Raw genomic sequence first — 243,731 nt, 5'->3', positions numbered from 1 at the left:
AGAAGGAAGAGATGGCATTGCTGTGTACTTCTATTATTGACAGTCACTTTGAACAACAATGGACCCTTCAACAAGAGGAGTGGAGAGTGTCAAGACATCATCATTGACACCAACCCACTGCCCTTGGGGGGGGGGGGGGAGGCAATACCCCTGCCCATTGTACCTCCACTTCTCCCTTTCCCACATTGGGCTGCTCTCCCACCAGTGTACAAACAAGAGGGGGAATGACAGAGATGGACAAATGGATAGACAGGGTCATCGTTGGATTAACTGACAACCATGACAGGTATGGTTACTATAGTTAAGAAACAGAGAATTGTAATTGTTGGGTGGTTATTGGGGTTTTTATTTTTTTGGGATCCGTTTTGTTAAATATAAAAAATATTTTTTTAAATAAAAAACATATATTACATAATAAGTCAATATTTTTCTGACACTACAGTTTATCAGCAAGGCTTCAGACCTGTAATTTTACCTCAAGGCTTAAACAGAAATTTTAACTCTCTTTTGAGTACTTTTTTAAAGTTATTTTAAGAAAGTTGAACTACAATTAGTTGCAAACCCTCCACCACTAGCAACAGCACATCAATCGATGCCATTTTTCATCACTTGAATTGAACTCTGTTGTCTGTGAAAGCTACTGTATTGAACCTCCACAAGCCTATTTACGCTCCATTTTTAACTACATGACATTGTAAAATACTGTTAAAAAAAGCACACATTTAATGTAGTCTGCTAATTCATATAATTGCATATATTATGTGATTGACTTATTGTTACAAAAATATTTAATAAACAAAAATATGATCACTAACTCTTTGATGAAGTAACTAAAAAATGTGAAATGCTCCAAATTTCAAATCAGTTAACTAAGTCTACAAAACTCACCTGAATGTAACACCATATGTACATTTCCTATCTGGTTATTAATTTCTCTTTCTTAGCACATTCTTTTTGTGTTTGTTTTTTGTTATCTTTTTACGCTTACCTTATCTGGAACTTCAGAATCTGGGGTGTGGATAAGCTCTTCAGTATTGAAAAAAAAAATGTTTTTGTGGTTTGGAATTAAGGACTGGCTTGTGGTCTTAAATATAGTTATGATAATTTAGTAGGGTTTTATTATGGTTGTATTGCTTTTATTCAGAAAAGCAATTTTCAACTTTTATTTTACAATTGATATTTAAAGTTTGTCTCCAGGGCATATTAACTACATACAGTGCATTCAATTACATTTTTATAGTTCCCAGCACATACTACCAACCTCTCTCTCTCTCTTCCCAGTGAACAAATTATATTAAAAAGATCAATCAAATTATATAGAGACGGTATATAGAAATACAATGAGGCCATCTAGTGGCCGAAAGTGGAACCTAAGCCTTAACACTAATGCAAACTGGATATTGTTGCTATATCTAATGATTGATTGCAATGGGCTGTCGCCCTGTCTAAGGATTGTTGCTGCCTTGCACCCAGTGATTACTAGGATGGGCTCCAGCTTCTCCATGACCCTGCTCAATATACGTGGGTTAGAAAAATGAAGGGATAGACAGATAGAGTGTAAGCAGTTTCTTAAGTGAAAACATGGAGGACCTCCCTTGTCTATTTTTGCTGCTGCTCACAAATAGGCTGCTCTCATAACATCTTCTCTTAGGCATTGTTCAGGATTGAGAATGTCATATTATGATGCCACTAATAAACTTCAGTGGGGCTCCTTATTATACAAATATTAGGGTCTATAAAGGTGGAAACAAATAACAATAAAGCCTACCCAGCTAAAAATTAAAAAAAAAAAAACGTTTCTGCTTACTGTTTACAATAAACATTCCCTGCCTCACACCTCCCCAGATGTTGGATACGCCACCTCCATTCCATCCATAACAGCAAGCTGGTTAAGGTCTACATCTCCCAGATCCCCCTTTCCACCACCCCTTCATATGTCCATCAGAGAGCTGTCAATAGCAACAACAGCTGTGGTGGTGGCAATCTGATAAATGTGTGTTGTAACCTGTAGGGGGCATAACAGAGGCCCAAACCCCCAACAAAACTGCACAAACACAAGTCCCAGATTCAAATAAGTGTTTGTTTTACAAATACTTTAACACAGACTTTTTTAGACAAATTCAATTTCTTTCTTTCTTTGGAGCAGCTTCCATTATGTCAGACCCGGCAGTACTTCTTGTGCCACCACACTGCACATAGGAAGCACTTCCAGGTCAGGTGGGACCTCCCTAAAACATGACTGGGTGACCCCCCCCCCCCCCCCCCCCCCCATTGGTGTCTCCCAAACAACCCATCAGAGCAGCCCACTGTGACTTCCAGGTGTGCATATTTGTGATCTTGCCGCCTATCACACTGAGGGAGAACACGGTCCTGGGAAGCTGCTTCCCCCATCCACCTATTATAATGGCTTCCTGACCTCAATGACCTAGTCAGACACAGGATGGCAGTAGCAGTAGTCACCACCAGCGGAAACACTGCATTGTGAATGACTACTTGGGGTGCATCGGTACCTACGAGTCTATGTGCACTGATGACCCCATTGACTTTTGTGTCATGAGGCTGGATTTATGTTGTGAGTTCACTCAGTATGCGTTGGAAGTGCTGTGTTGTTCGGTTTCCAAGTTACTTACTGAGTGGGCTTTGAGTGCTGCAGGCAGGGTCAGTCTGTGGACAGATACTGTGGACAGACTGACATTCATAAAAATTAGTGAGTCCTGGATCAGCAGAGATTTCCAGTAGCCTACTGATGATTCCAAAGATTAGGGGGGTGCCTTGTCTATGCCTTACTATTGCTCTCCCTTTGGTTTTCTGTAACTTTTATGTGCACTTGCACATGCTTGTGGCCTCTCTGAATTATTGCTTCCTGCTTCTGTTGTTTGTAATAAATTTTACTGTTCTGATATTAAATTTTATCACTGTCGTGTCATATGTATCTGTGGGAGCCAAGCCTCAGTGAATTAATGTGTCCTAGTCATGTTGCCACTGTCTCTAAGAAATTTTACTATTCTGATATTTAATTCAATTAATTGTATCTCACGGATACACACTACCGCACTGATTAGGACTTCTGCCTGACAGTTCAGGTCACATTTTTGGCCACATTAATTGGTCCAGCATAGTTGCCCAATGATTCCCTAGCCTTCTGTGTCACTTAACATACCATTGCACCCTTAAAATCCACACAAAATTTGTTCATTTTATCCTTCTCTATCAACTTCTCTGAGTTCAGCAAAATTCTCAAAACTTTCTGTGTTTTTGCTGAGCTTGAGGAGAAGTAAATTCAATGAGCGGGGTTTGATCATCAATAGTCATAATGTGGTGATGGTTGTTATGGTATGTAGTACCAGAAGTTATGTGGTTGACAATAATGATGCACCCCTTGGGAAAACATTTGGTAACTTCCAAACTTTAGGAATTTCTCCAATGCAAAGGTATTTTTGAAAATGCCCATCATGGGTTTATAAATGTACTCACTAACTGGTGATTCTTTTGTTTGAACCTTTTCGATCTTGGCACGGTGGCACAGTGGTAGCACTGTTGCCTCTCAGTAAGGGAACCCGGGTTCGTTTCCCGGGTCCTCCCTGCATGGAGTTTGCATGTTCTCCCCGTGTTTGTGTGGGTTTCTTCCAGGTTCTCCAGTTTCCTCCCAAAGACATGCAGGTTTGGTGTATTGGCTGTCCTAAATTGGCCCTAGTGTGTGTGCTTGGTGTGTGTGTGTGTTCTGCGGTGGGTTGGAACCCTGCCCGAGATTGGTTCCTGCCTTGCACCCTGTGCTGGCTGGGATTGGCTCCAGCAGACCCCCGTGACCCTGTGTAAGGATACAGCGGGTTGGAAACTGACTGACTTTTCAATCTTAGCAACACTTCTCTCTTTAAAATTACCAGCTCACTAAGTACCTCCTTAATATTCTCTGTTATTGCTGGGAGTTTATCACATTCTTTACCAGTGAAAACTTCAGAAAAATGCAAACTTTATGTTTATATTATATATATATGGTTGAAATAGTTTACTGTCAAATAATGCAAAGAGTACGCAACACGTGTTTCGCCCTAATTCTGGGCTCATCAGGCATACACACTCACTGCACCCCCCTCTAACGTTGCGCCATGGCGTGTGGTTCATTCATTTGACAGCATGTAGATCGGGGTAATTACATTCATTGCATTTGTAGTCTGTATCACAATCTGATTGTATGGGTGGTTAACAAGTCAACTAACATCTATATATATATATATATATTTCAGTTTATCCATACAATTTCTGATGCACTCACTCCACCTACTCCTTCTTCTACTACTAAAATACTGAATGAATCTCTTTGGGCCATCTAACTACCTTTTAGCATTCCTAATAGCCCTTTTAAATGTAATTCTGTTGTTAGTTTACACATGCTTGAGGTCACCTATGGCATAAAAAGCCCTAAATGCATCACAGTGCATTGCCCTCTGGTGGGCTCTGGGTAACATTGCACCCCAGATCTCAAAGACCAGGGTCCTCGTACATAAAACCTTATACTATCCAATTTGGAGTTTTCTGACATATACAACTGAAGGGTAAGTGACTCCCTCACTACTTTAGATTTTGACCTCCCAGCACATGTACTCTAAATTAGTAAGGCAAATACTGTAAGATCTCCTGCCTTCATAGCAGCTTCTTACTTTAAAATAAATTCTTCAACAAGAATGTGGTAACATGGTTTGAAAGATTTTGCACAAATGGTAGAATGCTTTTCTTCAAACAAAGAACTGTAGACACATGGAATAAATTACCAAGTTGTGTGGTGAAGAGTGTCACTTTAGGGACCTTCAGATCCTGACTTGTTTTTATTTTGGACAATCTAGGAGAATAAGATTGGCAGGCTTGTGTGGCTGAATAGCCCGTTGTGGTCACAATTATTCTAATGTTCTAATGGACGGTTTTGTTCTCTTGGCTGTGGCTCCACTAATCATTTTTCCCCATTGTTGGCCCTGTTTCAGGCTTGGAAGGAGTACATCCCATGTTTTCTGTGAGCTTTTTTGTTATAATTGGCCCAGATCTTAATTTCAAACGAGTAATACAAACCTCTGGCTGGGTCACACCATGACAACGTATTGCATCTGAAGCCCATCCAAACATGAAGCATCAACCAGCCACCCCCACACAGAGTTAAAGGAGGGACACGCACCACAGAACAGACTGTGGAGAGCTGATGGTCAAATCCCTTCACCCAGACACAAACAGGCCTCAACCAAACTTCACAGGTAAAGCTAATTCATCTCTGTCACAGTATAATAATGAATTTCCGATGGGACTGAAAAGGCGGTCCAGCAGCCATAGAATGGCAAAGCCATCTGTGTTTCATTTTGAAAGATCACATCCATCACTGACACAAAAGATCAAATTAATAATTGCTACGCTGAGGTTTACAATTCCTGGTTAAACGTTTGCCCAAATCCCCTTCATGAATACAAGCATCCCTCTGGGTGGCACATTGCCCGCCTTAAATTGTGAACAATGGGAAGCCGATTGAACTACTTCCTGCATCTTGAGGGGGGCTACATGCACCAGCAAGGACCCTGGGAAAAATCAATGGCTAATTTCCTAAAAAAAAAAAGTGCACCCTGCAGGCAAGGGTGGGCTCGACCACGAGAACAGAGCTGGTTTTGTTCTCCACAAGTAAAGACAAGAATGGAGTGCATCCTGCCGTGAATCCAACTTGAGGTCCTCGACGACTAAAGTCACAGAAGCAACAGCACACATTCATTAGATTAATCTTTTAAATTTAGCTTTCCTTATTTTAACTTTCCTCCAAGTTCCATTAGTCTAAGCTGTGGCTAATTATGCAAGTGGCATTTAAATATACACAACATCTTTGTGAAGCAGAAAGTGCAACATCAGTAAAAACACACACAAAGTCTTTATTTTATATAGCACCTTTTACAGCAAGTGCCACTACCAGGGACTTGACAAACCTACACAAAGATATCTGTGAGTTTCAAGAATTCAAGCATAAAAAATTACAGGAATATTAGGAGCCTAGTAGGAGCCTGAAGATATTCTGGGTTCAAGTCAGTACAGAAAACATTAGCACTATAATGTCAATATGGCAAATTGACAATAAATAAATGCAAACCAATATAGTCCAATATAGCAAATTCAAAGTACAAACAGAGGTGGGCAGCATGGCTTATTGTTTGGGGTGCAGGAAAGTGAGCCACAAGCACATGAGTTGAACCCTCATTACTCTTATTACTACTGAACAATCTAGCCGTTTGAGTTTTGTGGGTGCAGTGTGTGACTTTTACTAATTAAACTGAATTATAGTCCTTCCGCCGGAAGAGATTTGGGACACTAACTGACAAACTCTTTTAAGGGTTTTTCAAATAAAAATGAAGGAAGTATGGCATTCAGCAAATGTCAAGAAAAGAGCTCACTTGATGCCCCTTCCCACATACTTACAAACTGGGCATCAAAGAGGAGTCAGCATAGGTTTGTCATCTAGCAACCAAATCAGCCTTGAGGCCAGAGCACAATAATGGGATGTCATTAACTTCCTTATGTGACTTCTAATCGGAGGGTATGTCAGACTTGCCAACTGAAGTTGCCAATCTTGTTGCCAGTTTACATAACAGAAAATCACCAGACATGTCAAATTTAGTGACTACATGATGACCTTTCAGCATAATAATGCTCGGCCGTTTCTCTGGCGGCTAATTGCTTGCTGCCTGACTGAGCTGATGCTGTACGAATGGCTAACAGCGACAGCAAGTTTGGCTGCAGTCTCTTCCTCTTTTACTTATTTCCATTGTGTCATCGTATGTAAAACATGAAACATCAGACAGACAGGCCTCTTTTCTATTTGTGAGGTCTAAAACACCCATGTTCCTTATCCCCTGTTGCTGCATTGGACGCATTGTACTTCTGTATGAGTATTCATTTGTTGTCAGTTTTCGAGCACACGTCTACGACTAAAGACAAATACAAGAGCAAGTCAAGGATTAGTTGGACTGAGTTGCCGGGCATGTCAGACTACGAAATTAGCCTCGATGCCGCCAACTCACTAAGACTGTATAAGTGAAGGATAAGAATGAAAAATATGATATGGCCTTTAGTCAAGTTTGTTCCATGGTTTGTTCCATGGTGTTACATAACGCCCTCATCCTTGTGCATTAAGTCAAACACTTTACAGTGTAAATAAGATTATAATAAAGTATCTAATATATGATCTGATAGGTACAACAAAAACATCTATCAGTACATTTTCTAACATACTGATTCAGTTCACGGTTATGGGTAGCTGGTGCCAATCCCATGCATCATTTGATACCAGGTGGAGCCATCCCTAGACAAGGGTACCAGTTCAATAAAATTAGAAAAACAGGGATGATATGAATTCTTCAGCTTTGTTACATGAATTAATTTAACAGCCTTATTCTTATCCACTTACAAATCATAAATGCAGTGTTTTAGCCTGGTCCCAGTGGGCATCACAGCGCCTGCAAAAAGTATTCACCACCTTGAAAGTTTTCACATTTTATTTTTTTACATCATTGAACCCCAGTGGATTTAATTTGGCCATTTTGACACTTACCAATGGAAAAATAATCTTCAATGTCAAAGTGAAAGTAGCTGACCACCCCCTTTTATATGACACTCCTAAATTGTAACTGGCAAAGCCAATTGGTTTTAGTTTAGTTTAGTTAGTTTAATGCAGGTCACCTGCCTGGGGTTTCAGTTGACTGTACTATAAATGCACCTTATCTGGAAGTTCCAATTTGTGGTGCGTCAGTATGGCGGCCTAACCCACAGAATGAAGACAAAATAACACTCCAGGCAACTTCATGAAAAGGTGACTAAAATCACAAGTCAGTGGATGGAGACAAGAAAATATAAAAGGTCAATGAGTATCTAGTTAAATCGATTGATATAAAATGGAAAGAGTACAGCACAGCTGTAAGTCTACTAGAGCAGGCCATCCACAAAAACTGAGTGATTGTGCAAAGAGACAAATAGTGAGGAAGGTCACCAAGAGCCCTTTGGAAACTCTGAAGAAGCAACAAGCTACAGTGGTTGAAATTGGAGTGGCTGTGCAGACAACAACTATGTTCTGTCAGCAAATTGGTAGACAAGGTTACGAGTAAAAACCAAGATATGTGCGTAAAAAGCAAAAAAAGCTCAATTTGAAAGACAAAAATTGTGGTCAAGAGAACAGTAGGGTCAAAACCAAAAGTAAAAGCAAAAAAAGAGCACAAAGATACACTTTGAATATTTCAGAGATTTGGTATCTCTGACTGGATAAGGATTTGCACACATAGCCGTCTTTTTATCCTGTCGTGTTGATTACACATAGGTCCTGACCTCAAAGTCCATGCCTCTAGCAACATCGAAAGTGGACTGATCAACATAAAAAACTCTGGCAGTCTTAGAGGACCCAAAATCATACCAAATCATGACAAACTGTTATAGGGTGCTTTACCATTCACAAGCTTTATGGGAGAATGGCAAAGAGAAAAAATCGTACATGGTATCATGACTGGAATTCACCTGGGAAGCACATGCAGGACATGCTGGAAATCTGCTGGAACAAGATTCTATATCTGATGAGACCAAAATTGAGTATTTTGACCATCAGACTAAACATTATATTTGAACATTGCATATTTTTAAAAGCACACCATGCCCATTTTGAAGCATGGTGGTGGCAGCATCATGTTGTGGAGATGCTTTTCTGCAGCAGACTCTTTAAGCATTGTGAGGGTAAAATGAATGCAAGAAAGGAAAAATTCTGAAGGAAAATCTTTCAAGGGGAGAATATTTTTTATGGGCACTATAAATGAGCCACCTTATGTTTTCCCATCCAGTGCCTTAGCCACTAGGGGGCTACATTGTCTGTGTGCATTTTATTATCTATATACAGTAGCAAGGTTAGTAATAGAATATTAATGTATCTCTTGCCTTACATTCACCTTCAGCTCCTCTCCTTGGGATCCTTGTGTGTCCAAACCTCTCTTTACTGGTGCTTTCTCTTTTGAGTGCATTCCTATAAAGCCTGCTTCTCGGACTCTGTCCTTTCGAGCCACCTTGCTTGCCTTCTGTCCAATTTTATACTTCCCGTCTTTGAAGGTGACTCTCAGCGTGGTTCCTATGCCTTTACTCCTCATGCTTCCTCTTTCCATCATGTCACCAAAGTCAAACTGACCAGTCACACCAAAGCCAAAACTGACCATTCAGATTACTCACAAGAATTGGACACACATACAATCCTTAGTGTTTGATTATATAGTAGATGAGGCTGAATTTGGTTGTGTTTTTCAGATGAAAGCATTTGACGGTGCCCAATTTTCCCTCCAAACCAGACTGCAAGCTTTGATTAGCAATGCAAACTCAGGTGTTATCCCTGTCCACTTCAGAACTGTAGTGTCAATAAGAAATGGTATCTCTGCAGTTGGTAATGGGCACACATCCTCAGGGCCACCATACTCTAGTTAACATGCTATCCATCACAATAATAGTCCTTGACCTTTAAATTGGTAGAATTTTCTTCCAGGAAAAGTGACTGGGGACCAGAGTAGGAATTTTTTAAACAGAGTTTGACTAGTGTTACCTGCCAAGCTTAACACAAGAAGAGAAGGAAGAAGAGGTGAGCAGGGTGATGAATCAGTTAGATGTTTCTAAGTAGAAATGGAAGATGGATAAGGAAAGCAGTAGGCCTGCTAATCTTGGACTTCATGATATTTGTCTGTGCAGCATGGTATATTCATTTTTCCTTTTGATATCCTTCATTGTTGTGAGACGCTACACTACAAATAATAGATCGGGACCACACATAGAGACTAATTGGAAGCAAATTCTACTTTATTCTTAACTTTCTTAGACCTCCCTGATTTTAAAAAAGGCAGGCAATCCAAACAATTATATAATCGTATATCATATAATCTACACTTGCAGAAATTTTCCTGGACTTAATAATTATAATAATGTAGTGGGGTGACACAGTGCCAGTGGTTATAACTGCCACCTCCCAAATCTATACTTTTGGGTTCTTATATAAATCCATGCATGGAGGAATTTTTCACATGTGTTTTTCATTAGGTACCAACATTTCTTCCAAACTTTTTTGCAGGTTAGGCTAATTGGTAACACTAAACGTACCAGGTGGGAGTAAAAGTGTTCCCTGATGAACTGGGACCCTAATGCCTACAGCTGCTTCATGCTGTTTGCTTCCTGTGCTGACAGGGTAGGCTCCATCTCCCCATGGCCTGCAACTCAAGATTTCTGCATTTGTTTTATAAATCTGAGGCCACAAGTGTACTTTCTCCTACAATGATATGCTGAAGCAGTAGCATAAAAACTGGAGATGCCAATAGACTAATCAAGTTAACCAGGAAGGCTGGCACTGTAATGTGCACTAGCATGGACTATCTACAGCTAGAAGGAGAGAGATGGGTGCTGACTATCCTTCTGGTTATCATAATCAGTGTCTGTACCCTCTGAATGTTATCCTGGCCTACCTGCGCAAAGCTCATTCTATTACTGTACTCCAGGGGTGCTACCGGAAGGCTTTTTACCAGTCGCAACCAACATGTCCTTTAGCTAGACAGTGTTTTGTGTCATTTTATTATGTTAATTTTTACATTTTGGAATCCTTTATTTTTATTTTACTATATAGACAATTGATTTTATTATACTTTATGTTAAAGTCCTGTGATGTTAATATGCATAGGCTCCATAAAGACTAGTTTTCCCTTTCTGCTGTATTACCTATCATTATTTATTTATTTAGTATATGCCTTTATACAAAGTGACTTACAAAGCAAGTTGTAATAAATACATGAATGATTGGAAGGTGTAAGCATCAAAAGCAACAGAGAATCAGACAAAAATTTAAAACGAGCAAGAGGGAGTAGCACTACATTAAACCTGCAGCTAAACTAACACACAATCAGTATCCTAAACTCTTTTTCAGTACAGCAGCACCAATCCTGTAGATGAGAAACTCAGCAGTTCCAAAATATTTAATGAAAAGGCACGTTTTCAGAAGATGCCTAAACATGTGTAAAAGGGTGCAGTTTTAATTGACAAATGGAGATCACTCCACAGCTTTGGAGCCAAAAAGAGAAGCATTGTCCATTCCTAGCAGGTCTGGCAAAAGGAGGGACAGTCAGCAGATAGACAGAGGCAGATCAGAGACTTCTTAAAGGGACAGAAGAAGAGACCAATGCCTGGAGATATTGAGGTGCAGAACTATTTAGAGAACTGTAGAAAAAAAAACTAGCATTTTGAACTGGATTTTTGCAGCAAAAAGAAACCAGTAGATATACTGAAACAGAGGAGGGGCTGCAGTGAAACAAGAAAGGCATGCATTCTGAAGGACCTGGAGAGATCTGATAGCAGTTGAAGACCAGGAGAGAGTTGCAGTAGTCCAGCCGAGTTAGAACTAGTGCCTGAACAAGAAGTTGAGCGGCATAATTAGTGAGGATGAATCGAATCCTCTGAATATTATGAAGAAAGAAATTACATTATTGGGTCATTGAAGAAATATATTTGATAAATTTAAAGTGTGGAGTCAAGACTCTGTGGAAGAAAGAATTGTTGACCCGTAAAATGGAAGGAGTCAGAGTCTCACACCAGAAGAAATGTTCATAAGCTTTCTTTTATTGTTGCATACCTAGACTGGAGTGTCAGTAGCATGCGCGCTGACAGGAAAGAGTTCAGCTCTTTTATATCAGCTGATTGTGTGCAAACTTTACAAGTTCGTATAAAGGCAGATTAATGCATGAGCCTTTTAGGGCTTAAAATAGACGGCAGTTACAGATGAGTTCATAGCTTAGCTTATTCGTAAAACAGGAAGAACAGTTTATAAAAATAAATTTCTAGTAAAGGCAGCTTTCTGGTAAAGTCAGATTCTTTTGAACTGCTCACACAGGTCAGCATCAGTAATATATGTTAAAGGTCACATATACAGTTTCTGAAAACTGTCAAGTACACATTTTCTTATAATATAAAAAGGACAGTTATCTGTAAACTGAAAATTTCCATTCCACAACTCACAACAAGATTCCTGTACTTGTGACTATGACCTATCTATCTATCTATCTATCTATCTATCTATCTATCTATCTATCTATCTATCTATCTATCTATCTATCTATCTATCTATCTATCTATCTATCTATCTATCTATCTATCTATCTATCTATCTATCTATCTATCTATCTAAATTGTTATTTTCTGATGCTTATAGATGCAATAGGTAAGGGGATACTTCAGATTGAAAATTAAATGTTGCTAACAGGGCGTTCCTTTTCACAGACTCCAGTGCCTTGTACGTTTGCCTTTATCATGGGTGAAGTAACTTCTTATGACTTTGTGTGCTTTACAAAGTGCTTTATGATCATGCCTGCTGTTAATGATGCGTAAAAGGAGAAGGTTTAAGAACTGTCTTGACATACACAAGACAACTAGGAAAGATTCAAATCAGTTTATTTTATATAGTATTCATCAGAGCGGGTGGCTTATAGGGCTGCACTAATTAATACAGTAACAGGCAGACAAGTACGGCTTTCCTGAGGACCTTTCCCTCTGATTCAATGTCTTACTAACATTATAGAATGGAAGAGTAGTAATTCCCTCAAACTAAAACGAAATTTAAAAGCATTTTAGAAGTAAACCTGATCACGTTGCCTTTCAAGCCAGAAGTAAAGAATTTAGGTATTATTATGGACTCAGATACACATTTTAAATCAGATAATTAATTTTATTTCTAAGGCTGTATTCACTCATATAAGAAACTTAGCAAGAGTTACACACCTTACATCTTCTCATGAATGGACTGGCATCCCAGCTGGGACAGACCTCATTCTCTTACATGGCTGTGAGGCCAGTATAAAGAATGGTCATGATTGGAGGTATGATATTTCCTGTCCTAGGCATAAGACTGGCATGAAGGGGCACTGTTGCAAGTGGTACACTGGGACCGGCATCCTACCATTAATGAATGGAAATCCTTTGCCTAGCTGGGAGGCCAGTATAGCGAATGGATGACCTGAATGCATCGTGACTGGAATGGTTAGCAGTCCATTTTCAGGTCAGGAAGCCAGAAGATATAAGTGGAAAGTGCTGCACTTCTAAATGGACTACTGAAGAAAAACATTAATGAATTGCAGTTAGCTCAAGGTGCATCAGCACAAATCTTAACTAAACAAGAAAATCTGAGAAATATTTAACCAGTTTTGGCATCTCTACATTGCATGCCTATGTCCTTTAGAAATGATATTAAAATATTGCACTTGTATTCATATATAAAACACTGAACAATCTTGTTCCTTCTTATGTTTTGGAGTGCCTGTCCCCTTACATTTCCAATTGTAATCTTAGCCCTCATCCAAATTACAACTTTTTTGTTTAAAAAGCCAGACTTTAGTGTCCATTTTCACCATTCATCCATACTACCCTGGTGTTTTTAACCACCAAAAACGTAGATTTTTGAAAGCACTCTCTGGAGCTGTATATTTCTGAAAACGTAGATTCAGCTTTGGCGAAAACACACATTTTTGAAAACATAGACTAACTGTACTCAATTTGTTTGTGCTTATTACATAGCCCTTCTTTATTTGACTCTACTCATTATAATGACTCATGCCCTGACTGGTCACTCTTCATAGAAAAAAAACATATTGCAACACAGTAGACATAGAAGAGTTCCTGTCCCTGGTACTTCATGTGCTACTTGTATGCATTTAAATCCAGTGTTGTACAGTTTGAATGCTGCATACATGTAAAAAGGGCAAATAACATACCCCTACCTATAGTTTTGTGATAAACCCTGTGGCTAGCAGAGTTAATGACCCTTCAAGGAATTTTCAGACAATGTGCATTTGCCCTTTGTAGATGAATGTCTACATCATATGTGTTTTTGGTTGTTTTAGTGTGGATGGAGATAATTTTGTAAACTGTGAAAAAACAAATATGGATGGAGATCAATTACATTTAAAAACATTATGTAGTGTGGACATAGCCATATATCCCCAAATGCTGGTCAGCTGTTCATTCTGAGAGCCAAGCATAAAAGAACTTGTGAGGTGGCTGCGCAATAAAAATCCAAAATGTCTTACCAATAGAGATATGCCAGGCCAACAACATGGACTATTAAAAAAAAAAAAAACTTTATTTAAAATTGTTACTTTCATAGTTCCATTTTCTACACCTGTAGTAACTGATTAGAACAGATTACCTGATATAATCTGTTATAATAGATGATAATATGTACTGCAATATCAGAAACTTAAAAGATTGGCACTTGTTAATAACCTCCGTATTTCTCAGTTTCCTTCTCCATTTTTTGTAATGGTGTCCTGACCTGTGCCACTGCTACCTGATCAAAAACCCTGCAGCAAGTCCTGATTAAGACCCTCACAGGCCCTTGGGTGACTTAACTCCTTAACAGACAGTTGATTATACTTTTAACAATGCAGCCTTTGGACACCCAGTGGTTTAATGCTGCTCTGTATTTCCCATTCTTGCGTTCTGCACACGGAGAGTCAATTGTTTCATCGAGCGAGTTTTGTGGGGAGCAGGGCCCTTGGTCATTTCAGTGTGGAGAGGGATGATCATTTCAGCGCACAGAGACTTGATCAAGGGGGGTCTCCGTTGGTCATTTCAACAAGTGGCGGTTATCCCCCTTGGTTATTTTGGTGCAAAGGGATGCAGTCTTTTCATTGTACCCAGAATTCCCTGATGGTAGAACCACTCCTGCTCTGTAGCTGTATTTCATTTTGGAAGGACAGTGGATGCTCCAGCTATTAATGAGACCCACTGTATCTAATCCTCTCTAATGGTCTAGAACAGGGGTAGGCAACATCGGTCCTGGTGAGCCGCAGTGGCTACAGGTTTTCATTCCAACCCAATTGCTTAATTAGAAACCAATCATTGCCAATCTCAGACCTTATTTAATTTTATGGCTTGTTAGTCTGTGCAATGTAAGGCTCTTATATCGTAGATTTTTTTCCTTTCCAAGGATATCATCCAAATGATATGAAGCCTAAAACAGATCATTTTCAGTCTGTCACATTTTTCTATTAAGTGTTTTATTAAATCAAACCGTGCATGATGAACACACACAGATGTAATTGGAAAAAAGCTAGCTGGAGAACTGCTGGCTGCTTTGTCTTTTACATCTTATTGCTAATAAGGAGCAATTAAAACACTGAATGCAGCAGTTTAAGATTGAAATAAGCAATTAAGGTTGGAGAACCTTAACAAGCGAGACCACTAAAATGAAGCATTAAAATGTCACTTAAGCAATATGTGCTTCATCAGCAATAATTGAATTCTCATTAAGGAACTGGGTTGGAACAAAAACCTGCACATACTGCGGCTCACCAGGACCGACGTTGCCTACCCCTGGTCTAGAACACCCAGTAGTAGCTGGGCCAGTTTTTGCCCTTGAACCCCTGCAGGTTTATTTTCTGCAGCATCTCGTCAGTTGGAGTTTTTTTCATCTCTGGCCGTTCTACTACAGCATCAGACTCTGCTGGCTACTATTTTAACCTTTAGAGACTTAAAAACTGCATTTAGTAAACAGTATTTTAAGCCAAGCATCAGGACTCTTTTGTCTGTAATATTTTTTAGTTTATTTCTATTGAGTAAATTTGTATTTATTTATTTATTTGATTGTTTGTTTATTTGTAATTGTTATTTGTTTTCACCTCTTGCATAACACTTTGAGTGGCGCTATTCATTTGAAAATGTGCTATATAAATGAATGTTTTTTATTCTTACTATTGCAGTTTTAGAGAATTACCATGAAACTTGACACATTACTTGCCATTAATGATTGTAAGATTAGCAAAGAGAAAATAAGAGGCGCATGAGACAGAGCTTTTAAGGAGATCCCATAGTGCTCTCTCTTGTGCCTTTTATTTCTCTTCAAAGCCCAAATATGCAGGCCATTGTTTGCTTGCAAAGCTAAAGGAAAAAAGAAAACAACTGATCAGTGGGTTTGTGTCATGGTGATGCAGTGGTTAGCAGAGTTGTTTTTAGGTCCGGCATCTTAAATTTAAATCCCTTGCCTGATTGTGGCTTCATGTTCTCTCTGTGTTTGAATATTTTTTTTAGATACTTCAATTTTCTTTCCACCTTCCCAAAGTTATGTGTGTTTAGGTAAGATAACTATTCTAAATTAGCACCATTTGGGTGTGTGTTTGTTGACCTTGTGAAGAATGGACTCTCTGTCTAGGATTGATTCCTGCTGTGCACCTAATGTGACTGTTATAGACTCGGGCTATCCATCACATCTGGATAAGTAGGTCTGTGAATGTTATGTTACATTAAGGAGTGAAGTCACCAAATTTTCTATTTTTGGGTCTGGGATTAATTCATAAAAAGCCTATCTGCAGAAAGTCAAGGTTAATTGTATTTTTAGTGTAAGTTCCATGTCAGGTATAATTAATCCAAAAAGTAAAAAGGCCAAAACAAAGGTAGAGCTCATACAGAAACACACTAACAGGAAAGCTGCCAAAACAGAATCCCAAGCATAGCAATGATTCATTCTTGATTTTGTTAAAGCAAGTAAGAGCTGCTCTTCATTCTACAGAACAACACCTATCTTTAGCCTATTACAGTGTCTAAAAATGGTGTTCACCCCCTTGAAAGTTTTCACATTTTGCTATTATACAACAGTGAATCATAGTGGATTTAATTTGGCTTTTTTGGCACTGATCAACACAAAAAGACTAATATCAAAGGGAAAACAGATCTCTGCAAAGTGGCCTAAATTAATTACAAATAGAAAACATAACATAATTGAGTGCATAAGTATTCACTGCCTTCAAGTCACGATTTCGTAGATACGTCTGTGTGCATAGGTCTCTACCAGCTTTACTCATCTGGACTCTGCCGTTTTTCTCCATTCTTCTTTGTAAAAATGCTGAAGCTTTGTCACATTGCATGGGGATCGTGACTTAACAAACTTCTTGATGTCGAACCACAAACTCTCAACTGGATTGAGGTCAGGACTCTGACTCCACCACTGCAGGACACTAACATTGTTGTTTTGAAGCCAGTCCTGTGTAGCTCTGGCTTTATGCTTGAGTTCGTTATTTTGCAGGTTTCTTGTAGACTGCATTAGAGTTTCCTCCAGGATCTCCACATATTTTTCTGCATTCATTTTACCCACACAGGCCTTAAACAGCTTGCATCAGAAAAGCATCCCCACAGCCTGACACTGCCACCACCACACCTCATGATGGGGATTTTGTGTTTATGATAATGTGCAGTGTTCAAACATGATGTTTAGTCTAATGGACAAAAGGCTCAATTTTGGTCTCATCAGATCAGTCTACCTTCTTCAGCTGACTTCAGAGTCTCCCTTGTTCCTACTGGCAAACTGTAGCCGAGATACCATGAACATTTTTTAAGAGTACATGTAGCTTTCTTTTTGCCACTCTACCATAAATCTGTGACTGGTGAGGCACCCAAGCAGCAGTTGTCAAATACAGAGTGTCTACAGTCTTAGTCACTATAGCTGGTTACCCCTAGCGAGTTCTCATAGGTTGTTTAGTGTCCTCCCTCATCAGTCTTGTCCTTGCGCTCAGTTTTTGTGGGCGGCCTACTCTTGCAGATTTACAGCTCTGCCATACTCTTTCCATTTCATAATGATTGAGTTAACTGGACTCCAAGGGATATTCAGTGAGTTGTCTCAATCTCCTGACTTGTGCTTTTCACAGAGTTGCTTGGAGTGTTCTTTTGTCTTCATTGTGTAGGTTAGCCCACCATAACTCACCACAAGTTACATTTATTTGTTTAGCAGATGCTTTTATCCAAAGTGACTTACAAAAGAGGTAAACAATTGAGTAACATTAAGCTAGTGCCTGTTTGTTCAGCAAGTGTAATAGGGTGGGTAACAAAAGTTGATTGGCACAAGTGAAAAGATGTAATAACTTATACATTTATGATTCTGCAATCAATATAGTGGAATCACAAACACTCTCAGCTGGGACATTAACACCACTCTCATCACTAAAAAGGCACAGCAGCAATTGTACTTCTTATGCCAACTAAAGAAATTAAATATTTCCCAACCAATCCTAGTTCAATTTTACAAAGCCATAATTGAAAGTGTGATCACATTCTCCGTTGTTATCTGATTTGGTTCAGCAATGGCACACTCCAAAAACAAATACAGCGTGTCATGAGGTCTGCTGAGAAGATACTTGGCTATGCTCTTCCATGCTGTGGCAGACCTGCATACATCTTGTGTCACTAACAATGTCAAAAGGATTATTCCTATTCTTTGTAAAAATTGATCTTTTTGTACGGAATGATTACAATAAAATTAATTAAAAAAAAAAAAAAAAAAAAAAGGATTACTCCAGACTCATCTCACCAGGCTCATCACTTATTCCAAAAACTACCCTCAGGTAAACGCTTCAAGTCAATTAAAACTAAAACTAACAGACACCTCAATAGTTTCTTTCCCAGAGCAATAGCCCTCTCAAACCAGTAATTTGGCCTGTCTTCTTTGTATATTCCTGCATTCTGTCATATACTGTATGAAGGCGTGTGTGTTTATGGTGTACAGTATGTACATGTACAGTATGTGTGTGCATGTGCATACACACTATACACTCACACTTTGACTTGCACAGCATCATTTGCACACCTCTTCTTTATAATTGTACTATTCTGCAACTTTGTTTGAAGTTTTTCTTTTTAACATATGTTATTTATGATATTAGTATGTGATGTTGTGTTCTGTTATAAGCAGCTCCAAATCTACCAAGTCAAATTCCTGTATATTAAGTACTGGTGAATAAAAGTGATTTTGATTCTGATACTACACTTGAGTGAAACCCCAGACAGTTGATCTCCATTGAACAAATTCTGTGATTTCTATAACCAATCGGCTGCACCAGTGATGATTTAGGCGTGCCATATTAAACATAAAGAACACTAATGGGATCAATTATTTAGTGTTTAAATTTAAACCACTCTGAAGAGATTTGTTTTCACATTGACATTAAAGAGTCTTTTTTCTGTTGAGTGTCAAAAAAGCCAAACTAAATCCACTGTAATGCAATATTTTATAAAAATAAAATGTGAAAACTTCTAAGGCACTGTGGTTATCAGAGTGGTGCACTGGTTAGCGTTACTGCGTGTCCAGTTCCTAGCCTGGTTACTGTTTGTGCTGATTTTCACTGAGCTTTAGTGGATTTTCTCTGGGTATACGGGTTTCCTCTTACATCCCAAAGATGAAACAAAGCATGTTAGATTGAATGGTGGCTTTATTCTGGTCCTGTGTAAGAGAATGTGCCCTGAAATGGCTGAATCCTGCCTGATATGTGTTTGTTTCGTACACACAACAGCAGATGAATTTAATTAAAAGCAGTTCAAGCAAAAGGCTGAACAAAGTTGTTTCATTAACATGAGCAGAGTCTGCAGGGTGTTTCTGGAGTTAAGGGGACTTAAGGAGATGGTTTCAAAAAATTAATTTGCTGTAAGGGGAGATCCTGATATACATTAGGTGCATGGTGCACTGATAGTTAATACCACACATATGTCACCCTGGATCATTTTAGCACTCCAGCCTGAGCCTTGAACCAAAGCCATATAAAAATTCCAATTTGGGTGCTCAGGTAAATGATAATTTCTGGGTTTTTTTTTATTTTAAATAGCCATGCTTATTATTATAAGAGATTTCCTGCTGCTATGACTGCTGCAATTTAAATACAAATGTGCTTAACAGAGCGATTCGCAAGAATTATAGTCAGTGAAAAACCTCAAGAAAATGATGTGTGAATTGCCCTTTGGTATTCATTCAATGTAGGATAAACAAGCAAATTGAAAAAAGGTGTTTTAAAAGGAGATTATTTAACTAAAAAAGCAAATTGCTCATGCAGTCATCAATTATCCTTCAAAAGAAAAAAGAAAACTCGAACTAAAATGTAAATGGACAGAGATAAGATTGAGCACCATTGTAATTAAATATGGGCAGTCTCAAAGTCTCTGATGGGATTTACATTCAGTACTTTGGGTGTTAAAAAAGCCTGCTTCAGTTTGCTGCAGCAAAGTTAAGGAGTTCATGTGAATATTTCTGTCAGAATCTGCTAAAATAGAATAATAATCTGCGGGCCCTTAACACAAAGCCATTCAATTAGACAACCCTAGAGAGTATGAGCAGAACTCCAGTTGAGTTTTCCAAATTTATCTTTCTACCTGCTCATCTCTTAATTCTGTGAGAGCTGTAATGAATGATTATCAACAGTAACATGTTGATTTTCTCGGTGAGTCAGTGAATAAAACCACCTATCACAAGTGGGAGTTTGGTTATCACTGAGCTTGTCTTTAGAAACATTATAAGATTAAGATAATTTTGACAAGAACAAGCCATTCACCCTAACAAAGCTCTCCAATCCTATCCACCTAATCTCTGAAAAATAACACCAAGTTAAGTTTTGAAAAATCAATAAAGTCCTACTGTAACCCACACTCCTTGGTAACTTTTTCCATGAGTGTATGGTTCTCTGTGCAAAGAAAAACTTCATAATGTTTCTGTGAACTCTACTCTTATCAAGTTTCCAACTGTATCCCTGTGTTCTTGTTGATCTCATTATAAAGAAACAGTCTGGATCCACTATACTAATTCCTTTCATATGGAACTTTGGTCATTTAGCACATTTTTGGTAAACATTCAGATGATTTGGTTATGTATTTAGACAAAGAGTGAGAGTACTTTATTTGGCTTTTTACAGAAGCTCAATAAATAAATAAATGTCATTATATTATGAAAACAACAAACACCTCTCAAATACACACCATAATGACTAAAAAGAAAGAAAATGTCCGATTTGACAGTCACATTGTGGCACAATAAAAGCATATTTCCATTGGTATAAATGAGCCCAGCAGCATTTCTTGACACACTTCTGCTGAATAATTTGTTGACTAAAGGTCCTCAGTGCTAGTGTGTCAGACAGATAACATTTAGCACTGTTCAGAATGGCACTCAGTTTTGTCTTCATTCCCTCTGCCTTCACTACCTCCAGTGGGTTGAGAGTATGTTCCATAACTGAGGCTGCTGTCTTAATCAGCTTGTTGATTCTGTGAGTCTCTCTTGAAGTGATGTTACTGGCCCAGCACACTACACTGACTATTACAGAGTTTTAAAACATGTGAAGGACATCACAAACCTCATTAAAGAAGCACAATCTCCTAAAAGAAAAGAGCCAGAGATGAGCTGACACACTCTCCAGGGTCGGTTCCCACCTTAGGACAGAGTGGTGGCTCTGAGGCTAGGGATATGCACTGGCAATCGGAAGGTTGCTGGTTCAAATCCCGTAAATGCCAAAGGGGACTCTGCTCTGTTGGGCCCTTCAGCAAGGCCCTTACCCTGCAATTGCTGAGCGCTTTGAGTAGTGAGAAAAGTGCTATATAAATGCAAAGAATTATTATTAAGTCCAATGCTGCCATAGAATGTACTCCAGTCTGCCCTGCTCCCCCACAACACCGAACTGGATTTACAGTGTTTAGGAATTTTATGTTATGTGTATCTTCCTTAATAAGATTATATCACTAATGTAAAAAATTGATGTTGACAGTAAAACTTTTACATTTTCAGAGCTCCTAGGTACATGATGGAATGCATATACTATGGATCTCAAACTACTGGTGGACCACAGAGGCTGCAGGTGTCTGATTTTTTTTTATTTATGTCAGTTTTTCTTTGCTTTGGAACATAAGGATCATGGGCTGCTTGCTCCAAATAATGATATTAGCTGTAGACCATATGCCTGCTCGCACTTGCTGGTAAACAATAGCAATGTCAAGTGGTGCAGCACAAGGACAGCAATACTGCATGACCAACAAATACAAATAAAGGAAAAAATATTACTTTTAAGGTGATACTGATGTAGTAGTATTAGTAGTCATCATATCATCAAGTATATAGAGTACAGTGAAATTGTTATTGCTTATCTGACCAGTATGCAACATGTTGCTGCTCTCCATCACCATGATAAACAAGAGTGTATGAAAATATATCACGTTATTTAAAGGTGAAAGCAGTCTTCACCTTGAGTAGAAAAATCCTTCTCAGGATCTTCTATAAGCTCCTTAGAGCGCCCCAATCAAGACACAGCTACTCAAACACAGTCATGAAATGTCAAAGTTATTTGATGCAGTACCATAAATCAGGTTTTTTGGTCAAATAAGAAGCACAATCTTGTGTTCTCCTCTCTTTTCTTCTCTCTACTGGCAAGTTTTGTCCTTCCTCTACCCTCATCTCTGACTCCCCGGCTATGGTGGAAAGGTACAGCCTCACAATAAGGAAGGCACTATGGGTTGGAAGGAACAGCCATCCATCTTGTTGGAGGTGTATATTACCCCAGGAAACTGATCCCTTCCATCTATTCATTATTACAGCCTCCAGGCCAGGCAAGGAATCGTTCATCCTCTGCAGGATGCCCATCCTTCCATTAGGATAATCCATTATAAAGGTGTCCTAGCTAAGTAAAGAACCATCGATCTCAAGCAGGATGTCCATCTGTCTTTTAGGACCATCCATTATAAAGGGCTCCCAGCTAGGTAAAGTTCCGTCCATCCCTGCTGGGATGCCAGCCAGTTCATATCCTTTCTTACAATATGTTCTGATAAAGTGACTAAGAAGGTAATAGCAAAGAGAACAATTTGCTGTCCTGATCTTCAGTTATTGGGTAATTCCAATAGCTCCCTGATTGACTTTGCATGTTGAACTAATGTATGAGCAGCAAGGACGTTCTTAGGCATACGCGAACTACGCATCCACGTAGGGCCCCGACTGTGAGGGGGGCCCCCAGCCCAGCCCCGACTTACAATTTTTTTTTTTTGTTGTCAGGCTGTGGGCCTGGGGCCCCTGTTGTGCCCCTGGCACTGCAGCCGTCTGTGCCAGTCCCAGGAAATTCAGTTCAGTGCATCTCTTAGTCTTATTAACAATGGTAATTTATTATCCAAATTGCAATCTTCACCTAAATCCCTAATAATATTGTCACACCATAGTAACTTTGCCAAATGCACTATAGCAAAAGTTAATTTTAGAGATTCGTTTCGGATTCATTCAGAGAGATCCCCATAAAATCATGAAATTTCCTTATATTACCGGCCTTTACCAGATCCAGAACACAATCAATATTTTACCACTCTGCATACACACAAGCGTACATGTAGGCCTACTGGCCATCTAAGGCCTTTTTCAGACGTTTTATTAGAACACCTTCTTGAGCTGATTCCCATTCCCCCCACCCCCCCCCCCCCATCCGGGGCCTGCACATTTCTGAACCACATAGGGCCCCCAAACTGCTAAAAATGGCCCTGTAAGCAGCCCCTCCAAGAGTAGTGCTTTCAGTTACAGTTGTCCTATATCACCAGGTCAAACATGTCAGTTGTCACACCTTTGGCCTCACCGGTTACCATGCTTTTTATCCATTGCTGCCACATCTTATAACATGGCAGTTGTCATTATTAAACTATCACTAGAAACCTTTTTGCTGTCTGCTGGTGTATTTTAACAGTCTCCTGTCACTGACTGCATTTTAGCCAGTGCTAAGCATGCAGTGACATGGAAATGTACAAATCTAATCCACCTCTGAAGTTCCTTCTGAAAATGCCCACTTTCAAAGTTACTGAGGTCTCGTGTTTTTCTACTCAGCAAAGCTGTTTTTATGAAGAGGAAATCCCAGAAATTATACACATGAAAACTACCATTTAACTCAATAGAACTAACTCATTTTTATCCCTCATTTACCCCAGTGTTTCCACTTTTTTGTCCACCTTCTGTAATTACATTTATATATCACTTTCCTAAACTACTTAAAATGCCACTTCAACCAGCACCAATGTGCATCATCCACCTAGATGACGTGATGGCAACCATTCTTGCGCTAGTATGCTCACCACACATTAGCTATTAAGCAGTGAAGTGGAGAGAGACGTAGAGAACCAAAGTGAGACAGAGAATGATTAGGGTACCAGAATTGCCGGCCTGTGGTGGGAAGTTTAGCCAGGATATAAGGAAACATCCTATTCTTTTCAAAAGCTGCCCGGGGATCTTTTATGACAGCAGAGTCAGAACCTTGTGTTATATTTTATCAGAAGAACGGAACCATTTTTACAGCACAATGTTCCCTTCACTTCACTGGGAGATTGAGATCCATACACAGACCCCTTGATAGCCTTACCGATACCTCTTCCTCTAGTATATGCAATGTGTAATGATAGATAGATAGATAGATAGATAGATAGATAGATAGATAGATAGATAGATAGATAGATAGATAGATAGATAGATAGATAGATAGATAGATAGATAGATAGATAGATAGATAGATAGCAAAGGGCAATATATAATAAATAGATGTCAAAGATGTTTGCTAGTGGTGTTCATGCAAAATTCTAAAAATTAAAGCTCTGTGAGTTTTTGAAATGCATCTCAGACTCTAGCAAAATTCTAAAATTTCTAACCAGTATGATGAAAGGCCAGCTGATCTTTCTTTCTTTTACTTACTTACTCACTTTCTTACTTACTTACCAGCCTCTTGCATAAGGTTTGCTCCGTTGAACCAAAGCAGCTGTGTGTTCTCGACTGCGCACGCGCGAATTCGGGCACGGGCATTTAAAAGTACGCTGGTCCCCGAGTTGCCTCTAAGTTTAAGCTAACTTTACTTAGATCCGTGGTAGCATTTCACAATGCTGCTCCCTATCATAACTGCGGCGGCAGTCGGACTTGCAACTGGGCTGTTGTTGCAGAAGATGTTTTACCCTTACATCTGGCTGGATTTGATTTATTACTTTAAGCTGCAGAGAGTCAAGCAGACGATGAAACGGAGAATGCGCCAGGGTGTAATCACTCTGCTGGACTGTTTCGTGCGCCAGGCCAAGTGTACCCCCGAAAAGCCATTCATCATTTACGAAGGAGAAGCGTACAGCTACGGAGACGTGGAGCGACGCAGCAACAAGGTGGCCCAGGTGCTGAACGCTCATAGCGGCTTGCAGAAGGGGGACACGGTGGCCCTGTTCATAAGTAACGAGCCCGACTTCATCTGCGTCTGGTTCGGACTTGCGAAGCTGGGCTGCGTGGTGGCTTTTCTCAATTTCAACATCAAGTCCCGTGCCCTCGTGCACTGCCTGGGCGCCTGCGGTGCGAAGACTGTGGTCGTGGGCGCAGGTAGGTGTTGGACGTGGAGAGATGCGGGTGGGTGAAACAGGCGTCCGTGCGCGCGCCTGGCTCAGGTAGCCTGTGAAGGAAGTGCGCGCGTCTGCGTACTTCAGGTAGTCGGGAAGGCAGCGCGCGGTCGGAATAACGCGGCGTCCTACTAGGCGTCACCTTAATTTAAGTACCCGACCGTGAACAGACTCGCAGCGCTGCGGGCTCTCACTTTCTGGCTCTTTGTATTATTTGAAATACCAGATGTGCCTGGAAGGATAAGAAGCACCAGTTTCATGTCAGAGGGGACGTGACGAGCAGCACAGAAGCCCTTTAGCCGAGCTAAACTCTAGTTTTTTTTCACCTTGAAACGGAAAGCAGCGATCTCCGCTTCATGCCTTTTAGGCGTTTCTCCTGTGAAATGTGAAGCCGCGATTGCATCTTCCCAGTTTGACTTTTTATCTCTTTGAATTGCTTATTTCTTTTAAAATGGATTGAAGTTCTTACAAATGTGGAAGGGTTACACAGACGTATTGACCAGTTATTTCGGGTGAAATACGCACACACGATTAATAACTATTAGAAACACCTTTATTGTCTCTTCACACACGCGTTCGTTTTCTCAACACGGGCGTCGATGCCGAAATAATTACACGAAAGAAAGTGAAGTATGTTTCAAATAAGGCAAAGATTGTTTGTAGCTTGTATTGTACATGTATATTGATTTACTTTTTCGCACAGCCAGTTTCATGTGTGGTTTGAAACGTCATTTTTCTTGTCGGGGGCTGTGGCTGCACGAGGCAGACCAGCACCAGTTGGTAAGGCAGGGGTCCGTCACATTTTCATTTAGTTGCTTAGCAGGCGCCTTTATCCAAAGTGTCTTACAAAAGAGATCAACGTAAGACTAGTGTAATGTTTGGAAACCAGTATTACTGTACAAGGGGACAAAATCGATCATCACAAGCGAAGAACAAAAAAACATACTTACAATTCAAGGACTACAAAACCTATCAGCTAACATAAGTTAGACAGACATTTAACATTAGAGCTGTGCGCATCTGCCCAGCAAGCAGGCCTTTGGACACTGACGGTGAACTGAAGTCAGTAAAAAAAAATTAAGTGAATACATGACAAGATATACGAGGCTGTGAGGCAGCAATGCTTCCATGTTTCCCATTTGTGCAGGCTTATCATATCATTGATTATTAAGATACACCAGATTTTTAAAAAGTCATAAAGTGAGACTGTAATTCACAAATTTGCCCATTCGGTCCGCTTTCATTTTGTGAGTGAATTACTGTGTTTTAATCCCATTTGCAGTGTGAACTGTGATTATATGATTCCTGCTGTTAGTGATCTCGAATACATTTAGGATTGACTGATTTACAGTAGGCAGCACGGTGGTGCAGTGGTAGTGCTGCTGCCTCGCAGTAAGGAGACCTGGGTTCGCTTCCCAGGTCCTCCCTGCATGGAGTTTGCATGTTCTTTCCATTGTCTGCGTGGGTTTCCTCTGGGTGCTCTGGTTTCCTCTCACAGTCCAAAGACATGCAGGTTAGGTGTATTGGTGATCCTAAATTCTCGCTGGTGTGCCCAGCCTGGGGTTTGTTTCCTGCCTAGTTGGATAATGGATGGATGATTTACAGTATGAAAGGGTGACACGGTAGTGCAGTAGTTAGAACTGTTGCTCCTTCATGAATCCAGTGTCCTGAGTTTAAATCCAATCATCTTCATGGCATTTGCACATTCTCCCTGTAACATTATTTTTCTCCTACATCCACAGATTTGTGCTGATTGGGTCAATTCATGTTTCTCAACTTGCCCTTGAGAGAGTGTGTTTGTGAGGGGGCTGGGTCCTGTAATGAACTGGTGCTCTTGAGGGCGCTGTTTCCTGCCATGTGGCCAGTGCTGCCAAGATGGGATCTGCCTCCCACCCCTATAACCCTTAATTGTTTTAAACACACTCGATAATGTTATGTTGCAACTGACTGAACTTTTAAGTGCTTCATTATAGAAAATTGCACTTGTGACTTGTAGGCTAGTAAAGTTCATCCTAACAAATAAATGTGACAAATATAAAAGTAACTGTTTTTCTTCACATCTCTTTGAAAGGTTTTATGGAAGATGAAGAATTCTAGTTGTATTCAACTCTGTTAACAGATCCAAAATTAGCTAAACGTAATTATAACCTTTTGTGTGTAATTGAGAAATTATCAAAGCATACCTCTGTTACAAGTCTAATTTATTCTGTAACATGATTTTCATTTTCTTAATGTGTCAAGTGTACATAATATGTTTCACATATTCTGATATTAATTTTCTTTCACCATATACTTCTGGGATTACTTCATGCAGTCTCTTCTAATCTTGTACATTATTTGCAGCTGTGAAGATTACAAGCTCACTCTTCTGATTTATGTGTTATATCTACATAAATGATTATTACTTATAACTGACGCCTTTGTCCAAGGTGAGATGCCATTGGTTACATTTCTTTTGTTTTGCCAACTGGAGCACAGACTTGCCCATGGTCCCAGTGACAGGGTTTGAAGTCCAAAGCCTTAACCACTATGACACACTGCCTGCTTATGTAAGTACTGTACACTGCATGTACTTAACTTGTTATATGTTGTTTTGACAACATTTACAAAATCATTTCTAAATTGTACCAATGTTTCAGTGGCTTGTCTGCATTTGTATGAGACCCACTTTCTGCCACAGGACAGTAGAGAGTGGGCTGTCTCACTATTTGGCACACAATTCAGACTTAGATTCAGATTCACACTTCAGACTCCTGTATTACACTTACTGTTTCTGGTAAATAATATTCTTCTGACTCTGTTTTGGAAGAAACCAGATCAGAAAATCAATTCAAAATGAAGTTTATACATCAAGGTATATTTAAATGGTCAAAATCCTATTTTAAAAATACATGCATACATCCTAAAACTCACTAAATACAATTTGGGGTAGGAGCCTATGCCAGTAGAAATGGGTGCAAGGTGGAAAAAGCCTTGAAATGAGTGTCAGTCTATCACAGGGTACACTTAAATCACACTAACTTCTATATATGTTATATTATTCGTATATCTGAAAAGGGAAAACCTCATGTAGTTTATGTTTCCTTCATACGCATTTAAAGCAGTGGTGGTAAAGGTGGACAAAAACATAATTTTTCTGCAAAGTAGTTCTCTAGTGTCATGATTTATCTGTAGGTTAACATCTTACTTTATAAAGACATACTGTAAGTCTGTCTTGTTCAGCTTTATTATATTGGCTCACAAGGGGATGAGGATCGATTGACATAGGACAGCTAAAGGGCCTATCAACTCTCATAGATTATAAAAGTCACATCAATGAAAATAAAGTACCTCTGTGTGGCAGAGTGAGATAAAGAGAGTCCTAGGGAGTCTCAAGGGCTGATCAAGTTCTTTAGGTCGACATGTAGCAGAAGATTTGCTACCTGGCATGGCAAATACACTGCTGATCTAACCAGAAAGCAGGTGGCTAGAATGCTGTCTTACAGTCATTGTGCTCACAAGCTTTCAAGATCTCAGGGGTGAAGTATTCTTGGTTGCTGCTAGAGAGCAGTCTAACATGGTGACTATAATACTTTGTCAGTCTGCTCCAAGGCCAGAAGTTATTTCAGGCCTTGATGGGAAGCAGGACCAGGATGGACTATTTGTGTTTTTATGACTAAAACCAATGTCACATTGCACAACTTTTTGTTGCCAGGCATGTCCAGTTTACCAGCTGCTGATCTTGTCGCTGCACTATGTCAAATTACATAACTGAAAATCGCAACCCATGTTACATTTATTGACTGAACTCCTATCTTCCAGCCTAGTCATGATCGCCCTTTTTTTTGTGACAGCCAAGAGCATGGTGCTTGTGACTGAGCCAGTATCGTACAAAGGATTAACAGCTGCACTGTGTTCAGCAGCAGTCTTTGCCCTTTATTTCTTTTTTCCATTATGTTACGTTATTTAAAATATGAGACATCAGACAGACAAGCTTCTCTTTTGTTTGTAAGGTTCACAGCCCCTGTGCTGCCTGACAGAGCTGGTGCTGTAACGGCACTTTGCGAAGGGCTAGTAGCTCTGGTGAATTCAGCTGCAGTGCAAGGCCTTTTTTTAATTTTGTCCATTCTGTTTACTATAGAAAGCACAAGACATCAGATAGACAAGGTTCTCTTATGTTTGTGAGGTTCAAAACACGTGTGTCCCTTATTCCTTTTTGCTGCATTCTACAGCAGGGGTCACCAGCCAACGTTTTTGAAAATGAGAGCTAGTTCAATGGAACTGAGTAATATGAAGGGCTACTTGTTTGATACAAACCTTCCCGAATAACATAAAGTTGCATGGTTCACCTTAATGATATTATTATTATTAATAATAATAATAAATATTCATATATCATGTCCTGTTTGTACTAACCACAACCTTTGTAACATTTTTGAACAAATCATGAACTCTGTCCCATGTTTGTACAAATTATCTGTTATGTAAGATTTAAAAAAAAAAAAAAAAAACTCTTTCACATTTTTAAATGAATCCTATCACATTTGTACTAATCACCAAATGGTAATATTTTTAACAAATCATCAAACTTGTTACACTTTTTGAACAAATTATTTTTCACATTTTTGTACAATATTTGAATATAACGTTGCCATGGTTTTTCACTGAAAACATCTGTTATCTCTTTCTTTGTCTTTAAGTGCCTGTTAGTGGGAAGCCTGGCATTGCATGCTGTTCACCAGTGTACTGTAATCTGGGGTATAATTTGACAGTGCAACACTGAGTAAGCCTGGTAGATGTGCGTGTTCTGTGTTTGTTGTTGATGAAGTTCATGTCAGAAAAGGCTGATTCACAGAGAAAGGTTGAACCAAAAGGGCAGGCAACTTTCATAGCTGTTGTGCATACACCTTCGTACATTTCTGTGTCCACAAGACAGCAAAAGTTTGGTGACCCCTGATGGGCTTTGAGGTGGAGGTCATTTTACAACATTAGGATTTCAACCTCCACCTGTTCAGTATCCAAGGTGAACGTTGCACTTAGTTGCTCAGCAATGCATGTCATGTCCACTTGCATGAAAGGATTTGAAATTAATGACACACATGGCTCAAGTAGATCAAAGTCACAAAACCTGTTCTCAAACTATTGCCCAAGTCTGTTTATGACTTGAGAGTAGTTTTCTGCAGCTTTGTTAAAAGTTCCAGATGCAAAAGCATTGTCATTCAGCACTGACTGCACAGAGGGAAAGTGCAGCACTTTTTTCTGTGCAGGTTTAAATGCATTTACAGCGCTTACCATGTTAGCGACAGTCTTACCTTTGTCTTGCAGCTCACAGTTCAAATGTTTCAGTTTCCCAGTGATGTCCGTTAAAAATGCAAGGTCAAGTATCCGCTTAGTGTCCTCGAGAAGTGAAGCATCTTCTCCTTTGGATTGCGTGAACTCTTTGATTTCACCCAAAAGTGACAAAAATGCTGCAAAACTCATCCCCTGCTGAGCCATTGGATTTCTGTGTGTAGTAACAGGACACCATATTCAGCTGACAGCTCCTCCAATAGTATTTTGAATATTCTGTGTTGTTTGGCTTTGCAGCGGATGCCATTTATGATCGTCACGACAGGAGTCATCACATGATCAAAGCCGATCACTTTTGCACATATTGCCTGCTGGTGTATGATGCAGTGGTAATGTAGAAATTTAGGGAAGTCTGTGTGACCTTTGCATTGCACAATGAAGCCTGCATGTCGGCCCATCATGGCAGGAGCCCTGTCTGTAGTCAGCGACATCAGCTTTCCAGTGGTACCTTTTTCTTCACGAAGAGCCTCTTCACCACGTTGTAGATGTCAACTCCCCACTTTGTTGTCTTCAGGGGCAGTAGTGTCAGGAGTTCTTATTTTGTGCAGAAATCATCAAACACCATTCAGATAAACATCATCAGCTGTAATGTACTGCTGTTGTCGATGGACTCATCACACTGGACGCTAAACCACCTACACTTAACCAGATCCCAGTCTTCCCAGACACTGTTCTAACCATCATACTTGCCCCCAGTTGAACATTGGAGAATATGGAGATGACATCGGGACTATTCTTCTTGTCTTTGAACACAGTGTTTGTAATTATCATCATTGCTTTTTTCAAGACCTCCCCATCCGAAAAGACTTTCTTGTACTTTATCAAAACATTTGCAGCTCTAAATAAGTTTCTGTTGCTGTTTGTTACTTTTTCACCAGCCTCGTGCAAAAAGACTGCTGTTTGTCCAAAGCTGCCTTTAACTCACAGGCTTTTTCTGCCTGTAGTGTACTGCCAGGTGGGTAGTTAGCATGGAAGCTTTTGTGACATGCAAATGAGACATACACACTTTTCTTTCACTGTCATAAAAAATAACTCTTCCTCCCAATCATTGTGAAAATGGTAAGTTTCCTTTTGCTTTTCTGCCATGTTTTTTTTTTATTTTTTGGGAGTAAAAACCTTGTCCAGCTCTCCATCGTACCTGTGCCCATTTGCTTGTCTCAGCCAAGAGTGAGATAGCGGTTTATCCTGTGCACAATATTGAACTTTGACCCCAGGCTATCCCCCAAACTACATAAATGCAAGTTTTATTGATTCAAAAAGAAGAGCAACACAATTAAATACAATTTTTAGACATAGCTCCATGGTGTCTAGTGCTAGTTTTAGCACATGCCCTGTGGGCAACTCACGTGGTCCCTGCAGGCGACCAGGTGCCCGTGAGCACCGTGTTGGCTACCTCTGTTCTACAGTATGCATAGTACTTCTGGATGAGCATTTATTGATTTTTAGCTCACCTGCATACACAGCCCGTCTCTTCAACTAACGAGAAAATCAAATGTGTTTGGTTTTATTATAGCCAGTCTCATACTAGTTGGTCTCCGTCATTAGGGATATTACATTAGGCAATTGTCTTCATGGCATCGCAGCGCCAACTGCCTCCAACTGGCTAAGATTATGTAAATGAAGGTTACAAATGAAAATCACTGGAAAAGTTGCCTATTGTGACGTGGGTTTAAGCTATAGTTTTTGAAAAGTAAAGTGTGCTGGTTCAATTTGCTGCTCCAACTTGTTTTCTGGCTCTGAGCAAATTAGCTGTGCCACATGGCAATGACTTGTAAAAATGTTTGTACATATTTTTACTGTATCCTGATTTTGTAAAATCATCAATCAAAATATATAATAATAAGTTAATAATAAAAATTGGATTCAAACACCACCCGCTGCAAGGTCTACACTAGGTTTAGATGTTGGTGATGAGCTTGGCAAAATCTTATTGACAGTGTGGAAACTGGCCCGGACACAGACAGGCGGACACCGATGGTTCACCCAACACACATTTGTTATACATATTTACAACAATAAAGTGCACACACAACCCCAAAACTCCCCCAAAGTCCAGGCCTCACAATGCCTCTGCCTCTTCATGTCCGCCTCCACTCCTCTCCACCAAGAATTCGTCTTCTACACTCCCGACTCCAGCCATCGAATGGAGGGAGGCGGCCCTTTTTATACACACCCGGATGTGCTCTAGGTGCCTCCCAATTAGCTTCCGCCAGCACTCCCCAGTGCGGCAGAAGTACCGGCTGTGCACCCGGAAGCACTCCGGGTGTCCCTGGTTGTCTTCCCCCCAGCACTTCCGGGTGTGGCAGAAGTGCTGAGGACCAGGGCTCTCCAGGCATCGGGGTGCCCCCTGGCGGTGACCACGGGCCCCTATAGGGTTGAGCTTCTAAACACTGTTCCCGTGGTCCCCAAAACCACCAGGGCAGTTGCCCCCTCGTGGTCTGGAGGAGGCGTAAGCCCTCATCCGGTCCTTCCGGGCATCCTGGCTGGGTGCCACCCCCAGCCGCTTGCCACAACAGAGAGGAAGACTGGGCAAGAATGTTTCTATTTGTTTCAGAAGTAGAAAATTGGGAAAGCTATGCTCTGCACAGTAAGCAAAACAAAATATATTTTAAGGCCTAGTAAGGATTTATTTATTTATGTATGTATGTATGTATGTATGTATGTATGTATGTATGTATGTATGTATGTATGTATGTATGTATGTATGTATGTATGTCTTTGATACATTGATTTCTGGTTCACCTTTTCCTTAAATATTTATTAAATTAAACCATGTTTTACTTTTTGTCTCTTTTTGCATTTTTTCTGGCTAAGTAGAAACACCAGGATGTACATATCGTTTACATCAGCTAAATAATTTAATTTATAGACTTTTAGGTATAGAAGTAGGATGGATGGATGTTATAACAGAAAAATGTTATTCTGTAGATCTAAGAGCTGACATTTCTTTAAACACCTTTGTCCATTTTCAGATTTGTTTCATACATTAGAAGAAATTCTCCCTTCTCTACTACAAAGTGGAATCCAGGTCTGGCTTCTAGCAAAAAGCTCATCACATCAAGAAGTTCTGACTTTACTTGACAAAATGGAAGATGCTTCAGAGGAACCACTGCCTACAGATTTATGTTCTTCACCCAACATTTTTTCAAACTCACTTTATATCTTTACTTCTGGAACTACAGGTACTGTAAATAAGTATGTTATGCAGTAGTTTACTGGTTCCTATTTCAAACTCACTTTATATCTTTACTTCTGGAACTACAGGTACTGTAAATAAGTATGTTATGCAATAGTTTACTGGTTCCTACACATGAACATTCAAATTACACTAGAAACACACTTACTAGTTTTCACTCTGTAACATTCACTGACTGAGTGTACACTCTGCTAAGGGATATTATTTGTCAGTGGTTTGCACCTCAGGCATATCTCTATGTACACATGGAGTATTCCTAGCCATTGGTGCACAGTTTGTACTCAGTGATGGAAGCTAAAAATAAAGGGAAGTGTTCCTAATATTCTCAAACAGACTTTATCAAATTCATGGTCTGGGGTGCAAAGACAGGAATTAACCCTTAATATGTGCCATTCCATCTCAGGGCGCACATCATGCTTACAATGGGCCAATTTAGAATCACTGGCTAACCTTACATTTACCTAACATGCATGTATTTGAAGTGTCGTAGTAAAACTGGAGTATCCTGAGAATACCCATGCAGACATGTTGAGGACATGCAACCACCACACAAACAACGTTCACACCTAGGAGGCTGTTGTACAAATATATACCTCCTTAAGGGAAACAATGTGATGTAAATGTAATTAGAAATTGATATATATACATGCGGTAGAATTTAAAGAAAACCCTTTGCTAAAATCTTAATGTTTTGCATTTTTTGAGACATATTTAAACCCACAGCCATCCTCCAAATTTCCTAATTAGGATTCCCAGTTAAAGGGTCATGGTACCAGAAAATTATCCCACTTGAATCAGGTACAATTTTGAGGCTAGCCTTGCATGCAACATTAGTTTTCTAAGTGGCTAATTTAGAGAAGTTAATTATCTTAACAGATATATCTTTATAACATTTTAGGAAGCTGGAGTAAATCTATCAAACATGAGGAGACTGCAAACTGTGCCTGGTTTAGAATCAAACCCTGGCTTCTGAAGCTGGCCAGTAGCTCAGTAACCACTGTGTTATTGTATCAACCAGTCAACAAGCAAATCATTTCATTTTATATATTACATACTTTGCTCAATTAAAACTATTCCAAGAGTCTTCCTCAGTGTAGAGCTAAACTATAATAATTTTATACATTTTTAACCATCAGCGCTTAGGCAAAATAAGCAAGTTCACATAGTCACATAGTCTATCACAGTTGGCAAACTTATTTGTTGTATAAGTTCAGGAATGGAAAGAATTTGACAGTAGTAAAAGTAAAGCTTTTTTAAAGGTTAATGTGACCTTATGAGGATGGAGAAAGTCAAAGCTTACATTTTAAAAGAAAATTGAAATAAAGAAACAGACTTCACAAATTATGTTTTTTTTTCTTGAACATATATAAAATAAAATAACTGGAAAATTCATAAGCCTTTCTTAATTTGTAGAGCAAATGCTCTTTGGTGCAGTGGGAATACTTGACTCATTTGAGGCTTGCTTACCTCTGCCCCTTTCATTTTTTATACAAATAAACTTGATTTCAAGATTATCTGTAAGTCAACATACTGTATTTAGCCCTATTAGTGTACTGAAAAATAGATTCTTAAATAGAACACATGTTGAATTCTACTATTATAATGTTTTAGTTATAGCTGGGTGTTTATCAGATTAGAATTCAGAAAAATACAATTGCATTTTGGCTGTGCAATAAGTTATTTGGGTCATACCAGACAAGTGGGGCTAGCAGACTATAAAACTTTATAAAACTATAAAGCTGTAATTCTAGGTAGGTGTCAAATTCCCATACTTGTGTACGTTATTTCAGGCTTTAACTCTGTAAACTCAAGGTGACAAGGTAAAAAAACAGTGGAATTTACTAATATTTGTTTTTGTGCTGGAAGATGCTTAAAAGTATTTGGATAATACACCAATGATACTGATAAAACAAAGTTTATTTCACACTACAGGACAAGTAAATAGGTCTACATTTCATACAATGAAATATCTCAGTTCTTGTGTCTGAACTCTTTGTTATCACTCAGTGTCTCCACATGAGAAACCAAGAAAGAAACCAAGTAGGCATTAGTCCTCTGAGTAACTCTTGTAAATTGGCATAAAAGTCTTTAATGTAGCACCACTGCAGATTATCAGAAGTCATATTCTGTAGTTAATACGTTTAAAATGCACTTTAAGCCAATGTCACATTACACAGGTTCTAGTCGTGGATTGTGTCATATTTGCCGACCGCAATTGCTGATCTCGTCGCCGGACCAAACTTCTAACAGAGTCATGTTTCCTTCTTTTTCTGACAGCAAATATTGTTGTCACATTCTATGCATTGTACTTCTGGCTGAGCACTCATTAGTTGTCAGCACTCATGCACATAAAGCCTGTCCCTACCACTATAAACTATATCAAACCTGTTTGATTTTATCGGAATGAGTCACAGACTAGTTGGAATGAGTTGCTTGATATATCCTATTAGGTGACCGGCTTCACAGGAGCACAAAACCAAATGGCTCCAACCCACTAAGATTATGTAAATAAAGGTTATGAATGAAAAATAACTGGAAAAGTTGCATAAAGTGTCACAGCCTTCAGGAACCACCTTTTCTGTCTTCATGTGTTTATGATATGTACATCAGTTTGAATACATGCATCCCGTATGAGATAAATTACATTACATGTGTTATAAGTTGCTTCAGTTTTGTACAATAGTAGGAGCAGAGCGGTCAACCTTTGTCTGTTTTGAATAGTTTTCTATCTAAGGAAAGTGTGGTGTCAAGTGCCTGTCCATGTCTTTGGTCAGGTCCTTTTCTATTGGTGACATATTTTGCAATTTGCAAGATTGTATGGTGTACTGTATTTGTTCAAGTCTTATCTGATTTTTAAGTAGCATACATGAAGAAGACCTTGGCTGTCACTCAAAACTAGATTTTAGTGGCATTTTCCTTGGCCGATAGATATCTCTTTTTTTCATTTGTTTTCTCAGTCACTAGCTTTTGTGTGTTCAGATTTGCCCTTTGTGCCATTCATTTCATTGTTTTTGTTTATGCCCTTTGTAATTGCTTGAGTCCCAGTGCAATTTCTCATTTTAGTTTGTGTACTGTCCTCCACTAGAATCTACCATAACTCCGTACTGTATGTTTAAGTGTTGCCTATATCTAGCTTGGATTTTTTAAACTTCATTTTCAGAATCTGTCCCTGGAACACAACTTTAAGTTCAGTCCCTTTCAGTGTAATTGCAGGCCTAAGTGGAGGTCATACACAAGGGTTACTGGCAAAGTACTCAATTAGAAGCCCCAGGATATCATTTAGAACAGCCAAGACTTTATGCAACAAGCACTTGCTTGGCTGGATTCACAAAGTACTTGCATCATACATTGACTGTGAGGGTGGGATGCCGCTATCAAGTAAATTAGCATATATGCACAAGTACAATAGGACACAGTTCAAACAGGACCCATTATAAGCATTCGAGAGCAAACGTTTTCAAAATCCATCTGCTTTTTAACAACTTTGGCAAGAAGCTTGCTGTGCTCTCTTCACAGAGATAATTGGATCTAGCCGACCCTTAATCATTTGTTAATAAAGCTATTAGTCGCCTTTAACGCTCAACTGACATATTGCATGATCACTCAAGCTGCCATATCTACTAAACAAATGATCCAGACATTCAGAGATCTATTTTCACGCAAAGTACTTTTTGCAAGTTTACAGAACTGAAAGTACTGAAGCCTTGCTCCTTGCAGCAGTTTCAAATATGCAGACATTACTGTGACCAAGCTGCAATGTACAGTATATGAAATAACATAAGAAAAGGCATCAAATAAAAGACCCAATTTATTCAGCTTAGCTGAAGATTTTCTGATGTTTGAATGAGTAAGTGTCATTTATCAGTGTGGTTTTTATGTTTCCTACCAAAATAGGCAATAAGCAGGTGACTTTGAAAAAAGCCACACAATTCAATGGCGCCTTCCCTAAAAAAATAGAAAAAAAAGCAGTGTTCTCATTCCCAGATCTTGTGGTTAGGACAGAATGCTGTAGAAATGCATATTATACACAGTAGACATAAAAAAGCTGAAATAAAACACTAGATTACCCTTAAAATCTGTTGCCTGATTTTTATAAATAGTTTAGAGGCATATGACAACCGGTGAATAACATAATAGTATCTCACTTCAAATTCTGCATCATACAGTATTTTTGCAGATGCATAGAAACAGTAAAATGAATAAATGCAGAAAATAAATGACTGCAGTCACTTCTCCTGTTAAAAAGTTTTTTTTATGATCCCTTCATCTGCTTTTAATTAAGCTGTGGCTACATACAGCAGCCTTGTGGAGAAGTTAACCTGTTACATACTGCTAGCGATGTAGACACAGTGGACTGCCCAGCTGGCCCCAGTAGTTTTGTAAATTAAGATGAAGGAGATGGCTAGTTGCACCTGCACCTTATTACTTGTCCCTTTTATTGTATTATTTGTTTCTACTGAGCAGCATTATTTAAGGAAAAGGAAGTGGGTAGAGTTACAATATAAATTTATGTCAACATGCTACTACTCATTATTTTTCAATTCCACTCTCATACAGCATATCAGGAAATTTGGCTTTTTACAGAAGCTCTTTAAATGAATGAATGAATAAATATACACACACACTATGGCCTGAACACACTCCAGAATGACTAAAAAGGAAGAAAACTGAAAAGAAAGAAAACTTCAGACCTGGCAACCACAGTCACATTGAGGCATTATGCAGGCATATTGTAGTTGGTATAAAGGAGCCCCTGTAGTGTTTCTTTACACACTTCTGCTGAAGGGGATGTGTAGCATTGTTCATAATAGCCCACAGCTTTGTTTTAATTCTCTCCTTTGCTACTACTTCCAGGGGGTCCAGAACGCATCCTATAACTGAGCCTGCCCTTTTAATTAGCTTGTTAATTTGGTGTGCCTCTCTTGAAATGATGTTATCGGCCCAGCACACCACATGTAGAAAATCTTACTAGTCATCACAGAGTTGTAGAAGATGTGACGGATGTCATTACCCACATTAAAGGAATACAGTCTCAGAAAAAAGGGCTTGCTCTTCCCTTTCTTATTTAGCTCCCCTGTGTTATAAATCAATGAGCACAAGGTGGGACTCAACACCGGACAGAGCACCAGTTCTACAGATAATCTATCTGTTAATTGCAATTTTTCATCATTAAAAGTTCTACTATTACATGTCCCAACTTTTTTAGTATTTTTTGTTTGTTTGTTTCTTCTGTGTATACTCTGGCATGTTAGGTTCCTATAGAAAACAAGAATTTTAAGAAATAGTGGATCCAGAATCCTGTGTTTAAATCCTGTTCTCTGATATTGTGTGTGTGTGTAGAATTTGCATATTCTCCTTGTTCTGCATGGGATTTTCCCAGGACAGTTAGATTTCCCTCCTACCCATCTAAAGACACATGTGTTAGATTAATGACTATAAACTGGCTTCAGAGTGAGCAAGTGTGGAGTATGCATGTGTGTGCCCTGAGATAGACTGCTGTCATTTTCGTGCTTGTTTTCTGTTTTGCACCAAGTGCTGCTAAGATTGGCTGTAGCTTCAGACATTTCTGAATTGGGCTAAGCGGGTTTGAGTATGTATATTATAGCATGCATTTGTGTTTAAATTTTACATTTGTGACTGTGTTATAGGTACATAGTCAGGGAGTGATTTTGGACAAAAAGGTGGACTGAACTTTTCAAAGTTATATGAAGACATTTTACTAAAGGTATAAAGTACATAGGATTTTACATAATTTTTTGAAGTTATCTACAAAGGTAAGTTCAGAAACAATAGCATGCAAACTTATATTATGTAAACGCCACTTACAGTATAATACATTTTGGTCACCATCATACGTATGTACACTCAAAATGTTAATTAATAAAATATGATTCTCTCTATATCCACTGGAGTTTGTGAAGTAGTCTTAGCTTCTCAAAGTGTGCATTTTTCTGTGGTACTCAGACTCTTGTAAATGTTCAGTCATGCAAGAATGTAGCATGACAGCAATGTGACTGTGACCATTATGGTCAATATGAAGCTTTGATAGTTCATCTCACATATCTAATTGCTGTTAACCTTATGTGAAGATGAGCACATGTAAATGCTTGACTGACCTTAAATGTAATTGAAATGAAAAATAAAAAAAAATCATTACATATGAGTTCTTCTTGAATGTGGAGTTTGTGGCCCCAGCCTTCTCCATTGCATCAGAATTATTTCTTTCACCCAGATATGGCTTATCAGTAAGTCATAGATTCATGATGTGCTCCGCTGTTTGCCAAAGTCTGAGTGGTTTGAAATTGGCTGTGAAGCTTTCACTTTGATGTCAGCTATCAGCATATGAAATTTGAAATATGTTGGTGAAGTAGTTCTTAGGGTATCAGGTAACAAATAAACATATATTGTATATGTTGGGATTCCTTTTGTTAAAATGATAGCCAGGGAGGTGGATCAGTGATCTGAGTGACTATAAATCTCAAAAAGAAAATAAATCTGTATTCTGTAACATTTTATTGTACGAGCCTGTCAACTATTTGAAGCTGTAATCATATCAGCTTTGCTTCCTGCCACCACAACTTCTTAATAGAAGACCTGAAGTTGTGGTACTTCAGTCCTCACAGTCTTTAATGCATATCATTTCATCTGTCATATGTTAATTGATGTGTTACTAAAGGAGTTTGTTGTTTTACTACAGAGTCCCTAGACCATTTCTGCTAAATGACAATTTCAAGATGGGATTCTTTTTAAACCTGTATAATAAATAAAGAATGAGAACCTCTTTTGAATGTGTGAATTATCAAAATTGCTGATCGTTCTAGTGTATCGCTATTTGATCACAGCATAGTAACTTAAAAAACATTACATCTCATTAATAAAACTTGTGAGCAATAATTTCCTGAAGATGTGACCCAAATGCTCTTTTTGAAGATGATAGAATCAAATGATGACCAGTGAAGCTTTCTTTGTTTTAGCTCCTTTTTGGTCAATTAATGAAAACCTTAGCATAAATTATTATGCAAGGCAATGTATTTATTTACACACATCAGGAAGTACCAAAATAGTGCATTTTTACTCATATCTGAAAAAGCAACTGACACAAAACAAAAGCAAGAGGTGGATGATGTTGACATTTAATGACCGCTGGAAGACTCCTCTATTAGGTATTACTGGTGGGTAGGCCTATCCATTTGTTCATTCATTACATACAAAATTATGTGGAATGCATCACTTTTCAGTGGAATGTAGAGAAGTTTTATTTTATTTCAACAAATGTTTTGAGTGCCAAATATTTTGAACATATATTTTCCAAAGGAAAATACAAGCCATGTGCCAAGCTGAAATTTTAGCCTAGTTGTGTGCAAAGTGTGGAGAAAGTAGTCAGCTTCTGTTAAGCAGGGCTGTGACTGAGATGAAGGCTAATTTTACCATTCAGTGAAATACAAAAGCCAATGTCATAGTGAGCTTACAATGTTCACGGCAGCCCAGCTAGTGCTATTCATATTTCCAACTGGTAACTTAATTCTTCTTGGTATCAGGTTTCTTTGTGAATAAAATTATACTCAGCTCTAACGGAAGTGTTAATTTTTAATGTATGTTTATTGGTAAAATCCAGAAGCCACATACATAGCAACAGATACTTTCAGTCGTATAAAAACAAACAAAAAAAAAAACAAACTACCAGCTCTTGAAGCTGTCAAGAGAAAAGTAACCAAGTTAATTTCTGCATTAAGAGTCATGTCATACTCTGTCAGGCTACAAAAATTACATTTTATTAATCAAGATCAGAAAAGATTGCACGTGGAGCTAATTGTAGCCTTCAGAATTTTCAAAGGTTTCAATAAAATGTATCCATCACAATTATTTCACTGAAATATTGCATTATGTAATTGATGACACCAGTAAAATTAAACAAAAAAACACTCAAGGTAGAATCCATAAAGCACTTCATTTACATGGAATCTGGAACAAACTGCTAGTTCATGACAACTTTAAGTAATATTTGGTTGAGCTGTTGGGACAAATATGGATTGCTATTGACGACTTGAGTGGTTTCCTCTTTTTGTTGTCAACCTGCTCTTGTCAGTCACTGTAAATTGAGATGAGCTCATGATTCTTGGAGTAATGCAGAGGTATTTGTTATGACACTGTTTACAGCACTATTACTCTGTATCACAAGACTAATTATAAACTGGAAATAAATTCAAAGTGTGTTTAAAAAGTCAAAACCTTGTTAGAAAAATATAGTCAAAATGTCAAGATGAATTTGCATAAACACAAAATGAAACAAGAGACTGCTAAGTATAGCATATTGTACAGTAAATGAATCAACCTATGTGATTCAAAGAGTAACTTTTATATGCACCAAAAACAAACATTTCTAGACTCCTTTAGGCATTTCCTCGCTAGGCACCTCTGTCTTAAGTTTCAGTCACTGTCACTCTGTAGTCTCAGGCACTTCCTTTATTTGGATGAATGTTTGCCTACATTTCACTTTAGGGCTCATTATCACCCACCTTTGTTTTGTTTCATTCAGGATAATGAGTATTAAATGTTTTAGCACCCATGCATAGCCTTGTGATGAATAGCCTATTCCTTAATTATAAGATAGATTCCAGCATATTCAATAAACAGTACCTATATCTTTTATTAGCTGGTTGACAATGAACTAAATGCATAACAGCAGTAAAGAGTACTGCTAAACCATGATTGTAAATGTTTAATTGCTTTAATGTTCAGTTTCTCATAAACTGAAGCCAGATTCTGTTCTCCTATTGATAGCACCACAAGCTAACCTCACATTTATTCTTATCTCTTTCCAGGAATGCCCAAAGCTGCTTGTATTAGTCACCTGAAAGAAGTGATGAGTATGTGCTTTTTGAAGATGTGTGGAGTTACATGCCATGATGTTGTCTACATCACTCTTCCCCTGTACCACATGTCTGCTTCATTGCTAGGGATTGGAGGATGCATTGAACTTGGTATGATTTTAATAGTGTGCATGCTGAATTCTTTTTGTAAAAAATATCAGATCCACTGTGTCTTTTAGTAGACTCATTCTGTTTAGTGCTGAACATGGACATCCAAAATATTTGTCATCACAGGAGCAAAGTTAATATTAGGTTGACACCTTTATCCAAGATGGCTACAACATTTGACATACAATTAGTTACATTTCATTTTTGTTTTTCCTAATAGGAGCACAGGCAGGTGAAGTGATGTGCTCATAATGTTGGCTCATACACTTGAAGCAGAGGGCAGAGGCGGATTAAGGTGGTCATGGGCCCCAGGCTACTCTTTGTGTGGGCCCCCTGTTCCAGAGGATATAGACAGATCTACTTACTCATAATGCTTTACCAGAAAAAAAAAAAAATTAATGCCACGTGTAATAGCATGCTGGAAATATTACATAGCCGAAATGCACCCACTCGGGGTGCAGTAGCATAAACAAACATCTGCAGAAATAGCTTGACAGGCTTTACTATAATTAGCTACTCCACAGATAAAACACATTAACAGTGGATCTGCAGGTTAATAACCGCTTTTAGCTTTCTAAACCAACAGGTGCAATAATGGCAGTAGTTTACAGGCCACACTATATTACTGAGGCAAAATCACACATTTTAAATAATACAAGACCCATAAAAATACAATATAGTAACACAAAGTAATAACACAACAGCATCACAATTATACAGCAAATATACATTTTCCTACATTTGGAAGATTTTCTTCCTTGTTTTCCTGAAAGAGAAGTCCTTGATGAGGCTGGTAAAATCCAGTTTGCGCAAAATATCACTTTCAATGGACATCAGAGACAGGTAATTCAGTCTGTTTGGGCACATTGTGGATCTCAGTCTGTTTTTAACTAGTCCCAGTTTTGAAAATGAATGCTCCCCGCTAGCATTCGTTACAGCCAAAGTGATAAATATCTGGAGTGCTATATCAACATTTGGAAAAACTGAGTATAATTTTCTTCCTCATATAAGTTGCAGCAGTGACCTTGCTGAGATGTCCTTGATTTCTTTAATAAATTCTCTGAATTGTCCAATTTCGTCCACAAAATCTTTCTCTAGATCACCCGCATATTTCTTCTGAAGATTAGCCGCTCCAGTTCGAAGATCTTCTACAGAGATGGAGAGAATATTGTTCAAAAATCCAAATGTCTGCTCAGTGTCTTGTTGGCGTGATGCCTCCAATCCAGTTCAGCAACGAGTCAGTCTATGATGGCGATAAAAACTGTTGTTTTGAATTTGTCTCTGCCCGATCGCTTACAGTCAGATTCAGTGGATTCATCTGCTTGTTTTTTTCCCTTTTCTGTGCCTCTGTGTGTCCACTTTGTAGTGTTGGAACACAGTTGGTGACATGTTCTTTGCACCACTCTCAAAGTTGTTAAAATCATCTTGCAGGCCAGCAACATAATTCCTCAATGAGCTAAAGAGATCAACAGCGTTACATAAATCCAAATCAACTGCCTGCAGAGCAGTGCTAGTCTTGTAAAAGCGTTGCAGTATGCGGTGCCATATGTTACACAAAAAGGAACTCTCTGTTTTTTTCTAGAGTGCCCGGGCTTCATCCTGAGCAGTAAGGTTTTGGTTCGGGTCATCAGCAGTGACTCTTGAATTCTGGCATAGTTCTGATGCAGTGCTTTTATTGCTAGTGTATGTGCAGGCCATCTAGTGTCTGAAAAGCCTTTCAAAGTATCTATCCTGTGGATCAGCATTTTGTTTCTGACTGGATGAAGATTTGACAGCCTTGAAATATCCTGTCAATTTAGGGATTTTCTTTAGCAGTTCTTGGTTACACTGTTCTTTCAGTCATTGTGCTTTTTGTTTTTGTGCTCCGCTATCATATTTTCTTTCGGCATTTTGCCGATATGCTGTCCAGTTACCCAGAATAACACAATGGTGTGGTATGAACTCAAAACAAAATTAACGTTAACCGGGTCACATCTACCCAGTCAGCTGTTTAAATTTTAAAATGTTTATTATTGGCCAATGGGCATCAGGGAGGCAGTTTTCTTTTACTAAATTAAAAAAAAATAATTTAAAATAGTTTGGCCAATCCCAGGCCCCTGCCCACGTGGGGCCCCTAGGCTGCAGCCTAGGCTAGTCTGTGCATTAATGCGCACCTGGCAGAGGGTGATGGTGCAAGGAACCTTATCAGAATTGGTTGATGTTAACAGTGGTGTTCCAGAGGGGTCAATGCTAGGGCCACTGCTATTTTTAACATATAAATGATTTGGATTGGAACATGAGCAACAAGCTGGTTAAATTTGCAGATAATACCAAAATAGGTGGATTGGCAGATAATCTGTAATCTGTTAAATCATAGAGGTACCTCGACAGCATACAGACGGGCAGATTTGTGTCAGATGAAGTTTAATGTCAGTAAATGTAAAGTATTACACGTAGGAAGTAAAAATGTTAGGTTTCAATACACCATGGAAGGTCTGAAAATCAAAGGTACACCTGCCAGACAGTGAACATGAGGTTATGTAGCACCCTGATGTGTAGAGTACAAGTCCAAGGAGGTTATGCTGAAGCTTTATAACATACTGGTGAGGCGTTATCTGGAGTGCTGTGTGCAGTTTTGGTCTCCAGGCTACAAAAAGGACATAGCAGCAGTAGAAACAGTCTAGGGAAGAGCAGCTAGGCTCATTCTAGGGCTACAGGGGATAAATTATGAAGAAAGATTAAAAGAGCTGAGCCTTTTCAGTTTAAGCAAAAGAAGATTAGGAGGTGACATTACTGAAGTGTTTAAAATTATGAAGGGAATTAGATGAGTGGATCGAGACTGTTATTTTAAAATGAGTTCATTTATATCACAGGGACATAGCTGAAAACCTGTTAAGTAAGGGTACATTTTGCACAAACATTAGGACGTTTTTCTTTACACAGAGAACCATAGACACTTGGAATAAGCTACCAAGTAGCATGGTAGATAGTAAGACTTACTGGACTTTCAAAGCTAGATTTGATGTATTTTAGAGGAAGTAAGTGGATAGAACTGGCGAGCTTTATTGGGCTAAATGGCTTGTTCTCATCTAGGTTGTTCTAATGTTCATGGTCACATGGCATCAGTAGAAGGATATGAACTCACAACCTCAAGGCCTTAACCACTATGCCATGTGTGAACCACTGCCAGTGTGAACATGACTCATGGAATACATTTTATACTTGTGTCAAACTGATTTATAGTTGTTAGAGGGCCTTCATATGTGTTAAAGAGATTTGCAAATGGGTCATGAACATTGTTGAAGTGATGTCAGTTAACAGACATTTTATAAAGAACCAACTCAATGGTAAAACTGACAAGATTTAAATGAAACATGGAATTTTTTGATTCTGAACAAAAAATAAAATCTGGCTCAATGTTTTATTTTTGAAGTGTGAGTTCTTAGTTGGATGGAGTTTGAAGGGGAGATATGACTGGGGACTGTCCTTGTCTAGGATAATTTTCTGTCTTTGAATGTACATGTACTTGAGTGTATGTAATTGGGATGTAGGCTGATCTTGATAGGCTTTTCTTTGAGCAGACAGAATAAAATTGAAAGAAGAAAACATTCAGACGTTTTTGTTAGTCTTTTTTAATTGCAGCCCAACTGAAAGCAATAAATCCACCTATTGACTCCCCAGGGCAGAGAAAACATTGAGTACAGAAGAATGGTTATACATAACTTGCTTTGAATGATGGCTTTTATTTTCAAAATAACAAAAAGTGAATGTCTTGTAGTGTTTTATAGTGGTGATTTTGACTTTGGTCATATTCCTACTTCAGACACATGAAGGTATTTTCTTACTAAATTACACATGCATTTAACAAAGTAAGTGTTTGGGGCAAATGACAACATGCCATATCTTTGGGGTAGTAGGAAAAAAAACTGGAATACCCGGTGGAAAAACCTACATATACAGGAGGAGAACATGCATACTCCACACAAAGTCCAGTTACAGGATCCAAAATCAGAATGCTGAATCAGTGAGGCAACAGTAGTAAATGCTTTGCTATTAACCAGGGACTCTCCTTTTCACAAAAAAGGACACTTTGGTTGGTCTCCAGTTGTATAACATACTGATTTGATATAATTTGCGATTATGCATTCTTAAATCATTGCACTTAAATGATTTAGTCTTTGTTTTTCATCAAAAAAATCTTACAAAAAAGGTGGAAAAAGAGAAATTTTAAGTGAATTTTTTTTCTCATTTTTAATACTGTGTTACCATGAGTAGACTGTGATCTTGCCTTTTAATTTTGATGTTGTGAATGGTAAAATTCTTCACAGATGCCATTAAAGAAGAAGTCATTAAGGTGAACAATTTTTTGCTTTATTTTCCATCCAGGTGCTGCATGCGTATTGAAGAAAAGGTTTTCTGCCAGCCAATTCTGGAATGACTGTAAAAAGTACAATATCACTGTTTTCCAATATGTTGGCGAGTTGTGCAGATACCTAATCAACCAGCCCAAGGTCAGAATCCTTTATAAACTGACATGCCTACATTCTCAAACATACTAAATGAAGTTCAGTGTCAAAGTTGCTGAAGCCTATTGTGGAATATATAGGAAAAATGTGTGCTTGAAATATTTAGTAGGCTACTGTATCTGTTAGTTTGTAATCCACTTTGCAACAAGTTGGCATAGTGACCATGATAGTCTTCTTAGTATTTGTACCATATATACATAAATTCTTGCTTTTACTTGCTGTATTTATTTCATCAGTAAAGCATAATTTAAGGTATGAGTATATTTCCTGGTTATAGGTCCAGTAACATTACACACGGAAATTTATGCTGCTGAATATCTCAAGTAGATCTCTTAGCAGTGTGGTAAACATGTAGCTGACTTGCTATTTTCAGGTACCTGAAGAAACTGCTCATAAAGTGCGCCTTGCAGCAGGCAGCGGTCTTAGGCCAGATGTCTGGAAGGAATTCGTCAAACGTTTTGGAAACATTAAAGTGGTAGAATCATATGGCCTGACTGAATCCAACATTGGCTTCATTAATTATACAGATAAAATTGGTCCTGTAGGGCGTGCAAGCTTTATAAACAAGGTAAGATATGAGGTTTACTTTACTGTATTTTCTGCTTTTCATAATATATGATTTTACACAGTGTAAACTGGTGTCATACGAATAATATGACAGTTGCCATTTTGGTGCCTTATCCTTATTTTTGTGGAGGCTTGTCAGAAGTTTCTTTGTTCAGAATCCTTTAACACTAGAACCATTGCACATTTCTTCATTCCTAAAACTTTGCTAAATCTTTTTCTTCTCACTAATGGCCCATCAGTTCATTTTCATGATTGCGCATCCCTAGTGCCCTACCACAAAAACCACAGATAGCCTAACACAACTTGAGTGAATGTAAAAAAAAAAAATCTTAGCATGCAATAATAAACCGTGTGCATATATTTTCACTTTAAATGTTAGAATATGTTTTCAAAAAAAAAAAAAAAAAAACACTTTCCAGGTGTGTTCTGCCCCTTGTTCGAAAACTAAGTACTGTATTTATGAGTGAAAAGGAAAACAACATATTTCAATTAGCTGGGCACATAAAATAACAAATGAAGTAGAAACTAATTTTTTTGGTTTAACATTATAGTCATAACAACATATATTCTTGTGAATATTATGAAACACCAGGAGGCATACAGCTACCCAGACACCTAACACAACAGACAACAACAGAGTCCAAGTCCAGCACACAACACATGTTTTACTACTGTGGGAAAGTACTTTTGTCTCGTTCCCCACTGCAGCAAAGTTTCCAAGCTTCTTCTTCTTGCCTCTTCTCTTCCCTTTCACCTCCAGTTCTCCCTCGAGCTTTGTCCTCCACTTGCTGACTCTTTCTCTCCAAATGGAGTGTGGTGACCCCTTTTATAGAGCACCCGGAAGTGCTCCAGGTGTTACACAATCTCTTTCCGCCCGCACTTCTGGGTGTGGCGGCAGCCCTACAGAGGAGAGCCCAGCCATTCTCCATGCACCCCCTGACAGTGGCCACAGGCCCCAGCAGGGTTGAACTTCCATGCTCCACACCCATAGTAAGCCAGGGGGCTGCAGCCCTCTATCTTCCTGGGGGAGGTACTGCCTCGTGCAAGCTTTACGAAGGCATCCAGGCCAGGTTAGAGTCCTGGCTGTCTGTTACAATATGCAATAATTTATAAATGAGAAGCGGCACGTAGGCTTATTACACAACTGTTGGCATCAGCAGTTAGTACAGATTTTTGCCATCTTCATGGTGACAGTTTTACATAGTTTTCTTTTGTTTTATTGCATGTGCATCCTTCCTTGCATTTATTCTGCTGGGAGTGATAAATATGTAAAGAGATATGTGACACAAGTTGCTTGCCAAATGCGCTTCAGTATTTAATCATAAAAGCAAAATAACACTTTTCAGTCAGCTAGTAACATAAAATAGTAAATGTAGTAAAATCAAATGTTTTTCATATAAATTGTTTATAAAAGTTACAGTGATACGTACATATTTCACTGAATATGTAGATGAATTTTCAAAGATCCATGATAGACTGAACATAAAATTGTTCACAACAGTGTAGCAGTCTGCACTAGGGAATCCATTCCCGGGTGGGTTTATCCATTCCCGGGAATTCGGAATCCCGCATTTCATTCCCGGGAATCCCTGGCTCCTGGGCATCTCATATGTGAATGGTTTTAGAATGACTGACACTTATTTTTAATAAAACTACTGCAATATGTTGACACAAATAAAAGACTAACCTTATCTACAAGCAGTTCATGCTGTCATATATGTACATGTATGTTTAGTTGTGGTAATAAGAACATAGAAAGCACAATGCCGTCACAGGTGGCGCAGTGATAGAGCTGCTGCCTTGCAATAAGGAGACTGTGAAAGATTGTGGGTTCACTTCCCGGTTCCTCCCTGTGTGGATAGCGCTTTGAGTACTGAGAAAAGCGCCATATAAATGTAATGAATTATTATTATTATTAACGTGTCCAGTGTGCGGTCGTCCGTGCGAGAGTGCTCCTTCGTGCAGAAGTATGCCAGCCGCTGAGAAAGCACGCTTTGCCTCCACTGAAGTAGGCACCACAATCATCAGATACTGATACACTTGTTCTAAACAACGCCTGCGCTTGCCGTTGCGCTGAAACACCGCCATTTCAGCTTTTGCTGATGCATCCAGCTTCTTGTCATCATTCTGTGATGGCAAGTTTCTTGGCACAGATAATGCGGATGCAACAGACTGATGCTTTGCAATTTCAAGTTGCTGTTCAAAGCTGTTGTCTGATGAAGTGCAAGCTGCAGCAATGGCACCTCCTTAATTATTTTCAACTATAACTCTGTTATTTCTTGATCGATTTTTACACTTTTACACGCTATATATGCGAGCTTGGCCGTTCCCGTTTTTCCTTGAATTACAGCAGTTTCCCGGGAATGAAAAATGTCCGGGAGCCCGGGAAAGGATTCCCTAGTCTGCACTTATTCACTTGTGTTTTGTTGTGTGTGCATTCTGTCCTTAACCATCTGTTGTGTTGCCTTTCATGGAGGGGTGGCAACTCCTGTCTTATTTTGTTTACAGTTCAGTATGGAGCAGGATTTTATTTTAGGCAAATAGCTTATTTGCTATGGAAATTGATGTGAAATTATTTAGTAGTGACATTTCTCCCATTGCCTGTAAAAGACTGAAAGAGTCCCAGAATTATCAGGTTTGCTTGACTTGTACTGCAGGAACATTTTGTTGGGAATAACTGCGCATCAATGGCTATTTTCTGCCTACACTTATCAAACATGTTGCAGTTCTGCACAAAGTGGGCCAAGTGTCAATATAGCATTAATGCTGTCTGTATATAAAGTACACAGCCAGTATCAATTTGATGTGGGGAAAGAACATAAAAATGGCACATTATCAACGGAGCATGCTATGAGTGAAGAGCACTGCACTGAATGGCGGCTCATTCACATTTTCACAAACACTGAATACCTGACAATGTGTGCAAGTGCAGGAAAAAAACAACTTTCATTGCTTGTATACGCACCTGCAATAAAACCCTTATTTGTATTAAGTAATTCAATATGTGGAATTGTGTTTGTATGGTGATTCAGTACATGCTCAGGCATTTCAATATAGCTGTACTGAAATCATTTATATTTCTTTTTTCCTAAAAGGCTGTTCATTCACAGCCAAGTACCATGTTCCATTGGTCCTTCCATGCTCACAAAATATGCCTACTGTTTATTTTCACATTTTCATACATTTTTGGGCCTGCCAGGTGTGAGAAAACACTGCAAGTGAGCCACCTTCTAAAGCAGATGAGACACAACTTAAGTGTGACTATAGCTACACCTTGACCAAGCTAACCATTCTTATGTCTGCACATTTTACTTATGCATTAGTACTCACATTATTTAGATAAACACTTCCAGTACACTCCATATTCTGGGAAAAGATTGCATAAGAGGCAGAGAGCACTTTAGTGTTGCATTTGCACATTTCTTACTGCACTTTTGAAGGGAATGTAGGCCTACATACAAAATACTTGTTTAATTGCCTATGACCATTTTATTTAAACCTTCCTGTTTAAAAACAAGTTCTTCTGTTTCAGTGGAGCCTACAATTTGACTTTGTGAAATACGACGTTGAAAAAGAAGAGCCAATCAGGCACAGAGATGGCTACTGTGTGAAGGCTTGCAGAGGTACGTTAGCAGTCAATGACAAGAGCAAAAGAACCTCTGACACATTTCAATTCCAAACATTGCTATAGTGAGATGACAGAAAGTATGGAGAGACCAGAGCATCAATAAAAATGCAAATAATAATGGTCCTCCTTAGAAATAATGTTATACGCAAGGGTCTAATGACAGTTCTATGGTTGACAATCCACCTCTTGCCCTTTATATATTTGACTTCTAGATTAGTAAGCTAATAATTTCCCCCCATTATTATTATTTTAAGCCCTCATTACAAAGATTGAGTTTGTGGATTAGCATGAATTGCTATAAATTGACACCTCATCCAGGTTTGCTTTCTGCCCTGCACCTTATCCTGGAGGGAAAGCTTTTAGTTACCCGTGTCACTCAAATGGAAGATGTGGGTTTGGAAAATGAATATATTTTTTGATTTTTTGGGTTTTGTGGTACTTGGGGCAGGATGGATGAAAGTGCATTTCTTTCCACACATAAAGACCACACAATTTCCTAGCTGTCAAGGAAAGTACAGAAGAAAACAAAACAAATCTAAACAAGTAAAGAAATTGTTTATAAAGTGATGCACAGACCAATTAATCTTTTAAGTATATGCTACACATATGCATGACTATATGAGCTAAACACAGTTTCCATGGAGCGGGAACCAAATCTGATAATAAATAGCATGGCTTATTACAGTAGCTTTGAAAAAAATTACATTGGAAACAAAGCAGGGACCAGACTAAAGCTTGTTTTCCTGTTTGGGGTTGGCATTGAAAAAATAGTACAACTCAGTCCAAAATAGAACAAAATGTTTGCTCCATGCCCCACAAAGTCTACAGTTGATTTGTGCCTCATCATGTAATTTACTGTTTTAATGCTACTTTTCTTTGCATCAGACAGTCCCATGTGGATTATATTATAAAATGAGGTCATTTAGTGGCAGGAGCACACCTGCCCTGGAGATTTCCATCTGGAAGCTTGCAGTGTCTTGGCTGTAGATGTTGTCACAAAGAAATGCATTTTTTTAACAAGAACTTAGAACAATCTTGAAGTATACAATATATAAAAAGGGTGTGTGGTTGATCTTGATGGCAAGAACCGAAGGTTTAAATTGCTAGCGGAAGAGTGTGATGTGAAGAAAAAAAAAGACCTGGTAAAAAAAGGTTTATAAGAAAACTTCCTCAAAGTGCACACATGTGGAATAAACCGTTTAAAAGGAGAAAGAGAAGTGAAGAAAAGATATAAGGGGTGACAAGGCACCACCAGTGAAATGAAATTCTTGACATATTTAAAGTGGAGCTAAGTTAGATACAGAAAACGTGAATGGTGTGGATATTTATGAGTTCTGAAAAGCACACAACATAGAGAAAACATTGTCTAGTGTGCTTGTGCCTTGTTGGGACCATGGGAATGATTATACAGTTGACCATTTTTAAAGAAATATTTGGAGATTGCTTGTGGCCCTTGTATCTATATTCAGTTTTTTGTTCTGGAAAACGTTACATCTGCATTATGTAAGATGTTTATTTTCTTACTTTATTTGGAATAACTGTTAAAAAAAGAAAACAAAGAATATCTTTAAATTTGTAGCATATACTCAGAGATATAATAGAAAGTTGTGGAACTTTGTTTCTAATAAAAAGAAGACGCAATCCACATCAACTGTGGAATTAACGCTGTAATAATATGAATGAGGAGTAGAGTAAGGGGAATACTAAAACTAGTGAAATAAAAATGAGTGTTTTATTCTTTGCTGCAACCCAAATAGAATAGATGATAATGTAGCTTTATTAAAACTTTCACTAATTTTAAGAGATTAACACATTTATGAAAGAATACACATCAGCACGTGATATCTGAGCCAGCAGAGTGTTTTCAGTCTTATATTGTTGATTTAGAAGAAACATTTCAGATTTTGACCAATTGGTTTTATAATCTGAGAGTTTCTAGATCTAAAATGAAATAGCATCACATAGGTATCAGTGAAAGCATTAACTGAAAAACAGAGAAAGATAAAGAGGTAGATAACATTGGAGGTATTTTGAACCATGTCTGAAAAAATTGTTTCAGATTTTAAACACTCTCCACCCTAGACACAGGCTAAACAGCAAGAAATTGGAAAAGCCACAGCTTTGAAAATCACATCTTTAAATTGGAAAGAGATAGGAAATGTTATTTGTTAAAATAATTATATTTATGTAACACCCACAATAGCCTTTACTCTAAAGTAACACCCATCACTACACAAAATATAACTGATTCAAATGCTATGTCCACATCCAGCAGCAAAAGCACATGGAAAAACTCTACTAGAAGGGGACTCAGAATACCAGAAGAATTTATGAAAGTCTTCATTCAAGTTTCAGAGTTTTGTCATAGTTTATGTGTGCACTGTGTATATATGTTTTCCTCATATTTACTTATGTATTCAGAAGCATATTCAGAAAACCAAGGGATATTCAGCCTACCAGGAAGACTGTCACTATGGTCTAAAGAAGTGGAAAAATCCTTAATAAAAAATAATATAATAAAAAAAATGTTTAATGTAATGATCAAAGTAAGTCTCATTAACTAAAGGCATCTGTCAGAAAAAAGTGCATATACATCCGTCAGAGTTACTTCTATTTTCAGTGCAATCAACTGGGGTAATGATAGACATACATTCATAGTCCTCTCATTTTCTTGTAGGTGAAACTGGCCTTCTAATTACACCAGTGTCAGTAGTCAGTCCATTCCTTGGCTATGCTGGAAATAAGGAGATGTCTGAGAAGAAGCTGCTGCGGAACGTTTTCAAGGAAGGGGATGTCTTTTTCAACACGGGTGATTTCATGCTGATTGACCAGGATGACTTTGTTTACTTCCGGGACCGCACAGGCGACACTTTCCGGTTTGTAATTTTCTGGTCATTAACCTTTCAGTTCACCAGACTCTCAGTACACAAGGAAATAGAAGTGGCAAATTAAATTAATTTTATTCAAAAAATATAAACTATAAGTAAATGTTATGTTTACTTAAATTGTTCCATAATTTCTTTGAATATATTGAATTAGATCAACATTTTAACATGGGTTTACTGGTGATACTTTTATAAGCAGAGCCTGCAGCTTGGGACATTGTTAGGCAAGCCTTCTCTTCTTAACCGGATATTTTATGAATGCACAGTACACCACACTTGTTGAAAATAACACCATTACAGTTTTGAGGAAAGTTTTTAGGTCCAAAACCGATGGTGAATTTCTGTTTAAGTAGTGTATTCAGAAAACAGGTAAAGATATAAAGCTCCCACAGGTGATACTTGAAAAAAGGCTTGGGTGATACCTACTTTTTATGATAAATGATAGTTTTTTGAAATATTACAATACATATTAATATACTTTAACTTGGATTATTGCATGAAAGGGAGCTCTCAGAATGTAAAGGACACAATTCCCAAATGCAGTTCCATGAGTACAAAGCAGGGATTTTTATTTGCTTATATGTAACTACATAAAAGGTACAAATGTATAAATACACTCCAAATTTAGCTTCCCATCAACACAATTTTTCCACTATTTCCAAATTTGATAAATGAAATCTGCCCAATTTTCCTCACCTTCCTTTCACTTCTATTCCGGAAGAAATATTGATCAGTCTTACGGTCTCAGACAGCATTTCTATAATATATAAAAACATTTTAAAGTCCCTTTATTTCAAAGATCCCAGACTACATTGGGAAAATGATCTCTTACTCAACATTTCAGAAAAGGAGTTGGAAGGAAGACACGTGCAGAATTCACTTTAGCTCCATATGCGCAAAGCATACAGTTATTCAACTTAAAATCTTTTATCAAGCACATCTATCTAATTTAAAATTGTCCAAAATATTTCCAGGGCAAGATCCAATCTGCAAATGTTGCAGTTGAGCTCCGGCCTCATTGGGCCACATGTTTTGGGCCTGCACCAAATTAACATCATTCTTGACCAAAATCTTTATATACCTGTCAGACAGCCTTGGTGTCACAATCTCTCCTAATCCATTAACAGCTGTGTTTGGTGTACTCCCAGATGGGCTTAAAGTGGAGAAGGACAAACAAACTGCAATTGCCTTTACTTCACTATTAGCACGTAGTCTTATCTTGCTCAACTGAAAGAATCGTAGCTCACCTTTTTCAAGTCAGTGGATAAGTCATGTTATATACTATTTGAAACTGGAAAAAAATCCCACTTAGAGGATCTGTTCAAAACTTTTTTAAAACCTGGCAGGATCTAATTAATAACATTCCAGAATAAGCATTTATATTGGGTGAAAAGGATTGGATCCACCCCTAAGTGGCCTGTTAAAGTAAAGCTGTTACTAGTCAAATAAGCATATAATATATTGGTTAACATTATAATATTATAATTAGATTGTGAATTTCAAAGTAAATATCAGACTATAATTTTAGCACAAGAAATGAAGATTAAAATAAAAAAATAGAAATATGATTTATTGGTCCCTAAGGGGAAATTGAGTTGCTCCAACAGTAACATTTAACTGACAGTAATTGAGAAGTAGAGTAAAAAAAAGAGTATGCACTATTATACAAGTGCAAGACTCAGAACTGTAACAATAATAATTACATTTATATAGTGACTTTACAGCTGCTGAAAGCACTTTGCAGATACAGTGGGGAGTCCCTTCAACAACCAGCAATGTGCATCATTCACCTAGATGATGTGATGCCAGCCATTCTTGCACGTCACTCTCAGCCCACATTGCCTATTAGGTCGTGAAGGAGAAAGAGAGAGAGACAAAGACAGTTATAGACGTGTGATTAGGGGACCTGAATGGTTGAGGCCATGGTGGACAATTTTGCCAGGACAGTGGGGAACACCGTACTATTTTCTAAAGATGCCCAAGACTTTTTTATTACCGTGCAGAATCAGGACCTTGGTTTTATGCCTTATCCGAAGTGTGGAAGTAAGTTTTATAGCACAATGTCCCTGTCACCACACTGATTGCCATACCCAGTGTACATTCAATGAATAGAAACATTGCCCAGTGCCAACATGTCTTCTATAACTAGGTAAGGTGAAGATATACACAATAGGAGTAGGCATTAGTTTCCTCTGAGTGTAGCTCTTATGAATATAATGGAAAAACTAAATTTAATGTTAAATCAAATAAATGAAAACAGTCTTAACTATAATTTGCACTACTACGCTAGAATTAGAAAATTTATCTTAAATGTCGTGGAGGTCAATAAATCATGCAGAAATAGTCCACAAAGTAGATTACTACTGTATGTACTTGTACATATTTTATACAAAATAACAAGCATGTTTACTTGGACTGAATAAGCAACTATGGTTGCGCATTCTGCCAACCCACAGAAAGGCATGTGTTTCAGCACTTCAGTCCCAAAATACATATACAGTTTTAAGACTCCAAAAAGGCTAGAAAAAGCCCTAATAGCTGGTTAAAGATTTTCTCTTTGGTGTTGGTTCATTGAGATGAAGTTCTTCCCTCTTTTGTCTTATTGGCACTGTTTAGTGTTGTTCTTGCAGACCATTTCACTCTGTATGTGTGATTTTATCAGTGACACCGTTTCACCCTGTAAGCTTTTTCTAATAAAGCAGTGTTTGCAATAATCAAGTTAATTTTCACACTTACTGTTCAGTGCAAAGATACTACATGTATTAGAACATTAGAAAAATTTTACAAGAACAGGCCATTTAGCCCAACAAAGCTTGTCAATCCTATCCACTGAATTCTTCCAAAATAACATCAAGTCTAGTTTTGAAAGTCCCTAAAGTCCTACCTTCTCCTAAAAAACTTGGTATCTTACAATATTCCATGTGTCTATGGTTCTCCGTGTGAAGAAAAAATTCCTAATGAAATTTAGCCATAACAATTTTCCAACTCTGTCCATGTGTTCTTGTTGAACTCATTTTGAAGTAACAGTCTCAATCCACTGTACTAATTCCTTTCATAATGTTAAACACTTCAGTTACGTCTCATCTTAATTTCTTTTTGCTTAAACTGAAAAGAGTAAATTCTTTTAATCTTTCTTCATAATTCATCCCCTATAGCCCTGGAATCAGCCTAGTCACTCTAATGTGGACTTTTTCTAGTGTTGCTATGTCCTTTCTGTAGCTGGGACACCTAAACTGATCTCAGTTCTTTAGATGATGTCTAACCAGTGCGTTATAAAGCTTGAGTATAACTTCCTTTGGCTTGTACTCTACTCATCACTCTGTATAACTTAACAACATTCTTATAGCCTTATTAATGGCTTCTAAACACTATCAGGAAGTTGCTAGTGGTAAGTCCACTGTAACTCCTAAATCCTCCTCATAATGAATACACCTCATTATAATAATAATAATAATACATTTTATTTATTTGTAGGCGCCTTTCTAAACACTCAAGGACAACAACAACAACAACATTTATTTATATAGCACATTTTCATACAAAAAGTAGCTCAAAGTGCTTTACATAATGAAGAAAATAAAAATAAAAGACAAAATAAGAAATTAAAATAAGACAACATTAGTTAACATAGAAAAGAAGTAAGGTCCGATGGCCAGGGTGGACAGAAAAAACAAAAAAAAAACTCTAAACGGCTGGAGAAAAAAAATAAAATCTGCAGGGGTTCCAGGCCACAAGACTGCCCAGTCCCGTCTGGGCATTCTACCTAACATTAATGAAATTGTCCTCTTGTGTCTAGGGTTCTCACGGAGTCACTTGATGCTGATGGTCATACAGACTTCTGGCTTTTAATCCATCCAACATTGTTGGAACATCATGGTGCTTTGAGTAGATGGTGGTGGCGCAAGCCATTTTATCTGGCACAAATCTGCCCAAGCCTGTATATTGTCCTTTGTCACTTTGTAATGGTTTAACTGATTCTATATTATCTGCCAATCTCCTGGAATGGTACATGCGCCATTCCCTTATGTATGCGTTGTGTTGTTTAATTTAAACTAAGGTCAATATCAGATTCATAGATTTACTTAATATGCACATTTTTGAAAAACTAGAGTGTTTAGAGGTGGTGACATTATGACATAGTGCTGTCCTGAAAGGACATCAGTGTGATCCAGAATTCACTTAAAAATATTTTTTTACAGTCACTATAATACCAGTGTCATTCCAAGAGGGCGGATCTGCAAGGTGGATGGCTTCCAGAGCTCCTATAACTCCTGGCTCCAGCTTTGTTATTCGTTCAATCATTTTCTCTTTGGAATAGCATACAAAGCACATTAGTCCATTGAACATTATCATTGTTTAGTACAGAATTAAAACAGGCTACTTGTCAATTCAATTTAAAGTGCTACATTCAGCACAGAGAACACAGTTAAAAAAATAAACCTACAATTCTGTAGGTATACCTAAGACACCCAGTAGATGTCACTAATATTCAAAATATACTTTTGAAGTGACTTGACAAACTTAATATTCCATTTCATGTAATTGTTTAATAAAACAACAAGCCTAAGAGTTCAGTAATATGCTTTATTATTAATAATGCTGCTTCAATTAGGATATGATATAAAGTCATCATATGAATGATAAGTAGGCTTCCTTTGTAAAGAGCATGAGCAGTAGGAGATCTATTGTTTTTTTCTTTTGATAATAATTATAATCATAATCTATGAACAAGGCTTACTTTCTGAATTGGCTATGGGAGGCTTTGCAGCAAATTTGTCACCCCAATATGAGGTCTGTACACAAAATAGTATAGTCACAGCCACCACAGTTTGACTTTCACAGCCAGATAATTTTTTCAACATACAGTCCTCCAGTTTTATGCAAATATGCTACTCTGTGGGTTTCTGTATAAAACACTTTTTCTAAACATTTTGACTCCAGCTTCAGTTTTGGTGTAATGAGGTGAACTGTAGGTTAACAAATATTGGTACATTTTAAGGCTTGAGCATATGACAGTGGTCAGAAAATAAAACCACTTTCTTAAACAACATCAGTACTTTTGTTCTATATTTGGTGTAGAGCTCTGGTACAGTTCTCTTTGTATATTACTATTGGCCGAGTACTGTGTACTGTAAATTTAAAGTGGGCAGCATGTCCTTAAAAGAAGACTTTTCAAGCAGGTGAAAAAACAGCTTACCCTTTACCAAATAATTTTGCGTTATACTTGCATTTTCTCCACTCTGTCACTTTATTTATCTGACTTGGTAAATACTCCAATTATTGTTGGTCCCATTTATTCCTCTCTTTTTCAATCAAATGTACCAAAGTAAGGAGCATTATGGTTTCTGAGATGAACAAGATAATTGGTACATTTACAACATTTGTCATAATGTGCTATGTGTACAAACAGCACGTAAAGCTGTTGAGGTCTAATGGCTATCCATGTACATTTGGTTTGAATCAGAATTTTGTAAAATTGGCAGCTTAGCCTCTTTGGCAGAAGATCCAGTGTGTTTTGCCTGAAGTTACTACCCAGCATTTATAATGTGACCAGTCAGAGGAAAAAAAATATATAAGCAAGACATGAAATGGGAGGAGTTGGCTTTTCCTCAAGGTTATTGTGGAAAATGTGATCTTCAGTTGTTAGACAAAGAAAAAAAAATAAAAATGACAGATGTTAAAGGAATACTCCACCCAAAAACGATACATATTTTAATATATGTTCCTTACCTTGTAGTTTGTACTGATGGATGAGATAACATTTTCATCTAATATTTTCATGCAGAATGAATAGAAAAAAAAAGTTTATGAAACAAATGAAGCCAATAGTGACCAGTGCTTTACAACGGCAAATGATGTAAAGAAACGTCCATGGATAAAGGAACAAAAAATCTCACATTACTGGTGTTGCATTATTTATATGTCAGTTATCCAGTTGTATGTGCAAAATGTGCAAAACACATGTTCTTTGCTAAAATAATGTTAAATATATATATATCCAGAATAGTAAGCGCACATCATAAAGTGGAAACTAAAGTCTCATGGAAATTACTTTTTGAATTGAAGATCCACCTCTCCTTCTTATTCGTTGGTAAAGAGTCCGGTCCTCAGTTCAAAAAGTGACTCCCATGTGCATTGATGTTTCCAGGAGTATATATTTAAAAATATTTTTTGTCAGAAAAGCATATGTTTCGCACATTTTGTGCGTATGACTGGATAACTGATATCTGACTTAAGTGACACGAGTAACATGAGATTTGTTTTTCCATGGATGTTTTTCACATCGTTTGCTATACAGCTTTGGTCTGTATTCTCTTCTATTATATCAAACTTTTCTCTGCATTCTGCATGAAGTCATAAGATTAATTTTTTTTCATGACCACTACAAACCACATGGGGTAAGTAAAGTAAAAAGAAAATAAATTTTTGGGTAGAGTATTCCTTTTAGCAAATCATTGTATCTTTTTGCATTTGTACTCACAAGTTAAAATAAATCAGACACTTAGATCCATTGAACGTTCATCAATACAATTAAGTCTTCAGCAACTGACGTACAAAAAGAGTCATTAACAATGTCCTGTATGGAATGATTTGTGAGAAAAATCATATAGGAATTGTCACCATTCAAAACAAGACCATGTAAGCAAGCTAATAAAAATAAGACAGAAACAATTTTGGGTTTGTGTTTTGCAAGGAACACACACTACCTAGAAAATGGTTATTTCTGCATACCCACAGCTATTGGCTTACAATGAAACACACTTTTAAAGAGAGAGAAAAGGACAATTGTTTCAATATTAGAGGAGAAGATAAGACTTAGCTTGATTTTAATGCCTTCTTGCTTTCTTGAAACAAACATCCCAGGAAGACAGCAGATCACCAGAGTAAGAATCTTTCATCCAACAGTGAAAGAAGAAACACAGCTGATTTGTCTTGTCAGTTGCCGAGTTCTCGACTGCTAAAGTATGTTCAGAGGGAAGGGCCAAAGGCTGAATGATTACGTTGATCTGCAATATGACATATTGCAATAAACAGTAAACAGGTTGTAGTGGTGATTCTTTTCTTTAATTTAAGCATGATTTAGAAACATTTTACCTACAGTATTTATAACACAGTTCCTTAAAATATGTTTCAATTTTCTGCCTTTATGCTGAAGCTAGAGTATTCTGACTAGAATTGTATATTAAAACATCTTCTAACTTTACCCGTTTTCCTTTAGTGTGTGTTTGAATATAACATTCTCAAACTGACTTAATCAAATTTAGGGCTACCGTGCCCAAGGCCTGTCTTGGCAGCATTAGACATAACACAGGATACAGCATTGGGTGAGGCATTAGTGTATCATATACGTACTCACACATGCTCACATCTACACTAACACAGGCACAGTTTAGGATTGCTTATTAACTTCACATGTACATCTTTAGGATATGGAGCAAAACTGAAGTATCTAGAGAAAAATCCTAAACAAATGTGCAAACTCCAGGGCAGATAAATGTCTTATACTGTATGTCAATGATTATGCTTACAATCACCATAAGTAGAATTTGAACCCAAGTAAAATGCTTTTTCTAGTATAAGCTAAAAACCTTTGTATAATGTATACTGTATATAAATGCCAGTTTAATTCATGTGTTAATTTATAAGTGTTGCAAAATGAGAGAATATGTTGTGTGTATGCAAGGCCATAAAAAGTGCAGATGATGTCTTGATTATTCCTTAGTGAACAAGTATATAGAAATTTACTGATGAACATTTTAACAGTGGTTATGTTTACATTGCAGTTTATGATTCTGCATCGGACATATTATACTGTACATGGTTTTGGTATTAATTTAAAAAAGAGCATAACCACCCTGGAGGTACTTCAATAGCATCTCTGTTAAGAAGTTTCTAAACTTAACAAGTCTGTAGCTTTGCTTTGCCTGAGCATGGTTCATTACACACTTTTACTGTAGACTGAACTTACAAAAGCCTGTTTGGATTTTGTGGACTAGTGCCTCTGTATATGACCCTTTGCTATGAGAGTAATGCTTTGGCAAGCCTCTGTTTATCAAATTGACTGAACTTTTTACACTCCCTTAGGTCCCTGCTATAAACTGTTGAGTGTTTGTTTCTTTTATGATTTAAGCATGTGTAAACTTGCACATCAGTACATGCCTGTTAAACTTTACTCTAGAAAGCCAGGGATTTATCCTCTCCCTTCTTTTGTAAGTGAAACATTAGCAAAAAGTCTTCTGGGGGAAATTATAGCTGTCTTGTGGAGAAAATATTAGGTGCTAAAAGCAAAACTGCAATGATGAAACAAAAACACACCAACTCTGTGGAAAAGAGACTCAGTGATGCCCGCTGCAGTCTTTGCTTCATTGACCAGCAAACCAATGTCTCCTCGCTCAGGCTTATCTTCATTGTTTCTTTTGCTGTGGGATCTTAGGCAGGTGTCTGAAAATTTAATTGATCAAAATTATTTATATTTGTCTTCAATCCCTATAGGTTATTCATTCATATGGGATCAATGAAGACATTGACAGCATACAGAATATGAACAAATATTGTCAAGTAAAGAGGCGGAAAATACCTAACAATGTATTAATATCAAGGACTTAATAAGGAGTAGAGTCAACTTTTACTTCCTTCACAGTAGTTTCAGTCCTTCTTTAAATGCTGTCCTGCACAAGTTCTGAACTGTGTACAGTAGTATTTTGCACCATTTGTCAAGAAAAAAAAAAGCTCCAGTTCTTTGAGAAATCGAGGAAGTAATCTACTTTCCACTCTGCATTTCATAACTTCTCATGAAGGGTCATGGCCATACGGTGTTTGTTAAGACGAGGTCACAGGTTTGTGGTACTTTTTGAGGCTGTACATTTGTGGCATTTAGCATCAATCCTGTGTAGTATCTGCCTAGAAAGGTGAGCTTTAATTTGTGACACTGTTTATCTCTTCACCAGTGCAGTGTGTTCATGTTTAGCACGTGCTGTCCTGATTTTTGAGACAATTACCCTGTATATATGAAATATATTTTTCAATGCTTATGATCAGCACCCCTGCTATTCAGGTGGCAAATATTTGGCTCCTTTGAACCAATTAGTTGTAGCTTTTTGCTTTGAAAACACACATATTAAAAAGCTTTTGGTCAGACCTCTTGTGTACTGACTGATTCTGCTAATTGGCAGTTGACCTATTTGTATTTGCGATTTACTTAGTCCTTAAATTACCCATTTTTTAGGTGTTTCTGTTATTTTGTCCATCTCTATAGTCTAGTGTGCTTATCCAATCACAGGCTCTAACATTATGTGCAATTGTCATACTTAGTACACAAAAACCATAGGAGTGCTTTCTCATATTTCTGTTTTATGAATTCAGTAGCTCATGGTGAAAAACGTGGGCTTTGCCTGTCACATGCACTCATGTAAGATACAATAGAAGATATGTCAACTTTCTGCTGCGGTCTGTCAAAGAGTGTTTAGGCTAGCTGAGTCTACATAAAGCTGAATATTTAACGTATGCTCAAAACCTTAAAAACTCCACCCACAATGGATTTTCTGCAAAGTATCACACACTTGGGAATACTAATTTGCAGCTTCAACCAGTGTTTCAAAGCTTAGTTTTTCTGATGTTTTATACCTTTTGTTTTTTTACATGTGGAGTTCATTGACACATATTCTGTAGCACAAGAATTCAAACACCAGCCCCCTCACAAAGGGCTGTGTCAACTCCTGCAGGGCATCTGTTAAGCATCTTACAAGCAGATGGCAATTCTTTGCAGGGTCTTTCTCACATTCTGCTACTGTTATTTTTAAAATGCCCATTAAAGCCATTTTTAATATGTAGCATTTTATACTTTTCTGTCTTTTCAATGAGGGGGCATGACAGCTATTATAGTGCCACATTTTACATGTATTCTAAGACAGACAGATTTAAAAAGCAAGAATATCTGTTCTGGTGTGCCTTATTCTTTAATCAGCTGAATCCAGCTCCAGTTTCTTTGGGACCTGTGACCATTTCCAAACTTTTAAGGTAACTATTTGTTGTGTGAGAAATTTAGGAAGCCAGAAAGTGTAATAGTCTATGAACTGGTTCACTGGGTGCGCCACTTGAATCACAGCATCTGCTGGTGGCCTTGGTTGGAAATGTGAAGAGATTATGCTGCCAGCATGTGGTTGCCCTAAACAAAGCTTTTCATCTTTCTTCAGAATCTTTGCCAACTATGTAACAGTGCATGTTGCTTAGCCTAAGAAATTTTAGACAAGTATTTCAAGTAAAGTGCTAACTTCCTGTTGTATTTACAGGTGGAAAGGGGAGAATGTTGCAACAACTGAAGTGACAGATGTTCTTGCATCCCTGGACTTTCTGCAAGAAGTCAATGTTTATGGGGTTTCTGTACCAGGTACTTTAAATCTATAAGGCTGGATGGAACAGTCTTTCAGTTAACAGCAGGCACAACTGGGAGATATATTGATAACAGTTTTAGACTGTGGCCCCCTCAAAGGTGTAGGAGGAGTGAAAGGTGAAAGATTTTAAATGGACTTTAAATGGATTTTAAATGATGGCTCGACTCACTCATGCTTAAAAGTAAACAATAATGGCTCAAAGATAACAGTCATGAAGCTCAGAAATGTAATATTATTGCTACAGCAGTGGCTAAATATTCCAACAAACTGCTCTTTATTCTGCTTAAATGGGACACATGTGGTCTCTGAGAATATTAAATCATGACAAAGGCACCACAGAGAGTTAAGGTTGCAAATAGAGAAACGATAGCCATAAGGCATATCCTAATCCTAAAACTACAGCAGCCATAAAACATATTATCTAAAATTGCAGCCCATATTGGGAGAACTCTGTGGGTAGCCAAATTAACAGTTAGAAGAATGTCAAAATATATTTGAAGATAACTTGAAATTAATTTCAAGATGTCTTAAACCTAATCATATAGTACATATCTGATAATACAGTTAGTCTGTTTCAGGATATGTCTGTTGCTTTTCAAGGTATGTTGAAGAATACATTCTGTATTTTTCAAGTAAAACTTCTTCACAATCATTGTATACTGCATATTAATTTCATCCATCCATTTTCCAACCCGCTGAATCCAAACACAGGGTCACTGGGGTCTGCTGGAGCCAATCCCAGCCAACACAGGGCACAAGGCAGGAACAAATACCAGGCAGGGTGCCAACCCACCGCAGGACACACACAAACACACCAGGGCCAATTTAGAATTGCCAATCCACCTAACCTGCATGTCTTTGGACTGTGGGAGGAAACCGGAGCGCCCGGAGGAAACCCACACAGACATGGGGAGAACATGCAAACTCCACACAGGGAGGACCCGGGAAGTGAACCCGGGTCTCCTAACTGCGAGGCAGCAGCACTACCACTGCACCATTTGCCACGTGAAATTAAAAAAAAAATACTTAGCTTGTTCTTACATTTTAAAATGGAATTGAATAGTGCTGGAGTCCAATAGGTCCAATATGTCAGTTTTTCAAGCAGAGTTTTATGATTCTTGAGATTGCACACATATTGCAAAACAGTACATCAATATACTTTTAGGAAGGAAGAAAAGCAAAAGCCAAAACATATTTTATGAGATTCAGTCATTTAAAAAGGAGATCAGGTGTGCCCATTACATTACTACTGGTCTTCCTCAGCGACAGCCTTTCAACCCCAGTGGTGCGGCTTCACTTTGAAAAACTTCTTTCCAAGTGCTGTTACTGCAGTTATTGAATGTGATGCCCAGATATGAATTTCTGTCTCTCTTCTATAGACACCTAGACAATAATCGCTGAAAAAAGCAAACTATCACTCAAGTCTTTACTCTTCCATGCATAACAAACTGCATGCTAAGTGCATGCTAGACCTATCTTGCACTATCTGTCGTTAGAATACCAAAATGGACATATGTACGATGACACTGGCAGCGCCAGATAATATCTTTTCAAAAAAATTAACGTGAAATACTACAATTTTTTTGTGAGTGGTGGGAATACGCTTCCATATAATTCAATATGTGTGCCAGCATTAGGCATATGCTGGGGGAAATGTCAAAATTCCACCCACAACAGTCTCTTTAAGCAGACAAGCTAAAAGGAAATGTATCCTTAACTCAAGAAAATAGTACAAAGAATCTATGATAAAATGTATTATTTCCTGTTTACTTTTGTTGTCACTAGCATGCCTCCAAAACGCAGAAGGCACATATTCTTAAATCAGGACCTTTGCTGCTTCAAAACAGATGTATTTAGTAGGTTTAAGGTTGTTATTTTAACATTTAGACCATTCCTTCCATTTTAAAATGCAAGAACAGGCTTAAGTATATTTTTACATTTATAAAAACATACTTTACTTTAGAACACAATTTCATGTGGCAAATTAATATAGATTGACAGATAGGTATTTATTTGCCCCCTGGGGAACTTTTTTTTTTTACAGAATTTCTTTAAATAATTTCAGAAAAAACAAGAAAAACAGTGAGAAATACAGAGCTTTTGTATAAAGCCTGCTGCTTGGACAGCGCCCAGAAGTACTTATATATACCAGAAGAAATAACTTCAACATGGAAAATATTGAACTTATTCTTTACAATTATATCCATATCACTATGTGATAACTGAAGTCATTCCAAAATATCATGAAATAACTTTCCAAGCTTGTTTGATATACCTCAGTAATATTTTGATGTTTCTTTAAAATAATTGTGCAGTTTGAGATATCAGAAATACAGTTCAAAATTTCTTAAAATAACTTTTTGTAAAATTTATTCTTTTTTTAATATTTAAGGTATCTTGATATAATTATGAGATATCTCAAATAGCACAACAAGTTGTTTTAACAATTCTGACCCACATATCTTAAAATGAATTTCTGTTATCTTCATACCAGCAAGCCCGCGATTCTCGAAAGAATCGCAAATCCAAGAATGGCAATCACCTCATGGAGGGTGGGTGCATCCTGGGAAATGTCATTCAATTAAATAAACATATTTGTACTAAAGCGGTTTCTTTTTGGAGCTGTGACTCATGTGGTTGTGGTGTTTCAGAAGCGCGTTGTAGGTGCCTTGTTTCCATCAGGACGTAAATGCATGACAATATCGCGGTGAAACGGAGGCTCACCGTCATCACTTTGAAACACAATTGCCACTTCATTAACGATGGGAACATTGTATCGTCTCGGATCCTGTTCTTTGTCCTTTATTAGCACTAAGACAATTGTAGTTGGTGCCACACCATCCGCCTCTGCTTTTGTATTGGCTTCTCTTTCAACCTCTTGTAGCATTTTTATAGAGTTTGCTAATGGGTGATTGTTTATGACTTCAGCTACGTTTCTCATTATTAGCTCTGTGGTTGATATACTGTGTCATCTAGATGTAACACATACATTTGGACACATTTGCGGTGGTGATTTGGCTCAGGGTGCACTGTTCCAATCCAATGCAATATTTGTCAACACACGCGAAAGCAGTATGGGCCATTCCCAGGGGGGAAGCCGGTGCGTGATGAAATGTCATGGAGGGTGGGTGCGTCCTGGGACAGTTCATTTCAAAGCGCTTCTGTTATTGTTTTTCTTCATGCAGTCTCGTTTTTGTTTTTTTATGGCTGTGTCGTCGTATATGCAGTGGTGTGGCCGGTCGCGTCCGGGCGGCTGTACAACCTGGCGTGCACGCTTTACCTCAGGTTTAGTTCACAGGTCGTAGGCATGGTAAAGTTTCCATTTAATTCAATAACCCCATTTGAACTAAAGCGGTTTCTTTGTGTGGGCGCCTTCGTTCATTGTTTTTATCCATGTTGTTTGGACGCCACCTACTGACTCTGGGAAGCCGCTGCGCTTGACTCTGGGGCGGCGCCGCCGCGTTTTGGGATGCCGCTGCGTTTGACTCTGGACTCTGGGGCGGGCGCCAAGGCTGCAGTGCGCATGCGCCTCGGTGCATCCGCCGTGCATAAATTAACTGTGGTTTAATAAGATAGATTGACTCACATTTAATGATATTAAAGAAAGTATATTTATTGAATTTCTGCTGTGTTTGAAATTTCTTAAAATGTATTTCAGGACATCTCAAATTTAACTTTATTTAAATGCATTTGTTAGATATCAAAATGTACTGAAACTCAGTTGAAGATACAGTATCTAAAAATATCTGAAAACTAAAATGTATTGAGCTCATTTTCTGAATCTCTATAAATATGAACTTGGCTTGGCATACAGAGGTCTTAAATTATTATTAGTGTGAAAATCCAGTGGAATCGTATTGGGTTAAGCAAAAAGGCAGTGTAGGAGCTCCTTATTATATCTAACAAGAAAAGGAAGTAATTTACCCTAATCCATTTTGTTTTTCTTTTCAGGACATGAAGGGAAGGCAGGGATGGCAGCTGTCATCCTTAGGCCTAATCAAGTCCTAGATTGCAGAAGTCTTTATTGTCATTTAAAGAAACATCTCCCCTCCTACTCTTGGCCTCGATTTATAAGAATACAGGTAAGGAAATAAAAGTCAGGACTTGTGCATGGTATTCACATTTCTGATATAGCTTCTAAAATTCTTTATTGTTATTTCAGACACTGAGAGAGTAGACCGGTTTGCGTAAACTTTCTCAGAGGTTTTACTCAAACTTTTTTCTTAGCTTAAATGGGGCATTTGGTATTTTTCAAGTCAAATTTATTTCTTCACAATCATAGTATATATTAATTTTTCACATGAAATAGTGTTCTTGGGTGAAGCATTTTTTGTATAAATTTTAAAAATACTTGTCCTGTTCTGGTGTTGCAAAATGGAGCTGAAGGGGCAGGGGTCCAGAGATAAAAGCAAAATCTTAAAACTTACTGAACATGTCCAGTTTGAAATGGCAAATGTTTTGATTCTGGAAAACAAGTCTTCTGTGTTTCGGAGGCATATTTATGTCAAAAGTAAATTGACAGAAATATATCTTATCACACATTCCTGGTACTGTTTTCTTGAGGTAAGGATATGTATCCTATTTGTTTGTATGGCCACGGGGGCTGTTGTTGGTGGAGTTTTATATGTTTCCACAGGTGCAACTGTAGCTTCAGGTTGCATTTGTTCCTCCTTTTATCACTCCAGTTGTTTCATCAATGATTATGTTCTGGCATGGCTGTTACAAATGATGATCTGCACAAAAGTGGACTGAATGTATGTTATAGTGGCAGAGCTGTCAGTATGTTATGAAAGTATCTAATTTAAGTATGCTTGTACCGTTTGACTGCTTCTTGGTTAACTTGTACTAGAAAAGGGAGGTTCGCCAGAAAATGAATATGTGAAATATACTCTCTTTCAAAGGTTTTATGATTACACAGAAATGTTCAGATTTTTTTAAAAATTGATACTTTATTTATTACGGTGCCATTACGTTGATTTAAAAATATAGCCAAGACATTACTAATGTTGCAATGTCTGGGTGATTTCAAACTTTTGAGCACATCTTTATATATAATACGCTACCGTGGCTGTTCGTTTGTCTGTCCAAGATTTTAAATCACCTGTTGCTCACAAACAGTCTGAACTATTGACCTGAAATTTGGTACACATATACTATGTGATGTCTACTATATGCTTTCAGGGTGATGATTGACCTCCAAGGTTATTCCTCTTTTTCATTTTTATTTTATTTTATTGTAGAATCAACTTTCGGCAGCAGCCAGCAGGGCTTCTGTGTGCCGCATGTTTACGGCACGTTTTCATCCCTACCACCTTCACCATCACTTCCCCTACCTCTTCATATGTTAAATCATTCTTGAGGCAGATTGAAGACTTAAGTGCCAGCTTAAGTGAAAAATTAAAGAAAATGTACTAAGTAATTGCAACATAAACGCTGACTTAATCAGTTTTAATGCAAAAAGGTGCCACAAAAGAAGAGAAGAAGCGGGCCACTAGGGTGGAGAAAAGAAGAGCTGCTCAGGAAACAGCAAGCGCATCAATTTCTGAGCAAACAAATACTAAACGTACAGAGAAAAAGGAGGAAAACTAGGAATACTCAAATCAAGTGTATTCACTGCACGTTATCATGCAGTGCGCCATTACTGGTTGAACATACAGTATATTGCGTTTGTTGACATTTACCCTTTGGCACATCTGTGCGGTTTCGTTGGTAATGCCAGCAGCATGTCTGCTTCTTTTATCTGTCAGTTTTCTTTCCTTCTTTGTCACCTATAATTTCATGTGTCTTCTGCCTCTTGCTTCAATATGTCCTTGCCATTGTTGCTGTGTTTTTTATTTGTATTTTGTTTTTTGACTTGTCCTTTGTTTAAATTTACTAAAGCTTTAAAATCTTCTTTTAGGAATCCTTGGATGTAACGGAAACATTTAAGCAGCAGAAGAGCAAGCTGGTGCAAGAGGGCTTTGACTTATCTCAAGTTACAGAGCCTCTCTATTTTCTGGATGAATCTGAAGAAACATACTCTCCACTGAGCAGCGAGGTGTTTGCAGAGATTGTGTCAGCGCACAAGAGAATATGACACACAGGCATGGAGTTTAGACAATCAGAGCCACCTACCTCCAAAAGATGTTATTAAAATGCTGGGCTGAATGCATGTAGCCTTGTCAAAGACTCCACTGGATTCCTGTTCATATGAATACTGTTTCATCGTTAGTCTCCTTGGAGCTTTCAAAAAGATAGTATATAAAACACTGACAGGCAGTACACTTGTGTGAAACAAACTCTAGATTTTACTTCTGCTTGTACTTTTCAGTTTTAAATAAGAGTTTGCCTACAGCTTCTAGGTGTTTTGCATTCCTCTGTATTTGTAGACAAATCAGTAAATGCATACAGGATGGCTTTGAAAGAAAATGAAGAGTAAAATGTTTTCAGACAGCAGAGGCATGTAATTTTACCAGCAGTTATTGTTAACGATGGAAGCAAATGAGCATTAGTTCATTAGCAAACTGAATTTGTACTTAGCTGTGTAACAGGATTTTAATTTTGTAAGAAATATCTTTGCTGGATTTTATACAGTGTTTAACTTGCACAAAGTTAAGTTTTCGTTAATAATTTAAATGCCCTGGCAAGCATTTGTACTGCATTAAAAAGAAAATGTCAGTGACTGTGCTGTTAAAACTGACATTTAGTTGACAACTGACATCCCTTGATACAGCACAGCTTATTTACACCCACTTTATAGTGTCACTATTTGTTAGTGAATCTGCTTCAAGCGTAGTTTTTAAAATGTAAACTAAAAATTCATGCTTTCTGTAATGCACACTATATAATTCACTTTCTTTGAAACACTTTTACAATCTTAACCTTGTCCATTTGTTGTCCTCTGCATTTCACAGTTTTATCGGTTTGTTAACATGTACTGAATTATTTCGTCTTCATTGATTTTGTTTGTATTATTTAAGTAAGAAGCCAACTGAAGACCTGTAAGTCATTTATATCTCAAACTAAAGTCCTTATCCTCTTGTTGTGCATCTAGTCCTTCCACTGTTTTTTCTATCCCAATTAGATCCAATTTGCCATCTTCTCTGAAGACAGTAATAGACACCTTTGTATGAAATCTTCAGTTTCCTGGCAGACTGACTTGTTTCATTTTAGTTATTTTGGACATCAGAATTGAACTTTGAGAATGCTTTACCTTGCAACCCACGAAAAGACAATTTATGTGCCTTTGTAAACAGAATAACAGGTTTCAACTGTGCTAAAGCAATTACAAAGGTTTCTATAAAAAACAATTAGCATTTAAACCTATTAAATTAAGGACGTTTAAGAGAGTTTAGCTATAGGAAAATGGGTCTTTGTAGTCATATGCAAATAATAAATTATAAATTCATCATTTTTGATTTTTTCTTTTTTCTTCAAAGGTGATCCTGTTACGTTAAACAGGTTAACTGGCGATCCCAAATGGGCACTTGTGGGTGTCTGCTTGTGTGGACCCTGCAGTGGAGTGGCATCCTGCCCAGAGCTGTTTCTTGCTTTGTGGCCAGTGCTGCGAGGATATCCTCCAAACCTGATGCAACTCCGAATTGGATTAAGTGGATATGAGAAAGTTATGTGCGTTTTATGAGAGTCCAATTGTGCCAAGCCTTTTTCTAGCACTGGTATATTACAAGAGAAATTCCAGACAGCACTAGAAAATGGAGTTCTATGTTGCCTGGAGGCGTGGGTGCTGGTGCCAAGTGTAAAATACCACAACAAGGACAGACGTACAGTGCCAGCTTGATCTGCAGTATTTGGGACAGACTATAGTTCTACTTTTAATTACTAAGCCTAGTTTAAGCCACATTTATAATAATATTTAATACAGTGCTTCTGTCACTGTTTCATTATTTGTAGCCATCTATTAAATGAGTTTCCGGTTCAGTGTTTTCAGCAAAGGTGAGCTGTTTACAAATAATAATTATTAATAGTTTTATTTTTTTCTTCTTGATTATTAATGATAAATTGTGTCCATATTTAAAGCTAATTATCCTGTTTTTTATCTCTAAATTGTTTTGATGTAATGTACAATTTGACTATAGGAAAGTGTGATTCTGTCATAAACTAAAATAGAAGACATGGTATTTTTTACAGTGTTATCCTTTGTTAACATGATTTTAATTTAGTTAGTAAACAATAACCAAACTTGAGTGATGTTAGGGTATCTCCCTGAGTGACTTGCCCTGCTAATTTCTGTTTTTTTGTGTCCTTCAATAAATAATAAAGCACCTTAAGTCAACTGCTATTTTAAGTTGATCATTTTTTTGTTGCACATAAGCACATCTCTAGTGCATGGACCAAATTATGAATAAAATTCATGCAATTTCCATTGTTGATTTCTAATAAACGCTTTCAGCAGAGTGTTTGTACCAATGTCTTGCAGTGACGATTCATGGGCTGATAAAAAGCATTCACAAATTTAATAGATTGTGTACATGCCAAGGTTTCAGAAAAGCTCCCAATGTGACTGTACACCACTGCACCTGACAACGATGACTTCTTCAAAACCAGTCATAAAATCTACGGCACCTGGGATGGAAATTGGTGATATACCAAGCTGCTGGCTGTACAGATAAAGCAGGATGAAGATTTTGGAGAACAAAAAGAGTAACTTTGCAGCACGTTAGTCTAATGTTCACTTTTTATCTTGGATGATTGTCTGTTTGAGATTTGAATAATTTTGGTTTTCCTAATGGCGATTTTACCTGCTAACATGTGGCACCCAAATGGTAGGCTACAATATATTCTGCTGCTCTGTTACTATACCTTGTTAGCTTTGAAACAAGCCCATTCCTAATAGGAGTATAACCTTTACATATATGCATTTGGCAAACGCACATATGAAAGACCACCCATATAAAAAAATAATGTTTTTGGACAGTAGTCTAACATAATGAAACAAACACAATGGCCATTAATAATTTTGTTTTTTTTGATGCTTATTTTGAAGGACAGCGTGGGCTTTACTTGAGTAGAATTGCCTCTTTAAGGGTGGGATTGTCTAGCCAAAAGCTTAAGTTTAATGTGTGCTCCACTGAACTGTTCAAGGCAAGGATAAAGCTGGAGGATGGATTGCAGGAGACACAGATGAGTGAATGTGTAGCATGTGCCTGCCAGATTTAAAAGGCAGACTGTGGGTTTTTCTTCTTGAGCCCCTCTCATAAAGGGCCCATTATTTCTTTTTCATTTTTAGCAAAATTGCTCAGTAATGACAACTGTTGATTTTCATATAGATAAAAGAGCCTGCATGAGAGAAGCCTTTATTTAACTGCAGAATAAGATCTCCTTCCCCCATATAAATAAGAGGTTGGTTCTGTAATCTATAGGCCATTTTTTTCTTCCTTTATGGTGTTTAGTTAGGGTATATGTTATTCAGTGCCATCTACTCAGCCATCAGGCTTACATTGGCCATGTTTATAGCCCAGATTACTATAATATAATTAGGTAAAACCGCACCCTCTTATGAGTTACGCTTCTCTATTTCTTTCAGTTTCTTCCTTCCTGTTTGTTTCGTTTTCCTATCCACACTTACAGAGCCTCTAGAAACTATTCAGACCTCTTTGCTTTTTCACATTTTGCTATGCTTCATCCTTGTATTAAAATTATTCAAATTCAGTTTGTCCCTCATCACAAGATACTCAAAACATTTCACGAGTGTTTAGACCTTTTGCTATGACACTTGGGCACATCCCATTCTGTTGATCATCATTGAGTTGTTTCTACAACTTTGTTCTGAGTCCATCTGTAGTCAATTCAATCGATTGCTCATGACCAGGAAAGGCACACACCTGTCTATAGAAGGTCCAGCACTTGATCATAAATCAAGCCATGAGGACAAATTAATTGCCTGCAGAGCTTAGACACAGGACTGTGTCAAGACACAAATCTGTTGAAGGCTACAAAAAATTCCTGCAGCATTGAAGGTTCTCAAGAACACAGTGACTTTCATATTTCCTAAATGGAAGAAGTTTGGAACAACCTCAACTCTTACTAAAGTTGGCCACTCAACCAAACTGAGCAATCGAGGGAGAAGGGTCATGATAAGGGTGCGGAACAAGAACCCAATGGTCACTCTGGATGAACTCCAGAGAAGCTGTGTGAAGATGGGAGAAACTTCCAGAAGGACAACCACCACTTCAGCACTCCACTAATATGGGCTTATGGCAGAGAGGCCAGGCAACACATGAAAGCCCATTTTGAGTACCTAAAGGACTCTCAGACTGAAAAACAAGATTCTCTGGTCTGATGGGGCCAAACGGTCCAATATCTGTTTTATATTTAAGTGTAAGGTCTAGAGTACACTAGGCACTGCTCATCACCTGTGGTGGTCAAGTGTGGTGGTGGCAGCACCATTCTGTGGGACCAGGGACTGAGAGACTAGTAAGGGTTCAGGGACAGCTGAACAGAGCAAATTGCAGAGATATCCTTAATGAAAATCTGCTCCAGTGCACACTGAACCTCAGTGTGGGCTGATGGGTCACCTTCCAAAATGACAACTGCCCAAATGCACAAAGCAAAGAAAGTGAAGGAGTGGCTTAGGAACCACTCTGAGAAAGTCCTTATTGACCCAGCAAGAGCCCTGACTTGAACCCAGTCAAATATATCTAGAGAGACCTGAGAGACAATGTGTTAAGAGCGAGTGTAAACCTGATCTGAGAAAAGGAAAGAAGGGAGTGCAGTGTGGGAAAGTTAAGTACCCAAGGATTACCCAAGGGGCAGGTTTTGGGGAGCTAATTGCTCGTTTGATATTTTAAATTGATTTTTCTTTTTCTTTTGTTTCATCCTCTTTTGTTGGAGGTCATTGGGACTGTTGTTTAGCATAGTTGGTGACATGGTACTGATTTCGATTTTGAATTTTTTATTGCTTTTTGTTTGTTTGAGCACTGTAAATTAAAAATAAAAGTGTTTTTGTCTGTGTCTCTTCACCACTGGTCCTCAGTCATGAACTACCAGATGCCCAGGGTGTAATTGTGCTGGTGTTTGATTAGCACAGGGCACCATAAAAAGGTGCAGGACTGTACCTCACTGGGCTCAAGACTCAGTCTCCATGACATGATAGATTGTGTGACCAGCAGTCCTTCAAGGCCTCCAGTTGAAGACCTGATGGTATAATATGCTATTTTGTTTAATTTGTTATTGCCTTCCCTATGAAGTCTAAGTTCATCTTGTACATGAAATATGGGGTTTTGGACCCAAGGATTATGATTTTCTTATTTACATTATGGAGTATCCATGTTGGCGTGTATTGTGCTATTTTACTTTGTCTATGCCTGGTTGCAAACTAATATTTTTCTGGTTAAAAGAGTTGACAACTTGACAACTGGTCTGCTGCCTTTTCTATATTTGACTCTTGTTTTCTCAACCACATCTCATCTCTCGATCCTATTTTCAATAAAATCTTTACTGTTCCATCTTGAGACAGTACACATAAGCCATGTTAGACCAAGATGTTCCTGCTGCATAGGACAGTGAAAACACAAAAGCTGTTGACACTTGTGTGTTACTGTCCTCCTCCACTGCCCATCATTGATAATCAGACTGAGTTACTGGAGCCCCTCACCTTAGGTCACATACCTTGCTGTATCTGCAGCTAACAGCTGATCAGATCTCCTCATTTTAAGTGAGATTTCTTGAGAGCATCTGGTGTTCCTTAAGCTTCTGTGTTTGTGAGGTCAATCGTGGAGTCCAAGTTTGTGATAATACTGCAAATGTCAGCAAGCACAAAGCAGTATAATGCTGATGTTTATGGAACAGCAAGCAGCAGGTGAGGACTCAGGTTGTGGATCTTAGTGGTTTTGATATGTTCAGCTTTTATTAACTGAAATGAATCTCAGGAACACAATCAGACAACAACTGCGCTCCATTGTCCTGCACAAATGGACAAATGGAGCATCACATCTGATTGCTCAGGCATGACAGGTTCATTTATACTCAACAAATATCCACTTTCTTCTTCCTTTTGAAATATTCACTCTGTTGAAAACTTTTGAATCTCTGCTCCCCGCACTTGTCTAGTGAGCTTCTCATAATATGGACAGAAAGCACGCAAAGCACACAGGCCCTGGGGCATTGAGGTGGACTTGACTCCAGCTACTTTAGCTTTGCTGGCCTTTTTCTTTTTTACACCATTATCCATAGCAGAAACTGAATAAAAATATGGGGAAATGCATTTGAAGTGATGCGCATCTTCACATACAGGTTTGTAGACATCAGGAACAAGCTGCTGAGTCACCGAGAGGATAAAACATTGACACAGCAGAATGACTGAATAGCTCCTACTGGTCTGTAAAATGTCTTATGTTGTAATGTTGTTTCTGCCACCAGAGTGAGTCACACCCCATCCTCTGCCGATCTCCAATGAAAAATACTCAAAGTCTTAAAGAAGCAACTGAAGGACAATGGTAGTCAATAATGGAGAAACAAATCCAATGAACATGCAGGCCAGGAAAAAAGTGGTTCATGGTGGTTATGCATGAACTGTATGTCATGTCATACCACATACGGCAGAGCATTGTCCAGTTTGAATATAGCCCTTAGTCAACCTCTTCAGATAGGATTACACCTTAGTCTCCAACACTTCTGTGCTGTATCTCTGGTTGGTCAAGATCCTAGCAATGTGTATGAGGCAGGAACAGACATGGAACCCAATGGCACCTCACACCATAACACCTGGTGCTGGGCACATGTGGCGCTGCAAAATACAAATCTCCAGGAGCCTCCATACAAAGATATAATCATCATGGTGCAGTAAATTAAACCTGGACTCATTCGAAAACACAATGTGATGCCAGTTATCCTGCCATTGGCAGAGTTCTTGGCACTATTGCAGTCCCAGATGCCTGTGGTCAAAGGTCAAATGTATCCAAAGCAATGGACAGGGAGTGAGAAGGCCTTGCTGCTGCAAACAGCAACAAACAGTGAGTGCAGACACCTGTTGGTATTTGACAGACCCCAACTATTGGGCAGGGGTCTGTGGTGTGGCTGTTCAGTCCATCACTGCCATGTGCACAAGGTGTCTGTGCTGGAGTGTGCTGGACCCCTCACTTCCATAGGTCAACCCTCCTTTACCCAGTGACGCCATACTCTTTGCATTGTGCTCACATTCGGACAATCTCCCAGAATGATAACCTGCCTTCCCTTACTCAAAGTCCAAGAGCTGGACATATGGCTGTTGTCTTCTTCACCAAAGCATGTTGATTTTCCCAAAATTTAGCCTGTTCTCCCTTCTCAATTCACAAAACATGAAAGAACTAAGCGCCATTAAAATGGATGAAATTAAGAATGCATTAAACATGATTGCTGTGTGAAGAAATAAAAAATGACCAGAGTTTTGCTGTCTATCTTGTCATAGCAGACACAGGTTGGCTTGTCGGGGTAAGTAGGAAGCTGTGATAAAGAATGGAAATGGATAGACGGGTGCCCTAACTGGGTTGGTTGGTGGTACCTTTCCTGGTCAGGAGACCAATATAAGGAAGGACAGAGGGAGATTGCTTCCCTGGGTTATGTGTTCTCCCTGCACACTGGGTTCCTGTACCCCTGTGGTATGGTTCCCATTAAGACACCCATGGGGCTGTACAGGAGTTGTAGTTTTGCTGGGCAGCCCTGTCCTCGGGTGCTGCTAGGGGGAAGGCTCCCCTGTTAGAGAGAGGTTCCGCCAGACCCAAAAGTGTTTCCAGATTGCAAATTTGTTGCACCAGAAGTAATCCTGGGTTTGGGTTCAGAAGCAGATGTTCCATCTAACCTTAAAGTCAGGAGGAGGTGGACAAGGCATGCTGTGAGGAGGGTGGAGATGGAAGGATAAAGAAAAATAATTGTGACTGTGATTTACCAGGTGATAAAAACCTGCAAAACAGTTTGTTTGATAAAAAGATCTTTGTTTGAACCCGTGACTGCATGGTTTGTTTGTATTTGAGTTTTTGGGGTGCTGGTACTCCCCTTGTAGTCACAGTCTGTACATAATAATTTGTTAAAGGACAAACACTATCGGGGTGGCACAGTGGTAGCGCTACTGCCTCGCAGTAAGGAGCCCTGGGTTCTCTTCCCGTGGTTTGATCCTGCCTTGTGCCCTGTGTTGGCTGGCGTTGGCTCCAGCAGACCCCCATGACCCTGTGTTAGGATATAGTGGGTTGGAGAATAACTGGCTGATGACTGACAAACACTATCTGAATTACAACAAATGATTATGGGTAAATAAAGGATCTTGTAGGGGATCACAGATGCATCATTTTAAAATAAGGCTAATCCAGTAAACTCTTGATGGTATTTGCAAATACTGTAGTCATACATGTTCAGAGTAAAACTCTTATACTGTATTTCTCTTTATGGACAGTTATACGCACAATTTGGCCACCAGATGGTGCCACTGTGACAGAGACCTATGGGTGTAATTGGCCATGGAGCCTCAAGTTCGTCCAGCTAAAAATCCAGCAGAGAAATGTGAATGGAAATACAACAGGTGGAGAGGCACTATACAGAGAGGCATATTTTTTTAATGGAAATTAACAGGGAACTGTGTAATACGAATATAAATGTGGTTTGAAGCAAAGACATCACCTGGGAGCGAAGGGAACCTGCTCAGAGTAACTTCTCAGCTTAACTCAGAGGCCTTTATAAATTTAACTTTTAAAACCCGTGAGTCTCCACTCCAGAACATTAGACTCAAAGCAGGAATCAAGTGGGTGAAAGATTTGCAGTCACCAGTCAACCTAATAGATTTAGAGGTTTGTAGGATCATTTTTGTCAAGTGTACATGAGAGAAACTCGTGCTAATCAACACATCCTTACTCTCCTACGCCGTGATTTGTGAGTATAACTAACTTAGCTGGAAACCTCTGTCCTCCTTACTGAAAAATCCAGAGCACATTTGTCATAACCTAGTAGCAACTAATTATATACCAAGCGACAAATTATATACCAAATGTGGCATTGCAAAATGTTTCTCTTTTTTTAATTGACTCTTCCTGTTTGGAGTTTGGAAACACCCATGTAACATACTTCATATTTCCTGAATATTCCCTACACTAAGAGTTCACAAAAGTTTTTACGGCTCTTGTTAGATATTTTTAAATTAATTGCAGTCATTACCCCATGCCTCTAATTTTTTTTGTCTGATCTGGATGTGCGTAAAAAGAAAACTGGAACACAAAGAGAAAACCAGGCAGACACATGAGCTTGGAGGCACTACTCACTCACAATCACTGGACAGGAATCTAAGCCCAGTCTCATCTAGCAGAGAGGCAGCAGCAATAACCACTGTGCCACCAAATGCCATTAATAAGTCGGAGTTCTTAGAACCTCAATCCTGCATTGATGTTGCATTTGGTAGGTGATGTAATGAGATGTTTGTCTCCTGGTATTAATGTGAAAAGAGAATTGATAACCAGGAGACATAAACGTGGATAAATGTAGTGAGGGAGAGAAAAGAGATCAAAGCTACAATAATCAGATAGACCGAGCGAAAAAGACTCAAAGGCAAACCAGAGAATCAAATATCAAGAACACAAAGGGAGTTCAAAAACTAAAATGACACCTACAGTAGCACTTGGCCTACTTGTTGAAAAACTATGCTATAGCTCTTGTTTGTTTATCCTACTGAAACACAGAAATGCAGACACCTTTATACCATCAGCACCAGTGATGCAAGGAGCACGATAATGGCAGTCACATGACTTGTCTCCCGTGTCATGTAAACTAAGAATGAGATGGATGTAAACAAAATGAAACTTTGCCAAAATGATTTAAAAAGGTTAAGTATCTCCAAAACAATGTAAAGCACTTGTATAACATTTTGGCATTATAGCAGATGACAGTCTGTAAAGAAGTTCCTCAAGCTGGACATAAGCCCAAAAATGCTGTGACCCTTATATTGGATTAAATGGGCTTAGAAATGGGATGGATGGAAGATGAATTATTCTTCCATAAATTGTTTGAACCCTCTTATTTATTATAGAGTTATGAGAAAAACCATTTATTTGTGCCTCTAGCAACTTCATGATCATGGTAGAAGTTCTGGAAAGGATGCCCATTTACCACAGGGTACACTGACCTACATGCTATGCTATCCTATTCTTTACAATAATCTTAAATTGAACATATTTGACATGTGGATATGCGCAAGATCAGACAGTAAGGTGTCCATACTAGTCCTGGTCTCATATTTTGCGCCTGATTTGGAGCAGAGGTACTACCTCCTATGAATCCCCTCTTCATGGTTTTCTACTGAATCTAGCAATGCAGACTTGCGGCCTCTTTCATCTGAATTTCACTGCACTCAATTTAAAATCCTGTTCCTCTAACCTGGGTCCTTCAATCTTACATAACCTAAATATTTGACACAAAATCTATAAGGTCTTGGGTCCCTGTCGCTTATAACACTAGCACACCCCAATCTTTAATAATCCAGCCTGGCAACTCTCTCCTTCTCTCCTAAGGTCCCCTGATGTGCTACAACCTTCAGGGATAATTGTGACACTCTGCACATTCCAGTCTGTAAGGGCCAGTTTCGCTCTTCTTGCCTCCATGTTTTTCCTTCTATCTTCAAGATAGATCTGTTTTTAAGGTTTATAATGTCTCTTCATCTTATGCATCCTATCTTTAACTTTGCCAGTTCAGTAGCCAAAATCTGCCCACCTCCCATAAAAAACCAGTGGCATTAATGTATGCACTTTTGGGCATGGCATCTTACAGATCATTACTTTTTCAATCTGTGTGTGGCATCCTGACCTCCTAACTGCAACCTTTTCTACTTTGCATTCAAATTTCAAGAACATTTTGGTTTCCTTCAGATATAACAGCCTGCAAAACATTATGTTTAAGTTTGTTTATTGTCTTTATCTCACTTCCTCACAAGCCCTTTATCAGGGATCTGCTTTCTGATCCAAACTGTCAAGACTCTCAGGTCAATGTCCTATATATCTTCTGAGAATGTCCACCAGTTTCTTCATTTTGGTATTCTGTTTCAGATTTTCTTTCAGTTGTCCTCTTTATCAGATTCCATTTCATCCTCAAGTCTACCTTCTCTTAGACCTCTCCTCTCTATGTCTGTCTTGTGCCCAGCTGAGATTATTCTCTTTGGCCATGATTGACACCAAATAGGTTCTAGCCATTCAATGGAAATTGACAGATCCTTCTTTTTTCATCTCTGTAATCCTTCCGTTTTCAATACCACTCCTCTTAAACTGTTTGTGGTGAGGATTAATGGGAAAACTGGCCCTAAAATTGCTGGATGACAGTTTCTGGTGCATTAAATTACGGGTCAAGTGTCCTATGATCCTCACTACCACCATCCTTCTTAGTTTATGAGGATGGTGTTTAGGGCATACTCCTCTCTCCTTAGTTCATCCAGGCAATGTTGAACTAGGTGTATGGCTCCTAGGGCTAGCACGATTATAATATGCACTGCCCTCCTTAAGCGAAAGCAAAAAAAGAAAAAAAAATAATAATCCGGGGCGCGAGCGATTAACACTACTTTCCTACTACACCACCCCAAGTACAGAAACACACCACTGAATGTAAAGATAAGTGAAAAAATTATTATTGGAAGAGTGGAAGAGATTACACACACTTAGCATATTATCGTGCTGCAGCGCTTCCCACCCCACACAAATCACAGCACAAAACACTTAACCACATACTGTACGCCACTAATACATAAATATGAGAACGAGGAAAAGAAAAAAATTCGTAGTCCTTTACATATTCTCTGTAAGGGATGACTATCTCAGGCTGTGGTGGGGAATGATGCGCCGAACCATACCTCCTCTTCCGGGAAGCGTACAGATCAACAGTCCCTTGTGCTGGCCCATCAGGTCCTGTCCAAAATACCCTCACCAGAAAGGAAAAATAATTTGTCCTGAAATGAACCCGGGTTCACCTAACGTTTTCCATGTGGCGTTAATCTCTTTCCCTCTTGCCTTTTCCTTTTATGATGTCCGCTTCTCTCTTGGCTCTTTGCTTCCTTTCTCCTTTTTCCACCACCCATTTACATATTTTTGGTTCCTCCCCATACAGTCTGTTGGGCCCTCCAAAGTGACACCAGTACTGGCAGTGGTGGAGGGGATTCCGTTGATATTATTTCTTTTTACTTTTTTATTATTGATAGTTTGGGCTTTATTGGTCCATATATATTTCTGTGAATCCTACATGTTTTCTTGTTATACTTCAATAAAACGTAATCACACAAAAAACAAATATTTGGCATGGGGTGGAAAACTCATCCAGACACTGGGGGTACTTGGAAACTCCACCCTGGAAGTTAAACCAGGATTGTGGGCCTACAACCACAGTGCCACTGCACTGCACAATTATTAACCTTCTTAAGAAATTGAACCTTTTGTTGATTTGTACAGCCCAACAGCTTATCTGGTAGGCCAATTTAGTGATGTCTCACACGCTTACAGTGTCAAAAAAAGTATTCACCTCCTTGGAATTTTCACATTTTATTGCTATACAACATTGAATCATATTGGATTTAATTTGGCTTTTTGAACACTACTCAACAAGAAAAGACTCTAGATAGATAGATAGATAGATAGATAGATAGATAGATAGATAGATAGATAGATAGATAGATAGATAGATAGATGTTGAATACACAATGGGTGGTCAGAAAATCGAGAGTATACTTTATGAGAAGGACTTAGGAGTCATAGTGGACTCTAAGCTATCGACTTCCCGACAGTGTTCAGAAGCCATTAAGAAGGCAAACAGAATGTGAGGTTATATAGCGCCTTGATGTGTGGAGTACAAGTCCAAGGAGGTGATGCTCAACCTTTATAATGCACTGTTGAGGCCTCATCTTGAGTACTGTGTGCAGTTTTGGTCTCCAGGCTACAAAAAGGATGTAGCAACGCTAGAAAAGGTGGAATTATGAGGAAAGATTAAAAGAGCTGAGCCTATACAGTTTATGCAAAAGAAGATTAAGAGGTAACATTATTGAAGTGTTTAAAATTATGAAGGGAATCAGTACAGTGGATCGAGACTGTTATTTTAAAATGAGTTCATCAAGAACACGGGGACACAGTTGGAAACTTGTTAAGGGTAAATTTCGCACAAACATTAGGAAGTTTTTCTTTACACAAAGAATGATAGACACTTGGAATAAACTACCAAGTTGTGTGGTAGACAGTAAGATGTTAGGGTCTTTTAAAACTCGACTTGATGTTTTTTTGGAAGAAATAAGTGGATAGGACTGGCGAGCTTTGTTGGCCTGAATGGTCTGTTCTCATCTAGAGTGTTCTAATGATAGATAGATAGATAGATAGATAGATAGATAGATAGATAGATAGATAGATAGATAGATAGATAGATAGATAGATAGATAGATAGAACTTTACTTGTCACCAGGAGGAAATTTGGCTTTTTACAGAAGCTCTTTAAATAAATACATAAATAAATAGATAAGTAAGCAAATAAATAAATATATGTCTGAACACACACTGAAATGACTATAGAGCAAGAAAATTCAAAAGAATGAAAAGTTCTGACTTGGCTGTCATAGTCCCAGTCCCAGTGTGGCATTATGCAGACATATTGCTGTTGGTATAAAGGAGCCCCAGTAGCGTTTCTTGACACACTTCTGCTCAATGATTCATTGGCTGAAAGTGCTCAGTGTTAGTGTGTTGGAGAGAGGATGTGCAGTTGTTCATAATGGCACTCAGTTTTTCTTTAATTGTCCCTCTTTGTTACTACCTCCAGGGGGTTCAGAGTGAGTCCCATAACTAAGCTTGCCCTTTTAATTAGCTTATTGAATTGGTAGGCATCTTTTGAAATTATGTTACCAGCTCAGAAACGACAGTGTCAAAAATCACACTGGCCATCACAGAGTTATAGAAGATGTCAATTCCCATTGGGACAGACTGAACAGATGACAGAGGACACCACAAAGATGGTCAGCACAGGCCTTAAGAACTCAAGGACTGACTCCATCTGGCCCTGCAGCTTTTCCTTTGTGTAGCTTCCTCAGTTATCTCTTTATTTGGTTTTCAGTTATGGAGAGCCCACACTGATGATAAGAGATGAACTTGTAACTAGCCATTCCAGTTGACGTGGTAGGAGTTGTTCATCCAGTAGGGATGGTGTGGGGAGACTGGTCATTGGAAGAAGGTGGCAGTGGGAGGGAAAATCTATTAAAAATTGGTTTAGGATGTTAACTTTGTCCACAACCCCTTCTAGCACCTGAGCCCTGGATTGATTTACTCCAATGATTATACCCAAATTATGTCAAAGTGAAAATAGGTCTTGTCAAAGTGGTCTAAATAAATTATAAATATGATACTCTAAATTATTGATTACATAAGTATTAAGCCAACTGATTTTAAAAGTCAATGAATTAGCTTAATGGAAATCACCTGTCTGTAGTAAAGGAGTTTGACAGTGGTATACATGCACCTTATCTGGAAGGTCTAACATGCAGTGAGTACACAACTTACACAATGAAGACAAAAGAACACTACTACTGTATAACTCCATCAAATGGTGATTGAAAAGCTCTATTCAGGGGGTGGACACAAAAAGATATCCAAGTCACTGAATAACCCTAGGAGTCTAGCTAAATCAACCTGACAGACCTTGAGCAGTTTTGCTAAGAAGATTTGAGAAAACTTTAAATGTCCAGGTATGCAAATATGATAGAGAGAGAAAGAGAGGCTTGTGTAGACAGACTCAAGGCTGTCATGGCTACCAAAGGTGCGTCTACTAAATACTGACTTGGAGGCAGTGAATACTTATGCCATCAATTACGCTGTATTTTATATTTTAAGTTAATTTAGACCACCTTGTAGTGATCTGTTTTCACATTGACATTAAAGAGTGTCATGATGGAGCAGCACACAAAATGGAAAAATGGTGCAAAGCCTCTAAAAGACCAATAAAACAGGCTGAAGCCCTCTCTAATCTACCCAGAAAAAGCTTCACCTAAGGCAGTCTAACCTCCAAACTCCCAACCCTAGCAAAACATAACAAAAGTTATTTTCTGTTGATCCGTGTCAAAGGAGCCAAATTAAATCTATTGTGTTTTCAATGCTGAATAACAAGAAAATGTAAAAATACTTCCAAAGGGTTTAATAGTTTTTATAGGCACTGTATGACTGATTCACAAACACAGATCAGAGCAAACATGATCCATCACAGGTCAGGTAAATGTGGGCAGAAGAAGCAGTGAGCTCATGTCTGTTTTAGAAAAAGAAAAGGCACATGCCTGTCAGGAAACCTGAAAAAGAAAAACAATAAATATAAAAAGGCCCAAAACAAAGCGGAACAAGCAAGCATCAGCACAGTCACACAAGATCCAAATTGCTTTTAAATTTAGTTCACCTCTAGCTCTGAGTGTCTTGACATTTGCATGGAAACTCACATCTGGAATGCTTCTAATGATTTGCTGCCAACCCTGTCCTAAATTGCTGTGTTCAAGAATGCATCTGTGTTTCCTAAATTTAAATCTACAGTACCTTTTCTGATTTTGTACATAGCATAACTCTGCCAAACCTGTTCAATCCAGTTTAAGGTCACAAAGGCCAGTGCTTTTCCCAAGGTAGTAGCCAGCCCAAGATGGGGCGCTAAATCCATTACAGGGCGTAGTCATGCACAGAGACAGATTAAAACCCACATATACTGTACAACATTATTCACGCTTTTTTACACACAATGAAAATTTTTTCCTTAGAGTTAATTAAACAGGACATCTGGCCCACAAGCCATGATTTGAGAGTTAATTTTAGGTAAAACCCTCTCCACATTCATTTGAATTCCTGTGATTTTGTCTTCACTTCTCTGTACAGAACTTTGGCATCAGTTGGACAGGTCTGTTAGAAGCCTCTACAAAAGACCAGGCAACAATAACATTTAAATTTGTAGCACATTTTCATCCAAAATTAGAAATCAAAGTGTTCTATAAATGACAAAAGACAGGTTAAAACAGATAGAGAAGGGATCTAATGATTGTAGTGACAAATGTTGGTGGTTAGAGGAAATCAAAAACACCAGCTGACATGAGTCCTAGATATCAAGGATGAAAGGCTGCCCAGCTCCTTCCAGGTAGCTACAGTACTTAAATACTATTTACTAATATCTTGATATGATGCACCATACTTGAAGATTTCATGCAGCAGGCGTCATTTTAGTTCTAGAAACCATCATCCTTAACAACACTGAAAGTATTTGGCCAGAAGGCAGTGGCACAAATTGTTACCACTGGATACTGAAACAGAAAAAGTCAGGTTACTTTCTATCCCGCTTAATCAAGACCAGGGTTGTCGGGGGCCTGGAGCCAATCCCAGCTAGCATAAGGCACAAGGCAGGAACAAACCCTGGATAGTGCACCAGTCCATTGCTGAGCAAACACACACACACATACACACACGTTGGTGGCTACACACACATACACAAACATATACACCACAGCCAATTTAGCATCACCAATTCACCTAACCTGATTGTCTTTGGACAGTGGGTCAAAACTGGAGCTCCTGGAGGAAAACCAGGCAGAAATGGGGTGGTCATGTAAACCCCACACAGGGAGGAGCCGGGACACAAACGCTAGTCTCCTTACTGAGAGGCAGGAATGCTACCACTGTGCCACTCTCAAGTCAAGTCAAGTGGCTTTATTGTCATACCATCCTTACGCAGTATTGCAACATACAGTGGAACAAAATAACATTCTTTAGGACCATGTTGCAACATATATGTGAAAACAGGACAAGTGCAAGACAGGTAAAGAACTATACTACACTATAAATAAATAAATAAATAAATAGTAAATGAATAGCTAGAAATAAATGAAATAGGTAGTAATACACGAATAAGTAATAATACAATAAAATAAACTAGTAATTAGTAACTGAAAAAATGAGTATGAATTGTCCTATACAATAGTTGTATGAAAGCAGCTAAGGCTGATACTGTATATCGCCAACCCCCCGGCCTGTGCTAAGCACTAGCCTCTTTGCGGTTCTGCCGCTCGCATATGGGAATGTGGATGTACAATTTAAACAGATATTTATTTTCATGGGAATTGTTACATATGCATCAATGCAACGTATAACTGCCTATGATTGAATTTCGTTTCTTTCTCTCTACTAAATAAAATGACTTTTTCAAATGTTTGGCTCTGAGATTTGTTAATTGTCTTTGCAAAAGCTATTCTAATGGGAAACTGTTAATGTTTCAATACGAATGGCATATCAAGATCTCCTTTGTTGTCTAATGTTATCCGTGGAAAATGTACTACATTACCTTTCTTGGATACATCCTTCTTTCTACAGTAATTTGTGCGTTGTAAGACCGCATGTTGTTAACGGTTGTAGATATTCTTTGGAATATTGTAAGTTGTTGTTTTCATCTTCCACATGATCACCACCAACTGTTTCAACATATTCTATTGATACACATTTAACCAATTTGCCATGTAACTGTTTGAAATTTTCGGACGTATTTAACCAATTTGATGTGTAACCGATCGACATTTTTGGCGTTAATACGTTTGACTTCCTCATTTCTCGGTGCTAGGGTTGCACGTGTACTCATTTTTTCTGTTGATAACTCTTCGTGATGAAATTCTTCAATAAGATTTGGACATAATACGTCTTCTTTAATTGGGAACTTAAAGTGAGGAAAATGTTAAAATGTATAAGAGCTGTGAGTGCAGGAAGTGTGTTTGACAAAAGCATTCACATGAATGAGAGCTGAGAGAACCTTGGTCTTGTTTGAAAATGTTTGAGAGGAGGGTGTGACTTGAAAAAATCTCAAGGCAAAAGACTCATCTCGCAGGACTTGAAAAAAATCCCTCTTCCAAAAAGTTTCGTCGCATCAATGGATTTTTTTATATAATAGTGAAATTTTGTTACTATGTACTGTCTCTTTAAATGTAATATTGTTTTTTGTTCTTTATGGGTGGGGCCCACAGGAGGAGGAGCCATCCTGATATCATCACTCTTGGGCCCGCCCTTAGGCTTTTTATACTGAGTGAGACAGATCAGGAATTGGCATTATTTTGTTGTTTAGAGGAACTTTGTGAGTATCACATTTGGTGTTTGGATTTAGTGGTTTCTAATTATTTTCTTGCCTTTTCTTGGATTCTGCCTCTGGACTGTGTATTGGGTCTTGTTTGCTATGGAACCTCCTTTGTGTGACATTTTGCTTTTGCCTTTTATTTTTCTATTTTTTTGAAATAAATCATTTATTTGTAAAGATTCTTTGTTGGTCCTGTTTTTAGAAGACACATGCTATAGGCCATTCTTCTCCTTGTGGGATTTTTATAATTTTTTTGACATTACTGGTCATTTTTCTACCTTCTCATTTTTGGGGCCTGCACCAGCTCTGGGCCACAAGGTGCCTTGGAATCCTGGCTGATGTCTGGCGAGCCTCTACTGGGCAGAAAATGTAAGATTCTGTCCTGCTCCCTAGCTTGTATTGGAGGTCTCACCCTATTTTGCTCTGGATGAAACTTCAGATCATGACTGGTATGAGGTTGTTCAGAGTCTTACAGACAATCAATTTTAAAAGATGCAGACAGCCAGTGTAATAATGCTAGTGTTAACTCCATGAATGAGCCAATGTCATGTTTTAGTCAGGGTCTCAACCCTAATTTAAATGTAGTTTCATTTACTGGGCTCTTTTGTTGTTATTTAATGTCTTTATTGTGCATATGATATTGTTGTCCTTTTATTAATATTATTTTCTTTATTATTTATGTATCTGTTTTCAGTGCATAAATGTGTTTAGCTATGTGCCCTGACCATTTAAGAAAGTGTTTCGGGGGCAAGCCCTTCATCATGTACAGTTGGTGGGCCATCATCTTCTTTTATATTCCAGGCAGGAGATCAGTTTCTTCAGATCATCACTGCGAATTGTAGCGGAAACATCTTCTGGTCTTTGATTTTTTGCTCTGTTTTTTGTGGATTTTGATGTTTGACTTGTGGATTACATTTTGTAGCTTGGGTTATCTGTAACGGAAACCTTTTTTTTTTTTTTTGCTCTTGTTTTCTAATTTCTGCGGTGGGCTGGCGCCCTGCCTGGGGATTGTTTCCTGCCTTGCGCCCTGTGTTGGCTGGGATTGGCTCCAGCAGACCTCCGTGACCCTGTAGTTAGGATATAGCGGGTTGGATAATGGATGGATGGATGGATGTTTTCTAATTTTCACAGTTTTTTTTCTCCAATATTTGGTTCAAAAGATTATTAAAGATTGTTTGTTCCTCTATAGGTCAAAGCCTTCTTACGTTTTTTGGCAGAAGTCATTTTGAACACTAGATGCCAGAGCCTGGGTCTAGAGTTTTGGAGGCTTAGATTCATTTTGGTGTTTGGTGGCAGGATTTCACAACAACCAGGTTTAATACTGGGAAACGCACTGTGGAACGTTTGTTGTGTTTACAGTTATGTCTCGGACTAGGGGAGACAAACAATACGAATGGAAGTGATCAGGAGAAGATATGATTAGCAAGCTAGTAGTCCTAAACAAGAATCAAGCTTATCTGTCATTTAATGAAAAATCATAAGCCAAGAATCATAGTAAGAAACAGAAACAAAAAAATCAGGAAACGAAAATCTAAATAGCTCTACTACACTCATGCACAAAGAGTTTTTGGTTAGTTTTCTGCAAACAGAGAAGCTGATGTATCTAATTTACTGATCTTTATGGCAGAAGTCCCATAATGTTAATTGCAGACAGCATGCCTTAGTAAACTCCATTGCTTCTTAATGGCAGCAGAACAAAATAATAAGACCCTGGGAGAAACAATATAGCGATGAAAATTATAAAAAGTAACTCTTAATAACTGAACATGAAGTCTAGATTACAATTAAATGTTATAATATGAATCTGTGCCACAAAAAAATATATAATGGGACTTCAAAATTAAAAAGGGCATTGATGAAAACCACATAAAAATTTTAAAATACCCCAGATCATGACATTTACAGTACCTCATCCAAGCCACAAAGGCAACAACATAACAACAATAAAAAACAATCACAAGGGAAATAATAATTTTATACTTAGCTTGTATTAAATTATCATTCAGTGTACAATTGGAGTCAAGCCCTACCAGGAAAGCTTAATTTGAAATTCTACAGGATGAATGCAGCTACAGAGATTAGGACACCCTCTCTCACTTTCTTTCTCTGTTAGTTGCTTCCTTGTTATCTTCTCCAGATGCTTTTGGACTGTGAAGAACTGTAGAGGGTGGAAAGTCCCAGGGTTTATCTGGTTAGTGGTCCTGTAATGCCAGGATGTGGTTACTTTTTGTAACATTAAGATAATGTTGGTTTGGTAAAATAAACCAATCAGTTATTACCTAGGAACTCCACTCCCCTTTCGCTAAAAATAAAGAACTTTCTCAGCATTTCCCCTGGCAAGAAGAGTCCAAGCAAGACTTTCGCACAGCATAATAATGAAAACAAAAATTTATAATAAAACAGAAATAATAATAAGTAGACATTATATATATATATATATATATATATATATATATATATATATATATATATATATATATATATATATTGTATATGAAACAATAACAAATCATAATCAGATTTTATATAAAAGTAGAGCAGAGATTATTAAATACAGAGGCCAGAGTGATGTATTGAGTATTGACTGCATGCCACTGTTGCCTACACATGCACTCCTTCTGCGTTCTTTGCTGCTAATGTTTCGTTGTCTTATCCATTGAGCTGATACAAATTACTCAAGGAACTAAGGTAGATAACAAAAGAGCAGCTGGGCTGCCTAAATGTGAGATCTTCTTTCTCATGTATTTGTTATTAGCAGATCATGGTAAATGTTGGATCCAGACAGGAGTTGCAGTAGACCAAAAACTGACAACAGACTGCTAGAGAGTAGTCTCTCTGCGGCCTCCATTAGTACTCATCTCGCTGTCAATTAAGTGATGGAAACACATACTTCGGTTTTGCCTTCTGCTGGGTACAAGTGAATGTTAGTCCTGCTCTCTGGTAAGAATAAAGGATTGTATTCTAAAATTAACCTTGGCACATATCCAGGAGAACTGGGGTTTCTGTGAGAGACGTTACTTCCATCTGCCTGAAATGGAGGCTAAAACATCTGTATTCACTTATACTGGGTTTATCCTCTGGTGTAGCAACTTTTTAAACATTGTCACACATGACCGCTGCAGCCATCACTATGACCAATGAGAGTCCAGCTCTGTCTGGGTGAAATGGGCATCGTTCACTGACTTGCACTTTGGGCTGAACACACACTACACTGAGAAGAAAGCAGAAAATCTCCAAATTCTTTTAATGAGCTGTTTATTTACAGAAGGAAAGAAGTCCTGAAATGGTGGTCAGAAGGCCTCTGCCTGTAGTACAATATGTGAGTGTGTGAAGCACTTTATTAGCCAATTTGGATGAATGACACTGCGTAAAACAGGGGACATTTTCATTCCACATAGTGGATAAGGCCAAATAAATTGACCGAATATTTAACCTGTGACATTAACAACTCACTAGATAAGAAACAACAAGTCCACTGTACAGCCAATTTAGCATTGTTGCTGAAATTGGCAGGGTCATTGGACTGTGAATGCAAAGGGAACATGCAAAAGTCAGAAAGATTACTACTATGCCCAAATAGGCTTCAAGCTCTGTAAGGTGGCAACTCTACCTACTTCGTCATGGGGGAAATGCACAAAATAATAATTGCCAGTCAAAAAACCCAATTAGAAATCTACAGCTAAAAATTTATTTAACCCAGGGCTTACATGCAGACTCCACAAAAAGCATTCCATACACAAAAACTAATCTATGGTTCAAGCATTTACCATGCCATTGGAGTCAGGAGTATAGCATTTCTTGAAAGACCATCATTTTTTCTGGTGACAATAAAAAAAAGTCTTTTACAAAGACTGTTTATTCCCCTTCCTATGCTAAAACAGTACCAGTATCAAAATGGTTCAGAAGAAAATAACGAATAGCTCCAAAACAATTTGATGCCTCTCCGGTGTGCCACGTCATTCACTGCACAACCCATGAATGCATATCAGGATTTTGTAGCAGTAAAGTCTCTATCAGGAATTTGTAACCTACAAATATGTACACATTTTAATTTTTTTAAAATGTATTTGAAGTTTATATATTTATAGTTATTTCTCAATTCCATTTTCTGGAGCAAGTGTCCTGTATTTGTTATGGTAACGAAAGGTAAGAGTACAGCAAATGTCATCACTTACATGATTGATGCCTTCAAAGGTCAGTGCAGTGCACTTCGGGGTTATCCAATATTGGATAAAAACTCTTTGATTAGCTTGTGTTTTGCTTTGTATGTTGACTTTCGATTATAAGAGTTTTCACTTGAGTTATCCTCTATGAGTTTTGGTTTGATTAGGCTTTGATGGAAAATAAACAGATTCTGGATTCAAACTCTTACTTGGTTATTGACAAAGTCTCTTCTCCTGGTTATTACATTAAAAACATAATATTTATAAAGTTACTTTAATAACGTTGTGCACCACACACTCCCTGGATTGCAACAATATCTCAATTGTAAACACAAAATAGCAGAACCTATTTCAAATAATATTGGTGTCTTGGCTAAATGTAAACTAAATATAACAGTACAAAACACACACTTTAAATTAGAACCAACTTAAAACAGAACCCAAATTAGGCATAAAAGATGTGGAACAACGTCAAAAAAAAGGAAAAAAAGAACCAGATTGTAACAAGTGTCACATGGTTGGCAACAGGCATAGCAACTGTAAACCATCTTAAAGACAGAAAAAATAGCGTCGTCAGTATAACAGTGAAATACTGTAAGTAAAAGGTAAAAACACAAAAAGTCCAAAATTGAGATCAGCAGGTTCCAATCCCATGATTACAGAAGATTGGGAGATTTACCTTAAAGTCTTAACAGGACGTCCTTTAGAATATGCACATGCATTTTACACCTTTACATTTCTTGAGCTTTTTCATGCTACAATTTATATGGAGCACTTTGTGTAGTGCATACTATTGCACAATGCATTCTGGGTACAACAAAGGTCATAAATACGCTAACTGGGCAAATAATTAGGAAAACCTGCACACCTGCTTTTCCATGCAATTATTTAATGAGCCAATCATGTGGCAGCAGCTCAATGCATACAATCATGCAGATAAAGGTTAGGATCATCAGTTAATGTTCACATCAAACACCAGAATGTGGACAACATTTCAGTAATCTCAGTAATTTCAACCATGACGTTGTTGTTGGTGCCAGACGGACTGGTTTGAGTATTTTTGTAACTGCGCATCTCCTGGGATTTTCACATACAACAGTCTATAGAGTTTAGTCAGAATGGTGCGAAAAAATAAACATCCATTGAGCAGCAGTTCTGTGGACATAAACACGTTGTTGATGAAAGATTTCAGAAGAGAATGGCTGGACTGCTTTGAGAGGACAGGAAGGCAACAGCAACTCAGATAACCACTCTTTACACCCTGGGAGCAGACAAGCATCTCAAAAACACATTGCACCTTGAGATGGAAGAGACATGTAGTAGAAAACCATGTAGGGGTCCACTCTTGTCAGCTAAAAACAGAAAGATGAGTCTGGAGTGGTCACAGGCTCTCCAGAACTGGACAGCTGAAGACTGGAAAAATGTAGTCTTGTCAGATGGTAGGGTTAAAGTTTTGTACCAACAGCATGAATCCATGCATCCAACATGACTTGCGCCAACAGTCCAGGCTGGTGGTGGAGGTGTAATAGTTTGGGAAATGTTTTCTTGGCATATTTTTAGCCCATTAGTACAAATCATTCATCATTTGAATGCCACTTCCTAATTGAGTATTGTTGCTGACCATGTACAGTACATCCCTTCACGGCCACAACTTACTCATCTTCTAATGGCTACTTCCAGGATGACAATGCACCACGTCCCAAAGCAAATCTTATCCCAAACTGGTTTCATGAAAATGACAATGAGTTCAGAATTCTCCATTGACCTTCCCAGTCACCACATCTGAATCCAATTGAACACCTTTGAGAAGTGTTAGAACAGGAGATCTGCAACATTAAGGTGCAGCTGATAAATCTGCAGAAATTGTGTGATGCAATCATGTCAACATGAACCAGATCTCAAAGGAATGTTTTCAGTTCTTTGTGGCATGGATTCCACAAGATGTTGAAAACATTCCTTTGAGATCTGGTTCATGTTGACATGATTGCACCACACAATTTCTGCAGATTAGTTTAGTGTTATTAAGAATTTGCTCAGTGAATGTATAACCTAGTACAGGGATGGGCAAATTCATTCCTGGAGGGCCGCAGTGGTTGCGGGTTTTTGTTCCAACCCAGTTGCTTAATTAGAAAACAATCCTTGCCAATAATTACATTTCATGGCTTGTTAGTGCTTTAACTCTGCTATGTCAAGTCATTCTCATATCCTAGATTTTTTTTCCATTTTAACGATATCATCCAAATACTTTGAAGTGTAAAACGGATGGGTAATTCTCAATCCTTCACTTTTTTCTCTTCTCTTTCCTTCCAAGTATTTAATTAAATCAAATAGTGCACGATAAATACACACAGGTGTAAAGGGTAACAAGCAAAATGGATAACTGCTGGTTTCTTTTGTCATTTGCATCTTATTGCTAATAAGAAGCAATTAAAAACCAAGAATGCAGCTGTTTAAGACTTAAATAAGCAATAAGGGTTCATAATCTTAACGAGGGAGTTAACTAAAATGAAGCAGAAGTGTTTCTAGAGCAATAAGTGCTTCTTATTAAGCAATTGGGTTGGAACAAAAACCTGCAGCCACTGTGGCCCTCCAGGAATGAATTTGCCCACCCCTGACCTAGTCTGATACACCTGCTTAATTGTAGTCAAGGCCCCAGGATTGCTGCACAATACAAGAACAAGCTGTGGACATGATGCCAGTCAATCACAGGGCACATTAACAATTAGACACAAAATGACTCATGTGAGGAAACCAAGATAAAGCAGAAAAAAGGGCTCCAACAAATGTAGGAAGTGCAAAACTCAGGTAGATAACAACTGATTGTGGGATTCAAACCCAAGACACTGACTATGTGATGCAGCAGTAAACCTATGCTATCATCTGCAGAGTACAGCAGTTTCCATATTTGTAAAATGTAAGCACTGGCAGATGATATGAATTGTCTAAGTTCACCCAACAAGATGTGAACCACCTTTGTTTGGTTAAAATAACTAAGACTTTCAATCCTTCTGATTTATTGGCTGTGAGCACTGTAGTCTGTCTTCCGTTCTCTTGTTTCATATGTGTGATGTGATTTACAATGGATGGCTCTCATGAATTCCTTGCAAAAGCATTTTCTCTCTCCTACATCTGTTTATCTAATTTATACTGAAATGTCATAGGCTGTGTCATCCCAGAAAAGATACAGCTGTGCCCTCATTGGTGGCCAATAACAACAGTAGTACAAAGGATTACACAAGCTTTAGGAGAGGGGAGGCAGAGAGGTAGCACAAGCTGCGTGGTTGATTGTGTCTCTAATAAAGGCAGATGGCAGCACAAGGCAGGAAACTGGGGATCTTCATTATGTAGAGTGTCACAGATGACACAGGTCGGCAGGCATCCCAGGGAAAATAGATTGTCCATTATCTGGTGGGGAAGCTCTTCCCTTTGGTAAGGATGTGGATGGATGAGGAGCCTAGTTGGATTGGTTGTTGGTAATTTTCCCGGCTGGGAGGCCATAATAACAGAAGGACAGAAGGAAACTGCCTCTGGTGGTCCTCCCATTTGTAAACCTGCAGGGCATATCAGGAGCTGTTGTCCTAAATGGTGGCCCTGCTGGCATACTTGGGTGCTGCCAGGGAAAGCTGCAGGGAAGGGCTAGTCTTGTTTTGGGAGGCTTCTGCTTGACCTGGAAGTGCTTCTGTCATGCAATGTGGTGGCAGTGAAAGTACTCCTGTGTCCAGCATATAGGATGCTGTCACATCTCAACCTAGAAGTTGGAGTCAGGAGTGGGTGGACAAAGCTTGTCTGGGAGGTGTGGAAGGAGAGGAAAATGAAAATGAACTATTACATTGTATTGTGCTACACTGAGAAAAAGAAGCCTATGGAGGTACTTGTCTGAACAAAACAATACCTTTATTTAAATATATGACTGTGGTAGCCTAGTTGTGTCTGAGATTTTGGGGATTGGTTAATCCCCCAGCCATGCCACAGGAGGCATTACCCTTAATAAATTAAGTATACATATAAACTTTATAGTTGCAGGTTGTCAGGCTGGCAAGGAGGTAACAAAGTGAAACGGAACAAAGAAAAGAAGCTATATATGAAACAAGCCTCATCAACCTAATGCTGGAGATGAACCCACAGTGGTGACAGGGGATTTTATTTCTGACTAATCAGCCACAAGAGATCACTCACACCAAAGGGTTAAAGGGACTGACAGTGTCTAGAGCAGTGGTTCTCAAACTTTTTCAGCCCTGGGACCCCTTTACAAGCCATACAATATTCGCGGACCCCTGATGCGGCCTGATTTGTCAACCCAAATTATAATAGCATAGCCACAGGCATAAAGTGTAAACTTCTTTAATCCTAAGTCGACTTTATAAAATAAATCATTCTTTGTAGTCATATCATAACAACACTAACTATTGACAGTCAATGATACAGTGTCATACGACAGTCACAGGACTAAAGCCTGCTTAGCAAAAACAAAAAATGCAAAACAACTACAATATTTAATGCTTAATACTCATACTGCATAACTACAATACAACATTGTTCATTTAATAATAAAGAGTAAGACTATTCATTTTACGGCTACCTACCTGTGGTAAACGTTTTAATTATTTAATACGTTCAAATGTAGCCTATTACAAATACAATTACATTAGACTCTAATACTCATAGAAACTAATGAGATGAGTGGGCTTGCTTTTGTCGGCAGAGAAGGTCTATCCTTGGTGAGATTTTTGATAGACACACTCGATTGTCATCTTCCACCTGGAGACGTGATCTAAACTTAGATTTTATCACAGCTAATGCTGAGAACGATGCTTCACACTGGTAGGTAGTTGCAAATGGGACCAGCACAGTCAATGCTCTCTCAGCTAAAAGCGTATATTCGTTCCTAACGTTGCACCAAAACACAGTCAATGTTTGTTCTTGAAATTTAAGTTTGAGACTTCTGTTACTAGACAATTCAGCCAACTGTTCTTCTTCCTTCCCGGTCAAGTCGGTAAGCTGACAACTGAATGGATTTCTGATCCAGTCATAATCGGCAATGTTATCTGTTGGAAAGTACCTGTCAAAGTATTCTTCCATTGCCGACAAATGGTCAAAGATATCTGTTGCCAAGTTATCAATGGCCATATTGTTTTCATTCAGAAATTCAGTTAACGGTTCAAACATATTACAGCTTTTATTTTGTACTCGTGTCTTCCATATTCTCAACTTTTTCTTGAAGGCAGTTATCTTGTCTGTTGTTTTCAACACGCTTGAATCTCTGCCTTGCAGTGATGTGTTAAGTGCATTAAGTTGACAAAAGATATCAGCCAGGTAAGCCAGTTTTGCAAGCCATACATTATCTGAAACAAACTTCACCAGCTCTGAGTTTTTATCCATTAAAAATGATGCCAGTTCACTGCGAAGCTCGAAGACGCATTGAAGTACCTTTCTGCGTGACAACCAGCGAACCTCTGTGTGTAGCAGCAGATGTCGATGATCTGAGCCGCTTTCTTCGCACAGTGCAGCAAACAGTCGTTCATTCAACGGTCTGCACTTTATCCAATTAACTAGTTTAATGCATGTATTTAGCACTTTACCGAAGGATTCGTTTAAATTCTTACTAGCAAGAGCTTCGCGATGAATCATGCAATGTGTGGAAATAATATTCGGAGAAACAGTTCGTACGCGTGCAACAACCCCACTTTTATGACCTGTCATTACTGCAGCTCCATCCGTACAAATTCCAATACAGCTGGACCACTCAAGCTTGTTAGCAATGAAGAAATCATTTAGCATTGCAAATATATCTTCACCTGTCGTTCTAAGTGGCACAGGTTTGCAGAACAGAAAGTCCTCGACCACATCATTGTCAAAGCAATATCTAACGTAGACTAGTAACTGCGCTGGGCCTGCAATATCGGTACTTTCGTCCAACTGTATGGCAAATGTACTGCTTTGTAGGCGCTCAACCAATTGTAATTGGATGTCATTGGACATGTCGCAAATTCGCCTTCTGATGGTATCGTTTGATACTGGTATAGACAGTAATTTTCGGCTGCTTTCTTTTCCTAACATTATCTCGCATATTTCTAAAGCCGCTGGCATAATCAAACTCTCCGCAACCGTGTGTGCTTTTTTGCTCTTAGCTATTCGCATTGCCATAATATACGAAGCCTTAAGAGCTTTTTCATTCACTGTTGTCGCAGTGCTAATAATTTTCTGCTGATTTGCATACACTTCTGCTCGACATTTGAAGAAATCAACAGGTTTGTCTTTTAGTTCATTATGCTTTGTTACAAGATGGCGCTTCAGTTTAGCAGGTTTCAAACTTTCGTTCGATAACACGTTTAAACAAATGACACATTATGGCTGATCACTGTTGTCTTTGTAAGGTATAAATCCGAATTGTAAATATTCAGGATCATATTTACGTAATTTTGCCTTACGCGGTGCGGACTCTCTTTCGGCATCATGTCTCAGTTGATCGCCACTATTTCCATTACCCCCGTGCTCTTCTTCAGATATCCGCTTACGCTTCAAATATTTATCCATGCGTTAGCTGGGCGTGCGAAAAACAATTTAACAAGCAAGAATTACCACTGTATAACTTAATAATTAATCATAAACTGTGCACGATTACAGGCTGCGTCTATAATGATGTCATCATAGAATAGTTCGTAATAGACATATATATACTATATATAGAATATAGAATATAAACAGTAGTGAGGGGCGAGTTGATTATTATTCGCATTATCCGATTGGATAAAATGGCGTTTAGCGAAGAAGTTATTAATTGCAAGCAATTTTCACCCTTTCTGCGGACCCCCTACGGTCGTCTCCGCGGACCACAGTTTGAGAACCGCTGGTCTAGAGGACCGAACTGCTGTGGTAATGGAAATCCACAGTGTGGATAGGCAGTCACTAGATGTCTGTATAGTGCACAAATTTATTCAGAGTCCCAGTAATAATTACTCTGTAGGGGCTATTTTAATGGAAAGGTCATGGGTAGGCCTCTGTCATGGTGATGCAAATGGCAGCTTTGGTTTGGTACTCTCAAGCATTTTGTCTGTATTTGTTTATTTGTCCCATTGTTTGGTTTTCAACTATACTCAAGTATACCCGTGAAGAATTGTTCAATATTCAGCAATTCCCTTGGTTTGATTTGACACCGAATTTTTCACAATTAAGAACTTTTCTGAATATCTGAGCTGGTGGAGCAGCAGTTGTCAGCAGCAGACGAAGACACAGGTATCGCAAAAGGGGGAAGAGCGCTGGTGCACTCGTTATGCTGAGACAGCAGGGTTTTTCGAATGGTATTCCCAAGTTTACATCTGGCAAACCTCCACTTTCTAGGCAATAAAATCGATTAACTGTTTCTCCTCAACAGAACTCACAAGGACTTTTTACTTTCCTCTGCTCTGTGTTTCACAGAAACCTGGTTAAATGAATCCATCCCGGACTCGGCATTACACCTGCTTTCAACTTTATAGAGTGGACCACGAATCTGCCTTTATATAAATGAAGGTGGGGGTACTGATGTCACTGTGTTAAGTAAAATGTGCTGTCCTGACTTAGAAACGTTTTTTGATTACTGCAGGCCTTTTTATTCACTACAGGAGTTTTCCTCATTTATACTGGTTAGCGTCTACATTTCACCTCATGCCTGTGTGAGTGTGGAGCTACAAAATCTGGCTGATCAGATAGCAAGCTTGGGGCAAAATAATCCAAATTCCCTTCTGATTATTCTAGGGGATATTAATAATGCAAATCTCAACCAGGAACTTCATAAATTTATACAGCACATAAAGTGCCCTACCAGAAACAGTAGCACACAGGATAATTGCTATGTAGTATTAAAGGATGCCTATCGCGCTGTCCCCCGTGCAGCTTTGGGTTTCTCTGATCACTGTTTGATTCATGCTCCTAATCTATAGGAGTAAGTTAAAAACTACTAAACCTGTGATTAATACAGTGAGAAGGTGGACTAATGAGGCAAGGTTGAAGCTGCAAGCCTGCTCTGACTGTATGGACTGGGGTGTCTTTGAAGATACTGCTGCTAACTTAGATGAACTGGCAGACACAGTAACATCTTATGTTAGCTTTTGTGAAGATATGTGTATCTCCACCTAGAATTGTTTAAAATTTAACAACAGTCAACTATGGTTCACTGCAAAACTCATGCAGCTTCGTCAAGCTAAGGAAGCTACCTATAGAAGTGGGGATACAACACTCTTTAGACAGACAAGGAACACACTGACAAAAGAAATCAGAGTGTTTAAAATGAGTCACTCTGAAAAGCTGAAAAATCCATTTTTAGCGAATGACCCCGCATCAGTGTGAAAAGGACAACATAATATTACAAATTACAGGAAACAATCCCCCCATATTGCAGTAACTTACCAGCTGGCAGACAAATTGATATTTGTTATACTGCAGGTTTGATAAGCCCCAGAATGGGGACATTATCTCCAGCCCTCTCCGTGAACAGACTTATACGAATCTCTCACCCACAAATTCTCCCTCTCAACCTGCATTAAATATATCTGAAGAGGATGTGTGCCGACTCTTCAAAGGACAACATACTAAGAAAGCAACAGGTCCGGATGGGGTCTCGCCCTCCTGCTTAAAAATATGTGCCAATCAATTGGCTCCTGACTTCACTCAGACTTTCAACAAATCATTAGTGTTGTGTGAAGTTCTCTTATGCTTTAAACAAGCCACTGTCATACCTATCCCAAAAAATCCAGTATGACAGGTATAAATGACTACAGTCCTGTTGCTCTGACATTCTCTGTTTTGTGTTTTTTTTTTATCTCAGGTGTGTGAAGAACTGTTGTGTGTATTCCAACTATGTAACTTATAATTGGAGAGACACCAAAACCAGACTCAAATTCCTTGTATGTGTGCATACTTGGTAAAAATAAATGTGAGGCTGTGAGACTTCTTACAGATTTTTTGGGAGTCATCAGATGATAAACCCCCAGCAAGTTTAGACAGTGGGCATGTTGATAAGCTACCACACCTTATCGATAGGATCCAAAATCTGTATAGCTTGGCCCAGAGAGGCAACTAGAGCTTCTTTTCTGTGAATTGTTTATATTTTGCACTTTTATTACCCCTTATATCTTTATTTGTATTTTTACATTTAATATTTTAATGCAAAGCTTTTTTTTTAACACTTTTGGTCCAGCATAAGGGGCCATGAGCGTGCTCCATGATTATTATGCATTTATCTATATAAATAAAAACATAATATCTTCTGTTTGTCTCTTGAATTTTTCAGCTTTGTTTAATATTGTTTATCCATTTTACATACTAAACACCTTGTTTCAAGTCTCATATCAAATCTTGTTTGTTTGTTCACCAGTCACGCAAAAGTGGCTCAACTGACTTTCAAGAAATTTTGCATATAGGTTGCCATTAGTCCAACTTAAAATATAGGCTATATGACATTTCAAGCAATTCATCAGAGTGTTGTAATCGGGGCAACTCAAAAACTGCAGATAATTTCAAAATGGTCAATCTCTGAAATTTTGCATATATAATAAATATGAGCCAACAGTGATCAAAACTTTCATCAGGAATGGTGATTGTAGTGAGAGGGGCAAAAAATCAAAACCGCATTATCATGCCAAAATGGTTAACCTCATGGTAATGAATTTGACATATAGTTTAGGTTTGGTCCTACTTACAGAGAAGGCTACATTCCATGTCAGTGATTCAATAGAAACAATCGTGAGTGGCACGAGTGGGTGTGTTATGATGGGGGACCAACACAAAAATCATGCATTACTCAAAAACAGCTATATCTACTTTCATGAAATATATGTACATTATTGTTCATGCAGTTTAAAATATAGGCTTTATGGAGCTTCAAGAATTTCATAGGAGAGTTGTAATGGGAGATCCAACATGAACCACATATTACTGAAAACAGCTAAGTGGATGTTTGTGAAATTTTGCATGTATACTGTACTATATTTATTACAATTTAACATATAGGATTTATAGAGTGACAAAAGTTTCATCATGAATAGGGATGCAATAGAGGGGACAACACAAAAACTGGTAGTTTTGCACAGCCCACATGCCGTATCGATTTATTATTTAACTAGCAATCCAGTTTATTGATGTGGGATTAAACATCTATTTGTGAGAAACCACAGTAAATCAGAAATACAAAGAAATAATGTTCATGGTTGCAATACAGCAAGGGGTAATGGCAATTATGGAATTCAGATCATCTACAAAACAACAAGTTCCTGACTCATGAGAGCAGACAAATTGATAGATAGGCTGTGCAAATGACATTTAGTATAGCCACTACGGGACTCTTTTTAGGACTATTTTATTAATTTTGTAAATCATGTAACAGTGACCAGAACACAAATCAGTTTACTGCTCTGCTGTGCTGAGACCTTAGATCCATCCTACACCTCATTAATAACACAATGATCAATCCATCCATCCATCCATTATCCAACCCGCTATATCCTAACTACAGGGTCACGGGGGTCTGCTAGAGCCAATCCCAGCCAACACAGGGTGCAAGGCAGGAAACAAACCCCAGGCTGGACACCAGCCCACCGCAGGGAGCACAATGATCAAGTTCTTCTGTATTACCTGATAAATCTCCAGGTGCAAGGAGACATGGACCACAAAAATGGACAACTGATAAAAGAATGTACTGATGAACCAAAACATTATGCCCACCTTCTTATATACTTTTGCTTCTCTGTGTGCTGCCAAAACAGCTCCCACCAACTAAGGCATGGCCTCTAAAAGACCTCAAAAGGTGTCCTCTGGCATCTGGCACTAGCATGTTAGCAGCAGATATTCTAACTTCTGTAAACTGCAATACATCCCGCTAATGATTGATTGAACTGAGATCTGAGGAATTTGGTGGCAAGAGCAACAGCTTCAACTCTTAACCAGGGTGCAATATACCGTTGACAGAGGGCTCTACCACTGGGGAATACCACTGCCATGAATGGGTGGACCTGGTCTGCAACAACGTTTAGGTAAGTGATACATGTCAAATATACAAAGCAGTGTTCGATGCACTATGTGTCATGACATATTACGCCTGTAAGAATCATTAATATTACCTGCAATTTATGCCCTTGTAGCCTATGTGTTGGTTTATACCAGATGTAATAATCTCATTGACCACTCACATCAATGAGTCTTAGCTACCCAACACCTGGTCAGCTGTTCAAGGTTTTATCCTTCTTGGACCACTGCTGTAATGTTCTCACCACAGCTGACCATGTGCAGCCCCCAAGCTTTGCTGTTTTGGAAATTGTCTGAATCAGTTGTCTAACCATAAAGATTTGCCCCTTAACAAAGTCACTCAGACCTTTACACCTGCCCATATTTTCTGCATTAACTGCATTGACTACAAGTCCCTAACGTCAGTGTAATGTCTAATATATCCGTGACATTCACATTCACCAGTGTTATGAGATAGTGAGCATTATTCACTTCGTATTGGAAAGGTCATAATGTTTTGACAGAATATTCATTGTTTTCATGATATAAATTAGCTAGTTCAGCTAAGATTCTCCTAAGGCAAACATCAAAAAGAAGATATCAAAGATCTGTGGACACCACTTATGATTTGCTCTGTTAGATCTTGACTGTCTGAAGGACTTAGGAAGATTAAAAGCAGCCCTACTAACACCACTGACTATGCCACAAAGGGAGGCACTTTCTTCAGAATTACACCTATATTTTGACCTGTGTGTGAAGTGTGAATGAGCAGTTAGAATAGTGAAACGGCTTTTCGTCCGCAAAAAAAGAGGATCTGTCATTTATTCACTGTGCAATAACATTCATAGTACAAAGTTGAAGAAATGGGCAATGAAGGAAGGAATGGGGCGGAGTGGTGGCTCTGAGGCTAAGGATCTTGGCTGGTATCCAGAAGGTTGCCGGTTCTAATCCCCGTCACTGCCAAAAGAGATCCTACTCTGCTGGGCCCTTGGGTAAGACCCTTAACCTGTAATTGCTCCAGGGGCGCTGTACAATGGCTGACCCTGCACTCTGACCCCAAGGGGTATGCAAAAACTAACAAATTCCAAATACAGTACAAGAAATTGTATAAGGCTAAATAAAAAACAAAAAAAATCACAAAAAAAAGATAACACTGGAAAAACAAAATACATTTTTAAGCTTGGTGTAACTATCTTAATTTTTTTGTAGTTGGCAAAGGTGTCGGCAGCGTTAACGGGCAGGTCTTTCGTTTTCAGTTACTGTGTACTGCTTACAGAGGCCGTGAAGTGCAATATGCAACAATAAATTGAGAACCACAAAGATTCCCCATGAGCATTTAATAGTTTAGTGGCATTGAGACAAACAGTGGCTAATTGATGAATGCCATTAGGGGCATCACCATAATAAAAATGTGTTCATTTAAGAATGCTAGCAAATGTAATGGCACTTGGGATTTAGCATTGAAATTGATCAGGTATAGTAATCTATCTATCTATCTATCTATCTATCTATCTATCTATCTATCTATCTATCTATCTATCTATCTATCTATCTATCTATCTATCTATCTATCTATCTAAGTGGATAATGGCCACAGAGCCTATCAACCAGAGAACATTTTTTGCCAGAGAAGTCTTTTACATTCCCAAATTTTATGTTAAAAAAATTTTCAAATGTGTATTTGTTATCTATGCTCTGGAGCCAGACGGCTCTTATTTTTAATTTGTTTTCTTCTGGTGTCCTGGGTCAACCTAAGTTACTTATTCGTTTATTTTGGCGCCATACAGTACTATTTCCTGCACTGTATTTGCTCAGAAAAAAAACACAAATTGTATAATTGGAGAACGTGAACAAGCCAGCAGGCGTCTGCTCTGCCCTCTGTAGCCTTCCCTTACTGTTGTTGCCTCATTCATCATGCATGTGTATGTTATTAGCAGCATGTGATGTGACTGTTATGCATAATCTGTTATTTATACTGAGGTCAGGTGGCCCAGTGGTTGGTACTTTTGCCTTACAACTTCAGAATGCAGCATTTAAAATGCAACCTCTTTGCTATGTGTGTGCCATTTGCATGTCCTCCCACATCCTAAAGATATGCAAATTAGGCTCAAAACTGTAAGAAGTGTCTATTTGTTAATACCTTTAGGCCATTTGCCAGTGTTATAGCAGCCCATTTGACTCTAATTTCCACAGATCTACTGTGTTATTCACTTTGGTAGGGTGGATGACCTATGTAAAGCTGACAGAAGACACAAAAACTAGACAAGTATCATTAGAACAGAAGGACAGGCTCAAATGAACACTAAAATGCCACCACAAGGCCACAGTGGCATTAAAGGATCTAATGAGTGGTTTACATGGAGTAAGCAGATGTCTCTATTAAAGTGATTTGCAAATCATTACATTTTTGACTAAGTCAAGAGGAATTTATGAGATTACCACAGGACAGCAATGGATGAAGCAGAGCAGGGTTATATGAACTGTATGTGAATGATAAATGTAAAAAATTCAGGGGTGAAAGGTGGGATGATTGCTCAGTAGAATGAAATTCTTAATAATTGTCTTGAGTCTCTGGATTAGGCCATAGTTCCAAAATTAATTCTCAGTGCCACAAGAATATAAGGCTCAGTGGGTATAACACAATGATGATCGGTGTAGGTGATGTCCTTCAGAGATATCAAGCAAATTCCTTAATATCAAAAGTGACAGCAGCTTCAAACTAATTGTGCCCACTTGGTAGGAGGACATAAACCTTTAGATGTCTTTCATTGACTCTGTGGGTTGCAGGAGGTAGTTAGCAGTTTCCTGTCAAATATATTCCCATGATAAATTGAGCCCCTGCATTTGTTTCAACATTTAGCAGGAGGACTTTTAAACTCCAGAGCAATCTTCATCTTGATGCATGAGACCATGTCTAATATTAAATGAAGGTCGAGAACCGATTATTTTAGTATAGCATACTCTTGTTAGAGCTCCAGAAATGAACCTGGTTTCTCTTGTCTGATGGTTAGTCTTATGGATCTGCTTGCTATGTCTGCACACATTCTCTGTACTTATGCACATTTTTTGCTGAAGCTCCACATTTTTCCCACATTTCAAACATGCACATGCTACTCAGTTGGTAACACCAATTGTCCTGGTGTGAGCATATGTGTGGGTGAACAGTGTGATGGCCTAGCATTCTGTTCAGGGTTATTCCTGTTTTTTGCCTACTGTTGTAGAAGGGTAGGGTGGATGTCTAACTAGATGAAAGAATAACTATATGGGAGGAAATTTTGGGCTTATCTGTAAGGAAACTTCATCTGCTACATATAAATCAAGGCTGAAGACACATCTCTTAACTGGGCTTTGTTGTGCTACTGCATCTGTAATTTCACTCAAGTTCTTCCTTTCCACAGAGCACTAACCCATACCGTATGCATGTATTTTCTTTAATTCTACTCACATGTTCTTCAGTTTAATACTCTATTGTGATCTTATTTACTCTATAATAGTGCCTTGGGCATTGTTCATTCAATCACATGTATGATTTTATAATAATTTAGTATTTCAAATGCAGTATGGTGGGTGGCATTGTTTTTAGCACTATTGCCTCAGAATTCCAGGAACATTATTTCAAATATTAGTCCAGACTGTACTTGTGTGGAGTGAGCAAATTTTCACAATGCTTGTTTGCTTACTTCCAATGCTTCCATTTCACCAGCATCCCAAAAATGTACAGGTGATGCTGGCTGGCATTTCCACAAATTCACAGTGTCCAAGAGAGTAAGGACATGTGAGTGTGATCTGCTTTGATACTGACTTGTATACCTGTTGGATGACAGATTTACGCCAAATTACAATGAAACAGAAAATGTGAGCTCAGTAAATTAATGAATGAATAATCTTCAGCAGTTCTTAAAGTATGAACGTCTTTGTAGCTTCTCACCTTATTGTGCTTTTCAACCCATCGGACAATCCCTCCATTATAAAATATGGAGTTGTGTAGGAACCCTGGATGAAATAATAGGAGAGCTTATTGATTAGCTTATTGGGCTTAATTTCCTATTCTGGTCAAGACTACTCTAAAGGTTTTTTTCTGTTTCCAGGTTTTTATCTGTATCTAAAGAAGCCAGAGGCTGGTCTTTTTTCCTAGATGTGAGAATATCTGTTATACATAAATGTTTTTCAGGATTTTAGGAATGTTCAGTAGTCTAGCCTCATATAACATGACTTCTACAAAATAAAAAATAGGAGTAAAATTATAATGTGTAAGTTGTCTGTAATAAAAGTAGACAGACAGACAGACAGACAGACAGACAGACAGACAGACAGACAGACAGACAGACAGACAGACAGACAGATAGATAGATAGATAGATAGATAGATAGATAGATAGATAGATAGATAGATTCAAAAAGTATTCAGACTTCAACATTTTCTGTAAACTTTACTGTGTTCTTGATTAAGTATCATACCTTTTGCTGTGGCACTCCAAGTTGTGGTCAGGAGAATCCTTTTTGCTTTAATTGCCCTTGTGATGTATCTAGAACTTGATTGGAGTCCACCTATGGCAAACTGAATTGATTAGATATAATTTAGAAAGGCACATCTGTGTATATAAGGTCCCACAATTCACACTGCATGTAAGGACAAAAACCAAGCCATGAAGTCCAAGGAACTCTGTATTGACCTCCACACTGAGGCATAAATCAGGGAAAGGTATAAAACCACTTCTAAAGCATTCAGTGCTCGCAGTAGTACATTGGCCTAAATAACAGTGAAATGGAAAAAGTCTGGAACCACCAGGACTCTTCTTTGAGTTGGCCATCTGGCCAAAATGAGCAGACGAGCAAGATGGGCCTTGGTCATATGACCAAAACCAAAGAGCAAGACCAAGGTGGCTAAGAACCCAATGGTTACTCTAACAGAGCTTAAGATGTTTTTTGATGAGATGGGAGAGCCTGTCAGAAGAATGACCATCTCAGCAGGATTCCATCAATCTGGCATTTATGGTTGAGTGACTAAACGGAAGGCACATTTGAGTAAAAGGTTGCCAAAAAACACTTGAAGGACTCTGATATCATGAGGAAAAGATTATCTGGTCTGATAACACACAAATTGATCTCTTTTGGCAATATTCCAAGCACTATGTTTGGCAAACACCAGGCACTGCTCATCGCCTGCCTTATACCATTCCTATGGTGAATCTTGGGAATCATGGATGCTATGCAGGTGCTTCTTGTTGGCAGTGGCAGGGAGACTGGTTATAATTGAGGGAAGGATGAATGCAGTCAAAAATAGAGAGGTCCTTGAAGAAAACCTACTCCAGAGTAGACACAACCTCAGAGTGGGTCAATGGTTCACCCTTTAGCATGACAATGACCCAAAGCATACAGCCAAGATAATGCTGGAGTGGCTTCAGGACAAGTCTGTGACTTTTGCACAACCAAAGCATAGATTTAAACCCCAAAGAACATCTGTGAAAAGACCTGAAGATGGCAGTTTACAGACATTTCCCATCCAATCTAATGGCGCTTGAAAAGATCTCCCAGGGAGCATGGAATAAACTAACCCAATCCAGGTATGCGAAGCTTAAAGAGACTCGCCCAATAAGACTTAAAAGCTGCTAAAGAGCTCTTCTACAAAGAACTGAATTAAGAGTCTTAATATTTATATGAATTGGATTTCATTTTTTGATTTTTAATTAAGTTTACAACCGTTCCTGAAAACAAGTTTCCAATTGGTCATTACGGGTTATTGAATGTAGATTGATGGGCAAGAATGGAAAATTCATCCGTTTAAAATTAAATCTACAACACAATAAAGTGTACATAAAGTGATGGGTCTGAATACTTTATGAATCCACTGTTGATACGAATAGGCACCATACAACGTAAATTGATATGAAACAGATAAATATTAAAGGCTCGTTATACGAATGACTTTGGGAGAAACACGTTAAGAAAATCTGTGCACAGTCTTTAACTCGCATTTCTATATGACAAGCAGACAAATATGTAATTAAAAGTACTTTAATTTTAAATATTCATGTATATTTCTGACTCTTTTTTTTTCAGTAGAGTGTCGCTGTGTATCCAATAGGCAGACGGCACGGTCAGTCACTCTCGGCTTTGTAACGAGCTGTCCAAAGATACAGTATTTATAGGGGTACTCACAGATTTCTCCGGGTCGTTTTAAATGGAGTTTCCTTCAGTTCTCACAGACGCACACACCTTAATGACAGTTGCGAGCGCATTCGCCACCTGAAGGTCCCCTCGGTAAAGCCGGAGCAGGGCGAACAGGCGGGCTGGCGGTGCCCTGACGCTTATTTTCTGTGCCCCTTCGCGTGTCTCCTCAGTGAGCCTACAGCCCGCGATAAAAGCATGTGACTGATGAGAGAGCGCCGAGCGAGCGAGCGAGCCAGTGAGCGTGTGCTGTGTGAGCTGCCAGTCACCTCGGCGCGCCGGACCCGCGCTTTTCCTTCTCTCTCTCTCTCTATCTCTCTATCTATCTCCAGCATCAGCTCTCCCGCTCCTTAGGATGGTGCTATACGGTGCTACGAAGTGCCTCCTCGGGTGGCTCGCTGTATCAAGCATGGTGGCGAATGAAGTGGATGGTCAAGCGGCTGGACACTATGGCAATGGAAGAAGGAAGCAAGACGAACTGATGAAACCGCCGGCGGATGGAGTGAGGAGAAGAAGACCGCAGGATGTGCTTCGAGGGTACGGGGCGAGAACTCGGTGTGCATGAGTGCTGTGTGTAGAGTAAAGAGCGTTCGTGTGTTAGAAGTTAAAGAAAGACTGGAGCACGTGTGGCAGTATCTGACAGCTCGGACACAGTCCAGCGTGTAAGTACGGTGTCCGTGCAGAGTCCTTAGGCAGCTTCGGGTGTGGGTGTGCCAACTAAACACGTCTGAAGACATATAGTACGTAATTTTAATTGTCTGGCCACTGTATTCACGCCTGCGTTGACTTTACAGACTTCTTAAATAACCGCTTGTATTTTGGCTCTAAATGCTGTGTGTACGGTTCATACGTTTGTGTTTAGTGTGTTTGGAGCATCGCCTTTAAATACCAATACGCACTAATTTTACAACGCGCTTCGGGTACCCAGATTTTCAGAGTCTCAAACCCGGACACTTGTGGACTGACCGGATTGTCATAGTTCCAAAACGGGACACACACTCATTAATCTAGCGAGTGTGTTGATCGTTAATATATTTGAAGTTCGCAGTTTGTAGGACTTGGGGGGAAGGCGCGTTTCGGGTCCACCATAGAGTATTGTGTGCCTAGTAATAATGCATATTAAACCGATTTTCTTTGGGTACGGGGAGTGTTTGCCCTTCCCGTTTCGGCCTCCTAAAAATTTGACATTTTGTTCAATTCCGGGACGCTAGGCAAAAAAACGAGACGCATTTCGTAAAAAGTGATAGTCCCGGATAAACGGGGACGCCCGGTCAATTTAATCGCGACTAATGGGCTGAAGTCGAGACTGACCCGACATGTCACCCTAGTCAGTATGTATGTGTGTATCCTCTCTTTGGAATTGCCAAAAAAGACACCTGACTCTGTCTGTGTATAAATATGCCACATTTAGAATGTTCTCAGACACCTTTGTTTGTGTGCACAATACATTTTGTGTTTGTATAATGTACACTCGTGCAAACTGTGCAGAGCTTTCTTGTATTCATTTATATTGGAGCTGTAGGTTTACACATCCACATAACATTGTAGATATGCATTTACTGACTTTACCCAGCTTGTAGATGAATGTGTGGGGAGTCTACATGAATGTGTCAAATCAACAGAGCTCTCAATGTGGCACCCAGTTTTGTGCATTGTATGCCATGTGTGTGGTACCTCAATATAGAGTCAAAGATCTCTTTTTGTATAGTATATATCACAGCATACAATGTATGTATATGCCCACGCTACAAAAACTCTTGTGCATGCTTGTTTACTAAATTGTATACACAAATACAGTATATACACACATTTTTATGAATGTTGGTATGCACACAAATATACCTAATACATGGATACACACACACATCATATATATACTATATATATATATATATATATGCAAACACAGTGATTACTACTTGGTGACTTAAAACATTTTGAGAAATACAATTACTGTACACTTCCTTACTGTAATTATATGTATGCTCTGTAGAGCTCACACGTGTACCCTAATTTTGTATGTTTTGTATGTATGTACTATATTTTAGTGGGCAACCTTGCCAAGTTATCATGTGTATTTCTCTTCAAAGGTCCTAGAGATATGTAAACTGTACATCTGCCTATTTCAGATTTTAGAAACCTGTATACAGACTATCCAAAATATGTATATACTTACAGTACATACCTGTACTAATTGAATGAAGCTTGGTGTGCGCTGTACTCTCCTTACATAAGTATCAAAGAAACCAGAGTGTGTGCATTTATTTAAAACTGTCCAAAATGTTTGTCTGTGTATATGCTATGGAAGTTTGTGCATGCTCCACAAAATGCCTAAACAATATGTATGCTTGCATTGCATATGTTAACCAGCTGCACACATTTCTCAAAGTTGTGTGTGTACTAAATAAGTGCTTGCATTAGCTCTGCAACATTGTTGGTGCATAAAGCACCTTCTGCAGGGCTCAAACATCAATTAATTCAGTACCTTAAAGACTCAACTGCAATCTAGTATATCTTGAGAACTAAACTGCATGTGGTGGACTTGACCAGCCGGACACACTGATTAACCCCTGCTTTTCTTTGTACTTTTGGTTAAACCCTGCAGCTGCTTGTTTCATCATTTTTTCTTTCTGGCTTTTCTTCAAAGGAATTTGTAAGGCATATGTTGTCATGTCACCACTATGTTAATTCAGTAAAATCACAAAAATGGAAATGATTTTGCTTGTACACTCAGTGTCAGTAATTATGACTGCTGCATTTTATGCCTTTCTGTATCAGTGCCATGCAGATCCTGTTAAATTCCAATATTTTAAAGATGATTTCAGTTTTACAAATCATTCTAGGTAAGTTTTGGAGACTGCTGTTTCTAATAAATGTGTTGTATTATGTATTCCTCCACATGTTTTGTAACAGACCAAATGTTTGTGGATCTCGCTTTCATTCTTACTGCTGCCCTGGCTGGAAAACATTACCTGGAGGAAACCAGTGCATTTTGCGTAAGTACTGTCATTGGCAGTAAGTCCATATTACAGTTGGCATCTTTCCATTTAATCCTGTTTATTTTCCTCTTCATAACACTTTGCTTGGAAATGTTACTAAAACAGGATATATAAACTTGAAAAAAATTAAACATATAAAAAAAATAGGTTTCTGTTGTTCTTTTTTCTGAAAACTATTCTAGTTAATAGTCGCATATTTAAAAACTATATTTGAATATTCTTTATATATTCATATATAAACACTACTTTTTCTATATGTATGTTATCCATCCATCCATTATCCAACCCGCTATGTCCTAACTACAGGGTCACGGGGGTCTGCTGGAGCCAATCCCAGCCAACACAGGGCGCAAGGCAGGAAACAAACCCCAGGTAGGGCGCCAGCCCACCGCAGGGGCACACACACTCACACACCAAGCACACACTAGGGACAGTTTTGGATTGCCAATGCACCTAACCTGCATGTCTTTGGACCCGGATGAAACCCATGCAGGCACAGGGAGAACATGCAAACTCCACGCAGGGAGGACCCGGGAAGTGAACCCAGGTCTCCTTACTGCGAGGCAGCAGCGCTACCCACTGCGCCACCGTGCCGCCCCCTATGTATGTTATGTATGTGGGTATTGATTTATTCATATCTGTTGTTTTTGGTATGCCATTTATTCATTATTTTTAAATATTCTAATTTGGTTTTCTTTTTTTGTAACTTTTTCCTTGACATCTTGTAAAGCACTTTGATCTACATCCTTTGTACTAAAATGTGCTATAGAAATGAATACTGTTTGTGACTTAGACTGTGATGGCATTGTTATTATTCTTGTATAAAAGAAATTAATTACATAATTTTAAAATTATTAATTTTTGCAAATTACACAGAATAACAAAATAGTATCACATTATCTTCATTCTATGTAGCACTTTTCAAAGTGAATGAAATCACTGGGGGCAGCTCAGCCAGTTAGGTAAAGTAATATGTAGAGATCTAGGTTGCCAACAAGTGAATTAAAAAACTGGAAGAGGAAATAAAGAAATGTACTTTGATGACTGTACTTCATAAACATTAGAAGGAAGTTGTAAGAAATTTTACAGGTATTTGGAGGTCATTGATTTTATATTTATTATTGCATATTTGGTAAGCAGTTTTGCCCTGAGCATTTTACATGATCAGGATACATCACAGCTACTTCCATTGATACTGTATATTTTTAAAACTCTTTTTTCCCCACTTTCTTCTGTGTCTTCTGGGGTCATGACTGAACTGCACCCACATGAGGGTTGCCTTACACCTCTCTTCAGTCTTTTTGTACTTTCTCCATTCATAGACCTGTGTGGGATTATGGAAGGGGTGTTATGGGGTTTCTTTTTTTGTTTTCTTGGAAATACTGTGTAAATTCATTATTTTGTGTTTATTTTATTTCAAAGTTAATAAAAATTTATCCGGGCACTAAGTTGGCCCTAGTCTTCGTAAGTGTGTGTTTCTCTGTGTTCACCCTTCAGTGGACTGGTCTCATGTCCTTCCTGCCTTGTGTTCTATCCTTGCTTGAATAGGCTGCAGTTTCCCCAGGATAAAACAGGTTTGTAGGTTAATGAATGAGTGAATACATAAACATGTATTTTCATCCACCTTAATAAAGGACAAAATCTGTGTGTCCGTCTGATTGCTGTGATTTTGTCATTTCAACAGATGGCACACACAAACATTAACAGTGCTTTTCTGAATCTTTTACCATATGGCACATAACAGAGATATATGCATTGCATTTGTCACTCCAATAGATGGTACTTCACAAACATTTGTAGCAATGCATTTTATTGCTATGTGCATTACAAAACACATTCCGATAGGTGGTGCACTGCAAACATTAACAGTAAGGTCTACATTGACTACTTACATTTCAGCCTGTCTTACATGGGTAGCTTGGCTAGGAAATATATATATATGTGTATGTGTGTGTATGTGTTTGTGTGTGTGTGTGTATATATATATATATATATATATATATATATATATACACACACACACATATATATATCTACACACACACACACACACACATATATATATATATATATATACACAGTATATATATATTCTGTATACCCTAGCCAAGCCACCCATGTAAGACAGGTTCAAATGTAAGTAGTCAATGTACACCTTATATATTTATTCTGTGAAATTACATGTGTTACATGTATTAAATATAAGGAAATATCAAGAAGGATGATTAATGAATATTAAACTGTCTGTGCAAATAATTCAATGCATAAAGTTTGGAAGAGAAATTCAGTAGTATACTTGTGTATGCTGTTGCCTTAACAGTCTTTAGAAGCATTGCATCTCAAAGTGAAATATAAAGCTATGTCCTTGTAAAATGATTCTGGTGCATCATTATTGGAAAGCTATATTCTAATAGAGGCACTTTAAAAAAAAAATCACTTACACGTATTAGGGGGCAGCATGCTTTTTCGCACTGTTATGGCAAATGTTTCACATGTAACATGTCCCTTTCATACTTCCTTTTCTAGAAATTCTTGCAGGTGTACTTAGTACTTGCAGTTGAACCTTTAGGGTGGGTTAATGATGTATGATTATATTCTCTTTAACTTGTTTTTTAGCCATTTGCCGAAACAGTTGTGGAGATGGATTTTGCTCGCGTCCGAACATGTGCACTTGCCCTAATGGAAAAATATCTCCAACATGTGGAACAAAATCTAGTAAGTGTGTGCAGGATCTGTTAGAAATGCATGGACCACGAGACTAAAACTTGATTGCAGCACAAATTTTTTAGAGGTTTTCATCTGGGTTGTAAGTATAATTTAAATAATGCATATCATAGTTTCATAAATACATCAAAACAGTAATATAATATCTCTGTAGTGATATTATATCCATTGATCCACTTCCTGAGTAAATATTTTTATTTATTGAATTGCAGGAAACCAGAGTCTATTCCAACAGCATATGAATCTGTACATCCTGAATAGGATGGTAGTCCATTAGAGGAAACACTTAAGATCATGCCAACCATCACTTATATTTGACAAGCTTAGAGATGCTTGTCAGTTTAATTTCTGAATATTGTAAGGTACTGAAACACCCAGAAGAACAAGTAAACTCCTCATAGACATTGAATAGTAAAGAAATTGAGCCTGATTTCTTTGACTTCTAATAGCCCTATCCCCTGCACTATCATGCCACCCTGTTTCCAACCCATGCTTTCTTGTCAATGAACTGTACTTTTTGTATGCAGACACACTGTATAATAGTTTAAAAGTAAACATTACAAGCAGTGATGAAGATGTTGTTGCTTATAGTGTTTTCTCCAGCAGACCAGAAGTCAAAAGTATCCATCTCAGAATAATCAGGGAACTCTCATCTGTCCTACAAGCCACCACAACAGCTTGGACTATTGTGCTGATCCATGCAACCCAAAGTTGATCTTGCTCATATTGCTTTAGAGCTTAACATGCTAGTTTACTGTAAGAGTCCCTGATGTTTCCCAATGCAGAACATGATGTATCCTGTTCAACGTATGTTTTCAAAATTCATCAGTACAACATTGCTTTTTTCTTAGATTTTATTGAATGGAGTTGCAGGAAACCCTTTCCACTGAAGAAGAGCTGACAGTGTTTTTACATTTTACAGCACAGCAATGCAACATAAGGTGCATGAATGGGGGTATCTGCTCTGAGGAACAGTGCAAGTGCCAGAAAGGATATACTGGAACATACTGTAGCCAGCGTAAGTCTGACCTTTTATCCTTTTCCACAACTCAGTTTTCTGTCCTGCCTACCTGTCTCACTGGCCTCGTATGCTGTCTGTCCTAACCACGCTGTGATAACCACATATCTCTTTGTGATTGTGGCATTTTGGAAAATACTACATTTTATCAAGGATATTATAAATAAAAAATATATTTATGGCTGAGTCAGAGATGCCAAATCAATCTTTTTTCCTGATTTGTTTCAATTTTATTTATTTGTGTTGATGCTGAGTGAGAATATACACATGTATGTTTTTTGTCTCAGTCCATAATTTTGCTCTGTGAACTGCCTTCTGTTGTAATCATACTCTAAGATGTAGGCAGGAACAAAAATATATCACTTAGGATGCATGCTATTGTTATCAGTCACTACTAGACACAGCAAGCTCTAAGCTGTAGCACAAGGAAAGCCCTTCCTCTATTTACAAGAGTTCGTTATCTGTTATACATTTTGATTGGCTCATTTTACATGTGTACAGAATGTTGAGTTTCATGTTGTTATGTATTTCCAATAAATACTATTTTACTGTGAAATATTTTACTTTGTACTACCCAGTACAATTTACTGTATGTTTATAAATGTATTCTCCACTCTTCTCTTTAGTGCAGTGCTGATGCCTCGTTAAAGTACAACATGTAAAGGGTCTCATTCATCAGTGTGCTTACAGACCATCTACCTTAATGTATAGTCCTGGAAAAGAAAGAACATTGTTGAAATTGAAATCTTCGTAAGGGGCCAATTCTCAATGGGTAGAAGGACAGCTTTACTTTTCTACCTTAAATAATATTCTGACCACAACTCTTGTAGTAGGCACAAATAAAACAAGAGGTGAACACAAAGAGTGCTGCTTTATGTAAAGGGAATAGCCCATGATGGACATTTTGCTGTTTTCACATTTCAGCTATCTGTGACAATGACTGCCAGAATGGAGGCCGCTGTGTTGGACCAAATCGCTGTGCTTGTGTTTATGGTTTTACTGGTCCCCAGTGTGAAAGAGGTAAAATCAGATTATATATTTTAGAGGTATTTGAGAGATTAATCAATGATTTTCTGTCAAGTTTTAAGTTACTTTATCTTTTGTAGTACTAAAATAAACAACTGTTTTGATAATTTGGTTGATTACTATCTTGATTTAATCAAATTTTTAAATGCATAAAATTATCAGATATAAATTGAAGTGTTTTGTTCAAAACCTGAAAAATGCCAGTGTTATTCTTTGCAAAGTTCTCTTTTTCAAAAACAAAGCTTGATATGTATTTTGTATTTAATAGATAAAAGGTTTTATGAGGTGTATAGCGAAAGAATCTTTCTGCATGTTATCAATTTGAAAGGTACAGAAATAACAACTATTGAAAACTAAAACAAAATGCATAAAGTTCACAGAATTTATTTTAGTAGTTGCTCAGATACTGGACTATGGATGTAAGATGATGATGTTATAAAGATTTGAATTGCATTGCAAAAAAGTTGTTTACTGCAGAAGACAGCCACTATATTAATACTTATGTGACTAACTTTGAATATATTGACTCAATAATGTTAAAGCAATGTAAAAGATTTCACTCCTTGGCAAAGTATATGTAGGGAGTTAATTCCTCAATTGTTATTGAATGACATTTTCATCTCTCAATTTTTTCACTACTGTTTTTGGAGCTCAGTCAGGTAGGGAGACTACGGAAAAATAGTACTGTATAGATTCTGCGACTGCCCCTTTAACCCCATCTGTTCTTTCTTAAAGAGCTAATGTTTGCACATGAAAGATATCAAAGTGATGTTGTGTTATTCTGATCTGCTATTACTTTGGTTTATCCAACATCACGTTTATGTTCCTGTGCTGTACGAGTTTGGTTTGGCAGTGAACTGTGTTCATAGAAGAGTTCAGAGTGAAGTGCTCCTATTCTTTTAATGCCTTAGGTTTTACATAGCTCTTGAACATTCTAGCCTCTTATCTCCAAAATTCATTCAGATGGGTTTTCCCTCTCCCAGTACAATATGTAGGTGTACAGCATGTGTTATGTAATTAGCTATTTAGTTGATTAAAAACAGTTTTTGCTTAGAGTTTTTTGTCATCAGTATTACCAATTTGATCCTTTAGTTGTTGCAACCAACTTTATACCACCCCTATGTATACCTAATGTAGCATGCCTTCTTGGCTCTTTTTCTCTCTTTTTATTTACAGTGTTTTTTTTGGCAAGCGAGTGAAAACTGTTAAATTAATTTCCAGATATGCTCTTGCCATTCCTATCTTTGAACTATAAGAGGTTTTCTCCATAAATGTTCACACCAACACTTAATTTGCTGATTCCTGATTATGATTGTTGTAAAAGACAGAAATAGGTGACAAGTTACATTGAACTCAAGTCTATAAGAACACTTGTAGAAGATTTTGTTATGGCACATTTTTCCAGAATTATCTGAGACGCTGCATAGGGCCTCAAGAGAGTGAACACTGCTCAAAATTTTAGGGATGTCTTTCATACTTGTGTACCATGTAACTACTTGGTTTGTTTCAGTATTTTTTGAGGCACTGGGTAGGAGCTCAGTAGAGTTAGCACCTTGTGACATGCTAGAGGCTTCTTGTGCACTTGTTTACTATATTACTACGGGTCCTCTAGTTTTGTCATTTAGAAAAATTTGAAAGCAAAATCATCAAATTAATCGTTCTGAATGTTATAAATTTCATCCCGTACAAAGGAGCAGGTAATGGCAGAAAGGCATGTAAAAGAAAGTATCATGGCATTTTAATGTCGTCTCCTTCCTTCATTGAGCCAGCCCTGAGAAGCTTGCTCTGAAATTTGAGTTACAGGTTAGTCCAAACCGCAAAAGGAATGGCAAGTAGTGAACATAAATTCAAAATTACAGTGGGTGTCACTGATATTAGACTGCACCTGAGATAGTGACTGACATGGAGAAGAATATTACAGTCAACAACAACAATATTTATTTATATAGCACATTTTCATACAAAAGATGTAGCTGAAAGTGCTTTACAGAATGAAGGAAGAGAAAAAGAAAGAAAAAAACAAACAAAATATAAAAATAAAATTAGGCAATACTAATTAACACAGAATAAAAATAAGGTCCGATGGCCAGGAAGGAGAGAGAAAACAAAAAAAAAAACTCCATATGACTGGAGAAAAAAAGCAAAATTTGCAGGGGTTCCAGACCACGAGACCGCCCAGCCCCCTCTAGGCATTCTACCTAACATAAATGATCTCAATCAGTCCTCATGGTTTTCAGGCTTCACGTGGAAGAATTTGATGATGATGGTCATGTGGACCTCTGGCATTCAATCCATCAATGTATGGACAGCATAGTGCTTTGATCGGGTGGTGGTGGTGTAGATCGCCACCACAAAAAACTGGAAAAAGAACAGCAGAGAAAGTAGGGGTTAGTACAGATTTCGGAGCCACCAAGAATGATAATGAGAATTAATTGCATATACTGAATATCAGGGTTAAACTAAAATGAAGCTATGAGAAAGCCATGTTAAAATAAAGAATTTTTAGCAGTTTTTTAAAGTGCTCCACCGTATTGGTAAGCTGTTCCAGATTTTTGGTGCATAACAGCAGAAGGCTGCCTCACCACTTCTTTTACGTTTAGCTCTTGGAATTTTAAGCAGACACTCATTTGACAATCTAAGGTTACGATCTGGAGTGTAAGGTGAAAGGCTTTCTGAAATATAGGATGTAGCGACATTATTAAAGGCTTTGTAAACCATAAGCAGTATTTTAAAGTCAATTCTAAATGGCATTGGTAACCAATGTAGTAACATCAAAACTGGAGAGATGTGCTCGGATTTTCGTTTCCTAGTTAAGATTCTAGCAGCTGCATTCTTCCCTAGTTGCAATCGGTTGATGTCTTTTTTGTGTAGTCCTGAGAGGAGTGCGTTACAGTAATCTAGCCGACTGAAAACAAAAGTGTGAACTAATTTCTCAGCATCTTGCAAAGCTATAAGAGATCTAACTTTTGCTGTATTTCTTAAGTGAAAAAATGCTGTCCTAGTGATCTGATTAATATGTGATTTAAAATTTTGGTCAGAGTCAATAATTACCCCTAAATTCTTTACTGCTGTACTTGACTTTTAATCCTAATGGATCAAGTTTATTTCTAATACCCTCATTATATCCATTTTTGCTAATCACTAAAATTTCTGTTATCTCCTTATTTAATTTGAGAAAATTACTACTCATCCATTCAGAAACACAATTAAGACATTGCTTCAGTGAATCAAGAGAGTCTGGGTCATCAGGCGCTATTGATAAATACAGTTGTGTGTCATCAGCATAGCTGTGGTAGCTCATGTTATGCCTTGAGATAATCTGACTTAATGGAAGCATGTAGAAGAGCAGTGGACCCAGGATAGAGCCTTGTGGAACAACATCTAGAATATTATGTGTCTTTGAAGTATAACTACCACAACTAACAAAGAATTTTCTACCTGTCAAGTAAGACTCAAACCAATTTAAGACACTGCCATAGAGGCTCACCCAATGTCTAAGGCAATTTCTAAGAATATTGTGATCAATGGTATCAAATGTGGCACTCAGATCTTAGAGAATGAGAACAGATAAACGGCCTCTGTCTGCATTTACACGCAAGTCATTTACTACTTTAACGAGTGCAGTTTCTGTACTGTGATTTGTTCTAAAACCTGACTGAAACTTATCAAGAATAGGATGTTTATTGAGGTGGTCATTTAGCTGCATAATGACTGCTTTTTCTAGGATTTTACTTAAGAAAGACAGGTTAGAAATAGGTCTACAATTTTCAAAAGCAGAGGAGTCTTTTTTTTTATTTTTCTTGAGCAGGGGTTTAACTACAGCAGTCTTAAGACAGTCTGGGAAGACCCCCGTATCTAATGATGCATTTACTGTTTCAAGAATACTATCAATTAGCATGCCAGATACTTCTTTGAAAAAACTTGTTGGTATTGGGTCAAGGACGTAGGTGGAGGGTCTCAGTTGAGAAATTATTTTATATAAGTCAAGTAAATCTATCCTGGTGAAAGAATTTAATTTGTTTAAAATGGAGTACTGGGGTTTAAGAGGATCAGTATTCGGGAGATGTACTATATTATTTCTAACATCATTAATTTTGTGATTAACAAGTATAGCAAAAGCCTCACAAGTTTCACAGGAAGTTTTTTGGAGGCATTCCATTGAGTGAGTCAGGAGGAATTTAATCATGTAAAGAGAACCTGTAAATGAAAAAAGCCTTCTGATGTGTGGGAAAAACATCAGAGACATATTCCACAATTGCTATATTGTAATCGGTTCTTTGAAGTAAGATGTGCAGTTATTCCAGGCTCTACTGAATTCAATACCATTTTTTACAAAAAGCTAATATCGTTTATCTGTTTGTTCATCCATTTACAGAAGAACTCTGATAGAAATGGTCCCTTTGAGGGTATACTTTTGTGTAAATAAAACAATCAACAAAAATGTATTGCGTTTACGGTATATGTACAGGGCAGTAAAAAACAAAAAGCCTAATACAGGTGTTAAAAGTACTTGCTTGTATCTGGTCTTCTGCAAAATCTAAGCTGGAACAAGCAATCAAAAATGTGGATTAGTTTTATGTGGTAGTGCTTCGTAATTCCATAGAAATACTATGTCATATTTCAGTCCAATGCATGAGTATTTGCCATCTAAAACCAGCAAACGCAAAGCACATGGCTTACTACTTTTTGATATACATCACTCAATGCTTTATTACCATTTGTTAGTATTTTTATATAAAATGCCAGTGCATTGTGGTCACCTTATAGCCACTTAATGTTGTGATTTTTTTCTGGATCTATTAGGCTACATTTCAGCTGTTTTCCAAAAATGTTTATATAGTTTGTTTTGTTCCGTATAATCATTTCATAATCTACAAAGACAAATTATGCCTTTGTAAAATAATTTCATAGTGACTTAAAAGGTACCAGACACTACATTTTACCTAAAAAGTAATATTGAACAATACTTTGTGACAAAGTAGCCATCACTTGACTAAAATATATTGTTCCTAACATCAGAGAGAGACTATTGCATAACATTTAGGGTTATCCTAAGCCTTTGAAAAACTAACGGAAAGCTTTGTCTAAGATTAGTTTTTATTAAATATCCATGGCAGATGCACAGGTTTGCACTAATATGTGATATTAAAGCTTCCAGCCAATTGAGATGGTTGTGCACAGCTTCAAACATCCAAGGTTTTTGGTACATTTAAAGAAACTTCTATGCATGCTACATGTCTTGTTTATTGGTTAGGAAATGCTTCTGGTAAGTTTTGATCCTTGACTTCTGCTTCTACTCATTTTGTCATTTTATTTTTATTTTGGTCACTAGATAGTAGATTTATGGAGTGACTTTTAAGAACAATTTTTGCCTGCTCCTTTGTACTAGTTTAATTACCTGTCCATCCATCCATCCGTTTTCCAACCCGCTGAATCCGAACACAGGGTCACGGGGGTCTGCTGGAGCCAATCCCAGCCAACACAGGGCACAAGGCAGGAACCAATCCCAGGCAGGGTGCCAACCCACCGCAGGACACACACAAACACACCCACACACCAAGCACACACTAGGGCCAATTTAGAATTGCCAATCCACCTAACCTGAAGAAGAATGTGGAAGTTGGCGTTCACACAGATTTATGCATCTGGATTTTTTTTGTGCGTACGCACATTTTCGCTTTTGTCTGTATATCATGTTATAGTGTGAATTCTTCGCGCGATGTCATACATGAGGCCCCTGGTCTTTTACTTTAAAATTACTGTTGCTTCTTTGATTATAGGCAGAACAGGAATATTTTGGCTTCATTGTTTGACTTTCAAATTTTTGCTAACCAGTTCTACATTGATGATGTTTATTTAACTTGGTTTTGAACTTTGCTAGTTAAACATCAATTCTTTGTTTTTGTCCTTTTTTGATAACGTGATTTTCTGATACTTCCTGCAGATATTCCATCCATCCATCCATTTTCCAACCCGCTGAATCCGAACACAGGGTCACGGGGGTCTGCTGGAGCCAATCCCAGCCAACACAGGGCACAAGGCAGGAACCAATCCCGGGCAGGGTGCCAACCCACTGCAGGACACACACAAACACCAAGCACACACTAGGGCCAATTTAGAATTGCCAATCCACCTAACCTGCATGTCTTTGGACTGTGGGAGGAAACCGGAGCACCCGGAGAAAACCAACGCAGACACGGGGAGAACATGCAAACTCCACGCAGGGAGGACCCGGGAAGCGAACCCAGGTCCCCAGGTCTCCCAACTGCGAGGCAGAAGCGCTACCCACTGCGCCACCGTGCCGCCCTAATTCCCTGTCCGATTCTTTCAATAATTTTTCCAAGTGTGCACAATTTTATATCAAAGGTGTCCATTAGAAATGGGACAAGGTGAGCAACATTGCCAAGTTAATGGATTTCGAGTATACAGATATTTCGTAGTAAAGGATTTACATATTCAGTCACTTGACCTACTTAAGCACCCTAGATTAACGGTAATTGTGATTTATTTGATTTCAGAAATTTTAATCCCAGTGCGATTGTTTTCTTTTATTATGAAATCTTATAGTACCTCCTTAGCTACTGTGAGTTTATTGGCTTCTTCAGACAGAAAAAAAACATAAAAATATGAAGAAGAATTTGCCTTTTCCTTTTCCATGTATTTTATTTCACCCTTTCTTTTTTATTACATTTCAGTTCCTCCTTGACAAGTTTATTAATACTAAAATAGTAAATTAACAATTTTGGACATTTCGTGCCTTTCCTGTGATATTCCACTCTTAATTGCCTTTTTAAAAATTGCTCAAATGTTCTGAAAAGCCCTACAGTTGGTACTAGAGTAGTTATCTTTCTTAGCTTTTTATTCATCCACTGGAGAGTATTCTTAAATTTCCTGGTGCGTCAAAAGTTTTATATGAACTTGTTTTGTATTGTATGTAATATACTTTTAAACTAATCTTACTGCTTCTTGACTGTCTCCCAGTTGGTCTCTTGTAGATTTTGTATCTACTTGAAAGCATACCCTTGAAACATATCCTTCTGAAATTGAATTTGAAGGTTTTGTTTTTTATGTACATTGTGTCAAAACACTGTAAAAACTGTAATATTATCTTCACTGAATCCTAATGATTCAGTTACCTATAACACTTAAATTGTATGTTGATTACCACAAGATATCAAGTTTGAATGAGCTTCTCCTCTTGCTTGTTTTTTCACAAAAAAAACAACACAGCTTAAATTTATGAATTCCTATTCCACTTTTTGGCTGTTTTCTCAGTTAACACTTGAGTTATTCAAGTCTTCCATTCCTGTAATATACACTTCTAAACTTGCTTTTTTGATATTACCGTATTAAAAAGACATACATTGACACTGTTGACACAGTTACTGTATGTGCATAATAGATCTCCAATGCCAGGAATCTTTCTTTGATGCTTTTGTCATTGCATCCACATATCCTCACTAAGATATGGCTCTTCTCCTATTTGAAGCAGTCTTAAATTTTTTTATTTACATTTCCACTCCTACATTTTTGATTTTCCATGTCTTTTCTAAATAACTTTTATCCATTTATATTATTGATCTGTACCTACAGTACATATAACTCAAATGCACCTGCTTTATTTTAGAACTAGTAGCATTAACACAAGCAATTTTTACTTTATTAATTATTTTTGTTTTTTCTCCTTTGGATAGTAATTAAACAAGTGTATTTTATCATTTCTGTCATTACTAATGATTCATACTAATACTTTGAACATTTACACTAAACCTGTCCTAAACTCCATATCCTTTTCGGCTATACACTAGTTTTAGTAGTGTTGAATATCCCAACAACCTACATTCCTCTATCTAACAATAAGATTTAAGCTACATGTTAAATTATGTGGTGTCATCAGTATTATTCAGACTAGTACATGGCACATGTAGACTTTCACATGAGACCATGTTGTCAGTTCTACTCCTCATCTTGGTACTTAGAGTCATTAAATCTGTCTTGCATAACTGACATTCTGCCATTTCCTATGTCACTTATTGGAATCAGGATTATCCTTGTCTGTGACCAGTAGCCTGATCATATGTCCAGGGAGGTCTTCCATCAGTGTACCAGGAAGTCTGGAGACTGAAGGAGACTCCCTGTTGCTTAAGTAAACCCAAGTCCCAAACAATTCTTAATTCTCTCCTTCTAAGGACTGGTGATCTGTTGGGATCCTCAGTCCTACCTACCAGCTCAGAAGTACTGGAGTAAAGGTCCAGAAAATGGTTGAACACCTCAAACTCTGAAATTCACACTGCTGGACCATATGGAGTTCTTATCTTGTACTTATGTCTGGCCATCAGACACCTGTCTGTCTCTCTTTGAACCAGAGTCTTCTGTGCCACTTTATGGATGCAACTGTCACTTTAATGGACTACTGGGAAAGTATGTCCAATTCTCTATTTCAGCATTGATTCATTCTCAAGTTCCACAACTTTGTTTTTGAGGTGCTGGACAAATGCCTTTATCAGGTATTAATAATACTTTCACATGTGTGGGCCTTTAACATGCTGCTACTAGTATTCTTACTGTGTGCAGTGTGACTTTGTTGGTAGTGAACAAACTCACAAATGCCCCTAGGCTCTTACTACACAACTTTTCTTTTAATTACTTTTCTGACACTAAGCTGCCACTTTGCTTTCTTTTCATTTTGAGTACAAAAACCATCTACACTTTCTACAGGACTATTTCATTTATGTTAGGTAGAATGCCCAAAGGGGACTGGCCGGTCTCGTGGCCTGGAACCCCTACAGATTTTATTTTTTTCTCCAGCCTTCTGGAGTTTTTTTTTGTTTTTTCTGTCCACCCTGGCCATCGGACCTTACTCCTTTTTATGTTAACTAAGGTTGTCTTATTTTAATTTCTTATTTGTCTTTTATTCTTCTTTTCTTCATTATGTAAAGCACTTTGAGCTACTTTTTGTATGAAAATGTGCTATATAAATAAATGTTGTTGTTGTTGTTGTTATTTGATTAAATGTCCTCCCCACTTTGAAAGTATAAACTTTCATAGGTTTGATCATAATTATAACAGATTTATCTAGTATTCCTATTGTATTATGTTGTGTTCTTTCTAGAAGTATGCCATACTTATTTCGTTTAAATGGCTATGGCACTGATGAAGTATTTACCTTAATGTCTTACCAGCATGTATGGCCACCCTTTGTCATTGTCTGTAAATGTACATGCAAACTCCTTCAGTTGCTTTCACAAAATTAAAAAACATGTCCCTGTACCGCTGACAAAAACAGCAATGCAGTATTTCACAACTCCTTCTGGAAGCCAGAACCATATTTTTAGGAGATAACTGCAATTAAATTTAACCTTGAACACAAACGTAGCACTTGGCATTTAACCACCATGAAAGGATGAATCAACACACACTCTGTACATCAGCAAAGGAAAGTTAGTAGTCCCCCACCAAAAAAACATTAGTTGTACTGTATCAGTGAGGCAAGAAATCAGTTGTAAATGCTACATTCCAGGTTCTTGATAGTTTATCTTTGTAATTCCAAAATGTTTTCATTAGACTTGTTTGGCTATTTTCTGGTATGTGTCCCAGGACCAGGAGATACACATATTGCAAAATAAAGCCAGTGAGAATCAAACAAAATGACACCTTTTATTGGCTAACTAAAAAGATTACAATATGCAAGCTTTCGAGGCAACTCAGGTCCCTTCTTCATGCAAGATGTAATGTACATCTTGTATTGATTACATCTTGCCTGAAAAAAGGGCCTGAGTTGCCTCAAATGCTTGCATATTGTAATATGTTTAGTTAGCCAATAAAATGTGTTATTTTGCTTGACTTCTCACTACATTCATAATGGCTAACACAGTACAACACCCTAGTACTACAAAATAAAACCAGAATAACTACTTCCTGTGAAATACCACCCAAGGTTAAAAACTGTCTTCAGCCATGCCTAATTTTACTTTCTTTTTCTTTTAGATTTTCTCTTTAAATAAGGGATTCTGCATTTAAAGTCAAGTCAGGTTTATTATCATGTGTATATAGCACAATGAAATTCATATTTGCATGTATTCTTAAACAGTGGAAAAAATACAATACAAAAAAACTATACTTAGTGTGCGACATACACAGTATACAGGTGCTGGTCATAAAATTAGAATATCATGACAAAGTTGATTTATTTCAGTAATTCCATTCAAAAAGTGAAACTTGTATATTAGATTCATTCATTACACACAGACTGATGTATTTCAAATGTTTATTTCTTTTAATTTTGATGATTATAACTGACAACTAATGAAAGTCCCAAATTCAGTATCTCGGAAAATTAGAATATTGTGAAAAGGTTCAATATTGAAGACACCTGGTGCCACACTCTAATCAGCTAATTAACTCAAAACACCTGCAAAAGCCTTTAAATGGTCTCTCAGTCTAGTTCTGTAGGCTACACAATCATGGGGAAGACTGCTGACTTGACAGTTGTTCAAAAGACCACCATTGACACCTTGCACAAGGAGGGCAAGACACAAATGGTCATTGCTAAAGAGGCTGGCTGTTCACAGAGCTCTGTATCCAAGCACATTAATAGAGAGACGAAGGGAAGGACAAGATGTGGTAGAAAAAAGTGTACAAGCAATAGGGATAACCGCACCCTGGAGAGGATTGTGAAACAAAACCCATTCAAAAATGTGGGGGAGATTCACAAAGAGTGGACTGCAGCTGGAGTCAGTGCTTCAAGAACCACCACGCACAGACGTATGCAAGACATGGGTTTCAGCTGTCGCATTCCTTGTGTCAAACCACTCTTGAACAAGAGACAGCGTCAGAAGCGTCTCGCCTTTGGACTGCTGCTGAGTGGTCCAAAGTTATGTTCTCTGATGAAAGCAAATTTTGCATTTCCTTTGGAAATCAAGGTCCCAGAGTTTGGAGGAAGAGAGGAGAGGCACAGAATCCATGTTGCTTGAGGTCTAGTGTAAAGTTTCCACAGTCAGTGATGATTTGGGGTGCCATGTCATCTGCTGGTGTTGGTCCATTGTGTTTTCTGAGGTCCAAGGTCAACGCAACCATCTACCAAGAAGTTTTAGAGCACTTCATGCTTCCTGCTGCTGACGAACATTATGGAGATGCAGATTTCATTTTCCAACAGGACCTGGCACCTGCACACAGTGCCAAAGCTACCAGTACCTGGTTTAAGGACCATGGTATCCCTGTTCTTGATTGGCCAGCAAACTCGCCTGACCTTAACCCAATAGAAAATCTATGGGGTATTGTGAAGAGGAAGATGCAATACGCCAGACCCAACAATTCAGAAAAGCTGAAGGCCACTATCAGAGCAACATGGGCTCTCATAACACCTGAGCAGTGCCACAGACTGATCGACTCCATGCCACACCGCATTGCTGCAGTAATCCAGGCCAAAGGAGCCCCAACTAAATATTGAGTGCTGTACATGCTCATATACTTTTCATGTTCATACCTTTCAGTTGGCCAACATTTCTAAAAATCCTTTTTTTTGCATTGGTCTTAATTGATATTCTAATTTTCCGAGATACTGAATTTGGGACTTTCATTAGTTGTCAGTTATAATCATCAACATTAAAAGAAATAAACATTTGAAATACATCAGTCTGTGTGTAATGAATGAATCTAATATACAAGTTTCACTTTTTGAATGGAATTACTGAAATAAATCAATTTTGTCATGATATTCTAATTTTATGACCAGCACCTGTACATTGTGTACAGTATTTATTTGCAGCTTATTACCAGCTCCATGGTTTGGCTTACATTAAGATAATTGTCCTGGCACCACAGAGTCAGCAGATAGACCACTCCTTTGTAAGCCATCTCATCATTTTTGGTGATCACACCTATGATAGTGGTGTCATCTGCAAAATAAATCATGAAATTGGAGCTTTGCCTAATCACATAATCAGAAGTGAACAAGAACTACAGAATGATTCTCTGCATACTATCCAACAGAATGCCTGTGTTGAGAGTCAGCATCGAGGATGTGATGCTGCCAAACTGCACATGCCGAGGTCTGTTGATTTGGAAGTCCAATTGTAGATCTTGGTCCTAAATTGGAGTTTAGTGGTCAACTTTGATAATACAACATTGTAAAACAGTGATTTGTAATCTATAAGCAGGATATCCAGATGTACCAGGATGGTATGAAATGAAAGAGTTATGACATTCTCTGAGGATCGCTTGTAGCAATATGAAGACTGGAGGTGATCACAGTTGTCTGAAATATTCTATTTAATATGTCTCAGCACAATCCTCTCATAACACTTCATCATAATTGGAGTGACTGCCATTCAGACAGTCCACTTTTGTTTTCTTGGGCACAGAGAGAATTGTTATCCTTATGAAACAGATAGGGACAACGGATTCTCTTATTAAATTATTACATATGTCACTAAAGACATCAACTAATTGGTTGCTATCAGACCAGATGTCTTGTTGATGTTAGATAGTCTAAAAGTCCTTTTTTCAACATGTGCAGAAGCAAAGAAGGATGAATCATGTAGTAGTGCTAATGGCAACTGAATGGCAAACTTTTCTTGTGAAAGCCACAAAATAGAAAATAGATTGTATGACTAACAAATTGGAAGGGAAGACAGAAAGTATAAAATGTTTAGTGGCTCAGAGTTATAATGGAAGGTGGTTCCACAGGATTCCTGGGTGTGTATAGCATTTTGAGTGATAATTGGTGCACAAGTTTTTCCTGCATAGGTGAGCTTTTAGTCATTATAGTTGCTGACCAGCTTAAAGAAGTGGTGCCTGAAAGTCTACAGGACTCTTGAAAGATGGCACCTTACGTTAATGAAAATTGTTTGTATTACATGGTGTAGTGCAGGTTTGGGTTGCAAGAAACAGGAGTTCTTACATATTGAGAGGCCAATTGCACCAGTTCTCTGCACAGAAAGTATTTCTTACAGTTTCTTGAGGAATTGACTTTGGCTTTGGTAAGGGTTTTGAGCTTCCAGTTTGCATGCCTTTACCTGACATTAAAGTCTGGTTTGCCTTGCCAAATTAAAGAGGGTAATGCCAACTCGGTTCTACAGGATCCGTAATAACCCTGAATTACTTAATAGGTCCTACATTGGCATAAGAGGCTTGCAACTTACAAGAAACAGATGGAAGCTAATTTAATTCCTCTGGCTCTTTTTCTTTTCTTAAATACAGCTCTGGAACAGAATTCTCATAGGCGCACCTTTATTTGGGTTATCTTGGCTTTACCTAACCTTATTTTTAGCAAGCTTCATTTTAATGTTTTAACTGATTACTTGTGCCAGACTACAGTGGTCAAGGGACTCTACTTAAAGAGCTGGTTACATTTTGTTTTAAAGCCAGTGCTAGCATTTCTTGCTAATGAAGAACAGATGGTTTTCTTTGAGCGGGCCCCTATGTCTTGTGCTGTGAGGCAAATAGAGACTAAATATGTGTTCCAATCACACTGATTTCCGCCCATAGACAATGGACTGTGTGCATTAACTTACAAGAAGCAAGAAAGTAAACTAAAAAGCACAGATTACTTCATCATTCCACTGTATATACTGTACATGTGAAAACCAATTTTTTTTTTATAATTACGTTTTTTTTCCAATTACTCGACTTTCATCACTGAACAAATTACAATGTTATTATAGACACACATATAATACAACAGTTTTTATTTTCATGCTTTTGGTATTACTTTTTGTAATAATAATTGAATTTATGTATTCTTGTGATGACGTAGAAACTAGAAATAAATAAAACTGTAGCTTCCTTTTGTTACTCTGCTCACATGGCTATTCTTACAGAGAAACAATTTCGAAACTTTCTGAAATAATGCAGCCAAAAGATACATTAATCTTATTAGCCTTTTTCTGGTTTGGGATAATATGGAATTGAACAGCAGTGGCATTAATTGTTATTTGCAAATAGAAGAATTTTTGCTGATTTGCTGCAGTTTTTTGGGGCAGTACAGGCATCTAATAGCAACTAGATTTACCTTTACATTCATTAAGATTTGATGGAGAAGGTAAACTTTATAATCAACTTTATAATTTGAGGTTGGTGCTTGTTTTTGATTGAAAATGGGCCATTTGGCCCAAAATATGCTCATTAATTCATATTCATTGTGGAAGTTGACCCAAACACAGACAGACAAAGAACTGGAAGTTCTTAAGCAACACACTTTTTTTACTTTATGTTTGTCTCTACAATACAGTGCACAATCACCAAACAAATATCGCTCAGTCCTTTTCCCTTCTCTCTTTCTCCTGCCACTTTTACTGCTCCACACAAGCTCTGTCCTCCACTTCCCCTCTGGCTCCCAAAATGAAGTGAGGCGGCCTCTTTTATAGTACACCTGGAAGTATCCCAGGTGCACTCTGATCTCCTTCTGGCTGCACTCCAGAGTATGGCGGCAGTGCCTCATAGGCACCCAGAAGTGCTCCAGGTGCACCAGGATCAATTTTTGGCAGCACTTCCGGGACTGTCCAGGCGCCCCCTGGTGGTGGCCATGGGCCCCAGCAGGGTTGAGCTTCCAAGTCCCAAGTCCATGGCCCTGATGCAATGCAGGGGGGGGCTGCCCTCTTGTGTTCCGGGGGATGTATTGCTTCTCTCCCGGTCCTTTCATCATCAAGGCGCCCTGGTTGGGCAAGGGTCCCAACCGTCCACCACATTATGTAAAGTATCCCAGTATTTCATTGAGTAGAACTTCAGGCTGCTACTTTTCAAATACTTATCTCAAAGATGAACACATTATTTGCTATTTCCTTATCCATGCTTAGCTCCATTGTGGTAGAGTGCTTGAATGTGTCAATTGCGTAACCCAAATATTTGGCTACAAGTATTTTGAAGAAAAATATTTTCAACACTTGTTGACAGTGACGAGTAAGTAGAACTGTGAAATAAGGTTGTTGAATGTTGAACACCATCTACCATTGTTGAAATTTATTTAAAAAAAAATTCAAAAAATCAGTGATATCTTCAAACAATGTTTTCTCCTAGACTTAGATGTTGAGGCAGATGTGCCATTCATTCAGCTGGAAGCAGATCATTCCAGTTTTTATATGTTCTGTAACTAAATGATTTTCCTCTAAATTTAATTTTAGTTTTAGTTTTGTAAGCAGGCCTGCATCTTGTAATAGTGATGTTCTGTATGGAATATATACATTAGTGTATTTTTTAAAGCAAAAACAAACAAAATAAAAACAAGTGCAAAGGCCATTCACTGCTATTTACAGTATATTTGAAGGAGGATATTAAATCAGCCTGAAACTGGAAGCCAAAGGAGAGATCAAGAATGGGAGGTATACTATTATACATTTTGTTTTCAGTTATGATCCTTGCAAGCAGCATGTGCGATTGATTGTAGGTTAAAAAAAGCGAGTTAAACAGACTGAATAAAGAAAAGCAGTCTATGCATAAGTACAATATTCTCAATGATGTATAGTGAGAAAGCACCTAACCCATATTTTTTAGGTGGAAAAGCATTTTTGAATGGTGACAGTGTTTCATTATTTTAGCCCCATGACATGAACTGAGAAAATTAAAACTGATAACAGAATCAGTGTGGTAGTGGGGAATGTTCTTTGTATGCTTCATTTCAGATCTTCTGCTATTAAGACTCTGACTTCCTAATTTATTGTTTTAATTCCTTATAAAGGAAAAAAATAGAAATTGAAAGTATTTTCTAAAACACGGAGACAGTATTGCCAGAGAATGAAAATAAGTGGCAAATCGCTGTGAAAAGAGGAAATAAATTCACATGCAGATACATATGTTTTTACTGTTGTAGACATGAATACATCCTGTTGTCTGTCACTTTAGTTTTATTCTGATGTTCAAACATTTCAAACACAATTTGCAAAATTATATTTAATTAATAAAGGTAAAAAACTGAAGTAGAACATGACAATACTGTCGATATTTGAGAATCTAATGATAAGAGTAAATTTTATTTACATAGTGCCTTAAATAACATCTTGATCATATTAAATTGCTACATGCCATACAAAGCAAGTAAGATAATTGGAGATGACAAATAATTGCATTATTTTCATCATTTTCACATGCTGTAGCACCTAATAATCTTTACAGATTTTTCCAATTCTTTGTTTCTTCCCATAGCCCCAGAGGAATGTCTTGTACACAATTGTCTTGCCCAGAAATAAATGCAGTGTGTAAAGTGATTCAATTTTATGTTACTTATACCTTTAAACAATATGTCAGGTTCCAGTGGCTTTTAAGAATTGACTGTATGCCATTGATTATCTCTATGTATACAGCTGCTCTTGCAAGGAGGTTATGCTTCTGAGCCAACAAATGAAATAATACAGTGGCATCCTATATAAAGAAAGGGCTCATTAACATGATTAATATGTGAAAGAGTGGCAATGGTCATCATTAAATTAATATTGAGTGTATATTATGGCATGACACATTTGTTAAAGTCACCAAAGATAAAGAGTTTTTTGAGGAATGGTGATATGTATATTTATACATATGTATGTATATATGTACATTTAAAAACGCACATTTGTAATATATGAACAAGCCAGCACAAGGCCAGAATAATACTTAATGGCCTAGAGATGAGAAATGTTAAATTCATTCATTAAAATTAAATAAAAAAGGCAGTACAGTGATCCCTCGCATTATCGCGCTTCGCCTTTCGCGGCTTCACTCCATCGCGGATTTTATATGTAAGCATATTTAAATATATATCGCGGATTTTTCGCTGCTTCGCGGGTTTCTGCGGACAATAGGTCTTTTAATTTCTGGTGCATGCTTCCTCAGTTGGTTTGCCCAGTTGATTTCATACAAGGGACGCTATTGGCAGATGGCTGAGAAGCTATCCAGCTTACTTTCTCTCTCTCTCTCTCTTGCGCTGACGTAGGGGGGTGTGAGCAGGGGGGCTGTGTGCAGCTGCTTCCTGAAAGGACATGCTGCACGGAGCTTCGCATACTTAAAAGCTCAAAGGGCACGTATTGATTTTTTTATCTGTCTCTCTATCTCGCTCTATCTCTCTCTCTCTCTTCCTCTCTCTTCCTGCTCCTGACAGAGGGGGTGTGAGCTGCCGCCTTCAACAGCTTTGTACCGGCGGTGCTTCGCATACTTAAAAGCCAAAAAGCCCTATTGATTTTTTTTTTGACTGCTTGCTTTGCACTCCTTTGAAAAGGAAGATATGTTTGCATTCTTTTAATTGTGAGACAGAACTGTCATCTCTGTCTTGTCATGGAGCACAGTTTAAACTTTTGAAAAAGAGACAAATGTTTGTTTGCAGTGTTTGAATAACGTTCCTGTCTCTCTACAACCTCCTGTGTTTCTGCGCAAATCTGTGACCCAAGCATGACATTCTAAAAATAACCATATAAACATATGGTTTCTACTTCGCGGATTTTCCTATTTCGCGGGTGGCTCTGGAACGCAACCCCCGCGATGGAGGAGGGATTACTGTAAATAGTTATTACTGACAGAATGAAACACATTTTTTCATCATTATTTGTATTATCTGCATGGTTGGTTTTATTTTATGTAAATTTGTCATTCTGGTTACATCTCTCTTACACCATTTTGTTGAATGATTTTTATGTGGGTGCCGTCATTTTTTCTGTTTTTTTCTGCTAGTGGTGTTTATAGTAATGACATATTTTGCTGGACATGTGAACGTGACATGTGATGTCATGTGGCAGTGACTTGTAACATTATCACAGTGCCATTATAGATAATGTCACTTCACACTGCCCAATGTACAAGTTTTGAATCTCTCTAATAAAACCTGTGACTTGTAAGTTTAGTGAGGACAAGGGTTTTCAGTGCCTATTAGGATTGTCTGGCAATGATTTTTGTTTTATATTTTGTACTTGTCTGCTGCTTGTTTACTGATAATCTCTTCTACTTCACGTTAAGAAAAACACTTCTTTTCCTAGTCCTTTTGTTACAAAAAATTAGTCTTTAGAGGCTGGCCTTTTCTACCTAGTCATAATAATAAGTCTATAATAAGTCTGCACTTAAAACAGGTTTGAATTTTCATACACAAAATCAGAAACTCTAGATTTATAGGATGGAACTTAAAAATTGAAAATTTGTGGGCAAAATACACTTTTTGGGTTAACCAATCTGACAAGCTTGCCATTGCTGTGTTTATATAAGCTGCTGATATCCAGGAAAGGTGTTGATTATGATGATAAATGCATCTGAAAAGCACATAAAGTGCCATTTTACCGTTCACTTCGGCTTACCATTTTCTGCTTATTTTCCATCTAAAATATAATTTTGTTCTTTCTTTACTTTGCAGATTACAGAACTGGGCCATGCTTTACTTACATCAACAACGAGATGTGCCAGGGTCAGCTAACTGCTGTAATCTGCACCAAGACTCTCTGCTGTGCTACGGTTGGACGAGCATGGGGTCACCCTTGTGAGATTTGTGCACCACAGCCACAGCCCTGTAGACGTGGCTTCTTAGCCAATATTCGAACAGGAGCCTGTCAAGGTTAGTTTTGGCAGTCATAACTTGTAGACAAGGATTTTTCACCTTTGACTTCCAAAGATAATACTTAATTGATGCAATGCATGCTTGTGTCATTTTTCTAGACCAGCGGTACTCAAACTCTGGCATGCAAGGGGATATTGGGTGGTACAGGAAATAAAAAAAAAAGTGGCATGCGCAAGTGAAGGCAGGGTGAGAGATGTAGAAAGGGCCCATTGCAGTTCCAGTTACACCTCAAGAAGCATAAAATTCTTCCAGTATTTTCAAGACAAAAACAACCTTAAATTAATAACACTTGTATAGGTTTATGGAATTGGTTCAGAAATAGAAAATTACCCAAATCATGCTTGCTTTGAGAAAACAGTGAAATGATCAATCAGCTATCAGTTGTAGTCGTGCATTTGAATGAGGAAGTTGAAATAATGGCCAGATTAATTTCCTTATAATACAACATCATACATAGACCTTATGCCGTAAAATTCACTGAACTCATCGCGTTGTTAACAGTAAACCCTAACTACACTAGCCTCAACCTTAACTTCTGTCCTAAAATTTTAGTCTCCATACAGTATATATGATATTGGGAATAGGTGGTAAGTTAGCAGGTCTGCTAAAACAGCATACTTAATTACTGAAATAGAATCAACAAACACTACATTTATGTAGTTTATGTTACAATCATCACTGTAACAATTAAAATGTGTCAAATGTGGTAAAAATATTAAAAATACATATTTAGATGGTATGGGAGCGAATGTGATGTAGTCTTAGAACATTAGAACACTCTAGACGAGAACAGGCCATTCAGCCCAACAAAGCTCGCCAGTACTATCCACTTATTTCTTCCAAGAAATCATCAAGTCGAGTTTTGAAAGACCCTAACGTCTTACTGTCTACCACACTACTTGGTAGCTTATTCCCAGTTTCTATCGTTCTTTGTGTAAAGAAAAACTTCCTAATGTTTGTGCGAAATTTACCTTTAACAAGTTTCCAACTGTGTCCCCGTGTTCTTGATGGAACTCATTTTAAAATAACAGTCTCGATCCACTGCACTAATTCCCTTCATAATTTTAAACACTTCAATCATGTCACCTCTTAATCTTCTTTTGCTTAAACTGTAAAGGCTCAGCTCTTTTAATCTTTCCTCATAATTCAACCCCTGTAGCCTTGGAATCAGCCTAGTCGCTCTTCTCTGGACCTTTTCTAGCGCTGCTATGTCCTTTTTGTAGCCTGGAGACCAAAACTGCACACAGTACTCAAGATGAGGCCTCACCAGTGCATTATAAAGGTTGAGCATAACCTCCTTGGACTTGTACTCCACACATCGTTCTATATATCCTAACATTCTGTTAGCCTTCTTAATGGCTTCTGAACACTGTCGGGAAGTCGATAGCTTAGAGTCCACTATGACTCCTAAATCCTCTCATAAGGTGTACTCTCGATTTTCCGACCGCCCATTGTGTATTCAAACCTAACATTTTTACTTCCAATGTGCAATACTTTACATTTACTGACATTAAATTTCATCTGCCACAAATCTGCCCAAGCCTGTATGCTATCCAGGTCCTTCTGTAATGATATAACGGATTCCAAATTATCTGCTAATCCACCTATCTTGGTATCATCTGCAAACTTAATCAGCTTGTTACTTACATTACTATCTAAATCATTTATATATATTAAGAATAGCAGCGGCCCTAGCACTGACCCCTGTGGAACACCACTCTTAACATCAGCCAGTTCTGATGAGGTTCCTCGCACCATCACCCTCTGCTTCCTGTGTCTGAGCCAATTCTGCACCCATCTACAAACATCACCCTGAACTCCCACCTCTTTTAATTTGATGCCCAACCTCTCATGTGGCACCTTATCAAATGCCTTAGTTATGAGTAATTATTACTGTCTAATTCAAAGGCAAGTTATGGATTAGTAAATAGGCATAAGTAGTAGCAAAATCTGGTACATCACCATACATAGCCCTGATAATAATAATAATAATAATTCTTTACATTTATATAGCGCTCTTCTCACAACTCAAAGCGCTCTCCACACAGGGAGGACCCGGGAAGCGAACCCACAATCTCCTTACTGCAAAGCAGATAAATGAACGGATGCTTTGCATTTATCCTCTGATTATAGTGAACTTGACTGCAGTCTTGTGTCCAGCCACCCACTCACAGCACCTTGATGTCAGTGCAGATTTAGGACATGACATCAGTGAGGTTTTAGGGCAGCAGGTGTAGGGCGAACGTTTGTATGCACAGGATGGATACACATGAATAGAAAAACAAACAGTGAACTGTGAGGCAATTGCAGGGTTACATATGCTATTTGAAAAAAATACAACAGTTAAAATGTTAGCTATGTATTTTCATTAGGTATAAAGTTAATGTAATGAAAAATATGTATACTGTTCACTCTAAGCCCTAACCTTAGGGAGCTTTCATCAATTGCCAAACATGATCAGACATACTCCAACCTTGCAACATCTGTTGGAGGTTGCCCTCATTTTCTTTTTTGAATACTTCTTGTCACTCGATAAAGTTCAAACTAATATGTCTAGTATAGTACTTCCATCCATGATTGTAGCTCTTTTACTTGATTGTAAGCTTATTGCTTATGGTGTCAGTGAACACCATTGCTGTTCATGAGAAAGCCATGAATGTTAGATTTACTTGGTTTTTATGATTTCAATGCCAGGAACTTGATTAAAAAGCTTTATGAAGCCTTTAAAGTACATAGGACATTATAAAATCATGATGAAGGAAATTATAATGTTTCACAATAGAATATTAATTTACTTATGTCTGTCAAAGATAAATAGCAAAAATATCAGGAAATAATATAGAAAATATATAGACTTAGCTGGGAAAAAAGCAAAAACAAAAAATGTAAAATATGTCTACCTGTATAATATGATTTATTTAGTAGTTTACAGCTGTTGGATGAGGTACCCTTCAAAAGACTTCATTGGCAAAGATGCATATACATATATATATTATATTGCTCAGTTTTGCGGTCATATTGCAAAAGTTAAAAAGGAAGAATGTGACTTCAAAGAGTCTAGATTTTTTAATTTAATTGGTTTATTATTCAGTTATCTGTAGCAAATTCCAATTAAATAATAAAGAGCATGCTTAGTAATTAAAAATACAATACAGTAATCCCTCCTCCATTGCGGGGGTTGCGTTCCAGAGCCACCCGCGAAATAAGAAAATCCGCGAAGTAGAAACCATATGTTTATATGGTTATTTTTATATTGTCATGCTTGGGTCACAGATTTGCGCAGAAACACAGGAGGTTGTAGAGAGACAGGAACGTTATTCAAACACTGCAAACAAACATTTGTCTCTTTTTCAAAAGTTTAAACTATGCTCCATGACAAGACAGAGATGACAGTTCCATCTCACAATTAAAAGAATGCAAACATACAGTATCTTCCTCTTCAAAGGAGTGCTCGTCAGGAGCAGATAATGTCAGAGAGATAGAGAAAAGCAAACAAATCAATAGGGCTGTTTGGCTTTTAAGTATGCGAAGCACCGCGGCACAAAGCTGTTGAAGGCGGCAGCTCACACCCCCTCCGTCAGGAGCAGAGAGAGAGAGACAGAGAAAAACAAACAAGCAAAAATCAATACGTGCCCTTCGAGCTTTTAAGTATGCGAAGCACCGTGCAGCATGTCGCTTCACGAAGCAGCTGCACAGAAGGTAGCAACGTGAAGATAATCTTTCAGCATTTTTAGACGAGCGTCCGAATCGTCTAGGTGTGCGAACAGCCCCCCTGCTCAATCCCCCTACATCAGGATCAGAGAAAGTCAGCGCAAGAGAGAGAGAGAGAAAAGTAAGTTGGGTAGCTTCTCAGCCATCTGCCAATAGCGTCCCTTGTATGAAATCAACTGGGGCAAACCAACTGAGGAAGCATGTACCAGAAATTAAAAAGACCCATTGTCCGCAGAAATCCGCGAACCAGCAAAAAATCCGTGATATATATATTTAAATATGCTTACATATAAAATCCGCGATAGAGTGAAGCCGCGAAAGGCGAAGCGCGATATAGCGAGGGATTACTGTACAATAAAGAAGAAGATTCCTAGTACAAAAAATACAATACAGATCAAAATGCTAAGAACTTCATAAGTAAAAAGAAGAAATTAATAGTATTTTGTTATAAGGAATAATTTTGGTGCATTATTTTTAATCAGTATTTCATATTATTGTTTTTTACCATTTTGATGGTAATATCATCATTTTTGGATTGTGGACAAGTTGTTAATTTACTCACATCATCATTTCACCAGCCTTTGTGGTTAGCAACAATGCTTACTGTCACTTTCATGAATGATGGCAACTCTTTGTGAGATGCTGTAATTGTGAAAGATATTTAATATGTTTGCATGGTAACTCTGACATCCAAGTTTGCTGATGAAAACTCACTTCACAATTGCATTAGCTATTTAGGGAAATGTTCTTTAGGCATTAAGGAATTGTTATGATCAGTTCCTTTATTTAATTTTTGTTTAGTGTTTCTTTGGCTTTAAATAAAAATGCATTGAAAGTAGAGTTTTTATACTTAAGGAATATAAAGGTCGGCGCTGTTTGCTTTCCAGTTGTTTAAGATTGTGAATACCTAAAGCATTTATCTTGTGCTTCCTTTGTTGTTTGACTTCCTGGCTTTAGACTTTTATTCATTATCTCCTTGAATATTAATTAGAGTTTTGCTTTGGCTTTGACACTTTGATTGTTGATCTTCTGGTTCAGAAATTTGTCGATTTTTGACTTTGTTTCTTCTTCTGGGGCCTCATGTATAAACGGTGCATACGCACAAAAATGTTGCCTAAGCCCGTTTCCACGCTCAAATCGCGATGTATAAAACCTAAACTTGGCGTAAAGCCACGCACATTTTCATGGTAGCTCCAACCCTGGCGTATGCAAGTTCTCTAGTTGGTTTTGCAAACTGGCGGAACTCAGTGTCAAAGCAGTGCTTTTGCTCCAGTGTGGTTTCCCTTTCTTTTTAGATCCACATCCCTGACATGGCCTTATCAAATACACTGAAATTAACCGCATATTGTTTATTAGTTTAAGGCATCTGATTGTAATTAACCTGTAACAATATAATGGTCCACGGAATGGCCAAACTTTTCCAAATACCAAAGCTGCTTTAGCGTTGTTACTCTCACTGCACCTAATTCTACTTTCAGCTGCTCCCGTTAGGGGTTGCCACAGCAGATCATCTTTTTCCATATTACTCTCACTGCACCACTCGACATCCCTGACATGGCCTTATCAAATACACTGAAATTAACCGCATATTGTTTATTAGTTTAAGGCATCTGATTGTAATTAACCTGTAACAATATAATGGTCCACGGAATGGCCAAACTTTTCCAAATACCAAAGCTGCTTTAGCGTTGTTACTCTCACTGCACCTAATTCTACTTTCAGCTGCTCCCGTTAGGGGTTTGCCACAGCAGATCATCTTTTTCCATATTACTCTCACTGCACCACTCGACATCCCTGACATGGCCTTATCAAATACACTGAAATTAACCGCATATTGTTTATTAGTTTAAGGCATCTGATTGTAATTAACCTGTAACAATATAATGGTCCACGGAATGGCCAAACTTTTCCAAATACCAAAGCTGCTTTAGCGTTGTTACTCTCACTGCACCTAATTCTACTTTCAGCTGCTCCCGTTAGGGGTTGCCACAGCAGATCATCTTTTTCCATATTACTCTCACTGCACCACTCGACATCCCTGACATGGCCTTATCAAATACACTGAAATTAACCGCATATTGTTTATTAGTTTAAGGCATCTGATTGTAATTAACCTGTAACAATATAATGGTCCACGGAATGGCCAAACTTTTCCAAATACCAAAGCTGCTTTAGCGTTGTTACTCTCACTGCACCTAATTCTACTTTCAGCTGCTCCCGTTAGGGGTTGCCACAGCAGATCATCTTTTTCCATATTACTCTCACTGCACCACTCGGAGCAGCTGATCGGAAGGAGATCGGTGTACAGCATCAAGCACACGTTGAACTGCACACAATTTGAACTGCTCTCATCCTACAAACGCTTCAGAGCCTTTCCTGTATGGACCTCGTGGTTCAGAAACAGTTTCATCCCAAGAACTATAAACGCAATCAATCAGTCCATCAAGTGCTCCTTGTAGAACTGTTTGTACTTACAAGTACAATTACCTCACTGTAAACTTGCGATACAGTTATAATATTGCACAACCTGCGCAACTTTATAAAGCACATATTTACATATAATGACAATATCATTTTTAAGATGAAATGCAGCAAAATATGTTTATTACATTAAACAGATAAAATGTTAACGTAATTTAAATAATCTATATTGTTAATAATTAAACATGTGAGGACACAGTGTCGCAGTGCTAGCGACGAGCTAGCTCCCCGATTATTCCTGCCTCGCGCTGTATTCTTGCTGGGGCAGGCACGACACTGCGGAAATACAGATGGACAGAATAATTAAACATGTACTATGAAGATTTTTCAGTGTTCCTTAAAAGTTTTGAACAATTGGCATTCTAAGCTTACAGATGGCTTAATGTCTATTACAGAGCTGATTGTGTGGTGATTGGTTACTTGGAGAAAGAAAAGGAAGGACAGGAATTGGGGGTTAGTACGTTTGAAAGAGACAGTACTGCTGCAATAAATTATTTAATCGAAGGTTGCGCATGGCGCAGCAAGCATCTTGCGGGAGGCAAGACCAATTTCTGGATAGGGCGCCGGCTCGTCACTATCACTGTGCCACCGTGTTCCCATGTATAATAACATGCTTTAACTCCTATCATCATGAAAATGATGTCACATATACATTGCAGTATTTTAATTATTCAGAGAGCTGTAATATTACGAATGTAATGGATTCTGTGTCCTGTTGGAGGAAGAGAAAGCCCGCTTAAGAAGCAGGTAGTGCACATAGTGCACATAGGAGATCAAATACAAAACATAACATTTAACGTGCTACTTTAGTTATGATGAGATTTGAGAAACTAGTAAATTAAACTATTTAAAGATGAAGTTTATGATGTTCTACTTTAATGACAAAATAAACTACGTGATTAAAGTGGAAATTTCGAGATTAAAGTTGACATTTCATGCTTTTTTCCCACTGTGTGCCTATTTTTTTTTCTCTGTACCCTAATAAGCTTTCATAAGACACTCAGACGGTTGGCTACGACTTGCCTTTTCACGGCGACTTTGATTACTGACCGCTTCTTTTTTATTTCGGGCACTGTGCGACTTTGTGAACTTTGTGAACTATGTCACTCGATCAACTTCCTTTTGTTGATTATATCACTGTTTAAACCAACAAATAGAAAATTTTTACTTGTCTCCCCTTGGTGTCCGCTGAAATTCCTCTATTTTTCCCTGTGCTTTTGCCATTGTCTTTTCACATAAGGCTGAGCTTAAGGATTAGTTATATTGATTTGCATATTCATAGAGGCATAATTCTGGGAGGAGTTGGTGCGGGACTGTAGCGTTACTTTTCACGCTGACCGGGATTTATGTAGCGGAAGAATGTGGAAGTTGGCGTTCATACAGATTTATGCATCTGGATTTTTTTGTGCGTACGAACATTTTCACTTTTGTCCGTATATCATGTTATAGTGTGAATTCACGCACGATGTTATACATGAGGCCCCTGGTCTTTTACTTTAAAATTACTGTTGCTTCTTTGATTATAGGCAGAACAGGAATATTTTGGCTTCATTGTTTGACTTTCAAATTTTTGCTAACCAGTTCTACATTGATGATGTTTATTTAACTTGGTTTTGAACTTTGCTAGTTAAACATCAATTCTTTGTTTTTGTCCTTTTTTGATAACGTGATTTTCTGATACTTCCTGCAGATATTCCATCCATCCATCCATTTTCCAACCCGCTGAATCCGAACACAGGGTCACGGGGGTCTGCTGGAGCCAATCCCAGCCAACACAGGGCACAAGGCAGGAACCAATCCCAGGCAGGGTGCCAACCCACCGCAGGACACACACAAACACACCCACACACCAAGCACACACTAGGGCCAATTTAGAATTGCCAATCCACCTAACCTGCATGTCTTTGGACTGTGGGAGGAAACCGGAGCGCCCGGAGGAAACCCACGCAGACACGGGGAGAACATGCAAACTCCACGCAGGGAGGACCCGGGAAGCGAACCCAGGTCCCCAGGTCTCCCAACTGCGAGGCAGCAGCGCTACCCACTGCGCCACCATGCCACCCCTGCAGATATTCACAGCTGATTAATTATAAAAGTCAAAAGATTGCAAAATGCATAAGCACAAAAAAAAAATACAAAAAATGAGGACTACAAAATGTCTAATTTCAGAAAGGCCAAAATTTACAATGTTCAAGAATTACAAAATGCCTAAGCTCAAAACACAAAATTGTCCTCAGTACGGAATGCACTGATATAGGAGCCAGTGAAACAGAGAGCCTTACACAATGCCACAGTGGTTATATTGGGCTTGCAGAGCCCTTATATAGAGGCTTAGGTAACTGCCCACTTACAGCAGTGGATGGCTAACCATTATGAGAGAGAGCCAAAAAGTGAAGTGAAGACTACTTATCTACTGACCTAGATATACCATCCTGCCAAATTTCAGCTTTTAATTAAATGAGAAATAGTGTTTTTGTTGATGCGTAAGTAAGTGATTCAACTTAATTTCCATATCTATATCTACATCTATCTATATATCTATATGTGCATATCTATATATATATATATATATATATATATATATATATATATATATGGAAGAGAAGGTCTGTGATACGGTTTGCATATTTGCAGCTGGAGATCCACAAAGGGAGAAAAAATGAATCACGTATCATAAAGTAGTTTTTATTCCTGAGCTTTCAACCCCTACCAGGGGTCTTCATCAGAGGATAATGCTTAGACTTACAAGAATCAAAGGCAATATATAGCAACTTGGATCCAAAAAAAGATAATGAAGCCCAACAAAGATTATAAGGCCATTTCTTTAAATATAAATGTTGAACAGTTTTTAATGAAGGGAAAATAACAGTATCATTATCATTAATATTATTAGAATATTAGAGAAGTCTTATCAAGAAAAGGCCATTCAATCCAGCAAGCACACACATACTTTTCTCCTAATTTCTCCAAAATAACCTTATGTCAAGTTGTGAAGATCCCTAAAAGTACTACTTTAGACCACACTACTTGGTAACTTATTGTATGTGTCTATATCTTTTTGTGTGAAATATACCCTTAACTGGTTCCATTTGTGTTCCTGTTACTATTATTATTTGTAATATAGAAGCCAAGGTTTCACATAGTATGCCAGATAAGGCCTCACTTGTATTTCATACACCAGGCTATATAACCCAACATCCTATTAGCTTTCATGGTAGCTTCGTCACACTGTCTGCATGTACTGTACATAGTGAAGACTCCATTACAACTCTTACTGTAGGTCTTTCCTTTTAAGAGTACTTTCTTGTTTCAGACCTATCATTATGTATTTAAATGTAGCATTTTTCCTTCCTATGCGTAATACTTTACATTTATTTACATCAGATTTCATCTATCAAAATTCTGATATGGCTAATTCTACATTATCTGCCGTTCCTACTTGATATCACCTACAAACTTAAAGTGGAACAGTCATGTCATCTTTTAATAGCAAAAAAATGCTTTTTTGCTATTAAAATACTTTAATGGTAAAACAAAATTGTGGCGTAAAATGATACAGCCATTTTTGTATGAATCACCAGAGAGGACTGATGAAGTCTTTGGTCTGGTACTGAGCTGATAGAGGAACTCAGATCCCAAGAATCAACAGGGCAGCTAGAGGATGGGCAAGCCATAGCTTATGCCACAGTTGTGCATAAGACTAGCCCATCCCCTAAATTCTAAACAAAAAAAAGAAAATCTAAACAGAGAATTAAATCAACAAACCCAAAACACAAAAGAAAAATAACAAAATTAATAAGTTATTAATAAAAGATGATTTGTTAACAAAAAAAATGAATGAAGGAAACACAAAAGAAAGAGAAATTAACCAAAAGAAAGGACACAAAATACAAATACATTACAATGCAAATTCGTAACAGTAAGGGTAGGTGCATGATGTCATCATCAGATGCCTGGGCGTTGTTTGCTTTTAAATATCTTATTTCTGATTTGTCAGCATCAAAAGTTATTTCAGTTTCTGCTGTAGCTAGAATATGCTTTATTTTGTTCATTGCCTTCTTTTGTCTTTTCTAGAGCAGAATAATTGGTATCAATCTAGCAATAGAAATTATTCAGGCAATTTGCAAAAAGAAATCTGTTATCAACAGTCACATATTGTATATAAAGTGTATTTGGCTTTCTAACTACAAATTTCTTGTAAGTTTTGTTTAATTATTATTAAAACAGCAATTCTAGATTGTCTTCTTTTTTATATCATTCCTAATCATCTTAATATGTTTCATAAGTATTTTCTTTTCTTTATTAATGGCCCTGCTTTTAAAATTACTTTTGAATTATAAAAGCTTTTATGGACAAGTATTTTTTTGGAAGACTAAATACTGACAGAAATATATATACTGTATCTGGAAATGGCTGCCTCTTATTAATTGATTTACAGCTAGTGACATCATCTCAGTCCAGTTCTGTTTTGTCTCAATAACTTAAGCAGATTAGCTTTTACAGCCTCAGCTGAAGAGACAGTCTAGGCTTCCTAGTCCTGCTAGTGCATTAATATATACACAGCTTTGATGTTACCATGACATGATCAGAACTGACATTCTTCATAAAGTTTGGGAAATAGATAACTCAAGTACATACTGTAGAAAGAGGTCTACTGTAATTAGCTTAGCTGGATCCAGGACTACTACTTCAGCTTTAGACACTAGTTTATGAATGACAGTGGTCTTAGCTTGAGTGTCATAGATGCAATGTAAATAACAAAAGGTTGAATTTTGATCAATTTAGTATGACAAATACTATGCCAGAAAGTTAAGCACTAAGAATTGGGTGCTATTGGAAAAAAGTTTTTGAGTTACTCAAACGCATAAATTGAGACTGATGTTGGTCGTTTGAGTTGATATCTGAATTGAAGCATTGTGATATATAATTTAATCTCCTCTTCTTTTCTCCCAGATGTTAATGAGTGCCAGGCTATTTCAGGTATTTGCCTAGGTGGAAACTGTCTCAATACAATTGGGTCCTATGAGTGCAAGTGTTCTGCTGGCTACAGGCAGGATGAAGCAACTCAAAAATGTGAAGGTAAGCAGTTTATTAGTATCTAAACAGTAATGCTGACTAGACAGGAGCAGAACTTGTTTTAGCTCTGAGCAGCTTAAATGCATTATCAGTCAACAGACACTTGTGTTCGGTGCTGTTATAGCTGCAAATTGATATAATTTCATTTTATTGATGTTGTGTAAAAACAACAATGCCAGAATTTTTGTGTTTAATTTTTCCTATTTAGTTAAGTTTAAATGTTTTTTTTTCTTGTGTTTGTTTTTCTATTATTACTTGTTATTGTCACTTATATTTAATTTTATGTAAGTTCAATACATCATAGTACTAGATTCCCAAACTTGCAACTTAAAGATAACAATGGAAAAACAATCCTTTCGTTTTTCACATGACAATATGACAGTACAGTAACACACCAGTGAACAAACTTTGTTGCATGGGAACTGTCGACTAACAGTGTTGTAATTTTTCAATTGTATTACATACAATGCTGGGTAAGTTCATTTCAGAATTTATAAACATTGGAAATTTAACAAAACTCCATACTGGATGAGCAACAAGTTAAGAATGAAACTGTTAAAGAAAAGCATATATACAGTGCATCCGGAAAGTATTCACAGCGCATCACTTTTTCCACATTTTGTTATGTTACAGCCTTATTCCAAAATGGATTAAATTCATTTTTTTCCTCAGAATTCTGCACACAACACCCCATAATGACAACGTGAAAAAAGTTTACTTGAGGTTTATGCAAATTTATTAAAAATAAAAAAACTGAGAAATCACATGTACATAAGTATTCACAGCCTTTGCTCAATACTTTGTCGATGCACCTTTGGCAGCAATTATAGCCTCAAGTCTTTTTGAATATGATGCCACAAGCTTGGCACATCTATCCTTGGCCAGTTTTGCCCATTCCTCTTTGCAGCACCTCTCAAGCTCCATTAGGTTGGATGGGAAGCGTCGGTGCACAGCCATTTTAAGATCTCTCCAGAGATGTTCAATCGGATTCAAGTCTGGGCTCTGGCTGGGCCACTCAAGGACATTCACAGAGTTGTCCTGAAGCCACTCCTTTGATATCTTGGCTGTGTGCTTAGGGTCGTTGTCCTGCTGAAAGATGAACCGTCGCCCCAGTCTGAGGTCAAGAGCGCTCTGGAGCAGGTTTTCATCCAGGATGTCTCTATACATTCCCTTTATCCTGACTAGTCTCCCAGTTCCTGCCGCTGAAAAACATCCCCACAGCATGATGCTGCCACCACCATGCATCCTTCCCTTTATCCTGACTAGTCTCCCAGTTCCTGCCGCTGAAAAACATCCCCACAGCATGATGCTGCCACCACCATGCTTCACTGTAGGGATGGTGCCAGGTTTCCTCCAAACGTGACGCCTGGCATTCACGCCAAAGAGTTCAATCTTTGTCTCATCAGACCAGAGAATTTTCTTTCTCATGGTCTGAGAGTCCTTCAGGTGCCTTTTGGCAAACTCCAGGCGGGCTGCCATGTGCCTTTTACTAAGGAGTGGCTTCCGTCTGGCCACTCTACCATACTGTCCTGATTGGTGGATTGCTGCAGAGATGGTTGTCCTTCTGGAAGGTTCTCCTCTCTCCACAGAGGACCTCTGGAGCTCTGACAGAGTGACCATCGGGTTCTTGGTCACCTCCCTGACTAAGGCCCTTCTCCCCCGAATGCTCAGTTTAGATGGCCGGCCAGCTCTAGGAAAAGTCCTGGTGGTTTCCAACTTCTTCCACTTACGGATGATGGAGGCCACTGTGCTCATTGGGACCTTCAAAGCAGCAGAAATTTTTCTGTAACCTTCCCCAGATTTGTGCCTCGAGACAATCCTGTCTCTAGGTCTACAGACAATTCCTTTGACTTCATGCTTGGTTTGTGCTCTGACATGAACTGTCAACTGTGGGACCTTATATAGACAGGTGTGTGCCTTTCCAAATCATGTCCAACCAACTGAATTTACCACAGGTGGACTCTAATTAAGCTGCAGAAACATCTCAAGGATGATCAGGGGAAACAGGATGCACCTGAGCTCAATTTCGAGCTTCATGGCAACGGCTGTGAATACTTATGTACATGTGCTTTCTCAATTTTTTTATTTTTAATAAATTTGCAAAAACCTCAAGTAAACTTTTTTCATGTTGTCATTATGGGGTGTTGTGTGCAGAATTCTGAGGAAAAAAATGAATTTAATCCATTTTGAAATAAGGCTGTAACATAACAAAATATGGAAAAAGTGATGCGCTGTGAATACTTTCCGGATGCACTGTATAATGCATAAAAGACAGACCACCATAGCGTTTACAAATTGTGACTGTCAGGACTTTCCTGTGTAGCCCTTGCAAGCCACTTTATTTAATTTCAGTGGCATGGAGTTAGGGGATCTTCAGAAGGGAGGTCAGTTGTAACCAAGGTCAAAGCACAGACAAGAGATTGAGCTTTATGTAAAAGACATGCTAAATGTAAATCAAAAACAAAATTCAATTGCTGAAAAGTCATCGTTTGTTTATATTCCTGTAAAGTTTGGAAACTACTTTAACAGTGTAGCCGTTGTGATGTCACAGGGCATCTAGCAAAAATGCAAGCTATGTAATGTGATGTAATGGTGTAGACCCTATTTTCTTATCATGTATTGAATCCCTTGATAAACATTGTGCAGTACATACAGTAAATGTCACATAATATGTGATCATTGTTGCTAATTAGGTGCATCTCTTAAAGACTTTCTTGACCTGGAGACTTTAATCATGGAAAGCTCCTAGTGTGATCCTATTCTCACCTTCAGAATCTTTATTAAAAAGACCTAAACAAATTCCCACTATACCTCTCTTATTTACACTTACAACCTGTTAGAAACCAAAACAGCAGAGACTGCTTAAACTTTTATTCTTACAATATAGAATAACGTTTTAACTTAAGGCACCCTACACAGATGCAAAGTAGTGAGTATAACAAAATAATACTAGGTTACAGTTCATATTTCATGAAACTTTGTAGTATTGAGTACTGCAACGGATCAGACATCTTACTGCTCATAAACATAAGGTAATACATTAATCTACAGTTAGTGTAAGGAAAGAGCCTGGTTTGTTCTTCGCCTTATTTACTACTAATATTACGTTCTGAAAATAAACATAATCTCTGTCAGCTTTTGTGTTGTCATTGCAGATGTAGATGAATGTGATGCTCTCCCTGATATATGCAATGGAGGACAATGTGTCAATACCATGGGAAGTTATTTCTGCAACTGCCCAGAGGGTTATGTAACTTCAATGGACAGTATTCACTGTGTTGGTAAGTGGAGTATGTGGTGAAGCTTGACCACCTTTCATTGTCAGTAATGAACGCTACCCATTAAAAACTTGGAAACACTGGACAATAATTTCAAAAAAAGAAAAACAATTTCCTGTGTTCTAAGTAATAAATGTAGTAAGTGATCCCAAATATCAAAATAAAATATATTCAACATTAATATTAATACTACAGGCAAGTGCTTTTAGATTTAAATATATGAAATAATTGTTTACATAGGATGCAAAGGAGAAAGAAGTAAGGCTTTATGTAGTCTGTGTAGTTTATGTAGAAAATTTCTGGAATAAAACAACACTAAAAATTGTGGATATCAAAGGTGTAAATTATGTAAGTCCATTGCTGATTTTTGATCTTAATTACTCCTGGTAACAAGCAGTTGCATTTTTTGGCATGAACATTCTGGTGGGGTCACGCAGATCTGGGAGAGAGATGATGTCAGGAGGGGCCAACCCATTTTAACATGCTGTTCAGAAAGTGTGTTTATAATTTTGAGAGCGAGAGAGATACAGACTATGATGTACTGAAAGCAGAATGTACGAGACTCTTCCTTTGCTTAGATCTATTGGCATGGCTTTGTGGCGATCATAAATCTCGGGAAGGGTCCTGACTCCAATTAAGGAGTTAGGATAAATGTAGTAGTGATGGTACATGATGTTGCCTCTCACCCTGAAGTGAGTGTTGTGAATTTTCAGACAAGGAACACAGCAGAAAAAGCATCCTTGTAATGTTTCACAATGTATTAGACTTTCAACAGCAGTCCTATCAACATATAATTTTGTCACACAGTCCAATCACCAAATGTATTAAAATGTATCTTAACATTAATATCAAATATTTAATACTGAAAAGCAGAATCACAAGTAAAAATGCACTGGTACAGCTCATTTCCACACCCACCACAATACAAAACAGCTCAGGATCCTGGTTGGCAAGCCCCGAGGCAGACACGCGGTCCAGTCTCACCCTCTGGAAATGACCCTCTATCTGCCACAGCCATGTGTTACATGGGCATCGCCTTGGCCTGGTCCAGGCACTTGGGTCCTCAATGAGGATCCTGTGAGGCAGAAAACCCTTGGGGAATCGTGCTACATGGCCGTAGTGCCGTAACTGATGCCCCATCACAATGCAGGTAATGTGCCTCATTTGGGACTCCTTGAGCAATCGCTCATTCAACACAAAGCCAAACCAGTGGTACCCAAGGATTTTCCGTAGAGACACAGTACCCAAGGAGTCCAGTCTTTGTCTGAGATCACTGGATAGCATCGATGTCTTTCAACCATATAGCAAGACAGGAAGCAGTACGACTATAAAGACTTGGACCTTCATCCTTTTCAATAGATATCGGGAGCGCCACACACCCCTTTCCAGCGACCTCATGACCCCCCATGCTCTCCCAATCTGTCTACTGACTTCATAGAAAGAGTCACTAGATACATGAATGTCACTATCGAAGTAAGTAAACCTCTTGACAAGGTCAACACTATCTCTTCAGACAGACACACTGCTGAGGCAGTGGATCTTGTTTTTTATCCAGAACACTCGCAATTCTAGACACTCTGACTCCTTGCTCAGTTTCTCGAGAGCCCTGATCAGAGTCTCCATTTAATAGGCAAAGTGCTAAATCATATACATAAGTAATCAATGCGATTCATGATGATGAAGACAATTGCTCTATAATAGATGTATAAGTTCTTGCACAATTAAAATTGTGTTGCAAAATATCAACCAATGGGTTACTTCAAAGTGTATAGCATTCAAACCCCTTGGTGGAACTGAAAAGATCAGTCTGCACATCTGCACATGCAAGAAAAGTTATGCCAAGAACACCAGCATGGTTGCACTGACTGCACAAGCAACTCTGGAAGCAGGCACGAGGTCCCATGGACAAAGAAAATCAAGAGAATTTAAGTCTCCTTCGGGTCCTACTTAAAAAATACTATATTTAAGGAATTCGAACTACAGTTAGTCACAGGCCCTCCACAACCAACAACTAATAAGAGAAAATTAATTGATGATATTTTTATACTGCTTGAAACTAATCTGCTGCCAATTAATTAGCTATTGAATCACCACAAGCCTATTCTGTCTTTGTTTTTAACTTCATGATATTGTAATGTATTATTAATGTTATTTTTGTATTTGACTTAGTGTTGCAAAATATTTAAATAGTAAAAATGTGATAACCAATACTTTGATAAACTAACAAAAAAAATTAATTCTTTCAAATCAGTTAACTTTTTTAAACTTTCAAATCAGTTAACTAACTCCCATTGCAAATACACATGAATATTACACCAGGTGTACATTTTCTAACTTGTTATTATTTCCTAATGTAAATTTGAAGTTGGAGTAATTTCAGTCTGTTCTTGTATTTTGAGGTAATGCTGTTTTTTTGTTGTTTTACTTATAATAAAAACTAATCAGAAAATTTCAATTTAAAGTAGTCTCACCCCAATGACCAATCAGTTTGTCTTGTAGTATGGTTTAAAATTCACCTCTGCATTCTTCAAGTGTCTTCACAAGTACATTGTACATCTTAAGCATAATCTCTTTATATACCATATGTTCGTAAAAGTCTTTTTAATTGATTCTTCATGTGTAGTTTTGATAAGTCTTCCTTGCCCATGCAAAATGTTTTTGAATGTCAAGCTCTTATTCTCCTTCATACATATAAAAGTTTACATTTACATAGATTAAACACAATTGCTTAATTCTGAATTTTTTCGACTCCCTTGATTTCTCATTTGCCATCGTAAAGGAATACTCCAGCCAAAAATGGTAATTTCTGTATCTACCACTTCACCTCATGCTATTTGCTATCATATCTGAGAAAAATGTTTATTACCCTTACTTGGATTTTATGGAACCAGAAGCAATGGTATGAACTGTAGTGCCACAAATAGTATGGTTGCTACATATATGCATGCCTGTTATGTCAATGAATGTCATTTTTAATATATGGCAACCAGATCTTCCTTGTCAAAAATTTGCTTGTTGAAGACAATGTAAGGATTTACTTGTTTGAGCTAAAATCTTAAATTTGGTAATTACAATGTTAAAAAGAATCTAACGTGAAAAAGTGGAAAGTCAAACAATGATGTACGAATGAATGTAAAGATTTATCGGGTTAGATAAAAAGAGTTCCTGACAAAGGAAAAATTAATAGTATATTCCATTGATGAATGAAAACATTTTTCTAAAACTATTTGCTTTCTTCATTTGTTAAAAGGGAAATTGTGTTTAGATTTTAATTTAACATTGAACATTTGGTGAAATAAGGTCTTTTGTTTTGTATCTGCCAGGGCTCAGTTTTTTTCCATGAGTCCAAAGATAAGCTTTCATATTGATTCTGTATTATACTGTTTTTAATGAACTCTGAGAGGACGTGCTGTCTTATTTGCAGCTGGATAGGAGACTCAGAAAATGAATCAATATCATGTATTAACAAATCAGATCATAGCAGTATCAGGATCACTGATCAGAAGCTAGTATTTGATGTGCATTACATTTTATTTGTATTTGTTAGATATTCAAATAATTATTTCATACATTTTTTAAATTTTAAGTTAAAATCATTTAAAGTTAGATCTTGCCTCCAACACATACCCTAATGCCTATTTGAATCGTAAGTATTCTTAGCCATTGCTATTCACACTGGAGTGCCTACACAGTCTTTTGACCTTCTTTTCTCTAGCAGTCGACTGTAAGATTTCACAGGTTCTTTAGAGTAGGGCCTCTTATTCTAAAGATCTTGAGTTAAGTGCCAGAATTTCTGAATCCCTGCCTTTAGGATCACAGCCTAAAATGTCAACAGAACATGACAATAAAACAAACAAACCCAGTTGAAGATTTAGCTGTTAGTGCAATATTTCCAAGATTACAGTGAATTTGCTAAAATGGAAATTACAGATACCTGTGTCATTAGAAATGTCCAATTGTGTGATCTGTTTAAAGGTACATTTGTAAAAATTGTTTTCCAAACTGAAATTAACATATATAATGTAGACTCATTCCATCCACACCTAGACACTTTGCTCAGTGGCATCAAACTGATACCCTGACACGTCAAAGTTCAAAGAAATACCGATGAGTAGAAAGACCACTGAGGTTAAATTTCTTGGAATGCACACATATGCCTCAAGGGCACTTTCTTTCATTTTAGTTACAGTCATTTTGTATTTTTGTGTATTCTTACAAGATGGCACCAACTAGTAAATTTCAACCATCCACTTCAGATGGAAGTATTAGAATCCTTTAAAATACATAGATGAACAAGTATATGAACAGCAGCCATTTCATTATGTGTATGTTTTGGTGGCAATCTGATTGTTAGTATGTCTACTTTTGCTGTTTGGTGTCTTGTTCAAATATGAGCCAAAATGTCTCCTTAAAGGAGTCTTCATTATCTCTAATATGTTGGCTGTCAGCTGGTGTGAAGAGACCCAATGGTGAAGTGGAACCTCTTTTTGGGATTATTTGCCATAACGTGCAGATTGCTGCAGGGCAATTGTTAGAATAAACAAATACTTGAATGAACACAGGAGAGCAGTCTATGTTTCAGATTTATTAATAGTGAAGTTTTAGTTAAGTGTGTTTGTGAGTTGCTTTCTGTTTGTTTGAAGCCCTTCTTTTTTCTTATACCCTGTTTTACTAAGAATTCTTCCTCATTTACACTCCTACTCATTTTAGATTGATTAGATTAAGCATAACCTATTCCGGTGGACACTTTCACTAAACCACTGCAAGACATATACTTACAGCATTACACTTAGAAGGGGCAACAATGGCTTGAAGTATGAATTGGGCATTTTCTGGACCAGTATCAATCAATCAATTTTTCCTATGCCCTATCTGTGATACAATGTGTACACAGTGGCCTTTTACAGAAGCTCCAGCCAAATTTTCCACTGCAGACAAATAAAGTTCAGTCTCTCTGTCAAATCTGATTCTTATTTTTGCACTATTTTTCTGCCTTTTTAATTTTGTAGATATTGCTTTCAAGCTACCTTGATTAAATGCATTAATTATCTCAAATTACAGCTCAACAGACAAAAGAGCAGATCATTTCTGATGATTAATTGAAGTCATATTAATTATTACTACAGCCACAAATAGTGCTATTTGGTTGTTACTGATATTTTATCCAACAAGCCACACAGTGTTTGGTCAACAGTTTTTCTTTTGTAGTTTATTATTAGTATGATGACACTTCAGTGTAATATACCTAAAATTATGTTTACTTTGGATTATATACCCATGATTTTCTTATATCCTTTAGTTTAAATACAGTTCACTATTAAATATTGAACTTGAATAATTTACCAATAAGTTATTTTTTGGAATAGAGAAAAAGTATGAAATGGAGTAGGAATTAAATTCATTACTCATTTATTTTAGATTTGATATATGTTTATCCTAGGGTGAAGAGCAACCGCATGATTTCTGTCTTCTGTGAGCATCATACTTTAATAGAAGACAGTATACAATGGCACCTTATGCATTTATTAAGAAATTTTCAGACAACTTTACTACATGCTTGCAAAAGTTTTACCATCATTTTTGAGCAAATGGGTTTAACCCATTTGTTGGAAGAACTATGTATTTGTGAGTTTTTAAAATAGATCAGTAAATTAAAATATTGATAGACCTAAACATATGCATGCCCACCTGAAATACAAGGACTTGTGGTGACTATGTGATAGGGTACAAGTTACCCTAAGCTTACAATTGATATTTGCTTAACAGATCAGAGAATGGGGAGGTGCTACACCAGTCTGTTGAATACCCACTGTTCTCAGGAGCATCCAATTCCCCTTACAAAAACCCAGTGCTGCTGTGAGACTGGGAGTTGTTGGTCCTCAGGACTCGAGCCAGAGAAGTGTCCTGTCCAAGGTTCAGGTGAGATGCTTCCATTGAAGTCCATGAGCAGTGGTGTTAGGCATACAACACATCATAAGAAAACAGAGATTCCATTAGAAAGAAGCACGACATGCACCTTAACAACAATTTCCTCTGTTCTAGAAGCGCACCATTTAATGTGCACAGAAAGCCTACCTGAATTCATTTCAGAATTCAAACGTGTTTTGCCAGATGGACCAGGTGACGTAGAGTCAGATTCAAGACATCCTTTAAGTGGTGGCAATGGTCCTGGTCCAGCAGTCGTGGGTGAGCACTCCATATCTTATACATTTTTGGTATATTTGTAAAGTGTGCATTTAGGCATTGTATTTGTAAAGAAAGGGAGCATGGCTGATGTTTTCTGTTTTCCATTTGGGATCACTAGAGTTCCTAGTTCAGTGGTAATTGGTGGGGTTGGGGATTCATGTCAGCTTTTTTATGAGGTGTGTATGCAGGAATTTTGCCTAACTCAAATTTGGAATCTCTTTCAGTAGCTCTCAACCAAAGCACTAATCCTTGCCATCAGTTCAGCAATATGTGTGTAAATGGCCATTGTGTTCCCCTTGCATCAAGCTTCCGATGTGTATGCAGTGAGGGTTTCCAGGCAGATCCACAAGGTGAATGTTTAGGTAAGTGGCTAAGTGAACTTGGGGCATTTCATATCTCTTTTCAGCACTACTACTACACACAATCCTTTTCTCAAAGAGTCCCCTGCACCCTCTTATTGGATTGCATAATCATTTGTTTTTAAATATGTTTTCACAGATATTGATGAATGCAGCTGTAGCCCTTGCTCAAATGCAGATTGTGTAAATACTCCCAGCTCATACTACTGCAGGTGTCATACAGGTTTCCAGCACTCCCCCATCAGGCAGACCTGCACAGGTGAAGCTCAGACTTTGCTCTCTATTTTCCCATTGACGTTCTTTAAATAGTAACCTACTGTTTTTTCATCCTTACTTCTTTTAGATATTGATGAGTGCCTGCAGAATGGAATCCTCTGCAGAAATGGCCGCTGTGTTAATACAGAAGGCAGTTTCCAGTGCATTTGCAATGTAGGCTTTTATCTAAGTTCAGATGGCATGAGTTGTGTGGGTGAGTGATCTTTTTTTTTACCTCATATTGACTGTAAATTTACACCCAAGCTGTAAAACCTTTCCCGATGGCGTTTGCATTTAAATGTAAGATACCCATGTTCTGGAGCTGAAGCCAGAAAGAAAAAAACTTGCCAATTAATATACAGTATTTGTACTTGACATCACATGCATCATTTGGATCTTAGCTGCAAGTGTACAATTAACATCTAGATTTTTTTCTGTTGTGCAGATCAAGATGAGTGTGTTAACAGGAACATGTGCCTCAATGGAATGTGCATCAATGAAGAAGGAAGCTTCAGGTGCATCTGCAAGCCAGGCTTTTCCCTGGCCTCCAATGGTCACTATTGCCTGGGTATGGAAGTAAGAATTTAATTCACTATGTACACATGACAATAAACTTGACTTAACTTGGTAGGTACTTTCAGCTTTAAGTGGCAGATAGGTTATATATACATCCGGCGCAGCCGAGAGTGGCAGCCTTTTCAGCAGCTCCGTGTATGACTGTATGTGTATGTGTACTTTTTATTTATTGATCACTCCTATCACTTTATTTTATGTGGATTATCCACTGACAGATTGAGGAGATCGTTCCTCCCCCAAACTATGCGACTCTTCAATTCCACCCGGGGGGGTAAACGTTAACATTTAACATTATACAAAGTTATTGTCTGTTTTTCACCTGCATTATTATCATTCTTTAATTTAATATTATTTATTGTATCAGTATGCTGCTGCTAGAGAATGTGAATTTCCCATTGGGATTAATAAAGTATCTATCTATCTATCTATCTATCTATCTATCTATCTATCTATCTATCTATCTATCTATCTATCTATCTATCTATCTATCTATCTATACTCCAGAGGAACCAGCAGATAGCCAATGACAATGAAGTACATAATTTCCAACAAGCAACAAATTAAACAAAAAAATAGTATTATTCTCTTTAATGTATTTATTCTGTGGCCAGAAAAAATCTTTTGTATTCTTTAGAAGTATTAGAAATGTTTGTGTTCAGTATGCTCAAGAAAAATGCAAGGTGCAGTACATAAACTTCAAATTGAATGTTAGCAAATACTATTTTCATGCTATAAAATTGTTTTTTATTATTCTTCAGGGTGCTCTTAAAAGGGGTGATGATTTTAAAGCATTTTAACTTAGTTACTTGCTTAATCCTCACAGGTGGCGCAGTGGTAGTGCGGCTGCTTTGCAGTAAGAAGATTGTGGGTTTGCTTCCCAGTTCCTCCCTGTGTGGATAGCGCTTTGAGTACTGAGAAAAGCGCTATATAAATGTAATTTATAATTATTATTATTAATCATAATTCCTCCATCAGCTCATTTTCTGAGCTCACTTTTTCATAGTAACAAAATATTTCTAAATCTTCAGCCATGCTTATGTGATAAAGGAAACAAAAAAATACACAGCAAATCAAAATATGGTATTGTTAAGTAATGATATTTGAATGAAGGTATACATCATATTAAAATATCATATAATGTGGAGCAGTCTACAAAATATGTAACACAACTAAAATATTATGACATTGTCTTATTTACTCCATGCCATAGAATACCAATAATTAAACAAGCAAGTGTGTTGTATCCTTCCTCTTTTTCTTCATTACATCTACAATGGTAATCAGGATGGCAAGTTTATATTACAGCTTGTTTTATCAGCAGTTCCGGTATTTCCAACAGCAATATTAATACATTATTTCTCATGGGAATTTTACATTATATTCCATCTTCCCATAATACTGATCTTCTGTTCATCCATTTCAATCAATACTAGGGTCAAGACATCAGGTACGGTTTATAAGGTACACTTGCACAGATGCCAAAATGGCAGTTTAGAAATACCTATAAATCAAGGCTACATTTCTTTGAGATGTAAAGAGAAACAAATGAGAACACACGAAGAATAGGAAAACTCAAACACAAAAAAAACAAGATCTTACAAATCCCTCACTACATCTAATATTAAATTAAAACAAAATTTTGAAGTAGTGCCTTGTAATGTAAGGGAAGGCTGCATGCTTATTGAAGTAAAACATTGAAGTACAAAAAATAAAAAAATAATCAACTAGAGCTATAATATAGTGATAAAATGTTAAAATACAAATACTGTTTTGATGAATATGTTTGACTTATAGTATTTTCTTTAGTGTCTTTGTCATTTGATCTTTCATATCTATTGAGATCTACTACATATCCTGCTATTTCTTTTTTCAGTACTAAATTATTGTTCTTTTTATGAAGTATCATTTTACACATACACATCTGTTACTTAACTATACAGTACATGCATCTATCCTAAATATGTGTGTCTTTTGTTTGGAAATACCTATGAGCAGCTTTTTGTTGCTCGGATTAAAGTGATGCATTGACACTCAAGTGAAACCCACTGAAATTTCCCATATCATCCTTGCTTCTGATTCCTTACTTGGGCTATAGTAAGCAGGTTAAACTACAGTATATCGTAATATAGTAGTAGACTTATAAAATCATTAATGATCATATATACTGTATATATACTTTATAGTATATGTTGTATATGTACAGTCAGCCCATGTAATTTGTGGGTTTATGATTTGAGGAAAAATCTGTACATGGGTTTGTCATCTATAATTAAATGGAAATTATTTTGTGAGTTTTGCAACCTGTTGTGGAAAACCTCAGAAGATGCTGTAGTCCTTCTACTTAAATGGACCAGAAAACCCAGAAACCCTGTTAGAACTGCTTTGTTGGACAGCTTTGACAGTTGCTGCGAGGGTTGCTGAGTGAAAGATGATTGCGCTAGTTTGAAAAGTTAGCCATAATAAGTCAGCAGGATTGTAATCAGTGATGACTTTTTGTTTCAATGCTTCATTGCACTATTGAATAACAAATCGGAATACAGTTTTCTCTGGATTTATGTTTTTGTTCTGTACCAACTTGTTTGTCTAGTTTCATCTGGTTTAGTCCGGGTTGGAAAACATCTTTGTCTGGGAGTGTTCCCAACTTCTACAAATTTTCACATACGTTGGCATCTTGGTAGGACAAAACTTTACATAACTTTCAGGAGGCTGTTCAAAGGGTAGTTAATTTCATAACTACACCACCACAATCTCCATCATCTGAAAATAGACCGTGTTGTGAGTGCTTAGTGATTTGTTTGATTTCTTTTGTATCTATAATATTCATAATTTTTGTTGTTTACTACCATAAATCCATCCATCCATTTTCCAACCCGCTGAATCCGAACACAGGGTCACGGGGGTCTGCTGGAGCCAATCCCGGCCAACACAGGGCACAAGGCAGGAAACAATCCTGAGCAGGGTGCCAACCCACCGCAGGACACACACAAACACACCCACACACCAAGCACACACTAGGGCCAATTTAGAATCGCCAATCCACCTAACCTGCATGTCTTTGGACTGTGGGAGGAAACCGGAGCGCCCGGAGGAAACCCACGCAGACACGGGGAGAACATGCAAACTCCACGCAGGGAGGACCCGGGAAGCGAACCCAGGTCCCCAGATCACCCAACTGCGAGGCAGCAGCGCTACCCACTGCGCCACCGTGCCGCCCACTACCATAAATATACACACAAATTTATTAAGTTAAATTTTGTAAAAAGTTGCAGTTCTCCAAAGAACTGCTGAACGATGCACTTTGTCTGGGAGATGCCACACATCTTTGTCTCGGCAGCCAGTCTTACACATGTGATTTGATTGTGCAATAATTATTCATATTTTATTATCTTGCATTTCTCAAAATTGTTTGCATCTTATTTACTGCAGTAAACTTAGAATATGCAGTAATCATGGGCCCAATGTATTTGTGAATTGTCTTTTTCCAAGGTGTTCTGTGTCTCTAACCCCTGCAAATTTCAAGGAATTACTGTACTTTCTTAATTTTAGATATTAATGTCCAGCATACTCTATAGCATTTAAAGTACAATAGGTTAGTTTCTAGTGTTGGATTTCTCGACCCTTCACTTTCTGCACACTTTATTGTGTTTTAGATTTAATTTTAAATGGATACATTTGCTGATTTTGCCCATCAGTTTTCACTCATTATTTTCTGTATTCACTGCATATGGTAATCTGATGTAAAAAATTAAGGTAAACATAGAAGATGTTTATGAATATAAACACTAAATACTGCATATTCCATAGTTCAAGAACAACAAACATTTCTTATAAGGAGAAAAAAGAAGCAACAGACATAAATCTAATATATATATTAAGGAATAAATACAATAAAAAGAAAAGAAAGAAAAAAAACATCAAAAAACATGTATATTAGCATACATATTTATGCCACTTGTACACTCGTGAAAAGAATAAGAAAAACGTACTGGTCAAAAGGTTGGACTTGTTGAACCAGTGTGGTAATTACAAAGGGCTTTTGAGTACCTCATCAAAAATTTTAAACATATTCTTCAAGTGTTTAGAATAAATCTACTTGTTGACTGTTGTTATTTGAAACAGTAAGAAAGTCGTCAGCAACAGCAGGTAAGATTGCTCATGAAGACCAAAAAACTAAGTTAATTTGTGATTTTTTTTTGACAGATATCGATGAATGCCAGACAGCAGGAATATGCATGAATGGCCGCTGCATTAACTTGGAAGGCTCATTCAGATGCCAGTGTCTTGCAGGCCTTGCTGTTGGAGTGGATGGAAGGTTTTGTCTTGGTATGTGACCATTATGATGCTAAGCACAGCAATTGAAAAGTGTCACATAAAGCTGTTGGCTGATGGCATTATCATGTTTTATCTCCTTAGACACTCACATAAAGAGTACTTGTTATGGAGCCATCCAGAAAGGTGTTTGCGTGAATCCATTTCTTGGGACCTTCACCAAATCTGAATGCTGTTGTGCAAATGTGGATTACAACTTTGGAGAGCCGTGCCGACCCTGCCCACCCATGAACTCAGGTACAGTAAGGATAGGAGCATATATGTAAGATTATTTGCATTCTGCAGTATATGAAATATTGATTTTGGCACACTTCGTTTATGCTTTCTAATAAGAATATTCTTTGTGTCTGTCACAATAAGGTAACAAAAAACATTTACATCAATCTTCATTCTGTGATGTACATTCTAATATACGCTCCATGAAAAACACTTTATATTTGTGTTTCTGTGCCTTGTGAGCTTAAAAAATGTTTCCGGACAATTTTCTTAACTAATCTGACTACCATCTTTATATATAATACGCTACCGTGGCTGCTCGTTTGTCTGTCCAGGATTTTAAATCACCTGTAGCTCGCAAATCGTTTGACCTACTGACCTGAAATTCGGTACACATATACTGCGTGACGTCTACTATCCGCTTTCAGGGTAATTATTGACCTCCAAAGTTATTCCTGTTTTTATTTTTATTTTATTGTAGAATCAACTCTCAGCAGAGGCCAGCATATGGGCGCCGTTCTCATCCCTACCACCTTCGCCATCACTTTCCCTACCTCTTCATATCTTAAATCATTCTTGAGGCAGATTGAAGTGCCAGCTTAAGTGAAAAATTAAGGAAAATGTACTAAGTAATTGCAACACAAACACTGACTTAATCAGTTTTAATACGAAAAGATGCAGATGAATGAAGAGAAGAAGCGGGCTGCTAGGGTGGAGAATAGAATAGCTGCTCAGGAACAGCAAGCGCATTAACTTCTGAGCAAATGAATGCCAAACATACAGAGAAAGAGGATGAAAACTAGGAATGCTCAAGTCAAGTGTATTCAGTGCAGTACGCCGTTACTGGTTGTAAGCATAATACTACAGTAGTAAAGAAGCACCTAGTACCACCACAGAGAGAACATGTTTATGTTTACCCAAAGCACACTGGAGAGATTAGTAGTGCATAATGAAACATTCCTCAAACCTGTATAATCAAATTCACAGTTGTGGTGGGCAGGTGCATATCCCAGCAACATTATTTGATTACAAAGCAGGAACCTGCCCAGCGCAAAGAGTCAAATAAAGATAAACAAATTAACCGTTTTCAAGCACATTACTTGTCTATTTTTATATTTTTCATGATTTATCTCTAATGCTAATAAATGAATGGTCTTCAATCTTAAATACCTTCTAAGGCTAACTATGAAGAAAAGAACAATTGAAATTGAAAATAAGAATTGGTGAAGTACCGATTTACATCATCAGCGTCAACTTCCTGTTTTCCACTTTTAAGTTGAGTTGTGCTTATATTATTTAGACAGGTATGACTCTTCCTGTAAATCATAATGGGTATTAACAGCATTTGTGTTTCCAATTTCCTCGTGCACAATGGAAATCAGAGTGGCTGAATATTAATGTGATGTAGGGAATCTTGGTGCGCTACTCTGATCCGGAGCAAAGAGTGTCAAAATCCAAAAACCTAATAAAACATTGTCAATTATTATACACAATACAGTAGGAATAAACAATTATAAAACAAAATATCAAATACATAAATAGAGAGCATTCCTACCTGCTACACCTGACTAAACAGGATTTGGTCCTTAAATATCAGATTCATTATTTGACCCAATAGCTGAGTCTTTGACCAAACACCTTGTATCCAACTGGCATGGAGCAGTCTTCAGTTAATTCTGGGGCATCCTCAAGGTACAGCTTGATTATTTGAAATTCAAATAATCATATTTATTTCTTTGTTTTGTATTCTTAGCTTTGAAAGACTTTGATTCTTGTGGATGCTGTTAAGTATCACAAAGATGAATTTAATTTGGGCTTTTTGGACCTTTTTGTGTTGTAGCTGGATATTATATTTCATGATAGTACGTAATAAGAAATCAAGCAAAATTACACCTTTTATTTGCTAACTAAAATGATTACAATATGCACAATACGCTTTTGTGGCAGCTCAAGCCCCTTCTTCAGGCAAGATGAAATTTACATTATGTAACAAATAAATGTATATGTCACCACCCTTTGGGTTAATTTGGTATTGCAAAACTAAAATAGTTTTTGGAGTGCTATTGTGAGTGTTTGGTGGGTAATTAATGTGCAGTTGCTGCCCCATTCTTAGAATCTAATTTGCATAGCATGGTGATATTAAGGTTTAGAATAATAGATACCTGCTTTTTAATGCTATTATTCAATAATATTGGAGTGCTATTACACATTCTTCCTTTTACCTTTGAGTATGGCATATATCTGCATGATCCTTCATGTTATTTTGCCATTCAGTCTCATATGCAGTTTCATAGACGTATCTAGAGGCATCTTGGTTAAGTGAGCAGGCTACTTTGACAATTCCTATATACTTTTTGAGTCATCTTTCTGAGATGACCCTTTTTTTTCTAAATCAGCTTCATGATAACCGTTTCACATTGTTGTATTCTTGATTCTTTTCAAAATACCAAGTGTGCAAAAGATCTTGTGTCTTTTTTTTAACATCCAATCAGCCCATGTCTTTCATTTTATGCCCAGGGCTGATGTTGTCTTTGATTCCTCACAGCTGAGTTTCAAGCACTGTGTATCAGCGGACCTGGATTCTCAGTGGAAGGAAAAGGTAATGTGGCTGCCATAAATTGTAAGAACAGTTTAAGTTGCTGTGAAACTAGTACAATTTTAATGTCTTCCTTTTTATTGTTAGATATTAATGAGTGTGCTTTGAATCCTGATGTTTGCTCCAATGGAATATGTGAAAATCTGCGTGGAAGCTACAGGTGTACCTGCAATATTGGCTATGAATCTGATGCCACTGGCAAGATGTGCATTGGTGAGTTATTCTGCATCATCAAAATGTATTTCTTAGTTTCAAATTGCTGATGACCTGAAGAATAGCATGATTTCTGGGTCATTTACTCCATTAACTGACTGCCTTTTCATTAATGCTTCGGAAAAAAAGCTGGTTATAGAAGACACCATCTCAGGCACCACTTAAAAAACTTAAATAAGTGCTAAAATATGTTGAAACCTGGTAATAAGGATGGCAGTGGTATATAGTTTACCTGACTAGCATGGTCTTCAGGACTAAATTTGTCTTGTGGCTAGTGACTGTTGTCAACCTTCGGCATATAAAAATGCTTCACACTGAATGAACATTCTCACTTAGAATTTCGCTTGTGAATAATAAGAGAATTTGTGGATCAAAACCACAATAAGAAAGTGTGATCACTCCTTTATAGAGGCACAAGGATGGTGCTTTCAGGCCTATGGGTTTCTTTTAGTGTGTGCCATGTAAAGTGAAAATAGAAATGTGAAAAAGACCAGGGGCCTCATGTATAACGCCGTGCGTAGAACTCACACTATAACATGGCGTAAGCACAAAAGCGGGATTGTGCGTACGCACAGAAAAATCCAGATGCAGGAATCTGTGCGCACGCAAACTTTCACGTTCTTCCACTACATAAATCCCAATCAGCGTGAAAAGTAACGCACGTGCCTTCTGTCCCGCCCCAACTCCTCCCAGAAATACACCTCTTTGAATATGCAAATCAATATAAATAGCCTTCTGTGAAAAGACAATGGGAAAAGCACAGGGGAAAATATAAGAATTTCAGCGAATACCAAGTGGCGGCAAAGGAAAAACGTACTATTTGTTGGTTTAAACAGTGGTATAATCAACAAAAGAAAGTTGATCGAGTGACAGAGTGTCGGAGAAACTCGAAAGATCAAGTTCACAAAGTTGCACAGTGCCCGAAATAAAAAAGAAATCACATATCAAAGTCGCCGTGAAAAGGCAAGTCGTAGCCCACCGTCTGAGTGTCATATGAAAGCTTATTAGGGTACAGACAAAAAAAATAGGCACACAGTGGGAAAAAAGCACGAAATGTCAACTTTAATCTCGAAATTTCCACTTTAATCACGTAGTTTATTTTGCCATTAAAGTAGAACATCATAAACTTCATCTTAAAATCGTTCATTTTACAAGTTTCTCAAGTAGCACATTAAATGCTTTGTTCTGTGTTTGATCTTCTATGTGCTCTATGTGTGTGAATCACTACGTGCTTCCGTTCTTTCTCTTTCTCTGACAGGACACAGAATCCATTACATTCAAGATATTACAGCTCTCTGAATAATTAAAATACTGAGATGTATACATGATATCATTTTCATGATGATAGGAATGAAAGCATGTTATTAAACATGGGAACACAGTGGCGCAGTGATTGTTCATATCTCACGCAAGAGGCTTGCTGCGCCATGTGAGACCTTCGATGAAGTAATTTATTACAGAAGTACTGTCTCTTTCAAACGTACTAACCTCCAATTCCTGTCCTTACTTTTCTTTCTCCAAAAACCCAATCGCCACACAATCAGCTCTGTAATAGACGTTAAGCCATTTGTAAGCTTAGAACGCCAATTCTTCAAAACTTTTAAGGAACATTGAAATATCTTCGTAGTACATGTTTAATTATTCTATTCGTCTATCCTTCCAGTGTTGCGTCAGCACCAGCAAGAATACAGCGCAAGGCAGGAGCTATCCGTGAACTAGCTATACGCTGTGGCACCGTGTCCTCACATGTTTAATTATTAACAATACAGATTATTTAAATGAAGTTAAAGTTTTATCTGTATACTATAAGCAACATATTTTGCTGCATTTCATCTTAAAAATTATATTGTCATCATACGCGCTTTATAAAGTAGCGCAGGTTGTGCAATATTATAATTGCAGTGTAAGTTTACAGTGAGGTGATTGTATTTATAAGTACAAACAGTTCTACAAGGAGCACTTGATGGACTGATTGAGTGCGTTTATAGTTCTTGGGATGAAACTGTTTCTGAAACGCGAGGTCCGTACAGGAAAGGCTTTGACGCTTTTTGCCGTGGTTGAGGTAGTATGTACTTGAAACTGTATACCGATAATTCTCTTTCCGATCAGCTGCTGCTGTGATTCACACTCAGATACAGTGATATAAATACTCAGAGTGGTGCAGTGAGAATAATATGGAAAAAGATGATCCGCAGTGGCAACCCTTAACGGGAGCAGCTGAAAGAAGAACAAGATGCAGTGAGTGTAACAACGGTAAAGCAGTTATGGTATTTGGAATACTATGGCTATTCCCTGGACCATTATATTGCTACAGGTTAATTACAATCAGATGCATTACACTAATAAACAATATGCAGTTAATTTCAGTGTAGGCCTATTTATAAAGCCGCGTCAGGAATGTGGAGCTAAGAAAGAAAGGATGAGCACATAGGAACAGTAGCACTGCTTTGACGCTGGGTGCCGCCAGTCTGCAAAACCGAGCGGAGAAATTGCGTACGCCAAGGTATGAGTTACCGTGGAAATGTGCGTGGCTTTACGGCAAGTTTAGGTTTTATACATCGCGATTTGAGCGTGGAAACGGGAGTACACAACATTTCTGTGCGTACGCACCGTTTATACATGAGGCCCCAGATGATCTTTTTACTGCTGCTCAGTGGACCACTGCTTTTTTCAGAATGCTTGACCTAAACTTTTATTTTGTGGAGTAGCTGGGTTTTGTGCACCTCAGCTTGGCAATTGCAAATCTTCCATCCATTGTCAAAGCCTTAAACAAATTCAAGGTTGCTGTGGCTAAAACCCATTTCCAGTTCTGGTTAAGAAACATTCACAAACACACACTCCTACAACCAACCATATAGGGCTGAAGTAAGAGTCAACAATTAATCTAATATATCTTTAAGATGTGACAGGAAAGAGTACACAGAGAAAAGGATGGCAAACACTGATAAACTGTGTAAATTGTACACAGTTTACAGTTTATGATTTACAGCAAGAATTTGGGAGTTATGAGGTAGCTGTCTTAACCACATAGTATCCTTCTATCCCTGTAATTTTTCACAGTGAGCTGCCTTACACTGACATTTGCAGTCACATGATCCAGGGGTGCTTGCCTGGTTTTTCCTGCATCATAAATCAATGCATAGTCAACACAGTCAGTGAATTCCTAAATTCATTCATAGTTGCTTCTACTTGAGAATACCTTTCCATCTGATTTTCATGCCAACAATGCCTTAGTCACTGTTTCCAATGAAATATCAGCAAGTTGAATAGTCATCTTCACTGTAGATTATGTCAGGCAAGTCCCAACAAACCAGCCCATTCAAAGAATCAATGTTAAGCCATTGTAGCAGAAATAATGAGCACAAGGCTATATTTATTCATGACATTGACGTTATGAAATATTAGATGTTGATACCCACACGTTTGGAAACACTTGCTTCACAGTATAAATTATAACACTCATTTACTCAGCTCTAGATTTATCTAAATTCAGCTTTCAAACTAAAACAGGGCAGTACATTAACCCATAGAACAAAAAGCACTTTACTGTCAATACCTTAGTCTCTAGGACATACAGTAATGTGTCAGAAGACGTTCAAGCATGTTAACACATTTAGAGCTCATTCACAATACATTTTGTGGTTTGGGAGATTGATACATTGATATGCATATACCTAACATCACTTAAAGCATATCTGAAATGCACAGCAATAAGGATAGCATTTACTATAACCATATGGATGGAATTAAAGAAAATGCAAAGACCATGATTTATAAAATTTCATTGTAGCACAAAACATCTCTAAACATTTGAATTATTATGGAAAAAATGTATCCTGGCGCTTCTTAATTATTCTTATGCCTAGAACTTAAATGTAGCATAGTTTAACAGGTCTAGCTGCAATCCAGGTAGTACGGTGACATTAACCACAATGGGAACTGCAGCCATAAGTGCATGAAACAAAGATCTTGGTAAGACAGATACACCAAAACATTTACCTACTAACTAAGGACATGTTTTAGAAAAAGCTTGTGCCACATCTATTCTTGTATGTACCCAATGCATATTCACAGTTCACAAACACAAACTGGAAATTTTTAGTAGAGAGCCAAGCATCGTCAGTATATTTACTATTATGTAACTCTCTGCTGCTTCAAGAGATTTATTCCACATCGATGCTTGCTTCTCATGTGTTCACCAAACACACAGCACAGCAGTTATATAGATGAAATTAACTAAATACATGAACTATTTGAAAATGTAATCCATAAAATGAAGGAATTTATTCTCCTCGTCAATTGCTTGCTGTTTTTTCAGACATTGATGAGTGTGTAGTGAACAGGAGACAGTGTGAAAATGGCTTATGCCAGAACAATCCTGGAAGTTTTACCTGTACCTGCCCCAAAGGTTACTTCTTCCAGCCAGAATTCGATACATGTGAAGGTGAGAGAGGCATGGCCACCTTTGAATGTGTCACTTTGATGCCTGAACTATAAATATGCAAGACATACTACAGTGCCATATATGAAAGAAAATATAATAGCATTTTGATGATAAATATAATAATATTTTTTGGATCATTATCCAGTGGTCTTTCTGGAGAAATATAGTCTTATGAAGATGTACCAGTTTCTTCCACAAGCAAGATGAAAAAGATGTGTGTCCAATGCAAATATACTATTAATGCTTTAGAAATAGCAATTATAATAGGGTATAGTGTTTGTTTTTTAGAAAGATTTGTTAGAGAATAACTACAGCTTATCGCACTTACCATTCAGATATCAATGAGTGCACTAGCAACCCCTGTGTTAATGGAATCTGCAGAAACAATGGTGGTTCTTTCACTTGTGAGTGCTCCACAGGAACCAAGCTTGGCTTGACTGGCTTGGTCTGTATAGGTAAGAACTGTCTTCTACAGAATGTTTCAGTACACTCCTGATGCTTGATATAAACATAGACTAGTTAGCATGAATGTATTATTTATTTAAGAGAATTACAGATATAGCCATTAGGTTAATATCATTATGAGGCATATACTGGCCTCCATGCAGGTTTAACTGTTCCGATTTGGCCACTGGAAAAAATACAGTCAACAAGTAAAATGCTAATATTTAAAAGTTTTGCTGCTAGAAACTCTAAAAAATATACTGAGCATTCATTTTTGGCAGATGTAGTGGCAGTGTGCCTGTAAGCATGCATACTGAAAATCATCTTGATATCATTATGACTGAAGATATGTTTTGCAAAAATATAAATGAAGAAATATTCAATACCGTAAGTTCTGTATGACAAAAAAGACTCAACGAGAAGTTTAAAAGATTTTCTGAAGTCTAATTTTGCATACTTATTACACTGAAATGACTTTGACTTTGTGAGCAAAATAATATTTGCAGCAGACATTCAACAACTGATACAACATGTCTCTTGCTCTTCAGAAATGTTTTACTGAAAAGTAAGATAATTATGAATTATTGAACAGCCTCCCTAAAGACAGCAGTGACTGGACTACACTTCCTATATGCCTGCAACTTTTTTCTTAACGTAACTGTCATTTACTTAATTTCTTCTCCGTGGGCGTAAGCCCTGTCATTATATGCATTTTTATCCTTTGCTGAATTAGTGTTTCTTTGTATAATATAATTATAAACCAATGAAAGGTGTTTTTTATTAGATCCTTGATTTTCATTTTTCCATTTGCTTATGATTCACATTAGCAAGAGAGATGGCAACTACAGAGAAAGAGTAGGGTTACAGTAATCCCTCCTTGATCGCAGGGGTTGTGTTCCAGAACCCCCCGCGAAAGGTGAAAATCCGCGAAGTAGAAACCATATGTTTATATGGTTATTTTTATATTGCCATGCTTGGGTCACAGATTTGCACAGAAACACAGGAGGTTGTAGAGAGACAGGAACTTTATTCAAACACTGCAAACAAACATTTGTCTCTTTTTCAAAAGTTTAAACTGTGCTCCATGACAAGACAGAGATGACAGTTCCGTCTCACTATTAAAGGAATGCAAACATATCTTCCTCTTTAAAGGAGTGTGTGTCAGGAGCAGAGAATGTCAGAGAGAGAGAGAAAAGCAAACAAATCAATAGGGCTGTTTGGCTTTTAAGTATGCGAAGCACCGCCGCACAAAGCAGTTGCAAGAAAGGCAGCAGCTCACACCCCCTCCGTCAGGAGCAGAGAATGTCAGAGAGAAAATCAATACGTGCCCTTCGAGCTTTTAAGTATGCGAAGCACCGTGCGGGAAGCCTGTCGCTTCATGAAGCAGCTGCACAGAAGGGAGCAACGTGAAGGTAATCTTTCAGCATTTTTAGACGAGCGTCCGTATCGTCTAGGTGTGCGAACAGCCCCCCTGCTCACACCCCCTCCGTCAGGAGTAGAGAATGTCGGAGCAAGAGAGAGAGAGAGAAAAGAAAAAATCAAAAATCAATACGTGCCGTTTGATCTTTTAAGTATGCGAAGCACCGTGCAGGAAGCATATCGCTTGATAAAGCAGCCATATGTAAGCCCAGCAAAGAAGAGAGCAATGTGAAGGTAATCTTTCAGCGTTTTTTGAGGAGCAGCCGTATCCTCTAGGGGTGCGAAGAGCCCCCGTGCTCACAATATATTTGAGGAGTTTTATTTAATACGTAATACGCGCTCTGGTTGGGTAGCTTCTCAGCCATCTGCCAATAGCGTCCCTTGTATGAAATCAACTGGGCAAACCAAGTGAGGAAGCATGTACCAGAAATTAAAATCCGCGATATATATTTAAATATACTTACATATAAAATCCGCGATAGAGTGAAGCCGCGAAAGTCGAAGCGCGATATAGCGAGGGATTACTGTATTTTGTTCTTTTTTCCCACTTTTTCTGGCTGTAGCTCCTGGTAACAAATGACCATATACCATAATTCTTCCGCTGATGTAATCTATAAAAATGCCTCTGTATAGGCAATCTATGTACTTGGGTAATTTGAGCTCTTTAACGTTTATCTGAAGTTTTTTTCTCAAAATTCTTTTTTTTTTTCTAATAATAGACAGTTTGAGAGGAAATTGCTGGCTGAACATTCAAGATGGTCGCTGTGAGGTGAACATTAATGGAGCCACCATCAAATCAGAGTGTTGTGCTACATTAGGAGTGGCATGGGGTAGCCCCTGTATTCCTTGTGAGATAGGTAAAGTATCCTCTATAGCTATAAGGGCAGCTATCTTCAGCAACTTTTGTCAGTTTCCTTGACCAGTCAGGGCACCTCCTTTATAAAACTGTACATGAGACTGCAGCAGGAGAAGTTGCTACGTGTGATATCTTCCCACATGCAGAATAATGCCACAGGAGCCACAAATATAAAAAATAGGGGCTTAATTTACAAAGTTAGGAAACAAAAAAAAAAAGGAGTAAACTGAAACCATAAAACCTGCTTCTGACCTGGCCTGGCTGTATGATAGGTTTCAGATATTCTGTACAACTTATTCTTTTGTTTTTTATGCAGTTATTATACAAAACTAATTTAACATTTCAGTCACCTGCAATTATACTTGTTTTCTAAAAGGGTTTTGACTCCAACAAAAGATTCTCGACTACTGAATTTATGAACCCCTTGTGGAATAAATGGTTAAGACTATAAAACTGATTTGAACGAAAGCAAAATGTATAACAAACACAAGGAGCCAGTGGCTGAGCATTTTGGAAGACATTCCCTGACAACACAAAAAGAACAGAGTGTAATGCAAGTACATAAGTGAGTTAAATCAGTGAGTTGAATCAAGCAACGAAGCCAATTAATGCATTATAACAAAATGACAGTGTTAACTCTGTAGAGAGTTACTCATTCTGAATTTCTGAATGTCTGAATAACTGGACTTTTCACAAGTAAGAATGATTATTATGTTTCTTCCCTTTTGGAATCCTCTGCTATCTAATGGCATCTATATCTAATTATAGCTTCCTGGGCCAGCATCAATAACAATACAGTAATGCAAATCCAAAGCATATGGCTCACTCTTCCTCCACTACTTTCAAGACCATAGGAAAGTTTTACAGCTAAAGCTTTCGGCTCTATGGCTTAATAATGTACCTTATTTGCAGATTCAGCATGCCCAAGAGGATTTGCCCGAGTCAGAGGTGTAGCATGTGAAGGTGCGTAGCAATTCTTAATTTATGAGACTGTTTGTGTTTGATAGAGTGGTAATGTGTCTTGTTCTGGAAGGCATTGAAAGGCTTGAGGTGATTGCTATCTGTCTTTTCCCTAACAGATGTCAATGAGTGTCAGGTTTTTCCAGGCATTTGCCCAAATGGCCATTGTGTCAACACCAAAGGTTCATTTCTATGCCAGTGCCTTGAAGGTCTCACCTTAGATGCCACAGGCAGGCTGTGTATGGGTAAGGACAGTGCTGTCATCTGATGTCATTCCCACCTTTCTGCAAGGTTACAATACTATAGGATTTTTAGGTTCTGGTGTTGCTGGAGCTGTTTTGCTAACATTTGAATGACCCTTAATGCCGTACGTTATTGTGACAGAGTAAAAGTTGTCCAAAAAACAGCAGCATTCTACCCCAGTGCTAACATAAAACCAAAATAAAAAGGGGAAGTAATATACTGTAGCTGTAGCTACAAGTACTTATATTTTTCATAAAGTAGGCTTGTGCCTCTCCTTTAATTAACTGCTATCAGCAGCATGTGTCAGCTAACAGTGGACTTCTTCATGCAGACATACGGCTAGAGCAGTGCTACCTGACCTACAATGAGGGTGAATGCTCCAAGCCCATGTTGGGCAGATTCCAAAGAGATGCCTGCTGCTGCTCAGTTGGAGCTGCCTGGGGTGTGTACTGTGAGGAGTGTCCAAACCCAGGCAGTGGTAACTTTGACAGCCTTTGCCCACGTGGTCTGGGGTTTGCCAACAGAGGAGAAATCACAAACAGACCATTTTACAAAGGTATGTCTATTGAGAGACAGTATAAATGAGCGACATCTTTGTGTTCAGTTTGATTACTTTGCTGCTAAACAAACCTAGTTTTAAATTACTTGTTCCTCTAATTTTAATTTTAGCAACCTGATGTAAAGTGTTAAACATGATGTTAACAGATGGTCATCTTTTCACCTTAACTTAGCTAGGAGAATGAAAGATTGCAAAATGAAAATCCTTACATATGCATCTTTTTCAGAGTATTCCAATATATAATTATAAATATTAATTCAACAAATTAGATTCAGTTGAACCTAAATTTAGTTGGCATGCAAAGAGAGCATGGATTAAAAAATCAATTCTGCAAAAATCTAAAGCAGTTGTGCATGGTCACTAGCTAATTTTAAGTTTTACTGCTGGGTTGTCAAGTTACGTATTCAGTGTCTTTGATAACTCTTCTTTATATGTCTTTCTGTGTGCATCTCTCGCTATTAAATACTGTCAGATTTAATAGAATTAGAAGGTTCTAAACTTGATCAGAATATGGGGTCTGTGTAGATGATACTTTTATGTCTACAATGTTACTGTCAATCATTTATTCTAGTAATCTCTGATATTACAAAGTATTTAAAACATGGAAGATGATTGACATTGGATCCTTGAAAGATTTCTATATTGACAGTGTTTGCATCCTTCAAACATTTACATCTCAAATCTCACTTTGCAGTAACCCATTTGTTATATTATATGCAAGGCAGAAATTAAATTAAGATATCCTCTGAGTTCTTCATATCTTCATTCAATATTTGTAGTAGAACATATAGTATTTTGCAATAATAAAGATAAAGACAGTATTTTTGCCTGCTGCCAATCTTGTTCAAAAAGTTCACCTTCAAATGATGTGAAATTGCATTGGAAACAGGAGCTTTCAATTGTTATTTAATCTCAACCATTGACAAGATACACTCAAAGATACACAATCAATTTGTTAAAAGCATGGTGTAATTCTAGTTTAAAACTGTGCATTGAACATGTGTGTATTGACTGATGTTATTTTAAAAGTCCCAAGGTCGAGATCCTAATTGTGAGAAATCTTGCCAGGTACTCACTTAGCTCAGTCAAATGTTTTGGGATTTGGTTATATTGGGATGAATTATTTCCTTACCTGTTAGAAAGTATTGAACCCACAATACTGCAAACCCTCTTGCAGCATTATTTTTCTTTTCTTTTTCTTTTTGTTAATTTTTTAATTTAATGTAAAGAACAAAATACATTCAATAAACAAAGAAAATGCAATAATATATTTCGAAGACAATCCACCACCAGCCAATTAAGAGTGCTAATCACTGTGTCTAAAATTACATTAATCCACATAGCATAATTATATTTTTTTTCCAATTTTAGATAGTACAGAACTTCACCTTCCTACAGAAGTACAGAAGAAGGATTTGCATTTTTCTAGATGATCATAATCAACCTTTGTGAAAGGAGTATGGCATAACATATCGAACATATTTTTCATAGAACAATGTTATCTTATTTGGTATTACTCTAAATGTTGCTGTTAAAGACTTAGGAGTTATTATAGACCTAAGACTCTAAGAGGTGTTTGAAAATTTTGTGAAGAAAATGGTTTGTGTTAATAGCATATCCAAAACATGGCACCAACAGTAAAGGTCCTTGATGATCATTCACAGATTGAATTTTCTCCTGCATACATTTTAGACAAGTTTAAAACAAGATATATTAACAATGAGCAAATTTTAGCTGAATTATGGCATGCTTGATGCATATTGAATTACAATGTATTTTAGAAATGGTTGGAACATTGCCTAATGGGATAACATTGTGTAATGAAAAATATATTGTCTTATCTGATATTTCATACTACATTGATTGCTAGTACACATTTTGCAAAGTGTTTATTTTGTCTTTTGTCATTCAAAATCTCTCATTCTAAAGTTTTCTAAGTCTCTTGACACTGCAGTCCTTTTTCTTGTTAATGTTTAATTAAGATTAAGTTGTAATGTACAGCTTACTAAATAAAAGTTTTATACGCTCAATTGCTGAACACGCTTTTATTTCCACAGATATTAATGAATGCAAAACTTTTCCCAGTATTTGCACTCACGGCAAATGTCGCAACACTATTGGCAGCTTCAGGTGTTACTGTGACAGTGGATTTGCCATTGATGCAGAAGAACGAAACTGCACAGGTATGATCAGACTTTTATTACTATCAGACTTGTTTTTGCAGTACAGAATTCTTATTTGAAAAAGATACCAGCTAGTTATTTCAAAATAATTTAAAAGTTATTCAGATGCATAATTATTTTGTTAATTAGTTCAAAACTAGATGCACCCTCATGACAGTCATCTTTCTTTGTCTTACAGGTTAAGAATTTCTGAGATTGTCAGAAAATAATTTTTTGTAACATATAGAACTTGAGTATTTACTTCATAGTCAGCCGCCTCCAGTTTCTTTTTTGAGAAAGACAAGGCTTGCATTAATCAAATGGAACAGGAGGGGAAAACAGTGTTTCAATTTATAAAAGAAGAAATAATGGTTAAAGAAATCTGTACATATCGTAAACATTTATGATATACTGTAGAACCTTATGAATATGAAATAAATGACAAAGATTAAGAATCAGACATACTAAATCGCATAATACAACAATAGTACGAACCAATGAACTACAATGCATGTCTCATGAAGTATATAAGGAAGACTTTAGAAAATGTAAATGGGATTGCTGCTGTTGGCAGTTTGGCAATAGTGAAGGAGAAAACAGGACCATTTTTAGAATGGGTTGGGTTCCTAAAATAATTTTTATTTTTGATTTGTACCAAAATCTTATCAGATACAAAGAATATGTCAAGAAGTGTAAAATGCTTACTGTATGTTTATTTGTAGTACTAGGGTGTTGTACCGTGTTAACCATTAGGCTTGCTCAAAAAACAAGGCTTATTTATAATAGGAAATCAATAAAACAAGAAAAATAGCATCACTCCTCTTCTCTCTCTCAATCCCATTTTTTATCTGTTTTTAAGAATTGGACTTTAAATAACATTGTCTCTGCCTTATACTTCCTTTAACTACTAAAAGGAAACTCATGTGTGTTTCACTCACTCTCTCTCTCTCTTTCACACTTTCTCATGCCAAAAACTGATTTTAAAAGCAATGTCTGGTAGACATGGAAAGTATGAAGCTTTTCTAGCTGCAGTAGTCTGCTTGTTGTAGATATGTCTTTTCTATGCGTTTTGATATAATTTGGGTCAAACTATAGATGGACCTGAAAGATACTTAAAATGTACAGCAATACCTTAGAAAAAAACATATTCTTATATATTGGACTGCTAACTTTAGACTCCGTTTATTTTAATAATCTTTATCATAAATAGGGATTGCATCAAGAGTGTAATATTTTATTTTTCATTTTGAGTTACATGAATATTTGTAATTGTAATGTGGCACGATTGCAAGAATATCGTATCATTAAACATATTATATTGTGGTTGAAAATCAATGTGTAATTTGTGTTTGTCTGATCCAAGTGCAGTAAGAGATATATAGCTGAGCTAGAGTAGTAAAGTGAACTGTTGTATTCTTTCCTTGTGCGTGTTCACACTACCTATCAAGCACATGTAGTGAATACTGCTTGTCTTTTGAATAAGACTTAGGCTTAATTGATTTTTTGTACTTATGTGTTTAGACATTGACGAGTGTCAAATCTCTCCAGACCTTTGTGGGAATGGCATCTGTGTAAACACTGCAGGAACTTTTGACTGTGAGTGTTTCCCTGGATTTGAAAGTGGATTCATGATGATGAAAAATTGCATTGGTAAGTGGTAAATATAACAGGCCCCCAATGCCTCCCAGATATTGATGACACATCAGCACAAAGAAAAGAAAGGAGGAATACCCAATTGAACATTTTTGTTCATGCAGCAAACATTAGCATTTTATTTTCCTCTGTAATGAACTACATTCATTTGAAAATCTTATAGTGATATCTGATCTAAATAGATTTTTTTATATATTTTAACAAAAATAATCACTGTGCTATCTCTAAAGCCACTGTTTGCTATGAACAACTACTGTATTTGGTAAAATTAAGCAGCAAGATAAAGGAAAAAACAAAGAGGAAAATCTTCCTGATGCCTAATTTGTACTATACTGACTATGGTGTACAAGTCAAATAAATCAAGTGGAAGTGTATATATAGGTGGAGTGGAATATCTTTGTTAGAGTCTGTCAAGGTATAATTTGTTTGCTTTTTTGACATGTAGACATCAATGAATGTGAGAGGAATCCTCTTCTTTGCCAAGGAGGCACCTGCAAAAACACAGATGGCAGCTACATATGTCTTTGTCCTACTGGATATCAACTGTCTCTTGCAGGAGATGCTTGCATCGGTAAGTTGATTTATTTCAAAAATAACAGATGAATCTAATTAATGTATAGTATGCATACAGTATAGTCCTTTGGACTCCACTTGCAAGGTTAATTGTACTAATGGGACAATGGTTGTCTAGAGCTTACTGTAAATAAACAACAAGCTTTATTTCTTCATTGTAATTCAGAGATTTTTTGTTGCTTTGAACCCCTCTTTAGATATCAATGAGTGTGACCTAAGTGATAGCCTGTGCAGGAATGGAAAATGTGTGAACATTATGGGCACTTATCAGTGCTTATGTGCTCCCGGATATCAAGTTACCCCTGAGCGACAGTCCTGTGTTGGTAAGAATTACAACATGTTCCTAAGAAAGCCATTTACAATGCAAAATCTTGCTCAATATCTAGGTCCACAGGGTTTCTTGTGACAGAAGCAGAAAACATTCATTAATAAGATGCAGCTTTATATTACCATTACTTGTTCTTGCTTGCTTCTTTCAATTAGACCAGATTCACATTGGATATGTTTGCATTTTACTTGTCTTAATAAATTATTAAGCAGAAGAGTGTCAAGAAATGCTGCTGGGGCTCCATTATACCAACAAGATAACATCTGTATAGTGCCTCACTGTGACTGTGACAGCCAATTGAGATCTTTTCTTTCTTTTTACTTTTCTTGCTTTATAGTAATTTGGTGTGTGTGTATTTATTTATTTGAAGAGCTTGGTTTTAAATTCATGTTTCAACTGTCTTAGTTAAGCTACACTCTATACTTTCCAAAGGTAAACAATGACATCTTTGTTACGGTAGAAAACACCTGAAAATAGGTTCATCATATACAAAGAAGTACCCCATCCAGCATTGCTATGGATATCCTGAAAAAATAAAAGAAAATGTAAAAGACGCTGTAATGACAACTCAAAAACAATCACTACAACTAATTAAAAAACAATATGAGAGAGTAATATTAAACAGCCTCATCCAGAGATCTAACAGTCTCTTGTTCAATAGTGCTTGTAGTAAAAGTCAGTAAAAATTAATTTTACTTTCTGAAACAGTTTACATTTACTTTGCCTGAATTAAACATGAGGAAAATGACAAACACAACTTTTAAAGTAACATCTAAATGAATTCTTTACAACTTTGGAAGAAATAGATGGATGGACATCTACTGTAACTGACAGTTGATATATAAAAATAGAAATCCTATAATTAGAATTTAAGTAATGCTATATTTGCAGGTGTCACTCATTCTTTTACTATATTGTTATTTTGTATTTTTTCTTTAAAGATGTTTTGGAGATAATGTGAATAGAGGTCTGAGAGAAATCTGTACTGATGACTTAAGTGTGCAAAAAAAACTGTTATGCCTGCCATTTCTTCAACTATCAGTTACTGAGCTCATCCCTGTAATGGAAAAACAGCTTATACTGCTACATATTGCTAACTTGGTACTAATGTCATTCTTGTCATTTTCCATACTTTTCGAGCTAACGCAATATGCCATCATATCAGATGTTCATTGCTCTGCCAGATCATTATCGTGGCAGTTATGAGCCAGTTGGACTCCTGGATGGCAGAATGATAAGCCACAGCACAGCAGGGATGTGTCAGTCCTAGTCTTTCTAATGCTACACCATTAAAATGGAGAGTTGGGTGACCAGGGTTCTATTAAGCCTTTCCACAAAACTGCTGTTCAATGCTTGTAGTGGAGTGATGTGGCTCTGGTGATATTTGGGGAGCTGGCATGCCTCCATGATTATTTTGGACTCAAAGTTCTGACCCTGGTCACTTTGCAGATTTTCAGGTGCACAGAAATGGCAGAATATCTTAGTGAGCATTCTAGTATAGATGGTCATGTTCTAATCCAGGATTAAGGAGGTTAGAAAATGTTATGTTATTAAGAATAATTAAACAATCTCAATTTTTCCTCCTGAGCAGCGCATTTATCTGGAAAAGTTTCTAGTGTATATTTTTTACCTTTAGATATTGATGAGTGCTCCATTGGAAATGGGGAATGTGAAGCCAACTGTAGCAATTCAGAAGGCAGCTATAAGTGCAGTTGCAATGAAGGTTACACTCTGCTTCCAGATGAAAGAAATTGTGCAGGTAAGCTACTGAGTAAAAGAAAAAAGCTGTAGCATGAAGTATTCTTTTATATTGTAAAATTAACCTAAAATATGTTTTAGTAATAGTGGTGAGGGGTTTATTTTGAGTTCAAGTGCAGTATGGCACAAACTGGTGGAACTCAGCTAAAATACATTTAGTGAAACAATGAAGGAGGTCTTTCTAGAACTTAAGTGATGTTTCCTAGGTTTTACATATGTTAGTTATACAGTTATTCACTCAACCATACACAACACCTTGTGGTATCACGGCAACAAGTTCACTTGACTAACAATTTAAAGAATATGACCTATAACCCTTCAAGTAAAATCATCTTTACAGATCAGAATAGCTGACTTGATGGAAATCCAGAACCGCCAACATGATGCTTATGACATGTAAGGGACAAATAGAGAAGATTCCACGCTTTTTCATATATACAGTGCACTAAAATATTACAAGTCAGAAAAGATGACATAAAATGTACAATCAGCTGCAACATCCCTGCTTCCTCAGTACTCTAGCAGTAGCAAATAACATGAATTCTTTGTTCTAAAGTACAAATTGATCACCAACTCTTGGTATTTCCTTTTCTTGCCTTTTTTTTTACAACCAGACAATAAACATTTTTAATGGTTTGAACAACAGAGCGAATACTGTAATCATAATATAAAATATATATTAATCAAAAATTATATGAATTGAATGATATACTCTATAATATTTACACGCTCAATGCCAGAAAAAACATTGCCTAGACAGTATGAACAGTACAAACAGTACAACAGTTGCAGTATGTGCACAAGCACAGCAAGTCCTGCCTCACCTTCACTGACTCCTTGTGTCTTACAGGACTGAATATAAAAATTCTATTGCTTACTTATAAAACTTTAATTTGCCTTGCACCAGACTACATCACTAACCTCCTCCATCAAATACAGTAGTAAGGTCCACTGACTCTAGCAATCTCGTTGTACCCCAAACTAACCTGCACTTTATGGCTGACAGATCCTTCAGCTCTATAGCGCCCAGACTTTGACAAAAACCTCCATAAATTAATAAAATCAGTTGACTCAAAAAATCATTCATTTAAAAAACAACTTAAAACTCATTTGATCAGAAAGGCATTTCATGTTCCCTGATATTCCGACCCTTTCTTTCAATTTACCCACTTTGTCCAAGTGTTCAGGATGATTGTGTTTGTATCACAGATTATGTTGTTTATGGTTTTCTTGTAGTATTTGCATTTTGGTATTTCATTCTGGCTTATTGCCTCTCATTCTATTTCAATGCTTTGCATATCCTGTACTGGTATTTACTGAGTGTTTCATGTGGATATTATTTGTATCCTATTTTGTATATGTTTTGTTGTTCTTTCTGAATATCTGTGAAGCACTTTAAGCGTATGAAACGTGCCATATAAATAAATTCTAGCCTTTAACAGTAACTCAGTCTATTGTCTTTTTCTGGTGGTGGTTTAAGAAAACAGCTGTCAGCTTTAGTAATGTGTAATGTATAAATCTATAGCAGACAGTTCTCAGTAGAAGGATATACAGTAGATGTGGGCAGCAAAAGCTGTAGTCATAACATAAAGTTAGTACAAGGAAACAAGGGTTTTGTCTAAATTTGTTGATCTAGAGATTCTAGACAGTCAGATAATCTGTTACTGGAAACTCTTTTGTAAGATTCTAGTGCTGAGGCTAGTCAAAATCTATCAGTATTTTACTTTCTAAATTAGGTTTTGGTTTGTAAAAGCATACCAGAGCTTGCTTAACAGCAGAGAAGTAACAAGCTTCAAAAACATAACACTGTGTATGTCATTGGCTTTGCAGACATTGATGAATGTGAGGACAACATAGATATTTGTGATGGAGGACAGTGCACAAATATTCGTGGTGAATATCGTTGCCTCTGCTTTGATGGTTTTATGGCATCCATGGATATGAAGACCTGTGTCGGTATGTTCAGTAATCACATGGAGAGCACCATTAAAAACTGTAATACTGTTTGTTGCTTTTTTTTTGTTCTGGCAACCCAGTATTGCTTTGAGTTTTAAGATTCCTGATATAATGCAGAAATAATAAATTAAATGACTAATAAGTAGATTCTCTCTTCTTAATGGCTTACTCAGTGTGTGCATAGAGCTCAAGACAAGTGGATGGTATCTTGTGTATTACTAGGCTTAGTTGCCTCTTGAGATAAATACAAAAAGATGTGGGATAATAAATTGCTGTTTTTAATTTTCTTTACTGTAGATGTTAATGAATGTGATTTAAATGCCAACATTTGCATGTTTGGGGAGTGTGAGAACACCAAAGGTTCATTCACCTGCCATTGCCAGCTGGGCTATTCTGTCAAGAAAGGAGCAACAGGCTGTACAGGTAAGGTTATTTCTGGACTCCTGTCTTCTTTTACTAACAACATATTGTACTTTCATGTAGAACACGTAACAATGGTCTCCATTGTCAATCTTGTATCTGCTTCTCAAAGGTAGAGACTTTGCTTTATTAACAAATAGAGATATAGTACTTGCTGATTTTATTATATTCTGATGAACTGGACTGAGGGCTATATCATACTTATATTTGCTACTGCTGTGTGAAAGTTAATTAAAATACTTCTAAAAACTTTCTAATTGCCATTAAGAGGCCATTTAGAACTTTTTGTAGTATTTTGTCCTTTTAGAAAAATATTTTGTTGTTTTCTTAGGTGCTTTTGGAGGTAGCATGGGCAGCAAGGCTGACAGAACTTGCTACTGTATAATGTGAACTTTCAAAACGTACTTTCATGATAAGCACTGTTGTACTTTTGTTGAGCCTAACGGTCTGTTATTTTAAAATTGTTCTGATGTCTGTGTATCCCATCACTCTTTTGTCCTCCATATAACTTCTTTAGATACATTACTACCTTCACTTGAAATTATTATTTAATTTTTTGTTTGTGCCATGAAACTAGACTTCACCCACCACAAAATATTTTCTAAGGGGCATAGGTGGGTGTACGCAAAGAAGGGATTTTTTTTAATTGACAAGAAAAGCCTGCAGTATTACGGGAGTAGCATCATGCTACCTATCAGATTATAGAGTTTTTAAGTATGAGGATTTAAGTTCATTTTAAGTGTCATAGAAATAAATCACATCATGATGTGCCACAGTTTTATTTTACATTTGTGCCACTGTGTTGTAGGGTTGTTGCCTTGAGGCAGTGATCCATTGTTGGGAGCTGTGGCTTCTAAAACCGTGTGACATCTCAGGAGACAATATACAAATTGGCATTACAGACTTCTTCTTGTCCAAGATCCTGAATTAATACAAAACTGTATTGTGTTTAGGAGTGAATTGATGGTTGTCCAGAATCTTTAGCTTAGTTTTCTTTAATCTTTGTTTGGTTAGAAGTTTGAGCTTTATTCTCTTTGATGATATTGATTGTGGTGTCAAGCTCTAGTGGTATTTAGAATCTAATGTTTGCATTATCAATTTCCTAATATATGTTTCTTTGCTGTTGCAGGTTTATTCCATTACTGGCAAGCCATATACCTTATACTATTCTCTCATGTTCTTTTTACAATTTATGTTTGTGAGGAACTGGTCTGCTTTTAATCTCATGCTTCCTATATCCTCTTTCCTGTTTCTGTTTGTCTAATTTTCTCTTGTCTTCCAATCTCACCTATGGTTTACTTAAGTGATTATTGTAAGTTACTTCTCAGGTCAAGGGTTTTCCTGCTAAACCATGGAGACAAGAGGCCAGGGTACTCTCATGTAGTCACTAGTATCTCTGCACCTCTAAATACTTATATTCCATTAAAGGAGAGCACTCCAGCAGATGTTTCTGGGTAATTTCAGTTGCTGTCATCATTGTGATGAACATTGCTTGGGATTCCTGTAGGCCCCAATGTACATACTTACTGTGTAAATGCTACTGAAACTCCCAAGTGTAAACAATGGGACTACCACTCCTAACAGCAGCATTGAATAGTGCTATGCTAGATTAGCAAAACATAGCATTTTTAGATAGAACAAAACTAGGCTATGGGTGAACACAAGGAAATTTTCATTTCATAGAAGAACAGAGTACAGACAAGCTTGAAATAAAGTTGTTTTTCAACTTAGGTACACGGTTCTACCCAGGTATCCAGTAAAAATGAATATGTTTTTTGATTTTTATATGCATACCTAAGTAACTGTAGAAAAACATATTAAGGCTTGTAAACCAGACAAACAATCCTTATGAAAATTGTACATTGTATCTTTTTTCTTGCCTCAGACGGGTTTAATTTGAGTTTTTGTTTTCTTCCTATTTTTTAAACAGATATTGATGAGTGTGGAATTGAAGCTCATAATTGTGACATTCAAGCTTCATGCATTAACATGCCTGGCAGTTTCAGCTGCAGTTGTCAAGAAGGCTGGGTGGGCACTGGAGTCAAGTGTACAGGTGAACATTAAAAAAAAAACTGTAATCACTATCGATAATGACATTTTTAAACTCCATAAACTCTATATGTTAAGTTGGGTTAACTGTAATCTATGTACAAATTTTAATGAATGTCCTCTGAGTTGTTTTGTCGTAATGAGGTTTTTGTGATGTTGACTCTCTGATTATAATTCCCCAATGAAATCCTTATAACTGTATGAGCCTTTGTTTTGAACTGCGTTAAAAATAATGTAAATACAACATTTTGTGACAGTAGACATAGCCATTTTTGAGTGATGTACAGTTTTTGAGTTGGTTCCCCATGACTCACACACACAGAGCTGTATTTTCTATTGACACAATTGTAGTTTCCATTGATTCACTGACATGGAATGTAGCCTTCAGTTCAAAAGGGCCAAAATTAAACAATATGTTAAATTAATTACCATCAGTTGAAACTTTTTGCTGTGATCATGTGGGTTTGGTTTTGCACCCCAACATATTAACAACCCAATTTCTTTAACTTTTAAAAGGCATTTTAAAGTCGTTTTGTTTTTGGATTAGTATCTTAGAAATCTTAGCATTAAGACTAAAATATTTCATTCTGTTTCATAACATACATTAGTTCTTTATTTAAATTCAATTCAGAGTGAGCCCTTCTGAGATTTGCCCTTATGTTTGTAACAGTTACAAAAAGAATGTTTAATATTTGAAACATACACAGTATACATAAATGTTTTTTTTTAATTTTTTGGAGTACAAAAGGTTGCCATGAGTAGACCAATAATTTGTGGCTGACTCAACAGATTATCAGACTTTGATACTATTTTTAAGAATATCACTCTTCTTTTTCTCTGCTTGTGTAGTTTTGTTGCATAGTAATGTACTTTTGCCACTATGAGTAAGAGCAAGCAATATTTCAGAAAGAGCCTGTACTTCATATTATCTATTTCTTTGTGTAACATTTGTGATGGAAGGCCAGCAGCTCAACCCGGCTGGGCTGCCCCTGGAATAAAAGGACGAGGGAAGGCAGCAACTTGCCAACACTGCTTCCCCCAAGACGATAGATGGTAGCTTCCCTGAACTACAGCGGTGCCCTGGATGCCTGTAGGGCACTATGGGACTTGGAGTTCGGCAGCACAGCCCTGCTGGGTACCGTGGTGCCGCCAGGAGATGCTGTGGGAAGTTGGGAAATAAATTCTCACCTAGCCCGGAAGTACTAATGGACTACGACAACGGAAACCCTGAAGTACTTCCGGTCCGATTGAAAACTTGAATTCTGCAGCTGACCCAGAAGTGCTAGTAAGTCACGTGGGAGGAAGAATAGAAGCACTTCCGGGACAACAACTATTAAAAGGACTGATGGGAACCCAGCAAGCGAGCCGGAGTTTGGAGGGAGTGTGACGGAGCTGCTGGGAGGAGAGGAGAAGAATTATTGTATTTAGTATTGTGTGATTATTATAGTGTTTACTTGTTTATGGTGGTGGCGGGGCTTTTGGGCACTTTAAAGAAGAAAATTAAATTACTTCTGGGTGCTTCTAAACCTGTGTCTGCAGCTGTCTGTTGGGTTTCATGGGGCAACAGCACCCTCAAGTGTCCATTTATTGACACATTGTAAAAAATCAAAATGTACACATTTTTTGACTTAATAGAATATTTGCTATAGAAATTTGTCAAACTACATTAACATTTGTGGTGTGCCATCCTTTGATATGCATTTTTTCATGTATGTAAGAATAAAATGAGGAATAATATTGTAGTACTATATTGATTTTTCCCCTTGCCTCTGTTTGTGATGTCTTAGGTAAGAGCATTATCTTTATAAATGTAAAGCATAATGGGCTAAATTGTTTTTTTACATTTTCTATTAAATAATTTCGTCTAAAGAAAATACCAGTCCTGTTAAGATACCTATGATCTTAAATGGGTGCCACAGACAATCAGTGATATGGTTTGATTCTCTACCTCTAAAGCATTCAATAGGAATTTATAATGTGCACGGATTTGTTCTTTTTTTCAGTAAATAGGTACAGATGTATGACAGTAGCTTCAAAAACACTTTTCTTCTGCATGCTTTCTTGGTTTTGTTTACTATCAAGAGTCTTGCATTGTTTTTATTTTTTTCTGCCACAGACCTTAATGAATGTGCAAATGGGAGTCACCTGTGTAGCTCCAATGCCCAGTGTCTGAACACACCAGGATCATACCATTGCACCTGTTCTGAGGGATTCACAGGGGATGGATACACATGTTCAGGTGGGGTTTGTTGCACCTTATTCTTCTTTATCCCAGTCCCAGTTAAAATGGGAACTGGGTTAATGTTACTGAGAGTGGTTAACACCTAGATAAAACTACATTATTCAGAGAGGGGGGATGGTTTTAGATTGTGCTTCGTCTTTCCTCTTGTCCACTCAATGTCAAAGAACACCAGAAATGGACAAGCTTAAGAAGGCTAGCATTCATATTCAGATGAATTGCTTGCTGATTGTTGTTTCCTTTGCAAATGGTGAAGCTCTTGATTGCAGCCTCTTATATAGAGACAGTTCTGTTTGGTTTTCTGTCATAGGAAGTGACCCTTAAGCTACGAATTGATCAGAAGTAATGGGAGGGTGATTAATTTATACTAGAACTTTGGTGACACTGCAAAATGAAGGTCCTGCTTCCAGAAGATTAGAGGCCTGTATGGCCCCTTCTTCTTTATACATTTCTGAAGAGTTTCCTGGGTCTATCTTTTTGATATATTTTTAATATATACTTATATATATTTGATATCTTTTTCTGTTTCTTAGGTCAGTCTAAGAGTTGTTTGAGTGAACAGTTACTGTAAATGGGCTGAAAATCAGCTGGTAGAATAAAACTTTTTGACATGCTCATCTGTTAAGAGTAAGGTACATCTCTGCTGAGATCTGAGACTATTGTGCTCCTTTGTGATTGCCAGCCTCATCTAGAAGCTTGTGATTTAAAGATTTGCCCACAAAAATATATTATATGCAGCATTAAACTGCCTAGTATGAGGATAGCTTTCCCATGAGTCTTCAGTTGTTATGTATTTATGTGTATCTGCCAACACAGAGATTCTGTGAAGATTTATCTCCTTTCTTTTTCACAGATATGGATGAGTGTATGGAGAATAGTAACCTCTGTGAAAATGGCAGGTGTCTGAATACACCTGGGCTGTACCATTGTGAGTGTGATATGGGCTTCTCGCCTGCCACTGACAGGAGATCTTGCCAAGGTAGGTAAGCCACATCTCAGGCTGAACAATCCAGAATACTCAAAGAAATGTGAGTAGACGGCTCTGTGTTGGAAAAATTTAGCTAAGTAATCAAAATGCTTGCTAGTTGGTTTAAAAAGAGAGTGATACTTGTGAAAAGCACTTATCTTTGCTGTACTAGTAGTAGTACACTGTTACAGTTGTGTAGATAACTTACGTTGTGAACTCTGCATTTCCATTTGTGTTACGCAGTAAGTGCATTTATTAATTAGAAATCAAAAATAAATTTATTTTCTATTTTTATTTATTTTTAGGTTTTGTGTTGCAGTTTTAAAGTAGCTTGGGTTAAGAATTATGAATTAAACATTGCAGAGATATATTTGTTAATATAGTGTATTTTCTGATCTTAACTCCGTACTGTATATGTGCTTTGAGAAGATCTTATAGTTTTTGATCATTTAAAGGCAAAATGCTGTTTTTCCACTTACCGTAACACCTTTATCCTGTACTGTTTGACACCACTTTATACTTTTTAAGTTTTCTCATGAACAAAGCTAGCTTCTTTTCAGAATATATTCAATAGGTATATTCTATTTGAATCAGTTGATTATTCTTTAAGTCATTATACAGGATGTGAAGAACAAGAAATAGAGTTAAAAGTGAAAGGAACTATCATGGTGCATGGATCAGCTTCAATCAACATATGGAATTTATGTTAACTGTTCTATTTAAACAAAAAAGGAGAAACCAACAAATGTAGTTTCCTTCTTTAATCTATCACAATTCTTAACCACTTAAGAAAAAAAACTCTTTATGATGGCTTTGAAATGCATGTGATTCTCAGTGTACTGTATATTTCATTTTAAATATTTACTAATTAATACAAACTAAGGAGTCCAAAAACAGTTTTTACAACTGCAGGGCTCCAAGTCAGCCATCACGTAAATGGGAGTTAGGTGTATAGGGTGACTTCACATAGGCCTAACCCTCAAGAAGCATACTAACAACCACATGTAGAGATTTCTTTTAATTTATCCACAAACTCAAGTGACAAATACTGTAAGTGTTGACTGCAGTGTATTTGCAGAGCAACACCATAACAATTAATGCTCAAAACGGTGAGAAAATAAATATGGCAACAGAAAAAGGCACAAAAAATATAAAGCCATAGAAAACTGTCTGTTTCAAACCTGATGCCAAAATTAAGTTCTGTGACCCCAAAAACCTGTATCCAGTAAAAAATAGTAAAAAGCAAGTCATCAGAAGGGTTGGGGCTCCACCTGGGAAGACACCATCTAATACGCGTATTGAAAATAGAAATAAAGTAGCAACTGAAAAAGTAAGTGTCCTCTTGGTGAAAATTAAGGATTTGGAGCCCCCTGGCGTTTTTCAAAACAAAATGTAGGAGGTCTACTCTCTGTGGCTCATGTGGTCTAATCACATGCGGTTGATGCTCCTGGCTCTTTTGTCCTAGCTGAAGAGGTGAGGTTTGTGAAGGAGTTAATGTCAGGCTTATTCCGTCTGTTTTTTGTCAGAGGGAAATTGATACTTAGTAAACTACCATTCCATCCTTAAATTACACCCATACTTTCCATTAGTAAAAGTGTTTGTCAGAGAGCCACCAAGCCTGCATATGTGACACCAGATACTGTATATAATTTAATAGCAAGGGCTCCATAAGATTTGCAGTAATTTAAAATGACCAAATATAATCAGACATGTCAAGTCTTCCTTCCTTTGCAGAGACGGGTATGGGTATCTTAGAGGCTACACTGGAAATTTTCTCTCTGGCCTCTTTGACTTCTGTTAAGGGGATCTAGTTTGAAATAAATTTGAATAACCTTGTTTTATAATATTTCCTTTACTGGTACATAAAATTATACAATCAGAAGATCTTGCCTCATTGAAAGCACACTGTAATAATTCTTTAAGTCTGGAAAAAGGCAGATTACAGACTTTATAAGTATGCAGTACTGTATGTATCAAAAATCATTTATCACAAATAATGTCACATACATTATTATTTATTTTCAGATATCAATGAATGCTTATTCCAAAATATTTGTGTATTTGGCATATGCAAAAATCTCCCAGGCATGTTCAGGTGCATTTGCAATGATGGTTATGAACTTGATCGGACAGGAGGTAACTGCACAGGTATGTATACTTGTAAATATTCTTCTAATGCAGTTCAGAGTAAGGTTGTGGTTGGATGGTGAGTGGGTTGCAGGCATGAAATAATTCCTGTGATTGACTGACCAGAGAGTATTTTTATGGTGTCAGGGTTACCACATTCCTTAATCAATCAGTTTACAGTGAAGCAGATTATCTTTGTTGCTGCTAATCTTAAATCAAATCACAACAGCCTTATAATGCCAAGATGAGTAAACAAAAATGTGTTCTACTGTACTCTTTGTTACAGGTGGTCTAAGTAACTTTTTTTTCTTATTGTCTTAATACTTCAATCTCTATGCAAACTCAGAATCATTTATATGATTTTGTGATGATAACCTTTATTTGTCTTTCAGTTTTTTTGTTCTTTATTTCAAATGTAAGAATACCGGGTGTCATACTCTGACTGAGACATCTCTCAGTTTTGAGTCACCTTGGTTTGGCATAAGCAGCATAGACAGAAACACTTTCAGCTCTGTTTGGTTATCTTGTGTCAAGATAGAGCTGCCTTTTCCAATAATTCTATCTGCATGTTATGTACCCCTGATTTACCTTTGTTTTGTGGCAATAATAATTATATAAACCTCATATGATGTGAAGGCAGGGGTAAATAAAAATAGAGTATTAACACTGTTCATTACTGTAACATTTCATCTCATGTATCTGTGCATAATTTGGAGTTTATTCATTGATTTGAATTTTTGTTTACTTTATTGATTCCACATTTTGGTTAGTCTTCTTGAGGTAACTTTGCCATCTTTTGTTTACCTTTCCGGTGCATTTTATCTTCTGGCTACTTAAACCACTCCTTTTGGAATCTATATATACAGTATAATTCACTAAGTCCCTGGCAAGCAAGACGGACACAAGACATGGCAAGCAAGACGCACGCAAGACAGAGCCACGCCCACCAACTCACAGAGCCCCGCCCACCAACAATTCACTAAGCAGCCGACCATGGCATGCACAACAGAGCCCCGCCCGCCAACTCTAACACTCCTCCCACGTCCATTACCCTCACATTGTTTTCCTTTTATTTCTGATCCCGTTCAACAACTATATGGCGACATCGACTTCTCAACTGTGACTCCGGAACAACTCAGTACGCAAGCTATATTAAGCGTCACCAACGAAGACTCGCTACACCGTAATGAACAAGTACTGAAACTTATCCCTACCGACGAAGTAACTTTCACCAGCGTTGCCTCCATCGTCACAGACAATCCCACAGATCAAGTTTCATTCCCCGAAGAATTTCTTAACAGTCTTACTCCCACTGGCATGCCTCCGCATAAACTCAAAATTAAAATAGGTTCAGTCATCATGCTTCTCAGAAACCGTCCATGGCAAGCAAGACAGGGCCACGCCCTCCAACTCACAGAGCCCAGCCCACCAACAATAATTCACTAACAGCCGTGTGCGCCGATGATTTCCGCACGTGTTCAGTCTCTCCCTGTGCAGCGAGCGAGCAAGCCAGAGAGAGAGAGAGAGACACGTACACACACAGGCGCGCGAGAGAGACACGTACACACACAGGCGCGCGAGAGAGACACGTACACACACAGGCGCGCGAGAGAGACACGTACACACACAGGCGCGCGAGAGAGACACGTACACACACAGGCGCGCGAGAGAGACACACTCACAGGCGCGCGAGAGAGACGCACTCACAGGCGCGCGAGAGAGAGACACACACACACAGGCGCGCGAGAGAGAGAGAGACACACACACAGGCACGCGAGAGAGAGAGACACACACAGGCGCGCGAGAGAGAGACATACACACACACACACGCGCGTGCGAGAGAGAGGGGGCTGGATGCATAAGGCAGAGAAGGCAGTTAAAGAATGCACCGGACTTGATTTTGTTTTCACTTCTGTTTACAGCGATCAGTTCGTAGCGTGCATTGTTGCAATGTTACTTTTCTTGGTGGTTTGTTACATTACGGTTGTTTCAAATGTTCATTTTTTCCCTGTGCTTAAAACTCATTAAAAAAGTGTTTCTCAACTGTGACTCTGGAACAACTCAGTACGGGAGCTATATTAAGCGTCACCAACGAAGACTCGCTACACCTTAATGAACAAGTACTGAAACTTATCCCTACCGACGAAGTAACTTTCACCAGCGTTGCCTCCATCGTCACAGACGATCCCGCAGATCAAGTTTCATTCCCCGAAGAATTTCTTAACAGTCTTACTCCCACTGGCATGCCTCTGCATAAACTCAAAATTAAAATAGGTTCAGACGTCATGCTTCTCAGAAACCTCATGTCAGCAAGAAGTCTCTGTGATGGCACTAGACAGACTGCTACCAGCATTCACTGCAATGTACTGGAGTGTAAAACTATCGCAGCTCCTACCGCACAAACTGTCCTTATTCCCCGGATATCCCTGACCCCATCAGATTCAAATTTGCCTTTTACTTTTACATGCAGACAAATTCCTGTTAGATTGGCCTTTGCAATGACAATTAATAAGGCACAGGGACAAACTTTCAAAATGATATGCCTGTATCTGCCAAACCCAGTTTTCAGTCACAGACAATTGTATGTTGCCCTCTCCAGAGTTCCATCTTTTCGTTCACTCACAGTCGTATCCTCAAACCCACCCCATTTGGACAACTGTGTTGTTCAGGAAGTGTTCACCCATCAATAAATAATTATGCGGCGTATGCTACGCCGCGGGTTGGCTAGTATTTAATATTTAAGATAAAATACATTTTTTGCTTGGTTAATCAAGGCTGCTATACACATACAGTGATCCCTCGCTATATCGCGCTTCGCCTTTTGCGGCTTCACTCTATCGCGGATTTTATATGTAGGCATATTTAAATATATATCGCAGATTTTTTGCTGGTTCGCGGATTTCTGAGGACAATGGGTCTTTTAATTTCTGGTACATGCTTCCTCAGTTGGTTTGCCCAGTTGATTTCATACAAGGGACGCTATTGGCAGATGGCTGAGAAGCTACCCAACTTACTTTCTCTCTCTCTCTCTTGCGCTGACTTTCTCTGATCCTGACATAGGGGCTGTTCGCACACCTAGACGATACGGACGCTCGTCTAAAAATGCTGAAAGATTATCTTCACGTTGCTACCTTCTGTGTGCAGCTGCTTCGTGAAGCGACATGCTGCACGGTGCTTTGCATACTTAAAAGCTCAAAGGGCACGTATTGATTTTTCACTCTTTGTTTTTATCTCTCTCTCTCTCTCCCTGCTCCTGACGGAGGGGGTGTGAGCTGCCGCCTTCAACAGCTTTGTGCCACGGCTTAAGCCAAACAGCCGTATTGATTTGTTTGCTTTGCTCTCTGTTTCTGACAGCCTGTGCTCCTGACACGCACTCCTTTGAAGAGGAAGATATGTTTGCATTCTTTTAATTGTGAGACAGAACTGTCATCTCTGTCTTGTCATGGAGCACAGTTTAAACTTTTGAAAAAGACACAAATGTTGTTTGCAGTGTTTGAATAACGTTCCTGTCTCTCTACAACCTCCTGTGTTTCTGCGCAAATCTGTGACCCAAGCATGACAATATAAAAATAACCATATAAACATATGGTTTCTACTTTGCGGATTTTCTTATTTCGCGGGTGGCTCTGGAACGCAACCCCCGCGATGGAGGAGGGATTACTGTATTTGCATGTCTTAATTTGAACTTACATTCAGAGTGTTGCAGAGTGTGTGATCATTTCTAAAGGAGCAGTTTTTTAATGTATGCATTTCAAAAGCTGCTTTAATGGAATAGACACTAACGAAGTCTGAATTTAAAATGCACATTCAGATGGGCAAAATTGCAAAGGTGGGCTTTCATTGGGCCATGAAATTTGCATTAATTTCTGCAAAATGAATTTGTTGTAGATATAGATGAATGTACAGATCCAATCAATTGTGTTAATGGAATATGTGTAAACAGTCCTGGAGGATATCAGTGTAACTGTCCGCCTGAATTTGAGCTAATCCCAACTGGAGTTGGTTGTGTGGGTAAGTGTGCCTAATAAATATTACAATTTTGGTATCATTGTTTGTGTTTATCTACATTAATATGTGATATTCTTTCAATATTTAACTATAATAATGTGTCTTTTACTGACAACCGACACCTATGGAATAACTAAGAAGTAGCTTCTAAGCAGGAAAACCATTTCATACCACTGCTGCAATGATAATATTAAAAAACATTGGTTTTATCACTATTTGCTTAGTGGAACAAGCACTAATAAAGAAGAAAACCTTATTAAAATGGAGAGACACTGAGGGCTTATATTTGGCAAAAAATAAAGTGTTTGCATGTATCAGGCTGCCTGTTATTAAGTTTTTTTTTCATATCTGACAGTCTTCATCTTAATTTCTTCTTTAGTGGCTCACTCTAATTTCAGCATAGGTAGCTTATAGTTTCATTACTTTGATATAGAACTGACAGCTACAAAAATATTAATACAAGTACATTGTTTTATTTGTGATAAATATTTGGTGATAAAAATAGGTAATCCTCAAGTCAAGGGATAAGAGAGAAGTATATTAGTTAAATATCAGCTGAGTTACAGCTTGACTTTGATCTGAGAGTGTTCCTTGGCAAAGAGGAGTGACAATCAATGTACTGTATACACAAAAATCACTAAATGTAAAAAGTATTTTTGTGGCACTTGCTTTTTTAATTAATTTCATACAGTATTTAAGTATTTTCTTACTGTAGTAAAGGCTGACACCTAGAAGTTTACTTCTGACTTAAATTTAGCTGTTATGGTAAGGTAAAACTGATCCTGATAGTAATAGACACAAGCCTTTAGCTCATCCTAGAAACCACACCCATCATCAGAAGTTGTTAGCATAGTTAAAAAAATGAAATGTCTTTCACTTTATAAGTGCAATTACAAACATAGGAAAGCCATTTATTCCAGAATTTATTTGCCTGTTGCTAACTTATACCATGTGTCTTTTGTTACATTCTAGACATTCGATTTGGTTACTGTTACTTGGACTTTGAATACAGTGAAGATGGTAGTCTGTCTTGCAGCAGACAAATAGGGTTTGCTGTTACTCGTTCCTCTTGCTGCTGCTCACAAGGAAAAACCTGGGGAAATCCCTGTGAACTCTGTCCACGTATCAATACAAGTAATTATACTGAGGGGGCAGTGGGGGGAGTTAGTAAAGAACTTTATAGATAATTCTTAACATTACATTACAAGATATGCAGGTAAGATCACTGATATCAAGGCCTTAATCACAAGGTCATAAAGAATTTTCAGTGGAATTTAGAATTAAGTTGGAAGTTCCTAAGTAATGGGGTTTTGAGCAAGGAGAAAGCAAAACATACTTGGAGAAGATATGAAAGTTATGAGGATTTGGATAGAATCTCGATAGTTTAGTCTTAGCTGAGTGTGAAGTTCTCTTTAAAAGTATTACACAATGAAATCTTTAAGCAAGGTAAAGGTGTGCTTCATTAGAACTGTAGTGTAAGGTAGTTTGTTAAATCTTTCACTCTGAAAGTGCTGTAATTCATAGTCAATTTGTTTAGATACTTTTAATGACTTCTTTTTTAAACTATTGTTTTGTTAAAATCCAATAACTTCAAACTCATTAGATTAGCTTATTTTCAGACATTTGAGCCATTTGAACATTTATTAAAGTTAAGAAGAATATGATTAAGAGTAATTATAGAGGTTTATTTTTTAATTAGTTTATAGCAAGTTATATTATGGATGGCAGTTTCATCTGTGCAAAGCTTCACTTATCCACTCTTAACACCATCTTTGACATATGTGCAGTTGACCACTTTTCTATGTCAAGACAAAAAGCAACTTACCCAAAACAGTTAAAATGAAGTTGATCTGATCCAAAATATTAATTTTACCTACTACATATAATCACATGTAATAATACATAATATTGTTGTATAACATTGGCTGCAATGAAAAACTGTAGTGACTTCAGCCTCCCAGGTTCAGTTTACAAAACATTTTGTATGTGTTAATCAAGTTTTTCCATCTTTCTAGACTGGATAAAACAGTTTCTTCCTAATACAATCAGTCTCTTCTTTAGTCTTTCACATTTCCCTCAGTAACAACAACAACAACAACATTTATTTCTATAGAGTATTTTTCATACAAACAATGTAAGTATTTTACAAGCTGTTAAAAAGTAATCACATATAAAGTAAAAGGAAATTAAATTTTGTAACAGAAATAATGCATAAATAGTGTAAAAAATAAATAATTCACACTTAACATAAGACAGATATATAATTAAGAGAAAAGGAGTCCTTAATAGAATTTTTTAAAAGTCTCTTACAGATGGTCCATCTATTGCAATTTTCAATCAAAATTAAATTAGCGCTTCCATGCTGTGATTTTGGAATTTTTTGAAAAATAACCATGTATAAAAAACAGATGTCTTTTCAGGTAAGAAACAGAATGAGACTTATGAATTGCATCACATATGCTTTTTTTGTCTTTACAGCTGAATACAAAACATTGTGTCCAGGAGGTGAAGGCTTTAAACCTAACCCTATTACCATTATCCTGGAAGGCAAGTACATACTGACACAACATTACATTGTATAACACTCTACTTTTTTCTAATTACTAAGCTTTATTAATCTATTTTTTCTGCAGATATTGATGAATGTGAGGAGCTGCCAGGACTATGCCAGGGTGGAAGCTGTTTGAATACATTTGGCAGTTTCATGTGTCAGTGCCCAGCAGGATACTATCTTAGTGAAGAAAGTCATATTTGTGAAGGTAGGAAGTGAAATAAATGAAAGTGTTGTATGTTTATGATTTCAAAGCTTTTTAACATTAGATAACAAACACTTGATGAAACGGCTGCTGGACAACAGAGTAAATGTACACAACAGCTGTACATTAAAATTCTTTTACTTTAAACAGATGTTGATGAGTGTGTTGCTTACAGTAACATTTGTGGCCCTGGCACATGCTACAATACATTGGGCAATTACACCTGCATATGTCCTCCCGAGTACATGCCTATCAATGGAGGAAACAGTTGCTTGGGTGAGTCTATAACCTCTGTAAAGACATTCACTTTTAAAACAAGATAATCACAACTATACCAATCTGGATACTGTGTCATTGCTAGATATGAGAAAAAGTCTATGCTACCGAAACTACAATGGAACATCTTGCGAGAATGACCTGCCTTTCAGTCTCACAAAGCAACTGTGCTGCTGTTCTTATAATATAGGAAAATCCTGGAATAAGAATTGTGAAGCTTGTCCAATTCCTGGGTCATGTAAGTGGCAAACTAACTGTAACATTTTAAATTTGAAGATATGTATAGTTGCTGGCCAGACTCTGGCTAAATGAAGGCAGTTTGATGCCCAGGAATTTAGAAGAAACAGAACTTTACTAACCAATGTGATGGCCAGGATATGATAGACCTTATCTGGTACAACATACCCTATAACAGAAAAATATAACGTAATTAATTTATCTTGGTCCAATAAAGATTCTTCTTCAGAGTTAGTTTGTGGTGTAGTGGTTTAGACATTGAACTTCTGATTGTAATGTTGATTCATTTTGTCATCAGGTGGACATTTTCAAGTCGTTTAGTCTGCATGTGTTCCAACTGTAAAAAAATACATGTAAACAATTGGATCATACCTTTGTACATGTAAAGCACCTTAGGGTGGCAATCAGTGTAGAAAGACACTCAATATGGTATAAACTAAACTTCATTTGTTTGTATGATCTGTGATTATCATGGCTAAAAAACTAGAAAACAAGCAAAATGCATGACATTGTGCCTGATTAATGCAACTTTTTACTGCAGTGCATCAATATCGTCTATTCACTATATACAAAAGTAATCTTACCTTTTTTATAAAAAAAAATACGTAAAGCATGGTAAGCCAGATAGTATAGCTGTTAAATATAGTATGATATATGGTGACATTAAAATATTATGTAATTAATGCAATTGTTACAAAAAACACTTTTGTTGTAGTGCATTCAGTGGATTAATGAGAAAAAAAGGCAAAAAAACAATATGTTTAGTTTCCATAAATAAATCAACAAACTGAAGCAGACTCAACTTATTTCCAAGAAATATGTGCCAGATCCTATTACCTAAATGCAAGATTTCTATTTGAAAAAGTGTCTTGCTTGTTTTTATTTTATAGTATGAGAAAATCTACAATTTTTCACTTTAGTTATGTTTACTTAAAGGCTGCCTCTCCAGTTTGCTTTTGGAGAAGTCCAATTCCTATATTCTAACATTTTTCTTACAGCTGAATATCGTGTGCTGTGTGGTAATGTTGTGCCTGGATTTACTTTTCACATCCATACTGGTAAAGCAATGGGTAAGGCTTGAGCTATCCATATTTTTAATTTTGACATCAAGATATGTTCCAAAAGTACATGTCAAACGTGGAGGCTTTACATACATCTGAATCAAGTAGTAAGGACCTCTGCTCATTTAATAACACGCTGTCAGACATTTGTTATTTTTCTGATATCTTTAAGTCCCTTCCAACCATTCAGCCATACAAATATCAGCTAAGAGCACACTAAACATGCAAGCTGAAGGTTATCAATTCCTGTTGTTGGGTTTAGGAGATGCAAAGGGAGTTCTCTTTTTATGGACAGTTTTGTTGAAAACATCTTTTATAATTTTCTACATAAAAATGTATCTGGCTAGCTTTCATTTGTTTAGATGTTAGTTGGAAAATCATATCTTTACATTGCAATCATAACAAGATTCATCAGCACAGAAAGGGTGAAATCCTTGCTTTTATAGACATTTTAAATCAAAACTTTATCTTGTAAAGTTTTACATACATAAAGCAATTTTTTTCAGTGGTGTTGTGAGATCAGAAGTTTGGTAGCGTGAATCACAATGTTTCCTAACATAGTCTGTCCTGCCTGTGTGCATAGCAGTTTGAGTCAGGATATCAGTTTAGATAATTTTATTAGCGCATGCATTTTTGTTTTCATGTATTTGACTTTTATATAACTTGAAATAGTTTTATTACTATAGGTTAATAGTCTACTGTATAATATTTTAAAATGTTCTCATTTATTTTAAAATTTTTTCTTTCTTTTTTTTTTTTTTTAAAGACATTAATGAGTGTCAGGAAATTCCTGGGATTTGCATGAATGGTGTCTGCATTAACATGATTGGCAGCTTCCGCTGTGAATGTCCAACTGGTTTCAGCTACAATGACCTGATCTTAGGTTGCGAAGGTGACAAAACTAAACTAAACTGAACTGTACTTGTTATAATTTACTTAGTTTTTGTTGTTTGCAATGTTCCCAGAAATAACACCTTACATATCAAATGAAACATTGTGCTGAGCCTGTAAATACACTTTCACTAAACATACCTGGTACAGTATTTGTACAGCATAGTGCTTGGCATTGTTCAGTCATCAGGATTATGAGTTAGCCTCCATTTCAAGTGGAAACTCAAATGATGCAACATAGCTTTGCCTTTGCAAGTTCAATAGTGGGGCACCTTCAAGACATTTTAAGTAGAAAACATTACATCTGGTGAGAGAAAATGATCTGGGGCAACAGATTAAGAAGGTGATGACTTGAAACTGGACATTATCTTCAGCCATATGGGAAAAGGTCTTTGAGTGTATACTTGGGCCCAGTTTTAAAAAAAGGATTTTGCATTTGGTGTATTTTTAATGAATGCGTGGTGTACACCACAATCATGAAAATAAATTAAGGGCAGTTATGCTTACACAGTAAAACATATCTGGATAATTGTATAAAGTTTTGGTCTCCATATTTTAAAATATGGCATAGTAACAGAAATATAAAAATTCTACACTAGAATAATTCTAGACTTCACTTTATGAGCTTTAATTAAGGTAAGGGTAACAAATGGAGATTAAGAGGTGACAGATTAGTGTAGAATTGTTGAAGAGAATTAATAGTGTGTCAGCTGTTATTTTAAAATGTTTTCTTCAATAATAGCATAGAGGCAGAGATAGTAAGTGGATAGACATACATTTCATATGATTCATATTTATATTTCAAATGGTGATGAATGGAATAGGTTAATAAATATAGTTTTTGTTCGGATTCTTTCAAATTGTAAGGTGAATAGGGATTAATAAACTCTGTTAAGATGAATGATCCTTTGTAATTACAGTTTTTAATGTTCTTATACAATCAGGTTATTTTTACTTGCTTTTATTTGTACATTTGAAGGAAGGAGATCCAGTAGCAAAGCTAATAACTCAGAGTAATAAAGTTTTTACTTTCTTATTTTTTTTTATTTCAGATATAGATGAGTGCAGCAATAGAGGTATCTGCCAACAGCATGCAGATTGTATCAACAGTCCAGGCAGTTATCGCTGTGAATGTTCATCTGGGTTTAAACTTTCACCTATAGGATCATGTATAGGTATATTCTCATTGAGTTTCTGAATCATTACATATTATGTGCAATGATTATTATCAGATCTTCAATTGAACTTTAATTTTAGCTACTCTAAATTAACAAATAATGCAGTTTTTTTGTGCAATCATTGCTTTTATTAATTAAAAACAGTAATAAAAATAAACCCTTAGATCACAAAAAAATGGTTGGCAACAAAAACATTCCTTAAAGGTACTAATCAGCTTCTCACACATTTCACCTTTTGCGCATCAACTGCTAATTTCATGCCCTGCCACATCTCAGTGGAATTTGATGTGTGGATTTTGAAAAGAGAATTCCAAAACTTTACATTTTTCTTTTTTTAGGCATTCGAATGTAGTCTGCATGTATCTTTTAGATGATTGTCTTGTTACACAACCAATTTATGCTCTAGCTTCAATTCATGGATGCACGACATGGTTTTCTCCTCCTATATAGCAGAATTCATAGCTTCTTTAATGATGGCAAGTTATTTAGGTCTTTAAAGATTAAAGCATGACACACTATGAGTACTGTGGCTTACTGCTAGAATTTTAACTTTTGAATGCAAAAGCATTAACATGTCAATTTCGAGGGTATTCATTTTTTAACATTACACATTCAGTTTTATTTAACAATCTGTTAAATGAAACAAGTAAAAAGTAATCATATGTTAAAATATAAAGATGTTTGTCATGTTTAAGTTTGTACCTGCAAATGTTGTGTTAACTTATTTGTACCTAGAAAGTTAATTTTTAGGTTAGATCATTTACAATCAAACAATTGCATATACCTATGCTAGTCGAGTCAGTAAATATCTTCTTTTTGTCTCATTCAGATTATAATGAGTGCCTTGAAATTCCAAACATCTGCAGTCATGGCGAATGTGTTGACTTGCTGGGGAGCTATCATTGCGTTTGTCATTCTGGCTTCAAGGCTACTCCAGATCAGAAAATGTGTATTGGTAAGCAGAATGCCGTATGGGCATCTTAGAGTGTTCTTCAGAATGTATGTTGTCATGATTAGCACTTTAACAGAAGTATTGAATCCTCTGAAGTTTATGAAAAACACAAACTTTAGATGTAGCTGACAAAATCTGTATATGCCAGGGATAAAATTAATGAGAAACATAAAATGGGTCTTCCTGGGATTTCTCTGAATTCTCTTGATTGTGGGATGCAGGTCTTGTTAGACTTTATGACTGGTTCTATGTATGCTGTACACACAGAAATGCATGGATGCTATAAATGGTCTCTTTGTATGTGATGAATTGTTTTCTGGCTTTGTATTTAACACAAGTAAAGTGATAACGTGAATTAATGCATAGCTTATTACACTGCAATTGTTTCTAGACATTTTCCACTAATTTTCACCCAATTAGGGATAAACTGAATTTATAAGGCACTTTAAAATAAATTAATGTGTGGTTTTTAATATTCTGAATAATGCAAATGGCAGACCTGTACTGAAATCACCATAATTCATGGTAGCATCTTCTATGCTCTGTTTAGATACAGATGAATGTGAGAGGCAGCCATGTGGAAATGGAACTTGTAAGAACACCATAGGTTTTTATAACTGCCTGTGCCACCCTGGCTTTGAGCTGACCCTCAGCAATGACTGCACTGGTGAGCTGTGCCTCTATGTGTGTTTACAGAGATATAACAACTGGAAACAGTTTATAGACAGTGCTTTCTGTCACAGATATCGATGAATGCAGAACCTTATTGGGACATGTGTGTCGACATGGGCAGTGTATTAACAGTGTTGGCTCTTTCCACTGTTTGTGTGAAGATGGATACGAACTTACACCAGAGGGAAGGAACTGCATTGGTGAGTCTGTTCTCCATTTATTCAATTCGAATCTGCATTTTCTGGTAAGGGTGATGGTGGGAACATACTGGTAGTGTTTCTACTCCAGTGACATCTTGCACTCCCATCTTCCTCGTTTATCATGGCTTGTATTTACTCACATTACATTGAAGGAAGTGTTTTTCCAGGCAGTGTTATAGAAGGGCTCCAAGATTTCGTTTAGAAGTATTAAAAGGCCTATTTGGGAGAGGATTTTGGTGTAGTCAGGGAAAATGCAATGAGGAAGAGTTGTGTTTCTATATTTGGCAATAAGTTGACTCAGTTCAATGTTGGTATGGGGCTCTAAAAATAGTGTCTTTTTTACCTCTCCAGGTTTTACGAGTATCCAATTTGTCAGCCTAGGGTTTTATCTATGATGTTTGCAATTGATGTTCTTCTTTGGCCTAGTCAGATTATGATCTCCTGATTGCACTAGATTGAAATGTAGGCAGGTTTGATGTTGTCAGGATGAGAATTAGCAACTCCTAATCTGATGTCATTACACTGTTAAGGGAGTGTGTCCTTTTGGTAGCCCTCATTAACCAGAATGACAAGCCCAAGGTACACATGAAGCACAAAATCATAATTTAGTTAGGTAAAAATAGCTACAGAGATATACATAAGGGAAAAGGGCATATAAAGGAGATAACGTTGCAAAGTCTGTTCCCTGTCCATGGAGGGTTATTTACCATGTTCCCTTTATCAACACCCATCTCTCTCTTTTCCTCCTGTCAGTGATGTGCTTGTTCACAATTCTCCCAGACTACATTCATATGAACTCTGCTTTTGAGGCAGCTTTAAATCCCATTCCAATCCCATTGCCACTTCCAAACTTCACGTTCATAGTCATCCCTTCTTCTTTTCCTCCTAAGACACCAGGTTAGAATTCCACCTGCCAGCTCGTTTCTTAAGCCACCTCTGCCTTTTTTGTCTTAATGAGTGTCTTAAAAACATGGTATCCAAGGCAGTATTCTAGGCCTCCACACCTGCTGAGGGCAGCATGGTCCCATATATTCCTTTCTGAGGCCGTGTACTCTTAAAGATCAGAAGATGTAGCCTTCTCTTTGCTTCCTTGGCCTCCATTCATGTCGACCCACACTTTACTTTGGGTTGCATCTCTCTTTAGCATGTACTGGTGCCGCTGCCTGTTTCACTTCCATGTCCTCAGCAGTCACACAGGGTGTAGTGCCCATAGAAGCCCCTGCACTTCCTCACTGGGTTTTGCAAAGCCTTGACTAATAAAAGTCTAACTTACTGTCTTCTTTGGAGGTTGCCTGGGGTACTTACTGTAATCCTGTGCTCCAAATACCATTATAGTGGCATCCTTGCACAGCAACCTCTTGCCAACTGAAGACCCCCTTACATTTTTTTCCTGGAAAATAGTGCTTATTCCCTGCAGGTAAGTGGTAAACAGCTGTTTCAAGTACAGTAGGGGAGTTTAGATATGGGAGCAAATTGGATTGTTACAGTAGATTCACCAAAAATTGTTAACAGCTGCAACAGATTTGTGGATGTTGCATCAGACAAAGGTGGTAAAATAGCACCTAAGTCCTTGGATAAAACTTTCTATTTATAGGTTAATCAGTATCATCTGTTGTCACATGCAGTGGTTAGTAATCAAAAAAGAATCTTTAAGTTACCCCAAAGAATTTATAGGAGCTCTTTTTTAGAATGTAGAAGATGACCCAAAAATCACAATATTAAGATGTGTCTTTGACCTTAAATGAAGGCAAATGAACGATGCAAGCACTAAACCATAAGCACTGTTTGAAAGTAAACTGCAGATGTATAGTCATTTCAGCTATAGTACGTAATAAATTATGGAGATACATATATATATACTGTATATACAGTATATATACATATACTATATATATTGTGGAAAATCAGCACAGACACAGAGACACAAGTCCAATAAGCACACACATTTTTATTTAATTTTCTTCTGACAGCACCGCACACAGTGTACAAACCACCCAGAAGTGCTCAGTCCTTTCTTTCTCTTTCTTTCTTTACTTTTCTTCTGCTTTCTTCTTCTCCACTCTTCTTAGCAAGCTTCGTCCTCCTCTTCCCGACTCTGGCTCCCAGAGTAATGTCTGCTGACCCTTTATATAAGACACCTGGAAGTGCTCCAGGTACTCAGTGATGAATTTCTGACAGCACTTCCGAGTGTGGTGGAAGTGCTGTGCTCTGGGGCTTAGCACCCCCTGGCAGCACCCACAGACCCCAACAGGGATGTATCAAACTCCAACTCCCATGGAGCCCTGAGTCCGAGGCACCGCTATCATCCATTGCGGCTGCCACCTTGCATTCCGGGGCAGGTAATGTTCCGGCCACAAATATATATAAAATCCAACGTCTGTCTGTCTGTATGTCTGTCTGCTTTTCATGAGAGAACTACGTAACGGATTTAGACTGTTTTTTTTTCTATAATTTGCTTGAACATTCTGATTAATTTTGCAACCTCTCTCTCCGAGCTAAGTATCATAGTTAGCTTGTGGTACCGATTTATTTGCATAAATCCAAGAGCAATGCAGCGGGCCGAGGGGAGGGGGGTGGGGCCCTCCTCACTGACACCCCAGCCTCAGGGTGTATCTTATGTCTTTACGCTTTTCACGAGAGACCTACTTAATGGATTTAGATCGTTTTCTTTTTTCTAGAATTTGCATGAACATTCCAGTTGATTTTGTGACTTCTCTCATCATGCTAAAAATCATAGTTCGCTTGCAGGAGCGATATATTCGTGCTAATCCGAGACAGAGGCTGTGGGCCGAGGGGAGGGGGAAGTGCGACGTCAGAGCCCTCCTCACTGTCCTGTTTCACTACTACACGGACGAAGCCACAGGGGATGGATAGATATATACATATATATACTGTATGTATGTATGTATATATATATATATATATATATATATATATATATATATGTAGGCTGAAGTTTCAAGTTTCATTGCAAAAAAGTACAGTGACCTAGTTGCTAAATGTGGGAATATAAACCACTAGTTCATTTTCTAGGTCATAAGACAGCTGTCCTGGTATTCAGGCAAGCAGTTCTTGAAATTGTAGTCGAAGTTGAAGTTGTAAATCCTTCTGATCTTGCTTTCCATAGGTCAGTGTAATCAGACTTATAATTAATGGTCCATTTGCCTTCATGTAGCACTTTGAACTTGTCATCATCACTCGGTGCATTTAAAAAATGTCTACCAGCATGCAGGTTCATGGTGGGATCAGGGAATCTCATATGGTATGTTGTCTGCCAAAGGCTAAAGCAACAAACCTCCTTGCAAGTTTGGATAATTCACATACTGTGATAAATACTAATATTAACACATAGGTACAGTTGAAAAATATCTTCATGAAGGATTAAAATTCTGCATAATACAAGAAAGCTTTAAATAATTAATCATTATTACTTACCAGTAATGGTACACTGCAGGATAACATGCAGTGACTACACTTGACTTGAGGATTCATAGTTTTCATACTCTTTCTCTGTACATTTAGCATTCGTTTGCTCAGAGGTTGATGCGCTTGCTGCTTCCTAAGCAGCTCTTCTTGTTTCCACCCTAGCGACCCGCTTCTTCTCTTCTTTCGTCGGCATCTTTTTGCGTTAAAACTGATAAAGTCAGTGTTTGTGTTGCAATTAATTAACGCATCTTTTTGCGTTAAAACTGATAAAGTCAGTGTTTGTGTTGCAATTAATTAGTATTTTTTCCTTAATTTTTCACTTAAGCTGGCACTTAAGTCTTAAATTTGCCTCAAGAATGATTTAAGATATGAAGAGGTAGGGGAAGTGACGGCGAAGGTGGTAGGGCTGAGAATGGCGCCCGTACGCATGCGCTGCACGGCCGCCTTGCTGGCTGCTGCCGAGAGTTGATTCTACAATAAAATAAAAATAAAAAGAGGAATAACTTGGAGGTCAATCATCACCCTGAAAGCGGGTAGTAGACGTCACATAGTATGTGTGTACCAAATTTCAGGTCAATAGTTCAAACAGTTTGCAAGCTACAGGTGATTTAAAATCCTGGGCAGACAAATGGACTGCCACAGTAGCGTATTATATAAGAAGATTGTAATGCTGGAAGAATTAAAAATAAAACACTTAAAATAGAATATAGAAAAACTGCATAGACAAAGACGTTGAGAGTGTGTTGTAGGAAAGTAAGTAGTAGTTACAATGAAAAAATATATAACAATGAAAAAACTGTTTGAATTCTTTTACTTGGTACAGTTTAATTGTGTTTTATGCCTTCATTTACTGTTTCTTGAAGAAAACAGCAGTTAGTCAGAGGCTGATCTCTACAGTGGTAATGGGGAGATAATGGAAAATTACTATATATTTTGCATGAATGTAGCTTTAATTAAAAGAGCAAGTTGGAATTTTGTATCTTTAAAAAGTTTTCTTTCTACTTCTGTCGTGGTTAGTTCAATTTATTTATTTTTTTGTCTTTATAAAAGATATGAATGAATGTGTTTTATTTCCTGGAACTTGCTTTCCTGGGACATGCCAGAATCTTGATGGAACTTTCCAATGCATTTGTCCTCGGGGATATGAAGTTCAAAATGAAAACTGTATTGGTAAGGGGGATTTACTCTCTTCTTTTTTTAAATAAATGTTTAAAAGTCTTTTAAAATAATTAAAAGATAATGTCAGTTTAGTTGAAGAAAACAATTGCAATATTGACACCAACCGAAAAACGAATTCAAGTATAATTTCTTCTTTTCTTTTTGCCTTCTTCTATGAAACTTGCAAACAGGGGGGACAAATTGGGGATTGGAAATAACATGCTAGGGAGAGCGAAATGGCAACCAATTTGACGTTGTATAGTTTTGTAGAACATTCTGTAAAGTGGACAGTTCTTTCTGTATCTCAGTTGTGTTTATTTCTCATTAGACATTAATGAGTGTGAAGAAGACCCTTATATTTGCCTATTTGGAACTTGTGTAAATAATCCGGGAAGTTTCCAATGCATCTGTCAGCCTGGCTTTGTCTTATCAGAAAATGGAAGAACCTGTTTTGGTGAGTCACTTCTCAGTGGAAAATGACAGGTAATGTACAAGACAAGGAATCAGTGAGAGAGAAGTTTTTTGAGTGGTATAGTTTCCAGTTATACATGTTATACTTTGATCACCAAGATCCTAACTTCATTACCTCTCAGGTAGACTTAATCTTAAGAAAAATCACTGCATCTCCTATATTTTCTTTTATCAGATAAACGAGAAAAGTTTTGTTTCACGAAGTTTGAGAATGGAAGGTGTTCTGTGCCTATAGCATTTAACACCACAAAAGCCAAATGCTGCTGCAGTAACATACCAAGGGAAGGCTGGGGAGATCCCTGTGAACTCTGCCCTCAGGAAGGACAAGGTGCATGCTCTTTTTCTTTTGTCATCTTGCGTTGTAAGTCTGTTTTAATTTTGAATTTAACACTGACAAGAGCAGTTTGCTTCTAAAGACCTCTAAGCATTTAAAGGTAAGGTTAGTTTTTGTGTGAATATAAAAAAGGTAAATGCATTAAAGTGTATTGCATTTTTCCTAATGCAACTCAACCACAAAAATGCTATTACTGGTTAACCATGTTGGTTTTTTAATTGTATATTTTTGATTGAGGTGAGAGGACAGCATTATCTTACAACATGAATCTCCTGCTTTTAAGGTTGTTCAGGTGAAACTTCTGGATGAGAAACACAACATAGCTGAAATAAAATACGACCACAGCCATGACACTATCATTTAAAAAATGGTGGTGATTAAAGATGAAAGTGAAAATGAAATTGCAAAATGAAGAAGTCACAAATATTCCTTAAAACATGCAACAATTAAAAAAATATAAAATAATAGGAAAAATATGTGCAAAATGCTATTATATTGTGTTGTAATGAATTGTCAGCTTGTTAGACATCCAGAGTAAGTTTCTTTTCGATTTAGTAAACTGCTTTTAGTTTAAATTTAAGAATTCTTTTTGAATACTTTTAATGAGAGATCAACAATAACATTGAGACTCTCTTATATTCCAGAAGCTTTCCAAATACTTTGTCCTTTTGGTTTTGGTACCATTGAAGATATTAGTGGCACACGAGAAGGTAGGCACTGTATTATGCACTAGAATTATGGTAACAGATTGCTGCCTAAAAAGTGAAAGGTTAAATGTAACAATCAGAGTCCTTCTTTGAACACTGTGAAACCGACTCTGTTTCCTTTCCTTGTGTCTATTAATATTATTGTACTCCTCACATCTCCATTACTGCATTGTTTTGTGTATTTATTTTTTTCACATTTTGTTTTTATTCATTTCATTTGGAATAATTATGTTACTGTGGCTTCTCATTTTGCTTGTCTTAATTTGTAATTTTAAGTGTAAACTGTACTCAGGTCTCATCCTATGCTGGAGTGTATTTTGTATGCAGTTTGCATTTTCTCCCTATTTTTAGTTAGGTTTCCATGATACATTTCAGGTGAACTAGTGACTCTAAATTGCCTTAGTGTAAATGTAGCAAGACTGGTAATACTCTGTATGGCTGGTTTGTTCGTATCCTTCGTTTGTTGCATGAATAGTCTCTGTCTTCTCACAACAATAAGATAAGTGGATACTGAAATTCTATTGGTAGAGTAATTTTTAATATATTTTTAATTAGATGTCTTCTTGCATTCTTTGTGTACTGTTTCATTATAATTTAGATTGTTGTGAAAATCCTCTGTTGTAACATTTTGTTTTCATATTTAAATTACCAGATTACATATGTTTTCTTTTAGAGTCTCTATATTAAAAAGCTTCCAGCTTTTTACACAGCCTTTTTTTACCACCTTTCAGGCATTGTCTCTTTTATCAGAGATATTTTTTGCTTACAGGTCTTTTACTTCTGTGTCATATTTTACTTTGCTTGAATTGGTACGTTTATTACTCATGAAGCTATTTGTATTTAAAAACTGGACAATTCTGTCCTAACTATCAGATACATGACGATACCAAGAGCACCTTTTAAAATCTAGCTGTTCCCAGTTTGTTTCAGCAGATTGATATATATTTATCTGTTTACTGAGTTAAAAAAAAGCTTTGTACTGCTTGTAAATGTTGATTTCACTCATATGTCTTTATTTTTTAAACAGATGTAAATGAATGTGTGGAAAACCCTGGCATCTGCTTAAATGGCCACTGCATCAACATGGATGGCTCTTTCCGTTGTGAATGCCCAGTGGGTTATGGCTTGGATGTCAGTGGCATCAGCTGTGTGGGTGAGACACTGCACTGAAAATATTCACATGCATGCCTTCTTTCTCTGTATATTATGTTTGGGAGGCTAATAGATTATTATTTTTAGATCTAGATGAGTGTTCAGTTGGAAATCCTTGTGGAAATGGGACCTGTTCAAATGTGTTGGGTGGATTTGAGTGCAACTGTAATGATGGCTTTGAGCCTGGTCCTATGATGACTTGTGAGGGTAAGCTGTAAAGCACATTTCATAAACTCACTTTAGTGAGACTTTATTGTTGAATAGCAACTGTTATTTCTAATATAATTGAAACTATGAGAAGAGGAAGAAATGAGAAAATGTGGTTGTTTGTTGTTGTCTATTAAAAGCGTATTTAATATAATATATAAATAGTGAAAAACATTATTATGGAAAAGTATAGTTTTATGTGTGCGGAAATCTATAATTTTATGTTTGTACTACAGTATGATAATTATTATTATTAAGTTTGTGATATTCGCTTTTTTCTAGTGTGTGTGTGACACTTTTAAGTATAATGCTGTTCTATGGAAGTACAAAGTGTGGTGTATTAACATTGGAGCTGACATACTGTATATAATTACTGGGTAAACTGGGAAGTCACATTTTTCAGGGTGAAACAAAGGGCTGAAGAATTGAAAATATGGAAATATATGGAGAGTGAAAATTATAGTAGTCTGGTAATAAAATAACAACACTAGGCTAAGAAAAATTGTTAAGGTGATAATTATAACACTAATGTGAAACAGACATTTTCTCTTTCCATAAAAGGTATCCATATTGTTTTAATGTTATCACATTCTGTGTTAATGTAGAATGCCAAAAATATAGTGTAAGTTTAGAAAAATGAAGCTGTCAGTTTTCCAGTATTTATAAAGAGCATGAGATAGTGATGCTTCATGTTCCATGTCATTCCTATTGTTTTTTCTTTATCTCTTGTACACTAAGCTCCTGAATGACCAGACATATAGAAGCTCATCTCATCATCTCCCAACCCGCTACATCCTAACACAGGGTCACAGATGTCTGCTAGAGCCAACCCCAGCCAACACAGGGCGCAAGGCAGGAACAAATCCCTGGAAAGGGCGCCAGCCCACTGCAAGGCACATGCACACACACACACACCCACACACCAAGCACACACTAAGGACAATTTAGGATCGCCAATGCACCTAACCTGCATGTCTTTGGACTGTGGGAGGAAACTGGAGCACCCGGAAGAAACCCACACAGACACGGGGAGAACATGCAAACTTCACTCAGGGAGGACCTGGGAAGCGAACCCAGGTCTCCTTACTGCGAGGCAGCAGCACTACCACTGCCACCCCATATAGAAGCTTTATGTTCTATATTAAACTGTTAACTGTGATGTTTTTGTAATTAAACTATAGACAACAGGTGTTATGTGTTAATTTTTTATTAACAAAATGAAATTATGCAAGCTATTGTTCAGTGACTATAAAAACAATAAAATCAATAAAATGACCTTAAAATACATACTTTTTTACAAATAAAATATGTACAGAAAATATTTTGCCATTATATATCAGGCATTAAAGAAAATAAAATGCTTCTCACAATTGCAGGCTGTCATATTGCTTAATTTCTTCTGTAATGTACTTATCTGAAACAACACTTAATTTAAAAACACTTTTCACCATTTGTCTAACCAAAATATATTTTTACACGTTGATTAATTAATTGATACTGCCAGTTAAACACTTCCTAAATGTAAACATACATGCACTTGTAGGTTTAAATAATTTTAATCATTAATTACAATACAGCTTTTTACAGTTAAATATACATTTACTATATACAGGTGTTTTATTTTTTTACAGTTTACCAGCTAAACATTCCTAATGGATTACCATTTTAATTATGCAGTATTTTTTATACCAAACTTATACTGTATGACACACACAAACAAATAATAACTTTACAAGTAAAATAGACAGATTTAACTTTTAAGCCTATTGTTTACCAAGCAGCAATTTACAATTCTTATTTATCTTTTCTTTTTCTAATTGAAAATGTGAACTGCTGTACTAAAAAAAAACCTGCTGACTATCCAGACTGAGACAAGCAATGTCGATTTTATTTGATGGACAAAACAAATAGGTCTTGCCATTTACCTAATTGCACAGGACGACTCCTCTAATTCCTTTTCCTGAGTTTATTACTCTACTGTCTTTAATGAAAAGGCTAATATACCAAGCTTTTCTTTCTTTGGTAAGGTCTGCCTTCCTGTTCCCTTTTTACAGGAACTGTGCAGCAAAAAAATAAAAACGTGTGCTAAATTAACTACCATAATACCTTGCGTAAAGGAGCACTACAACTAAATTGCCATAAAGCTTAAAATAGCAGGGTTTAAAAAAATTATTTGTGTAACCAACCAATTTACTAATCACCAACTGAGTCTTTTGTACTGCAAATCATCCAATTTAAATCGTCGGCTGATGGATCGGAGCACCACTAATATGAGAAAACTTTCAAGACACATTCTAATTGTTATTACAAACTGAATTGATCTTAACAAGACTCATGCTTTATTTAGGGCAATATGTACTATAGCCTATGAAGTAGGAAAACCAACCATTCTGAAAAAACTCCATCACACATTAGTGATGATATTGTAAATTTAATAATGTAACAAAATTGCAGATTTAGACATAACTTACATGTGGTTTGATTGTCCAGAATTTCAATTGCCAATTTCTGATATACATCATACATCACATTCAGATATCTTATTTTTTACTGTGGGGCAGTACTGTAGCACATTAATGGCACAACTAATGACACTGGGATCACATCCTGTGTGTTCACTGTTTGCATATTGCTCCCTGTATCAGTGTGGGTTTCATCTGGGTTCTCTGGTTTACTCCCACAGTCAAGTGACTTGCAGGTTAGGTGAATTGCCATTGTTAAATTGGCCTTAGTATGTTTGTGTTCACCCTGCTTTGGAGTGGCACTCTGTCAAGGAATTGTTCCTGCCTTGTGCCATATGCTTGATGGGATGGATGGACAGTTGCTCCTAAGTGGGATTAAGCATGTTGTAAGGCAGGCCCCTGACCATTAAACTGTTGGTTCTTGGATAACACTGTCCTATAGCTCTATAATGTGTGTTAACACTATTAAAAACCTGTATTAATGTATTATTCATATATTTTTCATATGAAGATTATTAATGTAATCTCTCACAGATGATTATTTGTAACAACAACCTTATAAAGAGCTGAAAACCATCTGTGCGCCATATAAATCTGTTACATGATTTGCTCTAACCTTTTTAAACACACTGATATTGAGAGATACTCTATTTACTTATAATGTACTCTTCGTAATTAGTTGAAAAGGGAACAAGTCATTCTGGTAGTTGTGTCAAAATCAGATTCATGGTATAGTCAAACTTGAGACAAAAATGGAATACATATGCTCAAACATGGAAAAACTGAGATGAGTAACATATGTCAGCCCACAAGTGTTGAAGTTGTGTGTCTTTAAGGAAATCACATTTTGATGACAGATAATGCACTGTGCCAATAACAAGTTTGTACTTTCAGATATTAATGAATGTACTGACAATCCCTTATTGTGTGCCTTCCGATGCATCAATACCTATGGAAGCTACGAGTGTATCTGCCCTGTAGGTTATATCCTGCGTGAGGACAGGAAGATGTGCAGAGGTAAGAAATTCAAGAACTGTATAAATATTCCCCACAAATCAATCAAGGCTACGTCTGGTTTCTTTTATTCTGTCAAAAAACTTTTTAATGCGTCATTATAGTTATGACACCTAAAGCAAGCCTGTTATCTCTCTTTTAGATCTGGATGAATGCACAGAGGGATTTCACAACTGTGAATATAGAGGCATGATTTGTAAGAACCTGATTGGAACTTTTCTGTGTGTTTGCCCACCTGGAATGATCAACAGTCTAGATGGAGAAAGATGCCAAGGTGAGGATCTTTTTCAACCCCTCTTCTATATATCTTTTCTCAGCAGCAGCCTGTGTAGTTGAAGACTGAACCATACATGATGTTCATGATGGTAGTCTATAGCACTATACATAATGTTACGGTTATGGGATGCCTTCTAGTTGTGTTTGAGGTTGTAGCTGTTCCTTGAAGAAAGCTGTATAGAAAGTAAATGGTTAAATGGCATGTTTAAAAGCACTCTATAATCAGCGTTAAAGTTTCAGTGTGTTCAGCTTATAAAAGCTTTAATGTTTTATCACAGTATCCCAACACTCATTTATATTAGGAAGAGTTTAATAAAAGTGACATAAATCATCGTATTTAGGAGATTTTGTATTTTATACCAATAAAAGTTGGACATACGGTACATACATATTCTGTAGTTAACTGCATGAATGAACTATTATTCAAGACAATTTGTTAAAATAAAAAAATAAAAAGTAGGGAATTTAGTTGATTACAGATTGTACACAGCATTTACTTTTAACATTTTTAATATGATTGGTCAAGCATATTTAAGAGAGGTAAGCATTTAATGAAGAACATGCCAACTTTTCCCTATTCTCCAAACTGATTGTGTAGGTCCTACAGATTTCTATGGCTAATATCAGCAAATCTTGATAGGATTATAGTGCTCTGTTTTCTAAGACACTGACACTGATGTAAGACACAGAAAGCAGTAGTAGTTGTGGAATGTTTGGGTACCTGCAGTCTACTTCGTGAATTAGAATATAACAGAATATATTATTTATTATATAGTCAGCTGTTTAAGATGTCTAATACTCAGGTGCTATAGAATTCAGTCAGGACCCCTGCACAATCTCGTCATCTCTTAGTAGTAATTCCACCTCTGAGCACTGCTAGCTTTCCATCTCATTTTGCTCATTTAGAGGAATTCTGGCCCTTTTTCATTGTTACACTGGAAAATAGAGATGATGTGTTAATGTAAGACACAAGGAACAATCAACTTTTGTACTATATAAAAGCCCTTTAACAATAACAAGCTCACCTCCTTAAAGTGTTCATTGGCTGCACTTAATTTCTGTCAACCTCCTAGCCACTCTAACACTATTGGCCTACTCTCTGCAATATTTAATATACTTTTTTGTTTCCTTTTTATTTACTTACACTTTCATCTTTCTGTTTCTTATACTTGCTTTTGTGGTGGGAAGGGAAATTTAATGTTACTTATGTATTAGTTCAATCAAACAATTGACATTTCTATCAGATTTGTTAACTTCCAATATTTATAAATTTGCTGTTTTGGATTTAACAAAATCTTTAAAACAGAAAAATATAAGACAATATTCTCAAACTCGCTGACAAAAATCAAAGTAATGGGGAAACAGGGAGTAAATAAAATATTTATATTAATAGTTGGATAATAAGGGCTCATTTGTTTCTGTTTTTAAACCCAGTAGGTAAATTTAAAAGAAAGGTGTGTACCACAGCTGCCACGGCTCAAACAATAGTAGTTTTGAGGTAAAATTAGAATTATGTCCATTAAAATGATATTTGATAAGACAAACGTCTTATTTAATTCAACTACAGATTTCAGGAACAATAGGAATAGGTCATATTAAAGAAGGAATTAGATTAGAAGGCATAATTAGCACCTGATTAATAGTTAATTTAGAACATTAATCTGGAAAACTCTAGATTTGAAATTCTATGAATTACCTGCTGGGGGGTGGCACCCAGCTGGGATGCCCAGAAGGACCGGAGGAGGGCTTACGCCTCCTCCAGACCACAAGGGGGCAACCGCCCTGGTGGCTTTGGGGATCACGGGAACAGAGTTTAGAAGCTCAACCCTATAGGGGCCCATGGTCACTGCCAGGAGGCGCCCCGATGCCTGAAGAGCCCTGGTCCTCAGCACTTCCACCACACCCGGAAGTGATGGGGGGAAGATGACCAGGGACACCCGGAGTGCTTCCGGGTGCACAGCCGACACTTCAGGGGAGTGCCGGCAGTCGCTCGTTGTGAGGCACCTAGAGCACATCCGGGTGGATATAAAAGGGGCTGCCTCCCTCCATTCGATGGATGGAGTCGGGAGTGTAGTTGGACAGAGTCTTGGAGGAGAGGAGTGGAGGCGGTCAGGAGAAGGAAAAGGCATTGTTGAGGGCCTGGACTTTGGGGTGATTGGTGCTGCGGCACTGGGTTGTGTGCTTCATTTGTGCTGTAAATTATACATGTAAATAAACGTGTTGTGGTGCTTAAACGATGTCTACCTGTCTGTGTCCGGACTGTTTCATATCAAAACTAGTTTTATTTGATAAAAACAATTAAACCAACATAAATACAAAAGATTAGTATTCAAAAGCTGAAATGTACAACAATTGCACAAAAACACTGCTTCTTTGGCTGTGCCTGAATGCCATAATCAATGTCTAACTAAATATGAACACAAAATGCACCTTGGGTAGAGTGTTATATTATAAAATACATTTATTTATATTTATGTAACTGTATATATTATAGAATTAATGCTAACTATTAGTAAAATATAATGTGCAAAAATTGCTGCTTTGCACCTTCTTTCACTATATATATATATCTATATATATAATTCACTAAGCTGGGAGAGAAGTAGCCACCCATGGAAAGCACGCCGGAAGGGGCGTGGATTCACTAAACCGCCGACAAGTAAGACGCCAATGGCGCACGCAGGAAGGAGCCACGCCCACCAACTCTTAGACCATTGGATACGACGAAAAAAATCACAGAGCCACGCCCACCAACTCGGACGCGATGCCTCGGAAAACATGCCGTCATTTCTGTTTGTCTGTGCCACAGTCCACTTGCAGCTCTGAGCCATGTTGACTTTTCATTAGTCAACCTCAGTGGAACCTTGGTTCACACAGAGGCAGCGCCAAAGAGAGACAGAGGCACACACAGGCAGCGCGAGAGAGAGAGCCGCGCACACACAGGCAGCGCCAGAGAGACAGAGGCACACACAGAGGCAGCGCCAGAGAGACAGAGCCGCACACACACACAGAGGCAGCGCCAGAGAGAGACAGAGGCACACACAGGCAGCGCGAGAGAGAGCACTCTAACGTACCGGCTTTCTCTCTCTCTCCTCACTTGCTCACACACTGCACAGGGGAGAAATGCCCGCAGCACGAGTCTACCCGGAAACCGTTTCAGCCACACTTCCACGCCCCTCGCTACACTGTGAGTGCGATGATTATTTATTTAAAAATGGGCTTTTGAAGGGGAGCTGTGGACCCGCTATACCACAGGATCACCTGTGACATTGCCTTCACATTGTTTTCCTTTTATTTATGATCCTGTTGAGCAGATCAGACACCCAGGCAAACAACACTGAATAATCAATAGCTGCAACCACTTTGCCCGCCCCAACTCCTCACCTGAGTCGGTTTTGTCTGTGTTCAGCAGTGTTTCCCAAACTCGGTCCTGGTGAACCCCTGTGGATGCAGGGCTTTGTTCCAACCAGATTCCTAATCATTAATGCCGGTGAAACTCATCCGGGATAAGTCGGTTTTTCAAACGCAGACGTGTAGCACATTAGTCTAGCAGACTAGCTGGATGTAAAAATGTCATTGACGAAACTGTTGCTCTCAAACTTCGCAACATGGCTGTTGGCTTTGTTTGCCAACATTGGGATAATGTCGGCGACGTTGTCACAAACTGCAACAACTCACCACACAAGGACGCCCTGTCTCTCGAGGCATTCACACTGCCGGAAGACAACCATGGGATACGCAGAAAAAAGCCATGTCAGTCAACGCAGATCAGACACCCAGGCAAACAACACTGAATAATCAATAGCTGCAACTACTTTGCCCGCCCCCAGTCCTCACCTGAGTCGGTTTCGTCTCTGTTCAGCAGTGTTTGCCAAACTCGGTCCTGGTGAACCCCTGTGGCTGCAGGGTTTTGTTCCAACCAGATTCCTAATCATTAATGCCGGTGAAACTCTTCCGGGATAAGTCGGTTTTTCAAACGCAGCCGTGTAGCAGATTAGTCTAGCAGGATGTAATAATCCGAGATGAATGCGCGCCCTCGCGCTGAGTGAAAAGCCAATATATATTGAGTCTACAAAACATGATCAGCAAGTCTTTGATAGGCTGCAACAAAATGATGAAAGAACGGGTGCATTTTTTTCACACAAGCTGGGTGGGTGGGTGTTAGTTAATTAGTTACTCGAAGGATTTCAAGATTTAATATACACAAGCGGTAACACTGTAAAAGCGGCCCAAACCAGAAAAGACGGCTGGCAAAAAGTGGCTGACAAATTAAACGCGTGTGCATTGTACTTACTGAAAGCAGTGTTACGGATTTTGCAAATGTTCATTTTTTTCCCTCTGCTTAAAAAACATTAAAAAAGCAGCGTGATTATGCGGCGTATACTACGCCGCGAGTTGGTATGCAGCTTGTAAAACAGTTTGTCGCGGATAATTTGCCTTTTACTTTAAGACGAAGACAATTTCCTGTTAGACTTGCCTTTGCGATGACAATTAATAAGGCACAGGGCCAAACTTTCAAAAACATGGCTAGCGGCTCATACGCTCGCACTGACTATGTCCCTGCCCTTTGTACGCCCCCCCTCGGTACTACCATGGTCGGATGACTTGGTGGATTATATATAGAAAAGCAGCCAAAACCGCAAACAACAATGAAAAGTCTACATGACTCACACGTGCATATGGACTGTGCAAAGTGGAAAATGACTCAGGTGACGAGTTGGGGGTGGGCACATGAAATGTTACTTTTCTTGGTGATTTATTACATTTCTGATTTTTCAAATGTTAATTTTCTCCCTGTGCTTAAAAATCATTAAAAAAGCGGCCATACGCCGCAAATTCGGCAACTGCAATGTATTGTATTTGGGTGTATTATTTATTTGTCTGTATTAATAGTATTTATCTGGTTGAGCAATGTTATGATAATACTAATGAACAGCAATGCTGAAAGTTGTTGACCCATAACGAAAGTCAGAACTTTTTTTTTTTAAGTACATAAATGAACCCGTAAAAAGCGAGTAAATCTAGATAACTTAATAGTACATTTATTGACTGACTGACTTGTGATGGTAGTTAGTGAGCATAGTTTGATAAAACATTAAAAGAGAATACAAGGAAAAACACAAAATGGAGTAACATTAGTCTGTGTGATTAAGTGTTTTAAATGAATATCTGAATATTTCTTGTGTGTGTGTTTATTTTTTTAACTATTATTTCACTAACCTTTTGCTCTTAACTGGCGACAATAACTCACACCCACAACCTGTTGCTTCTTTGAAAGTCACATGACTTTACCGTCAAGTTATTCAACCTCTTCTGATGATGAATCTGCTTGGTACATATTAATTTCCGGTGAGGACTAAATATAATTATTTTGATTTCTACTTAAATGACTGAAATTAGTATATTATACACCCCACAAGATTCAATAAATTAAACATGATCAAGTTATGTTCAGAAGTGGAACATAAACAATACATGTAATATAAAGTAAATACATTTTTGTAAATGTTAACAACCTGCCATTTCCCCTTTTTTCAGTGTAGATGGGCTACACATACAGTAGAACCTCGGTAATTTCCCCCATAGGATTGTATGTAAATACAATAAATCCGTTCCAGACCGTATGAACTGTATGTAAATATATTTTTTTTTAAGTTTTTAAGCACAAATATAGTTAATTATACCATAGAATGCACAGCATAATAGTAAACTAAATGTAAAAACATTGAATAACACTGAGAAAACCTTGAACAACAGAGAAAACTTAACACTGCAAGAGTTTGCGCTATAGCGCTACGAACTGCTTGCTAAAAACACTTTTTTTAATGAGTTTTAAGCACAGGGAAAAAATTAACATTTGAAAAATCCGTAATTTAATAAACCACCAAGAAAAGTAACATTGCAACAATGCACGCTACGAACCGATCGTTGTAAACAGAAGTGAAAATAAAATCAAGCCCGGTGCATTCTTTAACTGCCTTCTTATGCGTCCAGCCCCCTCTCTCTCACGTGTGTGTGTCTCTCATGCCTGTGTGTGTCTCTTTCTTGCGCGTCTCTGTTTGTGTCTCACCCTCTCGCTCTCTCTCTCTCTCTCTCTCTCTCTGGTTCGCTCGCTCTCTGCACAGGGAGAGACTGAACACGTGCGGAAATCATTGGCGCGCACAAATCGAAAGGGAAACTGGCTTGTTCGTATACCAAGTGTGTGGTCGTAAACAGATGCAAAAGTTTGGCGAACTTTTTGGTCGTAAACCGATTTGTACGTGTTCCGAGACGTTCATGAACCGAGGTTCCACTGTACATACCAGACTATTTTTAAATGAAATCACTAGTGTCTTTTTATGAATGTTAAAGAGGAAATATGTTTATTTTATTTTTCAAAGTGACACTGCAAATTTTAAAAAGCTGCAGGTTTTATTGTTTTGTCAGCGTGTAGGCTTTGATGTAGAAGAGGCATGGGATGCAAATCCCGTCACGTGACACCTAATTTCTGCATAAATGTATTATTTTTACTGTTGCAAATTTGCAATACAGTTTTTCCGAACATTTCAAGTATTGACAAATCATTTTTCTATTAAAGTCAGGAATACATGGTGCAATTTTGAAACAATTTTCAGCCTAACTTGCAGATGCTGATTGATTTTCTGAGTTCAAATCTGAGTCAAAATTTCAGCTTCATCAACCATTGTTTTATGTGCAGTAGGAGAGGGGTTGTGATGCCTGATTGCATCTTACGGTCCAGCTAACGTGCGATTGGTAGAATTTCTGTCATGTCAGAAATTTCATTCACCAGTCTTGTAGTGTGAGTAGTCTTACAAGCTGATCTTCTGATGTTGCCATGAAATTTCCAGAAATTCATTGTTCAGAAACCACAGTGCATTATTAATTTGGTGCTGCCATTGTCATGCTTTTTCTCACCTGTTTGATTTCAAAAAGCTAACTTATCAGATGGCAGCACATATAAAACTACATAGTCAATGACAAAAGTACCTTAGGAAACTTTTGCTAGAAGAACCCGAAAACAAACACGCACACAATGGTAAATTAATAGATTACATACCTCCAGTCCTCTCTGTAGAATAGACAGTATTCATTGCCTGCACCTCAACAACAGCTTGTCCAGTTACACCTTTTTCTTTTCATTGTGGTTTCAAGGCACAGTAGTGCAGGAGTGAGCAATGCATCTTTTTTCTTTTGAGAAGCTTATGAACAAAATGCTTTTTTAATTGGGTTAATCTTTATTACAGAATGTCAATGGGTTTTGTCAGAGCTATGTACATGTATAGCCTGGGCAACCATGTAGTGGCATGTCATTTAGACCAAACTTGCTCAAATAGTTTGAGCACATATATGGCTGGAAATGCTGTTGTGCAGTGTTAGTAATCCCTTAACCACAATTTGTAAAAATCGCAGTGTATGGCCAACACAAAACACAACGGATAAAAAAGTGTTATAAATATTTGTAAAATATTATAGACAATTAAAATTTTCATCACCTATGTTGACAAACATTTAATTTATCGCATATAATATTTTGGATTGAAACCTGTCTATTATGTCATAGTGTTTAGAACAATATTTTGTCATTTTTTAAAGAACACCAATTTTTCATCATATTTAGGTATCTATATTGAACTCTCTACAGATACTTATTTCACTTGTGTTCACAGAGAATTCAAAGCGTATATATTTCTTCTTTTATTCTGCCTCACAATTTCTGCCAAACTTACAATGTATTGGGCTTCTACACTTCTTTTTACTAAAGGATGATTGTTTTATTAGGTTTACGTTTTTTCAAATTTACCATAGCTAAAACCTCAAAATCTAATTTAGATAGATTGGTAGATAATATTTAAATGAGTTCTTATTTTAGAGGTGCCTGCAGTCAAAATATATGAGTTGTCCTTAGAACAGATCCCAATAGCCATTGCACATATTTCAAACACATTGGCATTGAAAGAACATGGAAATCCTGCGCAATATGTTTATTTATGTCCATGGTGGAGAGTAAAGCTGAAGCTGTTCTACAATATCAGAAACATGCTTATATTGTTTGAGTAGTTAACAGTACAGTGCTATGTAACTCATCATGTTTGTATTCTTTGTTAAACAGGTAGAGTGATAAATATGTGTCCAAACATACTTCAACTAAATAACATTTTTGTGGTGGTTTTATTATTGATTCCTTTATTTATTGATTTCTGAGAAGAAAATAATTGAGGATTTCATATAATAGGTTTGTTAACTATCACTGTTTTTCCTTAAGTGCTTTGTATGTACCAGTATTGATGGTTGTTGTTGTCACATGTCTGCATGCTATCTATGGTTTTGGTACAGATAGGTGTTATAGGGAGCTGAAGACTAAATGTTTCTTGACCAAAGAAATTAGGATGTTGCTTCTGTAGAGAAAACATACTACCTTTCTCATTCTTGGCTTTGTATGGGTGAGCTCTTTGTGAGTAATAAGAAAACTAACTTTAAATGTTTTTCCCAAAGGCAAAAATGCAATTAGCTACAATTGCAAAGGATCTTGCACACCATCTGGACGTCTAATTGAATATCCTAAATTCAACATTCACAACAAAAAGATGCAGCTTTATTCCCCACAGTGGTAAAAATACTTAGTAAAATTAACAAACAGAAATTTAATGCCTTATTTTTGTTCATTTTCTATGTCCCTTTAGATATCATGGTGGATAATACTACTGTCTCAAAAATCTAGGGACCTTCGATTCTCGCCACATTGACTGTCAGCATGGAGTTTGCAAATTCTTCCATTTGCATATTTTTCATGACTAATCTGGTGTTCTCTAATACAGCAAACAGGTGCATAAAGGATTTATGGGCAAATCTACATTTGCCTGGTATAATTTAGGTGTATGTGTTAGTAAATAAAAGTGAGTTTGCAATACTGCTTAGATAGGCTGTTGCTGTAGTTATTCTGCAATGGTTTCAAAAATGGTTGAATATCATATGATTGTATGTCAATATTAATGTTTGTTTAGATATATATATTTATTTTGAGAAGCATTGTCTTGGTGTACTGTTTAACCTGTTTTTCTGTATTTTTTTTTTAAGATGAGAATGAATGTTACACAAAACCTGGAGTTTGCGAAAATGGTCGCTGCCTGAATACACATGGCAGCTATGCATGTGACTGCAATGAGGGCTTTAAATTAGCAGCAACTGGCACAAATTGCATTGGTAAATACTATGTTATGCTGTTTGTGTATATGAATGTGTGTGTATTTGTACATATAATAAACATTATTATGTTTCTGCAACAGCAACACTTTTATTCTTAATAAATGTCAGGGTCTTTTTTCTGCTATAAGCTTTACAATATACTGAATTAAAACCAAGAGTGTAAATGGCATAGCAAGCAGTCCAGATTTGGATTGTGCAGGCTACATTGCTATTGTTATTTTATACTTAGTTGAATAGTAACGCTGTTGTCTTTGTGCATCAACAGACCACAGACAAGGGTTTTGCTTCACTGAAGTATTGCAGACCATGTGCCAGATGTCTTTCAGCAGTCGAAATTTGTCTATAAAATCTGAATGTTGCTGCAGTGGTGGGAAAGGCTGGGGAAACCAATGTGAACTCTGCCCACTGCTTGGAACAGGGCATTATAAGAAGCTATGTCCTCATGGTCCTGGATACAACATAGGTGGTAAAGGTGAGAACATGTTTTTAATGTTACTCTCTATATCATATATTTTTTAAGTGTATCAAATGAACTAATGAAGTATTATATCATTGCTGTATTATTCATTTCTTTTTTTTTTAAATATATTTCATTAATTTTTATTGTAATCATTCCATACAAATAGATCAATTTATAACCAAACAAATTAAAGATAAATCAAACCCCACCCCTGAGAAGGAGAGCTTAGCTAAAGGAGAATTGCTTAGGGCTTTTTAATAAGACAACATTAAGCAAAGGAAAGGGAGAAATAAATATATATGTAAATTAAGCCTGTTAGGTGAGAGCATACTTTCTTTCTCTTTAATTCGTGATTCAGGCCTTTAACATTCCAGCTCACAAAGTTAACTGTCCCATCATGGAGACATTGACTCTGAGTTTTTAATGTCATTTTATAGTCTTAACTGGTAATGAGGCAGTTTCAATCTTAGTTTAAAATTTCCCCATGAGTTATTGCATTTTAGCCTATTGTTGCATTGACATTTATAGTTATAGGGATTAGAAGAATAGATTACATATAGCCTGCTCTCCTTCTCTCCCCCCTTTATCCCCCCATCCCCCCATTTTGCCTCCCCACATGAGGCTTGATCCCACTTCATGATGTCCTGGTCCTCTGACATACGAAGAGACAGAGCACGTCCAAAACAAAACAAACCCCACCCCGCAGCGGCCTTAGAGAATTAAAACAAAGAGATATCTATTGCAGCTAAATTCTTAATACTATCTGCCGAAAATATAATCATTAACAATCTAAGCTTCAGTCTACTTTAAGGTAATAAAAAAAAAGGTATAATGTAATAGTATAAATAGCAATGAACCAAGTGTATGATGTTAAACAGTCTATCCATCCATCCATTTTCCAACCCGCTGAATCCAAACACAGGGTCACGGGGGTCTGCTGGAGCCAATCCCAGCCAACACAGGGCACAAGGCAGGAACCAATCCCAGGCAGGGTGCCAACCCACCACAGGACACACACAAACACACCCACACACCAAGCACACACTACGGCCAATTTAGAATCGCCAATCCACCTAACCTGCATGTCTTTGGACTGTGGGAGGAAACCCACGCAGACACGGGGAGAACAGCAGCACTACCACTGCGCCACCGTGCCGCCCATCTAAACAGTCTACTTTAAGGTAATAAAAAAAACGAATCCTACTTTAATTACTTCCACACTCACGTCTATAACTGTGATTAAGACGTAAACATATAATGCCCAGATAAAGAAAATGATGTATAATTATAATACCAGTCTCTTTAAATATGGATCCAGAGAGCAGATGACAGGTCCTTCCCATGCCTTGATAGAATACGGCTCCTTATTAACTTTCAAAAGAGTGTCGGAAACAGCTTCTTTAATTCCTTTTTGGCTTCTTCTTTGCTTGAAAAAATATAATATTGATCTTGAACTTCCACTTTCAGTTTGGTGGGATACAAGAGACTGTATTTGATATTGGCTTCCCGTAGCAACTTTTTATCGGACAGTTCGCTTCGGATTTCATGCTCTGCGAGTGGAAGTGCAGCTCCTGTTACGGCAGGTGCTGCAGGCTCGCGATGAGTAGATGAAAGCACATCCCACAGGGCCTTTTCTAGTCTCGAGTGAACCTCAGAAATCGGCGATCCAGCGCGACATGTATCACCTGTATCACTTGCACCTTCGCTCCCGTTTTCACTCTCGACTGGAGACGAAACAATGGAGCGGGGTCCCAGGAGATCTGCGCCTTCGTCTGCCTGTTCCAAGTCAGTTTCTGAGAGGCCATACCTTGCACTCGGGCCAGATGTCTGTCCAGACTTTGAAGCAGCTTTAAGTTTCTTTTCCAGTTCTTTCTGACTTTTCTTCTTGTTACTCATGCTTGTATATTGTAGTGGAAGTTCCTTGGTCGGGTTAAATACAGGATACCTCTAAACAATGTGAAATACGTGGGAAATTAAAGCCGCTGCAAGCGGAGCTCTGCTTCAGACGTCCATCTCCTATAACGATCGAGACCAACTCCTCTGTATTATTAATTTCACTGAATGTGTTTTCTGACACTGTGTACTAAGTGAAGTTGTCTGTGTATCTAGTGTCACAAATCAGAGGATTAACAAATGCAGCATTTACTTGGACACAAATACACTTTTAAAGGCCATTTACATAATTAACAATTAATTAAACATTCCTTTGCCTGTATCAATGATGAAGTTGCTGCTCTTACTAATCTCTGGATTAAGTCCAGCAGAAATTATAGAAATCTAGCAGGATTCTTTCAATTTAATGGTTATTCACACACTCGAGAACACAAGTAGAAATTTAAGGCTAAAGCCACGAGGCACTTCTTTGCACAAAGTGTTGTGAAAATCTAGAACAAAGTACCAAGACATTTAGTTGAAGTAGAAACCTTAACAGTCTTTAAGAAATATCTGCATAAGGTATTGTGACATCTTAGCTTTTAGCTAATCCAACAAACTTGATGGACTGAATGGTTTTTCTCATTTTTAAAATTTCTTAAAAGATCCTTCATCAATCTTATCATTTCATTAAGAAAAGGTTTACAAAGATTCAAAAACCAGTGTTTTCAGTTAATAAACCGTTCAGGTAAATATTCACATTAACATGTATATGAATTTTCACAGCAATCAATGTGAACAATACACAAATTCATTAATCAAGGCATTTATTGTTTTTATTTTCCCTATGAATTAGGTATATTAAATTAATTATTAATGTTCTACAAAACTGTTCCTTATATATTGTTTTCCCTATCTCACTGTGACATTTATTTATCATTTTGTTCCTTAGATATAAATGAGTGTGAAGTTATGAGCAATCTGTGCAAAAATGGACAATGCATCAATACCATTGGCTCCTTTAGGTGCCTTTGCCAGCTGGGCTATGTCATGGATTTGACTGGGACTACTTGTGTGGGTGAGGAATGTGCAAATGTCACACATCTGTATTTATGGACTTTCAAGGCTCTACACTATTATGGTATTAACAAAAATGCAGTAACTGTTAACTAATTTGATTACATATATTTCATTTGCTCCTAATCTGTTGCTTTATTTTAATCACTGTAGAAATCTCAGTCCAATGAACTAAAACTTGGTGAAAAGTGATATTCTTTCAAATCAGTTATTATACTATTTCAGGGAATCTAAGAAGCTATGATTGTTTAAAAATAGTATTACTTCAGATGATGATACTATTTAGCATTGTGTCATCATGTTGGACTGTCTCCTTTGTCCTCTGTTATAGTAAATCTCACACATTTCTAAATACCAAAACCATTTATTTTTTGATGAAGATTCAAGTTGGGTTGCATTACCCAATCTGGACACAAAATCTATATATAAAGATGGAATGTTCTAAATTCTGTAATATGATATCTTCTGCAGGTTTTTTTCACCACAGTTTCAACAATGCATCTTTGTTTTGGGTAAACTGGATTGTTGCTGTAATGCACATCATATTTTAAAGTTTTACTTCTGTCCTGCATTTATCCACTATTGCATAAATCATTGCTGAATGTAACCAGCTGTAATTATTGGACTGTGTGTAAGCAGTATGTGCAAAGTAGTATACCAGTGCGTTTCAAGGTACTCTTCTCAAATATGCACAAAAGGACAGCTCAGATTAATGTTAGATAGCATGTCCTTCAGATTGAATATAGTTTTTTAAAGAGGAAACTTATAGATATTGGGAAAACATACAGACTCCACAAATAAAGCATTCAGCTAGTAACTGAGCAAGGGTCTAGGCAAAAGGGATCAAAAATCTCTTTGCTTGCATCACTATTTATTTCTTGACATGAAATGATAGAAGAGAAAGACTTTCCTTCTAGTCCCTGTTCCTCTTTTGTACCCATAGTCATTTACCTCTCAATTTTCATTGACTAAAACCATTAACACCTACATTACAGTAAACAGGCAGTTTAATAATTTCTGTTGTTTGAAAGCATCACTCTCTACAATCACATATGTGTGCCCACATGAATGAAAACATAATTCTTCCCATGGGTCAAGGGTGTAAACCTTGGTTTTCTTAACAGTAGGCAACCTCTCAACATGCACAGGCCATTACAGCTTGCTTCTCTTCATTTCTAACAGCAGTGGCTCTACATGGATGTTCTCAGAGATAATTAAATTCGTCATTCTGTCCATGGGAGAGAATCTATGATATGTTCATGGAGTTGTCCCCTAATGGTCATTTTTTCCAGTAAGCTTCTGGTTACTGTGTGACACATGTTCTACAGTTGGTGTGTTGTTAGGGAGTTGATAAGTATTAAATATTTTCTTATGCTGTAATCTATTTGGGCACTCCTCTGTTATCTGATACAAATTGAAACATAGTCTTATTATATTTTTAACAATTGTTCAAAGCTTGTCTGATAAATACATACATATATACCTGTACCTTCTTAAACCTGCTTGCGGAAAGCGAGGGGGCAGAGCCCATCTTGGCAGCACAGGGCACAAAACAGGAAACATCTTGAACAGGGCAGCAGATTATCTCAGGGCACATAAACACACACACACACCCTCAATCACACTGGGGCATATTTAGATTAGCTAATCCACTTAGTCCCCTGTCCTTGAGAATATGAGTGAAAACTGTCATGTTGTCATAGTACTGTAATATTTTGCCACAGTGCACAGAGAACGATCAGTTATTGTAAGCTTCCTTTGCTAATAATGTGAATCAGGTAATCATCTTTGCCTTCCACTCTATTTTTCAACACCTATGTGTATGGTTAATGTATTGAAGCTAAGATGACCAGACTGTTCATTTCCGATATACACTGTAGTCCTGTAAGTAGTATCTGTAGTCTTATTGCCATTTTAATAAAGTAATTAACTAAGCCTGTTGCATTAAATTAAGTATTCTACATAAATGTTGTTAGTATCATTTAATCTTTTGTGATTTTAGATATGAACGAATGTCTTCAGTCTCCAAAGCCATGTAGTTTTATCTGTAAGAATATAGAGGGCAACTACCTTTGTTCATGCCCTCATGGATATATTTTGCAGGATGATGGGAAAACTTGCAGAGGTACAGTGTATGCTCTTTTACTGCTCAAATGTAGTTCATGAATCATTATGTAAGAAAACCAGTAAGTTTAGGAAGGCACCTAACTAGAATTTAAAAGAAGGTTGGAAAGAGAAACGCACCAGTATGTGCTGGGTGTGACATTTAGAATTTCACAGGTAACAAAAGAAACCTGAGTGAAATGGGAAAATGTAATGGCTTGCTTTGTCTCTGCTATGGAAGATGATAAACAGAATGTAATCAGCCTTAAAAGTAGTACCATAGAAGTGAGAGAGAATTGAAAATGGGACATACTTGACATAAACTATGCTTTTTGAGTGGTGGACTGCAAAATTAGAGTCCTTTTACAATGTGTCTTGAAGAACTACTGAGCTTGCTTTCCTGTAGTGTGTAAAGCCCTAATGGTATATTTCTAATGTCTATCAGATCTCGATGAGTGTAAGACCAAACAACACAACTGCCAGTTCCTCTGTGTCAACACTATTGGAGGCTTTACCTGTAAATGTCCATCTGGATTTACTCAGCATCACACAGCCTGTATTGGTAGGTCCCCAATTATTTTTTTATTTACAATGGAATGAGCAAACCTACTCAGACTTAAGTATAGCTTAGATGCTGAGCCATCTGCTCTGCTCTTTGTATGTCTCTCACTCTTATTTTGATGTTAAATGTTAAGGTTTTGCTTCAGGTTGACAACTGCACTTGTATGCCCCTGATGGCTTTGGGAAAATTGATTTTCCTTTAAAAGCATGTAAGGCTGGGCATTGCAATACCTGCTTTCTTAAGAAAATTATGAAAATTTACTAGTACATAAAATCAAGTGTAAAGTATGTAGGACATCATCAGTATATCAAGTTTAAGAACTTTGGCATTGCATTTTTTGAAATACAGGATTCAGAATGGCAAACATGGCACTTTATAATCCTTGGCATTCTACAGGCCAGGAAAAGATGATTACCTGTATGCCTCTTGGAATTCACCAGACTGGCTAGTTTAAAATTATTTGAGCTGAAGGATTTGCCAGACTGAGGAGGGTGCTTGTGATTTTGAAGGCCCATTATTATTTTAAAGATTATTTTGGCTATGGTGTTTACTCAGGAATTCCATTTCTAACATAAGGGTGTCTGTCTCCCCCTTGTGGTAATAGGGTTGATCTTTTTGAATTCAAGTTTTGTCAAAGGACACAGTTCACATTGCCAAATAAAGTCATTTGATATGTCAAAAGTAAAAACTCTGTTCATGCTTCTAGAATGTTTTTGAGATATCTTCATTTTTATTTGATAGATAACAATGAATGTGCGTCTCAGCCTTCACTCTGTGGATCCAAAGGGATTTGTCACAACAACCCAGGCAGCTTTCGTTGTGAGTGTCAACGAGGTTACTCTCTGGATTCCAGCGGCCGCAATTGTAATGGTATAAAAGATTATACTTTAGCTTTTCACTCTTTTACTAATGGTAGGAAATAACAAGTGCAGTTTTAAAACACATGGATGACTCACTTAACTTCCTGTATTAGTGAAAAATATTTTGTGCATGTTGTGTTTATGTATTCATATAAATCGTTTAGAGACACTCTTCTCCAAGATATATCAAATATATATGAAAAAAAGAACTGAAGGTTCATGTTCTTAGCAAAAATTCCTTAAAATATCTCCTGTAAGGCAGTGTTTTATTTGTAAGACCTAGGCTATAGTTCACAGTATGCTTTATCTTAATTCGTAATCTTAATCATATGCTGTCTGCACTTTATATGTTTATTTAGGCTTATTGGGTCATTATTGTTTTGTGTCATTCACTAAGCATAAATGTCATTTGTGTGAAATTATAATGGCAAGCTGTCCTATCCTTTGCAGATATAGATGAATGCAAAAGCCAGCACAGATGCAAACATGGGTGTCAGAACACAGCAGGGGGGTACAGATGTAGCTGTCCGCAGGGCTACAACCAGCACTACCAGTGGAACCAATGTGTTGGTAAGTGTCATCCAGCAAAAAGGTGTATATCTTGCTAAACTGAAAATGTAGTTTATGAAAATATTTTATATATTCAATAAGGCAGAACAGAAAGCTGAATATTTTTGTGTTTATAACATATCATTTTATACATTTATTAAGCTGCCTGTTTGAAACAAATATGCTAAACATTCCTCTTTAAATAACATTTAAATGAAAGAATGTAGTATTTATCCCTTGAATTATTATTTGGATGATAAACTGCAATTGCAGCCATTACACCTGTTTAGATAAGTCCATGAAAGCTTTGTATATTTGGACAATACATTGTTTTTCTGTTCTTCTTTATAAAAGTAGTTAAAGTAGAACAACCACATTTTCTACCTTTTAAAAGTGAAAAGTACTCTTTTGTGTATTAAATGATTGAAAATTTAAAGGGCAAATAGGAGAAGGGCTGACCATTTATGACATAATTCACGCCATTGCATTGATTCTTGGGATTTGCGTTCTTCCACCAGCTCAGTACTAGATCAGTGATGTCACTGGTAGAGTCGTTTTTGGGAATTAACAAGGAAAAATCATGTCACAATTTTTCTCAAAGAGACCATATTAAAGAGAGCTTATCAAGCATTTTTGGTAAAAAGCAATTCCTGCCACGTGTTGGGCCACTCCACAACATTAACCTTTCTTGTATTTGAGGAAAAAAATGTATAATTTTTGACATATGAGATATGTTGACATATGAGATACATTTATGTATCCTGTCTGCTCTCCAAAGATGACAAAAGTCATGTTATATATGTATTTAGAACCAACCTGCTTCTCCCTGAAGCTGTTATAGTTGTTCTAAATGAAGCAATACCAAAATTAAATCTCTGCATATTTCAGGACATTAGAACATTTGTTTACATTTTGACATGTAAAATGTAGTAATACATCAGTGTACACCATCAAGTTTAGAATATTATTTGTAGCAAAAATAAAGGTGATTTTTGTCTTTTCTTTTGTGAATGAAAGAAAGGAAGACTAAATGTAGATATTTTAGAATAGTTTTATTTGATTGACATATAAAAATATTTCCCTATGAATGCTTTTCTGACATTGACATTGAAAGTTACAAAGTATTATAGAAAATACAAAGTATTAATAATCAAAGCAACACATCAACATAGGATTGGGTAAAAGTTATACTGAGCTAGTTTATCAGGAAGGATGAAGTTCCCCGTTTTACTCAGTGTTGTTTACATTCACTTTAATGACCCAGTTATTTATTGAAATATACCCATATTCAAGGTAGAGAAACCGGGATATTACTCTCCGAGAAACAAAATTAACATGCATAGATTTCTCAGTGAGTTTTATGACAATGTAAACCTTTAGCTGTGTTTCAGTTAAGGATTTCTTACTCTTCTCATGTACATTGTACTCTTCCAGCCTATACACTTTTCCAGAAGCCACAAAGATACATTTCCTGAGGCAAATGGGTAATAGCATTATTCCTTCTCCTTGTTGAAATAATCTGTCTTAATATTTCAGAAATTGCTAAATTTACATTGATGAACTGAACATACAGTGGTTCTCCATGCTTGTTTTTGAATTCTCGGTGGTCATGTTGGTGACATTTAATCTTTTATTTTAGTATATTTTCATCACGTTAGAGCATTTTGATCACCTTGTCTAGAGTCATTGTTCTGCTGGAAGATGATTTTTTTCTCAAGTCCAGGATTCCTTGCTGGTTTCAGCAGTAATTCTTTCTTAATTTGCTGCAACCATTCTTCTATCTCAGTTCATAAGTCTTCTAGGCCCTGATTAATGATCACTGATCATAACGTTATTCAAGTCCAACAATTCTTTTGTTGTCATATGACTAGGTGTTACACTTGTATCAAAAATAACAATTAATGTAGAGAACAAATAAGTCAGTGTTGGTCTCATTAGAACCATATTTTTAATTTCCAGTTCATCTAAATGTTTTGTACATACTTTCTGGAAAAATGTAAAGTAGTACAGAATTAAGATTTTTATACCAGGAGAATGTGCAGACAGGGGCTGAGTAGCACTGCCCCAGTACATGTGTATAGGTGTGGTTCAGTCTGATAACATTGTAAACATTTAGTGTGCAGAGTGTGGTTACCAGAGATAAAAATTAAGCCTGCATATGTATATCTGTAACACATCCGTCGCTTTTTGGAAGCTGCCTGTTTCTTAGTGTAAAGTCGCTGCCTTAGCAGAAATTGGTGAAAGGCACGACCCATCTTTGGATAGTGCATCACAGGGCACATATGTACACATTCACAGACTACACTGTCTAACGTAGGCCTTCAGTGTACCTGACTTTCTTTGGAATGAAGGAGGAACGATCCTGTGAGTACTGAGAGAACATGTGAAAGGCACACACCTATGAAGTACTCAAATGGGCCACTATGAAGTACAAGCACATAGGACCCTAAGAATATAATGATAATTGCATATAAAACAATTAAAACATACCAGTATATTCTGAACCTGTTTTATAGAGGCATGGTGCCGAAAAAATACTATGCTAACACTATCAGGCAAAATGTAGGAACCAACCCTAGGACAGGGTCAGTTCATCACAGCACACTCTTCCACTTGGATGGGACCAGTTTAGAGGTTCCAATCAAACAAATCTGCATGTATTTTGGGGATGTGGAAGGAAAATTGGAGTACCCATAGAAAAACCAACAAAGACAACAAAGGGAGAACATGCAAAGCCACACAGTATCTGGGTACAGGATTTGAACTAGGAAACTGGACCCATGGGACAGCAGTGTTAACGATTGTGTCACCTTAGATCTGTTACAGAATGAGTAATTCAACAATATACTGCATGTGAATATTAAAACACATTACAGACTGATAGGACCTGTTGAAGTAACTGCAATCTCAAACCTGCTTAATACTGTTTAGTGATGACAGGTCTTTGAAACAGTCCATATAAAAAGCTTTGTGTTTAGTTTCATTAGAAACTCATTCAATAAATTTCTTACTCCTCAGATGATATGCAGGCTGTTCCAGAAAACTACTAGAAGCTGAAGTAGACTACTAGTAGACACTACTGAAGCTGAATTTCTGAGATCTCAGCTTCCAAGTATTCACAATTATGGTAGGCAAGCAAGACTTTGTGTGACACAAATTGAAACTTTTAGAGCTTGTCTTTCTGTCAATGACAAGATGTTTTTACAAGTATTCTCTTGGATTATGCCAAGTAGACCGAATGTGAGTAAAGACAATAAAGTTGTTAATGATGATCATTGAGGTATTTGCTTAATTTAATATGAACTTAATGCCATTCCATATCCTCTTTAATAAAACCCCTGTGTGCGTCCAGTGTCCGTGTGTGTGTCTTCTGGTGAAGTGCGCATGCGCAGGGCACGGTGCGACGCTTCAAAGGCCGCCTGACACGTCACACAAGACAGAGAGGGTGGGAGCTATAAAATATTGCGTGGCCGATCCAGTCGGATTTCGGTAAATGAGGTAAAACATAAAACACGAAAAATTCAATCGGGTACTGAGACGTGGAGACCAGCTTCCCCAAAGAGGTGGGATTAGTGTTTGTTGTTGTGCAAGTATTCACTCTGAGGATGTCAGATTTGGGATTAAGAAGCTTGGCACGGTAAAGTGTAAAGTGTCAGTTGTTGAAGGGGTTTTCCTAAATATACGAATTTTCAGGATATTACAATATGATGACTTTTAAAAGCAGATTTATTTTCAAGCACATTACATCAGTTGCTGGGGAGAATCTGCCGATTGCCCACTGTTGTTACAGAAAATTAAACGCATATTACGGACAGCAAAGCCAGTATTACTGTCAGAGAAAATTACAGGCATTTTACGGAAAAAAATTTAATGAGGTAAAAGGTCCCTTGCCATTTAATATAGACTGTTCGTACTAATGTTTATGGATTACTGTTCTAGCGCCCGTTATTGTAACAGGCTTAATGTCTAGTGCTGAAATAATTATACTAATATGACTGGTGCCTAATCCACAGTTGGTTCCCATCTTTTGTCCCGTGCTACTAGAATAGTCACCACCTCACCATAACTCTGTACTAGATTAGGTGGATTAAAAATGAATCAATGGAATGGAAATATAACAGATGTTAGGAAAAGTAATCATTAATTATTCTATTTCATATCATAGCGCAGTTTGAGCATGCACATGGAATTATTTTGTTGCATGTACTGTACCTAAATTCACTGTACATTCACCAGTTTTTGTACACATTAGTGCTTCTGATCCTGCTTCTGCTATAACTCCTGAAACTTCTTGGAGCCAGTGCAGATAGCACATACTCTGTATTTCATTTTCCAGATGAGAACGAGTGCGCTGATCCAAAGAGGTGTGGAGCTGCCTTGTGCTACAATACTCTAGGAAGCTACAGGTGCTCTTGTCGATCTGGTTATTCATTTAATGAGCTAACAGCTTCCTGCCATGACATTAATGAATGTGAAACTTTTAAGAATCCCTGTAATTATGGATGCTCAAATACAGAAGGAGGGTATATGTGCAGTTGTCCACCTGGGTATTACAGAGTGGGACAAGGGTAGGTATTCCTTTTTGCTTCCAAAACCACTAAATATTTGTTTAGTAGCTGTTACTTTAAAACATGCCTATAGTGTCTTTTGCCTTGTTTCTACTAACACTGGCATTTCTTTACTTACTGTATCATTTATGCAGTCACTGTGTTTCTTCAGTGGTGCTACACCAGGATCAGTTCTTGACCCCAGTGGGTGAGGCCACTGAGGAAGAAGCCTTGTTTCTAGAAGCTTGCTATGAATGCAAGGTCAAGGATCTCCCAAAGAAAGATCTCAGAAGGAGAAGGAGTACTAATGAAACAGAGCTCTTCAAGGTATGGTGTTGGTCTGCTTTAGTTATGACAAAAATAGGAGAGATCTACAGTATCAATTTGAGCAGAAGGAGCATGTTTTTACTGGTTCATTATGGACCAATACAAAAATGAAACATGACTTCAATAAGCTTGAAAAATATTTTATTTTCTTTTGGAAATTAATATTAGCTTGCTATTAAGATACCAGTCATACCCTTTTCCTGCTTATATATATCAGGTATACTTTCTTACTAACTTACTTGAAAATGTAAGAGTAGCTTAGTGGCAATGCTACCTTACATCACATCCAGGGGTGGGCAAAGTCAATTTCATGGCTTGTAAGTGCTTTAAATCTGCCATGTCAGGTCATTCTCATATCTCATATCCTCAAATGATTTGAAGTGTAAAACGGATGAGTAATTCTCAGTCCTTTACTTTTTTTCTCTTCACTTTCCTTCCAAGTGTTTAATCAAACCAAACAGGTGTAAATGGAAACAAACTAAATGGAGAAATGCTGGTTTCGTTTGTCATTTTCATCTTATTGCTAAATAAGGAGCAATTAAAAACCAAAATACAGCTGTTTAAGACTAAAATAAGCAATAAGTGTTCAAAGTCTTAACGAGCGACACAATTAAAATGAAGCAGGAGTGTTACTTGAGCAATAAGGGCTTCTTTTTAAGCAACTGGGTTGGAACAAAGACCTGCAGCCACTGCGGCCCTCCAGGAACGACTTTGCCCACCTGAGACATAGACCCTAATTAAACCCAGCTGAAGAGCCTTCAGTGTAGTTTTACATCTTATCCTAGTGTAGTTTTTTTTCTACAATCCAAAGGCATGCTTGTAGTTGGTGTGTGTGTGTATTCAAGTCTTATGATAAAATAGCATTCTGTCCACACTTGCTTCTGACTTGTCTCCACTGGTAACTGGTTGGGCAGGAGGTCTAGCAACCTCAGACTGCAAACCACAGCCAAACCACCAGTGTGAAATTCACTCTTAAGAGTGTTGAAGTAATTCTTAAAAATGTATGTACGTCTGGAAACATAAAACATTAAGTGTTAATTTAACAATTGTGATTTTGCTGTGAATGTCCAGTAAATCAAGGAATAGGAAATGGTGTTAGGTTTTGTTACTCGTTTAAAGAGAAATCAATAGTCCAAAAGTAATGCCAGCAGTGATTACAAAGCATATTGTGCTGAGGTTGACATATTAGCTGTAAAAGCCTGCAGCCCTTAACAGACAAAACAGATATTTCCTTACCTACATCTGTATATCTACCTCATGAACCTGCTTCTTCCATTACAGAATCACAGGAAGCCGGAGTCTGTCCTAGTCAGTCAATATTAGGGAATACACAAGCATATACTCACGTTCACTGACACTCAGCCACACCAGACCTCATTACAATCACCAGTGAACTTACAATGCCCACATTTAGGATGTGGGATGAAACAGCAGCTCCTTGAAACTTGCAAGAAATTCAAAATTAACCAGACTCATAGGGTATAAATTAGCATGTTAGAAAAGTTGTAACAAGAACAGGCCATTCAGTCTAAGAAGCTCAGTCATCCTATTTGTTTAGATTGTCCAAAATAATATCAAGTTGAGATTTGAAGTTGCCTAAAGTCATACTCTCCAGTATACTACTTGGTAATTTATTTTGTGTATCTATAGTTCTTTGCATGAAGAAAAACTTCCTAACATTTGTGCAAGTTCTGTTTCCATGTGTTTTTTTTGAAGAATTTACTTTAAAGTAACAGAATCAGTATATTCATTCCTTTTATAATTTTAAATGCTTCAGTCATGTCACTTCCTAAACTCTGTTTGCTTAAACTGAAAAGGTTGAACTCCTTCAATCTCTATTCATTGGTCATAGCCACTCTTCTCTAAACTTTCTGTAGCTCTGCTATGCCTTTTTTTAATGTGGAGACCAAAACTGAACACAGTTCTCTGGGTGAGGCCTCACTATTGTATTACATAACAATAGCATAAACTCCCTTGACTTATTATCCACACCTTATAATATATAACTTAACATCCTATCAGTCTTTTTTGATTGTTACTGTACCCTGTCAGGATGTTGATAGTGACAAGTCCATTGTAACTCCTTCTCAGACCTCTCTCTGTGTTTTCTTATCTAACATTTCTTATGTTTAGTGCCTTACATTTAGTTACATTAAATTTCATCTGCCATAAATCTGCTCACACCTGTATGCTGCCCATTTCTCACTATAACAATTTAGCTGATTCTACATTATCTTCTTTTCCACCTAGTTGGTATCATCTGCAGACTTAACCAGCTTATTGATTATATTCTTGTCTAAATTGTTTATGTATATTAAAAATAGCATCAACCCTAGCACTGACCCCTGAGCGACACTACTTTTAAAATCACCTAATTCTAAAAAAGTTTCCCTCACTATATAACCCTTTCTTCCAGTGTTTGAGCCAATTTTGTGCCTACCTACAGACTGCGCACAGAGTTCTCACGTCTTTTAGTTTGATCACTACCTTTTCGTGTGGTGCCTTATCACAGGCCTTCTGAAAATCAAATAACACCAGATGTACCTCTCTGATCGTACTTTTTTGTTTGCTCCTCATAATATTCCAGCATTTTAGTGAAAAACAACCTTCCTTGTCTTCTTGAGCGTTTACTAATATGCTTGCTCTTGTGTATATAGAAAATTATAATCACCAGATTAACTAAAAAAATCACACAATAACAATAATTTTATTTATATATAGCACCTTATCATACATTTACATGCAACTCAAGGTGCTTTCCACAGATCAATCAACAAAAACAAATTTACTTGGATTATTATCATTAATTAATACTATGATAATTTCTAATAAATGTAAGTATACTAAATAAAAAGTCAACCAGGTATTGTTAAGCTAAATTTAACCACTAAAGTGCAGAACAGACCTTCACTCTTATCAGAAAAGGGTTTTCTAATTAAAATATTTATACTTTAAGGTTGACAATAGAACAACCAGCTCTAATTAATATATATAAAAATATATACAGTATATATCTATGTTTTACCTAGGCATATGTATTTGGCAACCCATTGGGTAGAACCAGACTGATGTTATTAAAGTTAATGAAAAGATACAAAAGCAAATAAAATGGACCATAGCGATTTCAGGTGATTTAGGACGTAGATGAAGTTCTAGATTCCTGAATGTTTTGAGGAGAGGAAGACAAAAAAACTCCTACAATGGGCCATAGGAGAAAAACAAACCTCTGGAGGTCCACGGTCGGAAGACAGAAACAAGCAAATCTAATAGTTAAGTCTGATTGTTAATCAGTTTCTGCATCATGAAAGACACAATGACCTAGGCTAGCTGGTCGCCCACCCTCTACTGGGCACAGTTGATACAGTTAGCACAGTTGATAATAAGGTTTCCAAGTCCTCCTCATTTCCTCCAGTAGCCCAGGTAACTGCAGAATAGACCACTTTGAGCAGGTGTGAGTGGCACATAGCACCACCACACTGGATAGGAAATAAAAAATTTCCATTTAATGTGTACTTTTCCAGCATGGAGACATAAAGGACCACAGCCTGGCAGCGATAGACACAAGGCATACACTGAACATGGACAGGATATGGTCAGTCCATTATTGGGCACTCTTGTATACATATCCTTAATCAGATACTCACTCACATTTGGCCAATTTACACTGTCCAGTCCACTTGGCGTAGAAGTTAGTCCCACACTACTTTACAATTATGAACAGGTGATCAAAAAAGAACCAGTATAAAATTAACTAATTTGCATGACTGAAATTGTAAATGTCAAGTTAGTCATAGTTGACCAAATGAGTAAGCTTCTGGTGACATTCAAGTCTTACTTGATTTAATTTTAAAAATCATTTGCAGTACTACAGTATATCTATCATATGTCACAAACTATTACTCCTGTGTGGACCAAATAAAAAATCGTCATTGTAATGAGCCTTCAAAACCTGTTTATATTCCCAACTTACTTCACAGTTCCAGCAGACAATTTTGTCTCATATTACTTTTTTCACTGCTGCTCCTTATACTGTAGATTTTTCCTCATCCACTGACTTCAGGGAGTTTTTCAGCAAATGTGTATTTTGTCAAGAACACTGTTGTAAAATTGATTTTTTTGTCAAAGACAATCAAATCATTACAGGTGACACAAAATGGGGATCAAGGTACTCAGCATTTCTCTTTTTAATTGCCATTTTTTATTAGAAGTAATTTTTTTTTTAATTTTACAAATGTCATTTATACTCAGGATGACCCATTTTTAACTTAATTTTTTCAGGTTGCAAGTGGAAACTAATCACAGGGAGAACATACAGAGATTCTGCACAGAAGGCACCACTGTGCCACATTTTGTGAAAAAGACTTATTACAGTTATTATTTGCTCTGTTCAATACCAAATGTTTGTGGCATATGACCAATTTACTTCTATGTACTAGTTATCTAGTGAAAGACAAACATACCCCAGTACAGTTTCATGTGGTTTGTACACTGAATTATGGATATTATTTGGCTTATGCTTGAAGCAGGGTGTGCCGTGTACAGGGCCAAACAGAGCCCCAAACCCCTAGACACAACTTCACCCTCACAAGTTATGGGTTCAAATAAAAATTTTATTTGAGAAAATACCTTAAACAGGCTTCTTCTTCTTCTTCTTCTTCTTCTTCTTCTTCTTCCACAATACAATTCTTTTCTTTCCTTTCCTTCTTCCAGATACCTCTCAACATTACCACAAAAAACACTTGTGGGTCAGGCAGATCTTCCCTAGGACAGGTGGAGCTTGTCTCCAGCAGATCTCTCTAGTGGCACCCAAGGACCCCAACAGGGTTATCCATCAGAACTACACCTTCCAAGCATCCCTGCTGTTGTCCAAAAAGGAGCCAAATCAGAGTGATGCTGCCACCCAACGTACTGCAGGATCACATAGCCCTGGGGGGCAGTCTCCCAAGCAGGCATGGTTCCAATAACCATCCTGGCTGCTATGCCCATCTGTCCAAAGTTACAAAGTTATGAAGATTTACTTTTTTGTAATACCTTTCATTTCCAAAAAGGTGGTTGTTTATTTCACTGATGTTTGGAGAAATTATAAAGCATGTGTCAAATTGGAATGATTGTTGTATTGTTAGCATAAGAAGAGGCCGTAAACTGCGATTTTCAGTATTTGAGGAATTATAGTTATTGCTGATATTGCATCCTGTCATTTCTATTTACTGAATAAGAATATTTCAAAATTTAGGTCACATTTTCCTGTAGATGGCAGTACTGTATACGTCTGAATCTTACCTCTTACATAGGCAGTCAAAACAACATTCATAATTCATTGCTTTCAACTATTTAATATATATTTTTGCATCAAATTACATTTATGTAATATTAATCATTTTAGTCATTTTTTAATAAAACAAGCTGTGCTGGCATGTCCCATTTCACTTCTTGGCACAAAGGAATCACTATTTTTTAACTTATTTGTTTATTCTGTAACAGAGTCTTTGATAGTCATTTCTAAGTGATCTTAATATTCAAATATTACTACATTATCAAGTCCAACTTGTGAGACTACACTTCAGAAAAATAATTTAAGATGTTATGCATGAGATAAGTATCAAAAGTACCGAAGGAGACGCATATATATATATATTAACAGTTAACATTTTAAACATGGACTGCAGAGAAAGGTACAGTATATCCAACTTATTGTTCTCAGAAAATCTCAGAATGGGATCAAAACAGATTTATTTGCATAACAGCACAGAAGGTTTAGTCGTATGACAGATTAGTCATCAAAATGTTTTTATTCTGTCTGTGCTCTGAAATTATGTGTCTAGAATAACTTCATGATCCTCGTTTGTGAAGCACCACAATAACGGAGGAAAAAAGATGAAAAGCGGGACCTAGATGCTTAAAAATCAGATGTGAAAACTGTCTGTTATTTGGTGGTGCAGTGGGCCCACATCTGGTTGATTTATTTAGCTTACACTGAAAGAATGTGTCATCACATGCTCATCAAACACTGAGTGTTCTTTTCATTACTTACAGGAGGCACCGGTCAGCCTGGACAGCTTGGACAATCAAGTACCACTCAGGTTACATCTTAATATTTCCCACTTGAGTAGCAAGCAACACATCATGGAGTTTATTCCTGCAACCGAGTCTCTCAACAACAAGGTTCAATATAGCATTTCATTGGGCAATAATGACAGCCTCTTTCGCATCACCCAGCGTGCTGGCCTCAGCTATCTGCACACAAGCAAGAAGAAGTTGTCTCCAGGAACCTATAGGCTAGAGGTGATAAGTGAGAACCATCTAGAAGGACAGACAGACAGAAGTCTTCATCTGCAATTGCTCATTGAACTGGAGTGAACAGCTCATGGAACTCTCAGCCGAGATACCTCTTATTAAAGAATAGAAAAGCAGGGTATAAGATGTAAGTCAAGCTCTAAAGGAGCTTCTGCTTGGTAACTGCTTAAGGACTTTTACTCAAGGTTTGTTTCTTTTCCCTTAATGCCCTACCTATTACTTAGTTCACTATTGATTGAATTTATACACAGCATGATTGTTCTGCAAAGGTCCCAGAGCCTCTCAGGGTATCACTGCCAACTTGTCTTACCTGATCTTGGCATCAGAGCACAGGATGTAACAAGCAGACAAAGCGCTAGAATTCATATGGAGAGGAATGCCCTTAGAGATTTTAATTTATCACTCAGCAGCATGCAAGGTGATCACATGTTGCTGCGTTTGTGATACTTCCTTTGACATAACTAAGAAATAGTATATCAACATATTTATTAAAATTAATCAAAAAAAGGAATAGTCAGATTAGAGCACACTGTTCACTTCACACAAAGACACACTTTACATTTTGCTTTGCAGTTTGGATGCAGAAGAAAATTAAACATTTTTCCTCTTTGTACAGCAGAAAGGTAACAGATGACTCCTTATTCTGTGCCACCATAAGCTTATGACCCATGGCATGTCATTCACACTGCTAATAATGGTTTATTATGACTTTGCTGAAATGGGAGGTTATAGGAGAGGCCAAGTCGGGTGGCTGAAGAATGCAGAGAGAGAATAGCAGCTTACTGTATGTGCTGCTCAGAGCGGGCAAGTCAGAGCGGTATGAGAAGAACAAATACATTGCATAATTACCGTATAGTAAACTCCTGTATTTCGAGAAAAGCACAGGTGACATGTGAGCATTGGGCATTCATAAGGTTCATGTGTGTTTTTAAGTACATGTGATTATGCTGTTGACCAACTGAATGTTCGGATATACTTTGGTTCTTTCTACCTTGTGCGTACCTCCTCAGGTTAATCTGTACTGTATTTCTCATCAACAACATCAATACCTCAAACTTAGCTGGGTAACTGACTACACAGTAACTGGTGCTACATGGCATGGTGCTTCTAAATAACATTAATGAGGGACCACACTTCACTTTTTGAAAAATATAATTCACTGCACTCAGAGAGTTCTAGCAGCTTTGACTTGAGAATTTATCACCTAGTGACTCTTGGTTGTCAGTGACTTTACTTACTTATGAATGACAGGACAATTCATTATTGCTTTTCTACAATATTGTAAGAGGCAGCGTTCAGCTGCGCCAGACCTACGCAAAATGTCTCATTGTCAGATGTACAAGGTTGGTGGGATTCAGTGCCATTGTGTTAATGCCATGCTGCCACATTCTCAGAATAAAGGGCACTATAGGTTTGAGCATATCCATGACTTGTGTCTATGACTTTTTGTTCAGTGTTCTTGATTACATCGGTCTTTCCTTTTATTATTTATTTAAATTACATCCCTTGAAATCACAAACTGATAGAATGTAAAAAAGAGAATAATAGCAAAACACAATGAGAATAGCCCCCCAAAACACTAGCTGGACTGTTGCTATTTTGTAAATAATATAAACTGGGATTTTGAAAAAAGGGCGGCATAGTGGCGCAGTGGGTAGTGCTTCTGCCTTGCAGTTAGGAGACCCGGGGTCACTTCCCAGGTTCTCCCCGTGTCT

The 243,731-nt window shown here is 37.5% G+C and overlaps 3 protein-coding genes across 3 annotated transcripts; 2 read left to right on the top strand and 1 right to left on the bottom strand.

Annotated features, from left to right (window-relative positions):
• Positions 1-24,619: 24,619 nt before the first annotated feature.
• On the top strand, positions 24,620-71,944 carry LOC114654381 (long-chain fatty acid transport protein 6). The gene is made up of 10 exons (XM_028804886.2): positions 24,620-25,174; positions 33,492-33,701; positions 42,538-42,696; positions 47,059-47,183; positions 47,572-47,766; positions 51,298-51,388; positions 54,071-54,269; positions 64,568-64,665; positions 68,621-68,751; positions 70,569-71,944. The coding sequence occupies exons 1-10, from the start codon at positions 24,697-24,699 to the stop codon at positions 70,743-70,745; spliced, it is 1,863 nt and encodes a 620-aa protein (XP_028660719.2). The 5' UTR covers positions 24,620-24,696; the 3' UTR covers positions 70,746-71,944.
• A 25,595-nt stretch (positions 71,945-97,539) lies between these two features.
• Positions 97,540-99,015, bottom strand: LOC114654096 (protein FAM200A-like). Its single transcript, XM_051929953.1, has one exon. It carries the CDS (start codon positions 99,013-99,015, stop codon positions 97,540-97,542), a length of 1,476 nt encoding a protein of 491 aa, XP_051785913.1.
• Positions 99,016-110,082: 11,067 nt separating this feature from the next.
• On the top strand, positions 110,083-243,147 carry fbn2a (fibrillin 2a). Its single transcript, XM_051929952.1, has 65 exons — positions 110,083-110,552; positions 112,929-113,011; positions 115,631-115,729; positions 116,661-116,756; positions 117,681-117,776; positions 136,090-136,287; positions 147,436-147,561; positions 150,714-150,839; positions 156,603-156,755; positions 156,879-157,061; positions 157,199-157,384; positions 157,521-157,640; positions 157,725-157,850; positions 158,082-158,204; positions 162,413-162,535; positions 162,626-162,778; positions 165,303-165,356; positions 165,441-165,566; positions 169,885-170,010; positions 170,346-170,465; positions 172,593-172,730; positions 173,642-173,692; positions 173,809-173,934; positions 174,264-174,488; positions 176,549-176,674; positions 178,175-178,303; positions 178,752-178,877; positions 179,077-179,202; positions 180,844-180,966; positions 182,796-182,921; positions 183,219-183,344; positions 185,272-185,394; positions 187,507-187,629; positions 188,483-188,608; positions 190,622-190,744; positions 194,612-194,734; positions 195,704-195,865; positions 197,210-197,278; positions 197,365-197,490; positions 197,638-197,763; positions 197,849-198,001; positions 198,999-199,070; positions 199,828-199,953; positions 201,005-201,127; positions 201,960-202,085; positions 202,633-202,749; positions 202,826-202,954; positions 207,431-207,550; positions 207,867-207,992; positions 208,185-208,337; positions 208,988-209,053; positions 210,078-210,203; positions 210,290-210,409; positions 213,766-213,888; positions 214,028-214,159; positions 223,237-223,362; positions 223,631-223,837; positions 226,650-226,775; positions 228,777-228,899; positions 229,323-229,439; positions 230,181-230,309; positions 230,750-230,869; positions 235,185-235,416; positions 235,551-235,722; positions 241,756-243,147. Exons 1-65 carry the CDS (start codon positions 110,371-110,373, stop codon positions 242,077-242,079), a joined length of 8,610 nt encoding a protein of 2,869 aa, XP_051785912.1. The 5' UTR covers positions 110,083-110,370; the 3' UTR covers positions 242,080-243,147.
• Positions 243,148-243,731: the final 584 nt, after the last annotated feature.

This window comes from Erpetoichthys calabaricus, chromosome 7 (genome assembly GCF_900747795.2).
Source record: "Erpetoichthys calabaricus chromosome 7, fErpCal1.3, whole genome shotgun sequence".
NCBI classification, from domain to species: domain Eukaryota; kingdom Metazoa; phylum Chordata; class Cladistia; order Polypteriformes; family Polypteridae; genus Erpetoichthys; species Erpetoichthys calabaricus.
This window is presented reverse-complemented; position numbering and strand designations above follow the sequence as displayed.

What these genes read in the sequence shown, in the direction of transcription:
- LOC114654381 (XM_028804886.2), top strand. Translation starts at nt 24,697, where the DNA reads ATGCTGCTCCCTATCATAACTGCGGCGGCAGTCGGACTTGCAACTGGG. An exon ending in TGGAGGATGCATTGAACTTG is followed by an intron (nt 42,697 to 47,058) that starts GTATGATTTTAA and finishes TTTTCCATCCAG; the next exon opens with GTGCTGCATGCGTATTGAAG. An exon ending in CTCGATTTATAAGAATACAG is followed by an intron (nt 68,752 to 70,568) that starts GTAAGGAAATAA and finishes ATCTTCTTTTAG; the next exon opens with GAATCCTTGGATGTAACGGA.
- LOC114654096 (XM_051929953.1), bottom strand. Translation starts at nt 99,015, where the DNA reads ATGGCAATGCGAATAGCTAAGAGCAAAAAAGCACACACGGTTGCGGAG.
- fbn2a (XM_051929952.1), top strand. Translation starts at nt 110,371, where the DNA reads ATGGTGCTATACGGTGCTACGAAGTGCCTCCTCGGGTGGCTCGCTGTA. An exon ending in GTGTCCTGTCCAAGGTTCAG is followed by an intron (nt 156,756 to 156,878) that starts GTGAGATGCTTC and finishes CCTCTGTTCTAG; the next exon opens with AAGCGCACCATTTAATGTGC. An exon ending in GGATGGAAGGTTTTGTCTTG is followed by an intron (nt 162,536 to 162,625) that starts GTATGTGACCAT and finishes TTATCTCCTTAG; the next exon opens with ACACTCACATAAAGAGTACT.